The 287,693-nt window shown below is 43.7% G+C and overlaps 1 protein-coding gene and 1 non-coding gene across 8 annotated transcripts; both read left to right on the forward strand.

Annotated features, from left to right (window-relative positions):
- Window positions 1-3,484: 3,484 nt before the first annotated feature.
- FOXN3 (forkhead box N3) lies at window positions 3,485-213,709 on the forward strand. Of its 7 annotated transcripts, XM_072338318.1 has the most exons (9): window positions 3,485-3,518; window positions 4,778-4,810; window positions 94,252-94,808; window positions 117,813-117,949; window positions 142,691-142,755; window positions 185,747-185,812; window positions 196,376-196,484; window positions 203,752-203,775; window positions 206,215-213,709. In XM_072338318.1, the coding sequence occupies exons 3-9, from the start codon at window positions 94,266-94,268 to the stop codon at window positions 206,762-206,764; spliced, it is 1,494 nt and encodes a 497-aa protein (XP_072194419.1). In that variant the 5' UTR covers window positions 3,485-3,518; window positions 4,778-4,810; window positions 94,252-94,265; the 3' UTR covers window positions 206,765-213,709. The 7 variants fall into 7 exon arrangements, with proteins under 7 accessions (XP_072194419.1, XP_072194418.1, XP_072194421.1 ...); XM_072338317.1 differs by lacking the exons at window positions 3,485-3,518; window positions 4,778-4,810 and adding an exon at window positions 31,572-31,696; XM_072338319.1 differs by lacking the exons at window positions 3,485-3,518; window positions 4,778-4,810 and adding an exon at window positions 91,972-92,060.
- Window positions 213,710-243,680: 29,971 nt separating this feature from the next.
- Window positions 243,681-243,753, forward strand: TRNAT-UGU (transfer RNA threonine (anticodon UGU)). The gene has a single exon. It is a non-coding gene; the product is annotated as a tRNA-Thr (tRNA).
- The last annotated feature ends 43,940 nt before the right edge of the window (window positions 243,754-287,693 follow it).

A 287,693-nucleotide genomic window follows, 5' to 3' on the forward strand; every position in this document is an offset into this window, starting at 1 on the left:
TGTGGGGACACTACAGGGGACACCTGACACTGGGGCCACTTGAAGCTGTGGCTGGAATTAATTTTATCTCAATGCCAGATTTCCACCTTGCGCACAGCTGCGTATAAGTAGAAGGCAAAGTAATTTTTATGCGTATGTGATATGATAATTAAACTTAGCACTTTTTCCACATTTGCTATTCAACACTGTAAAAGGGAGCTAAATGAATTGCCAAGGAGATGTAGTGAAAATTAATGATGGGAATAGGACTCAGAAGGGCTGTTGACATCTGGGCTCAATGTTCTGCAGAATATCTAGTCACTGGTTAGAATCTGGTAATCACCTTAGGTGAACATCCTTGGCTTTCTTCTGACAACCCCCCTGGCACGTAGCTGTATTTCTGTGCCTTTCCTTCCAGACCAGTCCTCTGCAGGATCATTAAGATTTGATGCAATTACAGTTCTTTGTTTTAAAAAGAGGGTTTCTGATATCTGCTGTAGAACACCATCTTAGAGATCAACTTCTATTACCAGAAACATGGCAAGCAATCCTTAGACATCACAACTATACAAAGCATGGTTTGTCCTATGTTAAACCACCAGCAAGGACAAACTATTTTTAGAGCTGTCGTATGTTATCGCACCTGAGCTTTATTTGTCTTCTGATTAAAAGAGGTTTTCCCTCAGAAAAGTTCACTTGAATTTTATACCCATTTGCTAAGTCTTATGTTCCAATTCAATTTATTTTAAAGCAGATTCTTTGGGGAAAATTATAAAGCTAATTTGAATCGATTCTTTGGAGATTCAGGTTTAAATGAAGTGCCATAAAATTGGCAGTCAAAGGGAAAAAATAGAATTGAGTGTTATACTTGTATTACTCAATGGACACAGGCGCCTTGCTTTTTGCTACTGCCGAGGGTTTTGATGTCATGTATTTCAGACAATTTATAAACACATATGAATTAAGGCTCCTTGTTTTCCTCATTCAAATTATAAACTTTTGGCTGTCAAGATCACAAAGTAAGTCATTCGCTGTTTCCATTTTATCATAATAAATTCTATAAACTCTTACTGTTATTAATGCAGATTTTGGGGAAGTGAAACAAAGTCCTGTATTTGTTACGTGTTGGGAAGATGGTACTTCATGGTCTAGTTGTGGATATGTCAGAGTAATGCTCCTCACTGGCAACATCGTTTTTTCTCTGTTTCCAAATGTACAGGGTAGCACTTGGTTAAAACTGCTGAGCTGTTTTGGGTGTTGAGCAGTTTAGAAAATGTCTGAAGTTTGGGTGGCAAATGTGCGGCTTTTTCTGAAGCCGGTGTCTTTTTGAGGCCTCATGATCTTGTATTACCGAGCACCTGGTGTCTCACTAACAAATGAGTCAAAATTTGTTCTTATGGGCTTTCTGGAAACAGGTTAAATCTGATTTCTTGTTTTGTTTTTTTATAACAAAACAACACAAAGCCTGTAGATACACCTTAAAAATAGGGCCTTTTTCTTAACAGAAATCATGTTTTTCTGTTACTATTAGATGCATTTACAGCTTGGGAAACTCACAGAAATAATGGCTGAGGAGCTGGTTGTTCAATTTCCTCTCACAGAAATTACTGGGTAGATGTTCATTACTCCATCCCAGCACTGTGCTTCCAACCTAATCAGAAGCAGAAGTGAGGATATGAAAGGACGTGCTAGAGAAAGCTCCAGTGCACTCCGTTATGCATTCTGCACACATGGGTCTATATTAGAAATGACTGGTATTTTGTTTGAGTAAATACATTAGGAGATATTTAAATTAAAATATATGTCACTTTCTTCCAATTTTCTTAATGTGAAAGGAGTTTTACTGAAAGAAGCCTTCAGGCCCATGGCTATCTTTTGATACGCTCAGCTTCCCAGGAGCTATTAGTTAGAGTGGAGATGCTTGCTCTGGCCCCATTGTGAGTGTTGGATACCTGAAATCAGACACCAAGGATGGTATTTAAATGTGGAAATGAGAATCCTCCAATCTTTCACACGTGCTAAGCTGCTACAACCCTCAGTGATCTCAGTGGGAGCTGTGACTGCTCAGCACTTTAGAAGTCACCCTGTTAGAAGGGAGGAGCCTAGAGGAGGAGATGTTGGACTGCCTTGATAGTGCTCCAGTGCACCCTGGAACCAGATGGAGTTGAGAGGGTGCGATGCTGCTCTTGTCTGCAGCACTGCTGAGCTGAGCTGATGGAAATCTATGGACCACTCCTCCTGCCTATCCCTGGCATTCTGAGAGTAGTTTGGCATCTGCTCGTCATGAATTTATATGTTGCCCTTGTTACCTAAAAACAGCATTTGTCAGTGTGCTGCCAGCTACAAGTGTATGCAAGCTGCTGGGCTCTGGGCAGAGTGGCACGTGGTGCCTTGCCTCATTTGCAGGGCATAATTCCATCGGACTGAATTGATCTCTGGATCCCTGAAATCCTTCTCCATCTGTTGTGATTACAAGGAGAATAGTGCTTTGCTGTGTATGACAAAGAAGATAGAGGCCTTTGTCCTGGTTTTATATCAATGAGTGGAAACATGATATTCCCCTTTGTTCAAAACAGAATTGTTCCTGAATGTCACGTGCATTAAGAATGTAACAAAGTGAAGGAGAAGAAAACAACAGAAGTACATTTATGCAGTTGTCTCTGTTTTACATTTCTGCTTTTCTCCACCACACGCCCAACTCTCATCCCTCCTTCAAAGAGGAATGAGTGCATATCCACAAAGGCTGGCTGCTTTGGTTGTTACGCAGTTGTCAGTATCAGTGTTCATGATACCTGCTTACCTGGTGAAGCTGTAAGGGATGTTAAGAACCCCAGCAAGTTTTGGAGGATTATTAAGTCATATGTCCAAATTCTTTGCTCTGAGGAGCATGCTGATTACGGTTAAGGGCTATAGAAGTGTACAAATAGAAGGTATTTCACATTTATTAGAAACAAGCTGTGCTACAGCAGGAACTCATTTTAAGCAATATAAATAAATTGAGATTTGAATGTTTTATTTATAGTATATATTTTTTTTTCAGAAGGAACATTTTCCTTCTGTTTAATTGTGCCTGAACCTCCTCCCTGATCTGAGTGCTGTCCCTCCAACAGTGGCTCTTGTGTCTCACTTGTCGCAGCACGAAAAAACTCATGGTTTTCTCAGTTTCTGTCTTCTAATCATTATTTTAAATAGACCCAACTGTACTTGGTATTTGTTTGATCTTGTCACCAGCCCTGTTTATTAGCTGATGGAACCAAGCCCTAGGCAGTATGAGCTCAAACAACAAAGGAGCTCGCATACCTATTTAGCCTCACCCAATCCTGTGCTTTACTACAAATTAAAATAGATAGGTTTCCTTTGTGAGTTAAGCAGCAGGTTCAACTCACATTCTTTTAGCCAGAATAATCATTTTCTTCAGAAAACTTTAAAAATATTCTTGTAAAAGGTTCAGACTTTTTTGTTCTCGTCTCTTTTAGGGACACATGAAGGAGGTTCAGGCACAGGAGGGAAAAGAAAAAGAAGCAGCTCAGGAGAAACAGGTAAACAGGAAATGGGGAAAAAAAACAACTAACAGGCCTTTTCAGAAGAAGCAGAGCAAGTACATAATGTTTGTTTCAAGCTACCTATAGAAATAGTAACATAAATGAAAATGGTTTTAAGCTACCAATCAGCACTCACCTCCATGTACACTGCTAAGGGTGCTGTGCAGAGTGGTAGGTGTTTTATAGAGATGCCAGTAGACAGACAGGCTTTTGATGACAAATCATGTTGTATGCAAGGTGAGAAACAGCACAAAGAACATTGTCCTTGATTGAGAACTGGGCTTACACCTCTGGGGCGGAGCAGAGGGGAAGTGGAACATGCCTTGCGCAGCACTGCCTGTCCTCGCTCCATCTGTGAGCAAAGCAGCACAAAGCTGGCTGGGGTGCTGCTGGCATGCAGGTGCCAGCATTGTGGTGCCCCTGTCTCTGTGAGTGCACTGACAGCACATACTCTGTGCAGACAGTGTGCTGCCTTTAGTGCTGCCAGGTGTAATTACAATGGGACATCAATAGCCAGTTCCAGCCACTGCCACCTTTACTCCTTTTTAATTATCTTGTGACCTTGGTGATTGCATTGTTTTATTTTTTTAGTTTATGTATCTATCAGAATAATGGAGTCTGAAAAATACATCCCAAGTACCAGGAGGTGTAGAAAAGTGACTTATTTCCCAAAACCAAATTTGTAAAGTGACTACAGGTAATTGTCCATCACAGCTTTTACAAGACTTAAAAGCAAGGAGGTTAATACTTAAAAGCTGCATAAGCTTTAGAATGAATTTGTAGGCCAATATACATACAGAAAGTGTATATACCGCAAACAGAAAAGCAATGTCATGCCACTAACAACTTCCTTTTTCCACAGCATGTAAAAAGATCTCAGATTTGAGCTGTGCTCTTAATGGTCTGCCTTGTGCTTCGCTTGCTGCCTGTGTTTAATCCTGCAGCTTTTCCTCCTTCTTCATAGTTTTGACTTTTGGAATTACAGTTTCACGTTTCATAATGACTAGTGATCCTAAGCGCAAACATTGTCAATTAATTTTAAAATAACAGAACATGGTCTACCTGACAATTAACACCTCTGTCTAATTATATTCCAAGATGAGGAATGTTTTCAGACCCAGAAATCTGTTCCCATTCTTAAGTCTACCACAAGTAGTTGAATGGGTGGGTCTCTAAAGAAGCCTGAGTCACTAAAATGGTTTTTCAGTGCAGATAAGTTACTCATGGTTTCTTCTACTCTGGTGCGTCCTCTGAAGGCGGAGATGAAAGACGTGATTCACTAGACTAAGGTAAGAGCTCCAAGAAACATGAAACTCAAAAAATATTGTTTCTTTAGCAAAATGCTGAGTGCTTTGTACTGGCTTTGTTAGTAATAATAGCATAAGTACGAAGTGGATTTTATTACACATAGTTATTAGGCATAAAACTTGAACAACAAAGAAATATCAGCATGTGTAAAGCTCTTCTTTCACAGAACTAAGAGTGCTCGTATGTTTGATAACTTTCTCCAACCCCTGTAATTATAATGTATGGAGAGTCCAAGGAGCCATCACTAGCACAGATCACAGAATCACAGTGGTTGGAAGGAACCTTCCAACCAAGAAAATTTTCCTCATGTTCAGATGGAGTGTCTCCTATGTTCCAGCTGGTGCCCATTGCCCCTTGTCCTGTTGCTGAGCACCAATGGAAAAAGCCCCATCCATTTGACACTCACACTTTAGATATTCATAAACCTTGTAAGATTCACTTTCAGTCTTTTCTCCTCCAGGAGATGCCACTCCCCTTAAATTGCCTGGTCATTGCACCACATAATTGAGGGCAGAAATGGATCATGTTCTCCTTCTGCTCGTGTACGTCATGCATAAGCTCACTCAGAAGCAAGGGATTATCTATAATGATTCTTTGTGCATTTATCTTTTGATAAAAAAATGTTATGTTACTTTCTTCAGCTCTCATTCCTTTCGACTCCTCAGTCATGTTCGCAATGTGTCTCACTGGCATGTGCTGAAAAGAGTCATTAGCACACACTGAAGGGTATCAAATGGGATGTTTGCAGCTGTCATTTCACTGGATTATCTTTGGCTGTTCCCCCAGTTCAGGCTAATTGTGTCTGTTGTCACTAGGCAGTCGGAGGACTATGCAGCAGGGGCCCAATGAAAGAATCTCCTCATCAGACTGTGCGTAGGGGTAGGAAACCTGTGGGAAATTAATGCTAAGGACATGAAAAGAGCAAGTAAGAACAGAGCTTTGTTCGCAGCTGAGTGACGTTTGATAACTAACAGAATTTGGCTTTTTGGTGAAGCTAATTCTCCATTCAGTTCAATTTCATTTAAAAAGAAAAATCCACAAATTCAAAACAATCTGACTGTGTCCCCTGGCCTGCCTCTGGCACGGCAAATATGGCTACAAGCAACTCCACATGGGCGCAGCACTGCAGCCCGCAGGTGGGGATGCCTGAGGCATTTCCTCAGATTCCCACTCAAGTGGCCAGGAGGTCCCTCTGAAGGAGGGAAATGTAGTGCCTGTGATCAGACTGTGCTCCTGACAGCATGGGGACATTCTGGGAGAGATTCCCTGCATCTGAAGTCGTCAGAAATACAACCAACAGCACGCACCGCGTGTCACAGCTGGGAGCCAGAGGGATGCCAGATGCCCTTCAGCCAGTCCTCTTTCTCCACCTCTGTTTTCTCTCAGCTGTTTACGGCAGAGACAAGGGTGTGTGGAAATAACCACGTGCCCCAAGGAATATATTTAGGGTGTTACACTCAAGGAGTAAAAATGCATGTAGACACCGGCTGCCTTGCTGCACTGTGTGCAGACATACACATTAGGAAAGCTGATGTGAAGTTTTACTGTGTCAGTAGTTGAGCACGTGAATATTTCATGGGGAATTGTTAGGTAAATATGCAAGAGTTTTTTGTTCTGGTACGAATTTGCCTTTACTCAGACATTGAATTCTGTGGACGAGAGGTTCAATATTTAATGCAGTGTGTGTAACCGTATGAACTGGTGCTTCTTAGAGAGTGGGTGCTTCTTTAAAATATGTCCTCAGTCTAATATAGCTTAAATGAAGTCAGTGGCACACAGGATGTGCTGCAGGTAGGAGAGCGATAACAGGAGTGTGGCTCTGCATACAACTTGCATTTTTTATATTATACTTTTCAGCTCTTCGAATTTTGTCTGCAAGAGGAGTTTGGTGCAATCAGTCACAGCTCCTACAGGAACACAGAAATTTGTTAACACTAAAAATCCCCCTTAAGATGGCATTCTGTACCTCTCCTCCTTCGCCTTCCTCCCTTGCCTGCCAGAATGAGAGTGTGTGTCAGGGCAGGGTCCTGCAGGGAGCAGCTTTGGCGTGAGGCTGGCAGGCACAGATGGCCGGCAAGCTGCAGCCCCAGTCCTCCTTGGCTGCTCGACCACACCGGATCCTCTGATGGGTCCTCAGCAGCCAGCAAGAGCGTGTTTGCTCCAAATCTTGGCTCCCTTGCTTTCCTCAGGCTGACAACAGGCACACTGCAGTCCCCCTCAAGCAAACCCTCCACTGTGCGCTGCAGGCTTGCAGCCTTGTGGTCACCATCACGGTGTCCTCCTCATCCCCATCTCTGAGCAGGCCTCACCCCTTGTGCCCATTCCCCACTTCTAGGTGCTGTCCCTCTTCAAAGCATGGCTCTCTAGGCTGATGTCTTGAGACCCCAGCTGTGACTGTGCCTGCTCTGAAACTGGGGCAATAGAGGAGTTTCTGAGCAGACTGTGTTCCAAGCTGCTCTGAGGATGGGCCTGCTGCAAGCAGACACTGTGGAGTGCAGTGCGGCTCCTATAAAACTCGTGACAACCCTGTGCACGTACATCTAGACTGCGGCTAGCACTGTGGTTGCCTGGACTACTTGGTTGCATTTCTTTCTTTCCTTATGACTTTTTTTTCCTCCCCTCTCTGCTTTGCACTTCTCTTCCCACCATGGTTCCCTTGCCCATGCTAGAAAAAGGAGGAATCCATGACAGTGGTACCAGAGCATCTTGTGAATATGACACAGTGCTAGACAGCTCAGACAGCACAATTATGTTGAAGGCAGTGGAACTGAGCCTTTTTATTCCATAGCTGAGATCCTGACTTCTATTTTCAAAAGATTAATTCTTTTTAGGTTTACAGAAGTCAGCCAATGTCTACTCCTTGCTGTTGCTTTTTCTTGTCAAAGCACTTACATTTCTGCGCTTCCAACAATCTTTTTATTGGGAACAGCAAAGGAGTTTTATAAGAATAATGCTCTTGTCTCTGATGCTCAATCAATCTAATTTTCAGCCGCTTCAAAGTTTGCCAAGCGCCACAGCTTAAAAATCCACACTTCAGCTTCTCACAGCGTGTGAGAGATACTGCCTGAATTTCTGGGCAGTCAGAGCTTGTGCTATCCTCAGGCAACATCAATTTGTCCATGACTGCAATGAGCCCATATTGCTCTCTGTGGTTTGATTCAGTTCCAGTGGCAAATTACAAGATTTAGGAGCAACTGAGAAAATATAGGTGGGAATTTCAAAAGTTCCTCCAGCACGTTCCAGCCCAGCTCCTCCCTTAGAACTCACAGCACTTGTGCTCCAGGTCAGCCAGTAACTATGGCTGTACGTAACGCTTTATTATATTTCTGCTATGGTTTGTTAGGAGAGCCCAGCAGGCATCCTTATTTCTGAACTGACTGCAAACTGCCCTTCCAAAAAGCCATGTGGGCCATCTCACCTGCAAACATACATATATGATATATATGATCTCTAAGGTCCCTTCCAACTCGCACGATACTGTGATACCGTGATACTGTGATATATGTTTACTTAATGTAGTGAAGTACTTACATCTGCTGCATTGTTTATTTGGTTATGTTTCTGACACTGACAAGGCAGGCCTTCGTGGTTCTTGGCCAAAGTACCTCAAACTATGAATCTGTGGCACAAACTGAATATGACCAATGAACAAATCTGAGTGCTCTGTGACCACAGCACCCACCAGAGCAATGCCAGTGCACACTGCTGCTGTGTGGCCATTCCTCGTGCATGATGCTTCCTTCCAAGGTCGTACCATGTGGTATTAAATTGAAAAAACAACAATACTTCGACAAAAAAACGCATTAAAAGAAGCAATCCTTAAAGTGTGTGCAATGAACATTTAAAAAATACAAGATGGTACTAAAACAGAACAAAATGTATGTGTTAGAAAGGAGACAAAAATGAGTTGCCACCCTGTAACAGAGTCCTGGAGAACTGAATTTCAACAAATGATTTTTTAATATAGAGGCTTCTCTGTATTTTTACGCTATGAGGTATAATAATATTGGTTAACATGTCAAAACAGCTTTTATTCTCTGTTTCTTATGACAGCACAGTTTGGAAAACTGAGATGGCATCATGATCCCCATTTATTTCACCAGGATGTTTCCTTTTTACACGTTGGCATTCAGTAACATTGCTCTTTTGTTTCTATTAGTTTCCTGTCAATGCTACTTTCTGTCTTAGACATTTCCAAACAGTGATATTTCAGTGTTTAGTTAGAAAATACTGTCAGGATGTACTTACTTGTATTTAAACACATTTCAGTGGGAAGAATTAAAAAAGAAAACCCCTGAAAACATACCTGTTGATTTGTGATTCTGTAAAACATCTTTTACCTCAGTTGTATGCCAGATTTGTCCCTTCAGCATTGCTTTTACAGGAACAGGAGAGAGTATGGCTCAAGATGCATTAAAGAATAGAGAAACAGCTGATATATTCTGTTATTACTCAAATGATGTGTACATTCTGGACACTGCAGAACCTGTACCTGTCCTTTTAGGGCTGAACGGATGAAACAGCTGTGGACTCCTACTTTGTAGTACCAGCCCTCAAAAGAAGCCAAAGCAAACACACTCCTATCTCACCATCACCTATCTGTGAAGTAGCTTCCCTCTTTACCTAGTTCCTTGGCAAAATATGATTTTGTCTGTTCCAGTATGGTCAAAAATACTACGTATAAGCAAATACAAGCCTGAAGGCTCCATAGTGACTGTACCACTTGCCTTTGTGTGCCTTCAGGTACTGCCCTGTGGACAAAGACTCCCTCAGCCCCCCTCCCCTTCCTGTGCTGGGTGTTTCTGAAGTGCTTCCATCTTGGGTGATTTTCTAAGTAATAGGTTTTGAGTGACTATGGGATGACTGCCAAGCAATATAAATCAAATTTTGCATACCTCATACCAATCCATACAATCACACACTGAACTGTTTCCATTCAGATCTTCATGTTGTTTCCGTATCTCTAGAAATATCCTGAGTCAAGATGCCAGCCCACCCCACACTCCAGAGGCTGGTCTGCTGAATGATGGCTGTATCTGCCCTGAGGACATTGTGAGCCCCACTCCCAATTATAAGCTGCAGATATAGCATCTCCTCCCTTATGTATTTCTGTCCATGGAAAGAAAACCAAGGAAGTATGAGGCCAGATGGGGTTGTGATGACTTTCCACTAGGTCTCTGAACAACCAGAGGACCAGATGTTCACTGTGAAGTACTCATACCACAAAGCAGAGGTTCCATGGACACTGAAGTGACCTTAGGAGCCAACATTTGGAAACAGCTTTTTGCCTGAAAAGCTAGTGAGCTTCCCACATCATTACTGCACTTCATGCAATGACATGGCCTAAAAGAACTTGGCAGAAGTTTTCACCTCTCGGGGAGGAGCTCTGGACATTCCTCTCCTTGAATCCCCTTCTAACCCTCTTTTTCCTTTTGTGAACCTTCCTCCTGGTTTAAACTCTCAGTTAAAAATAGAGATGTTATTAATGTGATGTTTTTTATTGCAGCTTCTTCCCATAAAGAACCCAGCTCTGGGGAAGTTGCTTGCACAGGTTGGTCTACCTTGGTTTTTTTTGTGTGCACTCAAGATACTCCAGTCTGGAAAATAACTTCTGAGCATGCAAAGGAGGTCACTTCATTAATACAATGGTTCACACCTGCTAACTGCAGTTAAAGAGATCTTCAAGTATTACTACTGAAACTGGCAGCAATTAATAGAACAAGTGATTCATCTCCAGAAGCCCAAACAGACAAATGGTCTCTCTGGCTGCCTTTATGCTTTTTAGTCAGCTCGCTGTTAAGGCACATTTCTTGCACAGCCGACTTGCATTCAACCTTTCTGCACTTTTGGTGGCTCATTACTGTATGTTTGGAAGTAGCTAGACCTGTGCTGGTACAAAAAGGCTGCTCAGCAACTTTTAGGAATGACAGAAATGTCTGCAGCACCCAGCTGGCTTGAGTCAGCTCATCCGTACCTTTCAAATATGCCTTCAGAGGTAAATAGAAACACCTGCCTATCTGGGTGGTGTCAAATGGTGCTAGGGAGAGGCTTGAAAACTGGGCCTTACTGAGTAAAATGGCTTTGGGATGGCATCCTAGTGGGTATGTTTGTATGTGAAGATGCCTTCTGAATGGAAAGGGCTGTCTGTAGAGTGGCATGACAACGCAGACAGAACTGTTGCTAAAGGCTGTGCTGAAGATCCAGGACATGGCATGTGCCACCTGCTTACTGAAACAAGAGGTATGTGAGGTGGGAGCCAGGCTGCTGAAATGCTGCTTAAAGCTGCTCTGAGCTTGGATCTTGTGATCCAAGAAGCTCAAACCTGAATTTTGATGACTTTTATAGCTTTATATATATGTAACCTGTAGCATTTCTGTGTGGAGCTGCTTGCAGTCCTATCCTAGTAAACTTGGTTTCTAATAACAGAGTAATTTTAAGGCTGTTATAGTAAATATAAGCAGTGAAGATCTTCCAGGTGACACGTAATGATTGCATTTTAAAAATAATCCGTGGATTAGAAAGAACACGTTAAATCAAACTCTTTGCAGTCATCTGAGAATCAATATCTTGATGCTTTTGAAATAACAAGGGCTGATGTTCTGGCAAACCTTTCCTTCCCTGATCCTTGTTTCTTAGGCTAGCTTTACCTTGTCATGATTGTAGCCTATGCTAAGAGGCTAATCAATAGCTGGGTGAAACAGACTGGAAGATCTCTGGAGCAGCCTGTAATGCTACTAATCTCTTAGAATAAAGACCCAATTTTGAAGATGTATACTGCTTGAATAACTGTTTGTTCCAAAATGTTACTCTGCATTTCCATCATTTGAATGATTCCCCTCCTATTCTCAAGTTCTTCACCAGGCAACACTACTGTGCTTTATAAATAAGAGCGCATAACAGACAGTGATTTTATCCTCATGGTTGCTTATGAGGAGTTCATTTTCTATCAGGTTCAAAGCAGTTCTGGGTAGGTAAAAGCTTTGTGCTTCAGATTCACTTTTTCTTTTTGCCACTGAATTTTTTCATCTATATCAAGTCATTATCCCTCTCCAGTTCTTTCCAGACATCTCCTTCGCTAGCTGCTTCTTTGTACTTCAGTCAATGGGAGCTTCATCAGCTCAAGCACGTTAGGAATTAAGCTGAGAGCAAGTGTGCTATGAAAATTCCCATTATTTTCTGAGATGAGCATCCATCAGAAAAAAACACACACAAAGATGGAAAGGAGTCAAGTGTATGCTGGGTAAAACAAGGAGACAAGCAAGTGTGGGAGTGAGAGGGGAAGATTTGTTAAACTTGCATTCAACTCCGTGGAAAGAGAATGCTGCCAAGACAGTCTGTATCTGAAATCAGCATACAGTGCTTTGGGATGGTGATCGTCAGTCTGCTATTTCCCATTTTGTTTAATTTTTAATCCAAATTGTGTGCTAAAAATAGGGAGCATTTTGGAGTTGAAAAGATGTGAGTAGCAGAAGGAGGAAAAAACAGAACATAGAGGAGGAATGCTGCTGTAGCTGAAACAGCCCTGTTGGGATTTCTAGCTCTGTATGTCAGTCAGTTGTGGTTACAGAATGCAGACTTACCTTATCTGGGCCATGGTGGCAGGGAGACACTGTGGTAGTCCCTCTGTAAAATAAATGATAAGTCATATCCTGTGAACACAGAGGGATGGTTGCATTCCTCTTTGGACAACCATAACTGGAATATGTTATGGAATATGGGCAACAATTCACCCATCCTGTTCCTAACGAAGTAATATTACTACAGCTACTACCATTCCTTTTTTATGTGTCTGAAGAGCTTTGTACTGCTATTTGTTAATAGTGGGAGGTTTTTATAGAAGTGCTGGAGCCTCCTGTTTTCAGTTAGCATTGCTTCAGCATGGCTAGTTTGTCCAGGATGGGAAAGCCAAGAGATGTTTATCTGGATTGTGAAACCTTTATGTTTATGCATTAGCCTCCTCTCCAGAGGAGACTGTGGAATATCTTGCCTGAAGTCCCAATTCAGAATCTTTTCTGAAGAGGCCCCTTAAAAAGCAGAGCAATCTCCTGTAGGCTAAGCAAGGAAAATCAGCTGGAGGAGTTAAAAAGAAAAAGCAGAGGAAACCTAATCTCATCTTTGAACAGATGTGCCTCCCAAGTCTGCAAAGTCCTGTAGCATGAGTGTATGCATGTGGTGCAGGAAGCACTGATTTCAGCAGCATTCAGAGGTTCTGCTGCCTCTTCTGACTTCCATGCGGTATGTTGAGCTGTTGCCTTTGGCTTTCCACAGAGCGGCAGATTCTGGGTGACAGCAGTGCACAACAGGAAACTTCCAGAAATTCAGATTTGGTTTGGGTCCAGGATGCACAGAATTTTGTGATCTGCATCATAATCTCAAATTCCTGCCGAATTTTAGAGGACCTTTCTTTAAAGGTGTGTGGGAACTGTTGAGTCACGGCCTGAACCACTGATTGAGTGCCTGGGGAAAGGACTGCATCAGCCCTGGAAGCACAGGTGAAGGCAATTCAGCTCTGTAACCATAGGGGGTGCAGCCTGGCTGTACCTCTCTTAGACCTCATTTAAGGGCTGACTGCCACTGGGGAAGGATCTCTTCCTGGAGATCCCTCATCCTTGGTGAAACTTTCCCCTGAGAACCTGGAATCTTCTGATAGGAGTGGGCAGTCCCTTTCCTTTATAGCACCTTTCTATCGTGCTGGTCCTTCAGTCTTAACATCTTTGTTGTAACGCCTTTCCCATCGTGTTGATCCATCCAATTGCTACAAAAGGCTAAAATGCATGAATCTATATAGCGTTCAACTTTACATTATTTGGAAAATTGCTAAGCCCCTCCCCCCCCCCCCCTTTCTGGAGGATGGGAGATGTGAAGCTTACTTAAGTTTCTCCAGCTGTGCCCACCTAGAAGAATCATACCTTGGCAAAACCACTTCCTCCTTGGAAAATGCTGGCTTGTTTAACTAGAGCTCAAGATATTTTAAAGTCATATTCCACGTGTTTTGTTTTCTACCACTTTTAAGTCTAATAACCAGTTTTTGTTGAGAGTAACCAGGGAAAACAAAAGGGATTTAAGTGCTTAAGTCAGTGGACCGTAGCTTTCTGATTTATGATGACAGTGATAGAAATTAGCTACTAAGAGGCTTCCAGATACACCACCTGATGTCTGCTTTCAGATCCTGCTTAACTCTTTAAAAATCTAGCCCCATGAATGTTAGAACTGAGTGGAGTAAGCCCTCTGTTGCACTGTCAGTTGAGGAATTGGCTTTCTTCTCCCAGAGTGCTTAGAAAAGTGGGCTGTAGGTTTCTTTTATATATGTATTTTTTTCCTTCCTTAATGCGCTTTGGAAGCGACAGCAATTTTGGAGTTACAATCAGCTGTAAGTACCCTGGGCTCAATAAGGATGCTTTCTTCCTGAGAGGAAGGGATCCAGCTGAGCACTGAGCCGGGTGGGGCTCCAGAAGGCAGTGGACTGTGTCCAGCCCTGGTGTGATGGACTGCTGGTTCCTGAGCTGCAGCGTGCACTACAAACCTGATGTGATTATGCCCTTATCATGTTCTGAAATTCATGTACATCTTTATAGCTGAATTGGTTCCCAAACGTGACAGTCTCTCTTGTCTTCTGTCACTGCTGAGTAAAAGACATTGGGGACAACTGGAAGCAAATTACTGGTATGGCTGTAACTGAGCAGTCAGCCACAAGCTGAGCTTAAAGCTGTTCCAACTGCAACCAGAAGCAGCTCTGTGGAGGTGTGTGTTTGGACCATACTGCGTGTTGTCTCTGTAAAAGAGGATAGCAGGGCTAAGTGTGCTCTGTCTGTTCTCCTTGGCATCCCTGCAGCTTGACTTCTCTTGCAGGTGGGTGCTGGAAAACTTAAACCTTCCGGGGCTTCAGCCCTTGTAGGTGGGAGGAAGTTAAAAGAAGACGACTCTTGCATCTTTCACTGAAAGAATTCCCCAGTCAGGTCTTAAGTTCACCACAAGCAGTGGAAAACTAGCCTGCTGTGAAGGAGCACCTGGAGCAACTGCTCCTCGCAGAGTCAGAACTAACTCCTGATATCCTGATGACACCTCAGGATGGCAATCCTTTAACACTCACAGAGTGGTTTTTATCTTCTAAGCATTATGAATATTAGCTAATAAATCCTCACAAAGCCTGAGGGAGTTACAGAGGTATTGTTATAAGCTGGGGCCAGCAAAGCATTTCGGTTGTCGTTGTGCCTCATGCTGTGGCTACTGCTGGCATGGCTGGGGCAGAGATTAAAATGTTACAACTAAAAAGCACTCTCCTTTTGTCCTCCAACAATTGACAGTTCCGTGAGGCTCTCCACTAAGCAGGAGGACCTGGGATGCAAAACCAAGTGGGGCTGTGTCCGCCCAGCCTAGAGCAGTGCTGCCAGCTGCAGCCACTACCTGCTACCCAGTGGCTCCCAAGCTACACGTGGGGAGTTGGGGCACTGCTGAGCATCTAGTGGGGCTGCACAGTGCAGTGCCCAGAAACCCAGTGCCAGTTCCTGCTTTGTCTGCACACCCCGGCAGAAGTAGCTCTGTAGGAGTGGCACATGCTGCAATTGCAGTACAGAAACTGCAGCCCTTTCTTGCTGTGTCTTCCAGAGCCCTATTAGCAGGGGTGAAGCAGCAGCCTTGGAACATCTTGCTGCTCAGATAGAAAGGAAATATGCTCCTCTTTAGCATAGATAAGGGCCATCTGTGCATGGCTGAAGTGAGATAACATTTAGGATCCTCCCAGGATATTAAGGCTGCACTTTTCTTTGGAGTCTCGTGCTGTTCAGGCTCATGGCAGTGCTCCCTTTGAACTCTCTGTGGTTTGTAGTTCTCACCGCTTGCTCAAAATGAATCAGAATGCAATGGTTCATCTAATATTATGGCTCAGGGAGAGTGTATGTAACAGTACCTGTGCTGATAGGAGCCAGTTGGTGTCTGGACATCACAGGCCTCTACATGGTGCTCCCAAAGGAGCACATGTATTTTGCTAAATCCTTCCATCAATAAAACTTATGCTACCTGCTTCTAGATGGTAAGTTGCATATGGGGAACTGTTTTTTCTGTGGATGATGATCAAAACAGGACACAGTACTTTCTGGATTTGTTACCAGGGCTGAGACAAAGCACTGGGAGCATGGGGACCTGCATGGAAGTAGCTATAACAGATATGGTTTTTGAAACACAACTCAATCTGGCTGCAAGGCATCATTTTTCTGCACCATTGAAAGCCAGGCTATCTGTCCTAAGGACTGTCTGTTTTAGCCAGTGTGTCTCAATCCTATTTATGGTTTCCCTGATATCTTACCTAAATCTCTCAAATTGTCACTGTTGCAATTACATCATTGTCCATTACCTCTCTGCAATTACTTCCTGTCCAATCTGTCACAGATATTGAAATTACTTTATTTCCTTTCTCTTTGCAACAATCTGGATCCACTGAAAGGATGCTGTTGTGTCCCCACTCAGACTTTCTTTCAGTTTAAGCAGCCCCAGTGTATTCAGCTGAAATTTCTGGCTGGCTGATCTTGCTTGTTCCTCCCATCTGGTGTATCCCTGATTGTTCTGTATCCACCTCAGGGTGTACTGGAGATATTGCCTCACTGTATTGAAGCAAGCAAGATTACCTCATGTGTTTTACCCCGTGAGAGATTTCTGTTTTCTGGGTGTGTCAGTGCTTACTGGGGGCCTGGGAGAGGCATGGACCCATGTGTCAAGGGGGAGACAGTGCTTTCCATCCTGCAACAGAGATTCAGAAAACACTTCTCATCCCAGTTTGAGTTCTTACCTCTTTCACTATATTGAGTGTAGCAGTAAAGGAGATTTCACTGTTAAGAGATCTCTTCTACCTTCTCAGTTGAGTAATGCCAAAAAGCATGGTGGTACTACAGCTGTACTACAAAGCTTGTTCCAAAACCCAGGACTCCACCAAGTGAAGCAGATGTATTGTAATGAGTGAGTCATGATGAACTGTAGAAAAAGGGGAGCTCAGGATATTTGGCTGAAAGACTGAAGGTCACATACAGGTCAGTAGGAGACTGAATTATAAGATCTTAACATTTGCTCCTTCAGAAAGCAAATAATGTAAGTCCAGTTGAAAGATGAGTCAGTAGCCTTTTGCAGAAAGACAAAATAAACTGAACAGTGAGATTCAGGTATGCAGAAGTTGTAACCAACCCTGAACCTTGCCAAAGGGAGCCGTGTTGGTGAGTGGCTTGAATCTGGCCAATCTTTATTTCCAAGTGAAAGCAAAGGTATGTTTTGACAGAGAGAATGTGGGGAGAGGAAAAAAACAAAGAAGTGGAGATTGTACAGAGAGAGAGAAAAGTGTCCTGTTTTTGTCTGGAATGAGATAATTTTCTTCCTAGTAGCTAATTAACTCTATCCTTGCTGAAACCAGGGCACACAGGCTGCTTAATTAAAAGCAAAGTGATGAGTGATGACCAGAAAACTTAGTATTCTGGGAAAAACAGGGGATCTTGACAAGATAGGGGAACTTCAAAGTGTGAAGTCTTTATGCTGTTTTTCCAGTGCTTTCCAAAGAGACTCTGATGAACATCTCTCTTTACTCTTGTTGCTCTGTGTTGCAGGACGTGAATGTATTTTTAGTAGCGTAAAACCCTGTGGAAGGGAAGGTGATTTTGTTTTAGATGATTGGCCAGTCCCTGCTGCTCAAGGTCTTAAATTGCTCATGTATGTGTGCACGAAGATTTCTTGTATGCGCCTGTACCTGCCAGGGACAGTGGATGCTGACTATGGAGCCTTCACTGTTTCTTGTTTGGCAGTGATAAGCTCCCTTCGGTACATCCTTGCACAGTCTCTAGGGATACTGCCATGGTGTAAAGCTCCGGCCTCAAATCTTGCTCAGTCCTTGCTACAAGGATTACAAAGGGATTGCTCCCCTTTGGCTTTGTTTTCCCATTCTGAAGAGATTATCCACTTTCCTTCTGTAGGACAAGAGGAGAATTATGGCAAAAGAGTTTGATATATCCTTTCTCCCACTTTCCTGATATGAAAGCACAGGACATCTGTGGGAGAGTTATCTCTAGTGGGGGCCTTGATGGAGAGTACCAACCAGTCTTCGTGTAAAGACACTCTGCACTCCTCAGCACTTATCTGCAATCTGCATCCTTGCTAATCAACAGGGGATATTCTTTTAAACCTTGCTCTCTTGTTTCTTTTGGTGCTGTGGTGCAGGTGTTTCTGTTTATGTCAGACAGATTAATCTTAATGCCACAAATGCCTGCATAGTTAATGCCCTCAGCCCAGACCTTGCAGCTTGAGAGATGTGCCTCCAGACCTGCCCCCCCCCCCCCCCCCCCCAACCCAGCTGAGGATGGAGGGAGCAGCCTGGTACAACCCAGGTACATCTCTCAGTTAGGAATACATTATTGCTGTCAGAGTACATGTTGTCTGCTCTTTAACCAGACAAGACTGGATAAAAAAGGTATATGGATGGTTGATACAAGCAAGACAAGGGTAAAAAATGTTGGTAGGGTAGCAGTGAAAGTTGTTACTAAAGAAAAGAGCTGTAGAGAGAAAATTACCAGTCTGCTTTATCAATCAGGATCTCAAGCTGTTTCACCACTTCCTAGTCCAGGAAACTGGCTTCCTTAACACCTCCCCCCCGACCAGGAGTGCACTGGGGCTGCCTAGAGCTGCTCCCCCAGGCAGGGGGGTGATCCCCTTTTCTTGATAGCCAGGAATCTTATGTTAAGGATGTGGTGGTAAAATGTCATAAGTTGCAATAATTGAGGGGAACAAAGACACTTTACTGTCACTTCATTAGAACTGCACTATCCTTTCTATGCTGAGCTTTTTAAAGACCAGAAATGATTTGACCGTTAGATAAAGCATCCATCTCCGTGTATCTGTACAGTTAATTTAAGGGTGACACTCTTAGCCAGGTCCCATCAGGAGGAAAAGGATAATACACTATTAAAGTTGCAATTACTGTATTAGGCTCAAAATGTAAATCCATATACCAGCTGTTATAATCTAGCAAAGAAGGAGGGGGACGTCTGGCAAATAGTTCTTGTGGGCTTTTATATAGCTATTCATAACAGTGAAATTAAATGAATACATGTGTATGTGTGTACAGCTAGATTTATAGACTCTCTTTAAAATGTAAGCACTTCAGGTCCCGCTGAAGTAGCGGAAAACAGGCTGGGATTGTTCCACCTGCATAAACCGGCCTTCAGCTTCCCAGTGTTCAGATATGCTTTGCAATGCCAGAGGGACTCACCTGTGCCTCAAGCTCAGCTGTTTCTTGGGGCAGGTGTGGGAATTCAGAGGGTTGACCTTTGGAGCACTGTGTAGCAGAAAGGAAGCTAATGCTGCAAGAGTGTTTCCTTTGGCAGGTGCTACCCCTTTCTCTGTGCCAGGACCCCTCTGTGAACCAGAGCCTTCAGGGCAGCAGTACTGGCTGCAGCACAAAGCCGTGCTTAGTAGCTGTGATTTCTTTTTTTTTCATGCATTTTCTCCCCTTTAGATATTCTTGGCTAGGTCTCTAGCAACCTACTGCAGCTTTGCTATGGCTTTGCTCTGCTTGCTTCAGCAGAGCTTTGTCGGTTTGGAGTAGCTGAGGGCGTAACCCTCACTCCAGAGAGATGAAATACCTTGTTCAGACACCAGTACCTGATTGGAGCTGGGGAACAGCACATACGTGGAATGTTCGCATTAAGAGCTTCTCTTCATGTGCCGCCTGCTACCAGAACAGTCTGGAGATCTGCAGGAGGTGCCCTTCAGTAGCTGAAATGGCACAACTGCTTTTTCAGTGTTGAAAAACATTTCTGAGCTCACTGAGCACAGTCCAGGAGTACATATATCGTGTTCTAGAAGGAACCACCCTACCACCCTGCCTTTGGGTACCCTGTGATTTAATCTCCTTTAGTTTTCAACTTTCCCTCTTGCTGAAACTGTTCTGTTACCAGCCTTTGCTTTTTCATATAAATACAGTTTATTTCAGGTTTTTCGAAGTCATCCTGCATGATATTCCTCCCCTTTGCTGCACTGTGAGACTTCCTAAATTTGTGACATCAAAAGACTTTATTAATATAAATTCATATTAATAAGTAATATCAATGTAACTTCTTTTTTGCACATGCCTCTAATGAAATTGTCATACAAAAGCAGACCATGGACAGTACTGTTTGTCCCTCCTTGTGTGGAAAGCTCTGTTGATGTGGTCCTTCCTTTTCCATCAAAGCCTGCTGTCCTGTTTCTCTGGCCTCATCACTGTCTACTGCGTAGCTGTGCTGTGACTTGCACAGGCTGATTTAAATGGTAAATTCCCCCATGACACTATTGTAAATGCTTTGCCAAAGTCCAAATAACTATGATTTTCTTTTCTCATGTTTTCCCTTTGGGGACAAATAGCAGGTAACTTTTGGTAAGCTCAGACTACATTTTTTCCCCACATATGTTTTAAAAAAAATCATCCTAGAGAAAGTATGTGCAACTGCCCAGGTAACTTTTCATTTCCCCAGTGTAGATGTTACCTGTGTTGTTCTCCAGGGAGCCCGTGCCCCTTTATGGTGGCATTCAGCATCCTGGTTGCTCAGAACTGGGAGGGAGCTCATCCCCTGCTTGTCCGTTCATCCTCATCTAAACACATAGCACTTCCACTTTCTCTTCCATTATCCACCCCTTAAATATAGCCTATCCTTCATTAAATTCAGTATCGCTCTTATTACAGAAAACAGAAGTACCCATTTATATTTGGAGCCATATTTGATTCTCTCTGTTCTTTACATCATTCCCATCAGTGCCACGTTTTCTCCTATTTCTCCTTCTATTTGTATAAGTTAGGAGACATTTGTTGTTTTAATTTCCTTTGCAATCCTACACTTTCAGCATTTGCCACTCTATTTCTGCACTGTCTGAGCTCCAAGTCAGTTTTCCTATCTGATGCTTCTCCCTTTCCATGTCATATAAGTGCTCAGATTGCTTGGAATTAAAGTTATTAATATGGCTTTGTTTTAAAATATAAGATGCTTTGTGGCATGAGGCATGTCCCATATGCACTGGCCCCATCTTTTGGTGGTAGTGGCACTGCAAGTGAGGTCATTTCCACTACTTGGAGTGGGAGAGAGGAAGCCAGAGCTTGGCAATGCTTTAGGTTTTTGCCAGGAGATAAATAGGTCAATATATTTCAGGACTGCACTGGCAACCTGGTATGTCTGATCTCTCTGTGAGTAATAGCCATTTTGAAGTGATTATTCATCCTGTTAGATCTGAAGCATTTCTCTAGAAGTGTTGTTTTTCTAACTTACGTGAAGGTTTCTTTGATCTGAATGTCAGGTCCTTTATAAATTGAAGTCCTTGAGTTATTTGGTCAACTTATTTTCACTAGTTGTTTCCTGGTAGTTCAATAAATAGTAGTTGATCTATTTTTGTTGAGTCTTTGATTTAATTTTAAGTGAGCCAGCCCATGCTTGCTCATTGCAGGATTCTCGTCTATGATTAGCTCTTGCATGATGTATTTTCTGCTTACTGAAACCAGGTCTTAAACGCAGTTCTCTCTATCGGCTGCTTGGTGAAGAGATATGATGCTCTCATTGAGCACCTGGACCATAATACTGCATTTATTCTGCAGTGTAGGCATTGGACGTGATGTTGCTATGAATGCATTATAGAACCAAAGCCTTTCTGGACGCTGTTCCCCAGTTGCTTGAAAGTTCAGTAGAACCAACTTTTACTGTCCTTCCTTGGAATTATTCTGGCTTGAACAGATTTGCCTTCAGCCTTTACTGCCTTGTCTTTGCTTTATAACCTATCGCGTTGTGGTGCTGTAACATCTGTCTGCCAAGATAATCTTTATTTCTATCTTTCCTGAACAGCATGTACCTTTCAAGGATTTGCAGAGCACAGGTAAATGGAGCAGCTTTTAGGACAGTGCCTTTCAAGTTCTTTATTCTGCCCTAGTGGAGACTGAGTAGCCATTTCTCCAGCTTTTCTTAACCTTATTTCCTGCCTTAGGCCGGCAGGGAATAGAGGCATGTACTTTCACACTAATCACATGGAGTTTCTCATGCTGAATTTTACTGTGGGATTCCAAGAAAAATAATATTTCTTTTTAAAAAATTTAAAGGCTTGCTTTCCAAATATGTGCTTTAAAAAAAAGGCAGTAAAATCTTCCCCTGGAAACCTGTTTGTCTTGTCTGAGGAACAGGTATTTCAGGGTCTTCATTAGCAATATCTGAGCTCTACAAATGCCATTCTAGTGTTAGCCCTCCCATGCTGGATGAAGCCAGTGCTCTTAGCATGTTCACCACATATCTTCCCTGTCTGAGACGTGCCAGAGTCAGCAACCTCCTTGGGTTTTCTCCATCCTTTATTGTGTATTCCACTACCCATCTGCTGTGAATCACTCATAAACCTAGCCTAATCATGACTAATATGCGAAGAACTAATTTGCTGTTCACAAGATGAGATGAATTAGGTTGAATAATGAAGGCACTGATGCTACTAACTTGATTTGATTTGTATGTGTTTAGACATATTTAAAGTCAATGGAGAAGTATTTGCAACTTGCAAAGCTCAAATGTTTCCTGGTTATTATCTTCCCTTTTGTAATAATCAAATTCATTTGCAACTAACCACAACAAAACAACCCAGTAACAAAAGACGTATACCATATTGGCAGTTGAAATGGTCATTTGACTTCCAATGGGAGCCTGTTGGCAGGTAGGTCCTCAGCAGTCCTCATTTTCAGATCTACTTGTTTATGCAATCTGTATGATTTACACAGAGAAGAGTCTGCTACAGCTTCTGCAAGTAAACTAGATGCTACATTAGATAGCCAACTTTCCTAGAGCTGTTAGCCATATAAATACAAGATAAATTGTTTTCCTTGTGTTAGGAAATCAAGGTGAGCCTGCTAAAAATAATAACGATATATCAATATCTTAAGTTTTCTATTAATCTCCATTTACCTGCAGCTCTTCCAGCTGAGGGCAGAGTGGGTTGACCAGCTCAATGAAGTAACATTTCTAACCTCCCAATTCAAAAGGGTACATGACCATATTGTGTATTGTAAAGTAACGTTTCTTGAACCAAGAACTTGATGTCAGTCATGTTTTTCAGTTGCAGAAGCCTGTTGTTTATTGCAGCAGCACATTTTGTGTAAGTTCCTTCCTGATTTATGGTGATTCACATTGATAGACTTCTAGTCTATGACACTGCCATCACAAATGGTAATTTACAGCAGCTCTAGCTCTGCTCTTTCAGAGCTGGCTTTCAAGGACTGGAGCCAAGAGCTATTCACCAGAAGTAAATCTGGGAGGAAGTTCACTTACTATGAATATTAATTAATGTTTATATACTGCGGTTTATTTTGTTATGCAGTGATTTAATTCAGACCATCCAGAATAGTGCTGTATGGCTGAAGAGAATCAGTAGCCATGTGCTCAATTCATTGCAGAGATAAACCTGCTTCCATTCATTTTCTTTTATGGCATAACCTGAAAACAAGCTTTCGTCAGCGTGGCAGAAAGGGGAGTGTGTAAGGCGGTGACAAGTGGTGCTTCTCTGTTCTCCATAATTATGCAATAAAGAGAGGATGTTCAGATTCACCTCCAAGCCCTTCCCCCGTGTTGCTCTTCTCATGTGAGAGTTAACCTCTTCACTTTGCTGCTTTCTTCTTATTCAGAGTAATCATCTCCTCGTGGAGATGCTAGTGGAAGTGATTGAGACAAAGGGGTGTAGCATCATCTTGATGCTGAAGAGCTTTCAGAGGAGGTAAGTGTGTGACTTCCCAGCAGAGCAAGAGAAGAATACACAGCTGAAAAATCTTCCTTCATTTCTAAGAAAAACAGGAATGGCCGGGTCATTGCTGGTTGCTGACATGTTTGTATTTCTTTGTGTTGCATGTTTTATATCTCACAATCAAAAGCCAGTATTTACTGCGCTATGCTCTCAAAAGGTCTCATCTCAAAATACTCTCACACCAAAATCTGAGATAAGAATAAAATCCCCAATGGAGGCTATTAGCCCCAGCAATTTTATTTTATTTTTTCTGACATCAGCTCTTCCTTGCCTTGAAGTATGACCCCAAAGCCCTGAGCTCTCCACTAAGGAGGCTGAGTGTGGGAGCCAGCCAGCTGGGCCTGCTGGGTCCAAGCCCTCTTCGTAAGAGGGAGAGACGGCTGTGGCTTCAGTCTCTGGGCTGCCTCCTTCCTTCTGGCTGCAGAGCACAGCAGTGGCCTCTCAGAAAGCTGCTGCTGGTACCCACCCTTGCCCAGTGGGCACACCAGGCTAGGGAGACCCTTTCACACATCGTGCATGTACGGTATAGCAGATAAGCCATAAATAGTTTGTGCCTATTTATAAGTACCTCAACAGTGTTGCATACCCTTGTAATGGAGGAAAAAAAACAACAACAGCCTTATTCCATTAAATTAGATGTTAGGAATAATAGCTGGACCTTTAAGGTTAAGGGAATTCGATCCATTCAGGTGGCACAGAACAGCCTTCAGTGCATTACACAGCCTAAGGAGAGAGCAGAGTGTTGCCCACTGTATTTACTATCATGTTTGTTTTGGGAGCTAAATTATTCTTACTAATTCTGCTAGCAGTGTAATACGCTGTCTCAGTAATGGAAAGCATATGAAAGCAAGCAGATGGCGAGAGCAGAAAAAACCCAAGCATGTCCTGATAATGTAGTAAGCAAGTTCATTTTTTTGGCATTAGGCTTTCATAACCAAGGCATGGTGATAACAAGTACAGACACATTTTTAAAGCGCAGTTCATCAGAAAATACAGCCAGTTTCATTGCAGAGCAATGGAAGATTACTTTGAGACTTTTATTTAGATAAAAGCTAGATGTGAATGTTGTTGAATTAGACCCATCATTTATTATTGCTGGCAGATGAGTGACAGCAGATACTGGTCAGAGTGATGCCATCACAGTCCTGTGATCTCTCATATCTTCATGAATGTAGAGTTTCTCGCCCATTCATTTGCAAATATGTAGCTGCCCTGGACTTCAGAAAAACAGCAGGTGCTTTGACACAGGGTGTTATTGCAGTGGGCAGTATTGGAAATTCCAAGTATTTTATTTCAGTCTCTGGTTGGAAGTTGTGAAGTTCAAGGTTTCTGCTTCTTAAATATCTGCGTATCTACAGCATGTGTGGATCCCACCTGCCTTTGTCCCCATTCAGTGCGAGGAGGGCAGTGCCTGGGGAGTGCTCTGTGCTCAGCACGTCTGGAGAAGAGCGGCCATGCCTTGCTGCTGAAGCAAACAGTCCTGGCATGGAGGGTTTTTTCTGGGAGGGGGAAGAGGAGGGGCGGAACCAGCCTGACAACCACCAACCCACCACCAGGCCGGATTAAGGTTCTTCAGAGAAGGGATGCATTATTTTTTGTTATGATTTCAGTTTGAAGCAATGCAGCTGCATCTTTGTGTGACGTCTCAAGTGGCTCCAGCCATGCACCGTGACATGTGGCTGCAAGCAAGGCCCTGCCTTCAGCTTCCAGGAGTTTGGTTCACAGGGAATAAGGAAGGAGGAGCTGCCAATGCTGCTGTGTGGGGAGCAAGTGCCAGTTCAGAGAGTGAACAGAACTGAGTAGTGATCTCTTTCATAGGGAAGGGGGTGAGGAGAGATAGCCCCCTTTCTCATGGAACCATGTAATTGGTTACAATGCTTGTTTTTTCATCATTCAATAGCACAGCATGTTAAGTGATGCAAGTGGTTTTGTTTTGTTTTTTTTAATATTTCATATGCATCTGGTTCATTCCTGATTTGAAGAAACAAAGGCAAGAAGGGCTTTCTGATTGCTTGCTCCCTCTGAGGGCCTTGTTCTTGCTGCTTCCTGAGGAAAGTTGTCTCCCTTTATCTTTTTTTAGCAATGGATGCTGATTTAACCTCCCAGGAGATAGAGTTTTTTCTTCTGGGTTGCTTTTGGTGTCTCCAGGAAGTGGCAGGTGGTACTGCTCAGGAGATGCCTTTGATGGCCCCACGTCCTCTCTGTTTCATTACCCAGGCAGGAGGTGGGGACTGCTGTTGCACCTTGTTCCCATCTGTTCTCTGCTCCCAAGGCTGTGCCACCCATCTCATTTCTGTGGCTTCCTCTTGTGTGACCTGGGGACAGATGTAGAAGCCAAGTGACACAGGGATGCTTTGCGGCCAGTGCAGGGCCTGAGGCTGTTTCCTGGTGGAGCCTGGGCAGGGAGGGGTTCACACATCTCACACGTCTGAGCCTTGTAACCTTGCTGCTGGTTCATTTTCGGGAGGGACAGAATATATTACAGAGCCAAAATCTCATGGGCAAATATTAAGTCCTAGCACCTGCTGGATGGAGCCCACAGGCTGCAACCTTCTGTCTCCTCCAATGTTTGCATTTTCCTCCGTGTGAAAGAGCAACATGGTAAAGAATTCCTATTATTTCAAGTATTTCACCATGGTGTTATCTAGCCTAGTCTAAACAATGGTCCCGCTTGCTCTTGAGAGTTGTGCTCTGCAGGGGAAAACAGTAACAAATGTTGTTATTCCCAACCTGTTCTCCCCACCACAGGGACGCAGATATTTGTGATGTAAAGTGGCAGCGTGCTCCTAGAAGCATCAATCCAGACACATATTAGCTGGAAAAAGAGAGAAAGAGTTGTCCCCCTTGTCATGTTCCAAACTGATCCACACAGAGAAAGATCCATGCTGTGATGCTCCTGTCCTGCATGTGCCATTTCTCAGTGCAGGAAGTGGATCACATCCCAGGCTCTGGGAATGTGTGGAATGTGTCACTCGCCCCATTGCCTTAAAAACAGTAAGTCTCTAAAACCCACTAAAAGCTGTAATTCTGCAAAAGCTGCAGCTGTGGCAATTATTTTCGTATTCACTGACCAACTGGAGGAACCAGGCTGTGAACACCCTGACTCTACTGGGAAATGGCTGGAGAGCCAGACCAGACCCGGATGTCCAAATACAGCCAACCTTCAGCCCGAATACCGATAGCACAGCTAATCCTGACTTAATTTACGGCAGCCTGAACCTGAATGTGAACTTACCCACTGTATTACCAGAGATCTGAACCTGGATTTGGCTCCCGAATAGCTTGGGTCTAGGTCTTGAAATTACCCAGTTGTTGGCTGCAGTCTGCTCTGGAGCTGGAGATTTATTTCTCCAGGAGGCAGGAAAACACGTTATGTTGCCAAACTACTTCCAGTCTTTTCCAGAATTACAAGTCAGGGGATGGTGGGTAAGTCTTGTGATTTTCATCCTACAATCTAAACCAGATGGGCTACTCTCCCAGCATAAATATTTAAGCAAAGAAAAGCAAAAAAAAACTGGCAGAAAAAGTTCAGTTTCCTAATTAATTGCATTATTATGACTTGCACTATTTAACAGGATGCGCATAAAGCTGGTTTACGAGATAGTTTGATCACCTCCTTTGATTCATCTCAATAAAATCTGGGATTTTTGTTTTCTCAGGGATAATGAAGTAACTGTAGAATAATAAAGTGGCTGTGCTTATTGGAAACAGAAAGCTCTCAGCTTTCAGAAGAAAAGATCCTCTTGGTGAGGCTGATGCTATATTAATCCAAACATACAAATAGGTGGAGGTGATCCAGAAAGCCTGTGTTAATAACATCAGCCCAGGTGAGGTTAACAAGGCAGAGCATGGGCTGTAGGATGTGAGGATAGGGTGAAGAGAAAATCTGTGCTAGGTTTTCTGGTCCCCATCCTGGCAGATTAGCCAGCGGGCTTCTGCTCAGCACTGCATCCCCATTGCTTGTGTCAAGTATTTGGAATAAGAACTTTGAGGTTTCCCTTTTGGAGAAGCGTGGTGAAGATACAAAGCATGAGAGCTGTCTTCCATGTGGAAGAGCTGTGCGGGAGACCCTGAATGTGGGTGGTTCAGTTGCTGTTAGTGGCAATGAGAGATGATTTATCTGCACCAGACCTGGAGGCACAGATGCTGAACCGGCAAACCTAAAGGACAGGGGATGTGGGACAGGGAGGGTGGGAGAGCAGAGTGGGGAATGGGTGCCAATACGAGTGTGGAGTGGAAGAAGCATTATTTGGCCTCGGGCTAGACCTAGAATGGCCAGAAAGACTGCATCCTACTGGCTGCACCCAAAATAGTGCCCATAACTGCTGAGCGTGCTTCCGGATGCTGAATCAAAGAACAGGAAAGAGAGAAGTGGTTTTGCAGTATAAATATGCATCACAGAGCACCCTGCTTTCCCAGCAGTCCCCTCAGACAGGTACACAGGATGAAGCTTGGCAGTACCAGAACAGCTTTATGAATGTCTTCTTGTAGTTTTACTTTATTCTAAAATCTCCCTTGGTCATTGCTGAATAGTCATCAGTCTTCTTCCCTCTGGTGGCACAGCGTGTGCTGTGTTGGATCTCAGTTCCACGGGGTTAACAGAAATCCTTCCCTTATTTTTTTCCTTTCAGTCTTTCAGCGTTTCTGCCACTGAAGATCCTCTTCTCCGGCCTCGAGTCAAAAAATCTTTGTGGCAGATTTGGCATTGCCTGTAATAATTTATGAACGTGATGTGTTGACATGTTTACTGTGTGCATACATTGAGCTACTTCAATCGCTGGCTTGTCAGGAAGTGTACCCAGGAGAGAACAGATGAATCCAGGCATGTGGTTTGGAGGAAACACTGGGGAGCTGAAGCAAAAGTGCCCTTTGCTGTGACATTTTGGCTGTGTCCCTGCTGGGCTCACGGGAGAGGTTTCCCTGGGAGGACATGGGTGCCCCGGAGAATTCGCAGTGAACCATTTAAATGGAGACTTTGGAGAGCAAGGACCCAAAAGGGAATGAAAGTGCTCAGATCTACAGGTATCTAATTCAGTACGTGTTGGCAAAACTGCAAGATAAAGTGGATGAGGGATATTTTTTTAACCGCCGTTCCTTATTTCAGTGGTTAAATGGCTCTTCTGTTTTATTAATATCATTTGGGTTGTACAAGAGAGCTCAGTGCTTCTGTTCCCATGTCCATGTGGGAGAGTGGTGATTGTGCTGGGTAGGCCGGCTGAAGTTTGGCAAAGTCTGCCTGTAGGAAGGGGAGAGCTTGAGGTCTGGCAAAAGCAGAAGGGAAGACAGACAGACCACTGACAGCTGAGATCCAGCAGTAACCATAACAATACCATCATCTTTCTTAAAAGTCCCAGCATGTAATTCTACTAATGACTTTTATTAAACATTTAAGCCTTAGCTTTCAAGTGATTCGTATTTGTTACAAAGCACCATCCCATTAACACAAAGTACAAGCCGAAACAAAGTTAATGAGCCCTAATGCTTGCCGGATAATTCAAAGTTTGAGTGATATTAACAAAAATAAAATAAGGAAGAAATCTATTTCCGCTGTCCACCAGAGAACTTGAGTTTTATCTTCTGGTTCATAAAAACAAATCTATTGCTCAAGTGGCTCTTACACTGTTATTAAAGTTGTTCCAGAACACATAGATGTGCATAATTAAGTGCCCCTTTGTTACATAAGGGCCTGCCTGGCTGCTCATAGGGAATGCGAGGGGCCTATATTCATGACATCAAAGAGAATGGCATTACCCTTGTGCTTCACTATGGTAGCTGGGGTTGGTCCCGTGTGGTGCCCAGGACACAGCACTGTCAGCAGGAGCTGGGCTCTGTGCTCCTGGAGGCAACAGGAACATGGACCAAAGCGTACGTGAATGTTTGTCTTATGGAAATGTTCAACAGAGCTCAGATCAGACATCCAAAACACTGAGGAAATACAAGAAGTCATTACATGTCTGAGAGTGTAGACTGAGATATTTTTAATTGTCTGTTTTTTCAGTCGGATACTAACGGCAAATGGGGAAATGGAGTAAAAATCACCTGTATCTCCCTACCCTTGAAAGCCTGTGATGTTCCGAGCGCTGCCAGTTTTATCTGTGTATTCCACTGACTAAAAACAAGGAACAGAAAAGGGATAGCAGTGAAGCTGTAAGGTGCTGTTTTGGAAGGGATGAACAAGCACTGTATAGTGACCAATTTCTACCAGAGTTATGTTCCTTGTAAGAGGGCTCCCATGAAGCAGATATTAGCCCTGTGGGTTTCCCAGCCAGCACAGTCCTGGCAAACAACTTTGGAGGTGAAAAAGGGAAGGGATAATGCCACTGCAGTGCCCATCTGCAGCAGCGTCTGGCTTTACCCCTTGGTGAATATGGCATGCTACCACAAGGCCTTACAGGGCCACAGCCACTGTGTAGGGGCAGCCATTCTCCTTATGGAACTGGAGTGATCCCTATGGTGAAGACCCCACTGCAGATATTTGCCCTTTGGTAGGAGAGGAGGCCCTTGCACCACAGGGCCATGGGCTGGGGAAGCACAGGAGCTGCTAGGTTGGCAGCTTCCTAGGAGAGCAAGGCTTAATACAAAATGTGAAAGGGAATTAGGCAAAATGGGCAAACTTGGACATGGGAGAATGTCCTGCAGCATAAATCATAAATTCTCCCCCATTTGGAAAGAGGTAAGAATTTCATCTTCATTAATTTCAGCTGGCAGATACTGATAACAAAGCGGCCCTCTGTGTGAGAGAGCAGGGATCACTGAGGCTGATGCAAGGAGACAAGATGCACTTGGAGACAGAGGAAAAATACAGTGCTGAGAAAGTTTCCACTATTAATATTTTTCCCTTGCAAATGTGGGTCTCCTAAAACACTCCTTTCTTTAGGAAGGCTCCAAATGAAGAGGAGGTGGGAAGTAAAGTTACAAAGCACTTAAGAAAGCCTCAAATACGTGAGTGGGAGGAAGGAGGAAGGAATGAAAGAATAATGAAGCCCGTCTCACTGGGAGCAGTCGGAGGCAGGGAAACACTCATACGTGTGCCTGCACTCTGCAGGAACTTGGGCTGAGGTCTCAGACTGCTGTAGTTGGTATGGCTGCGGCACTGCCCCCTGGCAAATCAGGCTGCCCAGGGCTCCATCCAACCTGCCTTTGAATGCCTCCAGGGATAGGGCACCCACAGCTTCTCTGTGGATTCTGTCCTGTGCCAGCGCCTCACTGTCCTCTGAGTAAACAATTTCCACCCAACATCTTATGGAAATGTTACCCCTTTCAGTTTGCAGCTATTCCCCAAGTCACTCTCCCTCCAGCTTATAGCAGTGGGAAGCCACAGTGAGGTCTCTCCGGTGCGTTCCCTTCCCCAGGCTGACCAAGGCCGGCTCCCTCAGCAGGTCTTTGCAGGTGAGGTGCTCCAGCCCTCTGATCATCTTCGTGCCCTCCTCTGGACCCGCCCCAACAGCTCCATGTCCTTGTGCTGGAGGTCCCAGGCCTGGACAGAGAACTCCAGGTGGGGCCTCAAGAGGGCAGAGCAGAGGGGTCAATCCCCTCCCTCTCCCTGCAGCCACCCCTCTGTTGATGCAGCCCAGGATTCTGTTGGCCTTCTGCCCTGACCCGAGTGCAATACCTTGCACTTGAGCTCTTTAAAACTCATTACGGTTCCCGGTGTGCCCACTTTTGAATGTGCCCGGGTCCCTCTGGGCGGCATCCCTTCGTTCCGTGGTGCCAGCTCAGCTTGGCGTCAGCAGCAAACTTGCTGAGTGCACTCAGTCCCACTGTCCATGTCACCGATGGAGAGCACCGATCTCGAGACGAATCTCCGGGAGGACACCATTCCCAGGCGGCCCCACCTGGACACGGGGCGGGCGGCAGCAGGGCGGGGAGCGGAGCGGAGCTGAGCGGAGCGGAGCTGGGCGGGGCGGGCGGGCGGCGCTAGGGCCCGGCGGGGCGCGACGCCGCCGGCGGCTGGAGGAGGAGGCGGTGCAGGCGGGGCCGGCAGGCGGCGGCGCGGGCTGCGGTGCCTCCCGCCGCGGGGCGCGGAGCGGGGCAGCCGCGGGGAGCAGCCAGCCCACCCCGCGGCGGCAGGAGCGAGGGGCGGCTGCCGGGAGGAAGAGGACGAGGTAAGGGCGGCGGCGTCGCGGGGCTACCGGCGAACCCCGGGACAGGGCGGCGGTCGGCGGCGACGACGAGCCGGGGCCAAACTTCTGGGGCCGCCGCGAGTTCCGGGGGCCGCCCCGCGGGGTTCCGCGGCTGCCGGGCTCCGGGGGGGCTGCGCGGCGCGCGGGCTCTGCCCGGGGTCGGGTCCCGTGGCGGCGGGGGCGCAGCCCGAGGCGCCCCGCGCCCCCCGCCGTCCGCGCGCGGTGAAGGGCGCCGCCGGGGCGGCCCGGCCGGGGGCGCGGCGTGCTGGCGCTGTCGCCGCTGTCGGCGCTGCCCGTGCCCGGCTCTTCCCCCGCGCTCGGCTCTCGGCGGGGCCGCTTCCGACCCGGCGGGAGTTGCTTCGAGTTCGCGGCTTCAAAGAGTGTGCGCGCGTCACCGCCGCCCGGGGAGGGGTTTCCCGTAACCCCGCGGCAGCTGCCGGCTTTGCGCTCGCAGCGGTGCGCCCGTGCCGCGCGGCGCTGCCCTCTTCGGCCAAACTTCCGTGGCGGCGTTGGGGCCGTCCCAGCGGCGTTGCGCTGCCGGCCCGCGGCTCTCCGGGGCGCTGTGCTTCGGGGCGGACCCTGAACGAACGCGAGCGGAACGAGGTCGTGCGAGAATAAACGATCGCCGCGTCTCTGTGGGCGCGCTGAACGGCCCGGCGGGGTGCCGGTTTCCCGCAGCGTGCTCCTTACCGGCGGGGAGCGTGAAACGGCGCTCGCTTTGGCGGCCCCGAAGGTGGGGCCCCGTCCCGCGCCCCCGAGCGGCCCTCGTGTTCGGGGCGGCCGTCCCGGGAGCTGCGAGAGCTGTAAACACTGCGCTGATTGGCTCAGAAATTTAGACACGGGAAGCGGATGGTATCTAATAACAGACAAGTGGAGACAGTGTTGTCATGGAAACTGAGAAGACTCCCCCCATTTATAAAAAGAAGAAGAAAAAAAAAAAAAAAAAAAAAAAAGCAAAAAGTCTGCATATCATCAGAAATGCCCGCAGAACGCGTTGGCTTCTCTTGCCGTTCCCACAGCATCTGTTGAAACCCGAGAAGGTGCCTGTCAAACCAAGGTCATCCTGCAGCCAGCCGCACCGCACGCCCTGCCGCCCGCCGGCCCGGCCCGGGCTGCGCCGAGGGGGAGTGGGCAGCGCCCGGCGGGGCGGCCCCGCGTGTAGCGAGCGGCCTCGGGGCGGGCAGCGCCCTTTGTTCCTCCCCACGGCAAGATGATATGAAGGCGGAACGGTGCGAAGCCGCGTGTTGGGGCTGCTTCGCCGCTCCGACCTCACCTGGGAGAGATGGGAAGCGGGGGGTTATGGGCAGCCCCGTGCCGTTGGTTTTGGTATAAAATCGCCTGTTGGTTGTGGAGTGCTGTTTGAGGACAGAACTGTAGGTAGGAGAATAACGCGTACTTCGTTATGTACGAGAGCGGTGTGAGAAAACAGGGCTGTTATTTTGGGCAATTAAAGTTTTACTTCTTTGGACTATTGAGAGTTCGTTGTGTATGGAAGGAGAGGAATTTTGCTTCAGAGCAGCACAGAGGTGTTCCCCGGCAGACTCCCAAGAAAGGCTGCGGTGCATCTGCTTATTTCCTTGTGCAGGGGCTGGTTTCTGGTGTCCTTGATGAAGACGTCTCAGAGCGTCCGCTGCATTTTTCTCCCAAACATTTCATTTCCTTGCTCCTTTCCATCCTCACTTTGCAGTGAGAGAGAGGAGTACCTGAGTGCTTCATCACAGGGCAAAGCATTGCTTTGAAATCTCCAGCAACCACTACTGCTCTCTGTGTACTTTGCTTGCGGATTCCCCTTTCTGTGTTATTGGGCAATCAAGTGGTACGGAGCAGAGCAGATGCTGCAGGGTATCTCTCCTCAGCCTCCCCTGGGGAAGGGGCTGGCACTGTCCCTATATGTGGGCAAGCACCTAGGGGGCTGCACCTCTCCTCCCTCTGGACAGGTGTTGCTCAGAGTCATCTTGGAGCATGCATAGAGAAAGCCTGGCATTGGAGACAAAGTGGGCTTGCTTCTAGGATGAATTTCCTGTTGTCGGGTGCATCCTTATCTGCAGGAAGTGCGTCGGCTGCTTGTTTTCCAAGTGAAGGAAGCAGATGGGATTGGGTGCTCTTTGGATTTACCCTTGGTGGTCCTTGAGGTCTCTGCTGCTGTATTTGGCTCTAATGGTTGTAGTCAGAGAAAGTCCTGCAGTGCCAGCCATTACCAAGCAAAACGCAAGGAGTGAAGTTCTTGTGCTGTTGTCTGCTCTATTTATTCATTTATAATTTTATTATACTACCTTCCTCCCCCTCAAGCTCTCTGGGCTACATTTTCAAAACGATGCCATTTGCATTTTATACCTTTTGAGCCTAATGAATGATTTGAATATTCAGTGATTCACTGTGGATATTCACAGGTGGTTGGTTTTTTTCTCCCTTAGAAAGGAAGATCAAAAAGTGCACCAGTTATTTTTCTAACAGGAGCGATCCTTGTGCTCCTAACTGCCTTTTTTTTTTGCTGGATCATAAATCACTTTTCATAATCTTTTATTTTTTTTAAATATCCATGGAAATTGAGCATAGAAAACTGAGATGTAACACTTTGCAGGGGCTGCCCATGATTACAAATCGGTAAATGACTCCATAATTATCTGGGGCTGGGTGGGATGTGGAGGGGGGAAGGCCCAGGCAGACAGTGAGGCTGTGGCTTGGGTTGCTGTGTACCTGCAGGTGGGGAGATTTGGGGAAATAAGCACCAGTTCTCTGCTGTCAGCTCACAATGGAGTATTTATGGTGTTAGTCTGAACTTCTATGGAGGGTTTTGGGAGTGGGAAGTATGGAACAGTTGCATAAACTCGTAAGGAGCTGCTCAACTTGCTTCACATCATGATTTTTGATGTGATGTATTGTGGGGGTGGGGACTGTGGCTGCAGAAGGGGCTGCTTGAGCTGAAGACTCTCCAGTGGGGCTGGAGTGGGGTTGTCCTGCTCAGTGATGGAATTTGCCAGTTCATGACTTGAGATGTAACGCAGTGCAGCACGGCCTTGGCCGGCAGCTTGAAGTATGTCTGTGAAACTGCATTTGCCTTGTTAACTACTGCTGTGACCAAGCCAAAGTCAGACTGTAACAAGAATAATAATGATAAAAAGGAATCTGATAAAGCGGCGTTTTCTTGTAAAATGTAAAAATTATGGCTGTGTTTTTTCAGAAGTGATCAGCTGGTTCTGGGAAACCAGCGTGAAGCTCTGTAAGGAGAAGCAGTGCTCAGAGGATGGCTCTTCCATAGGGTTGGAAGTCCTACTTTGCTTAAGGTTCCAGTCAGGAGCCAAGGCAACCTGGAGCCCGACTGCCTTCCCTATAAGGCTCAGTACCTTTGCTGGGGCCTGAGGCCTGCCCTTTGGCTGCCTGTGCAGCCCAGGGAGGAGCCAGGCACCCCATGGTTGGGCACAGAGTGTGGGATGGCCTGTGCTGGAAGTGCCTGCTGATGGGCACAGGTGGTGGGTAGAGCTCAGTGAGACTTTTAGATAGTTTGAGCTGCATGGGGATGCCCTGGTGTTAGCCCAGCTGCTGCTGGCCATCTGTTATCACTTACCTCTGTGCTTTGTGCTGAGGTGGGGACACTGAGTGCTCAGGGGTGGTCTCTGATTGGGGGTGCTGCTCTCTTGTTTTCTCTTTTTCTCTGAGCATAAGAATCACTTCTTGTGTTTGCAATCAAGCAGTGGGAGCGGTTCCCTGGCTTCAGCTGTAGTGCTCCTGGGTATGAGCAGGAGGTTGCGGGTAAGCCCTGCAAGCCTGTTAGTGACAGATGAATAGCTTGGGCCTTCCTTGGGTCCTGTCTGCACCTTGGGTGCTGTGTGATTAAAAGACAATAGCAGCCTTCCTCCAGCACCCCTCAGTTATCTACCAAAGAGCCTGGCACTGTGGGCTTCCCTTGATGGGGATGTGGCTAGTGCAGCATGGCAGCAACCCTGGCCTGCTGCCTCACGGATGTGGGTGATGCACACAAAGGGTGGGTTACGTGTGTGGAAAGCACTCCTAAACCTCTCGAGTTAACTGTCAGGAAGGGGTGTGCACAGGCTACCTCTTTGGTGCCTGCTGGCACTCAACCTCTCGTGGCAGCAGCCTCCTTTGGTCTGACCTTGATGAGTGCGGCCATGCAGCACTCAGGGTGCTGTTTTGGGGCTGCTTTCTTGCTGCCTTCTGTGCACCAGTAACACCTAGCAGCCTCTTGGAGCTCACACTCATTTCCTCTCAAATGATGTACAGCTTCTGCTCATCAGAGTGGGGGACTGGTCTCCATAGCCCTTTGGAGTGGTGTGGGCTCAGGTGTGGATCTCCATTAAACTCACTTATTGCCTGGAGTGATAGGACAGACTGGAGGTAAGGCTTCCACTTAATTCTCTGTGTGTCACCAGGCAGTCTCTTTTCCTTGATCAAGAGTACACCCTCTTCCTGAGCAAGGCCAGACCCACAGGCCTGCACCGTGCCATCCCTGTGGGGGGATCTTCCCACTGCCCATTCATGGCCACCAGCCTCACCCTGAGGAGAAGCAGAGGCACGAGGGGGTGGGAGTGAGCTGAAGTCCTCTCCCAGAACTGGGTTAAATCTTGCTGTGCCCCAAACTCCCGCTTGTTTCCATAAGGATTTTACAGTAGATCATTTGCAGCAGCCACCCAATTAATATGCTAATTTTAACAGCCGATTTTGTAAGGCTTTTTATTTTTTTGTGTGTTGAAGGTGGAGAAGGGATCCAAATGTTTTGATCCTATTTTTATCATTATCTTCACTGGGTTTTTCTCACTCTGCGCTGTGCAGAGAGGAACAAAATTTTAATAATTCACTAATACACTTTCACTTCATTAACATTTCATCATTCTGGCATTGTGCGTGTGGTGAACTCCTTAGTACTCTCGTTAAGGGCCTGATTGTGGCCCTGTAGTCTGACACCTCTCCAGGAGCAGAAAAACCCAAATGCAGGTATGGGTCTGATTTCCAGAAAGGGTTTTTACAAATGGGAAACATGCATGCAAAGGTAGCAGTGGTTATGTAGAGACACTGGCTGCCAGGCTCTGAGCCTTTGCAAGACCTACTGATGTGATCTGGAAAGCATAAAGGCCTTATTACAGTATTGTTCACATCAGTTTATGCTATGACATGTTTGGTTTAAGGCAGTGAGGTTGATAGCTGGACTCTATGATCTGTAAGTTGTTTTCTGATGTAGATGTCTATATGAGTCTGAGTTATGCAATGTGTGTTCAGGAGGCAGGAGAAGCCCAGCACAGCTGGAGGTGGGTAGAAAACTTCTGAGTTGCAGGGGCTAAAGAATGAAGGGCCAGCTGGGATCTTCAGGGAGTGACATGTCAAAGAGAGTGTGGATCAGTTACAAATGCGGGAGGTGCTGGGAGTTTTTATCTGTGCTCTTAGAAGCAGTGGAGCATAAGCTGCCTTGTAAGTGGTTATGATGCTGCTGAAATATGTGGAATTACTCTGATTTACACTACCTGGAAGTCTGTGCAGAAGTATCCCAAAAAGAGGAAGTATATGAAGTAAAGAATAGCTGAAAGAGGTTATAGACCTGAGCGGCAGGGTGAGTGAAAGTTTGTTGAGAAGTGACAGGGAATGGGGACATGGGGAGCATTGGTGGGAAGGATCAGAGAGCCCAAAGCTGTTGTTTCAGGACTGTGAGGGCCAGAAGATAGCATCTCATGGAGCTACTGCAGGGCAAAGTGTCAGCCAGGATGGAGGAACAGCACAAACTTAGCAAATAGTATTTGGAGTTGAGAAAGGGAATGGCATGGTGTTCTTCAGAGGCAGGAGCTGTGAATAATTATGTGGGCCTTGAACCCCTTATCAAGGGGATAGATAATTCCTCAGTGCTAGCAGTGAAGGCTTATTTATTTATTTATTTTTATACCAGCTAGTCAGTGTTATCTTCCATCAAGGGGCTCCGTGACACGGCCATTGCTATGCTGCTGATAATAGTATCAGTGTTGCCCAGTTGCTCATCCTCCGTAGGAGCATTACATCCCACGCTAATGGACTCTGCCTGCTCCCTGCATTGTTTTGCACTGTTTATTCACCTTTCCTTCTTCTCGCCTTTTTGTGTGAGTTTCTTTCTGCTCAGATGAAGACGGCTCTTTGTGGTGTGATGTGGGCAGCTCAGGAATCCTTTTGCAATCTGGAGCAGTTTTTGTTCTTTTTATTAGTATTTTATTTTATTTTTTTTTTTAATTTATTCTGAATTTGTTTGCAGTCTTACTACTATCAGAGACTGTTTCATGTCTGGATAAGAGCTGGGCCAGCAGAACAGTGAGGACTCTGTGTGCCTCGCTCTGTCCTAGGCGTGGTGTGGAAAAAAGATGTTTTTCCTGACCCTTGGAAACCTACAGCCCGAATAAAGCATTGGGAGCAGAAATTGCACCAGTGCAGAAGTCCCCATGCCGGTATAATTGTTTGCCTTGCTTTCATGTTTCATGCACTTCTAAGTTCTTGTTGTCTGTTAGTTATATATGAAGATAGGGGAGATTTGGAGAGTACTTACGGAATTATTGACATTTCTTTAGCAGCTGCTGCTAACCTGCCTACGTTCAGCAGATTTTATACTGTCAAAAACAGTTTCAGCGCATGAATGAATGGGCAGGGAGCCACATGAATATTGATCAATATAGACAGAAACCACCCTCCCATTTCTTGCTCAGACAAAACAATGATGATAAAAAAAAAGGCAGCAGGAGTCAGCCCACACCTTGCTTTACTTTAAAAATAGAACTTTGTTTTGATGGAGTCCCCCAGATGGTAGAGCTGGGATCAAGCTTTTCTTTCCAAACCCAGAAAACAGCAGTTCCAGCCCGGGTGCCAGAAGATGGTCTGCCGCATCTCTGAGCAGGGAAGTGGCTTGGCTTCTGCGGGCATTGAAGCCAGCAGAGTGGCACTTTGCAGAACCCTGCCAGCCTTCCTCTGGTTCCAGCGTGGGAACAAGTGCTGGCTAAAAATGAAGCCTGTTCCACTTCATGCCAAAGTCTATGGACTCTTCCTTTTTTGGCTGATATCTGTGAAAAATTAGCTTAAGTGAATATCTTAGCATTTGAGCAGGGTAGATGGTTCGTATTTAAAGTCCACCTTTTGTGCATTTGTGGGGAACTCCCATGGGATACAGTGGCACTTGCATCTGATTTTATGAATGCAAGGCTTGGTGCTCCACTGCTATCATTGATACAGTGATAACGGTTATTATCCATTTGTATTCCAGTCATAGGTAAACGGTGTTAATATTTTGCTCTTCCCCAGACAGCCTCGCTCTCTCAAGCACATTCTCCGTTGATATGCATGGTGATTTATGTCAGCATTCCCATGTGCCAGTGTGAGTGATGCACGTAAGGCTCTTTGGAGCCAGCAGACGGGGTGACCTCTTCATACACACTGATACATTGCAGCATAGATTTATACTGCTGTAACTGTGAAATCTATATCTTGTTATGAACAACATGCAGTCCATTAATTCTCTGTGCAAAATTCAACAGTTCTTCCAGGCAAGCCAGGAACAGAGAACCAGTTCAGTCCTCTGGACACAGAGTTTTGGCCTTCACTGGTGTGCAGACCCGTAAGCCTGAGCACTCATCTCTACCTCTGATGGTTACTGGAGCGAGTGGAGATGGGTTGTCAGTGTGTTTCTTTCTTGTAGCAGTTATCTCTGGTGTCTGATGGCCAAACTCGGGTAGCAGCCTTTTCCCCTGGCAGCGTGCTCACCATGTCCCTTTCTTGGCTGTCTTGCACTATGGAATTCCAGGAAGCTGGTTGCCTTTATGTTTAAATTTAACAGTTAATGAGGAGATGCAGACATGGACAGCAGGATGATCGAAGTCTTCGTCACAGATAATGAAGCTAACCGTCTTCCCCTAAAATGCTTTAGTTTTAGCCTAAAGAACTGCTTCACCTGTGAGCTGCAGAAGGAAGCGTGGTTAGATGATGGAAGTAATCTATAATGCATTAATTACCACTGCCAGTAGTCATCTTTCATTCTTAAAGCAACTTTGTGACAGAAGCCACAAAAGAGATTCCTGTCCTACTTACCTTGTGTAAAGTGACTCAGCTGTGCTGAAGCCAGGGTTGGATAGCTGGGTAGAAGGCAGTTTCCTTTTTTCGCTACAAAGCCTGAATGCAACGTTGTTTTATTTCTGCTCATTAAAGTAAATAACACAGCAAGTGTATTTTGAAGTCAAGTATTTCCGGGATTTCTATATGTTAAATAACTGTAAACAAACTTTGTAGTCACTCTATAGAGCTTCCTGATATATCATTTTGATCTACCTTCCATCTATTACGTTTTATCTGCCTGCAAAATCCATTTCTAATTCTGGCCATATCTGCTTTGCGATCGCTTGCCAGAAATCTATTCCCAGGTTTCTCCTTATTTTAGTGAAATATCTCTGCTTCAGCACCTTTCCCAAGGTGGCTGATCTAATCATGGCACTATCAGTTATCGCTTCTCATTTCCTTTGCTAGCTCTGTCAAATGCAATGCACAACCTAACAAAATGGCATTCAAATACTCCTAGTGACCACTGCTATTTCCCTCTCCTTCGCTTGGTACAACTGGAACTGCATGTGGCAGTTCACGTTCTTCAGTGCACGTCCTTCACTCCAGGAAGATGGCTTGTGAGGAGCGAGTGCTGTGAGCAGAGCTTACACTGAGCAGGTGCCATAGGTGCCTCTGTCTGTGTTGTCCATCTGGCTGTTAGATCCTACAGCTGCTTTTCCCAGGTGGAGGAAGGCAGTGTTTTGTTCCTTGAGAGAGCCACCAGCCCTCCTTTGTGCCTGCTGATGGCTGCAGGGTGCCCCAGGAGCTCTCCCCCATGGGGGGGTTGCTGAGACAGGTTCTGGGCATCCTGAAGTGGTCACTTTCAGTACATCTCAACATCAAGGACAGAGGCTAATGGCTGGAAAAGCAGTTCGTTGCTGTGTTTTATTCCTAGCTATTTCTTCGCTGTAGGAAGGTAGAGAAATCTGTGGTAAAATAATAATTAAATGCTGACAGTACTAAATTTCCACCCAGCGTGAGTTGGCAGCAGTTGCAAACCAAAACATTAGGTCGTTAAAGAAAGAAAAAACTGATTAAATACCTCTGTGTGCTTTTCTGATTAGCTATTCTTAAAAAGAGCATGTGGCTATAATAGAAGGCTGTACTTGACAGCAGCAATTGCTTTTTTGGGGAAAGGTAAAATTCTCCAGTTCTACTGTGTGCGTATACATATATGTATGTTAGAAGGAATTTCTTGCTGATCTTCGCTATGGGCATTTATATCTTAGTAATCATCCATTTTTAAAAAGCACCATGTAATCTCCCCACCAGGAAATATGTGCAGTGCCCTCAATATTGCATTTCTGGAGTGAAGAGTTATCAATGAGTAATGTGCTCGGGCGTGGTTTGGTCTCCTTTCTTTACAGAGCTGACTTCATACTACAGAGCCCCATGGCCATGGCAAACCTTGCTGTAGCACTGGTGATCTTAAAGTACTGCCAGGCTTGTGACTAGGCTGTGCTGTGTACCCTGTGGATGCATGCATAAATGGATTAAAATGGTAAAAAGGGTCAGGAGGTACATTTGTAGGTTACTGCTTTTTACCACATTTTGATGTGCTCCAACGTGTGAGCTCCATTGCAGTGTTTCAGGGGCTGATAATACCCGGAGCTGCTCCTGGATCCTCTGTAGGGGATGCTGCTGGTTGTAGTGAGGATCCAGTGTTGGTGGGGATGGTGACAGTGGTGCTGTGGGAAGGCTGTGGCTGCTGCTGGACCTGCAGGAGATGCAGGAGCAGGTGTGAGAACTGTCTGGGGGCATTTTGAGTTAATATGTGTTATAAATGAAGCCCTGGTGTTATGGATAAGCCTGCCAGCATCCTGACTGATGTCAGCTGGGGTGCTAAGCAGCCATCCATGTGTGCCAGGAGCGCCTCTGAAACATCTGTGAGATTCATGGCCAAAATGTGCTTGCAAACATATCCCAGGTGTGGGAGATGTCCAGGCCTGTGTAGCTCCTGCTCCTGGCATATCAGACTGCTTATCCCATGTCATCCCTACAGGGTCATCCATTCCCTCCCCCCTCCTTGTCCTTTCCTCTACCTGCATGTAAGAAACTGAGGAACAGGGAGATTGAGAAAGTAGTTTTCTCAACTATTGCAGACTGTTTTGTTGTCTGAAGGTGTGCCTGAGTGTAACACAGCATTTTATTGTAGTGATGTATTCCTGTCTGCACTCAGAGGTTGCGGGTGGTCAGTGGTCTTACAGACATTACTTCTGCCCTGGAAAGGTTTGTCTGAGGGGGATTGGAAGGAGGCTCAGCCCATGTGGTTACAGATTTACTCAGCATTTTTATTAGACTCTCCTTCAGGCAACTGGGATATTTGTTTTTCCTCTGGGAGCAGTATTAGGTACGTTGTTGGTTTTTGTTTTTGTTTTTTTCTTTGCTATTTGTTCCAGAAAGCAATTTCTCAGGAAGAGTCATTCTGGTTTAATCTCCAGATTATCTGTTTGTTTGTTTGTTTTTCCCCAGGATAAAGCAGCTGAATAATCAGCTAACCCTGATGCAGTCAGACTTGAGGGCTACGTGTGGGCATCTGTATAGGGATTCAGATCAGGAGAGTGCTGTTTGATCTGTATAGTTTGAGCATGAGCATGGTAGTTTGGGAGCCTGGCTGCTGTGCAGGATGATTTGAGCCCTCTGGAGAAATCTCCAATTTGAAAAGCTGAGCAAAAGGTGTGTTTGTGCAGTTGTCATAATGGTTTTGCAGTATAAGAGCAGCATGTGAGAGCAGGATGATGACCATTCTCTTGAACTAAGATGTGCTCAGCGAGAGGGCTGGGCTACCACCATCCTGGCCCTGGCTGAGACAGATGGACCTGTGCCCACCAGGAGGGGCTTCCTTGGCATGAGCCTGGCCTGGCTGATGCCTTCTTCCATGACGGGCAGTGGGGAGCCCCTCTGTGGGGGATGGGGGGGGGGGGGGGCAGGGGGCATCCTAGGCTTGGACCAGCCTGGGGTTGGCCACTGCAGAATTTGGCAGCTCCAAGCCATCCGGCCCTCATGTCACTTGGTTCATTGGGTCCTTGCAGTGCTAGCAGCAAGCTGGGAGAAACTATTTCTCTCCTGACATTAAAATACTTGACCCCATACAGTGCAAGGTGGCCAAGCAGTTACAGGCCATTAATCCTGAATTGCTCTTGTCAGGTGTTGTATTCATTAATCCAGGACCAAAGAGAGGTTTAGCTGTCAGTGAGGATATTGACACCCATAAGCAGCGTTTGCAGCCATGCAGACATATGCCCTCGAGTTTCATTGGTCACTCCCCCCCAAAGCTGGTGCTTTAGGTCCACCCACTAAAAGTGCCGTTGGTCCCAGCCCTTTTTCTGCGCGGTGGTGACTGACTCAGAGCCAGAGGCTCGTGGGGTCCCCTGCTGGCACCCCAAGTGGCCCCAGGTGCTGAGGGGCTGCTCCTGGGAGCTGAAGGGCTGCTCTTCATGCTGCTGGGACACAGCACAGGTCATGGCGGGTGGCACTGCTTCGATATGTACCCACTTGCTGGTTTTACTGCCTCATTCTGTGGAGGAGGAACACACCAGTCATCTGATGGCAGGAGTTCCTCTTATTCTTGGATGCTGCCCAAGGGTTATTCGTCAGAACAATAATTGCTCAAAAAAAGAAAAAAGAGGTTGAGCACCAAGACTTACAGGGTGCTTTGATATGCCAGGATGCGCTGATCGTGTGTAAGGGACATCCTTTTGCAGCTTGGATTGCTATAAAAGGCTTCAATAGCCTTTCTCTGGCAGACTGCTGGTTGCCGTAGTTGGGAGGTTGTCTGAGCGAATTCTGCAGGCTCAGTTCCACAGTACACATATTGATCTGCTGCTGCTCCCGAGGTGAAAACTGTTCATGCTTTAATACATTAAATTCAACTCCCACCGATCTGTGTGGAAGTCTTGTTTTGAAAGCAGAAGAGAAGCAGGGAGAACGTTGAGATGTTTTAACACAGCAAAAAGCATTTTCTTCCTACACAGTGCCACTTCACAGAGGGAACAGCTTCTCCTCCAGTTCTGTTTTGGTCTAGATCGCTCTCTTCTGAGATTTAAACATATGCTTATATCAGTTCCTCAGCTGGTGTGTAAGTGCTGATGTATTGCATCCATTGACGGTGTACTTGCCTCCTTTACACCTGGTGTTTTTACTCTGGCTCTTTAAAGTTAGTGGGATCCTCAGATTTTCAGCATGGTCCCTTAATGAAGCTGAACTGTGGGGGCTTTGGGAATTTTGTTCTCATGAGAAAAGCACTGACATAATCTGACATAATTGCCAGTAGAAAAATAGAAAAATTAGGGATTTATTGTCTGGAGGGCTACCAGATTTGTCGCTTCCCATGAAGTGACTGCCCCAGTTCAAGAGGTGGGGCCCTCAAAGCTCCATGTAGCTGGGCTGTGCTCAGCAGCTGTGGTACAGATGGAGTGAGATCCAGGTGTGCCAGAAGGCCGTGGGCTGGTGTTGCTGCAGGGCTCACCCTTCCCTCAGGAAACTGCCTGAAGCCTCCAGGGAGGCCCATCCTGCCCAGGCTTTGCAGATGTGGCCTCTTCTCACCCCAGACAAGGTGGGGGTTTCCAGGATCATGCAGGTGATGCTAGAGCTCAAAGCCACTGACAGGCCCTCCCTTGTCTGTGTTGGGGCCAGGATTGCTCACAAACCACTGCTCCCCTCAGCAAAGCAGTAAGGAACATGTCTGGAAGCTGTTGAGGTTACCATGCTTAGCCATGGTGGGACTTTACTTTTAGTTTTGTCCTGTTAAAGTATTTTATTTGTGTGGGTTTTTTTTTGTTTTGTCTGGTTGAAATAGCGTTTGAGGAAATAAAGTAGGGATGTTAGCTTCAAGTTAGGCCATCTGCAGAATAGATGCTAAGTATCAGGGACTGGGATGAAACCCTAATCTTAATGAAGGACCTCATGGCTTTGGAGGGTAGTGAGATCGACTACAGCAGGTTGTCCTCATCATCTCCGCTAGAGGTGCTGAATGAGACAGGAATGGAGTTCTCTAGCTTTAGTTCTCCTGGTTGTTCCAGTTGTCTTGGTTTTGTTATTTGTTTTCCCTCTAATCTAGGCATTATTAGGTTCTCCTCCTATGTCTGATGCACGCATTTTTCTGCTAATGAGGAAATGGTCACACTCCTATTTAAGTCTTTGTAAAAACAAAAGCATCTTGATTTTATTATAACTTTGGCCAGGCTTTGGGGAGGGGTAGAGTTGGACTTGTCTGTGAATAAGTGGATCGCTAAGAATTTACAAAGTGTAAAATCTTTTGAAATTTTTTTTTTTTTTCCCTATGAAAATTAAAGAGTGAAGTGTTTTTCATATGGTGCTTGGGATTTTTTTGTTGTTGTTCTTCAGTTCTGTGCTGTCGATTTTTGATCCCGCGTTGAATGGAAACAACAAGTCCCTAAATCAAATAAGATATTCTTCCGTTATTGGGACAACTCTTAAATAGAATCCCATAGGCAGATATGAATAGCTTAGTTCCATGAATATCATGGAGTTAATGTTTTATGTGGATTGATTTCATTACACAATTATTCCTCATAGCCATCTGCTCTGCTGTGACTTTGGTGTTGTTCGAATGAACATCCTTTTGCTTTGTTCGCAGGCCATTGTGATACCAGCTGGGTGCCCAAGACCTGCCGCCTTGCCAAAGTCATTCCTGTTGTTAGGGTGTGGCTATCACCCGGAACTGCAAGGATGTATCCTCGATGACTGTGGCATATGGGCTGCAACGAAAAAGGGTCATTTCACCCAGCAGGGCCCATGGCTGTGCATTGACTTCAGTTACAACACTGTGCAACAAGCAGTCATGGTAAGACTGCTTGTTACGAGCCATAGATGTATGGTCAAACATGGTAGTAGGTGCCCTTCTGCTTTCTTCTTGTTTGGTCATTCACTGTGAAGTCATGGCTAGAAGTCCTACCTTCCACAGGGGTGCTTTTTGCCTTTCTGCTATGCAGAAATTGTTGGAGTCTTCTATTTGTGGCTTGCATTGCACTGTAAACTGACAACCACTCCTCTTCTAAAAAATGGAAAATTTCTACTTAATTGCCTGGAAATAGAGAGGGGTGAATTTTTTTTTAACTAATTTTATTTTTTTTTAGCCCAACCTCTTGGTGTTACTCTTTGTGCATAGCAACTCACTCTTTTGTGCTGTTCATAATTGAAGATTTCTGAAGATTGATAATGTGAAGGAGATTAGATGAGGTCAAACTGGCTTTGATTGCCACTTTGGTCTGCAATGCTGTGCTCCTTTCACCGCAGCACAGATGAAAGAGTGTGTTTATTCCTAAAATAAATAGTACTCTGATGCTCACCTGAGTTTAGCAGTTTATCTGTGGGGAAAAAAGTTTCCTTAGAAATGACAAGGCTTTTCAAATTCTATTTTGGGTGTTTTAATTGGAGTGCACGATGAGTCCTTTGAAGTTTTATTACCTATTATGTACTTGATTCCAAATTTGCCTTTTGCAATAGCTTAAGGTTTTTTATTTGCCTCAGAATATTAACATTTCTGTTTCAAGCTTTGAAAGAGCAAACTTTCTGAGCGTGATTATGAACATTAGTTTAATACATAATCCCCACTCAGAGGTTCTTCTGTATTTCCATGTGCTTGTTTAGAGGCTTTTCAAAGGTGCTTAGCTTTAATTACCATTATGTGAGCACACAGAAGTAAGGACCCAAGAGTTTTATCAATTATTCCACTTGCAAATCAATTTTTAGATAGTCTCGGAGCTGTTCTAAGTTGAATTTACATTGAAGTATAAAGGTTTTCATCTAAATGGGATGGAGACTGTGTTGTCTCCTTATTTAAATAGTCAATGGCTATATGTTCCTTTGTCTTAATGGGGTTGCCGGCAGTGTTTTGTCTTCTGTGATATTGTTTGCTTGCAAGTATTCTCTGTACCTTGGATGTGCGAGCTTTTAGCAACTGAGACATAAATAATAGTACAGATCTATGTAGAAATGACATGTATAACTGAGTTTCTGTGGGTTCTAGTGAACTGCAAGGCCTTCAGTACTTGTGCTAGAATAGAAGAAGGGCCTTTTACTTGGAAAGGTAGAAGTGTGCCAGCAGAGCGTTGTGATTTTAGCATGTGAGTCTGTAACTGAAAGCTTGCTGCTCCTGTATCCTTCACCATCCGTGATAAGCCTCAGTGCAGTGGAAGTGCCTGCTCCAGTGTCTTACAAAAGGTCTGTGAAGTCCATGTGGGAATACAGGGTGAGTCACTGTTGAGTAAGAAGCTGGAAATGTGCTTTTAGAATGCTGCAGAGACTTGGTGTTTGGGGAAGAGCTGTCTGGTGTATCCCAGACAATTGTCAGAGAAAGCTGAGAAGACAAGTTCAACCATTTTGTGCATTACTCTGCAAAACGGAGTAGAAGGTATTTTTAAGTTCGTAGATGGTTCTGAAAGTAATGCCTTATATTTGTTTCCATGGAAACTACAACAGATACTAAGAGCACAAGAATACTATTTGATAGAGTAAATTTGCAGCTATAAAATGCTATTTTTCAAAATAGTCATCACCATGAGCTATACATTTCTGCTAGCTGTGATCAAGAGCATGAATGCCACTCTTTTAGAAGTATGTGTGGCTGTCCAGAATGTAGCTTGTCTTTCACATTGCTGTCACTGCTGCTGTAACACAGTGATCACTATGCTCACAGCCACTGTTTGGTCTCCATAAATGTTCATCAAGCAACAACAAATATCCACAGATGCCATCATTTCTGCATGGAGGAATCCAATGGCACACCTTTGCTTTATATGCTCTTCCACTTCAGGTGCCATTTTGTCGGAATGTCCCTCTGCTGCCGTCTGTCACCCAGCAACAAAACAGAATGGTGGAATATTGGTGGGAAGGTTCACCCTCCAGTGCTGTACCACTAACATCTGCCTCTGATGTTGTGGGCAAACATAATAAAATAGGAGGCATTACTTTCAGAGCAGCCCTGGTATATTCTATTTCAGAATCAATAATTAACTTCCAGAGATTGTATAGAAATACCCTGTGCTGATAGCCAAACTGTGAACAGCTTTCCAGCTCTTAAGGTAGCAAAACCAGTAGCAATGGCAGTAAGACACCACGGGCTGAAATCTGTGGAGTTAGAATTCACGTTGTCTCAGCCCTTGCTTGTCCCAGCCAGGTGCTTCAGCTGTGCATGGTGAATTTATGGTCTCTTAGATAACAAGACACATTAGTCCTCACGTGTCTATATCAAAACCAGGAACATGTTGAGTATAGAAGCCCTGCTTTGAGCTGAGCCACGAGCAGATGTCAGTCATTCCAGGGATAGGGTGTCAAGGGTTTCTGAGCCCCATGGTGCGCCATAGGATGTGCAGAGGGGAGTGCTGTCCTATGGCCCTGTCCCCACTGGCTGCCCCTCTGGTGGGTTCCCATGGTGCTGTGTCATGGCACCTGCTATTGGCCTTGGAGCAGTACATCACACGTGCCCTTGTGTGGTCATAATCCTTGAAGTTACCAGGTTCCTCTTCATACCTGCCCAAGGCCTTCAGTATTGCTTCATGCCATGGCACAGAGCTCACCCTGCTGGCGCAGTCTGTTGCCTCATCTCTCTTTGGTTCCTGTTAAGTCTGTAAGTCACGTTCTGTTTTTCCATTTTAATCGTTTTAAAAAGTAATAATTCTTAAACTTTATAAGCTTCCATTTTTACCTGGAATATTTTTGACTTAGTTCAAGTTCTCCACCTTTCTGAGACAACGCCATGCACTTGTATGTTTAGTGAAAGACGGAATGTCAGTTTTTCAATAGAAAATTCCAATTAGATTGCAACATTTAGTTTGCAGAAATCAAAAAAAGAGTCTAAGGTTGTGTTTTTTAGGTCACAGGCCCCATACAAGTTTTCAGCTTATTGTGAAAACAGCTTTTACCAGAGCTTTTTCAAAATTCTTCAGGAAAGCCAAGCATAGTTCGTAATGAGGCCCTGTTAATTTGTTCCACTTTCTATAAATGTTATCCCTACCAGTACCAGCACTGTCACTGCACTGGTGCCATTAACCATCTGCTGAGCATGCAGAACTCCTCGGGGCAGAGATCGTATCTTTGCTTTGTACTGTACAATGCGGAGTGGGTAGCTGGCACTTGAGAAACAATTAATGGTAATGCGGCTCAGCAGGGTGTTCGGCTACCGAGCTAATAAGAGTGGTATAAATGCCTGGTTGGATTGGATTATAGGGAACTGGTGTGTCCCAGTGGTGTGTCTCCTGCAGGTGAGGGGAAATGTTTATTTTATCACTGTTCCTCATCAGATGATGTTTAAGACCATTTCTGAAGGATGCAAGAGTTCGGATTTGGGTGCACATCTCTGTGCTGCTCTATTAGCAGTCTTTACCAACTAAATATTTTTTTCTATTGTGAAATAAGGGATCGCTTCAGAGCATTAATCTCATTAGTGCCTGCATTTTCCTTCACGCAGTCTTCTGTGCGCACGATAAGTCGCCGCTTTATCGTATTTTCCTTTGTATCTTAACGATCCCTGTGTGCCGGGAGCGAGCTGTGCCGCAGCTTTCCATCTTATGCTAATCCATCAACATCAAGTTAGCTGCACGTGAGGAGGATGCGCAGAGACGTCAGCAGCTGGCCGAGGCCCGTGGGTTGCGCAGCAACCTGCTTGGGAAGATTGATGGCCGGCAGCCTGCAACAGGCCCCGCACTGCTGAGCTTCTCTGGGGCTGGCTCTGGTGAAGTCAGGATGAGAACGTGCTCCATGCCATCCTTGTTACAACTGCTAACTCGGTAGGCTTCATTGTGCAGGTTGAGTGGCAGCTGCAGGCTCATTGATACTGTTGTGTCACGCTTCCCCTCCTCCAAGGATGCAAGATTCAAGGCACATTGTCAGTGTTGCTTCTTTCCCTCTAAAAAGGCCCTTATGTGACATCAAATAAAGCCACAGGTGAATGTGGTGCTTGACCATTGACCTCTTGCTCTGCGGTGGACTCTTTGGCTCACAGCGTGGGCTGAGACAATTGACCTCCTCCGCTGCTGTGCTTTCCTGCCTTTGGGTTTCCAGTGTCAGGACTCTGCTGTGGGGCAGGCACAGTAAGATGCACTTATGGGAAAGTAGAAGAGCTGTTGCTGATGGACTGGGTTGTGTAGTGGCCAAGTCTTGGAGCCAAACAGGAGCTGACCGCATCTCTATAATTGTATGGAATATTTGATAATAATGCAACATATTTACTCACTATTTGGATCCCTTTAGAAGAATGTTCCTGTCTTGTGCTCCAGGTTGAGTTTACGATTCATGTACATTTACTATGGTTGGAGATAAACAGTGCTGAAAAGTTCTCAACATAACCCACTTGTGTGATCACAGACATCTTTCACGCCTCAAGTCTGGAACCTCTATGCCAGCTTTTTTCCAAAGGTTTGATGCAGGAAAGCAATTACAGATGTGCTTACCTTTAAGTCTTTTAACAGGAGGCTCAGAAACTTCCTGGCAGGCTTGAACTGGAACATGGGCTGTGCTGTTCAGGACTGATTTGGGCAGTGTTGTTGGCCAGTGAGAGGGCCCAGAGGGCAGCTCTGGCTGTGTGGCTCAAGTGCTTCAGACCAGGTTCCTTCAGTGCAAATTGGGATATAAATGCAGGAAAGAAGGACCAGGGAAAGCACTGACTGTCCTAAGGAGAAAGAAAGCTGCAGCCATGTGTTGCAGTCCCTTCAACTGTGCCAGCTGAGGAGCACGACTCAGTTTCATCTGCATGCCTTGATCCATTAGCCCCGCAGATGCAACTGCATTTGTATGAGCTGCTACCGGGGCCTGTCCCCACATCCCTGCCCTAGGGTGACTTGGTCAGGACCTTGGGGCCACGTTTGCAATATGATTCCAATGTTTGCAGGCAGGGTGAGCGTGCAGCAGCCTATGGAACACTCAGCATGACTCTTGCTTATGCTGTGCTTATGTATGTGTCAATTATGGGCTGTTCTGAGTGCGTTTTCTGGTGGTAAGCTCTTTCTCAACTGACTGTTGAACTTGTTATTTCCTAAAGAGCATGGCATGCTGCTCCTGACTGAAAAGCTGCTGTTCTGTTTCATTTTTGCCCTTGTTCTTCAGCCATACACAGGTTCTTCACTGCTTGTTTTGTTAAAGTCCGTCAGCTCTAGAGTGATAACTTCCATCAGCAAGGTAACGGAGCTGTGCTGAGAGGCATTGCAATTGTTTTTGTCTGCCTTGTTTCTAAAATGGCTGTGCATGGTGTGGCAGGGAGAAGCATCTGGATGCTAAAATCAGGTGCCTGACATTCAAAAAGAGAAATGTTTTCAGAGGGCTTGTCTGTTGAACAAGCAGGGAAGGTGGGAAGCAAGTAAGGTCTGTGAAAAGCTAACACTGTGTTTACCAGATAGGTGACTGGATGGCAGCAAAGGCTACATATTAAGGTTTTAATTGAATGAATCACAGGTTGTTAGAAACATTTCTTACAGTAGCAAGTGGGATCAGGGTGATCACTGATCACAGTCGTGCTCCTTCCCCAGTCCCAACAAACCTCTGTCCCTAAACTACTTTTTATGATAACAGATTGGTATTTGAGCTGCATCCAGCGGGGGTGGGTCCTCCTCTCTGACAGAGACAGCGGGATGCTGTTCGTGGGTTCCCACATCAGTGAGAAGTTGAAGAAAGATTTTCCTTTCCATGGTTTGATCAACTGTGTTTCCTTCCACTGGCAAGTCAGATGTGCACGTTCCTTAAGCCTCATCCCGAAAAGAGGGTTGGGGTCTGGAAAGGGAGCCCACCCACCAGCTGTAGTGGGCACATGGTTGATTCGCACTGTAGCAACTCCTGATAATCCTGGTTCTGACCTATGCAATTGCTATTGGTGCTGCATAAACACAACACTGTAAAGGACCATTTCCCAAAATTAAAAAGTTTGAATTATAAGAAAATACCACATCATATGTACAACTTAATTGCTACAGTGCATCTTTAGCTCTTTTGTGCCCAGCAGTGGGACTCATCTGTTCAGTGTGGTGTCAGTACCATGCGTGCCTCAGGCAACAAGCAGAGAGAAATGGGGCCCAGAAATGGGACAGATTGGCCCAGTTCAGGGAGTGTTTCTAATCCAGGTCAGGTGTTATCTCCTGAAACACTGTTCTTGATCTCTTCTGGAGCCCAGAGAATTAGTATGGCTGTAGGCTGAGGTCAACGTGTTGTAGCATCTTAAGTTGGTTGGGAGGGATCAGGGTCCTAATACCTAAACAGCCTCACAGCATCCTTTCACTGATCTGAGATATATCCAGAGCTTGGTTCTGCTTGATGCAGGGTACTCCAGCTTCTGCTTGGGAACTGAGGTCAACCAGTACCTTCTAGGATAGAATCCCAGAGAAGCATGGAGGAAGGGTAGAGAAGCCAGGCAGCAGATAACATTGAGATACTTAAGCAGCAATGAGAATATATCTTCTCTTGAGGTATTTAATCTTTCTGAATGAGTAATATAATATTTATAATATTATAGTAGCTGTAATAACTTGCTTAAAAATTAAAAATAGTTAATGGCTGAAGTGGAATAAGTGTGTTTAATATTTCTTGCTGAACTGCTGTACCTCCTAGAAAAGTTTCATTTAAATGCATGATTTTCTCCCATTATAACAGTACTGACAGGAGCAAACACTGGCTCTGTGTTCCCTTCTGAATGCGCATCAGGCTGATGATATTTATAAAGCTCCCTGCCTGATATGTGTCCTAGCTTTCTGGAACATCACTTCCTACCATTAGATGAATTAGCCCAAGACGGATGGCGGTGCTGAAATTAAATGCATTGATCTGGCTGCCCTGTGTCCATTTTTGGGATGTAGTGTTAGATCTTTCGTGGTAGGTGAGTTTCGTGTCTTGTTTATGTATCATTATATAAGATTCCCTTAACCCCCCCCTTGGGTGGTTTCTCCCAGACTCAGCGCAACTCCCAGGACAATACCATTTCTTGCACTGCTTTCCCCATGTGGTAAAAAGCTCCACTGGGCTTAAAGACCCAAACTGCTGCTCACAGTCCTCAGCTGAGCACTGTTGGAAATACGGTAGAGAGTTTGGTGCCATTCCATGGAGGCTTGGTGAGCAGAACAGTGTGTCAGTCTTGGTTTGATATAGGTACAAAGAATGTAGGAGAACTATGTCTTCTGTTGCTGAAGAGATTCCCCTGGGCATTTTGTACATGTGGCAGCAGTTTCTCTAGCACTGATGCTTCCTGCCTGGATAGATTGCATGGTTATTGCTAATTGAGAGATGATAAAGTGTGAGTAGCTGTAGCAGGGTTGTCATCTACTAAAAGATGTTGAAGATTCTTGCCTAAAGTTACTAGAAGGTGTTTTGCCACTCATAAACCTTGCTGTGTTCGCTGTGTGTCACGTTCAGAGCATCATCGGTTCATTCTGTGCAGTCTGGGCGCTTTGTTTACTGACTGCATGTGGCCGTTCAGTGGGAAGAGTGTGGGTCCTTGCAGTCATAGGATAAGGGCAGGTTGTTACAAGCCCCTCTTGCTGCTGGTGCCCAGCCAGAGATACAGGAGCAGCCACAGAGACTTATTGTATTCAGGGTAGATTAATAAAATGAAGGCATTTTCAGTGCGTATAATGTATGTTAAGCATTTGGTCTTCTACAGTACTCTTAGAATGAGTAATAACATTTGCCTATATTGAATGTGTGCAAGAGGAAGATCCAGGGTAACTGCAGGCAGCTTAGCCTGACATCAATCCTGGGCAAAAGAATAGAAGAACTGATAGAGGATTTAGAGAATTAAAGGTAGGGAATATAATTAATGCCATTCAACGTTCTTTTTTGGAGAACATGTCTTGTCAAACAAACTGTTTCATCTGATGAGACTGCAAGTTTGGGAGATAAGATAACTGTGTAGATATAATATACTTAAACTTGTGTAAGGCATTTGATTTTATTCCTCATGACACTGTGATTAAAATATTAGCACTATACACTTCTGCTGGAGCACACGTTAAATGTATTAAGAACTGAGTAACTGACAGATCTCAAAAAGTAGTTGTCAATAGGGAATTTTATCTGAATGGGAACATTTTTAATGTAGCTCTGCAGGGATCAGTCAGAGCCCCCGTGCTATTCATTTTTGGCAGTGATCTGGAAGTAAATATAAGATTATTTCTGATAAAATTTCTGGATGCCACAGAGGTTGATGGGGTGAGAAGCTGGGTGGTAGGATACAGTGTTCTTGGTCACTTGTGCCAGAGGTACAGTGAGGGCATAGATACCTGTGATGAGGCTGCTGATACTTCATGTCCAGATAAAATGCAGAGGCCGCGGTCCTTCCTTCTCTCTGCTGCACCACTGCTTAATGTTTGATGCATTCTAACGGGTTCTCCGTCACCGTTCATTGATCGTTGTTTATAAACAGACCAAGTTTTGTGCAGCTTTCCAGCCACAAGTTCCCTAAGCTGAAAGAAGACAGTATATCTTACTAAATAAATGATTAGACATCAATGATTTTCTGCCTTCTAGAGCGGAGTTATTTGGAAGCATGAAAGGAAATTGTTGCAACAGTACAAAACCGCTGCCCTTTGCACTTGCATCTTTCCCACAGAGTAATCCTTCATTCATTGTTTACTTAATGAGAAAAGAAAGAGGTTAATTTATAAACCAAATAAAAATCAGACAGAAGACTTTATTTGTGGAACAAAAAAAATGAATTAAACGAATGCTCTGTCCATTAATGCTGCTAATTGTACCATGCTCCGCTGAGGAAAATAGACAGGTCTGCTTGGATTTTGTTCTTGCTGCCCTGCTCCAGTGAGAGTCCAAGGCAGCAATCTGTGGCAAGAGTTTCTTAAAAACCTTCCTTGCTTGGTGAATTAATTTCAGCTCCCAGTCTGCGACAAGCTCAGCCTCTCAGGAGTTTCTTACATTTAATAGACAGGTCCAGGAATAATTGGCAGAGCTGTTTTGCCAGTGAATGTCGTCTGAATCGCTTGCAGATTCTCAAGAACATCTACAGAGAGCTGCTGTGAGGAGAAGGAGGGACTCCTTAATTCATTTTCCCTGCTTCAGAAAAGTCTATCGTATCCACGTTACAATTTATCTGCTTCTGGACTATTTCTGTTGATTAAATGACATTGCAGATGTTGGAGTGAAATTAAGGCTGGTATAAATTGTACATTACTCTTGAGTCTCCTGTGGTAGTCATTGAGCTTTGCTGGACAGTGCATGTCTGAAATCTCCAGTATCCTCTAATCAACCAAGCCAGCTGGCCCCTGTTGGGAGAAGGTTAGAGCGAAGGGGAGCTGGGGTGCCGTGCTGTGATCTGGATGAGAATAGGGCGGTTGCTTGATGCTGAGTGGAGGCTGAAGCTCTTGTATCTCCCTCTTGAATAAATCTGAGTGGGGTTGGGAGAAACCATAGTAAACATGGGCATCGTGCAGCTGGGATGTGAGCTCTAGGGAATGGTTTCATTTTGCAGAAGGGCAAAAGTTTCAGTCCTTATAGGGTTACTCTGGTGGAAATGTTAATACAGCTGTCTTTGACAGGAGGGAGTGTTCATGTCTAAACATACCGAGGGATGGCTTTCCACAGCTCCTTCCATATAGAAAAATGTCACCTATCTTTTGGTACCGACGGCCAGTGTAAGTTGAGGGCAGCCAAGAAATAGAACCATAATGACTTGAAAATGGGGGTCAGTTCATGAAGACAGATAAGAGTAGTTTGTGAAAACATCTAGGAGAGTAACACTGTGTTCCCTTGGAGAAGCTGTTGCTGACTGTGAAGCGTAGGTATGGAAAAAACATGTTTGAGAAAAAGGAAAAATTAAAGTTGCTTTGTTGGAATCCCCTATGATGCAGATGAGAAGATTTCATGTTGGAAGAGGCACTTTCCTCTGAACTGTGGCTGAAACTAAAGGAAGTAGATAAAAAGGTTGATCTAGATCTGAACTTTATCAGCTACTCTGCACGTGTTGAGGCTTCACAGTCTGTCACTACCTGATGGGGCATGAGGGCCTGTAAGCCCCAGCTGTTGAGCTGCTGAAGGGAGCTCGGGAGATTTTGTTCCTCGCTTCTCATTGCCTCTGTCAGCCAGTCCTAAACCTTGATTTTCAGATTACGATAGCAAGGGTGAAATGCTAATCATGAAAACAATAAGCAAACGTTTGAACCGAGCCCTGTCACCGAGCATGTGCAGTTCTTAGTGGAAAAGAAAAATCTGGAGCAGTAAATACGAGAAGCTGCTTTTTCTCATCTTTAGAGTCATCATTCTTGAATTTAATCTGTAATTGGCTTTAATTCTGACATCACACAATTCTACTTCTTAAGCTGGACTTGTTCTCCTTATATGCTTTATCTGTGCACATATATACATATAAATATGTTTGTAATTGTGATTTCATATACATGAAGAAGTGTGTTGTTGCAGTGAAGTAGCTTGATGGGGCACAGTTACATGCGATCTTTGCAAAGCGTATTTTTTGAAACACAGCCGTCTCTCTGCTAAGTATTCAAAGAACACTGTAATTATTGCTGTGAATATCTTCTAAGTGCTCAGTGGAAAAAATTGCACATGTTTTTGTTAGAACATGTATTTGTTCATAACCTGTTCAATACATCGCCTATTTATTTGCCAGCTGGCTTCCTTTCAGAAATGTACTATGGAGAAGGGTTTTTTTTTATTGTTGTGACATTTTTATGCTGTTGTCATACTTCAGGGAAGATCCTACCCTTCCATAGTATGTATCCTCTGGAAATATTTGTGAAACATAGGACTGATATATATATATATATATATATTTTTTTTTTTTTTTCCTAAATATATAGTCAGAATTGTTCTTGGCTTCAGTTTGGGCATGCAAATAGTTTTTTCCTCCCAACTCCAAGTAACATCGCTCTGCTTGCCAATGGTTACATCAACACATCATTGTTCATTTTGCCTAGAACATACGTAAGCTGCAATGCCTTCGTGTCTGGAACTGCAGCTGGAAGGGCTGTGGAACCTGGGGTCAGTGGCTGAGAGGTGGAGTCAGAGGCCAGAGCTGGCTCAGAGAGGGGCACGAACCCCTTGGTGTCCCCAGGCTTGCTTTGAAATGTGCAGCCTCTATTATGGCTCTTCCTCTGAGGACCAGCAAACTGCTGGCTCTGCGCTTGAGGTTTTGAATGTTGGAGGATGCACGCTGCTTTCCATGTTTATGTTTAAACACAGGGCTGGGTTGTGGGGAGGGAAGGGTGATATTTTAAAATAGAACTCTGAATGTAAACAGCCTCGTGAAGGAAGGCCAGGGCTCTGCTGGTGTGGCTGAGCTGTTCCCAGCCTGCAAAGCCCTGTCCTGGTGTGCCACAGACTGGTGGTTGGGTGAGGTCTTCTTCTGGGCAGGCCCATGCCTACGCATGATCTATAAGGAATGGCCACTGGTTCCCCAGCCTCTGGATGCTGGTGCTCAGCTGCTTTGTTCCCTGAGCCACTCAGTTCCAGATTTTAGTTTTTCCAGCTCCTTTCTGAGATCAGGGATGATACAGCTTTCAGTGGAAACTGAGGTCCAACTTTTCATCATCCTTCTTCCAAGAGATCCTGGGGCGAGGGGCTGTATAGAGCCAGAGGTGAGTTTCTTCTTATGGTGTTCTGCTCTTGAGAAGTGAAGCTGTCACCTCTTGAAAAACCTGTCCTCTGTGTTAAAGTGACATAGCTCTCCTTTCATTCTGGTGTCATTCTAGAGCCTTGAGAGTTGCCTCAGAGCAGGGATGAGGGACCTGCCTTGGCAGTAGGCTTCTTCTGAGCTTTCCCCTTTCCGTGAGTGAACTGTGGCTGCGAGGGGGAGGCTGTGCTGTTTTATGGATGCATTTTAAAATGGTTAAATTTTTTAATAGGCTATTCCGTGTAAGTCTGGGAGCAGGGCGTAGTGGGTTGAGGGCAGCTAAAACCATCTTTGTGCTGTTTTCCTCATGGGGTCTGTGGACAGGATATCCACAGCCCCCACCAGGCTGGACTGCGTCACTCCTTCACAGTGAGCAGCATTAGCACGAGCATGAAGAGGCATTTGAGATGCACAACATGTAAATATTCCATAAATACCAGGAATTTGGCAGGGAGGCAGCCATGGCTTCCTCTCTCCCTGAAGATGCTGCCATATGCCCAGAGATGATTCCAGTTATTTCAGTAGTGCCGGCAAAACTGCATTTGGGCTCCCTGTGGCTCCCAGGCTGGTAACAGTGCTGGCCTCTTCTCCTAGGGACTGGGGGGAGACACTGAGCAGCCTTGTGCCACCCACCCCTTAGCGCAGTGCAGGGTCACAGAGCGGGGACTGATTGATGCTGGGTGCCTCCTGTGATCATTCTGCCCCACCCCTGGGTTTTCCCACCTGGTGGTGTTGTGGCAGGATGTAGAGTAGCTGCAGGCAAATTGCTGTTATGACAGATGCATCACTGCAATAAAACTAAACATTTTTGGCAGCCACTGACATAGGTATGCACCCATAACCTTTACTCACTGATGCATATTGTCCCGGGCAGGCAGCAAATTAACCAAAATGAGCCGTAGAGGTCGTGGGTTATATCACTGCACCCTCAGACTGGAATGGCTCCTGGCTCTGGGGCATTACTGGATGCCAAAGCACAAAGGGACTTGTATTTGTATTTTGCCAGCAGGGGAGAAGCAGCACCTCCTCCAGAAGACGTTGTTTGCCAGCCCCGTGGCATGCCTTGCTGCTTACTTCTTCCAGCCCTGTGCTGTCCATGCAGAACTGAAGGGGCATGCTGTTTGGTTTTTTGTTTACTTGTTTGAGTCTTTTTAATTTTTTTTCCTTCCCCTTTTATTCTCCGTGAGCAGAGGATGTATTGAGGAGGATGTAGATGTCAGGGGCAAGAGCACACACCCAGCTCCTGGCTCAGGTCTTCTCTACACAGCTCTGCAATCTCCATACCATCTGTTTCACTGAAATTAATGCTTTTGTAACCTCTGCAGGACAGCACTGCAGTTTATGTATTTAAATGTTTAAAAGGTCCTCTGCAACTTTGAGGATTCAACTGGAGCATCCAGGTCTCCTCACTGGCTGCAGAAATCCCATTTAGTGTGCCTGCCCTGGTCTTCACAGCTTGGCATGAAACTTTATTTGATCTTTTAAAAGCTGTCCTCAGCATTTTGAATGCTGGTAGCGAGGAAGCCCCGGCTCATGGTGCTCAGCAAGGTGCTTTGCAAGGTGGATGGGGGCTTCTGTGATTTGTCTGAGGCCCCTAGTGTCCTTGGCCTCCAGCTAGTGTGCTTCAGAGCAGGGTGTCCCAGAGGCTGCGGCTGGGCATCATTGTGTTCTGCTTGTCTTGCTGCTGGTTTGGTTGGGCTTGATGGTCCTCAAGCTATTTTCTGTCCTAGGCAATTTTGTGAATTCTGGGGTTGTAGCCATGTCTCAGGAACGTCCCAGCGCTTCCTGCTGTAGGTACCAGTGCCTCACCCCATGTATGTGACTGGGATCTTCATACGAGCCACTGTGGTCCTTAGCCTGGGCCGTGCCATCCTGTGGTGAATAACATACTTATATAGAGGTGGTGCACTTGTTAGTCAGTGATTGTCACACTAATTGATCTGTGATAACTTCATGCTATCACACAGAGTTCGCACAGACGGATTCCCTTGTTAGCCCACTAGTGTCTGCCTTGCAGAACCTGACCTCCTGCCATCAATTCACATATCTGGAGATGGTGCTTTTGCTGCCACGTGTCTGGATGGAGCATGTCTTTTCTATTTTGCATTCTGGAGCCTTTAATTATTCTCAACAAGTCCCTTTCACACCTTGAAAATCCTGTAGCGATTTCAATTTGAATGGCTTTCTCTGAGGCTGCTGTTTAGAGGAGTGCATCTGCTCTGGAGCCCCAGTGGTAATTGTGCTGTAATAGTTATGATCCTTTAAATGCACTTAAGGTACCGTGAGCTTGAAGAATTGATAACGATGCAATCTGGCATCTCAGTACAGGTTTTGTGTTGTCTCCAAGCTGAATGTTTTGGTTTTAATTTTATTGTCCTGCCATTTGTGAAGATTACAAATGTTAGCACGTGGTAGGACTTGGATGTGTTTAATTAAATGCTTTCTTAAGACCACGTATGACTGTATACCCATCCCACAGGTCTGGGTCCTGTGCTGCCTGCTCAGTTCCACTCTGCCAAACCTCTCCTGAGTTCAATGGGAGTTCTGCCAGAACAGGGTCCTAAAAAAGGGAACGTGGCTTATTTGAGCCGTTGTGCTCATTTGTGCACCAGCCCAGGCTCGTATTTAAGAGGCTATTAAACAACAACACAAAAATAAATACAGAAAAATGTACTTTTCCTTGCCCAGAGCAAACCTTTATCCTGGGACTGGTCCATCAGGTTGATGATGGAGTTTCCTCTGGTTCATCTGTTACCCTGAGTTTCATACTGTTGATACAATGAATAGGTGCAGGTTTTTAAAGTTCTTTCCTGCCTTAATTCTACTCTAAGGAGAGCATTAAAAAAAAACAAGTCTCTTCTGCTTGTCTCTTAATGAGCAGTGAGAGGTGTGCAGTGCACAGCCTGCTGCCACACTTGGAATGTAACATTTCCAAAATTACAAGTTGGGAATATGGTAATGAACCAAAAGTGAATATGGTTCAGTTTGACATGAATCATCCTTCAGGGGTTTAACTGGGCTCAAATGAGCTGTTGCTGTGTGGGAACCCAGTGGCTACAGAATGCGGCAGGTGTTGCTTGGCCAGCCAGAGCTGGAGCAGCCATCTGGCACCAGGAAACCTTGCCCTCAAAGAGGTTTCCTTGGAGGCTCAAGGAATTTCTTGCTCCTTCTTGCTCCTTCCTCAGCAGGAATTTGTAAGCCCAAAGTGAAACCAGCACAGTCTTGGTTGGCTTCTTGTGTCCAGGCTGTGGCAGCCCTTCCTGGAGCTTTGCTTACATAGGCTGGGGAGCTGTGTGGTGCTCTGACTCAGAGGTTGAGTAGCGTAGTGCTGGGTGGTACGGAGAACTTCAAGATATGAGCTGTGCTGTAATGAGGAGAGACAGAAATAGTGTATCACCTTCTTTAAAGCCTTGATGATGATTATGGGATGAGGTTCTTAACCTGCTGCACAGAGATTTATATAAGCGATTCTCATTAATGCCAGTGGGAATTACTCAGAAATATACAAGCGCATCTCAATAAGAAATGTGCCTTGGCAGTTCACTATTAATATTTGAAGATAGTACAAGCAAAATCTCTTTCTCTGACTCAAGCAGGCTAAAACTAGTGGTATTCCAGGGAAAAATAATCTGTTATTTTCATCTGAGGGGTTGTATAAAGGTGAACCACTCACACGTTCGTGTTCTCAAAATAAGCATTTCTTATATGCATGGCATGTTAACTGTTCTCGTGATTCTAATGCCCGGCTCCCGCCTGCTGGTTGCAGATAGGCAGCAGCATGGCTCTGTCTTCGGTTGCTGCTGACATGCTCCATCCTATGGCTCTGCTCCTGTCCTGTTGTTCACAAGAGGAGGAGGGGCTGGTCCCACTCCTTGCAGATGCATCCTCACATGAAATGAGATGGGGAGAAAGCAGGCAGGAAAAGAAAAAAAACACACAAGCAAAATTTGGAATTTGTGGCTTCAGTCTAATGGAATATCTCAAAGGGCTTCTTCTGAAGTGGCCATTGAAGTGGGTAAAAGGGCTGTGTTTATAGGTGAGGCACTGAGGCAGGCAGGCACTGACCTCTACTTGATGTTTCTCGGTTGTTACGGTTCCTCTGTTCGGTATGTGTAGTTACAAGCTTTCAAGTTGGTTTCTTCAATTTTGACTTTCTCTCTCTCTTTTTTTTCCTCTGAAGCTTGAATCTTTAGTCAGGAAGGGTTATTTTAGGCACTGGCTCCATCCTGTCCTGCGTGAGCTGTGGCACACAGCCTTCCCCCGGCTCACCTTCCTCCGGTGGGCACAGCTCAGGCTGCGTCTGTTCGCAGCGTGTTGCTGCTGTGCTTGCCCGGTCCCCGCAGGACCTGTGACTAATTGCTGCCACGCTGTTTCAACTAACTTACTCTATTATTCTTAGCATTACTTACATAATTTTTAATGGAAGCCCTAAAAGAGAGAAAGTAAAATTTATTATTCCTGACAGATGCCAGCAGCTTTAGAAAAAGGTAAGACCTGGTGCTGTGGCTTCCCAGCAATGCCCCTGGCTTAGCAGGTTCACCAAAACAGATGAGACCTGCCTCTTACCCTGCAGATAAGTGCTAAAGCTGACCTTTATAGCAGCACATTGCAGGTGATGGTCCACTCTGAAGCCAAGGGTTCCCTGAAGAGAAGGCTCTTGCTCATGGCTGGATTTTGTCAGTTTTCCCATTCTCAACAAGCAGGCTGGTGAGGGTGAAGTCAGTGAAGGTTTGCACCACACAGTACAGAGTGTCATGCTGTAGTATAAGGGCACATCGCACTGATAATGTGCTGTTTTGATACTTCAGCTGAGAGAACAGAATACCAAAATAAGCATCCTGTTTGAATCTTAGGTGAGGATTTCATCCTGTTCTGTTTGTAGTTCCACACCAGAGAGAGTTTCTAATTTGCCTTCCAAGGATTTATCCTTTCTTGCACCTTTTTTTAATATTTTTTTTCATTACAACCTGTAGTTTAGTGTATAGCTGCATAGAAATGACCATAAGGAGATAAAGCACAGTCACACAGCACTTGCTCAGAGTTTAAAAAAAACTTCTTGCTTTCCTGTTGTTAAGGAACAGTCCAATGACTGTGAGACCAAATGAAGGTACACCTCCACCTCTCCCCTGCCCTGCTGCCTGGCCACAGTTGACTTTACAGAAATTTCCAAAGAGCTTCCTGCCCCCATAATCACCTCTGTGACATCTGTCAGTAGGCTCAGCTCAGTGCCGGGATCCTGGGGATAGGTGAGGGTTAGAGGTGGTGATGGCAGCTGGGGACACCAAAGAGAAGCTGCAGGTTTGGGGCCAGGTTGTTGGGAAGAGAAGGAGCTGTATGTTTTTTCCATCAGCTGAAATCCTTTTTGTATTTTGGTTTCTGGTACCAGCTATTTATCCAAAACATTTGGGAGAAAAGCTGTCTCTCTATGAAATATTTAACATCCTTGCCTTCAGCAGTGGGCTGAGAAAGCTCCCAATCCACGTGTGAGTCACCAAGAATTCCTCCAACAGGAACAGAAGTCAATGCAATTGCTATAGGAAAGAAAACAGCACCTTACTGATTTGGAAAATGCTGAGAATGGTTCGTGTCTCTTGTATATCATGGAAAAACCTTTGCAGTCCTTCTGTCATTCAGAGTCCCAGATTTTAGATGCAGAAGATCTCAGTATGCTAAGTAGCATCGTATCCTGTATGATGGAGACAATTTGTGCATCCAGTAGCAGGGCCTTTGTAGAGTGCTGTTCTGGTTCATATCCTGCCATGATGATGTTCTAAGATGTAGATCGTTGCTTCCCTTGGTGGCTTGTTCCTTCAGCAAATTGGTGCAAGTTTTTCAATTTCATGTTCTCTTCCAGCTGTCAGTTCCTGTGCATCTACACAGCTGTGAGATCTCTGGGTTTGGTGCCCACATTGTGGAGTAGCCCTACAGAGAAGAGCAGGGGTAGTGCAGTCGTGTGCTTGGGCACTGTGGGCAAGTATGACTGCGTCCATCCATCTGGATCTCAGATTGATTAGGAGACCCACCACAGAATTTGGTAGCTGAGACCCTCTGGTTAATTTGATGAGAGTTGAAGCACCTGTCACCTCTGTGACTCTCAGTATGTGTTCTGTCTTTCTGCAAAGACTTCTAGCAAACAGTAATTATTGGAGCCTTCAACTGCTGAGTGTTTTGTGTGTCCATTTGGTTTTAAAGGAGCCGATGCTGAGTGTGGTAGAAGTAGAACATGTAGTAGAATGATTTGTGGTCTCATGCTCCAGCGGGGCTATTGGTGAGTACTGGTACATGTTGTGCTTATGTGTTCCATGTATTCATGGTGGTTATAGTCGCATTTGCTATTTATTCCTATGCAAGTGAGCTGCCTGAGTAAAATTTAGATGAACCTTCTTTTGTCACATTTCTCCCTTTGATGAAATCATTTTTTTTTTTTCAATGTGCAAATGAATTGATCCACTGCAGAGAGAGATGGCAGTCTCTGTCCTGCAGCCAACTACCGAGGCACCTCAGCTGGGTTTTACATTTCCTTCCCCTTTGGACCACATAGAAATTTTTTTTGGTGATATAGAATCTTTGTATAGGAAATAGAAGCCTACAGGTGAGAGGTGCACTCCTCTTCATTACTGTTTGCGGGTTTCGTTCATGGAAGGTAACAGTATTTTCACTGGCTGAAAACCACCGGCTCGTGACCCAGGTAGATTCTGTGTGCTCTGAAATGACTTCTGTAGGGAGGACATAGATGTAGAAACACTTTTCTAGGCTTTATGCTCCACTTTAAACTGTTTCTTGTAGCTTACGAACCTGATGCTGATGTTGAAGTAGTTTGTATATTGACTTCTAATAAATAAGATTTTGTTTTTGGCTGTTGAGATTAGAAATACAAACCTCGTAGCCTCTACTCTACTGAGCAATGTTTATTTGAAGATGTGGGGTAGCTCCAGTGATCTCTGTTAATAACAAGTTCCTAGCTGAGCTGCTCTAATTAACCAACATATTCTGGCATGCATCACTTGGGCCCTTTGCTCCTTTGACCTCCTCTGTCTTGTGCAGTTGGGACCTGGGCCTCTGTGCTTGTGCATGGCTTTGAGCAGATGTTAATGGATCTGACTCCTTCTGTAGGCCCAGTGACTCTTCCTCTAGGTGACTTGTCTGGTGCCTGGGAGGGTAGCTGGGGTTGCTGCAAAGTCAGTGAGGTTTTGAGCATAAAAGCATTAAAGGCTGAAAGCTGTCAGATACCGCTGTGATGGGTGTTCTGCAAATACCCAGAGACATGACAGGATGGTCAGGAGAGAATTTGCACCAGCCTTACGGAGCACACAAGGCCCTCTTTAAAACTGCACCTAGATAAGCACATGTAAGAACTCCTCATGGGGAGGAGCTGGTGTGGCCATTCACCTGTGCCTGAGTGGGCTGATAAAGATGACAACCTCATTCCCTACGCATTGCTGGGGTTGCCTAATACCGCAATTGCCAGCCTCTTTGATGAAAGGCAGGTTCACGTATCAGATTGTTGAGCATTAGGGATAAAGGATTAGATTTGCAGTGTAATCTTCCAGTAACATTCCTCTTGATCCATAGTCCATGCTTTATGAAGGGGCTCTTTTCTCTCTGACAATGTGGTGGCCGGCTAAGGGATGCTGTCGTCCACCTTCATTTGGAGATAGCAAGGCTGCTGCCGACCTGATGTTCATGAAGGTCGCAGCTGCACCAGGCAAAATTAGTTCTGTGCAGGACAGTTAAGTAGATTGGATTTTCTCAGTTGTAGCTGATTTGCTTTCATCTGGGCTCTTCTTGCAAAGCCATTTAAAGTCCATTCCCCTCTGCCCCCCACCACTCATCCGTAGGAAAGGATTGAAAGCAACTAAAATGGAGGTATTTCTGCCTGGGCTCCCATTCTGCCTTGTGACCTGTTCTCAATTCTCTCCAAGGAAAGTGTCTGGCAGAGGTTGGGGGCAGGCTTAGTAATTGCTCTGCAGCACTGCTCTGTATCTCGTATCACCACAGACATCAGAGGGGCCAGCAGGGAAGGTGCCCACCAGCTCCTCCCGGACATGAGACCAGCAGCACACCTGGCTGCAGGCAGCTGTGCCACGTGGGTTTCCTTGAGGTGGCTGAGTGTGCTGAAATGTGAATGAATGAAGGCAGGATGGGAGAAGCCTCCTGACACTATCTTGAGGTTGCCTTCGGCCGCCTGCGGGGCTGGGCATTTCATTATACAGGGCTGCAAATAGCTGTCTTAACACCCAGTCATACAGACTCCTGGATCTTAGCGCACTATAGACCATGCAGTAACTAGTGCTTTGATGTCTTAATGTAGGAACAGTTGCAAAAGAGAAGTACCAGTTCAGCTGATTATAAATGCAGCCAAATTGAGATGGCAGAATCTGTTTTCTTTCCTAAAAGCTTTTGTAACTATCATTTTCCCAAACTGTGCTGAAAACAAGCGGTGACCCTGGTTTTTCTCTGACATTTTCTATTACTTTTTATTGGCATCTACCTTTATGTTGTGACAGTACTCCGTGCACTGAATTACAGGTCTAAATACTGCTTCAGGCTTTGGGCCTTGTCAACGGTGTGCATTTGGGGAAGGCATTAGTGCCTGAAGAAGTAAGTGCTCGGTGTGCAGTGATTGGGAATGTGGGAAGATCCACACCCTCTGTCTGTGCCTCAGCGTAGGTCTGAGGTGTGAGGTTTTGAGCTTTCTCATTCAGACAATATTATGTTAGGGAAATGAAAAATCCGACGGTTCTTTTATGTTTACTCCTTTAATGTCAAGAATGTGTCACATCTGCTATTAATTGGTGGAAAATTACGCCTCTAATTTACCAATTTGATTGTCTGGGAAAATGGAAGAGAATGTAACTAAGTAAACGAGTGCCTATTAATCTTGTAAGTTTGCCTGTTTACCACCAGCCAAAGCAGCTTGTTATGTGGTGCGGTGAAAGCAGCTCCCCAGCAGTGCTTCTGTGCGTGGATGGGGCCTTGGGAACCTGCCAGGAGCATCACTGCGGGCAGAGATGTGTCCTCAGGGTGCCTCTCCTAGATGGCAGGAAGGTGCAGTTGGGTGATGTGGGGACAGCACAGTGTGCCCACTGTCCTGGCTGTGGGGAAGGAGGAGTGGCTGCCTTTGCTACCACCTAGCTGATGCCCAACAGATGTGGGTGCATTTATCCACTAACTGATGTAATCACTATTAATGAACATTAATTATTTCCAGAGGTATGAGAGCGAGATGGGTTGTTACCAGTGGTTGGCTCCTTACTGTAGGTGAGGGTCCTGTCTTCTGTTGCGGCGCCGTGCTCACTTGGGTGCCTTGTGGCAAGCTTGGAAATTCCCTTCTGGAGCAGTGTTCCTGCTAACATATCTTCTTCCAGCCCACGTGAGTTTACAGCACGTGTTCTTTAGGCACTGATTTTGAAGTAAAATGGAACAGCTTTCTCTTAAGCTGTGATGATGTCTTGTCACACCTGCTGAAGGAGGAACAGAAGTAAAAGCAGCTAGGTTGTTTTTTCTGATTTTTGCAGATGGGAAGTTTGTATTGCAGGTAACTTACGTATCAGATTCAAACTACAGATATGCTTCAGCATGATGCTGTCACCGAGTCTGAAAACGAGTTTAATGAGAAGGGCGGCTGAGTGGCTGTTTCAGGTATAGTATGTGCACAGCGACAAAGCCTGGTAGCTCTTCTATCAGAAGACACCAGTGTGTTTGTGGGAATGCATTTCTGGAGAATCAAATACTCTTATTTTAGTAGCAGAAAGCCCTGAAACATGCCAGCTCTGGAATAAGCAGATTCTGAAAGCTGACATATTCTGTATGATTATTCCAGTATACACCATCTGTCAGCAGCATATCCTAATATTTATGTATTTGGATTCTCGTAACTGTTATGAGGATACTGAAGTTCATAAATCATTTCATATTCGGCAATCACTTTTGTTACCTTTCTGTGCTTTAGTAATGACATCCCACGTGTCCCTGCTAGGGTTCTGAACAGGGAATGGAGTCACGGCATGGTTATGCAAGGGGCACACTTCACTCAAAGATCTGTGGCTGGGAGATACTGAAGCCTGCCTCCCTTCTACTTCTTCTCGTTCCGTTTCAGACTGTGCTGTGCTTCATTCAGCTCCATCCAGGCTCAAGAGTGACTGCACTTAGATTGGGAAATGATATAATATGACTAATTATGTTTAATGCTGATAATGTTGTATAATCAAAATAAAGAGCGGATTGCGTGCAGATCCTGAAAGGGCACCAGGCTCAGAAGCGATGCTGTAGTTATAACCACTGGCACTATTGAAGTGGTAGCAGCTGCTCAGCTCTGGCTCCACAGCCCCTTTGCAGGAATGTGCAGAGTTTTCCAGAAGAAGGGCTAACTGCATCGGAAGCACGTAACTTCTGATAACAGTGATCAGCTCAAATGGATCAGTAGAGCTCAAAATATTCAGTGGAATATTAGTACCCTGATGTTGCAGGACTACAAACTGTGGCACAGAGGAACAGCCACAGGAGTTGCAGTCCAAGCTGGGGATGGCCATGGTGCTGTCCTTGCTCTCAGAGCAACATGCTTTCTGTGTCTAACTCCAAATGTGTGGGGGATTTCCCTTCTGTTCCTCTGCCTTCATTTGTACAAGCATTAGCAAGGACACTTTCAATAGGTGGAGAAATACACTGTGAAGCAGATTTGGATGTGAAAGCAGATTTGTATGTGACATTCTGGATGAGCCATTGTTAAATTAAGAAAGAAAGCTGCAAGCCCTAAAGGGTAACTGAGATCCTCTATGAGTGTCTCTTATTTTGCTGTGTACTTTTGTTTTCTCTTGCTTACTAAAGGGATAATGTGCAATCTAGGTTTCAGAGAGAGATAGCTGATTAATCTGTCTGCCAGGTACATATGGAAATAAATTAGCAAATGGTGCATCTGGGATTAAACTACTGCAGAGATGATAAATTATTGCCATCTTCCATGACTGCATTACTGAGGCTTCACTGGGTTCCCTGTACTCAGTTACTTGCTATTCACACAGTAGCATCGTGGCTGTTGAATGGAACGTCTCTACATCTGAAGCAATTTTCTATGATTTGACAGTTTTAGAAGAGGTCTGGCCAGACCTGTAAGGTTATGCAGTATCTTTAAGTATAAGCAAAGCAATTTGATGTGGCTCGTCTTCTCAGAATGAAACGCTGCCAGCTTCTGGGGGCTAGGAATGATCAGGAATGGGAAAGGGAGGGACTGCAAGAGCATTTCCCCACTATCTGCCATCACTCCTCCCCCCCATAACAGACTTACCTACTCTGGCACAACACTGGGAGAGCCTGAAAGTTAGCATCCTCTGGCTGACTCCTTTCCCCAGTGCTTGGCCTGATGCAGATGTCGCTGCAGATTGTGCAACTCCAGCTCATCCTCCAGATTGATACTGAGACCAAACACCACCACGCTGCAGCTGGTGGTTGCACTGGGCCCTGCTCTCATCTTCTCTTCTCTGTTCCTCCTTCTGCTGCATTAGCTGATCCATATAACTCGCCAGCTGGCAGATGAGATGTGCCAGTTACCTGCAATGGACGCATCACTGTAGTAAGTGCCCCAGCAGGCAGGTGGTGTGCCTGCCTTTCTGGGGGAAGAAAGGATAGCAAAGAAGTTCTCATCAAGGGTGCTGCACTGCAGGTTTAGCAGGGTGATGTCTCTGTCCATAGTGCACGCTGGCAAGTCTCTGCTGATCGTCACCTAATTTCCTGAGGTCTGTTGGTAGGCTCTTAGCGCTTACTCTGAAGTCACTTTTCCCTAGAAGGAAGCTGAGGGAATGACGTATGGGCACTTCCCTTTCAGCAGACAGATCTTGTGGGCTCACCCCTGTGGTCCCGGAGCACCGTCCAGAGATGTGCAGGAGGGACACCTCAGAGCTGGGAGCTGCTGGGGATGACTGTGAGCCTGAGACAGCCATGGCTAGGTTCTTCATACTTGCAGGCTGGATGCAGGGGCTGGCTTGGCTTGAGAGGCAGTGACTGGGTGACTGCAGCCTTTGGTTTTATTCTCACTGTCGCTTGCTGCAGTGTATGAGTCAAGCACAATTAGGATATACGCGATTGTAATTGAATAATACAAGAACAACGTGTTTCATTACAAGATGTATTGGGGGATGCAGGTCTGTAAATCTGAGCTAGTGAGGACTAGCTCTGCTCAATTAATCTAAGCACAGAAATATTTACTGGAAATACATTTATCTTCCGGTGACTATTTGCAAATTTTGCTTAACAACAACAGTTTGCTTGTAATGTAATCACGTCGTGCAGCGAGTGGGACTTAGCTGTCGTTGTTGGCCTTTCCCAGAAAGCATTTGGAGCAGAATGCGGAGTGAGTCGAAGGAAGCACCGACTGGTGCTCAAACAGATTGTGGCACAGTCACTCGCTCTTACTGCGCACTTCAAGGAAAACCCCTGCAAGTGAGACACGTGGCTTTCAAATGTACAGAGAAAGCTACAGAGATTACGTTATGAATGAAAATATAGATGGAAATGTCTAATCCTGTCTCGTGAACGGTTCTGCAATAACTGCCTCTGAAATATTCTGCTTCCAGCATGCATTTAATTTGTGCTCTGGTGGCAAAATAAAGTTGCTAAGATAAAAACATTCTAATAATGATTTATGTAAATATATTTGAACAAAGTAGTGATGTAGTTCCCTATAGCAAATTGTTTGGAATGCGAAATACTATTTATGAACTGCCTCTCTCTGTATGAGCACAATAGATGATAGGAGATGCTACATAAAGGAAACATAATTGTTCATTCAAAATGGAGTCTGATGCCACGTTTAGTAAGCAGGAAAGCCAGTTGAACAGATTGCTGAGTGTCTGATGGAATAATCTCCTGCTCGATTCTTTGCACTCTGTTTATAGCATGCCTTAAATTTTAAATTTAGCCCTGTGCCAGAGATGACCATAACAGTCATACCAGGGCTATGTATGATAATACCAATTGCTTGCCTTAGAATCAGTGGGGAGAAATCTCAGGTTGCTTTGTGAGCAGGAAACCAGACTGCATGTCCTCAGAATATGGATGAAAAAACAGTTGTTGTCCTCAGCTGCTATGGGCATGTGGGGCCAAATTTATCCTGCCTGTTGAAGGTTTAGGAGTTACGCCAGGGGAGACTTTGATCCCTTGTGTCTAACACAGTAGAACCAATATGTCAATATAAGACATCCTGCTGCTTCTGATGTCCTACCAGTGGAATGACACCCCATGCGTGATCTAAGGTGGCTGGTGCCAATAAACATCATTCAAAGTGGACAAGTCACAAATGTGATCAAAAAGGATATTTGAGAAATGTTCTGATTCTACACTCACGTTAAAGCACAGGACAAGAAATTGACTTTTGCATCAGTGAGGACTTAAGCCTACGACTTTGCTCATATAAACGAGTGTGCATCATCCCAGAGCACAGAAGACCAAGGGCCGTTTGAAGCATTCTAACAAAGCGCTTCAGGACAAGGAGCAGTTTTTGCTTTCAGCATAATGCAAAGCATGTTTCACTGAAAAGCGTTTTCAAATCAAGACAGAGAATGGCATGTAGAAATAACAGTGTCATTTCTATATTTGCTTTGGCATGCTGGCATGTCTGTAGCTACCTGGTGGTGGGTGGAGCTACAGGGTTTGCATCCATCTCCAGCCATTTCCAAGTTTAGGAGCTGTTTGAATCCCTTACTTTGAATAGGGCTTAGTTTCAGCTGGGAAGTGCTTTCTTCAGGGTGCCTGGTGTGATGCTTTGTTTTGGTTCTTGGAGGATACGGTTGATAACACACTGATGTTTTTGGTAGTTTGGTGTTGTACAGACCTAAGGCCATTTGCAGTGAAGGGCACAAGGAGCTGAGAGGCAACAGAATGCAGATAGCTGACTTAAACTGGCTGAAGGGATATTCGTCACCATATGGCATCATATGCAAGGAGATTTGAAGGGATGAGAGTTCATCTCTCTCTCTCTTGTCAGGAGTGGGCTCAGTATCAATCGGGGGTGTGTGCATTTGCTTGTGCATCCCTGGCTATATATATGTGTGTGTATACATAGATGTAGTCATGACTATTAACCATTTATCCAACTCAGTAAATAGTTTTATCTGAATCCTGGAGTTTCACTTTATTTTTTCTTGATTCTCTCCCCCATCCCACTGGGACAGGAGGGAATTGAGTGACTGATTCTGTGGTGCTCAGCTGCTTGACGGGTTAAACCACAATAAGGGGCTGATCAGAGAAAGGATGGCAGGCTCACTTCTGAATGTTGACCAGTGTGGTCCTGCTCCCCAGAACAGCTGAAATTAACTGCATGAAGAGAAGCCCAAGGAAGATGGGTTGAAGCCTTGTGCGCTGTTGTCTCTGTTCCCTTGTGGCTTTAGAAAGCCCTTCCCTTGTAACAGCAGGCCCAAACCAGGGAGGTCACCCTGCCATTTACTGAGGCTGCACCTCATCTTTCAGAAATAGATGAGCCTCAGTAATTTCAGTAGCTCACCTACATAATGTGCTTGGGTATGGCTGGGTAGGGCTGATGTTACCTAAGCTGGGACACACCTGGGGCTGCTGCAGGTGCTCAGAGATCTCCAGAAGCAGCTCTTGGTCTGTCATTGGTGACCGCAGTGTGGCTGTCTTTAGCTAAGATAAGAGCTTTATTTGCTTAATGGAATCGAATTTTCCTCAGAGAAATAATTGAAACAATAGAAGAATCACCCAAACCTGTGCTGAGCATTAGCAGATGAGCTGTTTTGAAATTGATCCATTTGGAAAGGAAATAACGTACGGATTGGTCAAGATAATGATGGTACTGGATGATAAAGTAGAAGCAAGGGTGGAGAAAGCTTGTGAGGGATATAGTGTCACCTAAAAGGTTTGCAGAAGTGCTTTTATTACCCTGAATCAGCTTGGCTTTGCACCGACACTTAGCTGTTTGCAAAAGAATTATACTTGCTTTTGAAATAAATACATTTGGCAGTGAACTCGTAACCTTTCTTTCTCAGGCCTCTTCTGGGTAGTGGCAGGTGAGAAGTAGATGCCTTCATTTTTTTTTCTGAATGCAGCATTAGACAAAATGGGGTGCAAAACTACGGTACATAATTTTCTAGCGAGCTGAATGCTTCAGGAAAATTACAGTCATTATTGAATGTAATGAAACCTGACAAATTAGAGTTTCATAGGCCCTCCTTAGTATTAGTGTGATCCATTAAACATGCTCTCTGGCTGCTAAGTGGCATTGTCCCATTTCACCACGAGAACTTCAGAAATCCTAAGGTAGCGCTGGCTAACAGCTGATTGAAAGCGCCCAGTCAAGAGCACTTTAAGGGAAGAGGAGAAATTATCCTGATTAACATTATTTCCAAGAAGGTACTCTCCGAGTAGGCTGTAAATTGTGTTAGAAGCATTTGGGTACTGCAGGGAAGACCAGGTTTGACACTGAAGTAGCCACAAAGTAATGCACAGAGTGGAGTGATCAAGGGAAGAACATTTTGTTGATTGTGGTGGGAAAATTGAATTACTCTCAATTGCAAAGCTATTCTGAATATGTAAGTTAAAGTGAATGATACTCAGCTTAAGAGCAAGGAAATATAAGGAGCAGAAAAAGGCCTTTCCCAAATTCTTCTTGCCTGCATATGTACATCTTCACAATGTTTTTACAGCAAGTAGTGTTGCACGCTGATCATGAATAGCTCGTCTGTTATAGTAAGTCATTCCAGTGATGCAAATGGAATCAATACAGAAGTATTCTGTAAAATGATTGCTTTTCTCTTGACTGATTGTTCATTAGGAGCAACCTTTAGATGATGGCCCTTAGCACCTGATACCTGGTCACTGGTGCTGACTGAGCTGATGTGAGATAAATGGCACAGTGTCTGTAATCATTAGAGTTGGTACAATCCTGCTGAATTTTGTAGCACAGGCTACAAAGTCGGAGTGTGTAACTGCCACTGCAGGACAGTGGGTACTGTGGCAGAGGAGAGGTGTGGATATATCACAGTGCTCGATCTTCTGGGCACTTAGAGCACCTAAGGTCCTGCTTTTGTTACAGGCATATTCAATTGAGAGTACTGGGGCTGTAGGCGAGCATAGTTGCCTTCTTGCAACAGGTGAGACTTTCAGTTACTAAATTTCAAGTCTGTATTCCACATGTAGAAGCAGTAACTAATACACATAGATGTACAGAAGTGATGGAATTATAATTCAGTTTGGCTTCTGTCTCTTGGTCTCCCCCCAGCCCATCCCACTTACCAGTTTGGGAGGTACTACATGTGGCTAGGCACTATCGGCAGCATCTTTCTGAAGATTTCAGTGCCACTGAAATGCAGTAAAAAATAAAGCCTAGAATAATGGCAGGCATTAGTAGATATTTCTGAGTAAAGAATAAAATGAAATTTCAAATTAGGAGAGCCCTGTGACTGCGGTTTAATTGTGGGAGCTGTCTAGTTTGGTAATGTCATCTCGTTTTGTGATGTCCTCCCTGACTAGAGCTGATGCAGAAGATTGATTTGGGGTGTTTTTCCAAGATCAGTTGTTAAAAATGGCTCACTTAACGGTGTTCTGGGAGGTGTTCTGGCGAGAATAATGGACACTGGTACAGTGGCAGGATGCCTTGATGGCAGATAAAGAGCCAAAGCAAGAAGCATCACAAGGTCAGAAAAGAAAAGTAGCACTTGAAATACAAATGAGGTTGCCATAATCGTACCTCCTCCTAGAAGAGAGGTCTGTCAGCTTGGCTGCTGTGGTGCAGAGCAGAACATGACAAGTATGAATGTAATCCCAGAGAAGTTTATTTCCCCCCAGCTACTTACCTACTCTGTGTTAGGTGTTTGTTGTGCTCATCCCTGTAACATCTGAGTTGTATTTGACATTGTTGTTCAGGGATGGCAGCTCGTGGCTTCTATCAGGAGCAGATCTGTAAGGAAGATCTCTATTTGCTATGGTGTGCCTTACACAGGAAAATATTTACAGTAGCTTCTTACATCTATTCCTTTTTGAAACATAAAGCTCTTCAGTGCACGCTGAATGTCTGTTGCCTCCTCATCTCCCTGGCATTCATTATAAACTGAGAGGCCAGGGCTTTTTAAAAAGCTATTTAGATGTTTTCTGCCCTAACTTTCTCTAATAGATATATTCCTATTGATTGCAATGAGACACAGAGCAGAACAGAACGGATCAATTGAAAAGTAAAGTTAAGACAGCGAGTACACTTCTTTTCCACTTACCTTAATGGAAGCAGTTATGGCTGGATCTATCCCAGGTGTAATGCTGCTGAAGTCAATGGAGCTGTAGCAGCGATGAATTTGGCTCCTAGTGTTTTGTTTTGACCTTTTCAGAAGGTTGCTCCGTGGGAGCGAAACTATTAAACACAGCCAGTGTGATACCTCAGGTTGAAATACAGAAAAGGCAAAGCTGGAGTGAATATCACCTTTTTCATTAAGGAAGAGGCCTGACTTTTATAGAGTGAGAGCAAAAGAATTGATTCCAGATAAGTGCTAAACTTAGTTTCAGGTTTCCTTGGTGAATAACAATCCTGAGTTGGCTTTAGACTTGACCATCCTGTAAGAGTTTACACAGTCCCTCTGTGTGTCTGTGGGACAGGACAGTTTGAGTTAGATGTCATGTCCTGGTGATGCACTACACGTCTGCTCAGTGAAAATCCATACTCAGGGTTGCTCTGAGAGTAAAGCCTCCTATTTTATTGTGTTGGCCCATGATGTCTGAGGCAAATTTTGGTGGCATGTATGGCAGTAGAGGTTGAACCTTCCCACCAACTTTCCGTTCCGTTTTGTTGCTGAGTGACAGATGTGCACTCTGACAGCATGGTGACTGACATGGAAGTGCAGATGAAGCAAAGGTGTCTCCTGAATATGGAAAAAATGGCACCCATTGACATCCATCAATGCCTGCTGAACATTTAAGGAGACCAAGCAGTGGATGTGAGCGCAGTGAGCTGGTGTGTGGTGCGTTTCAGCAGTGGTGACAGTGACACAAATGCCACCTTTTGGACAGCCATGCACAGTCGTCACGCTGCATAATGAAGAGCATCTCGGTTGTGGTGGTGACTGCTGAAAAATAATGTTTTGTAGCAGAGAATTTACTCAGTTAAGTAGTGTTCCTATGCTCTTAGTATCAGTGTTGTCACAGTGTTCTGTGGAAATAAATAGGCATTACTTCTGGACCTACATATGTGCACATAGGAAAAGTTTCTAGCTGTGCTCAGTGTGTTGACCTTTATTAGAGGATAATTTTGGATTTCAGTAGACAGCACATATACTTTACACACTACAATTATCTCAAGAAGGCAAAGAACACAGTTGTGACTGTGGGATGCTACCAGCCTCAAACCATCACACTTTGTCCCTTTGGATGCACTCATCTAGACTAAGAGACTGCAGCATACTTGATGACCATTGACTTCTGGCACTGCAATGGGAATTGATCCTCGGTGTTAGTCCTGCTAAACTGGTCTTTCATTCGCTATTGAAATTTCCAGTGGTCTCTGGAAGTAGTGACAGTAAACCATGCATGACAGTGAAAAAAACTTTGACAGCAAGGCAATGTATGGCCAGAGAACTTTTGCTTCCTTTTCACATGACTGCATTTGGGAAGATGGCAAAAGCCTGAAGAAGTGCATCAGTTTTGCAGCAGCAGCAGGTGCGGTGCTCTGTCATCCTGAACTGGTGCCTTCTGGCCAGGCTGCAGGTGCAGAAGGCTGTCAGTGGTCAGCTTCCAGCAGCCAAGTGACCAGAAGCAGAAGTTCCTCAGCTGCAGATTAATGGAAATAAACCATTAATAGCAAGAGTTGTGCTAGACTTGGTTGGCTTATTGAAAGGAAAACTAGGAAGAAATGCTGAGATTTGTTTAGTGGTATGACTCAGATCCTTCCTGTATAAACTAGCCTGTGCTCTCTTGTAATGAAGGTGTTGTTGCTGGGTGCACTGGAGCTCAGGGCAGCAGAAGCAAGCACTGCTGCAGCCAGAGCTGCTGCAGGGACAGTAGGAGACATGACAACTGTGTGTGCTCCTGCCCTTCTTTACATTACTTCTCTCCTTTCTTTTCCTGCTATGGACATCTTTCCTTCTGTCTTTCCCCCAGCTCCTGCTCACCTGTGGGTGAAGAATGGCTTTTTGTGTCCTCTGCAGCTGTTGGCTTGCTCCTGCAGGGTGCTGCAGGGCTTTTGGGGAACAGTGGTGGCACTGGGCCTGACTCACATGGCCCAGGGCCTCTCTTCCCCATAGGTACTTGTGCAGTAGGTACTTGATGTGCAACAACTCCTGATTTTGCTGGTTTATGAGGGGGGGAGAAGCAGGGCTAAGAGTTTGAGTCAGTCATACCTACTTACGATCCTCTTCATATAGTGGAGGTAAGGGCATTTCAACCCTGACAACTTAGGGTAAGATATAAGACTGTACACATTAATGGAAAGTTTTATTTATAATGTCACTCATTGTTTTCCTTGCTACTTTTTAAGCCAAGTAGAACCTACAATTCCTAATTTGATGGAGCATCTATGAAGCCATGGAGCAGTCTTCCCCAGCAAGAGCTTTATAACTTCTGTAGAATATACTGCACCATGTTTGCTGGGTTCTTCTGAAGTGTTATCATAAACAGCTAAAGCTAAACTGTGCTTGTAAAACAAATGAACATTGCACATATTCAGATGCATTATCCGTGCTTTAATTGTGCTCATTTGTGTAGGCCCCCATCCTGTCAGGAGGCAGAGGCCTTTGCTCTGAACTGAGGCCTATGGAACAGCCTGCAGGATGCCGCTGCATGCGGGCCTCTGACTGCTTTAATTTCTCCTATAATCTCTTCCTGTACTTAGTCCTTTTGTGCTTACTTGCTCCATGCATGTGTGTGCATGTAGCACACATGGCCTAATGAGGCCAATGAGGATGTAGCACAGCGTTGCTGCACAGTAGCATCCCGTTTGTAAAGTGATCCAGCTTCATCTCTAAGCTGGCTTTAAGAATAATTGCTGCATGGAGTCTCACAGCCATCCTGATTAGTGATTTAAAACTTCTGGACTCGGTAACTCTATCTTCATTAGGAAGATCTGTTTTTGTAATAATTGTTTCTAAAGAGGAGCTGGGGGATTATTAAGAGATGGCATTCATTATCAGTAAAAATACCACGAAGAAATTTCCGAGACAAATGTTGATGTCCTGCATAATGTTCTTTTTCTTTTTTTCTTGCTTTTTTTTTTTTTTTTCCACAAGGAAACAGAACTTTATTTAAATAGCATAACTATCTTAATAATTATCTTGAAAGCTAAATTGGATTTTAATCCTAAGAAAGCTGTGTGAGTTCTAGGTGGCCAGCACCTGCAGAGCTTAGCAGCTGGGAAAGGCTAAGGCTTCTTTTTTTGGTGTGTGTGTGTGTGTGTGAGAGAGAGAGAGAGAAACACCAGGGACAAGAACCATAGAGAAGTAGTAACGTCATTGACAAGGAAAGGCTTTGGTGGGATCTGGCATCTAGGAAGCAGGCTAAGTTGGAGGGAAGTGAAGTTGGGCAGCAGGAACCAGGTTTGGGGTTCAAGAGGTGAACGTTGGGAGATGAAGATCAAAGATTTATTTCATGTTTTGTTCTTAAGTATGTGGGTTAGAAGAGGGATTGGTAGCTAGAAAATTTGCTGGAGGACTGTGTGATGTCTCAGTAATTAGCAAGTGGGTCTGCTGGTGCAGAAGCGCAGCTACTGTGTGCCTCAGCATAGGAAGAGCTGGGCAGAGCAAAGAGCCGCTGAGTTTCTTGAGGTTTTCTTTACAGAAACTAGATTTAGTGCAGATCAAAAGCAACAATAATACACTGATACGTGGAAGCTGCGAGATCAACGTCAGCTGTCCATCTCTGCAGTCAAAGAACTACACGTATCCCTGGATACTTCTCACGTCTGAAATGTTTTTTGCTGAAAGACTTCTGTCTTTGTAGAGGACATAATTATAGATAGAGGAGGAGTGAATGCATTCCCTTTTTTTTTTTTCCCCTGAAGCTCAACTTTGCCTTTGTGATGTTTGTTTTGGTTATTGTGGCTTCTGAGGCTTTTTAAAATGAGTGTTTATTTCTTAGACAGAGTGCTTGGGAGTGGTGTGGAATGTCTGAGGCTGCAGAAAACAATATTTTAGCAAAAGGGAATGAGAAATTTTCTCTGAGGAGATAAGTTTCTGAATGGTTGTTTGCATCTGGCTGCAGAAGAAAGGAAATGAATCTTACTCATGGAAGCTGTGAGATGGTCATGAGAGAAGGAAGCCATTATTAATTAATCATCGATTTTTATTTGAATATTTATGTAGCGCTGTGTGGCTGGTGCCCCACAGGGGAAGAGGATCATCTCCCTGCTTGAGGAGCCTACATTCTAAATTTAACAGTGGCAAGGACTTCTCGTGGCAGATGATGTGTTCTCATCATTCCCTGCTCTGCCTCAGCTTTCCAGCTGAATACCAGTTTAATTCCCTGTCCCGTAATTCTTCTTTTGCCCACTGATGGAGGGGAGCCTGTGCTGCACAGGAGTGGTGAGATCAGAGTCTATGAGGGCACAATCAATGCAGTAAACAGAGAGGCAGGATTAGAGGTCTGATCTCAGAGCTGTATCTTGCAATCCTTTACCCAGAACTGTAAAGTAAATAAAACCTTTCCAAGAATAAAGAGCGTGGGATTTGATGCCAATTTGGAAAGACCTATACTTCCTGTGCCCTCTGACTGCAGTGCACATAAGGCCTTTTTTTTTTTTCCCCCTCCCCAAAAATCCTAATGGTGCACACTTAATTCATTGTAACTTAATTAACCTTCATGGTTAGGCTTTGTGGTAGCAATATTGAAAGGTTTTTGGTGTGGATGTTTGCCTTGGCCTCGCCTCTTTCTGGAGCCGCGTTCCTTTTTCTGTGTTCTGAGGCAATTGTCTTTAGATTTGCTGTGCCTGTACCTGGTGCTATGCTCAGCTGGCAGCAGTCAGCAGGGAAGTGAACTCCAACAGATGTATTCAGATAAAAACCATATATTTAGTTCCTAGTAATTAGCTGATATATCACAAGGTTATGTAGTGTGAGTAGTTCTGCGAAGCATCAAACTAAACTCTTTGATTCAAAGAATACGTGTATGTGACAGCCCACTTGAAGTGGAGTTCATTTGAAAGGGCAGCTGAAAATACATGTGTTGTACCAAAAGATACCAACATTAACGTAAAGCACCTTCATTGTCAAAGCATTGTGTAGTGGTTAGAACAGAAAATGAGAGTCAATCAGTCGAGGTTCTATTTCTGGCTCCAGCATATCTTCACTGAAGTCAAGTTAATTGGAGTTCAGTACAGAAATCTCCCCACATATAGGATTTTTTATCCACTTGTGCAACTCTCTTTGACTTTCCAGAGCAGTCTTTTTTAGATCATGGAGGAAAGCTGTGGGTTCTTTTATTCGTTATTGCAATATTTTTGAGTAGGCAAAAGAGCATCAGACATGGGACTTCTGTGCTGAGAGAGAGAAATCAGGGGAAGTCTATAGCTCTTACCAGGTGGCTGATGGATTCAGGAGGAGCCGTCTCAAAGCAGTATATCCACTGTGGACTGTGAGCGTGTGCTGGCTTGGTGACACTACTTATAGGATCTATAGCAGGTCTGTGCAGGGACGGTGTGGCTGCCCCTGCACCATACTGTGCAGCAAGTAGCAATGGGGCTTAGTCCCCCATTGTGCCGAGGGTGGTATCTCTGCATGGAGCTCTGCACGTTCCTTTTGGGGTATCAGGCCCCCCTAAAAGTGACACCTAAACCAGCAATTGTTTTGCACAGTCCTGAAATAACTCACTGGAGAAACTGTGCAACACAATGTGTGGCTTTCTTGTGGTCAGTCAAAGTCAGAAATTAAAAGTAGAATCATTAGAACAGAGGGAGATACCACGGAGCAGTGCCAGGCAGGAGTGTGCTGAGCACAGGTCTGGCAGTGGGCAAAGGGCTGGAAGCAGCCACAGGCAGTTTGGCTGTACCAGTTTGTGCAGAATGTTGCATTGGGTAGCTGATAACTAGTAGTATGTATTCAGTGGTTTCTGAGTCAGTGTATGGGCAGCTGTAGACCCCAACGGTGATTTTGAGGGTCTGTCCTTCTCTGTTTTCTGTTGTTATCTTTGTGGGTAGATAAAAAGCTGCCCTCCAGACATTCTGTGCAACTTCTGCAACATCCAGATATCTGTAAGGGCCTTCGTTCTTCTAGAAGTGAAACGATGACTGGAGGCGACATGAGTAGCAAACTGGTTTGAGGAGAGCAGAGCCATCCCTTCCCCCTCCTCCTGATGCTGGACTTCCAGCCAGTGAGGTGATGTGAAACAAGCTGACCAGGGCAGAGGTGCAGCAGGGCAGGGGCAAGCTTCAGTCCAGACCCTGGGAAGATGAACACCCTGCTACAGCTGCCCTCCCTCCATTTTTGAGATGACACTTTAGAAAGTACCTGATGGCTTTGGCAATAGTTACTTCACTGAAAGTCAATTAGAAGTCAGTGGATTTGGGCTTTTAAACCTTTCCAGTGCTTTTCTTACAAGTTACCATCAGTACTTGAAATCTAATCTATTGGCTGTGCCTCCTTTGCACCATCCAGCGATCTCTAATCAAAGCTGTAAATATTGATAAATCTGTAATATCTTATGAATTCTCTATTTTGGGATGTTTCCTGGATGAGTATATTGATCTAGGTTAACAGGTAGGATAACCAAGCCAGTAATAAAAGCTCAGGGTAAATCACTTTTCTGTGATGATGGTTGTGGGCAATGACTGGCAGTGCCAGGACAGAAGCTCCTGCACACTGAAGGTCAGCAAGTCAGCTTGGGCAGCTCATGTAGGAAAAGTCCTTCCCCATTGTGGCAACAGAGGGTCTGTCAGGAGAAGTGCTTAGGAGTGATCAGGATCTCCTTGGGAGGTTGCAAATGAGTTGGCTGTAGCCACGGTGCTGCTGGGTGATACAAGAGACGCGTGCCCCTTCATCTTTATCCAGCTGTGCAGTAGTCCTTGGTTCTGAGAGCACTGTTTCCATCACTGTCACAGGTCTGCAACAGGAGTCCAGTAGTGCAGTAGATGAGCAAGGTTCATGTGCATGGTGCTGTTCCTCAGGGCTGCCTCTTGCAGTGAGACCAGCAGTGTGGCTGCAGCCCAGGATGAATAGCAGCGTGATGCCTCACACCTGGGAGAAGGGGATCAAAACAATAGAAGTACAGCTAGCTGCAGCGTGCTTCACCTGTAATCCTGTGCACGTACAGGAAAATGTCTGTAGGTTATCCCATCCAGCAGCTGATACGATCTATACTATTTTGCCTGAAGCCATTCTGGAGACTACAGAGAAAGTATTAGTGATCTGCAGGAGAAGCCAGGCTGCCTGATGTGGATGTAACATTAGATTTAGCCATAAGACCGGGAGCAATAGAATTTGTTAATCAGAGTCTGTTTTTTCTGGTCAATCTCCTTGGGATATTAACTCGCATTGTTCTAACTCAAGCTCTTCTCCAGGTGGTTTATAAAACAAGAGAGCTTTTTTTGCCCTGTTAATTTCCTGAAGCACAAAGTATTGCTTTCTTGTTTTAAATAAAGCTCCTGTTCTATTTTGGAATAACATAATGAGTGAAAAATGACTTTATCCATCCTGGTGGTAGGACAGCAGTTTGATACACTGCCAGCCAGAGAACCTGGATCAGAAACGAATTTGGGTTCCCAGGCTCTGTGCCAGATGAGCTGAGACATATTTTTGAGGTGATGTACTTGGACTCCAGGAGGAGGTTGTTGACTGTGCTGAGCTGCTTTCAGAAACATCCTGCCAGCTGATCCACAAAACACTACTGCTCCTTGCCTCAAAATGGAGAGCTCTCCTGGCCAACACTGCCTGTGGCTGTTTGAAGGTGCTCCAAAGGAGCTGGATGCGCAGGTGAAGGACTTGGATTACTCTAGGTAGAAATTAAGGAATTCCTGCATATCTGTTCATCCTTATTTGTCACTTAGTGTTGTATTGATCCAAACACAAGCTATCACATATGACAGCAACTACAGCTTGTGGAATGGCGCTTGCCCTTTTCATATGGAGCCAGAGCTGAAATGTGCATGTATGGTGTCCCAAGGACATCCCTCCTCACTGCTACCCACTAAACTTGACCTAACTTCATGCCATTCTGAAACCATGGTCATGCTGTCCCTTCCTCAGAGCCTATTCCTATCTCCCTGATCATTTCCACCCTGGCCATGCAGGTGTCAGGTATAAGGCTGCCACTTGACTGGAGCACCCCACTGAGAAACTGAAGCTGTGGGTTTTTTAAAGAACAGAACCCACGCAGGGCCTGGCCCCTTACAGCCAGAGTCTGGGTGAGACAGCATCTTCCAGCTGCTGTTCTCTCTATGGATAAAGATATTTTCAGCTGGAATGATCTGCTTCCACATTTCGTATGGACGTATTAAGTGCTTGGAAATGTTCCAGGTACTTGAAGTGAGACTATAAAGCAAGAAGTGACTACAAGGGAAAACATGCTGTTTGAACTGTTGTGTAGAAAAAGAACACCCTTTCCTCTTGTCTGAGCAGGTGCAATATTGTTAATTATGGCTGTGTGTTCAGGTGGTCATTAATGGGTATGTTTATGTGTTATCTTTAATTGTCTGTTTGTAACTTCAATTACTTCAAAAAATGAAATGTAGAAATAAGAGTATTAGTAGCAGTCTGAGCAGTAGGAAGCATCTATAAACTTGAGGACTCTACATAAACATGAGTCATGCCATATAGATACACAATAATTCCTTACTATTCACATATCACAAGGAACAGGGGGCTTCAACTTAAGCTGTCAGGTGTTGGATTTAGAGCAAAGGAAGAATTTTTTTTTCACAGTTGATAGCTAAAGCATGGAACTCCTTGCTGTAGCTGTTGGTACTGAAACTTGCATGATATTATATGGCCTTTTTTCAGGTAAATTGATAGGGGAAAAGGTGTGTTTGTAGCATAATATGGCATCTGGTCACATCTTTAGCTGGAGAAGCTTTTAAGCAGCAGGTTAATGTTGGCATAAATCCAGGAATGTAGTGAAGTAGTGCGTAGGAAAGCCATGGTGCACTGGGATACCTAAAGGCAGCTTCAGCTCATCTCCCTGAGGACTCTGCAGGCACCAGTATTGCCCTTTCCACTCAATAAAGTAAGACAGGCATCAATCTCCACCTGGACACCTTCAAGGTCTCACCCTGTCTGGGCACTGAAAGAAGAAACCCTGCTCAAGTAGAATCTGTTAAGTTCAGAAGATCCCTTTGGGTACTTGGTAACTAAAATCTCAGTCCTGAGGAGTCTTGAGCAGCTACTTGCTATGGCACTGATGTGCACACACAACTCTCTCACATAGGTGCCTACCCACCCACAGCCAACATCTGCTTGACAGCTGCTGAGCGTGCACTCACAGGGGCAGTTCTGTAAGCCTGCAGGGGTTCCTAGATGCCAAGTCAGATTTTGCTGTTATAAAGCTCTATGAAGTACACAGTCCTCCAAATAGAGTGGTGTGAGCTGAAGTTGGCAAAGTTCTCTTGTTGTCCTCTTGTTCTCCTGTTCTCATTTGCATTTGGCTGGTGAGCATTTTGATGCAGGAACAGTTGCTCTTCCTTAGCTTGCTTAGTACCTTAAAACCACAGGCTTTTGGCCCATAGCTAGGGTTCATGTGCCAGAATTACTTTTCCCAGGGCAAATCGTGTGACCTCTCCATGTTGGATTTGCAAGGAGTCTGCAGCCAGGGTATCTTCAGTCCTCACTGCAGGTTGAGGACTGTCTCTAGCTCTCTAAATCCGTGTGTGAGAATCCAGTCAGTCGTATGAGGAATGTTCAAGTCCCAGTGCTGTGGCACAGCTCTGTTACTGGTGGCAATGCTTGTTCCACATCATTTGTTTTGTGCTCTTCACTATTGCAATAGTCATGACAGTAACCAGAAATAAATGGAAGTGTGGATATAATACATGTATTCTCCAGCCTAATCTGGACAATGCTTTTGGTCTTTCTCACTCTCTAAAGTTGTGCTCTCTTACTGATTATCTTAGAGCCTGTGAAATGTATAGCTGTTAACTGTCTTTGAAATGGAACTTGCATGTGGTAATGGATGAATAGAGGCCAAGGTGATATACAAGGAGATGAGCATTATGCAGTTCAGAGGGGCCATAGCTTTTGTTTTGAATTTAGTTTATGAGATTTTTGCTTTGCGAGCATCTGAACTTACTGACTTCTGATAAAGTATATGCTTTGTTTTAACAGCACAACCAAAGCACAGAGGAGCCCAACCTTCCTGACAGATAAGCATGCAGTAGGGTCTTGAGAACCATGAGATTATGTGCTTTGCATAGCCAAGGAGTTGCAGGAGCAGTTTTTCAGCAAAGATAACAGCTGTTACACGTCTTTGTGTTGGGCTGGGTTTGCCCACAGGATGCAGTGTGATCCATCTGCCTTCACCTCAGCCACATCAGCTGGCCCCAAGGTGGTGGTGTGAGTTACCCACCCGGCTGGTGCCGGCTGTCTGAAAGTGGTGTCTCAAGGCTCCCCAGTGACTTCTCAGGCCAAAGCCATACATGGCACACTTAACCAAGTGAGTGTTGTTGACCAGTGAAGGGATGCTCCCAACCAGATGAGTGGCACTAACCTGCCAAGAAATAAATCTTTAGTCAAAATTCAGCTTTGGCTTTGTTTCACATAGTTAAAAGTTGTGCTGTCAGTTTGTTTGCTGTTCATCCCCATCCTGTGTCTGGTATTCCTCTGATTTTGGAGCCAACCGTGGGTTGTTTTTATTTGGATCGGATCATGTCTTGGGGCAAAAACTGACATCATTGCTGGGCATCATTAGGGAAATGAGGAGCAGGGTGTGGGGATGCGGGTGCAGGAAGTGCCTTTGTTTCCCACCACTGAACTGGGAGCTGAACTCCACTCACCAGACTGGTTCGTGGGGTCCGGCATGTGACAGGATTTCAAAGCCGCCCTTTGCCAACACCCTTCAGCTATGAGAGGCTCAGGAATCTTGTCAGGTGGAGAGCTGCTGATAAGTTAAGACTTGCATGCTATGTGGAGCAGACATTGCTCTCTTAGTGTTTGTTGGAGGATTTGGGTTGATTGTTTCTTTTTTAATCATCATTTTAAAGAGTAGTACTCATGGAGACTTGGAGACTCAGTGTGTCTCTGGTAAATTCAGGATCGTGGAGGTAAATACACAAAGACTGATCGTACAGTTTTTGGTAGGTGGTAAAGCCCTTTTTTTTAAGTAGTACAGAATTTCATTCTCTGCTTGGTTGTAACATTTCCAGTTTGGAAAAGAAAGAGCAATCAGAATAGCAGTGGTTATTTAATTTGTGAACCTGCTTTGCTAGCTTCTTCTTATTCCACTTGTCTGACTTAGCTGTGGCATGGCAGTCTATGGTTTTGATGTTGCTTTGCACTTCCCATGCTTTACAAATTACCTTGTTATATACCTTATGTAGCAACTGGACTTTACTGTGTAACTTCTGGCTTTTTCTTTTGTCCGGTTGTTTTTGACCTTTGGAGTTGGGTTGTGTAACCAGAGGTGCGAGTAATGTTTTTTTCCACTGAAGATGAGGTGCGTGTCATACCTCAAGTGTCTGTAATGTCACTTTGTAATTGCTTGTTCAACATGTTGCCAGATACTGAGCTGTAACACATAGATACTGGGAGCAATTTATCTTGCCCCCAAAAGCATGGCGTGAGCTGAGGCAGAGCTTTGCAACAAACACTGCTTGCACCGGAGACATAGAACTGTCTCCTATTTCATTCTAAACAGAAAAGCAGTGTTTCCAAACATATCAGAGGCACGTATGGTCCAGCACCTAAAATAAATGATACCGTGCTTTCCAAGTCCTTTGTTTTTATTTTGGTTCAAATCCTGAATATTTGTAGAAGTACTGACAGGCTCTGGAGAGGGGTTGCTTCCAGTTACACATGCACGGGCTGGTGTGCTCTTATTTAGATCTGGCCTTCATTTTGAGGGCAGACTTCAATTTCTGAATAGTATAATTTGAAGCTATTTATAGCGCTTCGTGATTATCTGTAACTGCTAAGGAAAAATATTGGGCAGAGGAGAAATGAAGATGTATCAGCTGCAGCTGCCTCAGCCCTCCAGGCACCCGCTATCGGGATGCAGTGCAGGCCACTGCCGGCAGCACAGGCGGCTCTCATCCCGGTATTTAAAGTTTACTTTGCTGCTTGTCTTGAGCAGGGTCAGTGTTGTAGTGAATAATTTATAGGCAGCATGAATGAGCTCGTTAGTCACCTTTTCAGAGCTTAAATGAGTTTTGTGGTTGTCATTACACGAGCCTTTGTTCAGTGGCATGGCAGCCAGCTGCCTGCTCACCCAGGCTGGCTCCTCTGCTCTGCCAATACCTCCTGTGCTTGTTTTCCCAGCCTGCCCCCTCACAGCACTCCTTGGTGGGCACAACTGTATATCAGCCATGTCTGTGCTTTGTGGGATTAGAACCTGATGATCCTTGAGGTCTCTTCCAACCCAAGCCATTCTATGATTCATCATTGCATCACCTAGCAGAAACTATCGTAGCTGTCTTTGCGTGGATGCAGTCTGGGAACCTGGGCCTGCATGTCACAGGATTTCCTTTGAGAACAGTGCTCAAGAAATGTACAGGAAGAGTAGTGCTGAGTGGTGAGCAGAGGAAAGCATTCTGGAATATCCTGTTGTACAATGAGCTGGAAATCAAGCTGGGAATCAATACAATCACAGCTGGAAAACCCACCCAATGGAAGCAAACAGCCAGAGGAAAACAATCACCTTCTAGCTTACAATACTAGTGGTAGCAAATTGTTTTTTTATGTCAGTTCCTGAGGACCTCAGTTTATGAGATGTGAACATAAACTTTGCTGCTGGGGAGGTCTTAGTTTTTGCATCCGAGGGTACATCAGTAAGGGACAAAATCCCAAAGGCTGTGATGAAGTTTACAGGTGGTGTTCAGAAGAACTGCGGCTGGACAAAAGATACTGTCCAGAAGAATTAGTTTCAGGGATTCTACTGGCAATACTACCTGGGATCTTTATAAAAGAAGTTACTTCTCCATGATAGTTTTTCCCCAAACTTGTCATCTTTACCTCTGTGCAGTGTTGGGCAGCTGGTTTTCCTTCCCCTTGCTTTTAAGAACAAAAAATGCAGTTGATTTCTGGTTCTTCTGATTACTTGTATGTCTGACTTCAGCAGCCATGTGGTAAGTAGTAATGCTGAGATAACTCCAGACCAAATTTTGCTGCACTACACCTGTACAGCAGATAGCAGGGTCTGTGCAGTGAACCCAAGAAAATAGTTCTTTAGTTCTTACTTACGGAGCCTCTGCAGATACTGCAACGACACTAGAAGTACTGGCTGATGTTGCAATTAATTTACCAGCTGCTGTGTATGATTTCGGACCAATAAAGCCATTGCAGCTGAAGATTCCCATTAGATGTGTTTGTAGGCTGTGCTTCCCACTGGCTGGGCTACTAAAATAAGCTGCACTGGCAGAAGTGTGCCATCACCAGTATAAGCTAGGTTTATTCTTGGGTTGCTAGTAAAGTATGTTGGTGTAATTAGACTGGCAAAGCATCTTCCATATGGACCAATTGTAATAAGTGTGTGTAGGACGAACTAGCATGCTTGCTCTTCTCCTTCAACTGCACTCACGTACAGAAACACTCATTGGAAGCTTGTCAGCTGTATATAATTTTAGTGCTAAGCATACTCATTTTCTTAGAAGCTGCAAGCAAGTGTTACTACAATAACATCGTAAATGTGCATACTTTATTTTAAAAGGAACTATTTCATAAAGCCTCTGCATTTCGTAATAAGAAATTCATCCTATTTTATAGTGTGAAACAGAAGTGCTGTAGATATGTTTCCTCACACTTCTGACTGAGCTTCATGTTGGTGCTCCTTTTCCCACTGATTCAGTTCTATTCCTGTTGGATTTCTCCAGTGGGGGTAAACTTGAGGGATAATTAAATGAAAGATTGGGAAATGCTTTGTAAATGTGATTCCACGTGTCTCGAGTGAATAAATGGAAGATAGATCTCCTGTCGGTAAGCAGAAGTGAGGTCTTCAGTGCATGTGCAGCTTGAGCTGTCAGCTAGTGCTTGAGGTGGGGCAGCAGGAGGAGCTGTGCTTGTCCCAGGTCTGGGGTACGAGGGTGGAGTGCCATCCTTCCCTGAGCTGTGCTACCTTGGGTGGCTTCCTGTGGGATTCAGGAAGCTGAATTTGGTGCAAATAACCAACATGGGTTGGTCTGCCGTGGGCAAAAAGAAAGAAGTGTTTGAATTGCTGGTGCTGGATGAAGTTACTCTCTGATCTGCCATCGGTGAGAGGCTTGACCCGTCCTGGAAGGGTGCTGGAAGGAGGAGGCATTAATGTGGATGTGAATGGCCTGTGGTGAACAAAAGGAGGAAATGCCAAGTAGTGGGTGAAGGAAGGGGCAAAGGCTGCAGAATGGTAACGGGATAGGATCGCTGGTAGCGCGGATTGTGAAAGAGGAAGCAAGCAAATACATACTGTATTCATGATCCCGTTCTTAATAGTTCCTGAAGGTGCTCGGCGTGCTTCTGCTCCATGCAAGTTTAAATCCATTGCCTGAGAGATGACAGAGATTCAGAGACGGCAAGTGTGGTAACAGAAGCCAGTTGTTCTTCCTGGAAGAAGGAAGGGAACAAAGGGAGATGGCTGGTGGTTGATGTTACAGCTCTGACACGTCCCACGGTGAAAGGCTGATCTCAGTGGTCGCAAGGAACACAGGCAGCAGCCCTATCTGCTTTTGTCTTTGCTAGGTTGCACTGGTGAGATTGGTGCAGCCACAGGGCAGTAAATAGAACTATTTAGCAAGGTGGTTTAGCATGGCTGTAATATACTGCAAAGGAAGGTGTTCATTGCTGAGTTGGGGAATGGAGTGGGTAGATGAGCTGTGCAGGTCTGGTAGGAGCCCATGACCTTTGCTGCGCTTATTTTGCAACAATTGCTTGTAGGAGGTTATCAGGGATTCCAATCTAGGGGAGGATAAGAGATGAAGGGATACAGGGAGATGGCTGGAAATCCTTGTTAAATAAGATACTGAAACATCTGCAGTTGGTATTCTGAAATCTAAGTGGAAAGATTAGACGGTTGTATATAAGCCCATGAGGTTAAAGTGCAGTGCTCTGCTGTTAGGACTTCTGTTTGCCTTTTAGTACTGCATATACTTTGGTCTTGGTTTACAAATAGTTTTTATCCGTCGGTGTTGCCAACCTTTTGCAAAATGAGTTAGCATTACTTCTGTGTAACAAATGGTGAAATCAGTAAATTTGGTGACTTGGCTGCGGTTACTTGATGGCCATACTGTGGATGATCTGGTGCTGCTGAAGTTTCTAAGCCAGCACTGTGTCTTAGAGGGACTGCAGGGAGGCTGCATCTTCCTCTCTTCATTAGCTGTATTGAATATTGCAGCAAAAAGTCAGGAGCTGGGGAATGCCATCTCCCTGGGAAGTTGTCCCCAGGAGGCTCAGTGTCGTCTCACTGGAGGTGAAGCCAGCAGCTCTGGTTGTTGCTGGGCTTGGGGAGAGCAGGCAGCAGCAGGAGGCTGCTTAGAGCCCAAGCCAGTGGCCCATTCCCTGCTCTCTCAGTGGTCTCTGTCCTGACTGCAGCCCTGCGCTCGATCTCTTCAGCTGAATTCTTCTCCAAACACTCAGACTCTTGACTTTGCAAGCAAAGATAAACGTGACAGATCTCCACGCTAGTTGGTAAGGAGACATGTTGATTCACAAAGCGTATGGAGTAAATTCAGGTGAGTGGCATTTTGACTTACTAACTTGGTTTGGGTTGAAAACAAAAACGGCCATAAGAGCTGTACACACTGATGGTCTGCTGACTGAGTGCCGGGGTGGTCAGAGAGCTCAGCTGGCGTTGTGGCTCTGCAGCCCCAGCTCTTATCTGCGTGCTGCAATCCAGCTGCTGGCCGGTCCTCCTGCAAATATGCAAGAATGCGAAGCAGCGGCTGGCTGGGTCAAGGAGGGGAGGCTGTCGGCAAAAGGAGGTCTGAGTGAGTTACTGCAGGAGTGGCTGAATGGCTTGTTTGAGTGGATGAGTTTCAGCCCTGTGCTCTGTGAACTACGTGGTCTGTCATCTAAAATTTTTGCAGATGGCAGAGACTGAAAAAGGTAACGGATGTCTCAGAAAATGGCAAAGAAATGCAGTGGGACGTAGCAGTGATCCCAGCTGAGCAGGGTGACACTGCGCGGGCCCGCAAGGCCTTGGGGCAGCTGTCCTGACTTTTCTAAAGTAAAATTGCTAAAATGCTTTTCTCCTTGGCTTAAGAATGACTGCCGTGTGAGGCTCTGTCCATGTTCCTGTGCTTCTAACACATTATGTTTGTACAACAGGCCTTTTCTCTATTGGTAGAAATATTAATTTGCAAGTATACTAAATCTGCAAGCCTCGCTTACTTGGGGAAGAAAACACTTGGCTTTGTGGCTCAGGTTTTGGAGGTACCAGTTTTGGAGGTACCTTAGTGCCATGACCTTCAGAAGCTGTAAGATCAAACACCGGGCACACAGGAGGTTGCAGTGTAATTGGCACTGTCTGGGCTGGGCAGCTGCTTTTTCGTGTTGAGATCAAGTTAGGTCACTCCCCTCGGTCCAGAAGAGGCACGCTAAGGTCGGTTTTGTTAATCGAGTTTGATACCGGTTACGTCAAGATAACTTGACGGGACGAAATCAGGCCTAATGTTAGAGCACGGCTGTATCGGCTGCAGGAATCGACTGTTTTGCTTCGGTTTGTTTTCCATGGAAGTCGCGGCGGGCTCGCGGCCAGCGCCGTGCGGCTGTACCAAGGCGGACCCGGGCAGGGCCGCAGCCGGGAGCCCCGCACGGCGCCGTGCCGGCCGTGTTTGCGAGCGGCGGGCGGACGGGCGCAGCCCCGGGGGCTCTCAGGCTCCGCCGTTTCCCGCAGCAGTCGGCCGCCGGCTGGGAGCGGGCCGGCGCTGCGGGACGGGACCGAGAACCGTCCCGCTCCGCCGGGGGGCGGCCCGCCCGCCCGCGTCCGTACTGGCAGCTCAGCGCCCGCCAGCCGCTCGAGGCCGCGGCGCCGCTCGGGGTGCAGCCGCGTGGCTACCGGCGGGGCTCGGCTGGCCGCCGCCCGCTGCGGACGTACCCCGGGCCCTGCGGCGCCGCTCCGCCCGTCGGGGCCGTCTTCCCGCGGGCGCTCCCGCTCCTCTCCCGCGGTCGCGGCCCCTCGCGCAGCCGCCGCCGGCTCGGCGAGACCCCGCCGCTATCGCCGCGGGGCGGCCCCGGTCCGACGCCGAGCGGAGGCTGAGCGGAAGATGAGCGGAAGATGAGCGGAGGCTCCGCGCCGCTCCGCCGCGTCCCGCCCCCGCCCGCAGCGCCGCCCGCCCTCCCCCCGCCGGGGCCCTCCCTCTCTCCCTCCGTTCGTTCCGCGGCTCTCCCGGCGCGGTGGCCCGGCCCACGTTTTCGCTCTCTCCTCCTCCCTGGTCATGTGTCGCCTTTTTTGTTTGCGGTGGAAACAATTTCTCGCTCTTCGGCTCGCGCCGGGCGAACCGCTGCCCGGCGGCGCGGGGTGGGGGGGCGGTGCGGCCGAGCCCCATGCAGGCGGCGGAGCGCCCCGCGCCGGGACCCCCGCGGCGCGCTCGGGGCTCGGGCTGAGGCGGGGCGCGCCATGCCCGCCTCCGTCAGATGAAAGTTTGCGCCGCGGCCATGGACGGACAGCGCTGAGGCCGCCCCCCCCCCACTCCAGGTGAGTCCCGGCCGCCGCCGCCGCCCGCGCGGGGCCCCGCCGCAACTTGGCCGGGAGTTGGCGCGCGCGCCGCCGCGACCCGGCGAGCCGAGCCGGGCCGGGCCGTGGGGGGCCGCGCTTTGGGCCGCCCGGGCGGGACCGGCGGTGCCGGCGCGCTGCCGCGGGGCCCGTCCGGAGCGGCGCGGGGCAGAAGTTGCCGTCCCGGCGCGGGTTGGGGGCCGCTGACATCTGGCCAGCATCGGAGCTATGCGCGCCGCCGGCCTCCCCCGCCCGCCCGGAGCAGCGCCGGTCTCCTAGCAACGGCGTTGATTGGCCGCGTCGCCGGCCAATGGGCGCGCGCCCCCCAGCCCGGGCGGCGAGTGCGGTGGGAGCGGTGCGCGGGGGCCGCCCCCCCTCCTTCCTCCCCCCACTCCGCGTCTCCTCGGCGGCCGCCGCGCAACCCCGGCGCCGCGCGGGGCCCCGGCTGCGGCCGGCTGCGGGTACCCCGCGGTGAGCGGCGGGTTCAAAACGTGCGCTCCGCCGCGACCCCCCGTGTGAGCGCCGCTCCTTTGTCTGCTGCCGGGCACGGGCGGCCGCCGAATCCCTCCTCGTGCCCGCGATCGCGTCCTTCCTCCGGGCCGAGCCGCGCCGCCGGGAGACGCGGAACCGAGTGTCGCCGCGGGGCTCGCGGCTCCGGCCCCGCCTGGGGTTCCGGTCCGGGAGCAGGAGGGCGGCCCTTCGGGAGGGCACCGAAATAAGCGAATTAAACAGAAAGAGAGCAGCGTGTTGTCATGGCGACGGCGCAGTTACATGACTTTGCTGTCAGCCGTCGCTTAGTTCCCCGTTCGGAAGCTCCTGGGACGCAACTTCCATCCGGAGTCGGAGTTGCGCCGCGCCGCGGAGCGCTGCACACCCGGGGCTGGCGGAGCTCCGGCGCGGCTCGTTTCCTCCGGCCGCGGCCCAGCGACCGGCCGTGTGGCAGCTGCGCCTCTGCCGTGCCTTTCCGCTTCGGTAATGGCCGCGTCGATTGGAAGTGTACGGAGAAAGACCCGAGGAACTTCCCCCTTTCGCTTTTGTGTAACGTCTGAAAGAAGCCCGTTGCTTTTCTTCCTCGGAACGGCTTTCCTCCCGTTTGTCCCGGTAGATACACCACTCGTTTCGCTGCCGCCTGTGCTTTTTGCTCTTTAGTGCGGTATCGAGAGTGACTGCAGGAACTGCAGCTCTGGTGGTCCCCTGCACGCAGAGGATCTCAGCCCTTCTCTGCACTCGTGTAGGAGAGCACTGCCTGCTGTTGAAGTGCATTGATCCTCACCAGTGTTTGTTTTGCTGCTGGCCGTGCCCCCAGTCCTCAGTCCTGGCAGTTTTACTGCAGGGCAGTGGCAGGGAGGCTGTGCCGCTGCTGCTGGAGCTCTGCTGCCGTTCACACACTGCTCCAACCCCCCCCAGTTGCACGGCTCCCCCCATCCCTGTCAGCTCACCCTTCGATCAGCTCCCAGCACCTTCCGCCTGCCTTGAGCCATGGCCGGGGGCAGCTCAGTGCAGGTTAAAGCCCTCTCTGTTTACATACACTTTCAAAGCGCTCTATTCCTCTGGTGCTTGTTTCCCCGTGCCTTGGCCCTGATCCCGAAGCTACTGTGCTACTGTGTCCCTCCCTCCTGTTCTGCTTTGGAAGTTCTGTAATTTTTCAGTTGTGCTGCAGCATTGCCTGTAGTTGGATTTGGTGCCTGTCTGCTTGAGCCCTCAGCCAGTGCCTCTATCACAGGGCTGCTGTGTTGCCCTCAAGACTGAAACAGCTGAACTTAATCTGAAGCAACTGCTCATAAGCCTCCCCCGTTCCCCCCCCCCCCCTTTTTTTTAATTTACATGCTTATTAAAGTGATATGATCGGAGTATTCAATGATTTGATACACGTATTCATTATTAAAGTAGTGTGTCTCTGGGATTTCCTGTGCTGGGCTTCAAGTGCAGTGAGTACTGAGGCACGTTGGCATTATCGTATCATTCCATGCATTGGAAGTTCTTTACTTGCCCTGAGTTGAGGCTGTTCTACCCAGCGTTGGGGAGCGAGCTTTAATGCGGGTCTGTTGTTTTTGAAACAGATGGCACGAGGCCAAGCAGCTGGTGGGGAAAAGCTGTCAAAATGTTACACGGTACCTTTACCAGCCAATAACTTTTGTTCTCTGCTTCTTTTCTCCCGTTGTGGGACTTCCAGGAGCCTCTGCCTCAATGGGTCCAGTCATGCCGCCCAGCAAGAAGCCGGAGGGCTCAGGAATCAGTGTTCCCAGCGGACTGAGCCAGCGTTACCAAGATAGCGATTTGTCAAAGGCACTTCACGATGACGAGGACCTAGATTTCTCTTTGCCTGCCATCAGATTAGATAAAGGGGCCATGGAAGATGAAGAACTAACTAACTTGAACTGGTTACACGAGAGCAAGAACTTGCTGAAGAGCTTTGGGGACTCGGTGTTGCGAAGCGTCAGCCCCGTTCAGGACATCGGTGATGACACGCCTCCGTCCCCTGCCCACTCGGACATGCCCTACGATGCCAAGCAGAACCCCAACTGCAAACCTCCTTACTCCTTTAGCTGCCTCATATTTATGGCCATCGAGGACTCGCCAACCAAAAGACTGCCCGTAAAGGATATATACAACTGGATTTTAGAACACTTTCCGTATTTTGCAAACGCTCCCACTGGATGGAAAAATTCTGTGAGGCATAATCTGTCCTTGAATAAGTGTTTTAAGAAAGTGGACAAAGACAGAAGTCAGGTAAGTTTATAACTGTGGAGACCTGTCTGATAAAACTCACCCGCTTATCCCAGCACGTATTCATAACTGTAAGACATAGGCTACGCAGTGCTGTCTGTGGTAATGCAGTTCATTGCATCCAGAAAACAGGCATTTCTTTAGCATGGCTCATTCTGATTTTATTAAATTCATTGTCTAGACATCAGTAAGAAAGCAGTCGGTGCGTGTGTTTTCTTTGCTCCCCAGCTGGTGTCTTCATGCATAGTGGTTAAATATTGTTTTTAGTTACCGTGCTGTGGTAATGGTTTCCAGCTCTACTAGATGAATGTAATCATGTTATAAATAGGCTGCTTGCTGTTCTTGGCTTATACAAACGTATAGTGAAAGGCTATGCCTTATGTAAGAGGCCATCTCTTTTTTCCCCACCCTGTGTCATAGTCAGAAAAGAGGGTGTTTTCTTCTTTTTTTCCTGAATGAGCAGAAGTAGTACTGACTTGTAAGGGTGGAGCTTCATTCTCATGCAGGTAGAAAGAGAAACTCTTCCAACAGAGCAGATAGGTCTGGCATCGGAGGTGAAAGTTACCAGAAACTCAGCCGTTCTCTCTCTGGAGTTTTGCTGCTTCTGAGAACAGCGCAGCAGCAGAAGTCTGGGGAGCAGATTGTTGCTGTTGAATCTCTGCTGTTGCTGTCTGGTTTCATCGCTGAATCCTCAGCTACATCTGCAGGAAGAGGTTGTGTGCGAGGGAATGGGGAAATGAGCCGCGCCGCGGAGGCAGGACTTTGCATAACCTTCTATTGCATAAACCAGACTGGGAGCAGATAGCGTTTTCCGGAGGGGGTGGGCTCCAGGACCTGCGGTCTGGGATGAAGCTTTGGCAAAGTACGAGCGCAGTGATAAAAATACCAGCTTGCAGATGAATTTCACAGTCCTTCCCACAGGTTGGTGAGCTGAATAGCAGGTAGAATCACGTCGCTGGCTGCTCTGCAGTTGGCTGAAGGTCAGAAAGGGAGCACTTTTTTTCTGGCAGAAATAATAGGTGCTCTCAGCTGCTGTATTTCAATTAAGTTAGTGCTGTCTTGTAACTGGTTACCCTGGAGCGAGACTTCTGTTGGTGGTGCTGTTCTCCCTAGTTTGGGTGCAATTGAACTCTAAATGCTCTGGAATAAAAGATGTCTTATGGATGAAGAGCCTCACATTACCCTAAGCTAACAACTTTTCATTTAAGATTACTTAACTTCCTTTTCCTTGCAGCTTTACTTTTCTAAACGAGCGACTTCTTATTTTGTTTCTTTTCTGTGTCGTTCCCTGAAGTGCACTGTCCATGTGTTGGAGATCACACGCCGTATGTTGGTATTTTTATACATTCATTGCTGTGAACGATTGTGTGCGAGATTAGAAAACCTGTTCCTGAACTGGATCTTGTTTCGTGTGAGCTGGAGCCTCAGATTCTTGTTTGGAAGCAGGACTGTAATAGCAAGTGGCACACCAAGCTTTTAGGATCCTATCCCAGGCCATGAGAAACCTGAACACACAGCGCATGTTAAAAAAACAAGCAGTACCGTAACTGGCAAGGCATGTGTTTAGTGCTGCTGTTTGTTCTGTCCCCTTCCTCTGTTTATAAGCTGACTATTTAAATTACAGTTTCCTTCCTATGAGGAACCTGTATTCATGCATATCTGTCAAATACCTGCGGCCTTCTAAGATCACAGGAACCGTTCCATGAAGCACTTCTCCACGGGGAAGGGGAGAAGCGCAATACATGAGTAGTCACCTGTGTCTCGAATGCATGATTTAGAGCCATGGTTACACAGCAAGACAATAAGATGTGGGGGGAGCCCTTGCCTGTGTAAGTAACAAGGCTGGGCTTTAGACTCCCTAGAAAAGGATAGGATATGAAAAATAATTCCTTCCATCGTTTCGTGCTCCTGAGCCCTTAATAACTATGCAGTCACCCTGCTGGTAGCCAGCATTAAGGTAACTGAGAAGAGAATCTGAAACTTTAAATGCACAAAGTCAGGTCGCTTAACTGGTGTCCTGGCCAAGGGATGTGGCAGGTGGGGATGGGAGTGCAGGGCTGGCGCTGAGGCCGGGTTGCTGAATCAGGTGCTTGACAGCTAATTGTGGACTTGGAAAGCACTAACCTCCAACTGCTGGCTTTGAAAAGGCAGTCATGTGCTCACTCACCTCCACAGTTAGTTAGGGTGCCTTACAGCAAGCAGCTCTGTTGCTGACAGCAGCCTGCAAATCTCATAGTGTCCCTGAGACCTCAGGGTGGGGATAACTCTCCATTACAAGGAATCATCTCGTGCCACTTCTTCCAGTTTGTAGCCACATTCTGCAAGTTGCAGGCTTAGAGCGTGCCTGTCTTACTGTTTTTATGTGACAAAAAGCATTTGGCAAATGGCATCTCTGAAATGCTAACAAGCCGGGCTCTGAAACGTGGGGTGCAGGGAAGGAGTTAATCAGTGCTGGGAATTGCAGGCATTTGCTGGCTGATGCACGCTGACACACACTGAAAAGCTCGAAGCTTTCCTCTCCGAGTTGTGCCTTCCACTGTTTGTTTGTATCGCCTTTCGGTAATGGTTTTTCTAAAAAAAGTTCTGCTGAACACTTAATTCCTTTTTGGATTCCCTCTGCATAGTAGTTCCCTCAGTCTTGGGCTCGCTCATTTATATTCATGGCTAAATATGTATTTAATAGCCTGCAGCTCCTCCTGCATGCGTGTGAATGCTCACATTTCCTGATCTGAGATCCTTGCAAGAGAAAGAACTTACAGGCTGCATCGCTTTAGTATCCAGCTTGCCTTGTTCTGGACCTTCTGTGGGAGCAGACGTTTTCTCCCCAGCTGTGTTCCTGTGTTGCAGCAGTGCACAGGGCTGCCGTGCTGTCGGGCTCCCTGGGCAAGCCAATGGTGGCCGCGTGTAACTTTGCAGTGAGGCTGATCTGCTGGCTTGAGGCAGGCAGGAGGACTGAAGAAGGGAAAACGCTGAGCCCTTGATTGTGCAAACCTCTTTGCATTGAGCTCAGCAGTTTAATAATAGTTGGCCGGAGTATAAAGTGTCACATGATGGGGAGCACAAGAGGAGTTCCCTGGCTTTGTTTATACTGCTGGACTTGTGAATTCAGTCATTCAGATTAATCCTATTGTGAGCGCACAGATCTAAATGTCCTCTAGTGTGTGTCCCGTTTAGCGCAGCCCTCAGCCCATGACTTCTCTGACTTCCCTGCCATCTGGTCCTTGGCTGTGGAGAGGAATTTTTCTTGTATATGCGTCTCCATAGCAACGCGTTTGCAGTTGATATGGAAAGTAAGCAGTTGCCCTAGCAACGGAGTTACTGATGTGGCAGCTCCTCTGCTCGCAGGGAAAGGGCTAAGCTAGTTCAGACGCATTATGTAGGTTTGCTGTAATTATAGCTGCGCCCACTAGTGCTGCTGTGGCTGAGGGTCTGTTGCAATATTTTGCGATAAGCCTCATTTTTTTCTCCTTGCAGATCTGTATTATTATCTGTCTGGGGATTCCTGGTTTGAACAAAGGCCGATAAGGTTGTGTTTTCAGGGCGTGTGATCAATCCGTGCCTTTGATGAATGCAAACTTTGCTGACTGTTATTATGAAACGTGAGCAGATGAAGGAAAAAGGTGCTTGGCACCACTGGCTTCTCTGCAGTTTTTTGGTCTCACTCAGCAGCCCAGTTATGGAAGAGGATGCTCTCATCCTGTGCCTCGTGCTCTGCTGCCTTTGTTTGCCCGTTCTGTGCTGCTCTGGGTATCCCTCCTGCAGAGCGGGCTCCTCTTTGTGTCTGCCCTGCTTGTCTGAGGCAGAGAAACGTGCACATGTTCCCAGCTGGGTGCATGCTGGGGAAATTCAGGACTCTTGAGGGTTTGTTTGGCACTTGTGCTGTGGGACGTCTCAATAAAAATGTCTCAATAAAAATGTAGTGAGAGTAAGGGATATGTTTATGGAGATGGGAACAAGAAAATTCTCCTCACTTGATGTTGAGGTTATTCTTAGAAGTACATGGACCATAACTGGGTCACAGAGATCCAGCAAGGCTCCTCCTCCGTCTGGAGCGGGCTGTGGGACCCGAGGCCTCCTGCTTGTTATCAGGGTGTGCAGGGTGTCCTCGTGTCCTGCTCAGCCTGGTCTGTGTCAAGGCCAGGGAGCTGGTGGGACCCCAGGTGCAGCGTGGGGGCTTCCGAGGAGGCCCTGCAGCAAGCACGCTTCCTCTGAAGTGATACTGCCTGTGCTTTTGGCAGGCAAAGCCCTGCAGGAAGGTAAGAGCTAGATGGAGTGAGAGGCAAGGCAGCCTGGTTGTTCTTTATTATGAGATCTCTTAATCCAATCTGCATACACACAAAGGTGGTAGACTCCTGGCTGTGTCCTCCCTCTGCTAACATTCAGGAAGATGTCCTTTGAAAGCTGTTTGGCCCTCTGGGTATGGAAACAATCTTCTCCAGTTCTGATACCACTATCACCTAGCCTGACCCACATAGCACAAGCATCAGAACTGCATTGGGTTTGTATCGTCTGGTTGGAACTACAGTGGGAAAACCCCTTGGACTCATGTTAAGGACCTCAGGTGATGCTGTTAATAAAATGATGTCGTAAATGAGCAGATCCAATTGTTTATGACCCAGATCATTAAAAGAAAAGCGTGTGTTTGTTAAATTAGAATTTGTTGTGTTTAACCCTGGATCCATTTTCTTATATTTCAGTCCGTCACACATGTGCTCTCAGTCACCAGAAATGCACCCCTCAGATTATTTTTTAAAGCAGAGGGAGTCATTTCTTTCCAGAGAAATCATAGCAGACTCTAGAGCCTTCCTCTAATATGGGATTTCCAGATATCAGACAATTTGTGGAAGAGCTTTCTTGAACCCTTTCAGTTTTGTTTTTGAAGCGCAAAAGCAAGGAATTACGCAGAATATTTAAATAATAGATTTCCTAAGGCTCTGCATGGAAGTGCTCTTCCATTTAGCTGGCTTCCAGCTGGTTGACTACATCACTGCTTACTCCTTGCAGTAGAGACTGTGTGTGTGTGCTGGTTTAGGGCTGTACGGTGCATAATTAGCTCTTCTTCAAACAGTGGTAAGAAGGTGGTGATATCCAGAGGCCTCTGCGCCTCCTGTCTCAGTTACTGGCGATACCTGGCCCTTGGGGAAGATAGGCAGTGGGCTGTCCCCATCCTGGGGAGCTGTGGTGGGCTGACAGGCAGTTGGCCTGCCGGTTATTTGGGGTAACTGCTCCATGCAGACATGGTGTGAGTTGTGTTAGTGCTGCAGGGCCTGGACACAAGGGCCTGGGCTGTGCAGGCTGGATGGAGCGAGTTGTCAGCCGTGGCTCCTCCCTGTTCTGGACTGCATGCTCCAGCAGCGTGCTGACACGCTTTGGCATTTCAGCGACCAGCCCTGGATCTAGTTGCAGATCGGATCCAGCTGGACTTTTTTTTTTTTCCTCTCTTTTTGAATTCTCAAGTTGCTTTTCAGCTCAGTTCTCAATTCAGGTCACAGCCCAGCAGTCAGTGATGCTGACACAACTGAGGGAGCTGTGACAGGGGCAGCTGGGGAGTACCTTTGGTTGAGGTGCCTGAGGGGCAGTGACAGCAGAGGCCTGATGGAGGCCACTCCTGCGGGGAGAGCAGGTCACACATGAGATCATGGGGTTGGGCTTGGAGGAACCCCAGGGATCACTCAGTCCAGCCCGTGCTCAGCAGAGCAACCCTCAGCAATGGGATGTAGCCAGGCAGGCTGTGAATGGAAAGGGAGTCTCCAGAGTAAGAGACTCCATTTCTTCTGAAGATGCTGGCTTTTGGTTTTCTCCTGGGAGCAGTTGTTCAAGGGGCCAGTATGTTTCACAGCTGGTTTAAACTGTGCCTAATGTGGGCTGCCAGCACCAGGCACAGGCCCCCAACAGCCTTTGCTATACAGATGAGCCCCCCTTCTCCAGGACCACGCTGCAAGCTCCTCTCCAGCTCCTCCCAGCACCTGTGTCACTGTGCAGTGAGCTGCTGGAAAACTGTTTTCAATGGGATTATTTTTCAGTGGGCTGATTAGGTTGGCTCTTTTTCAGCTCTCTGCTTGGCTTGTGGTATCTGTGGTCAGGTAGTACCTGAGGCAGCACAGGCGTGGGCTGAGCTCCATTCAAATAGGCAGCAGCTGGCAGCTCAGAGCTGGGCTGTGGGGTGGGCAGGGCTGTGGGGACATGAGCAGTGGAGATGGTTCTGAGGGAGCTGTGCTGGGGATCCTCTTGAAAGCTGTTATGAGAGGACGCTGCTAAGGAAGGATGTCCACAGTGTCAGTTGACAGACTTTTCTACACAGCTGTCTTTGTTTCCTCATTGCCCTCAGTGCTTCTCCCTTCTTCCTGGGGAGCTAACAGAGCACTGCAGACCCACAGACCCAGTCTGTCTCTGCAGCTACTCTCCGCTCTGAGTACAGCACTGGGCTAGAACTCAATGCTGAGCAGTGCCTTATGTGCCCATGAGCAATCGCTGACCCGTGGGGAGCTGCAGGGAATCTCCTGTGTGGAGGGGTTGGTGTGCAGCTGAGCAGCAGGCTAAGCAGGAAGGACTCACTGGTTTTCTCATCTGGCTGAATATTCGTACTTCAGTTCTTCACCAAAACAGCAAAGAATCCATTTTAGCTAAGCGTGTGTCCCTTGGACTTCTTCCTCCCCTGAAAAGGAAGCGGAATGCTTCCTGCTGGCTGAAGCGGAGCAGCAGGTTGTGCTGCACAACCTTATTCCTGAGCAAAGACCTCTTGAGAAGTGTTTAGGAGAGCTGGCGGTGATTGAGTGGTGCGACTGTGAGTGCTGCTTGGGCAGCCTGAGACAGCCTGCGAGGTGCTGAGGAGCCTTCCTTCCTGTGAGCAGGACGAGCCGGTAGCAGGTTGCTGCACAGCTCTGTTTCCCGTACAGTTGTTCAGATGTTGGCCCGCTGCGCCTGCAGCTCACTGCCACCCCCTGAATTATTTTCAGCTGTCTTGTTGCTGTGTGTTCATGGTAAATCTAGTTAAATGGCCCAAGCTGAAATCCGTGTGAAAAAGAGGCCCAGTCTGACTCTGTTTTTAATTGTTTGCTGTATTTGTGTATTGATCAGTGGTGGCTCAGTGTCTAGAACTAGAAGTAACTGACTTGTGTCTTGTGGAGAATGAGAAGAACATTGCTGGATAAGGCGATGTGCAGACAACCAATGTAGCTGCAACAGCGCAGCACACTGTGATGCAGATAGATGTGCAGTTAGATGTGTGGACACAGATTCCCTTTAAATAAAAGCCACACAACTGCATCTGGTTAACTATTGCTCAGTACGCCCCTGGGGAAGCACTGTGCTGCACACTGGTATGTATTTTTTAATGCTAATTAAGATTTCCCTCTCTGAGTATTTACTTTTATCATTTGATTCATCATCTGGTATTTTGAACCAGCGCAGGTTTCCTGTCTGCCATGCAAAAAAAGTCAGTGAAGAAAGTTTGCTTTAACGAGACACATGTGGATGCTGCTGGTTTTCTGGTACTTGTAGCTCAAGACGGTTGGTTGTAAAGAAGAAATCTGTTAAGAACTATGAGATTTTGCTTTCCTCAGCATCAGTAGCTGGCATGTTACAATTCAGCACTCTAGCTTTAGTACTTTGGTAAATAACTGCTTTCCCAGTACCTGCCAGTCAGCCCAGTTCCCAGTGAGTCTCTGCCTCTCTCCTGGCTGCTCCCCAGCTCTTGTGCCTCAACACTGGCCAGAAGTGGGACACCGGCTCAGTTCAGGGACTGAAAGATGCTGCAGGTAAGAGAGAGGTGCCAGTGCTGTCAAGATTTATGTCCACAACAGCTGCTCAGCTTGTGTCACCAGGGCCCTCCTTGTCTTGTGGATGTGAGTGGCCTTGGGCTCACTGAGGTGCATGAGATGTGGGAGCAGGCAGGAGCAGTGACCCAACTACTTTAGCATTAATATTTTTTCCTGTTTTTAATAGACTCTTTTAAGCTTGAAATGTTACTTGTTTTTCTCTGTCCTCCCACCAGTTTGGGCTCTTGACTTCAGGGGAGCTGCTTTTTGGTTTACTCTTGGGTAAATACCAGAGAGCTGAGACTGAGAGCTGTGGGAAGCAGCAGTTGTAGCCATAAATGATGTCCCTGGCTCTTACTTGGTTATCCATAATGGTCATTTTAGAGACGGTACATTTAATTAGTTATGTTTTTCAAATTCCATTCTGGGTGTTATGGAAACTTTGCCCTGGAAACTGGTGTAGGAATCTTTGAGAGAACTCATTCCAAGGATCCTTAAACGTGAGTGGGTTTTTCCTTGCTTGGTAGGAAAGAGACCAGATTGCTGTCCTGTGACTTAAGATGCCCAAACTGTATCTCCTGCATGCTGAACAGGGAACAGTAGCAATTTGCCAGTAGCTGAGTACTACCAGGATTCTGAACCAGCGGTGTGAGTTGCTGAAAAACACCTGTCGGTAAGCAGAGGAATGAAGGGAAGTCTGAATAGCAGGGAAGTGTCTGTGGCACTACGTGGAGCAGAAACTTATTTATAGGATTTTGCACAAGAGAATCTAGTTGAATACTAACAGCAGAATTCAATTCAAGCTATCAATTCAAGCTATCAGCAGAAAGTTCGGCTCTGCTCCAGAGCTGTATTTATGAGATCCCGTGGCTGCCTGCTGCAGGAGGGAGCACACTGAGATGTGTTAACTATGGCAAATGCTTTTCTGATTTTACTGTGGAAAGAAAAGCCTCCAGTGCAGCTGGTAGGGCTGTGGGGGTTAATAAGGGCTGGGGTTGGGTGCTGACACGCCTTGTCTCAAGCTTTCATTTCCATATTTTTCTCTTTTCCTCACCCTTTCATTTGAAAGGCAGAGAGTGGGAACACACTTGTCCTAAGGTTATGCGTGTTCTTTTTGAACTGGGGAGGAGGTTTTGAAATGCTTTGCTTTTAGATTAGGAGGAAGGAGGTAATTGTCGTTGTTAGGAGCAGGTGATGCAGAATGTAATGAAAGCTGCAGTTTTGCAGTGAGGTCTTTTCTCCTTAAATTGTCAGGTAGAACTAAAGATTTCACGTGGTTTGTCTTTAAGAGTAAAATCTGTTCCATGCAGGATAACCGCTTTTGCAAAATTTCTCTTTAGTATCACTATCTCGTGCAGCCTGTCTGTGTGCAGCTTCCTCCAACCCTACAGCAGGGAAACCGCATGTCCAGGGATCCTCACTGCTCATAGGAACGCCGCCAAGTCTTTGGGGAGGAATGCTTGATGGATGTGAGAACTGCATGCTGTGGGCTGAGCTGGAGCTACAGTTAAACCCAGGCTTGGAGAGAAAATGGTATCGAGCTCCTGGGTCAAAAGGCATTTCATCCTGCAGGAATCGCCTTTACAGACTGTGTTCAGTTGTAAACTTCAGTGAAAATAATGGTAGGGTTCTTGCATTCATTCACCTTTCTTGAAGTACTTCTGTGCTGTAGATGGGTGGTGTGAATGATTCATTGGTTTACAGGAACTGCAGATGTAGGTGTTTCGTTGGGAGGGACTAGAAGTTACGTGGTTGGTGTGGCTGAGATAGTGGGACATCGGGCAAGCGCTTTGTTTTTCTGTTCTGGCAATTGACATTACACATTATTGTTACATAATTGCCTCATTGCACTAATTAATTTGGCTTTTCTCTCTCTTGCCCCCCTTCCCTAGAGATCAATGTTTTCTCTCAGGGCTCAGTGCTTAGTATGCAGGCCTCACTGTTGTAACGGTAGGGTTGTTTTTTTTGTTTGTTTTTTTCTTTCCAATTTATTTCAAGTTCTGGTGCTTTTTACACTTTGGGCTGCACAGCAGAGGAAAGAAGCTGTCATAAAGAGATAAATTGCACTGAAGACTCAGTGCAGAGCTAGCTCCCAGCTATTGAGACAAATGGGATTTTATTGTTCAGGCTCTACCTCCTCTTCTGCTTAAATTCATTTGTTTTTGTATCTCTCTATCCCTGCGTGTACATGTGTGTATGCATATGTAGACTCTACATCATTATTTTGGTTTTCAGATCATCAAAGCACTCGTGAGGTGAAATGGGAGCAAAAAGCAGTGCAAATTTGGACTGTCACACAAAGCTTTCTACTTGCTTGCATCCCTGCATTAGGAAAGCGGCATGCTGTGGCAGTGGCATGTGCAGAATTTCCTTAGGACAGATGTGCCGTGTTGCTGCAAATGGTTACCAATCAGTCTCAACAGATTGCTCTAAATCATGATGCTAACTAACCTGAACTGTCTCTCCTCTCCACTTCTGTTAATTTTTATACTTTTAGGTTGTGCTAAAGCACCTGTAAGACTTTGGCACCTTTTGGGGCAGTGCTGCTTGTGTTTAGAGGAAATCAGTTCCTTCTTCTTAGCTGAGGAAGTCTGCTTTGGTCTGTCATTTACTGTTGGCTCTTAGAGCTGAGTAATTTGGAATATGGGAAAACAGAGACATAATTATGACCATTTCCATGAAGAGATGAGCTTTTCTGTCATCCCTCTTGTTTGAGAAGAAATACAGAATTTTCATTTAGAAAGCTCTGATTTTAATTTGTAGTATTGAAATGGAAAGAAAGATCTTGCTTTCTTATCCTGTTTTTCTGCTGACTTGGGAAAAAAAAGTAGGAAGATGTAATCCTGTTCCCCCAGCTAAAATATTTGCATTATTTTAGTTTCTAAGTACGCATGCTTGTGATTTAACTGCTTTGGCTAATTAGCATCTGCTCCTTCACCACCACTTGAGTCCCTCTCACCCTCCAGTGGCAGTATTGCCAAAAATCCGTCTGGCTGGGCTTGAGCTGACGGGACAGACTTCTGTGTCTTGATTACGGTACAATTACCCATTTGTGTGCTGCATCAACCTCAATTTATTTCCCTCACAATTTATAAATTAGGGGTCACGGGCTTGATTTTGAATTTGCACTCTGAATCTTTAATTTAGCCACGCGTTCGGAGGGGGAAGAATTTGCTTCATCAGTGAGCTCTGTTTTTTCCTGTTTTGACTGTCAGTTCCTGTTGTTTGGCATCAGTCTGAACAGCGTGATGGTTCCAGAGCTTGCTTAAGTGGCTTTTCAATTCAAGCCATGTGTAACTTCAGCTCTGCTAACGGGGTGGGATTGCTTCTCATTCTTCATACAGATACACTGCAATATATATGTTCTGTGGCATGTCCGTCATGATCCAGATGAGTTTTCTGTGTTGTGTGGCTTTTAAGGTATACAGAATAACAGTGTCCAGGTGTGTGTGTAAAAGTGCAAATGCACGTGATAGGGATGGGGACAGCAGTTTCTATGCAGATTTGTGCCCTAACATTCCTGAATTTGGCTCAAAAAATCATGATACCATTTAAAATAATGGGAAATGTCTTATTTTCTTAGTCTTTAAGATCCCCACCATCTCTTTACAAAAATGAAGACATCTGGAAATGTTCTGTTTTCATGATTTTGGAGCATCTTAGGCATTTCTAATAAAAACACCTAAAATCCCAACATGGTACAATGCCATGAATTGGCAGTATTGAAGCCAGATTCTAGAGGTTATTGTCAAGCTGCAGTCTGTCAGGTTTCTTCAAACTCTTTTGTTGGTGGTATGTTTAGCATTTCCCCAGAGAGCCCTTTGTGGAGGAAACAGCAATTAGAGAAATCCTCTTCAGTACAGCGCAGGGTTCAGTGTCTGCAGTCACAGGACCCAGCTCTAAGGCCTGGGACTGTTTGGAGGACTCCCTAGGAAGGGGCTGGTGGTTTGATTTCCTCTGTGAGACAGGCGAGTGTGGATCTGCACACCACCACCGTGCTCGAGGGCTGGCTCTTGCTCTTCAGCAGGGCTTGGGCTGCCACCCACACCTGAAGCCGCTCTCAGAGTTGTTAGCAGTCATTTGGGTCGATATAGTTAATTATGAAGTTCCCCTTCCTTTTTGCTCAGCCTTGGGTAGGACCTTCAGCAAGTTGGACCTTGTTGTCTAGGTACACATCTTTCTCTCTAGGGGAGTATGTTATTTTTTACATTTAGATATTCATGTCCTATTGCTGTTTCTGTTTTTTTCTCTTAGTTCTTTATTGTTTCCATCACCTCGTAATGGAGCTGTTCACATGCATGGGTGTGAGGATAACATGGCAGGGTGAAGGGCTTTAAGTCACCTTTATGCTGTGCTGAAAGCTCATTAGCATTTAAGAAAAGAAAGAAGTTGCAAGCCTTTTTGAACAAAGTTTTTCGTTTGTACACAATCTGCTATTTTTGGTGTGTCAAACGTGAAGGCTTCCTGTGTGAAACCGATAGCAGAGAAGATCACAGTAGACCTGGAGCAGTGACTCAGGTCACAGCAGTCCTGTTAGTGTGACACCCGTGTCGTCAGAATAGCTTCATTTTGGCATTCTTCAATGAGATTTTCTTTTCCTTTAGAGGGTTATATTTGTTCAAAGGCACATTTGATCTTGGAATAATTTGGAAGAAAACAATTTTCCATCTTTCAGTTCTGGACTTTTCTCAGCGTTAACATCCGATGCTGGATGGATTGTCAATTTTTGTTATTGGAGTCTGCTCAGAAATGGTTTCTCCCCGTTTCCTTCCACATTAAGTTGGATAAATTCATGCACTGATGTTTAATCATTGAGCACTAATCACCTTTGTTCTGTATTGATCTGCAGCCTTTTTGTATGCTATGATTATAATGAATAATAGCCTGCTGCTAAGTAGCAAGGATTGGTGCATACGGTGAGTTAGCCCTGGGTAGTGCTGCTGCTACTTTTCTAATTTCCAGCAGTTCTTACTCTCATCACACAGCATCGCTTTCCTTTTCCCTTCCCCTGGCCTTTTCCCCCAGTTCCATGCTCCAGCTGGGCGCAGCCCTTCCTGCCTTCCTGCAGACACGTGTCATTCTCCAGCTGCACCAGTCCCACGTGCCTGCGGTTGCCCGTGGGATCCTTCTCCTAAGCAGCACGTCCTTCTTCCTCCTCCTCTCAGCACACTCCTGTTTTACAGGTGGCTGTCTGTGAACATCACACTTGAAAAGGGCTGCTTGTGAGATAAGAAAGTTAAAAAAAGACTGGGGAAAACCCAAGTAGGCTGGGCTGTGGTGTGTGGGTTGAAAGCTTTTTTCTCCCCTTCCTCCCACCCTTACCTTACAGAGTAAAAGACCCAGTCTATGTGTGAATTCACTGTTCTGAATAACCTCTCTTCTCTGCACACAACTGATGCTCACATCCTGTTTTCTAGCAGCTCGGCCAAAGCAGCGCCATGAAGAGCGGTGTTTCTGTTTCTGCAGGGTTCTTTTCGGCTCGCTCTCAGGCTGGCTCTGCCGCCTGTGGTGCATGTCCTTCCATTCTCTTGCAAATCTAAGGAAACCTGCTTTTCCTTTACGTCACTTTGGGATTTGGAATAAAGTGAAGTGGACCTTAAACAGAGGAAAAAATATACACTGAGTGAAGATTCTTAGTTATTTGGACTTTGAGGAATGCTTTGCTAATGTGGAACTGGTCTGCCTGGGAAGCAACATGAATAAACCCGTGAGCCCCATTCCTGCCAAGCTGCAGATTTTCATCAAGGACTTGCTGGCTTCCTGGAACATACCTAGGTGGAAATATTTGTCTTTTTTTTTTTTTTTTTGCTTTAAATCCACTCACATTAGTGAGTCTCTGTCCTATTTGTCTAATGGAATCACTTTGCCTTGTTTAATAAACTACCTGCGTACTTTTCAAATCTGTTTTGTTGGCGGAAGTGCTCAAAGCTGAAAGGCAGTATTAATTACCTGCTCTGAAATACACTTGATGGAGTGGCTCACACTGCAGAGGGCCTTCGTGCAGAGCCACGGCGTGGTTCATCTGCTGGGATTGTTTAGCTTGGAGAAGGGAAGGCTCCTGGGAGACCTCATTGTGGCCTTCCAGTACTTGAAGGGAGCATATAAACAGGAAGGGGAATGGCCGTTGATGAGCTGTGGCTAGTGATAGGACAAGGAGGAATAGTCTTAAACTGAGACAGAGGAGATTTAGGTTAGATACTAGGAGGAGGTTTTCAAACAGAGGGCGGTGATGCACTGGAACAGGTTGCCCAAGGAGGCTGTGGATGCCCCATCCCTGGAGGCATTCAGGGCCAGGCTGGATGTGGCTCTGGGCAGCCTGGTCTGCTGGTTGGTGACCCTGCACATAGCAGGGGTGTTGAAACTGGATGATCATTGTGGTCCTTTTCAACCCAGGCCATTCTGTCATTCTGTGTTTCTATGCTGCTTTCTGCCTTTCCCCATTTACAACCCATTTAGCTGTGCTTATAAAAACTCAGGCACCTAAAAACCCAACTAAACCCTAAAGGAGAATTGCCTTTTTACATTGTTAATTAATCTTACTGTCAAAACTTTGGAGATGGTTCAGCCGTCTCTCTCCTTACTGTTTTACAAGCCCAGCACAGGTGAGTGCTGGTGCTCAGGCCGTGGTGCTCCTAAAGGCAGATACTGCCCTGACTTCTTACTGATCTGCACTGAGCAAGTGAGACAGAGCTTTGGGCACAGCTGGAGTTGTCTTGTTTGGGGGAACGTTTGCAGTGCTGGAAGGTTTGTTTTGCTCCTCAGCATTTGTCATTCAGTCATGAGAGAGAGGAAAAAAACAACAGTAAAAACTAACTGTTTTTGACCTTGACGTAGAAGTGGGATTGAAGGAAGGATCGGGATGTGTGTGTACAGGTGGCAGAAACGTGTGTTGCTGTGGCAGTGGGCGGTGAGCAGGGCCTGGCACTGGTGTGTGCCTGCACAGTGCCGGGCTACAAGGGGCTGCAGCTGCCTGGCTTAGCACACGGGCACACCTCAGAGCACTGCTGCCAGGGCGCATCTCCAGCTGTCCATCAGCATGCCTGGATCTTCTCCTCAATTCATCCCATGAACCAAATGAAGCGCTAAGCAAGGAAAGCCCCTGCATTAAACAGTTACAGGAGAAAATGGTGCCAATCCATTAGCTTTTGTCAGGTCTTGCTTATTTCTATTTTTATTTGTGGCTAATGGAGTTAGTCCCACCCACTCCCTCCCACCGGTTTCTGGGAGCTGTTAACCCCTTCCCCTGGAAGTTCTCTCCCTTGCTCATTTCATCATTAATGCGCTGGCAGACAACACCTGACCCACTGACCTCCAGCACTGATCTAAGTGTTGGATAATTTTTTGAGTATCTGTTGTGTGAAGGGTTGTTTTAAAATCGTTCTGGGTTTTCAGATGCTTTGTAACCATTTATTTGCGGGAAAAGGCGCTGTGTATTTTCCCTGGCTCCGTGAGGCAGCTCAGGGATGCTGTGTGGTACGTTGGCTGGCTGGTACTCCCAGTCCATGGCGCTGACATGCTGCCTGCATGGCCACTAAGGGGCTGCTGCTCTGGAATCTTGGGATGTTTTTTTTTCTTCTTCTGCCCTTGACTTTCCAGGTGACCTTGAGCTCTTAACTTCTTCTGTATTCTTTTGTTTCTGCATGTCCTCAGTTTTCAACAGAGTGGGGCTAATTGCACTTTCTGTGTGTGTGCAGGAATTCTGTACGCTGACCCAGCAGTAGCAGTGCTGCTTGTTTCCTTATCTCCTCAGGCTCGCTGTGATGGCCTGCCAACAGCCCTGTCTCTGGGCTCCATGCTTCCCAGCCCTGTGCCCCCTGGACCACATGCTCTGTTCCTGCTGGGCAGTGCTGCTGCCTTTTCTTGTCCTCTGGCTTGGTTGGCTTTGGGCAGGCCTGGGGCTGCCAGGCGTTGCAAAGGAACAGCACATGTCTGCTTTAGTTATGAGCAAGGCTTTGTTTAAGGGCAGCAAACAACAGTATTCTCTACAGGCTCTCACAGGATTTCCATATGGCTGTGAAATAGTAGCCTAACAGGCTACGTGTGGCTCACAGAGAGTGGTGATACCACTTGCCATCTACTAAGCCTGTCAGAGGAGTCTGTTTGTTATGAGAGCCTGGGACACTGCTGTGGTGATACCCTGTGGCCTGCAGGCAGTGATGGGGCCAGCTCATGGTGCTGGTGGGTGTGCAAGGCTTGCATGGCACAGGGGCAGTGGAGGGGCCGAGGGGGAGCCATGGCTGTGCTGTTCACATGGTGTTGTCTGGTAGAGTCATCGTGGTGGGAACAGTGGCCCCATGTTGAAGTTCCTGGGATCCCCATCCCTGACTCTGGGGACATGCCTTGAGTTTGTGGTTTTCCACACACGGGAAGACATTTCTGACTTCTCTGTTCTTTAATTAGTATAAATCTCAACCTGTCTATGCAAGCAGTCCTTGTGCAGGCACTGTGCTTAGGTGTGACTGCAGCCCCTCTGCTCTGCCTGTGGCTGTGCTTTGGAGGCACCCTCTGAAGTCAGGCTGGGGCTGCCCCCGGCAGTACTGCTAGGAGAAGTGAGGCCCTTGGCACAGCTGGGTTCTGGTTCCTGTGGATCTGTGCTTGTGAAGAGAGGCAAAACTTCAGGTATCTTGTGCTGCTGAGACTTGAACTCCTCCTCTGGAGGGACATTGGCTTTCTGTGTGGTTGTTCGTTTGGACAGTACTTTCTCATGTTGCAGGAACCTGCTCTATGATCTTGCAAGTGGAACTAACTGGTGGACTGCGGAATTCTACCCATCTCTCCTTTTCTCTAGTTGTTACTTTACAGCACTGTTCTGGCCTCTGTACCTGGTTTAATCACTTGCTTGGCTGCTCCTTGTTTAGGGGGATGGGTAGTTAATTTTGTTTAAGACAAGGTAACTCTTCTCACCGTAATCCTACTTCTCACTTAGGGAAAGCTCCTGTCTTGTGGGACCTTCCTCACCTAGCTTCCCAGACTGCCCACAGTGGGCAGGGGGAACTCTGGGGACCAAGATGCTTATGGTCCTGCATTACCTGGGAAGCACCAGGCCACTGTCCTAGTGGCAGGACAGGGATCTAGCAACTGATGTATTCACGTCTGGGAGAGTTCTTTGAGCAAATGAGCTTAAAATAGCAGGAGATGAGCATGAACGCAGAGACCTGGACTTCTGCAATTTGAGCTAATGGATATTTTTACCTGGGGCAAAATTAGACCTGAAAGGCCCCAATCTTTTGTTCTCTTGAGAGTAGCAGTGATTTCTTGATGCAGCTGGTTTACTTGGGGTGGAACACCACGCTCCAGCAATCCTTCCCTTCACACCACTTGTTTCACATATCAAATGAGCATGTATTTATGGCCTTGTAACTGCGTTTTAACCAGTGAGAGCTCTTTCTCAGCTTTGTGCTCGATCTGCGCTGTGGTGGAGGGCTTTGTAGAAAGGTGTTGAAAACACGCAGGAGAAGTGGGTGTGAGGGTTTTGTCGTGTTGCATGCAAATAGGACTTTATTTTCTCTGTATTATGTCAAACTGCCACATAACGGTTCCAAACTTTCCTCTGAAGGGCAGGGGAAGTTTCTAGAGTTCAAAGGTTCGGGGGATTTTGTGTGAAGCTTTATGAAAATTAAATGCTTACTGTGCAGTTGTTACTGTCATTAACATTGCTGCTAAGGACTGTAGCGCAGCTCTAAAACTGGCTGTATAGAATTTCACAAGTCTGTGCTAGAAATGTTTGAGAAGAATGAAAAAAAATTGACCCTTACATGGCATGAATAGTTATTTGCAAAAGTGATGAGATATTACGGTGGATCTAAGGAATGTGTTTTATAATAATAGCAATCATTGGCAGTGCCTTTGTTTTTCTTTCTTTAAGAACTCTTGAGCAGTTGTATTTAGCTGACCTCAGATGATTCTAACGCTCTGTTTGCGTCTTTCTGTGAATTACTTCATTTGTTTAGCGATGAGGCAAATAGAGAACCCACCATTCTCATCTGCATGGTGCAGTGCAGATGGAGAGCATAAAGGTTTGGTGTTATCTGTGACTGTTCATAAAAACTGTTTAATACCAGAGCAGACAATATTCAGTCTGTCCTTACTGTCAAATCCCAATGAGTAAAGCATCACCAACAGAGTTTTAAGCAGAGCAGCAGACCAGCTCCACTGTTTTCTCCCTGTGCTGGTATTAGTGTGTTGCCCCTGCCTGGAGTCAAGGAAGGAGCTTCAGTCCTGAGCGAGTCCCCTGTGGGCAGCGCAGAGCAGGGTGTTGTGGTGCTGGCAGCTTGGCCCAGGGCTTCCCGCAGGTGGGAGCACAGAGCTGCTGGGCTGTGCTCTCTGAGTGCTGAGGACCCCCTGCCCTGGCAGCGCCTTGGGGCTGTGGTGCTGATACGAGACAGCTGCGATCACAGTGGGCTTCAGTCCTCTGACTGAGTTCAAATTTATATCATCAGCTACTTGTTCCCCATTGTGCCTTCAGTTTTGTTTGCACAAGTGTTGTGTGATACGGTCCTAAACGTTGAGAAATATTGTTTCCTCTTTCCTTAGGCACCGAAATCTCTTTCTGGACTAAAACACAGTTATTTGTTCAGATTCTGGTCCTGGCTGTAGCTACTCGAGTGGTTGCTTTACACTGTGTGGTGGCATCACATGTATTTCCATCATCCCATTCTTTTGTTGAAGCTTTCCTTTTGGAAACTGGCTTATTAAAGTTGGATCCTGTAGAAACACCTTTGTGTTTGGGTGGCACACTTGGACACCTGGGAGAGCTGTACACCATTCCTGTGGGTAAACAGGTTGGCAAATCTGAGTGCAGATTTGCTTCAAGTTCTCTACTGGGGCACAGTGAGCATGGGATAAATATTTATCCAGAATGAAAACCTTTGATACACAGTAATCTCTCTGCTATTACTTGCGGAGAGGTCATTTGCTGTAACAATAGCAGGTTTCATCCATGCTGAGAGCAAACTGTTATATGGGTAATGGGGATGACTGACATACCAATGGTTCTTTATCTTTGCAAGAAAGTGTCATTAGTGTTATTCAGAGGTCCTGTGTTAATGACTGCACTGGCTCACACTGACCTAGCCAGGGACTGATGTGCCACCATCCTCTGATTTCAAGATGTGATGACTTGGGACTGCAGATGCTAATTGGAAAGGTCGTTTTTCAGCTAATAGGAAGTTTCTGCTTTTTCTACTGGCTTTCATAGTTACTGAATTGCCACAGTAATCAGGGCAGAATAGTTGCAAACAATAGTGTATGTGTGCACCACTCGATTTGGGTAACAGTGGCGTTCCTGGTTCATTCCATTGACAGCTTTGGTTTTGGAGAGTTTAGTCCTGAGCATTCATCCCCTTCTATTGCAGCGGTTCATCTTAGGGGGGAGTTGTTGAATTCTTTTACTTGGAGCAACAAGCTCATTGACTGAAAGCCAACTGCCCAGCTATCCCAGCTCCCCCTGCATGCCTGCTCTTTGCCTGCCTGGTGAACTGCTCCCAGCTGGTTTGTGCTCAGCCAGAGCTCTGCTCTTCCTCTGGGTGCTGTGCCAGGAGGCACACTGCTGTGTCACCATGGCTTGTCCTGTGGGACAGTCTCCACGGATCTTCTTTGTTGAGAGGGACTCGGCACCAGGCAGAGACCTGCTGTGGGAAGAGGGCAGCCCTGTGCTGCTGCTCCCCACTGTCAGCTTGGTGCCCCACTGGACAGCCGTGATTGTCTGAGTCCAAACCTGCATGCTTTGTGGCTTCTACATCTGCTCTCTTTCCTAAGCTTCGTTTGGGGCAGAATGTTTGACATTAAAAAGAACCACCGTGGAAACAAGCTGCGTTCCTAACAAATTTCAAGTCATTGCTAAAATAACCAGGGAATGAAATGCCTCAAATAAGCATTTGCCAAATTTTTTATATAGATGGGGTCTGTATTTTTCCCAGCTGTTGGTCCTGGAAAGTGTTCAGCAACCTTTTATTTTATGGAGCTTTGGGCAGATGTTAAGTACTGCATAGGGCTAGGCTGTCAGCAGTGTGAGGTATGTGGAAGCAAGGGTTTTAGTAGCATAATGCTGTTAACTCTAATGATTGAAAGAGCTAACAAACAGCTTTATTTATTTGCTTTTTGTTTGTTTGTACCCTACCAGGTTGTGTAAATAAGATTTTTCAGACTTTTGTATGCAGTCCACTTTGAGGGGGAAAGAAATTGGACACTGAATGTCTCACACCTATTCTTGGTAATGTACCAGTTTTAATGGCTGGAGGGAAGTCATGTTTGGGTATTTGAGCTATCAGGAAGAACAACACCTAAATACCGTTTGTATGTATTGTAGATGACAGGAAAAGGAATACAATATCTTAATGATAATTAGTAAACATAATCAGGAAGCTTCTTATAGAAAACATTAAGCCCTAAGTATTCAAGCGGTAACTTCCACGTGTTGGTTTCTCTCTCTGATAGTTTCACCTTTGGAATGTCTTGCCTGTGGTTACAGCCTGCTCTTGGATAAGGTGAGGGGACTCCTGGTAACACCATCCTTGTTTGTAACAACCTGAACCACCAATACAGGAGCAGCCCCAACTGAACGGGAAGTGCCAGGAGGCACGGCCAGGCGGGCTGCAGCACTCCAGTGCTGAGGTTGCCGAGCTGGGATCCATTCCTTGCTCACTTGTTGCCTGGGAGACAAATACTACCCAGGGATTTTTTTCCTTTCTTGCTGGTTTTTGATTGGAGACACTATTGACTTTTGGCTTGGAGGAGGTAGTGAAGCAGCACGCCAAGTGTCATAAGATGGAAATTAATCACTAACCGATTGGTCTGAGTTCCAGTGATTTCCTTTCCTGTGACTGCTCTGTGTATGGAAGACTAATGACACATCTTCACAGACAGCTAGCAGAGCTGTTCACACCTCGGGCTGTCAGGAAGGAGTCTTAAACCGGGGACACTTCACTTTTCTTTGTGTTTCTGTCTGTTGTGTGATTGTGGAAGAGCAAAGGTAAATATCTTAAAAAGGGAACTTTGCATGGTTGGAGAGCTTTGCTTTAAATTGTGTATATTGTTGCTGCTAAATTATAAATCAGCTCAGTTGCAGTGAAAAAAGAGCAAAATATATTAGTGAAAAAACATAGCACTGCCTTCTCAGTGTTTCTTCTAACAAGAATACCTTCCCAGTCTCTTGTGTGAGAGTTTCTGTTTTCCAGTGAGATTATTTTTGGCTTTCACAAGAATATCTGCAAGCCAAACACATGCAGCATAGCAGCAATGCATGGTTGGAAGTCAGCCTTCAGCAGTGACCTCACCCTGTAAACCCCTGGACTTGTGCTCACTCTGGTGGGGCTGGTGGAGATCATGACCAGGTAGATGACTTGGATGAAAGAACTCAGGGGCTTGGAAACAGCATGTTGTGTTCCAGCAAGTACAAGTAGACAAGGTGGTGTTTAAATGTAGCATTGTTAAAGCTTGTCCCATGCTGCAAAGAGTAAGGAATCCAGCAAAGGTTTTCCCTGAAAAAAAATGTTCCTAGCTTTGCGTGTTGCTTGCTTAAAAGGAAAATTCGTGGTGTTCTTGCTCTCCCTCTTGGATGGAGCGTGGAAGTGGAATTTGAGGGATTTGGATTCTATTTTTAAGTCTGTCCTTTGCCTAAAAAGTCACTTCCTAGGCTTACTATGCAAAGTCTTGCAAAGTCTTTGGCTTATTGTCCCACATTTGAAACCTAAACACCACAGGCTCCTTGCTGCAGACTGGTGTGTGGCATGAGGCACACAGCTCCCTGTGACACTGCGGTGGGTGTCCAGTCAACCACACAGTGCCTGGCCCAGGCGGCAGCCCCAAGGCGAGCTTCTCCTGGAGCCCCCAGGCCCTGCAGGCTCAGCCTCTCCCTGGTCTGTCCCTGTGCAGTCATGTGGAGCCTTCTGAATGGCTTCTGACAGCCCAGGGGCTGGCTAGTCCACAGCTGTTCTCCCAGTCCCCAGTGACCTGCAGAACCTGGTTCCTTGCTCCCTGCAGGTGGGTTTGGCTTAGAATGAAGGCCATGACTCAGGCAGTGCTGTGAGCTTGTGAGGTGCTCCCACATAGAAATCCAGTGAGGTCTGGGAAGCTTCTTTCTTATTTTTCTGGTTTTGTTTGTGGGGTGACTTCTGTGCAGATGTGCAGCCTGTCAGCTTGGAAGGAGCTCTGCAAGCACTAAGTGCATCCCACTGGTGTGCCCCAAAGCCACCCATAAAGCAGGGCAGCATTTAGGAGCTGTAGGCCATAGGCAGGGTCACCAACCACTAGACCAGGCTGCCCAGAGCCACATCCAGCCTGGATGATAGAATCACTGCTGGAGCTCAGCAAAGGGTGCCCTGGGCTGGGGCTGGCATGGGGATGGAGCACCTCCTCTCCACTGTCTCCAAAGCATGCCAGTGTTTGCCAGAAGCACGTCCTTAATGTCCTGAGAGCCTCTTGAGGAGCTCCATCCATAGTGAGGACTGCTGCTGGTGTGACATGTTCTCAAACAGGGCTGCACTGATCGGCCTGTGTGCCCTCGGTGCAGCCTAGAGGTGTACTACTGTGCATTTGAACTGCCCTGGGTGGCCGCCCCAACCTGCTGCAGGCTGCCAGCTCCGCATGTTCCCTGCGTCCAGGAAGGGCCACGGCAGTCACTGCTGCTGGAACCCAACGTGGTTTGAGCTCTGGCTTTACTCTTTTGTTTGGGGTTCTGGGAGTGTTTTGGTTTTTTCCCCTTAGGGGAGAAAAGATGATTTGTTTCTTCTTGTAGTATAATGGCACCGATGTCATGTGGCTGAAGGATTAAATCCTTTTATTTTTAAAACAGTTGCTAGGGTATTTAAACCCCTCCTGTTCGGCCCTGTTTCTCGTTAGCCGAGCAGCACAAAAGGAAAATAAAATCACTTTCAAAAAAGAATCCGATTCTCTCCAAAGTTTCCATCCAGCAGTAATGGCAGCTTTGTGCTGTTCCGGCACGGGGTGATGGGGGAATTGCCAGATGCTGTTAAATGATATGAACTAATAAGGGGTGGTAGGGAAGCAGCAAAATGTGCGTTCTTAGCTTTGGTGGTGGTGGTGGTTTCCCTCCCCCCCCCACAAAAGTGTGATTTAAACCATAGCCACAGTGTGTATTAATGGAGCGAGATCTCTGGTGGGCAAACCGTGTTCAGTGCTGTCGGACCAGGAACCCAAGTCGCTGCTTTCCTGACAACTACTGCTAAATGAATAAGGCTGTGCCATTAGATCAAATATTTGATTTTTTTTTTTAATTCTTTTTTCTTTGCAGAGTATTGGAAAGGGGTCCTTGTGGTGTATAGACCCAGAATATAGACAAAATCTTATTCAGGCTTTGAAAAAGACACCCTATCACCCATACTCGCATGTGTTCAATACACCTCCCACATCTCCTCAGGCATATCAAAGGTAAGACCTAGATGATTTTACGACTCTAACTGTTTTCCTGCAGCTGCCTGTGGCGCGGGGCAGGGACGCGGTGACGCTGGGCAGGCCCGGGGCTGCCACGGCCCCACGGGGTGCGGGGGAACCGCTTTGTCCGAGGCTGGGGCCGCGCGCGGGGCGGTGGGCGCTGGTTGTACCGGCCGGGTGCTCGCGGCTGGCGGCGGTGACAGCTCGCGGCGCGGGGCCCGACTACCGTGCCGGCCCCCGCGGTGCTCCTGCGAGCCCCTCCCGGCCGTGCGCCGGGGCCGCGGTTTGCCGGCGCGGAGCGGAGCGGGGCGGCCGCCTGCCCTCGCGCCGATTGGCGTGCTGGTTGCCACGGCAACGCGGCGTCTCCACGGCAACGCGTAGCCCGGCAGGTGCGGCGGCGCGGCCGCGCGTTGCCTGGCGAAGGGACGGCCCCGGGCTGCGCGGCGGTTGCCACGGAGACGGTAATCCTGCCTAGCAACCGCGCGGCCGGAAGTTCGGGGGGCCCGCGGCCGGCACGGCGCTCCGCCCGGCTCGGAATGATGTGTGTTGGGTTTTTTTTGCTGTTGTGAAATGAGCTCCCGGCATGGGCCGAGCCTGCCTGCTGTTAGTGGGCGGCACCCGCGGTGCAGCCACAGCGTGGGCTCTGTGCTGCTCGCTGCGCCCTGTCCTTCTCAGCTGCTTCGGGAAACGTTTGCCACACTGTCACCGTTCCAAGAGGCTTTCGCTGCTCCTTTCCCCCACCCCCTCCTCCACGGTCTCAGCTGAGTAACGTGAATGATGGCACTACACCTGTAATCGTGGGCATGGACGCGGTCTGTTTCCAGAGCGTCCCTTTGTCGGCTCTGTTGCATTTTAAGAGTATTTCAGTGGTGCCCATTTGGATCTGTTCAGAGACTTCTGCATCAAGTAACAGCTCAAGGCCCAGGCAGCACACGGTGTGAGGATGCCGATCCCTTCTAACCCCCCAGCAGAACATCCCCAGAAACACGGGCAGCCGGGGGCAGGGGGAACCCAGTGCTTGCCAGGGAGCTGCTCTGCATGGAATATCGTGGGGTCTTGCTCCTGTTTATGAATGAATTATCATTGAGCAGTTCCACTGTCAGATAAAGCTTATTCTTCCTGTGGCCCTCTGAAATATCTGTTTAATCACCTACCAGTGACCGTGGAGCATCAGCACGAGACTGATGCCGGCTCTCAGTAGCTGCTGAATTCATTTCATTATTGGCATCTACACGGCAAAGTCATTTTTTGGTCTATATTTCTGATATGTTTGTAAGAAGTTGGACATCCCCCATGCGTTTGGGAAAAACAGTAATCCCTTATGTGTATGATTGCTTTCTCATGTGTAGCAAGACTTTGGTAATGGGTGGAAAAATGTAAATCCGCTCTGCCATCATCGTATCTCCAGAGCAATACATTGTCATAGTAACAAATTCCAGGGGAAATTCTGATAGCAGGGATGATAGGTTTGGAGAAATCCTTGGGTGGCAGAGCTTTGTCGCCATCCATCAGCCTTATGTAGCTGAAGGACACAGTAACAGAAACTGTGTTTGAGATATGAATGAAAAATGTCTGGAACGGGAGGATTCACCAGGACTGGAGCACCTCTAGGAGCTGGGTCAGGCGGGGGAATTACAAGGTTTATGAGGATCGGTTGCTGCGACTCCACAGGGGCGAAGCGACCTATTGCACGTCTTTATCAGATGTTTTGGAAGAGTGAGGATACACAGATTAATCACATGTTCAGTTCAGTATCTGCATAAGCAGCTTAGGAGTGAATTGAGCACGGAGTGGAAGAACGTATTGTAAAAATATTCCAAGCGAGATGGTCACCAAATGTACAGGTGCTCCTGTTCTGAGCAGAGGTAATTCCAGCAGATAATTAAGCTTTACAGCCCCTGCAGAACGTCCCGCATAAACACAACAGAGAAGACCTTTTATGAAGGAGTTTGATAGTGTAGACCCGCACGTTTAGGTGGCTGACTCAGTATTGTACTGGTGTCATTAAGATTAGACATCTTACTCAACCCAGGAAGTTTGGATTACAGTGGGAGCCATGGAGAGAAGACTGTCGTTAGGGGAAGAAAAACAAACTTGCAGTGTTTGAACACAAGAAGGAACTTCAGGCTGCAGTTATCTGATTTGCTTCTGCTTCTGGGAGGGTGAAGAAAGTTATCTGTTAGCTCTAAGAGGAAGCATGCAGTAATGCAGGTCATTTCATTGTGATTGGATTGGATGTGTATTAAAATCAAAACTCAGAGAAAAAGAGAATATTTTTTTCTACTGATCGAAGCATATTTCATGTCACGTATGAGGAATTTCGAGGGTGAACCAACGTTCTGATACACACTGCGATAAAGGAAAACCTCTCTGCTGGGTGTGGAAAAATGAGTGCCTTAGTCCAAGGGCTACACTGTGTTTCTTTTTAAATATTTACCGTTGTGTTGGCAATAGCAACCCTGAAATGTATTTATAGACACAAGCTTTGTTAAGTAACTATGCAAGACAGCGTCTGGGTATTTTATCTGCATGTTTTACCTTTGGATTTTCTGTTTCTTATTCGACTGTAGGTGTGATTTTTTGCTTTTGGCGGTGCTCGGAAATCTTGAAATGGTTTTTTTCTTTTCTCCAAGTGTGCTGCAGCAGGAGAGCTCTCAAATTATTCTCAGCGTTTTCAGCAGCAGAAGGAGAAATATTATCAGGAAATGTACAGTAACAGAAGCTATTAGTTTCACATGTATGGAATATTATTGCAGATTTTGATGACTTTCTGGGAAGGTTGGTTAGATCACTTTGTAGACTATATGATGTTTAGAGCTTTTTTTCTCTGCCTGTCATTTTTCCAGTCTTGTTTTGCTAGCTGTTGTTTGCTAAACCAGCAGTGAGCATCGGCACACCTGGGCTAAGCTGACATCTAACTGGTGAAACCGCAAATGGGTCTGAGATGGGAATCACAGAGCATTTTCTTTCCTGCATTGCTCCAGCCTACCTGTTGAGAACCAGCATCTGGTCCTGGTGTGTGTCTGTCCTGTGGGAGCTGCTTGGCTAGCATGGCTGATGAGCTGTGTGTTAGTGAGGTGCCGGGTTCCCAGCCCCGTGGGGAGCACTGAGATTGATGAGGAGCGGGCAGAGCCCCCTCTGCAGTGACTGCCTTCTGTGCAGAGTCACTTACCTGAACGTGTGCTGCTAGATCTGATCCCTTACCTTTCTTGGAAGTGCTGATGCCAGGAGTGAGTTTATGGCTTATTAGAGGGCTTGGAGGTGTGCTTGTGACCAGATGTCTTATGTAACTTCACCAGTTGGGAATTTGAAAACTGGGGAGTGGCTTATGTTTTATTGGGGTTAGTGTCTCTTATCACTGCTGCCTTCTGCAGATGATGGCTTTCCTAGAAATGTTTCCTCCATAAATGCTCATCAGCTCTCCAGTGTCTTGCCCTCTGGTATCTGATAAGGATGTTTTTATTCTCTGCCCCATACTAGTACCACGTTAGTCAGAGACCTGTGCCAACATAGGTGTCCTCTGAAGAACAACTTCCAAAGAAGCCTGCTGCCAAGCAGCACTGTTGCGTGCTGAGCAGCCGCCTCCATGTCAGAAACTGCACCTCTCCATGGACAGGCATTGGTGGAACACCACTACAGGCTTCTGTAAAATTGTAAAATTAATGTTGTGTGCTGTGGGTTTTCTTGTATTTAGGCTAAGATAACCATGCTCCATGTGCACATCCCTTGCTGGGCTGAATGAGCAGCAGCTGCAGCACGCTGAACCATGGCCACGCTCGTTTGACTGTGTGCTGCTCGCCATGCAGCGCTGGGTGCTCCTCATTTGGGCAGCTCATGTGGGAGAGGGCTTTTGTCTTTTTGAACCACCATTTGACTTCTGAAATGTATTAAAAAGGTGCGAGAACTGGTATCAAGTCTCTGTTACTTTTATCTCTGTAAGTTGCTTCTGCCCAGTTGTTTTGCCCTGGGAGAAGGTTCTCAAACGTTTCCACCTCAGGCTCAGGCCTGACCAGCAGCACAACCAGCAGGGCTGGAGCTGTGCTGAAGCTGCCGGCGGGTATCTGATTACTGGCTCTTTGCACAGGGCGATTTGTCATCTTGCCATGAAAATTCTTTCCCCGCACTCCACCGACTGCTGTTGTAGATCGTCTGCTTAGAAATGTGCCTCGGAACGACTCCTTCCAATTTTTGCAGGTTTTGGCTTTACTGCTTCTTCCCTGAGATTGTCACAGGTTTCAGCCTGTACCGTTGTTTATTGAAACTAAACCTGCATCAGAGGCAGCATATTGTAGGATGTCATTCCAGACAGCACATAAGTGCTCCTTTTTTTCCTGTATGCTTCATGTTTTAAGATGAGAAATTGTTCTTTTCTGGCTTTATGGGGAAGCTGACAAAATAAACTTGTCCTATCCATTGAGTACTTTGAGATGCTGAAAGAGTCTCCCTGCTAGAAGAGACCTGGGGAATAAATTAATTGGTAGTCCTTTGTGGTCTGGGAGCACAGCTTTAATTCTCTGTTGCAGGTTTTACTTTCGGTAGGAAATGAAGCTGACCATAGCACAGTGTAGTATTTCTGTGTATGCCACAGCCTCTTATCATGATCGATCTTGTTATTTTACTTCCTGAACAGAGCCTGAAAGAGTTTTCTTCTTTGGTGCGGTGTCAAGGCAGAGTCTTTGGGGAATTTTGTTTTGCTGTTTCTGTAGTTTAGAGATCACAAAAAATACAAGTTCCAAGCTGTGCCCTCTGACACAGTAATATGTCTTGATTTGAAGATCCATCTGTGTTTTGAGACTATGCTGCTTGATGTCTGTTTTCTGGCAAATTAAAGAACATTGGTTCTGCTCGATGCCAGACAGGAATAGCAAAGAAAAAAGAACTTTTGCTTGAGTGAATGCCTGTAATGCTCTCAGTGCATAAATATTTGAGGATTTGCCAGCCCAGGGCTTGTTTTCTAACTTATTCTAATCAGCTCTCCATCCAGTAGACTTCTGTGATATGGGATGTATCCCATTGGCTGTCATTCTATAAAACAAACAGCTCTTTCCTTTTAGGAGGATTTCTCTTGTACCGTACAACATAAAGGAGGCTGAGGGCAGGGAGATAAACTGTGGAAGATGGCAGAAGATTGTGGACAGAAACAGAAGAACAGAACACTGAGTGCAACCTCTGCAGCACAAAAGTTTTATGCGTTCTTTCTGCAGCACCCCTGTGCTCAGCTCGAGTGGCTGGTGGAAATACAAATAATCCTCTGATTGCATCTTCCCTTCCTCTCAAAATGGGTTGAATGCTTCTGGGCCCTCTCAGCTGAGATGTTTTTCAGTTCTTTCTCACCCATACAAACTTCTTGTTTCCCATTTGCTGTGTATTTTCAGATTTGGCTCTTGAGGTCTTTGTTTTGGTTGTGTGTTTGAAGGCCTTTGGTAAAGAACTGCAAAGCAGCATCCCCGGTCTGTCACTCATCTCTAGTAGATGATACACAAACACCAGCTCCTTGCATTAAGTTGTTGTAATTCATAGCCCCATTTGTTGAATCCTCCTGGTTACTTGGCTTTTTAGGCTTTTTCTTTTTTTTCTCCTTCTCTGTGCCTTTTGTAGATAAATATAGCCTTACTCTAGAGATAGCTTGGAATGGTACTATAGATATTTCCACTTCAGTTCATGGGAAAAGGAAAGTCTAGGGGTGTGTTTTGTTTAGTTGTTTGTAAATCCTTCTGGCTCTGGGCGCTTGTTGATGAATAATGGTTACAGTAGCCTTGTTGATAGAGCTGTGAATTGGTGACCACAGAAACCTGAAAGTAGGTGGGAGCTGTGCTGCTGAGATGGCTTTCTGTTGTGCCCCATCCCTCTGTGTGCTGTTACATGGTTTGAGGACCCTGCTGTGATGTAGCTGTGTGGTACTGCAAAAAGCAGAGGGTGCTCCTTTTCCCCCATCCCTTTGTAGCAGTTAGTCTCTCTGCCTTCATCCCCTTCATGGCCGTTGCACCTCTCTCACAATTCCAGCAGTTGCATGGGTGGGGGAGCTTGTGTAATGAGATTCAGTAACAGCTCACAGAATTGTTAGCTGAAAATTAGGACTTGGGAGCAAGTGTCTGTGTGATGAACAGCATGAGCATCATGTTTGATAATCATACGGTGTTACAGCAGTAGAAATTATAGACGTATGCATAGGAAAACAGAAAAAACAAGGTCCTGTTTCACTCTTGCTTGTGGTGTGACTGTGGACAACTGTGACACTGTGGAATCCAGGTGACCAAGGTGGCCATCTAGCCTTGGGCCACCCACTGAAAGTACAAAACAGAATGAGGTGGTGGGCCCTCAGCCTGGGTCTGGTGCCAACTAGCAGCAGGAGGGAGATATTGAGCTTCTGGAAGGGCTGGTGGCCTTAAGACCTTGCAGACAAGCTGCTCTTTGTCCTGGACAAAATCCTCTCTGGTCTCCTTATCTGCCAGTCACAGGAGCACCTGTGTGCAGGGCTGGGCTTGTCACGGTAATGTTCTGAGTTGTTTTGTATGTATTTTTAGAGGAAATGTGCAGTTGCATTTCATGCCCATGTCAGGTATCCACGTAATCCTTGCCTGTTTACCTGAGCCAATATATTTAAAAGTACCAATCAGCCTTTCTGCACATGATTTATTAAAATGCATCCTAAACACTTGGAGCTTTTCCAGTATCTTGTTGCATTACCTATGGCCCTAAATCTTAAAATGGCAGACAGCTTCCCTTGAAAGCTGTTTCTTTAGTAAATATTTATTCTCAGATAGAAAGCTCAGAACAAGTTTCAGAGGGTGAGTCTTTTTGAATCTTTATTAGCTGAGAGACCTTTTCAGGGATACATATGGTGCCTCAGCATGTGAATAGCGTACATACGTACAGCCTGTGTGTATATATTGGAGAAGAGTGTTTGTTGGAAGAAAGTAAGTTTAGGGATAATTTTGTTTGTCAGTGTTTGAATGCTAATAAAGGTATTTTTTCACCCTCTTTCTAAGTTATGGGTTGCCTTCTGTTGTCATGCACTCCGGGTGTGTGTGGTGATCAGTAACCATGTTTCTCCTGGCTCTTGGGACTCTGTTCATCACCACAATACCTGGATTTCTCTATATCCGGTTTTGTGTTGTGCCTGAATCCATCCTCAGATTGTTGGATTGTGGTAATACAAGAAGAATTTTACAGAGCAGCAGCCATGGTTCAAGATAAGGACTTCACAGAGCAGCAGCTCTAAAATTCTTCTTGTATGACTACATTGGATCTTTCTGTGTAAAAGTGGACCCTACTACTCCTGTTTTGTTGGGACTGTTTTTTGTTGGGGTAAAACCATTTTGCTAGAGTTGCTTCATTTCATAGGAACTTCATGGCTCAGAGGAATAAAAATGGAGACAGCTTAAACTATGTTAGAATGCCTCATTTTGAAGTTTTGGAACATCAAGCATAGAGCCTGTTTGCGTATTGAGACTTCTTTGCACTTCTGTGTTTTGAATTTTGACTTGGAAAAATCAGATGGCCACTTTCATTTGAACCAAGTCTGCTTGGCTGAACCACCTTTTGGAGAATGTGGGGTAATTATTGCAGACAAATTTCCATCCTCTGCAAAGCCCTGTGTGGCTAAAAGGAAAGAGACTGCCTTCCCACATCCACCTGAGGGGAGAGGTACTGCTTTTTCCCCTCTCTGCTGTGCTTTATACTGTGGTGGCCCGGTAAAGTGTTTTTTTCCCCTTTCCCTTTGTGAACTAGAATGGGCTTGTTTTGCTATTTATCAGTAAAGCTGTGATCTCTGAAGGTGACAGCCTGGCTATCTGTACCTCATTGCTTCACAGATACTTCAGCTTAATTTGGGGAGCCTAGTAGTTGTTTACAGAAACTCTGTCAAGCAGTTTCGGTACATCTGAACATAAACAAGAATCAAGAGGTTATTTCAGATACATTTTGAAAAGCTCTAGTGTTGGGTTTCCTTACATTTTGGGTGGCCCTGAAGGCAATGTGTTTGTGACTGTGTGTAGCTGCTGAAGGCATTTGTTCTGTTTCTAAATCCTAAAGCTGCTTTGTGAAATAGAGAAACTGTGTGATGCTCTTTATTTTGATGTGAGTTAAAGGAGGAGAGGGGTTAAGCAATAGATCTCCAAAAGATGGACTTTTATTCAACAACCACATCCAGAGCAAACACAGATGCAGCCTGGATGAGCCCACAGGACTCCATGGGGTGCTTGGGGCTGAATCCACCATGCTAATGTTTCAGGCCAGCCTGGGCTGCCGTAACAAGCACAGGTGCACCTTGCTGTGCCCTTCTTAGGCTTTCTGGGAAACTTTCATCGTTTCTGGAAGCTCCGGCCCCAGCCAGATGTGGGTTTCATCCAGCTTGGAGGTTTTGATGTTGCTGTGCTTTTGGTAAGGTTCCACATTTTGAGTCTGAGGCTTCTGTTTTTTTTCCTGTGACCACATTTAGCAATAAACACACAGACCTCTGTGGTTTGAGTGCACAGGTATGTATGTATATCCAGGGTGCTTTATGTCAAAAGGCATCGTGGCTGCCAGGAAAGCTGCTCCCTTTTACATTTAGCAACAGAATGTGCTGTTTTCCTGAAGGTAACCAGTTTCCATTACAACAGTGAAAATACTCAGAGAGCAGCGAGGTGGGTCTGTGCAGGCTGTGCGATGTCCGGCACACACAGCCAAGCAACTCACTGTGTTGGCAGGCTGCATGTGGCTGCCAGAGGACAACCTCACTGTCCACAGTCTGTGGGGCCGCCCAGGACGTGCATGGAGCTGCTTTGCAAAGTGCAGAATGTAGGCCTCTGGGTTTCAAGATCTTTGTTTCCTTTTTAAGAGGGAAGGAGTGAAGAGATCGGGCAGCTCAAATACCAGCGTGGATCAGAGCTTTGTAACCGATCTTTCCCTTCTTTTCCCTCTGACTCATTTTTGCTTTGTTGGCAGCCTCCTCCTGTTAATTGCTAGAACTTGCTCTGTAGGCTCGTGTTGTGCTTCAGTTATGTACTGTAATTTTTCATTGCTCTGCTCTTAAGGCATCCGGGATTGCGCAGCCACTGGGTCTTGCTAATACAAATGTAAATGCGTTTCTTTCTTGGCTTGCTGTGGCATGCGTGCAGTTGTTAAATTTTCTTTTTATTAGCTTGTATGACATATTTTTGGTATTAAAGTCAGTACTACATGAACTTCATTTGTAAAAGAGGAATAGCTGCAGTTGATTAGTGTTCTCTTTCTGAAGGTAGCAGCCGGTGTCCAGCTCCCTACAGCTGGGGCTGATCTTTGCATTTGTTGTTTACAGCCCCTTTCCTTTCGCTGCTGCTGTCAGGGTTTGCGCTGCTGGTTTTGACTTCCATGATGGCTTTCTGTTGTCTGCTTGGGCAGAGCTGTGCACATCTCACTACTCTTTTCTGTAGTTATTTTTACCATGACCTTATTGTATAGCCTTCTAAAAGAAATCCTGTTTGAACACTAATTACCAACTATCTGGAAAGCTCCTAAGATTGGCTTGAAAAACTACGATGATCAGAACAGACTCCTTTGGCACCAGAGCTGTAGAATTTTACGTCATTCTAGATTTTAGTCTCTGCTTGTTGGTGTTTCTTAAGCTGGAGTATATGAAATCTGCAGAAACTAGTTGCGTAGCAGTGCAGGTCCTGAAGATGGAGCATTGGGAATTCATGCTGGGTGGCTGGTTGTGCAGGGCGCAGCTCCCCATGTGCAGAGAGGAGATCTAAACTTAGCAAATAGAGGTCGGTTTGGGTTTCATTTATTTTTATGTTTAATTGGGATTAGCAGGTGGAGAAAAATATGTAACAAAATAAAAAATATATTTTAAAATTGGGTTACTTTTAATTACGTAACTTTCCTGAAAAGAGGTGTTTTTTTTCCAGCCAGCTGTCTGATGCATAGCAAAATTCATAGCAGCTCCCCAAGTACTTAAGATTTCTATTAATTGGAGTTCATTCTCTGTATGAAAAATGGTTCTTTGGTTTGCTGTTTTGCATATGAAAGATGAAGACGACCATTTTTTTCTCATGAGATTAAAAAAATAAATAAAACAATTATTTAAAATGAAATCATTTTCTAGACTTAAGGGAATTAATAACAAACAAAGCTTCTGGAACAGCCAGCTTTTATTTTCCTACTTGTGAGTATAGCATAATGCAAAAGGAAGACGTTATACAAACACATTTATTCCATGGTAGTTGAAGAGCCATAATCAGCAGTACTGCTCAAACAGTGTAGATCTTTCTTTCACTGCTTTCTTTTGCTGCTTTTTTACTTCAGAGGTAGAAATAGCATTGCTGAGATTTAGGGAGAAAGAAACTGGAAATTTCTGCTGGAAATGCCAGAAGTGGTGTCTGCTTTGAGAAGGAATGGCAATAAGTTGTGTGGGTAACTCTGGAACAAGAGGTTTAGGTGCTCACTCTGTGTTGAATGGGACTGCCAAAAATAACTGCAGATGGGAAGGGAGGAGCCCTGCCACAACTTGGTGATTCCTTATGAGCCTGGTGGGGTAGGCTGATGTGCAGAGCACAGTTTAGTAACTGCATCTTTGTCTGTACTCGAGTGCAGTGTCAGTAGGGCTATTCCTAATCTAATTATTCTGTAACTTAATTCTTTACTAATCCTGGGCCGGCATGGGAGTTGGAACCGCACCGAAATGGGCAAGCGTATCCCAGGAGTCTGCAGGGCTGGGGAGAAGGGGCTGCAGGCATGGGCTGGTGCTGGCTGCTTGCTCACCTCCAGCAGGACAGAGAAGGACAGGCATTTTGGTGAAACAAGTTATTAGAATCCCTCTGTGAAAGCAGTAGCTCAGCTTTCATGGGATATCTCCCTGGCTCTGCCGTGTTGCTGTTGTGAATGAACTTAGACGCTCGGGGGAAAGTTTCACCACTGTGAGGAGGAAACAAACACACAGGCTCTGGCCTGTCTTGGTCACTGACCAGTTGCAATTAATGAACTTATTAGCTGAATTAATCTCTTAAATAATTTGAAATCTGTCTGGTGGAGTGCTGGGAAGCAGACTCAATAAAATCTCAGAAAATGGGCTGTGGGAAGTTTTCTGTTGGCAGATAACAGTATTGTATGACCTGAGGAGAGCGTTCTGCTTCCAGTTTCTGACACAGAAGCAAACAGGAGTGAGCAACAGATCCTGTACTCAGGGGCTGCAGATGGCATTTTCCAGAGATTGGAAATTCAAATGCTCCCATTCCAGCTGATACGGAACACCGTTGCCTCAGCAAGGTGCTGTGCCAGGGGTTGCTTTTTGGTTGGATATTTTAATGTTCATAGGGCAGGAGTGTACACAAAGCTGAGCCTCCTTACTCCCCAGTCTTATGTCAAAAGTCACTGAGGTGCTCACTGATCTCGAGCTATGGGCAAATGAAGGAACTTCATCACTGTGCTCAAGCCTGCTGTCCATTGGAAACTGATAACCTGGTCTTTTTGTGTGACTGCCGAGTACCCACATTGTTTCCAGAGGACACTTGAAGTAACAGCATGTGTTTTCTTCCCCAGTGACAGCCAGGTGCTGACTGTGTGTGAAGGAGGGCACCAGGGAGGACACCTTTTTGCACAGAAGTCTCTGGGGCTGTCCTATTGCATCACTGGGTTCCCTGCATCCAGTGAGACCTTGTGTTATTGTGCCAGCTGTTGCAGCACTCAACTCCATGCACGTGGTGCATCTTTCAGGAGTGTGTCATAGTATCATCATAGTATCATCATCATAGTATCATAGTATTGTGCGAGTTGGAAGGGACCTTAGAGATCATCGAGTCCAACTCCCGGGATTCGAGCCCTCTGTGTAGCAGAGCGGCACTTCTACCCCCTGCTCCACAGGGGGGGATTCGAACCCGGGCCCCCTGGTGTTGCAAACGGGAATTCTACCGCTGCGCCACCGGAGGCACACCGGAGAGAGAGGTGTCTCTTGTGTCTCTCTCACCGGAGGTGTCTCTTGTGTCTTATCCTTTGCTGAGGCGTTCCTTGTACCATACCTGATTGTAGGTGCCTGAGGGCATGAATTAGTGAATGGGGTTGGGGATGTGGTCTGGAAACTGCATTCCTACTTCAGAGCATTGCTTGAGGTTGTGATGCAGGCAGTCTGGTTTCCTCAGATGGCATTCCTCATTGCCCTTCAGCTTCAAGGCAAGACAGAGCACCACATAATATCTTGGTGTCAAAACTCAACGCTCTGTGATGTAATTCTGCCAGCCTGAAGAACTTCAGAAGCCTTTGGTTTATTTTTCCTGAGTCAAAGCTTAACGCTAGCCTTAGGTTTGCTGGAAATGCATATCCACTGGAGATAGCTTCTTTTGTTTGTTTTTAATGCCCTCGCTGGACTGCAGTTTCCGATTCCAGAAAGTGCGCTGGTAGCACTCGGTGAGAGGAGTCTGTTTCCTTCTAGCACTACCTGCAAACCCATTCATTAGATGGAAAGTTGTAGTCTTACCTAAAGCTCCTCTTTTCTTACCATTTTTCAGGGGCTCATATTCTCACGTATTTCTTAAACAAAGGCTGTCTTATCACCATCCTGACCAAACCATGCTGTTTGCAGCATTGCTGCAGTGCTGGAAGTGCCCATGGCCAGCCCCAGAAAACAGCATGCCCGTGCAGATGGCCAGCCAGCCCTGAACAGCAGTGTGCCCATCCTACAGATCTCCAGCAAGCTCCTGGAGCTTCTCAAGCAGCGCCGGTGTGCTCCTTTGGCTCTGCAGAGCCTCGCAGCACATGCTGTGCTATTTAAAGACGCAATGCTTCCTGCTAATTATGAACAGTTACTTTGCAGGAACAGGCTCATTATAGGGGCACTGAGCTCTGGCCTGCCATCCTTTTCAGCACCTGAACAATATGGGAGGGAGGGAGGAAGACATAGCAAGAGGAACTGGAGTGCTGGCACCAATTAGTGCTGAGATTACTGAAAGAGGATTGTGATTTCAAGGCCAAAAAGAGTAGGGAGTGGGTAAAAGGATTTGAAATGAGATTATGGGACCTAAGAGCGCCTTTCTTTTGTTGGGGAAGTAATTCAACAGTTTTGCTCAAGCCAGTGAGACAATCCCGTTTAGTGGCTGAAGTAGGAGATCTGTGTCCTGTTGCTTTTTAAGGTTCTTTGACTAAGTTGATCTCCCGTTGCATTCGTTAGTTCTTCCTGCGAAATCAAAGTCTTTTCAGTAAACAAACAGAACCAGAGGAAATCTGGCTCATCACAAGGCTTGTTGTTTCTCAGGGAGCTTATTTGTATTCTTTAGAAGGAGAGCCAAAGAAGGGAGGCCGGCTGAACTTATTTCTTTCCTTTTGGGAAATGTTTTTTGCTGGTTACCGTGAGGCAGACACCAGTCCCCTGCCCACCCCCTAGTGCAGTGCTGAGCCCCAGGGCTGCTTGCTGTCCTGCACAGAGCTGCAGCCCAGGCAGCTCCACTGCCTCCTGTCAGCCCCTTTCTCCAGAAGGAAAGCAGGCATGAAGCTGTGCTGTCTTGCTGAAGGCACCCACCATCCACACGAGTTCCTTAGGCTGAAGGCTGGAGCTTGCTTGGAGACAGCAGAAAAAGCATTCTCTTTCCCTTCCCTCTCTGTCTTGAAAGAGAATTAGAAAAAGGAGTATTGCAGAGGAGAATTACAGACGTGGTGGGTTTCATATAACTTTTTTCTGTGTAGTATATTAAGTGACTGCGAGACTGTGTGAAGTGGTGAATCTTCCTACTCTTCTCAAAACAGAAGGCGTTTCTCTTGGGCTGGCTTATACTCAAACAGTGTGCAGAGATCATGTTTTTTTCTGTTGCCAGCATTCTTTTTCAGTGGAGCTTCTCAGAATGAAAGATCCAGGTAGGCAGGCTTGAAAGTGCTGCTTTCAGTTCACTGTGTCCACTAGTCTGGGGAGTGTCTCAGAATGAAGTAGTGAGTGCTGCCTTGCTCCTGGGTCCCCCGTACTGCTGTTTTTCACACCAGCTCTTGCTCGATGTGCTTTCCCTAGCAGATTCTTAAAGCTGACACCTCATATGGCACTGAGGTCAGCAGGCATCATCTTGCCACTTGGGCAAGGCTGGGTTGCATGTGCAGCCGAGTGCTTGCGTAAACCTCCCTTTAATTTGTGGGGAATGTTTTTCTCCGTACATAAACATAAAAACAGGAATTTCTGCATACTGTTTATGGAGGTGAGCTGTTTTCTTAGACTTGTTTGTATACAGGCATTTTAATTCTCATCTAAAGCACTAGTTAAATGCTATATTTTGTTAATTTCAGGCTTTGTTCTGCTATGCTGCTCTCTCATACAACCTAGTGAAGCCTGGTGCTTTCTATCCTCATAGCCTATTCCGGGCACCCTCCAATAAAAGAGTGTGAGGGGTGAGCCCACCACTGAAGTTCCCACACAAAAAGCAAGAATGGGGATTTGGGAAGAAGCACAAGCTCTTGATGGGATTTGTCTAATTGACTTAATAAGGCTTCAGACGTAAAGTGGTTGCTTGCTGAGATGCTAAAGGCTCTATACGTTAGCCATAAACTTTCTGAAATACAGACATAAATAAAATCTAAAAGGTATTCAGGTGAGGAGAGGTTAAGGCAGAGGTTAGCAATGACAAGAGAGTGGCAAGTCCTCTTAGTATGAGTAGGAAAGCAGAAGGGCGAAGGGTCCACTGAGATGACAGCAGTTTCTGCTCACACCCTGCATCGCTTCATGTTTCTCTGTGACATAAAATCAAGGCTCAGGGATTTCCCAGAAGGATCTGATAGCTCAGTGTGTTGTGGCTGAGCTGAGAGCCGCAGCGCTGCTGGCTGCATCTCATGACAGACAGCTGCAGGGTCAGGGCTGCAGGGGAACTGACTTGCTGCTTCCCAGTCCATGCGTGTTTGCTTACAGCTGTTTCTGTGTTGGCTGGAAGATTCAGCAGTATGCTATGTATGACTGAATAGAAGAGATTTGATTATGAATGAAGTCGCTAGCATGAGAATTAGATGGAATGGCGTGTGGCAGAGCAGCTTATTCCATTTTTCCCCCCATGGTTTGTCAGAAGTTCCATTAACGTGTGAAGAAAATATTTTTGCTTAATTGGTTGTAGTGAATGGATGCTCTGTAAATTAATTGCGTCTTTAATGTTTAAAAGGTTATGTCTCATTCATTTATGACTGATTAGGGTCATTTCACTAGAATGAGTGAGCTTGAGGTCATCTGATATCTGAAGAGAAGAGTTTGTTACTTTCTGTGATTTGCTGCTTTAGAGGGCACGAATGCTATCTGGAGGTGTCAGGGTGTCAGTGTCACTTTCTAAACACCAGTGAACCATAATTAATTGTTTCCTGTAATCTAACTCATTGATTTTCTATATTTGAGGTGATCTGAGGAACAGCTTTACTCCAGGGATTAATTACAGACAGAGAGTGAGAGTGCAGATACACTCATGAACATATTTTTGCTAGTTAATACTAATGAGGTTTTTTTTTTCGCAACCACATGGCAGATACTGAATCAACTGGAAGGGGAATTGCGCAGTAGCTGACAATAACCTTGGCCATCCTTAACAGCTTCCTTTGGTACCCACAGAGTTGTTGCTCCTCAGTGGTGAAATACCCCCTTTTTGAGGCTGTCCGCAATCAGGTAGACCTTCCAGAACATCTTGGCTCATCAAGGAGAGAGCTTGTGATCTCCTTTTCTGCTGCTAAACCGGCAGAGAGCTGTAGAGCAAGGCGCACAGAGGATCACTAAGTTGTCATGCTGGTATTTGTTTTTTCACTTTCTTGAGTTTTATCAAGAGAGAATAAGTGGCCTAGACTTTCTCTCTAGGCTCTGTGTGTTCCCACAAGATTATCGCCAAACTGCTGTCTGAATATACCACGTGGAAGTAGCAAATTAAGTTCCTTGCAGCTTTGTGCCTTTTTATAAATGGTTGCAACAATTTGTTTTTTCAGCCTTCCCTACATGAAGTTGCAGCCAGTAGTGCAGAGGAGCCAGAATCTCATAGAAACATATCTGAAAGCACAAGCAATTGCCATGCCCACCTACACATTTCCTCTTGCAGCCTTTATTGGGCTAATTCTGCTTTGTCTCCTGCAAATCCCAGAGTGAAGAACAGGCTGTTGAAGCTGTACCTTACTGGGTCACATTCAATTTCTATACAAACACATGAGAAGCAGCAGCCAATGGAGGAAAGCACTGACCAGGTCACCAGATTCCAGTGAGGAAGCTGAGATCTGTTCAAACAGTAATACTATTAGACAGCTTCTGGAAAAATAGTCTCCTTGGTAAAGATGCAACTTCATCTGTCATACCAAGAATTGCTGGCTTAAAAGTAGATATGTGAGCTGTTGCTATAAATTATGGCAAGGCCAGCTTTTCCTTAGTCAGTTTCTTCATTTGTGCAGGTAAAACTATAACTTGAGAAAAATATTACAAAGCTGTTAAGTATAGCGTTAATATTCTCAACAGGCTGAACAGCTGTTCTGAGAGTTAAGAATTAGGGATAAAGATGCACGCTGAATGCTATTTCCCATTACAGGTGGGAGGTTTATTTTTTGCCAAGATGAAAGTGGCTGGAGATAATTTAAAAATGAGTAAAAATGAAGTCCTCTGAGTATTTGTTTACTGTTAGATTTGCAGAATGTGTGAAATTGCAGTATTTCATAGCTCTGCTTTGAAAATCTTCAGCAGAAGATACTGGGGGTTGGATGCTGTGGTTGTTGCTGCTGTGGAAGTAAGTAGAGTGCAGTTGGTTTGGAGAATGGAGCAGGAGCACATGGAGACCTTGGAAGCACAGGTCCTATGCAGGTCCAAGTCAGGGGTCAGCAGGGGCTGGGAGCTGGATGTCCCTGCTCTGACCTGGCCTACTGGCCTCTAGGGGATCTTCAAACTGAATGATCACAGGAATGTGAATGAGTGAAGCCAGATAAATTTTGGTATTCAATTTTTATGCCTTAGCGGTTCCTTTCTGCAACAGTGTATCTAAGGATAACTTGAAGTTTATACATTAAACTCGTGTGCTGATGATAGAAGCACCCACAAACTGCGTATCCATCAACTTCTGAGCACTTCTCACATCATGCAGTATGATCCTTGGGCAGTTATCTTCTAGGGGTAGAAGTCTGTAATCACTGAATGCAGGGCTCTTGTGACCAATACACATGAAGCACAATCAGAAACTGCAGCTGGGGCTCTCCAAACATGTGACTGTTCAACTTCTCTTTATTATTAATATTATCATCACTTTTTCCATGTTTGCCTAACTTTTTGATACGTGCATCGAGCAGTGTGTTGCACAGCCCAGTGCCACACATCACTGCAGCAGAGAAGCGTGCTGTGCTGCAGAGCCTCTGAGCACATTAAGCTTCCCTGGGAAAAATACCCTCAGCATCTGGGAGAGGTTAAGTGTTCCAGGGGAGAGGTTAAACATTCGTTTTGTCCTCTGCTTCTGTAATTCCAGAAGCCAGATTAGTTCTGAATCGTCTGAACCACATTCATTCAAGATTAATGAGAAAGACCAAGTATGGAAAATTTCTGCTGGTAAGCGCCTTGGCTTTGAGAAAGTGATAGAGGGGAGTTCATATTGGCAGCAGCCTGCAGGTCATGCTTGGTTTTGAGTTTTGCTGGTACTTAAATTGATGGAATGAGGAGTCATACCACGGCAAATAAATAAGAATTTCAGCAAGTGGCATGAAACATTTTGTGTGGGGGACTTGAAGGCCTCCTCTTCCTTTTTGCCATCTATTCCTGTTTTGTTGGAGATCAGATTTGCTCTGCTGTGTCCATGTCCATAACTTTGCGTGTATTCAAGGTACATCATTGTGTTTAACAAGAAACATGATCTTGCCAATGGATGACAAGCTGTGCTTAGCAGAGATGTGTCTATTGTTTATCTCAGGTCTGACTGATGGATAGGCCATGGGTGGAAATATAAGTGGGAGCCTGACACAGGAAGAACTGTGAAATCCAGGCAGGTGTGCCAGCAGAGCTGCTGGAATTCTGCAACTGTAATAAATAGAACACCAGAGTAACAGAAGTAAATTGAGCCATCTTAGGCTGTATTAAATTTTGATGGGTTTCAGACTGGGAGAGTGCTTGTATTTGGTGTGCCTAGCTGGTGGCTCAGTTGCTCCAATGCATCAAAGTTCTCCAAAGCCTTGTTTGATTTTTTAGCATTAACTCTGAATGGACACTTCATATCAAATTGCAAGTTAAGGTCTTCTTCCTCTCACTTGTTTTGCGTCAGACAAAGCTTGTAATCAGAACACTGGAGTGCTCCTTTTCTGGTTCTGTAGGATAGAAGAGAGCCAGACTTCACCCCACTGACCAGGTCAGTGTTTGATGCAGCTGCAGTCCAAAGGAGGCCAGGCCCACAGCAGTCCCAATATTGCCAGCTGTTCACACCTGGGCTTCAGGGGACCGGCCTGCTGTGCCTGCATGAGCTGGTGCAGGCGTGCTGTGTAGCACATGGGCAGCTGTGTGTTGCTCTTAGGTTTCCCAGCTGACGAACATCAGGATTTCATCCAGTGATAAATAGCCTAGGAGCCAGGTAATAACAGCTGTGGATTAAGGAGAAAGACAGCCCTACGGTATGTGGAGTGACCTGCAGTGTTTTTCCTTACTTGAAAATGTGGAAAGCAGGGGAAAATAACAGCCAGTCCTCTGGTAGAAATGTGCTGTCTTGTTCCTTCTTTAGCTGCATGTACTTCAAAAGACTTTTTCCTCATCTAATGTCTTGTTACTTAACAGTTCTTTGTTCTTCCCAGAGGTACGCAGGCTGTGTTGGTAAGGATGTATTTCTGCTCTTCCCAAAAGAAGAAAAATAAAACTGGGGAATAAAGAAGTGACTTGCCTGGAGTCACAGCTTGCTTCAGAGGTAGAGGCAGGATGAGAATTTGAGGCCAGTAGTCGGCATCTCCTGATTCCCACTGGAGACAAATCTGTTTTAATTGAAAGTAATGTGGGATGGTTGTTTCCCAATGAATTTCTAAATATATCTGGACTTTTCCCTACTTTAGCATTTAGTCTAGAATTACAGTGTGCTCACAATGAATGTATTGAAATACTTAAGCACAGATTATTAGTGGCAAATTGTATTTGTCTCTCTGTGTCATACTTCAAATAGCCACGTACTTGAAACAACTCTATAAAAATAAGCATTATTTTTGTAATTTCTTTAAAGAGAAGTTCTGCCATTGTTGTGTCCCAAATACACACTCAGCTCTTTGGAAAGACTGAAATTCTTGCTGAAGGATACAGAGTCTCACCAGAGGATGAGAAGGTTTGTATAACACTTCAGCAGTGAGAATGGTCCCTTTAGCCCCACAGCCGAGTCATTGATGGACTCCAAAGAACAAATGGCCATGTTTTTCTTGAGAGCGGGCATCACCCTTTTTGTGCCACATCTAAAAAAGTATGAGATCTTTTTTAATTCCTATTTTTTTTCCCTTATCTACTTGTTGCTTAATTACTTATTTTCAGCGGAGACAGTGGCAGGAGAATGGCTTTGGCTTTTTGAGGAATGCAAAGATCTGGCCAACTTTCCACTTTATCCTTCACAAAGTACCATTCAATTTTACTTTCAGGTGTTTCATTTGTGAATAGCTTTCCTGTGCAACTTTTCTTTTGTCTTTAATAAAAATTTAGATGTAATCCCTCTGGCAGTCCTGACATATAGAAAACTCATTTAGAGTGCGCAAGAGATCAGAATCTTTATTATTCACTCACAAATGTGTTAGGCACCCTGGGGGGACCAGGAGAGGTTCCATCCAGGAGCTGAAAGTCTCGGTGCCTCCTGCTGCAGTGACTGAGAGATACCGAGAGACAACAAAAGCCTGAAGTGCAGAGGGAAGGGAAGCATTACCAGAATATTAGATCAGTCTTCATAAATTAAAAACTAGTATTGTGAATTCATAAATCTTCTTAAGAATAATGTAGTGTCAGTTACGGAAAATCTGAGAGGACAGAGTAATGGATTTGTATTTTTAAGATCTCTGAAGTAGTCAGATTTCATTAAAATCAGGAAATACCTTAATACGTCCCTTCCAGTTATTTTTTATGTATTGTCATTAGCCCGGTTTGGCAGAGTTTTTTTCCCCTTTGATTTGAGAGGAAGCTTGCTTGACTGTTGCCAGGCGATAGCTAATTGTGATATTAACTGCCAGCGAGCTGCTGGCAGGGATTGTGCGGGCTTTTTCCTTGTTAACAAAATGCAGTGTTAGAGGTGCAGCTCCATATAAATGCTTCCCTATAGCTCAAAATTGGTAATGTGAGTGGCAAATACTTCAGTGTAGCTGCAGCACAGCCAGATGCACGGCGCTGAGGCTTCCCTGCAGCACTGGGTGGGTACCAGCTCCTGGATGATGCAGACCTTCATGGACATCCAGACTGGGCAAAGTGCTGAGTGTGACTTGGCAGTAGTGCAGGGAATGAGGAACTGAGGAACACTGGAGGCAGCCTAGCAGCATGAGGGCTTCACCTCTCTGCTTTCCCATTGACCACTGAGAACCCAGGTTGTCTGGCCTGAAGAAGTGCTGCTCACCTTGAAGCACTGAAGGATACTGTATTCCCAGGAAAACATTCTTCCAATGTTTCTGTCTCAGTTAGTTCCTCATCCAAAGCTGACTTCTTGAGAAGTGGTACAAATCAGAGCCTTGTGGCTTGGTTGGAAGTCCATCAGCTCCTTCTGTCTGCAGGCTGAGTCAGCTCACATCTGGAGCAGAACACACATTCCAAGAGCAACGTTCTTTGCTGCCAATGATGCAAGGTTTCATGGACTCCAGACAGACAAGAACACCTATTGCCATTTTGAATGTAAGAATGATTGTGTTTTTTCTTGCTTTTCAGAAGCTTTTGTAAGTGGGTTTCCCAGCCCTCAGGAGGCTCTGCTGGTTGCTTTGATAAGGCAGCTCATTCTTTCTGGGTTTGATGCCCTCCTTGGGCATCTTCAGTTTGCTGGTTGTCAGAAGTGCAGGTGAATCTGCAGTGAGGAATTTAGCTGTGGGATGGGTTGGTGATGAAGGCCCTGCAACGATGACTTCACTCCTGGGAGATTCAGTTCCACTGCTGTGCTGAAAGTGCTGTCAGCGCTGGGCAAGGGGTAGCCATGAGCTGATGTTCTCCTGTGTCTCCTCAGGCGTCACTGTACTGGTCAGGATGGGGAGAGTTGCATTTCTTCCTGCCACAGCTTTTCACAAAGCTTCTGCCTTGGCCTGGGTGTGGAGGTGCTTCAGTCATTCATCATCTTTGCAGGGCATTCGGTGGGCACACTGTTTGGTTACTCCTTCTGTGCTCTCCGTCTGCCTTCTGTTGCACTCTGGGCAGTCTAGGAGCACATGCACCGCTCTCCATTTGCTGCCTCTGTGTTTTCATCATGTTGTGGTATACAGTCCCACAGAAGTGAGTTTGAATTTTTAGTTGTTTGAGGTTTTAAAGTCTATTAATCAGACCTTTCTGACAGAGACCTGTGAGGGATTTTGGCATGGCTGTAAAATGCTGCAGCTGTGAAAGAGAATTCATCCCCTGGCTTTATTTCTTGTTTTAGTGCTTGGCTTTAGGAACTGCTGTCCCCTTGCTCTAATATGAATTCCAGAAGACAAAGGGTGTACATTTCCTTTTTTAAGTCCCTTGAATCTTGCATGCCTTTGAATGATGTCATAAATACGTGCCTGTGTTTGGTAGTGCAAATAAGGGGCTCGTGCATGTGGTGACTTCTGTGTGTGCAGCAGTGGCCAGGCAGCTTCTAGCAAAGCCGTGCCCAAATCCTGGATTGTTTCAGGTTTCAGCATTTTCCGATGGAAAAGCTTTCCCTCACAGCATCCCTGCTGCCCTCCTGGCTGAGGCAGCTTCCCATGCTGGGCCCAGCAGCACTGAGGGCTCCTGCTGGTTGAGTCTCCAGAGGAAGAGCTGCCTCCAGCAGAAATCCAGGCCCACTTGTCACTGTAGGCATTTGCAGCAAATTGATGCCTCTGCAACAAATGCTGCTGCTCTCTGGGGTTTTCCTTTGGTATGTTTCAAGTGACCACGTTTTCTGCAAATCTAACCAATGGTCTTTGACAGGTAGCTGCTGAGGTTTTCATATACCCTCTTATCCACAAACTATGCTAATTAGTGCTCTTTCAAGATATTTGTTTGCAATTTCAGCTCGTTGCTATTGATCCAAGCCCCAGAAAAGTACACTGTGCTTGTCTGCTGCAGGAAGGTTAAGTCAGTCCAAACCCTTGCGGGTCGCAGGTCTTCCTGCAGCAACGCAGTTCAAACCAGTAGCTGCCTTTCTTCACTTAGTGTTGTGGGGATGGATTAGAAATGAAATTTGACTTCAGTCAGTGTGTTTATTTCATCAGGTTGGAGAAAAACTCCGCTGTTAGTAATGCCAACTGCATAAGCATTAATCTTACAGCACGTATTGATTACAAATGGCACTTCATAAAGCAGGTTTCATATTTTTATGTTATAGCAGAAGCAGTCATGATTCTCCAGTCTCTTATAGACTCAACTGAGGGAACAGTTCATTTGGAAAACTGCCTGAGATGGACCCAGTGTTGTTTTTTTTATCGTAGACGGTCTTTAGAAGAATGAAGTTTTTAAAATGGTTTCTTGATCTGGAACAGGGAGAAGCAGCTTCTGAACACTTAGAAGTGAGAGATAGCTTAACTCTCATTTCTCTACTTGAAATACGTTTTAATAATTAATGCCATCTGAGACTTTATAGGCAAAAGTTTGCGAATGGAAAGATGATTTCTCCAGCATTGATTCGGTGTAGGTGAACTCCAGCAAAGCCTCACAACCACAGGGGCTGGTTGTTTGAAAGGCCCAACCAGTCGCTGCCTACGTTATTTACATGCTTGAATTCTTCAGCTTCCTTCCCTGGGAAGGCACAGTTAATTTTCTCAGCTTGCGGGTTTGTGCTGAATCAGAGTTGTTTTTTTTTTTACAGGAGCCTTGGGCCTTCCAAGTTGGAAAATAAGATAAATCACTATTGCTTTGTTTCTTCAGTGCAGACATTTTGTCTATTCAAATATATGGTCATTCTTCTCCTCTTTAACCCACGCCCAGCCAGAAGCAGGCAGCAGCCTGGGTTTCTGTCGCTGCTCCAGTTCTCAGCTTCACCAGCACCATTAGGATTTGAAGACGCATGGAGGTGCAGCGCTGCAAGTCCTCCTTGCTGAGGCAGCTGCGGGTGAAGTAAGGAGGTGTAGGAGGGGGAGTATGTCGGCTGCAATCAGAGGGCTGTTCCACCACTGCCCACTTGCAGCTTGTTGGCTCCTGCCCCACACATTGCCCTGAACTCACTGTGATAGAAAGCGTGGAGTCTGTTTGCAGGAGCACAAACACCCTCAGCAGCCCTTGACCTTTGTGTGAGCTGAGGAGCTGCACTTGAGGAGCTGGCGCTCACTATAGGAAATGCAAACAATCGGTTATATTAAGCCCTGTGAAGTGAGTGTGTGCATTCAGACAAGTGCACGCCCCAGTGCACTCTAGCTCTTCTGAATGTAGGCCTACTTAACTTCTTTTTGGTCATTTCAGTCTCTCTCTCTGTGTCTCTGAAGTCCCCTTTTTGTTCAGGCTTTTATTACTCCTGTAATTGCCACAGATCCTTTTATGGTCTGTATTTTAACACTTTATTGAAATGAGCCACGCGCTGAAGATTTATATGTGAGCACAAGAGTCTCTGCAGAATGATTGTAAAAATAGCGGGTTTCTTTTCAGCGTACGGCATTTTATCAAAACTTTGCTCATTCCGTGAATGCAACAGACAGCATCTGCTTTCCATCTTGTTGCCTTGTAGTGGCAGACAAAGGACAAAGGTAGCAGCAGAAGCGGCACGTGGGACTTTCCAAAGGGCAAAGGGGATTACCTGCAGAGGCAGAGTTGCCTTACATTGATCTTAATGAGGGATATTTACTCTCTTGCTTTTAATTTCTGCTAGAATTTGGGAGCAGGGCGATTACTGTTTTGTACTGGTCGTGTACTTTAGTGATAGTAACTTCAGTAAAAACTTTGTGCAGTAAAATGCATATAATTATATTCAAGATTAGAGAGCTCATTTGGAAGCCTGTTTCCCAACCGTAGGGGAGGTCCCTGGAAGCCTGTTTCTTCCACCTGCCTCAGCAATGTTCTAACACCTTTCCTATATTTTAGCTATTTCTCACAGAAGTTGCCAGGGGCTTTCCTGGGGCACTGAGCTTGGCAGGAGGAGAATGGGCTGTCAGAGAGATCTGCTTGGTTAGGGAAGGAGCAGCGTGGCCTTTTCTGTCCAGGAAGTTTTGTGTTCAGCTGTGGGTTCTTGCTTTATTTCCATGGGGCCTGGCGTGCCATGAAGGCACATGGCTGGAGCTGCTGGTGGTGCTGGGCTGCATCAGGGCTGGTTGGGGAATGTGCAACACAGAGATGTGGGCTGTGTGGCTCTGGTCGGGGCCTCTGACTGATCTCTGAACCCTGAGTTCTCTGCATTTTACTGGATGGTGTGGGAAAAAGCATATAATTTGCAGTACTGAGGATTCGGAAAAAAATTGAAAAAAAATTGAACTCAGTTTGTTTTTTATTATTACTTATTCCAAATAACCTTTTTCTTTCTTCCTCTAAATGAGAGTGTGGGCGTGTGCTGTGCTGAGTTCTTCTTATGAAGAGAATGCATCTTGAATGGAATTAACCTATTTTTAAAGAGGAATTTTAGTCTCTTGCTTGAAGGCAAAAATGCCATGAAGTTGCATTAGCTGTAAAAACAAAATGGAATTTATATAAATAGAAACGTTTAATTATTTAATGTGAATGAGGTTTTCTTCACACTTATTTCTTATTACCTTTAGCACATCAGGTCCACCCATTTGGCCAGGAAGCACCTTTTTCAAGAGAAATGGAGCTCTTCTGCAAGGTAGGTGATGGATGCTACATCTTGGAGTAACTGTTCTGCTTAACCTATACCTGTACTTGCAAACTGGACAGCTTTTGTAATATTCATTGGGCAACAAGTAACCAACTGTTTTTGTTTCCTTTAATCTGTTTCCTTTACTGCGCATCTGGTGCCTTGAGAATGATGATTCACTACCTAAAGTGAGTGTAGCCTATAAAAGTTGCTGCTTTGTTTCTTTCCTCAGATTATTAATTTGCTTATGGTGTATTATGGCTAAGGGTTTTTTTGTTTTGTTTTTTGTTTTTTTTTTACCTTTGTGGAATAAAGGATGCCCAGAATGAAATGTTCCAGTAACCCTGCGTTTAGCTGTGTGGATGAAGCAGGGCCGTTTTTTGTGAGATGTCCTTTCTTTTACCCCCAAATTGTGCTTTATCTAAAGGTGCCCAAAGATAGGTAGCAGAGCTGTAGCAAATAAACAGTAACAGAGTATCTGTCTCCTGAAAGCTACCATGTGTAAGGGTGCTTACCTTTGCAGAGGAATTTAGAGTATCTTATTTAGGTGGATAATATCATTACTCACTGCAAAGTGTGTTTATATTTCTGCTGCTGAGCACATGGAACTACCATCATTCTTAAGGGAAGTGAGGAACGCTGTTAGCCCAGACTCTGCACATTTGTGTATGGTGCAGAAGTAACTTATGCCATTTAAGAAGGTTTTATGGTCTTTGCAAGCAGCTGTCCATGAAGTGTCTTGATTTTCTGTTTATTCACATGGTGCCAAGGGTTCTATGGTTATTTTTCTGGCAGAAAATGCTGTGTAATATCCTCCAAACATTTAGCAAGTTACCTAAATCGAAGCATTACTCATAACCAGGCCCACAGGTGAATAATTGGCAGGTAGCACTGCTCACCTTCTGCACGCCAAACTAGTCCAGCATTTGTGCTTCACCTAAGAATAATTTTCAACTGATTCCTTGCACACATCTAGGAGTTTGCACCATTCTGTTATCTAATGCTTAGCCTGAGATTTGGTCATATGTATTTTAGATACATGAAGGCATTTGGATTATTTCTGAACAGTATAAATTGTAGAGCTTGACAGCCTTTGAATTTGATTTCAGTAGGGTAGATCTGCCATCTTTGCAGTCTTGGAATTTTGCTATTGATTCCTTTTTTAAAGAAAAAAAAATACTATTGTGAATAGATAGGCTTCATTTGGCTGTTTAGCTGTTTTAAATGTCTACTTGCACATATGCAGTTTTTGTGATTCTAATTCATAAAATGTAAGCTGCTTTGTCAAGTTTGTATGGCTGTGTTTTATTTCTTTGTATGATGCAAGATGTCCAGGAGCTAAGTACAGCTATTTTTGTAGTCCTCACTGCCTCAGTTGTTGCTCAAAACCTTCTGCCAAAAAAAAAAAGCATGCTGTTTGCCACTTCTCTTCTCTTCTCTTCTCTTCTCTTCTCTTCTCTTCTCTTCTCCTCTCTTCTCTTCTCTTCTCTTCTCTTCTCTTCTCTTCTCTTCTCTTCTCTTCTCTTCTCTTCTCTTCTCTTCTCTTCTCTTCTCTTCTCTTTTCCTATGTCTTTTTAAATAAGAGAGAAACAAATAAGAAAAAAATCCTCATATGAAAGAAATAGAGAAAAAGAGTGAGATGACTACTTTTTTAAGCAACTAACCTCAAGACCCATAAGTGAGTTGGCATCCTGAGTTGCTGCTACAAGTGGAAAAGCCAGCCAACTTGAACTCTTATATGCATGACCCAGCAACAAGGCTAGAAGGATGAGAGTGTGAAGATAAAACTTCTGAAAATTCTCTTTTCGTGCTTGGTTTTGATTGTAAAACAACAAAATAACAGTCTTTCTTTCTTTTCTTTTCTTTTCTTTTCTTTTTTTTTTTTTTTTTTTTTCCTTTCTTTCTTTTGTTTTTCCCAACAATGAGCTCTTCCATGCATGGGCTTCAGCAGGTTGCTTGGGAATAGTAAATCCACTTCTTTGCTGCTTCTGTCTTTTCCACAGGACTTATGTAGAGGAATGCTAGCTCTGCAGGGAGGTTGGAGGTGAGGGGGTGCAGAGATTTGTGAAGTCTCATGGCCATCTTCTGTCTCTTCTGCCAGTGCTTATATCCAGCTTAATTCAAGTGAAGGAATGAAATGTTGACTTACATACCAGTTTCAGGTTATGTCACTGCTGTTTGATTGACAAAAGTTTAGGTAACAAATGGGTTTTTTGAAGTATTTTTACTCAATACGTAGTTTACTACCTGTGAAAAGAAAATTCAGCAAGTGTTACTGACAGTAATATGGAAGAATTCTGAAATGTTAGTAAATGTAATATGTGCACTTGTCATACCACATTTCTGCTGAGTTGTTAAAGATAATGCTCTTTTTCTGCAACATAAGTAGTACTTTTTAGCCAAGGAAGACTAGCAGGTGCTCCTGGTTTCCATTTGTTGTATACTTGACTCGTTTGGCAAAGTAAACTCAACCATTGTGAAAGATTGAACATACTTCTCTGAGGATCAGGAGAAACCAGATATCTGTGCACCTCGAAACAGCAATTGAGGAGAAAGAGATGCTAAAATTCATTGTGGCAATTCTGTGTATGTAAAGTCTATGATGTGAGTGGGATTCGTTCTCTGTTCCTTTCTGTCCTGTACTTTGCTGAATAATTTTGAACACGTCTCCCAAAATATATATGCTGTGTTCATTTTGACTGTAATTTTATTAGGTATGAGATAGCTACCTCAGTCTGTTCTATGAGGATCATGCTACTGTGGTTCTGAGCATTAACTTTCATATCAAAACAAACAAATGATAAATCTACTGTTGAGCAAGTTACTGGTGCTATTTAAAATGTTGAGCTCCTATACTAGATGAGAATTGTACCCTTTATTGTTTTGCTCTTTGGTTTTCTCATGAAACCCCGTGCAGTATGTAATACAGGTAGGACACCAGCCATACCAGTTTCTAATACCTCCTCTCAGAACTGGTTTATACATCCAAGGAGCTTGCTGCACTCTAGCCTTCAGGATTCCCAAGACAAAGAAATACAGCATTTGACTCTTATTGCTTTACCTTTTCTACATAGGAGTCTGTAACTCATTGTACATGTTGTGCTGTTTATTTCAAATCTTAGCTTATTTTTCTTTTCACCTTCTTCATCAATAGCTTTTGTTCCCACTGTTTTTTCCTGTTTTCATCTGTCTTCACATATCACTTTTTATTTCATAAAATGCATGGCACGAGGAAGTCTTTAATGTGGATGTGTACTAAACTCTTCAGGAACTTGTGCTGGGTGAGATAGGTGCAGATGTATTCTCATTAATTTGAAGGCCTCAAAACTCATGTATTCTGTTCAGATAAGCTCTGTTTTATTCCTTTGCATGGGTCTTGAGTTTTAAGCTTAGGATATCACCTTGAGGATACATTTGTTCACAAATCAACTGCAATAATAGACCTATTTTGCTGTCAGTATATCTAATGTTCTCCCAGGATAAATTAAAAAGACGTCTTTAACATAATCTTTAATAGCAGTCATACATGAATTTCAGCTGTGGGAGTGCCACCTGTAAAAAGATGTATCTGGTCTATAGAGGGCTTCCCAGACAGGTGCCACCTGCAAGAAGATGAAGATCTGTGGAGGGGTTTTGTTTGTTTCTTGAAGAGAAAACTTCCATTTTGATAAAAAAAAAATCACACTTGGAACTCACTGTTCTTTGTTTCATTTGCTCTCACACTAAAACTAAACACAACGTATTACTGTGTCTTCTTGTATCAAATTGTTTCTGTACTGAGTTTTAGGGAAGTGTCCAGAGATGGTGCCTGTGGATATATTTACAGCTGGCAGGAAAACAGGATGCTGTGCTTTGAAAGCTGAGGTTTTTGACTGCAGTTCCTACTCTGTGGAGAACTGTAGCAGGAGTGTGAGAGCTGCAGAAGCTGCCCCAGGAGATGCAGGAACCCCATGGCTGGTCATCACACTGACAGCACACCAACAACACTCTCTGTGCTTTAAGGCAAGCATATGCTTGCCAGGCTTAATGCGCTTCTTGGGTCTTGGGTTTCTGGCCAAAGCCCACCAGAAGCAGACCTTTGTGGCAGCAGGGTGAGTGATTCTTCATCTCCTAGTAAAAGGAAATGACCTTGGGTCATCTGTGCCCTGTTGCTCATGAGGCTGAGTGCAGAGATGGTTCTCCTCAGTGTGACTGGGTCACCACCTGGGAGCACTGCTTCACAGGATCATAGGGGTTGGAAGGGACCTCAGGAGACCATCAAGTCCAAGCCCCCTGCTAAAGCACGTGCCCTACAATATAGGTCGCATAAGTCCAGATGGGGCCCTGAATATCTCCAGAGAAGAGATCCAGAGAAGCTGCTGCAGTGCTCCATGACCCCTACTATATAGGAGTCCTTTTTTATGTCAGTATGGAACTTCTGTGTTCCACCAGTTCTGGTCAGCTGGGGGCACAGCCGTGATCTCCCCATACAGTCTGCTTATTGTGTGAGCAAATTCTTCCACTTGCTTTGCTGATGACCAGCGCCATTTAAATCTGCTGCCTGTGGATGCAACATCAAACTCATGTTGTTCTAGGGATGTGAAGTGTTTCTTGCAGACCTTGGCTTGCATCTTTGTGCAGGATTGCTGCATTTAGTCAGCTGCCACCCTTTCAGGGAGCTTTCCTTTAGGGAAACCTATTTAATTAGAAAAGGGAAAAACAAAAACCAAAAGATTGGCAAAAATCCTTTCCAATTCACTAAGCATGAGAGAGGAAGAATGATGTTAAAGATGTGTTTTTATGGCCTCTGGTCTCACCTGGCTGGGAAGCCCCAAAAATCAGGGGCTGTCTTCCCCAGAGCTCACACATTACTTTGTTAGCTGTGTAACACCAGCTGCAAGAACAGGTATCCTCATTCATCAGAAGAGAGCAAGCGATGTGTTCTCACACAGGGATGGCTCACCCTCTGCTCCTCTGGGAAAGCATTCTATGATCCGCCTTCATCTCTGACTGATGCTTCCACCAGTGTATGCATAACCAGCCTTGATATAGTTACTCTTGCTCTAGCTGGAGATGGTGGGCACTGCCTGTGGCAAGCTGCTGAAGGAGGGAGATGGAACACACCTGCGAGTATCACCAGGACCAAAAGGACACAGCAGCTGGAATTGTTTGCAGAGCAGACATGGAAACTCTGGGCACTGCAGCTGTAGGCAAGGCATCGACCCTCAGTTGCCTCAATCAAAGATGGCGACATACACGTTTTAATGTACTGATGTTTGATATGGCTATAAGATGAGACTTTCAGGAGATAGCCAAAACATGGAAATACATATGAGAGAGCAAAAAAACTGTATCTCTTATTTAGAAAGTTTATTTGTTCAAAACATACACAGACTGGTTCTGAGAAGACCCGTGTAAGAGTTGGGGAGCCCACTCATTCATGAGCACATCTGCACATTCATGCAGAGATGTTTTCTTCCTTCAGTAAACTTGAGAATCCTTGACACGAGCAAATTCCCATTTAATCCATCGTCCAGTGAGTGAATCATTGTGGGAAATAAGACAGCAGATTTGGGACTTCATGTTTCCAATTATCGGCTATTAATAGAAGCACTTACTGAGGTGGAAGTAAGCCAGTGGGAGGAGGGAGAAGGGTGCAACTGTTCCTGGTTTCCCTTATGAAGGCTAAATTAGCATTGTCTGCTCTTATAAATCAAGGTGTTCAGTCTGCTTTTTGTGCTAGTGGTGACACAGCAGGAAATGTATGACAGAACTAAGACCAGTTTCTCTGGAGAAGTGATTCCAATAGCAGGTACTCAGTCTTTTCTCGAGAGAGGCCTGGAGGGACTTGCTCTCAGTACGTTTAAGATAGAAGCTGTCAGTAGGGCTGTAAGAAGATGCCTGTGTTCTCTCTCTAATACCATGAAAAACTGAGGTGCATAGCTCAGCATCCACCAGCAAAGCCACAGGGACCATGGGCTTCTTTGTAGTGGTGGAAATTCACCTGTTCTTCCTGCTGCATGAGCAGGGCAGGTGTAATCCAAGGCAGTGGGGATAGGTGCAGACTGTCCTGGGGCGCAGGGCTGCAGATGCTGAGGTGGGGAGGGCAGGGGCTGGGGAGAGCTGAAGGACAAGAGAAGTAAGTGTCATGTGCATGTAACTTATTGCGTCTGAAAAGAAAACCAGACTTAGAAGAAAGAAATGCTTTCTTCTGCTACCTAGATGTGCAAAGGAAAAGCAACAAGGCAGGGTAGCATTTCTATTACAAATACTTTAATGTTGGTAGGACATGAATGTAATGATGACCATGAGAAGAGAGGCCCATGGTACTATAAAAGGGAAGCAGGGCAGTCCATTGGTAGATTCAGGTGCTCTGATCTGTAATTCACCTCGGGCAAGATCCGAGTCTCTAGTCTATGCTCCAAGTCTAACTGAACATTCATATTCTAACATGTATTTGAGAGTCTCATATTTCCCAGCAATCTGAGTATTTCTGAGTAGGGTGGTAATAACGGTGCTTCTCAATGCCCAGAGCTGTCAGTCTATAGACAGTGGCTCTTGTATCTTGTTTTGATGCTTTGCTAATGGAAGAACCTTATGCAGCAGGGAATTTAACCATTAGCTTTTGCATTGGCTTTTTCCTCTTGAAGTTCCATTGGGCTCCTTACTTTTACAGATATGTCTGGAGATTGACTGTTAACTCCATAAATGACTGTTTTGTGGAGCTGTGGTGTTTTGAGTGTCCAGCTGAGTTCAGCAGCGTTCTGCCTTCAGAAAGGTCCCAAACTTGATGACTTCACCATGTTTTCTCTTCAAATTTTTCTTCTCTGAGCACCTGTCCCCACACTCCTTTCAACTGTGCTATCTGTGAATGCTCTCCATTTGCTGTTGGCTTGGCTTTGGTCAGCCCATTGAATTAACAGCAAAGCTACTATCTTGTTACAGTAAATCAGTTTTCATTCACAGTGCATAATTATTTAAATCAGCTTCCCCCCTGCCAAGTGAAGGGGACCTGACAGCTTCTTCAGGAGTTCCCTATCAGGAAGATGATTCACATGCTGCCTCTGAGGAGATGGAATATTTGAATAATTTATTTATTATTAGCATTCAGTGTGTTTGCAATGATATTACCAAAGAAGTAAAATGAAGTCAGAGGGGTTGTACAGCACGTCCCAAAGGGAGTAATTTGAACAGCAGAGCTCGCCTTTGTTTGAGAAAGTGGGTAAAACCCTGGCTGGGCTGCTTGGAGTCCTGAGGGTGCTGGCAGGGGCTCGTGTTTGTGTGCGGGTTCGGAAACACTGTGTGCATTCAGTAGATGGTACCAGCCACAGACAGCATTTTGAAGTGAGCCTAGCAGAAACAGTCACTTTGGCATGACATTTTTGTTTGCGTTCTGTGTAGTACAGTTGTAAACAGGGTGCTGTGTATTAAGTGTATAGCATGTACATTGTCTTCTTATTTTTCTGCTGAAGTGTGTAAGACAGTGGCCAGAGCTGTGATTTAGTAAGTGCCCAAAGTGTGGCTGTGTTAATGTGTGTATCGGAGCCATGAGGGGGGAAATGTGGCAGCTGCCTGCTCGTGTTTCCCAGGTGCAGGACTCCTGAGCCACCTTTGGCTTTGAAGTTGAAGGGGAGTAAGGCTGAAGTGCAGCAGACAGGTCTTGTTCATGTTAGCTCACGTTCAAGATAAGTTTAAACCCTACTCTGTTGAAACTCGGTGACTTGCCTTTTAGATCTGCACAGACATTTCTGCTATCTGTGCAGATAAGTTTGTGTATTTTGCAACAGTCCCTCACAGCGACTTTGAAGTTCTTGCTCCTGGGTGACTCGGGGCAGAGTTTACTGCCTTTGTTTACTTTCCGTGACAACTGGAGGGTGTGGGTGCCTGCTGCAGGCCAGTCATGCTGCCATGCATGGGCACAGAGGTACAGCTGCCCTGCCTCCAGTGTGAGCAGCAGCAGTAAAATGGCACTTGGAAGTACATGGTGGGAGGGAGGAGTGACTGCTTCTGCAATCCCTGTGGCCTGGCATGACTGCCCCAGTTAATAGTGTGGAGAAGGAGAGGAAAGGAGAGGCTTCTCAAAGCCTGGATCGGGAGGCAGTAGGGATTGCTCCTTGCACAGGTCAGTGCCAAGCTCATCTGCAGGTAGCTATGCTCCAGGGACACTGCTAAATGACTGAGCTGATCTTAGCAAGCTCCTGCTCAGTGCTCTTCTCCTTGCCAGCCTGTATACCCCAATGTTCCCCGTTTCCCACCAGGACCTGCTCCCTGCTCAGAACTCAAGGCATTTCTGGATGCCTGGGGCACAGTGAGCATCTCCCAGGAACTGCTGGTAATTGAGAAGTGCTGGCCATAGTCCCCGCAGAGAAGTCTGCCAGCAGCTTGTGTTAAACTTGTCTTGTCAGTGGGGCCAGCCCACCTCTAGCTGGGCTGGGCTGGAGCAGGAGGGGTCAGCAGCCCACATCAGGGATGTGGTCTAGTGGTGTCTTTACAGCAGCAGTGCTCTGAGCAGGCCGTGGTTAGAAACGAGCAGTAGCATGCATGCAGTAACACAGGACACGGTACAGTATGTAAAGATTTCCAGAACTGTAAAATCACTGTGATTGTTGCCATCAGGATCTTTGGGCTGATGAGCTGGAGCATATGCTCCGTGCTGAGAGCCTGCTACTGTTTGGCATTCCTTTGCTGTGAAGGTGGCTTGTATTAGAAGTAATCTTGGCTTTCATAACTGTAGATTCTGCTCGAAAGTACAGCCACGAGAGAGGCATACGTCTGTGCCTTACGTGGAGATGACTAAAATAAGAACAGTTTTGCAATTGTGTCACTGAGCAGTTCTGGTGGTGTGTAGTTTGCTATGAACAGGGAAAGCTGTTGTCAAGATGGGCTATTCCTTGACAGCATGTCAGGTTCCTTGAGACGTAGCTACACTGAGAGAATTAAAAGGAGAACTCTGGGAATTTTTAAGAAGCTCTTATGCTAGGACTTCCTTCTGTCAGGGCAGTTAGACAGCCCTCGGCAGACTCCCAGCCGGTAAACTGAAGAACGAAGTTATGGGAGAAGCAGCAACAGTGATCAAATCTGAGAGATGTTTATGTCTTGTGTTTTTTGTCTTTGCGGTGTCTGTGGTTAACATTGGCAATAAGTGTTCCTCTCCAACATGCAAAGAATTTCTGCCTGCTGGACCGAGCTGATCGTGGTAGTGCTGGTTAAAGGTTGGTAGGTTTTTGGTTCCATAAAAGGCATTTCTCAAGCATCAACAAGAAATGGTAAATTAATGGAAATGGCATATTGCTAAGTGAGCCTAATGCTACTTGAACATTAGAGAGTATCTTAAAGTGTAAGGGTGGTAAGCAGTATGCACATTTCATGCTGTGTGTTATTTAAGCTGAATGTGGAAAAAACAGTTGGTTTCAGATATTGGAATAAAACTTAACCACAAGAAATTCTTCAGTTGTACACTTGATGTATGCAGAGCTCTGGGGTCACTGAAGTTCGTTCTCACACATTGCTTTATTTTGCTGCAGTTTATAGCAGACTTGAAACTGAATTGGGGCTACAAGAGGAAAGGAAGGGGACGTTAGTAAAGTAAAGTAGAAGTAAAGCATGTTCAGAAACCCAAAAACTGAATCTGGGACTCCTTTTGGGCAAGCAATCCTTGATGCTATCCTGGGAAGATGAGCCTACAGTAGGTACAACACTTTTTCCTCTCATTCCTTTCTCATTTTAAGGAAAGTTGCATTTGCATCCTGAAGGATGCATTCTTTAAACAGTCCTCCTAAATCAGCAGGAGATAAATTCCCCTTTTTGTGATCTTTGGCAGAAGTTCTTAAGACTTTTAAGCTTTTAAATAATTGATCTTCTTTTTAATGCTTTTAATACTGACCACAAATTAGCAAAGAAAATATGATATTATATTCGATCTATCTTGGGACAGTTTCCATCAATTTGGAAATACCATTATAAGATCCCTGGCTTCCTTTTGTGTGCTTTTTTTTTCTCAAAGTTTTAGTTCTTTTTGAAGGTCAGAGTCTCTCAGTGGTTGCAACTGCATAAAATAAAGCTAATAAGTTCACTTCCTCTCTGACAATGTTTATTTCTACGTCTGGTCCATCACGCTGCTCTCTAACGCAAAAGAAGGATGTGGTGAAATTGAAACTAAAGTTGTTCATAGAACAGTAGGAAAGTCCAGTCCTGATTTTGTATATATGCACAATTGTAATACAGATGCTAAGAACACTTACTATGTGTCTTTTAATTTCAAATTTCTACAGTACATTGCTGCACTGAAGCTTTTAAACAGAGCTTCTTTGTTTTATATGAATGCACTTGTTGTTTTTCTTCATAATAGGATATGCTGCTTTGTGAAACTCATGTTGAGTTCCATCATTTGGGCTTCTGATACTAGCTAATAAGTTTTTTGTCCTGAAACAAGAAGAGCAAATTGTTTCTCTTGGGAGGCAAAGATAAAATAACTAAGGCCACACAGCCTGATAAGCCACGTGAACACATCTGTATCTGTGTGTATATTTAAACAAATTTGTTTAAATGTAAATGTGTGTGATCAAATGTATTGAGCATGTACAAATAAATCTGTAGTCATATAGGAAAGTAACCCTTTTCGTGCTATAGATTTGGTTCATTTCCCATCCTTCCTTTTCTGAGTTGGTAACTTGCCTGCTTCTTTTAATGGAGTACAGTATCTCACACAGATATTGCTGCTCCTACTCTTTACCCGGAAAGGAAGCCTCCCATAGTAGGTGTAAGAACACAAGGCCTGAAATGCACAACTTGGTGTCTGAGCAGGGGTTTGATGTGTCTGGAGAATAACCCTGGTTCAAGAGAACAACTCTGTTACTTGATTTCAATGGTTTGACCAGAATTAATTCCAAAAGGTAACCTGTGTGCACTTGGGTGTTCAGAGTGTGGTTTCATACCGGAAGACAAGAGAAGCAGCTTGGTACTGTCTGCTCAAATTGATGCCCTTGGCTTCCCAGTACAGTCTGATGAACTGCTTAGTGCTTGAAGGCAGAAATGGCAAGGGGCAGAACTTGATGAGAGCAAAATCCAGTGACTAGGCAGTATTGCAAGGTCATGGCTCCATGGCTTTTCTGTTCAGTCACCCTGGATTAGCAAAGCTCCAATGACTTCTAAAGAACAAGACCTAGAGTTACTGGCAGATTTCTGCAATGAATCCTTCTGAAATTGTCTTGCCAAGATCAGCAGTTACTGTCTTAACCAGAGCTGCAGGTGCATATAGGTCAGTGGTATGGAAATTCATGTTGTAAATGTTTTATGAATTGCCAGCTGTCTTTAGAGATGCCCCCTCTGCCTTTCACCTGAGTGGTTTCCCAAAGACTGACACGTTAAGCTCTTCCAGGTAGCCCTTAGCGCCTGCTCTTCAGAGGACAGCAAGCAAAACTTCCACAACAAACATTGCTGATTTTTTGACTGATACTTCTCCATGGTTGACTGCAAGAACAGAACTTAAAGATTTATTTTTAAAGTGGAGGAAAATGAAATGTAAAAAGCCCAAATGAAATGTGCAAGTTTACAAGTCTGCTGAACGGCTCTTCAGCAGTCCACAGATGCTGTATAGTGGCCTAAAGTGGTGGCAGTGAACTGTCAGCCTAACTAAAAGCATCTCTTTTTATTTATCTGAAGAAATGGTGACATTGTGGCAGTACTTAAAGTGCTTCAGTAATAATCTTTTACAATGAAGATTGGTTTAAAATGATAATAAGCAAAAAATGTACCTTAGAGTGGATCTATTGTGTGAAAACAGATCCTAAAGTAATATAGTTCTCCATATTGGAGTTTTCTTGTCCTCTCAGTAGTTCAGGAGCAATGTTTCCCTGGGCAGAAGGCTGGTCGCTTCAGATGGCAATGGCTGGGAGCTGTGGTCAGCCCTGTTTGGGGGCCATTGAGGTCTGTGGTGCTAGGAGTGCCCCACAAAGGGTAGGGCCAGATGGCCTCTCAAAGAGACGCAGTTTTAAGCAATTTGGAAAACAGCTTTCAGACTCATGGTAGGAGAAACATGGTGCTGAGGACTAAGTGGGATGAGCTGTGGTTAGGATTAAAGACGTTTTTAGAGATGTCCAGTTGCGTCTAACTTGCCTGTCTCAGATTTTAATGTCCATTCTTCTTTGCTTGGACTCTGTGAGCTGGAAAAGAACAGTTCTATGCAGAGAACGAAGTTTACAAAATGACTCATGATTTAGCTAATACTAATGTATTCAGGACAAATTGTGAAGTGGGGGAAGATTTCAACATGCTCTTCTTGTTAGACCAACACAAAGATTTGTCCCAGCTTTCACTGCCTTGCTGTGTGGTGGCGATGGTTTCACAAGTCGTATTTCTTCTGCACTTGCTGAACCATGTCAAACTGCTGTTGTGCGGTAATATATTCTCCTTACAGAGCTGCCTGTCAGTTAGGTTAATTAGCTATTGGTAGTGATTCGTCTACTGTAAGTAGATGACAAGTCTAAAAAAAAATAAATCTTTCAATGCAAATTTAATCTCTCCTGTTTTATGTACTTCAGAATGCAGTTCTTCCTACTGTGTAATCATGTCACATGTATATTTTTTACATTAGTCTCCTTTAATCAGTACATGAACTGAGAAATCTAAATTTGGTGGGTGACTATAAATCTGGTTACATCTTGCATGTTAAGTGATTTACCTTTCGAGTGGATTTAAGTTTTGTTCTTTGTAGGTAGATTTCCCACCCTTATGACTTTTATTTAGGTTCCTTATTTGTGAAGAAAACGTGAACTGTTAGTTCTACCCTACTTTTGCATGCTGCATGCCAGTTCTGCATAGGGTGAAATTAGTTTGCTATTTAATTAGCAGAGATGCTATAAAAGTGAAATGAAAAAGGATTTTTGAGTGCCTGTTGTAGAAGTTTGAATTTCCTTAGAGATAAAGGTATCTATTTAAAGCAGAAAGCTTGTTCTTCTACTTAGTTCTTTATTCAAGTGTTTATTCCACTTGCCTCTGCTCATTGTGCCTGTTGGTACCATCATTTATGATTTCCTTCACTGAAGTTGAAATTTTGGGTCAATTTCTGCTATCAAGGAAAACTTGCATTTCTTGGGAAGTCATAATCTGGGCACTCTAATAGACTTACAGTATATGATATGTAAGTTTATTCAATCCATATTTCAGATGTGCATGGCACTCTGCAGAAAATCATGGTGACAGTTGTTTGCCATAAAATGTATAATATGTAAATGTAACACATTTATATATACTTGTAGTAGGTGTAGTCTTCAAAATCTGTGTAATATTTTCATGATTGATAAACTGTACTTGGATTGTGCTAATAGCTCCGAACAGTTATCACATATCTTCAAAGTCCTTGCAGGCATTATCTAATGAGTTTGCTCAGCAGCCTTTTCAGTAGCTTTGGGTGAGTACCAGTGCCCTGGGCTTAAGGGGAGACTTTGAGCCCATCAAGTGTGGCAAGAGCCACAGAATCCCTGAACCCACCTTGATTCCTTTATGTCAAGAGAAATTCCCATCTTAGTCAAGAAACACTCTGCAAAATGAAGCATCGGCCTCTCTGTTCTGGTCACTGAGTTTGGGAGGACTGAATGAATACTTGTATGGTAAGAAATTTATCATATGTGATTGGTGTCGGTGGTGGATGTTTACTACTTTGGACTTTCTTCATAGGAGACTAGAAGTATGGGATGTTAAAGAGGATACACAGACATTTGACACTTGACCAAGGGAAAAAGGAACTGGAGAGAAGATGATTGTCTGAGTAAGGTGGTTGTAAATGCTATTAGTATGTCCATGGCCAGACAGCATCTTTTTATCTCTTGATAATCTGCATGACTCCTCACTGCAGGCCTGGCTGCTGAGTAGGGTTCGGGTCAGCTCTCCCCGTGACACTCTCCATTGTGCATTCTACAACTTCTGCATGTGAACTCTGAAATTTCAGCCAGTAGATGAAGGGGTTAAGGGGTTTCCTTGCATTCCTTACTGTTGGCTGGAGCATGCAGCTCACTTGTCTGTGCAACTATTGGAGCAGTCACATAAGCAAGTCTGTAATTTCCTGCAGTATTTTTTCTATTTAAAGTACTCGAATCACAGAGCTCTCAAATTAAGCAGTTCATGCACTTTGGAATTGAAGAGAGTGCCTTGGAGAAACTCTCCAACTGCAGCTGAATTAATGCTAACCAGGGCCTGAGGATTGCTAGGAAAAATGAGTGGATGAGGGGTTGATAAACCTGGCAGAGTTTCAGGAAACAAGGGTGGGGTGGCTGGGGAGCATTATCTTATCTAAATGGTAATTTCTATTCTGTACGTTAATTAAAACACATAGTGTACAAACGAGCATTTAGGAAATCTTTCAGAGGATCTTTTCCTAAGGGGGTATTTTGGAAGTAAATTGCGAGCTGTACACGTCTACTCCATGCAGCCTCCAGGAATGGAACAGAAACAAATGATCCAAATTATATTCCCTGTTCTAGCAAGAGGTTTTGTTTATGTAGATATTTGGGGCAGAATGGGTTTTATTTTGTACTTAATAATGCATTTTTAGTATCCTGATTCTCAAAGCAGTTAAGAGAAAAGATTGTAGTTGTTTATTAATGCTTCTTCTTGAAGTCTGCTTTAACATATCCAGGAACCAGTGTGGATGTGTTATAGGAGGGGCTGATTGGGTGATTAAGTGTGGAAACAAGGTTCCCATTCCATCAGAAAATATTTACATGGAAGGCATGTTTTTCATTAGCAGGTCGGTTTTGCTTTCTTTGCTGCCTTACATTACAGTGCATTCACGTCTGATCTGTTTGCAATCTTGCTTCTGTGTAGCATCCTGTATTTTGCTTTTTGGGTGGAACGATCTCATGCACTGGCAGAGTTGGGTACTGTTGGTATTTTATTTGCTGCTTGGCCTTTTTATGGAACACAGGCACACACCACTTCGAAAAACAACAACAAACTAATTCTCCCATAAAACATTCCTCACTTGAAAAACTGCAGAATTTATCGGATTCTTGGTAATTGCAGTGACCTCAGGTGTAGCAAATGAATAATAATGAAAGCCAAATAACAGAGTTTAGAGGCAGTGATCTTGATTTTTCAACTTTTGCAGAAGAACAAACATTTCCTGTCATGGGAAAAGGAAGTTACAGATGCTTGTGTGGTATTAAAAGGGATTTGGAAATGGAAAGTAACCCTGTGCCCCAAATATGAAACTGCATGTGGTTTGCCCGGGCATTTCATGCAATCCACTCTCCTAATGTAATACAAATAATTAGATTGTGGATTAAGGTGGGCTGTATTCATCAGAACCACAACAGGTAGAGATCATTTTTGTCTCATCTGGACCCCCCTTTGTTATACCTCACTTAGTTTTCTGATTTGTGAACCTTTGTATCTTTTCCTTCAATGATTAGTCTACAGCAGAGTGCAAAAGATATTAAGGATAGAATTGGCTCTTGAAGCCTGCCATATTTACCACTTCAAGAATTAATATGATTTGCCAGCCAAACCAAGTATTTCTTGCTTCTTCACGAAGCCTACCTTAAACAAAGAAATGTATCTGCTGGTGCCTCCACATAATGGATTTTTATACATTGCTACGGAAAGGAATCTTACTTCCAAGTGATTCAGAATAAACTTCAGTATCCAGGCAGGCTTCTCTGTGGGTCCCCTTGCTTTCCACAGTAAGTGCAATCCTGGTTGGAAATGAATGGCTCACTTCTGTATCTGAAGTCTCTGGCACTAGGAATTAAGACTTAATCATGCCCTGCATTGATGGGTAGCAGAGCAGAACGGCTCTCTCTGAGTTGACAGGACGGTGTTTTGTTCTTTGCTCGTGTTCTCTGGAGGTAGTGGAAAGGGCTGTGAAACCTCTGATTCTTTGCTCCACTATGGATTAGGGGTTTTCAAGCATAGCTTGGAGATTTTTTTCTCTCTGATGGTATTGAGGCTGAGATGTCTGGTAGTATCCTAGAAAGCGTAATGATAACACCACTAGGATCTTGCTTATTTTTAAGGTGTTCCATGAACTAGCTTGGATTAACTATTTACACTGCAGAGTTTTACAGTGAGTTTTATTAGCAGAGGATAATGACTTTGACGTACCTCTGGCAAATCTGTGGTCTCTTCACAATATGGACTCAGAAAATCTGATGAAACAGATTGGTTTTGTTTGAAATGCTGGTCTGTTAAAAGTGTCTGTGAAAAGGATGCCAGAAACCACTGTACTTTTACAAAGAAAACAAAGCAAACATATACAAACAAAGCGACCTTTCCTGTGGCTTTGTTGCTGTGATAAATACAGTGAGTTCCAGGGACTTCTGAAAGGGAGTCTTTAAAACTGATCTGACACACAAAAGTGCAAACATTGAGCTAATCTCGAAGAGCAAGTAAAATCACATTGTATTTACTTTAAAAGGGATGGTAAACTATATCCTGCTGGGTCTCTGCGGGATGAACGAGCATTGATGTTTCAGAATCAAAGTAGCCCATGTAAATTCAGCCTTACGTGTTATGTAACAGCTGAGGATTTTAGGAGAATTATGACGTAAAAGCTTGGTGCTTATTTAATAAACTGATCATTAATTACAGTTCAGCAATTTGCTTCTGGGGTGAAATGAGGAGTAGCTGTACAGCCCTTTCCATTTTAATCACAGCATCTGTTGCGAGGATAAGTTTCTTTCCCCCTAATGGACATTTTGCTGCGTTGGTGCTGCACGTGTTGTTGGCAGTGTTTGAGCACAGAGTTGTTTACTGTGTGGGGGTTGGTGTGTGCCCCCTCTAGGAGACACTGACCCATTCACTCAGGGCAAACAGCACTAGCTAATTGCTGCTTTTGGTCTTGCTTTTCTAGCTATGATTTTCCCTTTCTTTTTTGCTCCGTGTCTCTTCTATCTCTTCCAGTTAAATGATGCAGTCATAGAGGAAGGCACATGTCTTTGTACCAGTGTTATAATGTGATGACTTTGTAGGCTGTTTGTACTTAAATCTACTTGGAAGCTGTGCTGTAGCTGCTCTGGGGATCCATCAGCAGCTATCAGGATCTCCACTTAAACACTTCAAGATACCAACTGCTTAAAGTTTGGAACCACCTGTCAAGAGTGCATATGAATCTTCCACCTACCACAGTTGCCACTTCCACATTGAAGCTAAAACCAACACAACTTGGGACTTCAGTTCCTCCTGAAAGAAAGTATTTGGCAAGAATAGTTAACCCCAAGCACTGCAGTGAAGCACAGAGCTTCTTGTTTGTCAGAACTATGAACAAAAATAGCCACGGGGTTCAGTAAACACAGGATAATGATGCTCCAGTCTCGATGCCAGTTCCTGCAGTCATTCTCTCTCATGGCCATCAGCAGAATAAAGCCAAATGGGTTCCACATACTTGAATCTTTGGCAAAAGACGGTGTTCTCAGCAAGCAGTACTGGGTGTTGGTATCAGCAGGTCCTTGTGAAAGGTTTACCAGTTCTTTCTAGGAAGAAAATCTGACATTTTCACCCCTAGCCTTACGTTTGCATAGGAGGAAATCCTAATTTCATACTAGAACAGAGAAAAAAAAACTATTGTGCTGTGCTTGCCTACTAGGGTTGTTGGGGGGAACAGAATTGATGTGCTGCCTTGCCTGAATGTAGGTTTTAATTACTTTCCTTCTTTTGTGCTGGAGCTTAAGGAAGCCGCATATCATCTGATAATGCAGAATAAAGGCTTTCAGGGATGCTGCTCATGAGTGCTAGAACTAAGCCCATGTCTGTGGCAGCCTGGTGCAGCACTGCATTCCTGGCACAGTGCTGGTTTCTGGTTTGTTGGTCTGCAGAGGACAGAAACCTCAGCAGTGGATTTCAGCTCCCTCACATGAACTGCCAGCTGCACCCCTGGGCGTCTGCTGGTTACAGCAGCTCGCACCCAAGGGCTTCAGACTTCCCGTGTTCTTGATGAGTGGTTTTCTTTGCATTCCAATCTGTAAAGAGTGAGAGTTTGCTGTAGGAGTTGAGTGCTGACAAGTCCCTTTCATGTAGCCGTGGTTTGAACAAGCAGAGAGTTCTTTCTGAAATACTAGCATAAATTGGGAGCTTTAATCTTAATTAGGGCGTGTATGTTGCAAAGTGAATTGTAGGGGGAAAAAGTTGCCACCTTATTTTTAATTATATTTGTACAACTTTTTATACAGTAATTATGTGTTTTACTCTTGAACATCAAGTTATATTGGGAAATAAATGGTATAGGCTGAGCCTGAATTTTAAGTGTGAGCAATGTTTAAAAAGCAATTAGCACAGAGAGGTGTACTGAGTGATAAATGGGGGAGGAGGCGAGCAATTGAAAGCAAAATGATCTTGTTCTAACAGCTTTCTGTTCAGGAGCGGCTCGTGCATCGCATGGATTTCTGTTGGGCTTCTGTGCAAGGCAAGTTCCATGGCAGTGTGACCTTCACATGCACAGCTCCTGCTGGGAGCCCCAGCTTTCCCAGTGACTTTGATTTGCTCAGAGTATTGGCGAGTGCTTAACTGCATAAGCAGCGTTTCCTGAATATGACATAACTTCAACTATGAAAAGTTTAAGTTTTATTGTGGTTTTGGAAGACATTAACAAAGTGAGATGTCTATCAGTCCAGCGTTTCCGCACAGCGACTGACAGATGTGGATGTTTTACAACTTGGGCATGTTCAAAAGTAAGCAGACCAAAACTCGGAGAAGCTGGCAGTAGTGCTGCCATGTTATCCAAGGGGCATTTTGACTACTAATCAACGTAAAGTTTTTCCTTTCTATGCAGTTCTGTCATCTGACAGCCAGACACGTTAATGAGAGCAGCGTGTGCGCGGTAATGGGAGAGCAGGCCCCCGTGACTGAAGATTTCAATCATGTATTTCTCTTCCTTCCAGAAATTACAGACAAAAGAGCTGTAGTAATAGAATTTGGGGAGTAAATTTAGGGAGACAGTTTGGGTGGTGAGTCATGACTTCAGCTCAGTTTCTACATTTTGAAATGTTAGTTTTATCTGTATTGTAAAACTCCTCCCAGAGATTAGGCCTGTTTTAATCTCTTGTGTTCAGGATAGCGAGTGATTTACCGGAGTTAGGGAGACTCACTTAACAGTTCTGATTCAATTTGCCAAAAGGAATAAAGAAAATTAAGTTTCAGTGGTGTTTTGAAAGCCCAATTCTATAAAGACCTTCCAGATATTTAAGCTTCTAACTCTTAGAAGTGCTGTGGAATTCGTTTTATATGCAAAACAGCAATATTTCGATACATGAGTGAATTTTTAGAGCTTTACTGCAATTGCTATATTCAAAAGAAGTACTTATTTAGAAATTCTGAAGGGTCATTTTCCTTGCCTGCTGGGTTGTAGTCTATTTTGTTCTACCAGAAATGCAGCTCTGTAGTTGTGTGTCTCCAAGAAGTTGAACTGGGGTGAACTTTGTATCGAGGAGGGTTTATTAATACGGTGTTACAGGTGAATTCTCCTCTCAATAATAGTTTGTGGGTTTTTTTAATAGTTGCATCTATTAACTAGGGTATTTCTTTTTAGGCATTACCAAGTCTAGCTCACTGTCATCATTGCTTTGTCAGTAAGCTACACAGTGCTCCTGGATGGATATGCTGGTCTGGGCAAGTGGGGTTGTGGCTACTAAAGATGAGGTCTGTGTGCTGTATTGTCACCAGTGTTGACCCTCCCACCCACAACCTCTCATGCATTTCAAATCATGTTCTGATGGTATCTGGGCAAGAACTTGAAATTGGAGTGTTTCAGTGTATTATTTATCCTTATCAAAACTGGAAAATTTCTTAGCGCTGTTACTGCTAAACAGCGTTGTGGTTGTGCAGATAAGAGTGCCTTTTGGGGAAGAATTACCACTAATAAAGCATTTCAGAGCATGGTGACAGCATCAGTGCTAAGGAGAACTCTGTAGCTGAAGGTCAGAGCACACCCTGTGATAGGAAGCTTTGCTGCCAAGGGCAGTTTGTTCTGGCACTGTGCTGCACGCTTTGCCCACGGTTCTGTGGTTTGTTGACTCCTTGCTGTCTCCCAGCAAAACCTGTTCCAGACCACTGTTGCTATCACTGGAAATGGAGCCTGAGTTTGAAACCAAAAGCTCTCTGGGTTTCAAGTTGCAGCAGTCACAGAGGAAGGCAGGAAATCAGTGCTGCCAGTGGGAAAGAAAAAACTGGGGAATAAAACTATCACCAATGCTCAGAAGAGGAGGAGATTGCAAGGCTTGCCTGTCCACTAGTAAACATTAGTTCTGTTTAGGAATAAAGAGTCCATGTACATTTGTAACAAATTGCTTGTAATTCACATTACTTCTATTTTGTGTGATATTCAGAAATGTAAGTTGGAATTTCTTTCCTATGCGTTGGGACCATTAGTTTAACATATTGCCATAAAGGAACATGACTTCAGGTGGGTTTTCCAGGTCTCTGTTTCTTAAAAAAATTGCTTATGTCAAGTATGTTTTAAAATGTTTTGCTTTATATTGCCAGTTTGAAGTGGAGGTTAAGTCAGCCCTGCAGCAGCCACCACGTACAGCTGTATGAAGAACAGTTTTGCCTTTTGTAAATATCAGTCAGTACATCTTTGAGTGCTTTATGGAATGTAACATGAAAGGCACGTTCCTTGCTAAAACTTCTTTTATGCTGGGCTTCTCCGTAATGTAATTTCCATCAGTTAAGAAATAAAGGGAGTGTGTTTTGGGGTCCGTTTTGCTTGGCAGAGAACAAAGAAAAAGAAGCTTGAGGTGGAAGGGGGGGGAAGGAGTATTATTTCTCAGCTACTTCACACAAAGAAATACTGTACTGCTTTCAGAAATCCCTTAGTACAAATGCCTCCTGTCATAGGCAATCAGTGTTATGCTGTTTTGACACAGCTGTACAGGATACTGCAGTGTTTTATGAAATTGTCCTGGACTCAGTACAGCAGGGCTGGAACTGGGCTAAAGCTCTAAGTCTGATTTTCAGTGTTCATACTGGTGCTAATTGCAAAGCAAGAACTGCTTTAGAGGGTAGTTCTTCTCAAATGACATCGTTCAACACAGTACACTTAAAGGATGAGGGTAAACCAAGCACAGAGCTGCTTGGAAGGTCTGGCCTGTCTGTCTGTCTTTGGGTCTGTGCAGCTGTGTGCACAGAAAGGAGTAACTGAAATCCTCTATCACTTGTGTGGCACTTGTGTTGACTTTGCTAGCATGCCTCTATCAAAACCCTGGTAGTATAAGATTTGTTTGTTTGTTCTTTCTTTAGCTGGAACTTAAACCTGGTTACATAATTGAATGCTCCTAGAATGGATCCAAACAGTGTGGCAGGGCTGGTCATTTGGGGAACTTTTTATTTCAAGCCTTCATACCCATAGCAGTAGATGTCATACCAGTATACTACCCTGTCTCAAAAAACCTGACTGTAAAACACCAAGTGCTTGGCTCTGTCTTCTGTTTGCTTGAAGTGGTATCTGCCAGATCTCTGCACCAGCAAATGAGGTTTGACTGGGATAAACATCTGGACTCTCAGATCAGTGAGGTGGGGAGGGAGGGAGAGCTGTAACCCCCCTCTGGAGCAGGTAGTGCTCTGCCAAAAAGGGGCTGGCCCTGGCTGGCAGCAGTTTGCCAGCTCAGCTGCTGCCTAAAGGCTCTTGTGCGAGCCTTGCTGCCCTGTGCTGACTGCCTGATGTGTGTTGTAGTTGTTCTGCTGCTATAGTCCTGCACAGGGAAAAGCAGAAGGTAAAAGGCTGTGGTTCCCTGCTGTTGATAGCATAAGCGTGTGCACAAGAATGTACTTCATGCTTGTTAAGCTCGCATCCCGGTTGCCCTCTTCTAAATGAGCTGTGTAATACTGAAAATGAGATAATAGGAAATAAAATGTTGAGCCTACTTTGCAACTGTCAATAAGCACCTGTATCCATTTTATGTTCTGTGCACACATTTGGTTATGCGATGTTCCTACAGACCTGCTGCTTGTTTTTCTTTGTATGTATCTCCTGGGAGTAGCATATTCATTTTCTCCTCTAATTATGATCCTGTACTGCTTTAACTAGTTTAGTAATGATGAGAGTGGCCATTACTTCATTAATGTGTAAGAAGAGGGTAGGATTCAGCTCCCTTGACTTCTGCTGGTTGCAAGTACTTCGAAGGTAGGTGACATTATTCTCATGCTTAACTTTTGAATATGTTATTTTTTCTATGCTCCAAACATCAGACTTCCTCATTAGCGGACTGTGAGAGCATCCTCTAGAGCTGGCTTGTTGACTTAAACTAGAGAGTGAAAATTTTATCAGACTTACTGGCGTTACCCCAAATTTCATCAGATTTATTGGCTTCCTTACGTTTTTCAATGTTCATGACAGTACTTCCTTTAAATTATAGTTTCAAGAGCTCGTTTTTTGGTGTTGGTTCAGTAAGGCAGCCTGCTGTTTGTGTTTCTATTTTATTCACACTGAGCAAGGGAACCCTGATGTGCAAATGGCAGTTGCTCCGTATTGGTGGGAACTTCCTTTTTTGGTCTTTTGTTTCCCCCAGCCCACCTCTGCTATTTGTTTTTTCCTGGGCATTGACCTGCTCACTTTAACGGTTTTCTTCAGTAGTTTTTGAGGTTTTTCAGCTTCTTTTGGGTTCTTGCTCTTGTATTTCCATCTGAAAGTCTCATCTCCTTCCATAGGTAATTTTGCAATTTTGCTTGAAGTGGGATAAATTATACACCTTAAGTGAGCTGTAACTTTGTGTTTAGCACGGCTCGGATTTTAATTTAGCTTTCTTTTAAACATGGTTTGCTGTAAAGGCACGCTGGCTATCTTAGTGCCAGTACACCTTGTTCCTTTATGTTTGCTGTTGGTGTGTATATGGGCTACTGGCAGTAAGAAGAAGGATTTTTATCGATATTTATATAAGGTGTGTGGTTTATTTTTCCCCACTGGATGTGTTGTTAAATAATAACTTCTGTAGTTCAGTGTTACTCCCAGGTAAGTTTATAAAATACACTCATTGCTTGAAGGATTAGGGTTTTTTTTCCCCTAAACTGTTGCATGGAGAATAGTGTTCAGTATATAATATGTGACAGGAAGAAATGTGTTCTTTAGGTGGAAAGAGAGAGATGTATGACATTCTGGTGACATGTATATAATTAGTTTTGGGGAACTGAAGGAGAGTTATGATTTGTGGCTGTCCATGTATTTAAATGGGTTTTGTTGTTTCCTTGGGCAGATCTAGAAGGCTGGAGCAGAACTGTGGTACCCATGGTGTGCTTTTCTTTTGCAGCGGTAGAGCAGGCTGCGCACTGAAGCCAGGCGAGATGAGGTGCAGGTCACCCTGTCACAGCACAAGAAGCAACCACTCACTTCTGCATACTGCAGAGCCTGATTTTCAGTTGTCCTAATCTTTGTCCCAGCTGCGGCAAGCTAGGGATGAGGACATGGGGTGGGCCATGTGCTTTCTGAGCTGGGGCAGGCTCCTCCATTCAGCCTTGGTCTTGTTTTGCCCTGAGCTGGAAGATCTGTGAGGAGAGACATAGTGTCAGAGTTGGTTGGTTACTGCTTAAAACGACAGTAAAGTAAAACCTTCCCCCTGCCTAACTGACCAAAACATGGGAAATAAGGCCAGCCACGTGCAAACCAAGCACTCCCTTGTGAGGGATGTGAGAGGAAGAGGTAGCTTTGAAGCATGGCAGTGCTTCCTGTGGTGCTGTGACGGAGCCACATGGGATGGGAGGTGTTGCTGCTGTTGTCTTCCCTCACTCTGCACACACAGTTACAGGTAATTAAGCTGGTAGACCAAGGCCTGTATTTTTATAACTTTTTTCACCTCTTCTAGCTTGCCAAAATACAAAACACAAACTGTGAAAGGGATCTTCCGCAGGGTGTTTGAAAAGCTTTTATTATAGTTTATTTTAAATCCTTGCCTCTGTGTGGGTGAAACGTAATTAAGGCAAGAACTGCATTGCTAGTTCTGAAAATACACTAAGTGTATGTCATCAGGGTTTTTATTTCTGAAAGCTCTAATTCTGGAAAAATACTGGAAAGCAACAGACACAGAAGCCTGGCTGCACTGTGAATAGCGCCGAAGTATTTTAGTGACTGTAGTACTAATAAGGAGAACACTCTTTTTTTTTCTTTCATTTAATTTTTTTAAATGGCATTAGTATTCCAAACAGCAAAAATCCCTGGCTGGAGAATTGTAGAAATGATGATTGCTCATTAGCAAATAGAATACAGATGTTCTGTTCATTTTGCCTGAGTGCTTCATATAAACACCTTGGGGAGTGACTGGCACAGAGTACAAAACTTGGTAGCGTGACAGTGTGCTTGGCACTTTGGGGCTGACAACAGAAGCATACTGTGTAATTCTGTAAAATTTCTTGTAATATTTTAATCATTTGTAGTGTTTGTATAATGAGAGAACCTTCGGAGGTGGGAGGTGTCTGTGTGGGGCTTTCATCGACACCAAAAACTGTAGTGGGTCAACTCTATGGAGGGCTGTTCATGTCCTGGCTGACTTTCTACCTTCAGTTCACAAAGGAGCAGGTTTCCATCCACCTCCAGGTCTGAGTCTTGTATCACCTGTAGGTTTCTCTGATTGCCTTAGCAGTTGCCCAGAATTTTCTGGCCTTGTAGTTTAAATCTTTTTGTTCCTTCCTCGTGTATCTCCCAGGTGAGGCTCCTCCCCTGCCCTTTCATTGCTTCATCCTCTCTGCCCCAGCAATCCCAGTTACTTTTTTCCTTCTTTTTTAGAGTGAAGTTTTTTTTTCTGCACTCAGGAAATTGCTCTGAGTGGGAGATGCTTTATTTTGAATCATACCTGACTGCTGTTGGACACTTACTAACTGGGGTCTGGAGCAGAACGTGGTGATACTGTGTGTAGGAGCCATGGTGATGTGCTTCCCAGTGTGGTGTTGTTGAATTAACAGTTTCGCATGGCTGCCTGTGGAGCTGATGGAGGAGCTGAAAGGGGAGATGCCCCTGTCCTGTTGGCAGAGCTCAGGGGGTTACGCTCTCAGCGTCCCTTGCTCCTCTTCAGTGCTCCTTGCAAAGTAGATGGCTCCCTTTTGGTGAAGATGCAAGAATCATTTGGTTTATTTTTAAAGCTGCGTTAAACGTTGCCATATTTTGCTCTTGAGATCCTTGTGGACTTTTGAAGAAAGGAGATTCTTTGCTGTGGTACTGCTTGGGCCTCTTGCCATGATGTGTGTTGTGCTTGTTTAGTTGCCAGTCCAGGCTGTGAAAGAACTGAATGAACTGGGAAAGTTTCAGAATTTTATTAAAGAATACAATAGGGATCTTTACCCTGTTTTTTTCATTGATAACTCTTCAAATTATGACCATAAAGTCACAGAATAGTAGAGGTGTGCTTCAAAGCAGAACAAACCATACCTCCTTCAAAGTGCAGCTGAGCTGCTATATGCCAGACCTGACTTGTGTTCCGGATACTCTGCAGAATTACTTCACAGCATTACCTCCTTGTGAGATTTTTCTATATCTTTTAATGTAGCTTATTCTTGTCCACCTTGGTGAGAGAAGTCTTAAATGTATTAAATAGAGTTGGTACTGGGAAATGGTCAGATGATACTGATCAGAAAATGGGATTGCACACACTGAGAGCTGGCTATGGCCAGAGGGTTTGTTGGTTCTAAGCCTCCACCCTTCTTTTAAGCAAATACTTAAAATGAAATGGAGGTTATTAACGTTATTTTGTCCTGCTGGGTTGAAAACATTCTGTCTAAATGCAAAGGAAACATGGTAAGTATCAAAGTTAACCAACTTTCAGAGGCAGAATCGAATTAAAATGAACTGAAACAAGTTGGATCAGCATGAACTGACTGTGTTTGTAAAGAGTACTTTGCATTTCTATATCTTTTCACAGCCATAATTGGGAGAAGAATATCAGCAACTTCACTTACAAAGCTGGTGTTTGCTTCCTCCTTTTGCCCTAAAGCAAACAAAGTAGTCAGGCTCCCAGTTTGGAATCTATTGAATGAACCCAAATCACTTATTTGCTGTTTAGTTGTCCTGGCAGCAAGGCAAATAGATGTGAAAAGATTAGCCAAACAAAAAGGCAAAACCCTTGGCCCCCTTGTAAGGATTTGGGAACACAACTAGGAGTTCATCAATTGTTGGAGCTGCAGTGTAAAGGCATTTTGGAAAAAGCAAGCTGAAAATAAAATAGCTCATCTGTGTGGTCTCTGGGAATCAGGGAATTCTTGGAATACATTTTTAAGGTTATTGTCACCTCTTCCTTTCTCTTGTTGTTTGTTTTGTTGCAGCTCCAATATGTATTGAAAATTCAGCGTAACGAATTGCAAGTGAGAAGAGCGGCATGTTAGAGCAGAAAATCAATGGCTGTCTTAGCTAAATGACTGGGACACTGCCGTGTGTGGCAGAGACTTAACTGAGAAAGTTGTTATCGTGGACACTACGTTTCTTATTCAATCACATTAAAACCTTGAGAAACAGTACGCTTTGGGACAAACGCAGCAATTATTGCCAACCAAGACTCATGTAGTAGGAGAGTCTTTGCCTTTAAAGCTTGCAGGCTAACTGCGCAAGGCAGGGAGACCGTGCAGTGGAGAGAGATTAAACTTCATCCATTTAGAGGGGACAATGAAACACCTTGCCTGAAACCATGGTGTCTGCACAGAAGTGGGGAGTTTAATGTGAGGTTTTGCAGCTCCCAGGGTTTTGCTGACACAGTTTTGTGGGCATGGGGAGATGGGCCATTCCTATGTATATTGTTCTGGAGTCCAACCTTGGATATGGGCCCAGGGCTCAGTGGGGAGCGCAGTGGGACAGAGCAGCTCTGTCCCTGCCTGGGGTCTGATGTACTTCTCTTTGAAGATGATAAATGGAGTCATAGAAAATTGTTGCTGTGATATGAATTATTCCCTCTGTTATTAAATAATAAACATGACCACAGTGACCTACTCACTCTCTAGGCCGCATTCCTTCTGTGGCTTAATCTCAGTAATGGCTTAGTGTTTGAACTAAGTAATGCCAGGGGTGGCTGAGAGCCGCTGAGAAAGGGGCAGCAGAAGGGAGTTGGTAGATTGATACCATATCGTGTGTATTGTAAAGCAAGGTAGTAAAAAGCCTCAGGAAATTGTATTTCTTAAGTAATGCAGTCAGAATTGCACTTAGGCAGAGGAGATTGCTTTGTATTTACTAGCTGTGTTTACTGCTTTTTCTGATATGCCTAAATAGGAAAAGCGGGTATTCAGAAACTTCAGGGAATGGAAAATGGACTTCTAGACCCGAATCTGTACAGCTACTTTTGGGAATAACACAGTGAAATGAGCGAGCTTGATTTGCTGTGCAGCAGACGCCAGGATTATATGATGTGGAAGGAATTTTTTACTTTTAAACCCTTTCAGTGTGATGAAATGCAGGGGAGTGGAAGGAGGGGCTGATAGAAGTGCCCTCGTTTTGTTAACCTCTTCTGCGCTTTGAATGCAGACGTAGCAGTTGATTCATGTGAGCACAGCTCATCGCGTAGGTGGACGCTACCAAAACAGTAATTAAATGTAGTCTGTGTTTCTGGAAGAGAGCTAAAACGGAGTGGAAAATAGTATTATTTATTCTGTGGTTTGAAGCCTTTTTGCTATAAACAGAAAATGCAACAAACAGAGAACCAAGTTGGCATGAAAATTGATAAGGAGTACAGTGTGTCTTTTTTGGTATTTATGCATTATTTAAAGCAAGTTTAGCAGACTGTAAAGCTTTTGATTACAGTCAGGTTGTGTGTTCATCTGCAGTTGTGTAGCATCTCAGACTGGAATGGACCAATGGATATTGACAGAGCTGATGGCCCAGAGCAGCTCACAGGAGCAGTGGGTGATGGTTGGCATCGTGCTGTGCTCCCCCAGTCCACCCAGTGCCATGCTGGTCCCGTTCACAGAGACTCATTTTACAGGGGCATCACCACGGTCCTTTTCATTGAAGGAAAAATATACTTGAATGAACTTCCTTGCCTCTTGTGCTATATGAAGTAAACTCCACTGAGTGCTCTATTTAAAGAAATGCCAAGGGTAGATCAGAGCCTTTATTAAAATATCCTGAAGCCCCTTGCAAGGTTACTCTCCTCCCATGGAGACAGTCTTTGTGCGTCAGCTGCAGCAATGTTGGGATGCAGCCACTCTGTGTCTGTCTGGGGGGCTGTCCCCCGAAGTAGCGGCCGTCTCAGTGCAGCTGCAGTTCACTTGGGGCGATTCAGTTCTGGTTCTGGGGGTGAGGTCTGGGCCTGATCTCTTGGTGCTGACTTTGATGTGCAAAAAGGAGCTGTGCAAGGAAAGGGAAGGGCTGTTCAGCAGGAGGGGCCAGGCAGGCAGTGGGGGGAGCAGGGCGCTGTGCAGCACTGAAGCAGTGAGCAAGGACAGAGGTGAAATCCCAGCTAACCAGATCTGTGCAGCGTTCCCCTTCCAGGCACTAATAAAGCTCGAGGTGACTTCATATTCAAAACCTGTTGAACCTGTTGGCAAAACCAGAGCCCTGGATCCTCATTGCACTGCGTTTTGTTTGTTGCTACCAACGCCATGCCAATTGCCTAGCGATGGTGTTTGTTTTCTTGGAGGGAGCTGCAGCTCTCACATGCAGCCCTGCGCAAGAGTCACACGGCCAGGGTTCGCTGAGCTGGGCAGAAACAAGAGGAGGAGGAGGAGGGCTACGGTGCTGAAGGGGCTAAACACAGGGAACAGGGAAACCACAGTGGTTTCCTCCTCCCGCTGGCAGGCACGGTCAGTGTTAAACCCATTGCTTTTATAGGAACAAGCTGACCTACTTATTGCAGCATTGGATTTCAGTTGGGCTCTCGTTGTCTGAGAGGAGCTGGTTTCTAACCCCACCTCAGCTCCATCCTGGGCTTGCTGGGACATCACCTCGTAGGCCTGGCCTCCAGTCCCTGCCTTTGGGGAGCAGGAGAGGGCTGTGACTGGAGCACAGGTGTGGTAGTGAGGAATTGTGCTGCCATGACAGTGAGCACTGTGCCAGAGAAGGAAAAAGTGCTGGGGGACTGATGGGTGACAGAGTAACAGGAAAACTGGGGAGGAATGATACTTTAAGAATTATGCAAGCTTTTGACTAGCATCTTGTTCTCACTTGTATGCTGCTGGGTGAAGAGGGGAAAGTCACTATCGAGGGAGCTGTCGATAGATTCAGGATATCTAAAGGGAAAATCGTTTTGCCTGCCTATGAAATTCAGAAGTGATTACAGTCAGCTGCTCTTCCCTAGTTGGATTCATAGAGCAAGATGAAATGTTGTATGCCAAGAACAGGTGAAAAAGTGCCAAATTAGGGAAGACTGTCCGTGCAGGGTCAGCAGGTAGCACTGCAGCCATGTAAGGCCTGTGCATTGCTTCCCCTGGGGGTGATGGCACTGGCCAGTGTGGCTTCCAGTCCTTTGGATAGTCCCAAGAAATTCAGGTTTCTGTGGGTAGGTGACAAAGGCGGGTGGTAGAGAGGGCAGAGCAGGCACACAGCAGCATCCATTCTGCGGCAGACCTGCTGCTTTGCCCATTTGTCTGTGCCAGCAAGAGGTATCTGCTGCCATCCATCTGTGATAGTGGACTTGCATCCTCTCTCCTGGTCTGGAATATAAACCCTTACATGGTTTGCCAGTACATCTAAAGATTTGCTACTACCACAGAACCCTTCTGCTGATTTTAAAGAAAATGTCATGCTTTCATAAATAGAGCTTCTAGTGCCTGTTTCTGCTTAGCTTTCCAGCCTGGAAAGCCTGATCACAGCCTTCCTAGAGGTTTCCTGCAGTTCTGCCCCTGGAAAGCTGTGACCTCCTTCAGCTATTACATTTAGTTGTCGCCTTAACTTTGAGGGCCATAAAAGCTCAACCACAGCGTTACCAGGGGCTTTGCTACAAAATTCTTTTTCCACCTTTTCCGCATTTTTCCAGTACCATTTAGGTGCATCTTGTTTTTGTTTTGATTTGATTTGGTTTTGATGTACCCATATAGCCTTGAAATACTTAACCTGAAAGTTCGGAAAGAAAAGAGAGAATTTCTGTGTTTAAATTCTTTAGAGGCACTCTGCTATTGTAATGCTAGGACTGTAGGATTATCCTGAGATACAAAATGACACACATCATAGTTAATACTCATCAGCATCCTTTCTAGCAATCTCAAAGCAGTCATATCATTAAAAAGCCTCAGCAAGCTGTGTTACATTATCATGCTCTAGGGCCAGATGAGATTTGATGTTGCTGGCTGATAAAAAGGAGTTGGAAGGGAAGTGTTCCCACTTCTGTAACTAACTTTATAGATTAACTCTTTGTAACATTGTAAATGCATTACCATATGTCCGATAAAATATCCAATAATGGCATGAAAACAAATTTTGGATATTTCTCCTAATATTATGCCCTGAAATTGAAATGAAGGCAGCTGCTGAGCTGCATCCCTGTGAAGGGAGGCCCTTCCAGCTGACATCAGGTCCAGCGATGGCACTGTTTAATCTGACACCGACTGGTCTCCTGAAACAAAGGAGAAGTACAACTTCTCTCCAGCCATCTTAAGGCATCATACTGTTTTCTGGTATAACACCAGCACTTGGTAAGATCTGGCACTTGGTTTCTTATGCTGTAGAGTCCTATAGCTACCAGGTCTCTAATTCTACTAGAATTTCACTGACAGTTTTCCATAAAACATTTCATTATTTTATTACCAATGTGAGGATATTAATGGCTTTTTGTAACTAAGGCTCTACAAGGACTATAACGCATCCCTTCAGTGCATCTTTCTTGTACCAGGTGAACTATTGCAGTAGATTTATGAATGATGGCTTTTAAACCAGGCATCGGGTCTGTGCTAGTGGAAGGAAGAGAAGAGAATCCCCATACGATATTCAGTTCTATTCTTGAGCATATGCAAGACAGATATTTGCTTGCAATGGATGGAGTTACAGTGAAAACTAAATAGAAGCTTTTTTCATTTTGAATTTTCTCTTTTGTGAGGTCTGTCATCTACTTTGGGATTTTCCTACCCCCTACTGGACACAGAAAGAGGAGAAACAGGACGGTTGGTAGTTGGGAGGGCAGTCGCCTATGAGACACTGAGATACATGGAAAATTTCCATCTTCTGGTTGTGGAAGAGTCAAAAGGGTTTCCTAGAGTGGTTGCTAGTCCATTCCACTTTCCTTTGAGAGTGCAGGTTGGTTGGTGTTAAGAGAGACAGAGATAAGGGTGGTGAAAAGATGGCTGTTATCTCAGTTTTCTTGTGATGTAATCAATATTCTCACCAAACTTCAGTAGGATTTGTTGTTCAGACAGATGGTGCTTTGCTCTCACAAACACACAGATCATGCTAGTGAATCTGTTGTGTCAATGTTAGTGTGAGCTGTTTACCTGTACGTACATTAAGGACTCTAATGAGAAGTACTTGTGTGCTGTACTGTGTGGTGTTACAGAAATTCATGGCTGAAGTCGTTTATTTGCTAACAGTAAGCTGGCTCTTTCTTTGTAGCAGCTCTCATCATTTCACCCGCCATGCTGGAGCATCCACTATCCCTCCAACTTGGGTCAGAACCACGCGGTACAGCTACAGAGGAAACGAGACCTAAGATGATTTAATTGGCTGTTTCCTCTCTAGCCTTGCTGTATTCTCATGAGAGTGGTACAAAACACACTTGTGATTCTTGTTAATGAAGCACTAATACTTTACAAAACTATCCTGAGCTGTAGTTAAGCTGTCCAGCTGTTTCAGTCCCAGGTTCAGCCCTGCAGGATGCTGGTACTGCAGTCCTCTTCCATGGGGACTGCTCCTTCTTGGCTTGTGTACACATCTGAGCGCCTTCCTGGATTACAGCCACAGTTCTCACTACTATCTGGTTAAAGCTTCGTTCCAGTGTTTTTTTAAACATCCAGCAATTTCTTCCAGGTAAAGACAGTGTGCACGGTCGGTGCAGTTCCCCATTCACTATTCCCCATTTTGTGAAGTAGTTACTATATGCATTTCAGTTGAAGATTTTTGAGTTTGGAAGGACTTCTGGTTTTCTGCCCATTGCTCATCTTCCAACTTTGCCTGTCAGGCAGCGGCAGTTCAGAAGAGAGTTTGAGCAGCACCATTCAGAGCAAATGAGAGGCTGGCAGAAGTAGGCTCCTGTGCCTCTCTTTTGTTTTTAATTAAAAAGGTAATGGGTAATAACATAATAAAATATTTCCTTATTTATTGTTATTTATTATTAGTAATAATAAACAGAATATTGTTTCTTTTGGCTAGAAAGGAGTTTGATAGCAGTTTGGCCTGTTGGAAATATCCTTGCGGTCTATAAAATGAGACTTAACTGCAAGGCCGTGCCTTTGGTCTCTGTCTGGTGATTCAAGTGAATTCTGCTCCCACCACAATTTGGTTCGTGACATTTCATGTCTTCTTTGGTTTTGAAATGTTTAAGTAAAAAGAAAAAATCCATCAAAGCCGATATATAACTTACATACTCCAAGCACATCAAGCACAAATGGTACAAGATCTTAGCATTTGCAAGTTGTTTTCTGGGAGGTATGAGATGACTGATAACTGGATTCAAGAAGTTTTTTCAGGTTTTAAATGCATCTTCAACAAAATCTCTTCTATGAAGTGCTGAAGAAACAAAAAACCCTAAAAACTAAGCAGTGGTGATTAGTCTAAACAAAATATGTTACAGTTGTTTTAAATCCTATTATGGTGTATGCTATTTAAGATAAGTTAAAGCCCTTGCCTAAGGCCAACTAATTTCAGTCTTAAAGTCTCTTCAGTGTTCAACCAACCTATGTTCAATGTTGCTTTCAATAGGAGCTTTAAAAAAAAAAAAAAAAAAAGGATGATACGGTCTCAGAATGTTAATTGTTGGAGTTAGTAGTTAATACTAATTTGCTGATTATGTTACATCAAATTGCAACAGCGGGAATGTCAAGATCTTGAAAGCATATCTTTGTTTTCATGTTTCATGATAATTCTTCAGAAATTGCATTGCTTTCTGCATTGTCTTCATATTGGTCTGCGTTTCTTCCCTTAGCCCACTTGGATTGCTCTCCATTTGAACACATTGGGATATCCTAAGCATTAGATTCCTGATCTTCTAATATTTTCTTTATTGCCAAGTGAAGAGCTGTAGAAGAACAAGCATTGCAGGAAGAGTGAAAGCAGTTCTTTTGGAGGATGGCGTTGCTTCAGGGACTGCCTTCCCCTTCCACTCATTTGCTTCTGAAGAACAGAAGGGCAGCCTGTGGTAGCCATGCTGAACATTGCTGCCTGCTGAGCACACGGCATCACGCAGGGACCTCTGCAGGTCTTCAGCATCTGCGTGTACGGACTGGGGCTGACCGACAGCAATGCGAAATATTGATTGGCAAATGCTCTAAAGGAAAATAGGCTTTAATCTGCCTCAGTGCTTAAGTAAGCTCGTGTCTAGTCCTGTTGGTCTTTAATGGGAATACACTGCAGAAGATTCACAAGGGAGAAAGAGTTACCCCAGCAGCGTTTCCCATGTGTTTAATAATTATTTTCTAAAACTAGTAATTTGGTGTGCTTGTTTATTGATTGATTCACACTAGTGGCTGCTCATTGGCCATAATCTGTGGAAGGAGAGAATGGTACTGGCTTTTATTTGCTTTATTTATAGTATGTTTGTCCTGAACATTATTCTACAAACAGAAGGTGATCCGTTCTCTATGGTGTGATGCTTCTCAAGAATTAACACTAACTAACCTCTGTTTATCCTCTCTTTCTCCCTGGAAACAAGAGATGTAATCTAGAGTTAGAGGGCAAGCCTGTGCTGGGTTCATGACTGTGTAGTGTGGAGCTGAGCCCAGGCAGACTGCATACCCACCTTCTGTACCTGCTTTTTGGTTGTGTTTGTCCTTATGGGCTTTTTAAAAACATACTCCTGGTGGCAGTTCTGGCTGCTCTGCTACATCCACACTTTGTAATCCAAGACTATGCAGCGTATACTTGGGAGGGAGCTCCTGGGCTTGCAGCAAACTTTCTTCACCTTTCCTGGATTCTCAAAGAAGCCCCTCTGCACAGTCTTAGATAAGCTGCAGGGCATTGAGCCTCACCTGATACCCCACATTCCCTGCGTACAAGGCTGGTGCTGCTGGCGGCACCTTCTACCTTACCTGTGCCTGCTCCGCTGCCCTACAGAGGAAAGCAGGAGAGAGAAGGCAAGAGTCTGAGCAGAAGTTTATTTGCAGAAATAAGGGCACAGTGGGAGAGGTGAGATTGTCTGCAAGCCAGATCTCACACAGCTTGCTCACTGGCTTTCCTTCATCATGTCACAGTTGAGGTGCTGTGACTGGAAGTTGCCAGAGGCCTACTCGTCTTCAGTGTACCAGATGTCATGCTTAGATGCCTAAGGCACCTGCCACAGAGCTTAGACTGGCTGTATATGATAGCTCTGAGCTTGTATCACCACTGCAAACTGGAGAGATCATGTTGTCTTTCAGATGTGAGGCTCTAGTTGTCACTGCTGTCCTTCAGGTGCAGATGGCCATCTAGGTTCAGGCATTCCTTGGAGAAGAGAAGGCTCCAGGGAGAGCTCATTGTGGCCTTCCAGTATTTGAAGAAAGGAAGCATATAAACAAGAGGGGGTATGACTGTTTACAAGGGTGGATAGGGGAGGTTTAGATATTAGGAGGATGTTTTTCACTCAGAGGGTGGTGACGCACTGGCAAAGGTTGCCCAAGGAAGTTGTGGATGCTCCATCCCTGGATGCATTCAAGGCCAGGCTGGATGTGGCTCTGGGCAGCGTGGTCTGGTGGTTGGCACATAGCAGGGGGGTTGAAACTAGATGATCATTGTGGTCCTTTTCAACCCAGGCCATTCTGTGATCCCACTGCAGTTCAGCAGCATGGAGCCTATCATGTGCTGGATGCTAATAGGCCTGAATGATGTGTGTTCAGAGCTTTGCTGGTCAGCATTTTTCAAGTTGGCTTTGTCATTAAGTAAGTGCAAGGTCTGGTCTTGGGAATGTCAGACATCATCCCAGTAGTTCCTTGTGTTTGTGTAGGTGGAGAGCTGGGCTCTCCGTTTACTCTCTGAAGTAGGTTTCCAAGTCTCTCAGCTGTCTGGCTTTTTCTTTTGAATGAATAAGTGAATCTTTCCAGCTTTTCTCAGCATACAGGTTTGGGTCTTTGCCCACTGACCTACAGAAATTGCAGATCTCCTTCATGGTGAAGTTTGGGATTCCTCAGCCACTGTGTCTTAACAGAGTTTCCAGAGAAACCGTTCTGTTCATCAAAACTTTGTCTTTTGAAATCATAGATCTAAAGCAAAATTAGGCTTGCTGTTATTCTTCCCACTTTCTAAGTGGAATCAATTTGTGGCCCCTTGTTCCAAAGTTGTCCTCATTACCTAAGAAAAAAGAGCAGAAAAGAATCTATTCTTGTTCATTCAGCAGCGTGGATAAAGGAACTTGTCAGCTGTCACATCCAGGAATAACTGGCCTTTCCATTGCTAATAACATTTGTTCTCTACTCCACACTGCAGAGTTAGTCTCTTGTCTTGACATAATTCCCATTTCTTTAATGATGCAGAGCTCTATCCACATCTACATCTAGTGCAAGAGCTCAAGAGCAGATGCAGTGTCACTGTCTTAGAGTACTTCTTTGACCATCTTTTCACAGCATGATTTTAATCCAAACATTTTCCATTTTCTTCTCTTTTCTTTATTTCTGAAGTCTGCTATTTCATTACTGTGTGACAGTATCCTACCATATAAAAACTGCTTTTCCTTTCCTTGAAAAGCACAGACCTTTTGACACCTGTTTCTGTAGTAATTGCTATTCACCTCTGTTTGTGAATTTCCCTGTAATGACAATAGTACCTGGAGATCCTCTTTTATTATGTCAGTCTGCCTGCTTTATTAGCACACAGCTATTTTAGCTGTTGGTTTTTTTGTTCACCTTTTTCTTGTTGCTTTTAGTGCATTGGCTTTCTAGATATAATATATCCAGCCCTCTCCTTAACAGTGTCATATGCCTGATTCCTTTCCTCATTATTAGTAGCTTTTTTTTTTTCCCTTTCAGATCACTGGAATGCCTTTCTCAGTATTTTCATGTTTATGTGACATTTTGCTCACTGAAACCTGAATCCCATGCAGAATTTTTTATCTGCCTTTCCCAAATTTCTGCTGTCATACCATGCGTTTTGCTGTCATTGATTCCAGCAGATGGGTTGCTGGGGTGAAGCCTTCCTGAAGACATGCCCTGCAGTGAAGTTCATAGCAGCCATCTTTTCCTGCTGTTGGCTGAAGGAAGGGGGAAATGCAAGCATTTCCCCAAGGGTCATTCAAGCTGTGCAAGAAGTGGCGATTCTTTTCCTGTCAGCATACTTGGTGCTTGCTGGGCTTGAAGGCATGTGCAGTTCTCAAGGCCTGTGGCTGGTCTGAGATGGACACAATTGTATTTTGAAATAGCATGAGAGGGAAATGGATGCTTAAAAGAAATACTTGTCTGGCATAATGAGGTATAGTTTATTTGGTCTCAAATGGCCTGAGTTTTATAGAGGGCTTCTTTCTGCCATCTGTCCTCCAGCTTTACTGGAAGGAAAAATCATTGTTAGCAGCAGGAACCTTATGAAAGCTTGAGCATTGGTGACACTGGTGTCCCAGTTAGAGATCATATGTATCTGTATAACTGGGAGTGTGTGTGTCTCCTTTGATGAAAAATACGTGTGTGCAAACTGCATGGCTGCGAGGAGTTAAAGCCCTCACAATTCAGTGTAGAAACTGAGGTTGCAGCAGTCAGTTAAGAAGATGGTTAAAATTCCTGTTCACAAATTAGGTAAGTACACGATGGATCAGCAAGTTGTTTCCCTTGTTTCCCTTCCCTCTGCTGTGCTAGGCTCATGGCTACTGCTTTCTCCATCTGATCCTTTCTGTTCAGTACCACAAGCTTCACAGGTTGGATGTAGTCACATAAGACGTTACTGTTGCCTTTGCAAAGGGTAAATTTTACTTTCACGTCCTTAGAAACAGTGAAAAAGAAGCTGGCAGTAATGCATAACAAACAGAAGAGTTCTTTTAAAATTAAATAAAAACAAAGCAAGCACCTCCCCTGTTTTTGAGCAGAGAATGTATTGCTATGTGCCGTTTTTATATAGAAGATGTATATCTGATACCTCTTTAGTCATCTGTCTCTGCAAGATTTTTATCTTGCACTGGTAAAATATGTATCATTGTTACTCTTTCTTTTAACAGTTAATTGATCTTAATCTTTACTGCTGAGGTGAAAAGTTATGATGGTATGTTTTGGTTTCATACAGCTTTCCTAGTGATAGATGAACCTTTCTGTGAGTTTGGGCATGTGTAAGACCTTAACTCTTTCTTCTACCCTTCTTTTTATTAAAACTAATACTTTTTAACAAGAACATGTGTCATAACTGTTTGTTTACACAGCTTTTTGGCTGATAAAATGATATTGTTAGAAAACGGAAATTGTGTGTCTACATCTGTGATGATAAAAATTTAATGAAACAGAGGAGCAGGAAGAAGGGTTTTGTTTCAGATGCTCTGTATCGTTTAAAATCTGACTTTATCTGTTTTCTCAGATTCCTTTGTGCAGTACTTGGCAGTGCCAGAAATGAACTTAAAAAGAGGAAAAAATAATGGCTCATTTAGACCTGTAGCTTCCTTCTTCTGTGTCTCATATTAGATCCTTTCAAAGGAGTGGAGCACCACTATGCCTGTTTTGTATTACTTGTGAAGTAACTTCCTCCTGACCTCTATAGTAAGCCTTCAGAATTCCTCTTTTTGGTCTTTTTGTGTGCTGATATGTGAGTATAATATTATACGAATATAATCCCATGTTTCTTCCCAAGGTCTTGGTTCTGGTTTCTGTTGGTTTACAGTACGCTGCTACAAGTACTCTGGTTGTTTTAAGAGCTTTACTCAACCTTATTTAAATATTTCAGAAGTGGACTCGGTGACATCCTGCACCAAGGAGTTTTACCAAGTTACAGTGTTTACAGTTCAGGTATCTTCTTTCTTTCTTGCACATTGCAGTTTTGTTTAAGTAATTATATTCTTACTTTGTCATTAGGCAAAAGAAAAAAACAAATATAAAAAAGCCTTCACCCTAATAGTCTTTGACCTAGACTCACTCATACCAAGGTTAACCATCTAGAAAAGGAATAGAGCGTCTATTAACAGAAAAGTTAAATAGAGACAAGCTGATATTTGCTCTCCTGCAGTTTAATCAGCCTGAAGGTAAAAGGTGGGAGGCAGCACTGCTTTTGCAACATTTTCCTGCAGGTGAAAACTGAAAATATCAAGGAATCAGACCATTAAAAAAGATACAGGAGTGGGCTTTGCTAAGAGTTGAGGCAGGAAATATAGAGGCTGAACCCATAGAAAAGGAATAAACAAGACTTTTATCTTCTGAATAGAGTGGCAGTAAGTATTGTGCATCCCAGCTAGAGTAGTGGATTTGAATGGAGAATGACAGCAGAGGATGCTAGTGTAGAAGCAGATGGGGTTGAAAGCTAGAACAGTGAGTGGTAAAGTAAAATTCTATACAAAAATAGTTCTGGTTTAGATGTAGTAACTTTAAATTAAAAGAAGATCTTGTAAATTCCTTCCTGATGAGATAGCGTGGCCATGGTTGTGGTGTACAGATGGTGCAGTTTGTTTACTAATGGCATTTTTTACGTCAGTTGGCAGTAACATTTTAGTAGTACCTAAAAATGCATCTTAAGTGCTTCTCTGTAGGCATCTGTGCATGAAAATTCAGGCCATGGTTGGTTTGAATTGCCTAAATTACTGTTTTCTTTAAAACCATGTAGTGTAGCTGTAGAAGTAAATACCCTGTAGCAAAATCAGGAGGGGCTGTGTTGCTCTAATATTTGTTATGGCTTAATTGGAAAGGGCTGGATTTGAAGGATTCGATGAAATCAGATAAAAGTTTGAAATAATAATGGAAATCATTATTATAAAACACTTCCTCTCTCTGTAAAATAAGCTCAAACCAGAGATCACAAACATAAATGGTTAGCTGTCACGTCCAGCTTTCTCAGGTACCCTATTTGTTCTTAATTACTTTTTGCCAATTCTAGTGTAAACAGTCTGTTACCCAAGGGCTATCCTGTGTGTCGCTGAATGCTTGTGTCGCCCATGCCAAAATATCTCATGCCTGCTTGTTTGCCACTTTACGTGTCTATCCAGAATAAATTCTAATCTTTTTAGGTAATAGGTAGAATGAAATTTGGCTCAAAACACATCTTGACAGTATACACTTAATCATGATTTTACAAAGTAATAAATTTTAGCTTGGTTCCTCAGTAGAAGAACTGCATGCTGTTTACAAGTTTGGTGTTCACTTTTCAACACTTTGCTGAATAGGGCTTTGAATCTAAAATGCAGCAAACAGACTTGCTATGAGGCTGGTGAGTTACCTTTTTTTTTGATGTTGTCTTCCTCAAAGGAAGTTTTGTCTTTGAAAACACTGCGAGCAAAAATAGTACTAAGCTCCCACTGCTGATGGAGATAATACAGTGGTATTGGAGTTCCTACACCATGTTGGCTTGGGGATGTTTGCTTTCATGCTTCATGAGTTCACATAAATGCTTAAGGTTTCTTCCAGGTCCTTTCCGATAGTCTGTCAATGGCATTTGGTGAGTAGGGGACCAAGCAGTTAAACCTCAGGTTGCAGCGTGAAGTGCTGAGTAAGTAGACAGCTGTTATCTGTTAGGGAGGATGTGGCTGCTGGCAATTTTTTGTCACTGTCTTTTAGTCAGTCTGATGTGAGAAGCTTAAGACTTTGACTCTTCCTTTTTCATCAAATATCCCCAATCTTTGCTCTTCTTTGTTCCTTTCTTTCCTGTTTCAATGGGAAAGTTGGGCCCCTTCTATTTTCTTCTAGCAAAAAAATGGAAGCACAGTTTGTGTACTGAGTCAACTCTCCACTTATTTTAATTAGCAAAAAGAAGCCGAAGTGCATCCATTAAAATATTTATTTAAATTTCTTAGCTCCAAAACTTTGAATGTAGTTATTTTTAACCTGGTTTCCTAGGGAAAGATGTTCCTGCAATCATTTTTCACTAACCACCCACTGTTAATAGCTTCAAAAGCCGTAGCGATGATCACAAACACTTCAGGTGGGGGTAGAGATTCAGCTTTGAAATCCACAAGCTTCAGAAATGGGGGCAGGTTGGTGGGAGAAATGCTTGTTACCGTGCCGGTCAGGTTGCCACACAAGGTCTGGCCTGGCTGGAAGAATCTGTGTGGAAGAGACTTCATAAAGACCCCATCTGCTAGGAAGGGATCATCATCATGGCGGCACCGATGGGAAGCAGGAGTCAGAGCTGGAAACCACAGGTTGAGGAAATACTTTCACCTTCCTTCTGTGCTGCTACTCCTGATTATGACTCCACTCTTCTTGATACCCTTCTCAGAACTGCACCTCCAAATTACAAGCATAACCCAGGATAATATTGATCTGGCCCCCTGTTGTACCCTCAGGCACTACTTCTGCACCACTTTGTTTGGTCTGTTGCTGTGTGGTGCTGTGTCTGGCCTCGGCCGTTGTCTTCAGTCACAGTCCTTGCCTTTGGCTGCAGCCCTTGTCTTCAGCTGGTGCCTCACAGGTACTGCACAGGTTTCTTCCTTGAGCAAACATAACATGTTCGTTCTCTGATCTGGCTGAGGCCTCCTGTGTAACCAGTCCCTTCTTTCCCTTTGTCTGAAGAAAGGTGGCCCAAACCGTGTTGTCTTTCATCCTGCTAGTGCCTACGCAGTATGTTTCTCAAGCCCCCCTTACTTAAAGCCTCTGAGAGGCTTTATGAAATAGCTGTCTGCTTTCCTCAAGAGCATACCCATATAAACAGAGCCAGGCACCATGGCAGGTGTGGATGTGCTTGAGTCATGGTTGTGCTTTGGAAAACAGCTGCTGTGGATGCAATGGAGTGTTGTAAACAGCTTATATTAGCGTCATGAAGTCATTGCAAAACCACGGTGGTGCCATCAGTGGTCTGAATGCTAAGAATACACCTGTCAAGATAAACTGGTTGCATCATTCTGTGATTCTTTTATATCAGAACTCTGAGCTTGTTACCCAAACAAACAAAGACAATAGGAAATGTGTTCTTTTCTGGTTGTGTCCGTCTATTCTTTTAACAGCAAAAATACTGTGCTACAGAGTTATCCAGTAGTGGGACTTTGTTTAAAGTAAAAGAAGAAAATGCAATGTAGGAACAGCCTGTAAGCAGATGCTGAAGTGGGCTATACAAATTATGATACAATAGGTACAACTTCTAACAATCTTCTGATTTTATGGTATATAAGAGGTGGAAGAATTCTGGTTTAGTTTGGCTTTACTTTCTTCGGCTTCTTTGCTTTTCCTTTTTTCTTACCCCCTTTTTAATTTAGGTAGATTATCCTTCTTCACTTTGACTAAGGGGAAACTCTTGCTGTGTGGTCGGTGTGGTGTCTGAACCCAGTGCTGCAAAATGGCATGCTCAGGAAGTTGACACATTGCTTGAGAGTGGCATTTTCAGCATGGATGCTTGCAGCAGGAGTACTGCTTTCAATCTGTCTTCAGGATTGAAAATGGACATAAGTTGGTAAAGCTGCTTTTATGAGAAGTCTGCTGGTGGCTTTTGGAAAAGAATATGCTCGTCTTGCCCAGGACTCTGACAAGCACCTGCTTTTCAGTATGTGGGCACCTTTTATACTGATTTATTCTTCTGCTACTCTGACTTTGGTTCTGCACTTACCACGTTGTTGATGTTTACTGCTTTAGCAATTAAATAATAGAGTAGTTGTATTACAACGGTATTTCCATCTGCATTTTCCTGGAAAAATAGTACATACTTAAGCTAATAAAAAATGCCCTCATATTCTTAATGGTTAAAACCTTGCCTGTGGTGTTTGTATTGTTAATAACTCTCAGGGCTTTACTCCTCATCACACTACTCTTCTAGAAATAGCTTTGAAATATATAGATACACAAAATACACATTTTTTGTAACAGTGAAAACTAATGTTCTGACATAATAGCCAAAATAAAGTGCCATGGAGCTATTAGCGGTAAATTGAATTTTTTGGTATGTAATTTAGTATAAACACTGACAAGCTGAGAAAAATAAAATAAAAACAACAAACCCGTACTCATTAGTAATTCTGTTTAGTGGCACAGAGGCAGCAGTCGGCAAGGGTGTGCGTTTTTATGTCTGCTTCAATTGCACACTTCATTTACTCGGACATGGCACAGGCGGCTTTCTCTGTCACACGGCATCACGGCGCGATTAGCGAGTTGCGCCCCGGGGCAGCTGGGACGCTTTGCTGGGGCAGATGTTCTTTTCAGCTTATTCAGTGGCCGTTCTTGGGTTGTTTACTGTTGTCATAGTTACCTGCATTTCCATAGCAGCCGTGCTGCTGTGTGTGGAGCAAGTGAACATAGTTATAAAAGGATCATATTTTGTTCTATCTCTATAACTTACCATCTGTCAACTGATTGTTGGTGATGGATTCAGAAACCAATTTAACAACAACAGCAGCCAGCTGATGATTTTTGCTTGTATTAAAGTGACGGTGGATGAGGATGCAAGTAAGTTGGTGTTTCGATGAAGTGCTGCCTTCGCTTTTCCCTAGAATGTAGTTTTATTCCCAGTCGTTTCTCAAACATGGCTGAAATCCTTTCTGACAAATCAAAAAGACCAAGCGTCATCTTCTCTACATGCTCAGGTGTAGGTGTTTCCATATGCTTTCCCACCGTCCTGTTTGCTCATCTCAGTGTGTTGATTCCAAGTTGTGATGTTGCACCTGCTTTCACAGATCCTTTGTAATGAAATCTAAATGCTCTTCACAGAATTAAATAGGAAATTTGTGAGGCTAACCAAGGCTTAACATGTGGTACCGTGCACACACGTGGGTGGTTTGTTGACATTCCTCACTGCGCTCTGATTAGTGGCAGTGTGGAGATTCTATGCAAGTTTGGGGGTGAACACAACGTGGGATCAAAGAGCCATCTGAATAATGAGCTGTTATATCATCTCACTGAAGAAATTCGATTGAACCTACAGTTTAGCAACGGGGGCAAAAAGATTAGCCCAGTTGTAAATAATGTATTTATTGATTGATTTTTCCAGATCCTGACATTGATGCTGCCACTGCCATGATGCTTTTGAATACTCCCTCTGAGATACAAGCAGGTTGTGAGTAGATATTTCTATAGCCTATAGCAACATAGACATGTAAAGTTAATATTCTCTTCTATAAGTATACAGTGTACCAGATACAAAGAAGGATTTAATGAAGAAATACTACTCTTGTAGACCCTTACACTTCCTTGACCCTTACATGATTATAATTTTGTGCTTCGTATTACATTCATTGTTACATGAATAATAGTAATCCATGATCTCTAATGTAAAAGAGGGGTTATTGTTATTCATGACGTACACATAATTTAGTAACATGCTATTATCCATACTGATGGAAAGACCTGGGGCAACAGCCAGGAAGGCAGAGAGAGAAAGAAAGCAAGGGAGTGAAGGGTACATGGCATATGGTTTTGTTTTCGTTTTGTTTTGATTTGACTCCCATCGTGTGAGTTACCACAGCCATCTGGATACTTCCCATTCACTTGGGCACCGTTTCAGCTCCTTCCTTGCACACTTCCTGCCCATTTTGCTGTTCTGCACTACCTGCTTCAAGGCAGTAGGCAGGCTCCAGGGAGGGAGGAAAGGTCGGATTTTCTGCCAATAGAATCGTACTTGTTCTGGGACAAGACCTAATGGTTTGATTCTGTATATTAGCAAAGCCTTGAAGATGCTCTGGCCACTGCTGTCCTGGACTGTGCTCATGGTTCTGTGCTCAAGGATCATCCTGTCCCAGAGAGCTTTCAGTAGAGGTATTAGAGGAATCCATGGAGAATATCACTTCACAAAAGCAGGGAATATAAGAAAACAAACGTATCTCTGGTCAGCAAGCACGGTAGTAATGCCAAGTGACAGCCAGCTCTAAAGAATCAAGGCAGAAGTTAAAATAGAAGCCATTATAAAGCCTGTCTAGCCTCACTATTGTTCTAGCTCATGCAACCAAATCCACATTCCGGGGGAAGCCTTGGTTTGTACTCTGATATTCTGCCTGGGGAAGAGTCAATTACCATCAAAGCATCCCCTGCACAACCGAGGAAAGCTATTGTCAGCCTGCTTTGTGACCCTGCCAGAGAAATATCTGTTGAGAAGCTCCTGTGGAGAGACTCTGTGATGTACCAAGAGCCTGTCCGTGCCAGAGAGGGTGGTCCCTGCCCTCCTCTCCCTCAAAGCTTTCAGGAGCTGTGGGCTGTAAAAGGGCAATCAATTCCAGCCCCATGTGTGAGTAGGAAAAAGGAAAGATTTTACCAAGGAGAGGAGGATATTTGTGAGGTTAACAGGGAATGAAATGAGCGATCTTTTGAGGATCAGAAATTTAAGTAAGTCAGAGCTGTGGGCAAAAAATGGGTACCAGAATTTGGCATATAAAACAGGATAAAAAGGAGTGAAAGAGTGAGTGTGTGAGAGACGGAGGAAGAAATACAGCACTGTGCCCAGAAATGGATGGAGAAAACACATTTGGAGGTTTGTGGAGGTCATTCTGAGGAAGAAAAGTGTAACCTTTTGTAACTTGGCATATCTCACCTCCCAGTCCCCTCCCCAGTGGGCTCTTGTGTCAGTGTCACAATGTCAAAAGTGAGACAGAGGTGAAAGCAGGAAAGTGGCTCCTTCATTGCTGTTGCTGCCTCCTTGATGTCATGAAGTATCAAGGCCTTCTTCTGTGGCTTTATGGCAGATGTAAAGACATGGGGATCTACTCAGATGCTCAGGAATCCTTTCAAATATCAGATGAAATTTGCTGAAGTCAGAAGAAAAGGTTAGGAGCATTGATCATAACCTCAGAGGTCTTTCAAATTGCAGCAAAATATTTGTGTGTGAACGCATCCTTGAGACGGTAAATCAGCCCACCCTATGAATTGCACCGAGGTTTACCTTACCTACCATTTAGGAACATCTTAGGCAACTTAAATTAATTACTAGCATGCATGAAGAAACAATTACATGAAAACATCACATTTAAAAATAGTCTTCAAATAAAAGGCAAGTAGGCTGTAAAGATTTCATAGCGATCCTGAGCATCATTTGGAAGATCACAATTCATTCTCTGCTCAGCTAGTGACTACAATACTCTGTAAATCAGCCTGTGAACTATCAGTGTGGTAAGCATGGTGACAGTGTTTGGTGTCTTGAAGATTTGGGTTCCTGTTTGTTGTATCAGACTGTACTATCAGGCATGTGCTCGAGTCATCAGGGCTGCAGAATGCCCCCTGCTTTGAAAACTAGCTTGCCTGCAAGGGATTTGAAGAGGGAGGGACATTGCTTTACAGTTTGACCACAAGTGTTCAAAGCTGCCTTCCCAACAGGATAAAAACTTGCACTTCTCTGGTTGGTGTGGGTGCTAAAAGTGTCTTGGGGGTAAAGTTAGATGCAGCCATCACTCAAAGTCATATTAAAATTTATTCTTTTAATGTGATCTGTCAGAAAGGAATCCCATCATGGTGGCATTAGAAAATCCAGGGTATACTAGGCCTTCCCTGTAACAGACTGATTAATTAACTTCAGGTTTTAAGTGGCCATTTAAAATTCTTTATGAACATCTCAAAGACTGCTGACAGCCAGACAGGAATGTTAAAATCAGCTTTTGGTTTTATACGAAATCATGAAATGGTGTGTGAGCTGGCACAAGCATTGCTCAGCGTTTGCTTCAATCACACCATGCTTTCATTTTCATGCAAAAAAAAAAAAAAAGACTGCAAAATAAGAGAGTAAAATGTTGCTATTTGGATTTTTTTGTTGGTTTGTGGAAGTTTTGCTTTATAGACTTATGAAAGTGATTGTTTGTGTTGCAGTTAATACTGGGTTGTTGACAAAGTAATGTTGGCTTTCTAACCTGTCCGGGTTGGCAGCTTTCATTCCTGGATTGTGGTGACACGGACATCAGACATTTCTAAACAGTCTCTAAAATATTAACACCTTACCATACTTTTACAAACTAAATAACTGGAGATTGTAAATAAAGACAGAAGTCACAAGTAGCCAGCGTTGTGCAGGACTCCATTGAAAAACAGTCTAGCTGGCACCAAGAATACAGCATTGAAGATAGTGTGATACACTAAGAGGGGGCAGGTAGGAACATGTTTTTAATGATTATTGTTTGTTTCAGTTTATGGAAGTCCTTGCATTTCATCAAGTTTTGTATTATTTGATTATGTTTAAAAAAAATAAGATAAAAAAATAATAATAATTAAAAAAAAAAAACAAAAAACAACAAAACACAAAACAGGAACACCTGCCTCCTTTAGTAGCAGCTATCACAGGTTATGAATACTTCAGATTTCATTAGTAGTGGAACATGAATATTTATGCCAGGATATGTGACTTGCATTTACCTCCAGGTATTTTTACCTGGAGGGGACTCAGTTTTGGCTGGTTCCTTGTGGGCAAGTTGTGCCCAGTGGCTGGGCCTTTGTGCTCTGATGGGAATCTGACTCTCAGGGAGGCCAGGGGCAAAGACAGCAAACAAGTAATGAAGCTCTGTCTGGAAGCTGCAGCTACTCGATGAGAGAAGCCCTGGTGTTATTTTGTATGACTGTTGAGATGTTCAGTGCTTCACTTCTTAGCAGTGACTTGGATGTAAGTGCTACCAGCTGGCACTTCCAGCAGCATGCTGTCCTCAGCTCCAAGGTGGTATCATCCTGGCATGCTGTTTAGTCTTGCCAAACTGTGTTTTGCCATGCAGAGACTGGACATAGCGTTCAGTGGTTCTGCAGTGCTTTTGGGCTACCAGAGGTTCAAGTCACTGTGAGCATTTTAAGTAGCAGTACTTTTTTGATCAGGGGGATTGTTGTGAACTTGAAACAGTTTGCTCAATTTGTATGAAAAAGTAGTTGTGCATAACCTACTGTTGGTAGTAGTGCTGGTGAAACACACCAGGTCAAAGTGTTATACTTAATGTGAGTAGCTCCTGACTCATCTATCATAGACATAGCCTTGAATTCGGGAGTAGTCCTTTGCATGTTGTTGTATGATGTGGGAATCGCATACCAATGCAAGCATGTTGACCAAGCTGCAATTTAATACTGTAATACTTACAGCTGTAAGCTGCTTGCAGATAGAGTCTGGGAGGAAAGCAGGAAACTCCAAGAGAGCGCCCTCAGCTCCCAACATTTATCTTTCAGTTTGTTTCTATTCATCTAGATTAGCTGGAAAGTGACAGCCTTCAGGATAATTCATGACAATGTTTTTAGAGTTGGTTCCTTATTGGAGGCTGAAATGCTCTGCTAAGGATTTTTGGGAAGATAGGAGAACGGAGTTTTGCTGGGCACTTTTTAAATGGTTTAAAGACATTTTTCAAGGGTGAGATCGACACCTCCCTGTTTTGGAAACCTTTCTTGTCTCAAAGCATCTGTAACCCAGCTTAAATACGTTCAGTACATCTTAAATTCAGCGGGATAAGAAGAAATTCTTGAGAAAAGTCTGCTTCTATACTAATAAAAATGTATCTCAATGAAATTCAGTTTATAAGCAAATGCAAGGAGATTGAATATGTGGAATATATATATTTACAGAAATGAAGGAAAAAAGAGTATAAAATTGTCTTAAGAACAAACAGAAATCCTGCGAATAGGATCAAATAGAACATGTTGTCTTCTCGGTGCATTTTTATTGTATGTGAAATTTGTGAACTGCTGTTGTTCTGTTTGTAAGCTTGTGGACAAATTACTTGCTGTAGCTGATGAGGCAGCTTCCAGCCTTACTTTTTATATCAGAAAAATGATAAATCATAGAGAGTGAAGTGTTTCATAAAGCTGTTTCTGCTGACAATTCTGTAACAAAGCAAAAATTGGAAAAGCTTTTTCATTGGGTTGAAACTTTCCATTCCATTCAGTTTGAGGGGAATGGCATCCTCAACTTCTGTTAATGCAGATTCTGTTTCTTAACTTCTGCTTTTTCAGTATTATGTCACTAAAGTGAAGAAATGAAATTGGAGAGAGAACTTACTGTTCTGATAGATAGTTTCTCCCTGCTCCTTTTATTTGGATTTAGCAGTAAGTTTTGTTTGTTTTAGGGAATTTCAGGGTTTGGGGATTGTGAATTTTTATTCCATTTCTGAGCACAAAAGTATTTCACTGCCAGTCTGAATAAGCAGCGCTGTTATTAACCAGTCCCACTGTCACCAAAATGGTTGGGTGGCATTAGATTAGATTAATTTTACTAAGTGCTTTTACTTAAGGTGTGAGTGTGGTAGGATTGTCAAAATACACTTTTCCCTCCATGCTCAATAATTTTGAGCATGGAGCAGACTGCTGGGTTGGATGCATCCTCAATGTGCAGTTTGTTAGGGCTGCAGATTGTGGAATCTGTGAGTTCTGAAAAACATTCTCTTAAATAGTGAAATAGAACGTGTAAGGGAGACTGCATCAAATTGATGCCTGGAATAAGAGTGTTGAAGTGAAGAAAGTTACGCATTTTGCAGATAGTATTTGCTTCTGGCAATTTCTGATGTCCCATCAATTACACATCATCAGCAATTTCCTGTTTTCAGTGCTTGTAGCCTGAGATAAAGTGTTCTGCTAAATGCTGTCCTGGAAGAAGAATTGGCAGAAAGAAGCTAAAGCTGACAGATATTAGCAGAAATTCGGTATCTCTTGCCTATAGTAATTTCTTCTGTGCTACATGAGATGTCTCAGGGAAGAGAGGCTGACATAAATGCGCGTGCCATTCGATGACAGGTGAGGCAGAGAAACCAAACTGTCCCAACAGAATACCACCTTCGAGCTTTGAAAAGTTCTCTTTCAGTAAATATTCATTTTCCCTCGCTACTCCAACAGTTCCTCATGCCAACATTTGACCAGGAAGTCAGGTTCCTTATTTAGTGCAGAGCTGCAGTGTCAGTGTGCCTGCTCACACTTTCTACTGGGCATTTCCTCCACCTTTTCTGCTTAAGTTTTGCTGATTTGACACACTGTGTTTTGAACAAGTCCAATCTTCAGAGAATGACCCGGTCTGACATGGGTTTGGTTGTTGTGAAAGGCTCAGACAAGGTTGTTAGCTCAGCTGGATGGGAGGAGTTTGTTTCTCACACACTTGCTCTGTGTAATCTCACACACTTGTGAGATTATAGGTGTCATTTGCCAAGGGTTGTGTTGAAAGAAGTCCTGCAGTTTGAGGCATTGTACTTAAGGATATGCTTGGAGTTGGAACAGTCCTGCACCAGCTGTGGGATGGTGATGCAGCCCCCATGTTATTTTCCACCTCTGGCTGCTGAGTACAGTCTGCAGAGCAGCACTGGATTTTTGTATGCTTCTGTTGGATCTTTTTAACGTTATCTAACGTTTTGATGAATTCTGATTACGGTATGTTCTACCACATGGCACTTACTTTATTGTCTGTTAAACTTGTTAATGTAAAAGTTTGCTGTAGAGTATAAAAGACAGAAAGATTATTTTCCCCTTGGAGAATTTCAGAGGTGTAGCTCTGATTTTTGATGTTATATGTATTGCTTCTCCACAGTCAACCACCAGAGACGTGAAATTCCACCAAATTCTGTTCCCGTTGTGGAATTTCAGCAGAGCAGAGTAAGATCAAAAATCCTTTGCCTCCTAAACACAGCGGATTAGAGGCAAATTCTCTGTATTGTTTATCAGTGTTTACTCTAATAGAAATGTTTCTTGGGTTTTACGTTTTCTGAGAGTGAAATGAGATCCATTGCCTCCTTCAGAACAATGCAGTGATGGAAGCCGAAAGGTGAACAATGATTTTATTCTTTCAGACCCTTCAAGTTTCACTAAGAACATTTTATGAAAGAAGAAACCTTTTATCAAAGAGGTGTACTGATCGTTTTGCATTGTTTTTTTGAGTCGTATTTCTCAGGCATCACCATCTCTAGGCGCTCACACAGAAAAGGTGTAAATTGCATTTCACACTTCTGCCTAGGAATGTGGATCCGTGTAACCTGCCTGTGCCTTTGGTTAAAGAAGCATTGCTAAAGAGAACTCTGGACTGTAAGATGTTAGTACACACCAGCACTGATTTTTGATACGATTTAGAGTAAATTATTTTACCCCCACACCTTGAATTTTCAATCCAAAATATAAATAACTAACCTCAAAGTAAGGTTTCAAAACTTAATTAAAGCTAGAAAGGCACGAATGTATCTTTGGACTGAAAGCTCTGTGTATTTTCCAGTAAATAATCCATGAGCTTTCAAAAGTGCCAACGTGTGAAAATAATTCCTTGGATATTCAGTAACCATCTTCGTACAACCTGTGCGAAGGCAGGGATAGTATCTGGGTAGCAGGGACAACATATATATGGAATGTTTGTAGGCATCAACAATTAAAAATAACTTACTGTCATCTTTGGAGGGATGGGTGTTGATGCTGCTTGAAATGCCTCCTTTAAGTAGAGATGCGTGAGCAATAGGTAGCAGTCACACAATGCCAACACTGGCTGTGTGGATAACCTAGAAATGAGTAACTTCTGCTGCTGCATTGTTTTGATCACCACTGCACTTCTATTGCATGTTAAGGATGCCATGGAAACTCCTTTACCAATAAGTTATGCTTTTTCTGGTTCCAGATGTTTACAGGAAAGATACACTGCACTGTGTAGACTCCTCCTGTGGTTGATCCCTTGCACGCAGCCTTTCTGTTTGTCTACATAGCTTAACTAGTGATAGAGCGGTACTGCTGCATTGTAATTCAGGGAGTTCGTGTGCCTCCGGTGGCGCAGCGGTAGAATTCCCGTTTGCAACACCAGGGGGCCCGGGTTCGAATCCCCCCCTGTGGAGCAGGGGGTAGAAGTGCCGCTCTGCTACACAGAGGGCTCGAATCCCGGGAGTTGGACTCGATGATCTCTAAGGTCCCTTCCAACTCGCACAATACTATGATACTATGATACTATGAGTTTGGGGAAACAAAAAGAGGAATGAGGACCGGTATCACTGCTATTGCAAGCTGAAATAACTACTGAATTCTAAGTATTAATTTGAATATTCAAAGCTGTGGTGTATCTAAGAAAAAATTAAGGCTTTTTTTGGCTCTAGCAGTACTACCAAAGTTTTTGGGTAGCACACTGAACAGACCAGGAGTAACTGAGGTGAATTTCATCCATAGGAATAGGTACCAGTGTGTCAAGGGGTCTCTTTGGGGATAGTTCCAAAGAACAGCAAACTTATTTTTATTTTTTCTTCTTTTCTTCTCCTTAGCATTTGTTAATTACTGAAGGGAAGAGGCAGAATATGTGTGTTCAGACTGGAATCTTTTTAAATGTGAAACTTTTGGAGAGGTTATTTCCAAGTAGCACAGCATGACTTTATGGGTGGAGGAATTTTGTGAGTGTAGATATTAATAAATACAAACTCCAAGCTACAAAACATGGAGTACTTTATGTACATAAGAGGGCAGAAAATTGAAACTCTGAGAAAGCCGAGAAGAAAAGACATGACCCAATGGTTGTGGAGAAGTGATGGGTGAGAGTGAACGGGATTTTTGAAAGAAGCAGTGGAGGTGTCGGTGAGGCAGAAACAGGGAGAAAGGAGAGAAGAAGGGATGATAAATATCAGCTAACTCTGCCAACAGGCTGGGATAATTAAGTCACTGTGGAAAGAAGAGTTTGGACATCAAGGAGTCTGTTGCTCCTTTTCCTGCCGTAGGATTGTCAATGTGTTTGCTTTGAAGTTGTGTATGTATATTTATTTAGTCAGCACACATAGCGAACTGACAAGTGAGTGTGTGTGTGCATGCCTAAATGGTTTGTTTCAGTATAAAACTCTATGGTTTGTGTCTGAGTGAAGATGAAATTACCATATCTCTCTAGGTCAAATTTCTTGGTTCATTTCTTTTAAGGGGACTTTGTAAATGCACAGAAACTGTACTATGTAGTGCAGGATGGCAGAATGAAATCTGTCCTTCTTGTAATCCTGCTGGGAAATTACACCTGTTGGAAGTTTCACCTTTTTGTTGATTTTTAGATATTTAGCAAGTTGATATGTTACCTTAAATCTGCCCATTCTCTGTGTGTTTTCTGCTAGCCGTATCCTTGGGCAGAACACTTCACTTTTACAGTGTTGTTGTTTTGGCCTTCTTAGGGTTATGCCGTTGAAACAAATAAAATAAAAATCTCAGTCTGCGGAGTTATTAGCAAGAGAACATTCCTCTGTATTATCTACAGACCCAAACACAGCAACACTGAAAGCCCTGAGCGAAGTGTACACGATCGATTGCTCATAATCCAGTGCTGGAAGAAAATGTGCACAAAGTAGCGAAGTATAAATAGCAAAAAGCAATTTTAAAATTATTTTGGTCATTGAAAGCTGACCCTGGTTGTTACAAAGTAGGTTCTGTAATTTTGGCCATTTGAGTCTGTACTTAAGCACCTAAATATAAATGACCTATTCTTTGGAGGTTCTCAGTAGCAAGGGTGGTATCACACAGTGGCAGGATTTGATTAAGGGGTGATGTGCTCTTACCAGCAGGAGAAAAGAAGATTATTTTCCCAGGACTAATCTTTGTGGTCTTGAATGAAGCAAGGTGAGCATCAGGATGGCAGGAAGGGGCCCATGGATCTGGATTGGTGTTGATAGATACTTCAGCAGCTTAAAAATAATGTGTTTCTAGGCCTGGATGTATTTCTCTGCCTCAGAGCACACTAACATTTTGGGTATGGGCATTTGAAGTCGGGCATGTGTACTTTGATTCTAAGGCTGAATGAGTTTTCTAGTTGCTCTGTAATTTGTTCAAGTACAACCTTTGAAAGTAAAATTCTGTACCTGTTTGTATTTATTTAATGTGTATTTTTATAGCATCTATGTGTTTACGATAACGCGTACACAGTAATGGTATTCATTGTCCTTTCAGACATTCCCCATTGGGGTAAGGTATGGTACAAATGCTGCTGACTTTTAGTATTAAAAAAACGAACTGACTATGGACATTAAAGAAGCGTGTTTGGGTGAAGACTATTAGCGGTTTCTGTTCAGTCTGCAGGGGCTTAACAGTTGTGCAGTTAAGTCCCTGGAAAGTGCAGGTGCATTCAGTAGTCCTGCAGCACAAGGAGGAAGAAGAAAATTCTGAGGACACAGAAAAGCAGCTCTGTAGAAATGAAGTACTCAGATGTTGGTTAAATTCTTACTGGCCAGAACTTCAGTGCTTGATTCCCAGTCCAGTGACAAGTCCCCAATGAAAATTCCTATCCCCAGAGAGCAGAGTCTGTGCCCCTCACTCAGGTCCGAGAGCGGGCTGCATGCTGCAGGCACCTTACTGCTGGCTGCTTACGTTCTGTTTGTCTGTAAAGGGTCATTGTTTCTTACAGTAAATGGATGTTACATCTGTGCTCAGAGCTGTTTTTGACTCTTCAGCACATACATTCCCAGAAGAACAGTGATTATAAAACCAGTGATTTGATTGTGCAAGGAATGATCTGCAGCAACTAGGTCAGGCAGTGGCTTCCATAAGCCACTTTATCACTAGTTGCTGTCAGAATATTTGCTACGAATAAAGCATTGAAAATAGGATGGCATTCACAAGAGTTGGGACGAGATGCTGGAAGGTAAGCAGTGCACTACACAGGCCTCTCCGATGTTTTCTCAAGTCACTGCAAAGCTTAACTTCATGTTTTGCTCGCACACTTTGCAGGTGTTTTCTTTAAAGGAAAAAATATACTCTGTTTGTTTTTCAGTTCCTCCAGGAGTGATACAGAATGGAGCTCGAGTTCTGAGTAGAGGAATATTTCCTGGAGCCAGGCCATTGCCAATCAGCCCTATAGGAAGCATGGCTGTTGCAGTAAGGTAAGAGTGGCTCATTGTGAGATCTTTATGGAATAAATTATTATTTTTGCAGAAAATGTAATATTATGCATAAGCTTGGAGCATGGGAAAATTTACTGCTTGCTAATGCTTAGGAGATTTTAAATGAAAGAAACCCTCTGCCATTCAGAACACATGGGCTGTCATTCTTTGCAAGATAGTCATGGTATTTCTGTCTTATTTCATACAGGCTTATAAAGAACCTCGTTTTGTTTTCACTAGCAAGTTGAAGGCAGCTTTCTGTAAGAAGCTCCCCGGGTGACCTCTTTTTCTTAGTGTGGATGTGTTTTCCTGCCCCCATTCCCCTTTAAAGACAGTTTCCTGATGATTATTTTTTTCTGGGATTAAATACCTATAGCTGTCATTTCGTTATTAATGGAGGTCTTTGTGAGATGGTTTCTTTCATTACAGATTCTTTTTCAAGGTTATACCGAGACATTCAAGGGTAAAACGTTGTTTGAAGATGCTCGACTTTTTTTCCCAGAAAGCAGGGCACTAAGGGACATCTAGTGATGGCAATAAGAACTGTGGTTCAGCGGTTTACTTTACTTAAAGTAGTGATGGTTTATTGTTGCACAAACAATTTGCCTCAGGTGTAGCTGTGTTTTCAGTCAGTCATAACAGAGGATAATTCAGTCAAGTGTGCTGCCAGTGCAAAAAAACCTCACATTATTGGTAAAAGCTGTTCCAGCTCAGGCAGTTGGATATTCTGGGTGGGATTTCATATTCAGTGCTGTTGCTGCTTTGCTGGGCTGTCCCAGTTGCACACTGATCTCAGTAAATGGTTGCAAGGCAATGAAATGAAGGAGCTTGATAACTACTTGTTCCATCATTATTTACTTGGGATTTTTTTCCGCTTGCACTTTATTTTTAATCTCTTTACATAATTATTGTCTGACTCCTTGGGGGCAGTTTTTACATCCAAAAAATGGAGACAGAGAAAACCTCCGATATTCATGTAATCTTGATGACTAAAAATGCAGAGAAGGGAGGACTTCGATGGGCACCTGTTTCAGCTGATTTTCATATTTGCTGTGCTGCAGAGATACAGCCCTGGAGGTCATCCTCCAGAGGTCTGCAGAGTTTCACTTTCCTGCAGTCTGGTCTTGCTAGCAGGGAAGGAAGCCATCTTCAGTGGCTTTGCTTCTAGCTTTGGCTGGGACTTGTATTCTGCAGTGGGGACTGCAGAGCTGTGGGACTGCTGGATTGTATGGATATATATCCACATATTTAGAAAGTGACCAAGCTAAACAGAAGATGCAGTGGTCTGAATAGTCTCTGAATATGCAGCTTATCTGCACTTCCAGCTTAGGACCCTTCCTTAAGAAGAGGAGACTTTCTGTTCTGTAATCAGGGCTAACTTAAGGAGGAGACGGATCTGTTTTTCCATCCATGGCCACTCAAAAACTTTCTTCTATGTAGACATCTCCAAATTGCTGTGTTGTAAGGCTGCATATAGATAACTTTTATACATTTTTGAGGACTTCTCTTTGGAGTGAGAGGGGGCCAGCAGGTAGAACAGGACCTTCACCAGCTACCTGCTAATCTAGATTTGGGAGATAAGGGATTTTACTCTTCCCTTGCTTACGTTCTTTTTGCTCTGTCTCAGAGAAAAGCATGTGTAATTTGTTAACGCAGACATATTTCTAATTCTTTTTGTTCTCTTTTCCAGCCTTAGGCAGTATTAGAAATAGCTTGCTAGGAATATATTGCTGATCTGCATGATGTCTGCTCTTCTTTAGGAGCTTCTGCAATGTCTTCTCTTCTAATTCTTGGAAAAAAATAAAAAGGAGAGGATGGGAAGAGCAGGGAAGAGTCTGTGAGAGATTTGGATAAGTTAAGGGATTCTCTGCTGTAGAACAAGTTCAGAAGAGAGTTTTGTCTTGTGCCTACTGGGGATATTAAGATTCAGAATTTCTTTAGGAAGGTCAGTTGGGATGCATGGTACCTCTTAGAACATCGTCCGGACCTCTGAAAACTGAATATTTCTGTTACTGTAAAAACAACATCCCGTTTCTTGGTGGTTGCTCCTCTCTTCAGATATGCACAGCTAAATGGAGCCTGTTGTGCTGAGCTTTCATGGCATCTCATGGAAATTCATACAACTTCTGCTTATCATGTACAGCAGAGGGAGTTCATCACAGTGTCTGCACAGCCTGCCTCTGTTGCTGTGCAGAGTGGGAGTACTGCTTATGCAGAGCTGCCTTCCCTGTGTGGAGGAAGTTGCACTGGTCAGACTGGCAGGAGATGCTGTCAGAAATCTCCCCTTCCAGCTTTCACCAGCAGCAGGTCTGGTGGGCAGCCATAGCAAGTGGTGTACTCTGATTTTCCAGTTAGCCTGCAGAAATTGTGTCCCTCGGCCTATATGTTCAGGGAAAGACAGGCACCTTCTTTCCAATAAGATTTTACTCAATTGTGTATTTTCTGATGTTCTGAATGAAAAGCCATAAATCAGATTTCTGTTCATTTAGTTCTGTCCTTTGCCTCCACTTAGGTTTCAGTTTTGTGTCATATGCTGAAGAACGCAGCAAAATGAAAGATAAAAGTCTGTGCAGATAGATTTGTTACCAAACGGACCACGTGCAAATAACTTACAGTATGTTACCCTGATGTGCGGACTGCCATTCCTGTCAAAATAGAGTCACAAGTTTGATCTTAGGTTAAATTTGCAGTTGTAATTAGGCAGAATGTTTTGATAACTCTGTTATTCAGAAGGGAGGCCAAAACCACAGGACATAACCAGCAGACACTGAAATCAGTGATTTCTGATACGTTAGATCCCATTAGTTGGGAAGTTAACTGTGCAATTGTTGCTGTTCTGTCCCTGCACAAGATATCAATGTGTTGTTGCTTCCATGTAACTCCGTACAGTTACATTATCCTTTCTATGTAAAACAAAATACGATGGAGTTAAGTAGGATGAATTAAAAAACCCTACTAAGTATCTAGTAGTTAGCAGCAACGAGTCCACCAGTTTCCATAAATAGAGAATAGCAGTTGAAGAGGGCATCATTATGTTGTAGTGCATTTGGCTTAGATTGCACAAATAGGCCTTTCGTTCCAAACTAATCTACGAACAGAAAAGGCATCCCGCACTGCTTTTACTTAGAAAATCATCTACTGGTGTTAAATCTCCACAGCAGAGCATAATTGGTTCTCTTCTGACAGTAGCTTTTTATTCACTTTATTCACACCACTTTTAGCTTGTTTATCATCCATATTTTCCATGTTGTGGCTGACAAGTCTAAGACCCACCCAAAGACAGCAGGGGAAAACAGCGCTTTCAAAGCTGTGCAGTGTGTAGTGTCTCTCTTACATGAGATCCATCATATGTATTTTTGGCAGACCATGTCACCATACAGTTCCCCAAGTGAATCTCAAAGCAAATGCAGTGGTACTCTGAATACATAGAAAATAAAATACTGACTTATAAAGGTATTCAGTGAAAGCAACCAAAGCTAGTAGTGGCTTACATGAACAAGGAGCTGACTGTGCTTCGAAGGCAAGCTTTTGTTCTTAATATGTAAAACTGGAAAATATCCTTCAGATGTTTCCCTAGGAGGACTTCTGTAGACACTTCAGTGGGCACAGTCTCTATCAAAATGACCAAAACGTCTGCAGCATGCATTGTGGCAAGGTGCAAGAAGCTCTGTCAGGTGCGATCACGTTCTGAATTCATAATGTGGTACCAATTACACCAACCCTTAGGAAGAACATGAGCTTGGGAGAGTTGTTTGGACTACCGTGCCAGTGCATTCAGCAGAAACCTTTCTCCATGATGTCTGTAAACTGCCTTGCTTTTCTTTAGCACATGCATGGACTGTGTCTGTGCACATCCTTCCCAAAGCACTGTAGACCTGCTAAGTCTAAGCCTTCCCTGCCTGCACTGGGCAAATCCCCTGAGATGAAGTTAGTGGAATTTCACTCCACAGAAAACCTCAACAGCTGTGTGGCACAGCTTGTGGCACAGTGTTACCTTGACGTTTGGTCCAGGTTAGTCTGCAAAAGATGTTTTGCTCAATATCCCTGGCAATATTTATGCAATAGGCCTTTTTTGTTTGTTTGTTTGTTTGTTTTCCTCTGCTCTGAATGTTCACTGTGCTACAGAGGCATTTTAAACATCATTTGGATGGGCTCCCAGGGGACCCAGGCTTTATGGCACTCTAGTCTTCAGTACTTGTACTGTGTAGGCATGCTTCCTCACTTTTTGGTCAGATTCAGATGCCATCAAAAGTAGGACTGGATTGTGAATTCTTTCTTTACTAATACAGAACCTGCTGGTTCTGTGTTCTGTCCTAATCCTGCATTTCCCACTGAATTAGACAACTGAGGAAAGCTGATGCTTTTAGCTCCAACTAATTTCCTTTTACTGTTGGAGTTGTTGCTGCATGTTTGTTGCTAGCCTTGGTCCACGAGGCTTTGCAGTGTGTTCAGTGGCCAAATGGAAACCCTATCCCATATCATTAGCCAGCAAATTCACCTGAGATGCAGGTAGAGAAGAGGGAAGCAGAGTTCACAGCTACTTTGCTGGGAAATATTAAGGAGCGGGTAAAGCCTTTAGGATTTGGGATGAATAAGGATGCTAAGCAGAGCCTTTCCTAATAAAGATGCCATGGCTGGACTTGGCAGGATGGAGTGTAGTACTGACCCTCTTTGCTTACCTGCCATTTATTTTCTCATATTTCAGCAAGGTGAATCCAAGGTATGTTTCAGGAGCTGGCTGAAAACTTAGACCCAAATTTTTCTATGCCACTTCATGCCTATGTAAGAGATTCAATTACTTTTAGTTATGTTTGTTATTAATATGTACATATATATATATATATATATAATTAATATAGATTAAAAATAAGAACTGATGAGAAATGATTTATTTCTGTTTTTAAATTCTCCTTTCTCACAGAACATTTCTAACTTCCAAAGGGATTTCAGTGATCTGTAAATTGCATGCAGGAATTTACAGGGAATTTCCCAAAGTGAAAAAATTTGCCATTCAGGTTTCTGAGGCAGTTTCTTAGAGAATGGAAGCGCATCCACACTGGCAGAGCTACTGCTTTTCCTTCATTTTGAAATGAAAATATAATGCAAAGCCAACAAAAGCGCACATACCCAAAAGCAGCATTGACAGGCCTTAGCTACCTCAGCAGCATTATATTTTAAAATAACTGTTTTGTTTCTTTTTTAACTAGTAATTCTGCATTTCCTCTACTGCTCGCCATCACTGGAGTTTCACAAGAATGGCTGTTGTGCCTAATTTTATTTGAAGAGGCAATATTGTTATTTACAATTATTATAACTTCAGATTTGTAGGGCAATTACTGCATTGCACATTGAAATCAATCATTCAAGAGTGATTAAATAAACCAAACATAAGAAACTTGCGCAGCATAGAAGCCAAAGGATTGTAGGATTATATGCTCTCGTGTCTGTAAACGGTTACTTCTGCTTAAAGGAACTGGTAGATATTTCCATTTGTAAATTCTTTACTGTACATTCTTAACATTCTTGTGTATTGCTGATATGATCAGCTTAACAAACCCGACATCATCCTTGTTGGATTGCTTTCCCCTTTTCACCTGCAGCAGGCAGGGTGAGTTGTCCTTGGGATGACTGAAGAACCAAAGATGGATCTGATGGTTATTTATCCTGCAAAAAGAACTTCAGATTTTCTGTTGCTATTGACAAAGTGCTCTTTCTGCTAGCAGTTCATGATTCATGCTTGTTATGGTTCTTCGCATACAATTACTCTGTGAAGTATCTCTGCTAAGAGCTTCCATCAGTAGTAGACTTCTTGTTTTAACTCAGTAACCCCTGATAGAATCTCATCATACAGCAAGTGAGCATCACTTGCCTTCCATATGCTTGCTTATTGTCCTATCTGCCGATCTGTAGTGTTCATAAATAATAGTTTGACTACCTGTATCTAAAACTGACTCTCCTGAATTTTCCTCTGAAATCATATTACGTATATGGTAAAAGACTGTTAGCAAACCTGGAACGTGTCAGAATGCATACACTCAATTTACATTACCAAACTATATTGCTTTCTTTGTATCTTTAACTGTCTGTTTCCAAAACTCACACTACCTTTCATCCAAAATGTTCAGAGGGATTAAGCTGGTATTTAAACTGTACGTAGGTTTGTTTTGTTCAGCAAAGGAATATAGCTGTCTGTGATGTGGAATACACCAAGTATTTTTCAGTCAAACTTCTCGCCATGTTCCAGACAGAATGGAGACTGATTTCTGCTGCATCCCAAGGAAGACTCCTTTAAAAGGCAGAAGCAGTGGCACTGTGCAAAAGCAATTGTTTCATTACTGAATTGAGATCCAGCTCCTGTGGGCTCCATTTTGCTCCTGATGAAATTAGTAACTCGTATCAATTTACAAGGGGAATGGAATCAGGTTTTCAAAAAGCCAGCTTATCTCTGTAGACCTTGAGGGCTGTGTAATTGTGCTACAGCCAAACTGAAATATTCTTAAAAGCATCTGTGCGTGGTACTTTTAGGTGTGTAACTGTGGTAAAGAACCCTCAAGCAAATAAGAGTCTGTAGGATGAAAAGCTCCCAGGTCTGCCCCATGGCCTTTCCTTACAGAGGCAGGCATATCTGAGAACATGTCCATTTCTGGAAATGTTGAAATGAAGTGCTGAACTAGAAAATGGGGAAATAATAAGGTATTTCTTCAAATTTTGTCTCACTGTTTTACTAAGCACACAACTCTCAAATTTTTTTCTCCTATATAATTGAATACTAATCCAGACATCAGAGCAAGTGCCTGTTTTAATGAACTATTGTTGTTCCAGTGACAAAGTTAGAAGTATAAACAGAATTTTGAGCAAAAATAGATTCAGCTGGCCAAAATTTGTCGCCTGAAGCCTGGGGGAGTTGTGTCTGCTGAAGATCTGCATTGAACCTAGTAGATCACCAGACTGATGTGTTACTGAGTGCGTGACTGGATAAGAGCACAGTATGGAGCTTGACAACGTCTCAGAAACATGTGCGGATTATTAATGATTTAGATAATATTTTACTCAACTCTTATTTATGTACTAATATCAACTGTAATGGATTGTTCCTATGCTTTGACCTGTTACCTATCAGATGAATTTACTTTCAGGATACGTGAATTTTGCCCTGATGAATATCCTAAGTCACTCTGCCTGTTTAACTCATTTTCATCTCCGCAGATATCCTTTGTTACTTCTCTCCTTGACCTTCTTTCTCTTCCTTTTTTATTTCCCCAAGCAGAACTGGTTGGAAATCTTTCAAAATGTAAGTGAAAAACATAAAGATTTTTCTGAGATGCGAATGCTGTTCATTTCCTGACCAGTTCCACCATAGCTCCTCTTCTTTTGAAATGCATTATTTCCCATCTCCTCCCACTTATTTTAAAGTGACCTTTTTTTTTTTTTTTAATGTCCTTTTGTGTCTTTCTTTGCCATCATCCCCTTTTGTGATCATTCCTGTGGGATTGTAACCACACAGTAGTGTACCTTCCCCCAGGACGTTGCTCCTGTAATCCCTGGGCCTTTTCATTCCATTTTTTAGGTTTTTTTTTAGGGGATTGGGATCTGGAGTATGTCTCTCGGGCAGAGCTTTTGGATCCAAATTAGAGCCCCTTTGTGGAAAAGCAAACACTAGACTCAAGAGGGGGAAAGCCAGGGAGGTCTTCTGGCACGTGGTCCTCAATGGAACTGTTGTCTTCCTTTTATTGGTAGTTTCTGAGAACAAATAGAGGTAGATCTCTAACACAAAAATGTGCATCTTGATTTAAATCCCATCTGTCAGAAGCCTTGTTCATTAGTAACCTAATCCGTAAGAATTCTACTTGGATTCCTACCTATTCTGTCCTGTGTTTTTCCCTTGGAGCAAGAATTTATTGGTGGCTTTATATGGGGAACTAGGAGCATGTGATTTTTATTGAGCCACATTGCCCTGACTATTAGCTGCCCAATAAAATCAAGTAACTTTAATTTTATGCTAATTTATGATAATTTTGAACATCTTTAAATGTAAATTTACCCTAAAAATGAAGAATCTGTCACTTAAAATGCATCTCATGCCTCCTTGTAATGACTGATCTTAAGGAGTTGGTTATAAATTCACCTTTCAACTAGTTTAGTATGGATGATTTCTTCTTTTAAGCATTTGGCATCCTCTAATGACAACCCCTGCAGTGGGAAACCATCACAGAGTAAATGCAGCTGGCATGCTGCACAGTCATGAATGACATTGCATTTAGTTATTAATAATTGAAGGAGCATTGTGTATTCCTTCTGGGTTTTGTATATAATTTATGGATCATAAAGCTACTTGAAAATCTAAGTGAAAATAATTTTATTGAGCAAAAGTGGCTGCTAATAACTGTGCCTTCTGTTACATATATTTATCTGAAAGTACTGTAAATAAGAACATTTGGAGAGACTGATTAATGCACTGCCTTTTAGCATCGTCCTGTCACCAGTTCTCAGAAGCTGTTTCTTACTTCAGTAAGCTCCACAGATAAGTGCATTGAGATGAATAGGAACTGAGGGATTATATACCTCTCCTGTATTTTCCACCTTGTAGCCATACCTATCTAAAATGGATAATACTCTGTTGTTCATTCTGTAAAGAAACCAGACCTGTGTCTGGTCACTGTCACATTTCCGTTAAGAAACACCTGTGTTCATTGTGCATTTTTAACCAACGCAGTTGTGATTGTATGAAAGCACTGTGGTGAAGCAAGAAGGTGGCAGGACCTGATTTTAAAGTGGCTTATCATGTGACAGATGAAACAGCCGTGCTTGTTTTTGTTTTTTGTTGTTACTGATAGAGGAGCTCAAGGCTGGTGAACTGGCAGGGAAAATGATGATGTCTATACTAAGGGATGAGCATCCCCCTCCTTTTCTCAGTGGGAATTAAACACTGCACAGGAGCAATCCCTTCTGCAGCTGACTTGCGAGCATTGTGTTCTCTGTTGTGAAGCCGTTGGTAATGCTATAATATTTTCCAGTGCAGAAGAGGACACCATTAATTTTTAAATATATTGTGCTGCTGTAGTTCCCACTGTGTTGAGTGCCATAAAACCTAAGAGGAAAATGAAAACTTCTAAAGGAAAATTAGATTTTTTGGTACTGTTTTTGAGCACATTTTAGTATTTTGTTGGCCCTTAGTTTATTTAGATCACATTATTTTTAAGATCCACAAATGGGTCACAGTCAGAAATGTGACTGTCAAAAATGTCCCATCTGGGACTGCGCAGATTGCAGCTGAGATCCTCCTACCTGGGAATAGTAGAGCTGAGAAAGAGTCTGTGAGAGGAGGCAAAGGCACCAAGAAGTTGGTGTCTCTTCCCCAAGTTTTTAGCAGCATCATTTGAAAAGGTTGGAGGATATTTATACAACTCATCAGAACTTATTTAAATTCTAGTAAATAAAACTTAGTTATTCTTTTAAAACACAGATCAGGACTGCTCAGACATCACTTCTTACGGCCACCCTCCTTGCTCCTGCCTCTTGTACTGCCACGTATCTTTTGCCTTGACGGATGTGTAGAGTCTGATTTGCAAGCAATTGTAAAAAGTCAGGCTTTGAAAGCAGCGCATGTGGATGTTACTTTGATAATCATAACTCTTGATTATCTGTTAGTTGTTTTTACCTTATTATCCTTTGCACTAAAGCAGGATTACTTCCCTGTGGTTTTTACAACTACTTCCATTTGCTTTTCCAGGAATGGAATAACAAACTGCCGGATGCGGACAGAAAGCGAACAGTCGTGTGGCTCTCCAGTTGTTAGCGGCGACCCAAAGGAGGATCACAACTACAGCAGTGCCAAATCTTCCAACCACAGGAGCACATCGCCTGCTAGTGACTCCGTTTCCTCTTCCTCTGCTGATGACCAGTATGAATTTGCAACTAAAGGTAGCCAAGACAGCAGTGAAGGAAGTGAAGTTAGCTTCCAGAGCCACGAGAGCCATAGTGAAACAGAAGAGGAGGACAAGAAGCAAAATCGGAAGGAGACCAAGGATTCTTTAGCTGACAGTGGGTATGCATCCCAGCACAAGAAAAGGCAACATTTAATGAAGGCGAAAAAAGTACCAAGTGACACACTGCCTCTTAAAAAGAGACGTACAGAAAAGCCCCCTGAGAGTGACGATGAGGAGATGAAAGAAGCAGCGGGATCTCTCCTGCATTTAGCGGGAATTCGATCCTGTTTGAATAACATCACCAATCGGACGGCAAAGGGGCAGAAAGAGCAAAAGGAAACCACAAAAAATTAGAACAAATCAATGATTTGTTTGAACTTACAAAGTTTTGTTTCAGCACGTCAGGTGAATTCTAATGATTTGTGGCAATATCAGCAATTATTCCTTTTCTGTTTTTCTTTCTATTTGGTTTTATTTCTTTTCTTTCCTTTTTTTTTTTCTTTTTTTTTTTTTTTTTTTTTTTGGACCCTTAAGATTTTTATTTTTAAAGGAGATTGAAGCCATAGAACTCATACTGACACTCAGCTAATTTACAAAAGCTTTTCATTACCCGAAGACAAAAAGTTAACAACAGCAACAAAAAAAAAAAGCCAAAATCGCCATTGCTTTCTCCGGCTTGTCAGAAAATGCATGGTTGAATACGCAGTGACATCAACATTGTTGTGATGGGATAAGATTGGGCACTTGGAAATCTCTCTTACACTAGAAGAGATTGCATAATTTAGTAGTCATTCAGGCCTAGCCCTTAAGAGTTTTTTTAACGGCCTTACAATTGGGATGTGAGTGAATGTGAATAAAGAGATCTGGGGCAAAGAGAAGGCTTGTACTTCTCACACCAAACCACAGACCATCTGATGGCACTCGGATTCACCGTGCCATAGAAGTCTTTGAACAGCCACTGGTGGCAACTGTGCATACTGTAGCGCACCTCTAGTGCTTCGTGTACTGTATGTGGCTAATAGCGTGAAGACTGGTGACTTTAAGTTTTGGGAAGTATGAACTGTGTATGCAATGAGTTTCAGTGAAATAATGAAAAGAAATGGCGGGGGGCTGGAGGGGAAATGGGAGGGGCACTGTTAATAGCATCGCTAATCATTGAGTTCTGTCTTCTATATTAAATTTACTGAATGTTCAAAAAGCCATAAGCCCGAAGATTGGCACTGCGTGCAAAAAATAATAGTATAGGGAAAAACAAGCTGTGTCTTCTAAACTGCCTGAGTGAAAAGCAATCAAGTCTAAGAAATTACAGTAGATATTAAGGAAGATCCTTTTCTGTGGATCAAATATTTGATCTAACTGAAGAAAAAGAAAAAAAAAAAAGAAGCTACAAAACCTGCCATTAGTATTATTCTGTAATTTAAAACAAAAACAACAGGAAAGCATATCGATGATCAGTGAAGTTAAGTTCAACAGAACAGCTCCTACGCTGCCCTCAGAAGCGAGCGTTGCAGTTACTGTCAGTCAGGATTCATCTGTGCAAAAACAACGACAGATTTTCCAGATTCAACCAGCGTAGCCAGCAGGAAAAACAAACAAAACAAAAAAGATCCACACCGCATGGATTCCTTTTGGAAGGGGGGGAACACAAAAAGCAAACCATTTTTTTTATTCAAAGATGACAGGGGTCATGTAAGGTAAATAATGTATTTAGCATGAAGCATGAATTATTTTCATATAAATATAGAAAATAGAGAAAAAGGCTATGCCTCTAATTTTTAAGCCCTTAGGCTTAGAGTTTGGTTGGATTATTTTCTTTTTTGTTTTCATTTCTTTTTTTTTTTTTCGTTGGGTTGTTTCGTTGTGGAATTTTTTAATTTTTATTTTAATTTGTTTTTATTATTTTTTTTCCTTTTTTTTCTTTTCTTTTTTTTTTTTTTGAAGCCGGTGTTTAAGGTTTAACCTTCTTCAGGGACAAACACTGACTGTTGGGAAACTTACTCTGCAATATTAAAAAATAAAATCTTCATGCTCTGGTAGGGCTTGGATGGTTGAATTATACTGCCTTGTCTGCACATTCAGCCCCCTCTCCCTACTTCTCTTTAAAAAAAAAAAAAAGAAAAAAGAAAAAAAAAAGAAAAATAAGTAAAAGTGTGTCCTTTCTTCGTCTGTACATGTGTAACATGACGCAATAATCTGAGGGCAAGTTTAGTAGTGAGTGTGTATGACAGAATCAAGAGAATAATGGGAGATTAATTGAGGAAAACTCTCTGATTTGATTCAGGAATAAGTAGACATGAAAATAGCTTTGCTGATTTGCCGTGAGAAAATGAAGTTCTTAAGAGCCTTATTGAGGTGTCCCAAGAAAAAAACAGTGCAACAGAGGGTGTGATTCAGGTATAGGACTTCTCTCCTGGCACAGTGATTCTTAGATTGGAGATCCGTGCAGCGGAGAGAAGCCGTGAAATAGATAATACAGTCTCTCTCACCTGGATTTGTCAGTTTGGCATGAAAATGTTCCGTACTTAGAATATCCAAGAGACAAGGAGGAAACCCCAGGGGCTGGGAAACCCTGCCACTTAACAGAATGAAATGGTTTCTGTAAAGAATACAGGTTTGTATCCCCAAAACTGTTCCAGTCAGCAGCATCACTTAGAGGTGGATGTAGTTCCTGAAGAGTGAGTTAGGGAAGGATCTGACTTCCCACTCAGTGGAGTGAGAGTTGCATTTGGTGTATATGCAGTTAGGAAGTGGAAAGACCGATGGGTAGGCTGGGCTGGACCTGGCAGCCTTCTCGTGCTCTGCAGATGTTTTGTAATACAAAGAATAGGACCACGCTGGGGGCAGTGTGCCAAAATTGTGCCTCTCCTCCCATCTCACTCAGTGTGCTCCGGGATCCAGGACTTGCCTTGTGAAGGGTTGTCTGACAGCTGCTGGAGCCCAGCACAATTGCCAGCTATGCAGATAAGGAAGGGGAGAGCCGAGGATGGTGCAGGGAGCAGCTCTGTGCTCTCCTGTTTGCTGGTCCTGGGGCTGAGGCGTGCAGGGTTGATGGCCAGCGTATTACAATTGGAGTACACAGGTATGAAACCTGTTGGCTGCCAACAGCCTTTGAGATAAAGTTGGGGAAAACAAAGTTTTCTGTTGGCCATGGAGCACAGAGATGGATGAGCCATATCTTTCCTTTCCGACAGAGCCCTCTCAGTGTGATCAGAATGGGACAGTCCCAAGCCCCTCAGTCTGCAGGCAGAGTGCACAGGCATTGAACCACACAGTCCTGCACAGGAGAATTTGGTCCTTCATTGTTTTATGAACTTTGAGGGCAATCATTTGAAATGCAAAGCAGTGCAGTACCAGCTTGCCACCACCTTTGCTCATTAATGCATTAATGTTGTCCCACCAAGGAGGTCTTTTAATATATATCAGAAAGCAACATTTAGAAGTCAAATTCATGGCAGAAAATGCACTAAAAATGGGGCTCTGCCATTTCTTTCCTCCAGAGAAAGCAATGTGGTTGTCTGCTGGTGGCCAGATCCTGCCCAGTCACAGCACTGATTCCAAAGCATTTTTACTGACTGCAGTACATCAGTGCAAACAAGATGAGTGTCTGCTGCGCAGCAAGTACCATTCATTAATGTGGACTCTTGGTGGCTAAATATATAATTACCACTAGTATTATATTACCTTAGAAATTGGTCATTTTGCATAAATATCTAATTAAGCAGGTTATCTTTATAAGTATACACATATATAATCTATCTAAGACTTCAACACCTTCTTTTTATACTTGCTGGTAAACATAAACTGTTGGCAGGTGTCTGTTTTCATGTGAAATGTGTTCCTCCTCATTTGATCTGCTGAGGAGTTCACAGTTTGGCTGAGTGCTGATGTCATCAACAGATGATTTCTGGAGTGAACTTGTCTTTTATCGATGCTTCCTCTAAGTATTGACGAGCGTATGATTTGGGCTTGTATAAAATATTTATGAGTCGCCTTTTGAAACATTTCTGTGGCCAGCTAAAAATGGCAGCTTTGTCAGAATTGGTAATACGCCATCAGAAAAGTTCAGTCTTTTTTTATTATTATTATTCTTTTTTTTTTTTTTAACAGGAATTGAGTGTTGTTGGTTTTTTTTCCAGAAACAAAAAGTCATCTCCTCAAATCTCCCAACTGTCTCTCCTTTCAGTGAGTCATGCCAAAACTGAGTGGTAATTGCACTGTATTACAAGCTCTCTCACTTGCCAGACATGCGGTGGTTGGGTTTTGCTTGTTTCCTTTCTTTATTAAGCCATTTTGGGGTGAGAAGTCATAGAATCTCTTAACTTTCTGTTTTCCTCACTCTATCAGTATTGCCAAATTAAAGGTTCTCCAGGACAGGAGGGGACTAGAGGAATCCTGGTAGGTCAGCAAGCATTTAGTGGCAAGTTTCATTTGGACGTGTGTTGTAAGGGTCACTCAGACTTCACCAGGAGTTCCCTTGGAATATACCCTCTGCAGGGAGTAGCTCTTGCAGTCCAGAGCTAATGCCACAAGCAGATTTCATGGGAGTCTGCAGGGAGGTGAAATCTGTTGGTCACATTTGCATGCTGCAAGCAGTTGGATGTTCTCTTGGGAAGTCATTTTGATGCAGATTTTTGCCTGCATTTAGAAATTTAGGCACAGTTCTTGAACGGCTTTAATACAACATCTCGTAGCTGTTTCTGAAAGCATTTCGATGCTGAACTTCTGGTAAAACCAGCAGTAGTTCTGTCAAGATCAGCAGAACTTTGCAGAGAAATGAGGCATGCTGTTTAGGACCTCAGAACTAGCCTGTGACTGTATTCTCTCTGGTAATTCAAGTGACGTCCATAGGCTGACTCCTGTCTTACCTTAAAATGGGAGAAAAGAATCCCAAAGGAGGTGCATGAGCTTCCAATGTTCAAGTGAATTACTGTCTACCTTTGCAAAAGATACAAGGAAACCCTGTGGGCTGCATTCTTTAGCAGAGTGAGGTAGAGGGGTGTCAACGTACTTGAACATACTAAATCCTAAGTTGTGTGCCAAATGGCACCATGGATAAAAATGGCCATTTTCTCCGCAGCCAAATCATCGAGACCCTGATTTTTCTGGAAGTATTTCTGTATCTAAACATGTAGATAGGCACAGTCTGGGATTTCCTGGAGCCTCTGAGTGTCTTGTCTCCTTTGCAGTCAGTGGAGCTGCGGACACCCAAGTGCTCTTGGAAATCTATACTGTTTTATTATTACCGTTTTTCCTTTGATCTGGCCCAAGTAGGTTTTTAAAACATTGCTTTCCTGTGCTCCAGGATTAAAGTACAGAGAGAATGCATTTACAATTCCAGATGCAATGCAATTTACTTCACTTCATGGAGAATGCAGACGTTCCTTGGGGTGTGCCACTGCTGCTCGAACAGCTCGTGGGCATACTTTATAGGAAATGTTTTTAAAACTTTTTCTTGACTTTGCCACCGAACGAGCATTTGAACCATACATCCTCTTGATTGTAACAGAATATCAGTGTTGACTGTCTGACCAGTTAAGTTTTAGTAGTGTTCTTCACGGCCCTCCAGTAATATATCAAACACTGTTATGCACATAATGCAGCACTGTGATCTAATTTAAATAATACTTTTTTATTATTTATACTACTCTATGTAATATACATCAACACTTTGCTATATAACCTAAGTGATAACCCTCTTCTTAGTTATCTGCCAAACTCTGAATTTCTGTTTGGTTTATATTGCATTTAGCACAGTTACCGAGTTGTAATGATGTCTCTTTTCCTTTGAAATGGAATGTGTAAGTCAAACTATACGTTTGTGTGTTTCTGTTTTAAGCTGGAGTTTATAAGGATTTACACACAACATTCGGTGTTCTGTATAAATCTGCATACATTTGTGAATTCATCTGCTAATCCCCTTTTATTTAGAAAGTATTAATTAATGGTGGTTTATTAGGGTTTTTGTTTTTTTTTTTCTCTTCTTTTTTGCATTTTTACTTCTAGTACTGGTTATTCTTGAATTAAGCAGAGACTTGTCAGCTGGGTTGCTTTATCATGTACACGACCTTACAATTCTTCCACAGTTCAGCCAACAAGTACTAGCTTCACTGACCAAAAAAAGTCTCAACCTAATGTGTCTATGGTGCTGTATTTTGCTGGTGTACATTTAAAACCAGAAACGATCTAAAGGTCACTTTGAGTTGTTCTAATAAGTAGCCTTTCCCGGTTTGGGGAGCTTGGGTTTTCTTTTTGTTTTAGCATTGAAACAAGAAGTATTTATCTGAAGCTACATAATGGTTTTTCTACTGTATCACGTTTCCTTCTACAAAAAGGGGAAACGGGCCTGATGGAGCAGCCTCTCACGGACAGTGGAAGGCGTTTCTGTTTCAGTTTTTCATTTAATTTCATTGCCCATTGGATCAGGCCAGCAGTCTGAGAGTTCATCGTCTGAGGGCTTAAGGGATGGCTGCAGCTTGTGCCAGAATTACGTGTTGCGTTCTGGGACAGCCAATATGTAGAAATGGGAATCTCTTCACTCTGGCCTGAAATCCCAAGACATTTTTTTTTTCTTTCAGATTAACCATTGAACTTCAGTACATGTTTAAGTTCACAGAGCATTGTACGTTTCACAGTATGTGTGTGAGATGACAATTGAAAGTAATACCTGTACCTGATAACCAGTTCCATGCCTGCATCATTCACACTCACTACTTAAAACTGCCATGATGTAAAATGTCGGGGGGAATGATTTGTGTGTGTATGAAAAGCATTATGGACTTGTACATTTTTTTATACTCTGATCTGTAATTTCTGAAATATTTTGTTTTACAGAAAAAAAAAGTAAAAAAAAAAAAAAAAAAGTGATAAAGCAATCAAAAGACCAAGAGATTTAATATCGATGCTTGAGGGTCACAGGACCTTAACTGGCCAATATGTTAATTTAGTACAGCGATAAGCCAATTTTTTTTTTCCTGTACTTGGCATCTGAAACTGCCGATTTCATCAATATTAAAATACAAACTGTGATGGGGAATGAACAGTGATGTTAAGTTGTATTTGTGTTTACCTAAATGAGCAGTCCGAAGACAAGTGCAATCAGCTGATCTTTAGGGAATATGAAAATGTTGATTTAGAGGCATACTTGCATTTTACATTTTCTTGATGTGTAATCATATTGCCAAAGACAAACTACTTCATCAATTATTATTGTAAATAACACTTTCCCAAAACCTACCATAAAGTTTCTGTGATGTATTGTCTTCCAGTTGCAATAAAAATTACTGAGTTGCATCAATTGAACAGTTGTAGTTTTGTGAGTGTTGTCTTCAAAATACACTCAGGTATTATAGAGGAAAAACAGTGTCAGTTTTTTTTTTCCCCACAAATGAATCGCTTCATTTTTAAGTACTTCTAGCCCCAGTGGGATGTTACCCATATTCTAACTGCAGTAGGAATCAACTGCCACAGGGATCAGTGCTGTACACCCAGGCCACTCAATGTGTCTGCATGGCTCTACCAGCCAACGTGAGGCTGGAGCAGGGGAAACAGCAAACAAGTCATCTCTTCAGAAGGCAAACAATAAAGGATACAAAGGAATAGCAGTTGCCTTGTAGCTTTCCCCCGTTAAAGCAAATCCAAAGAGCAAAATCTTACAAACTGTTCCCCGGGTGTTGGTGTTTCAACATGGGTTCTATGAAGAGCCTCAAATGTGGATTTAACTTGTAAAGAGGCTGAGAAGAAGAAGGAATGCTTTTGTCTAACAGAAATTTTTCCTGCCTCTACTTAGATCCGCACAAGTTTCCTTTTGCAATGTATTCTCAGCATCTGCTGCGGCAGCAACAGAATGAAGGTGAGGACCAAAAAGCTCAGACTGAGAAGACTGGTGAGGACAATACACATATTTGTGCTCCGCGCCATCTTCCCCTGATGGCTCCCCTCCCACTGCCAGCCCAGCCACCACTGTGCTGCATGGTGTCCATGACCTCATGGCCTGCAGCATCTCAGGACACTCAGAGAACTGCTATATAGGAGATACCTGGCTCCCATAGCACAACAGAGGTTCCAGCTTCTAAATAGAGGCTTATTTCAGGGGGTTGCGGGAGGACCCAATCTGTTTGCCCCAGGCCTTCCACCTGGGGCAGGCCAAACCCCGGCAGTGCTACTTTGTTCCTTTTTGTGCAGCCTCAAAATTTGTCTGTTGTGGGCAAAATGGTCTCAAGTGGCAAATTTTACTTTATTGTCCATTAACACAAACTGCTGATCACTCATTTGGGTATTTAGAAAGCACACAAACAATCAGCCACTTACACGAACACCTGTCCTACCTCCAGCACGAACATCCTTATTTTCACCACAGGTTACACACAGTTTGTCAGAATTCTTCTGGCAAGCTGCAAGGCAGCGTGAGCAGCCCAAGGGACTTCTGTGAGGCTCTTTCGCTGCTTAGCTCCTCTATCTTAAGGGCAGTCCTTATCCATGAACAGACCACCAGAGGACACAGGCCCTGAGAGATGTCCAAGCTGCAGCATGAGTGATTTATAGACTATAGTTTGTCTCTCAGGGACACACTATGCACACTATTTGCTATGAAGTAGATTTCCAACCCTCAGATTTGCAAGATCTGTCATTAAGTGCACCTGTCCTACTCTGCTCGTTTGCAGTGATGGTGCTCAGCTGGTTCCTCCTTGTTGACCTCAGCTCACAGCTGCTTGGTTCTCAGTGTGACTGACACAAGGCTGCAGTTTGGGAGTGCCCTCAGGCTGAAACCTGGGTTCTCCTGCCTACCACAGCTCCTCGGTGGCATTCTGAGGGTATGACCTGAGCTATGTCTGCAGTGTGCTCAGGGTGCTCTGGGCCATACTCATACTTCAAGGAGGATGCAGAGGCATGTGCCCACCAAAACCCATGAAGTGTTGACAGCTGCTGCTGCCTAATGCTCCCTGCATGGCAGCATGAGCTTTCAGGGGCCACTCCAGCCACCTCCTTGCTATGGCAGAGATACATCACAGCCCCCAGTGTGAGGCTGAGGAGTCCCTGAGCAGAGGAGGCCTAACCTGGTGGGAGGTGGTGTGTGCCCAACCTTGCCTCAGTGGTCTGCAGGAGGAGAACATCTTGGACAGAATGGGTAAGTGCAAAGTGCCTGTCTGCATTGTCTTCGTGTTGTATCAGTTTGGTGTCCCTACAGGGAAGGGTATGTGTGACGCTACTTCTTGCCTATGTGTGTTGTCTGGTGAGGCTATCTAGAAAGTTATCAGAAAATGTAATGCAGATAATGGCAAATGGCTTTTATGCTATGTGTTTGGGATCTTTTTATGCCAGGAAATCAAATAATAACAGTTTCTGTTGTGTCTGCTTTGTAAAAAGCTGCTATAAATGAATAACTCCTCAGCTTTAATAACTCATAACGCTATAATTGGGTATGTTTCCTACATAAGGTAATTAAAGCACTTTAAAACTTCATCTTAACATACAGCTGATGATTGGTTAACAATGGTGAGAAACTCTGTGTAAACACTGTGAGACAAACATTTGTCTGAGTTAACAACAAACATATACTGTGCTTTTCATCTTATGCTGTTTGACATAGTTCTGATTGCCTATGAACGTGCAGGCTTTGTTATGTTTCTATTTGCATCGGGATTGGCTGCCTCTTTATATTTGATCAGCAGTGCTGCTTTCCACTGTGGTGTAAGAAATCAAATAATGACGGTAAATACAGCAATCTGAGCGTTACTGTGCAAGAGGCTGTAAACACAAAACTTTAAAATCTCTACTTTTCTTCATAAGCAGCACTCTTGACAACTCTTTAATGACAATCAGGTTCCAGAGGCTTTTTCCAGGTAGCTGTGATTGAAAACGGCATCACCTTTTTTTTGGTAGCTTGTTCTCAAAGTGCAGAATCTTCAACAAAGCGGCATATGAATGAGTGTAATACTTCTGCTGGAGGTACTGTAGGCACCAGTGCTGCATATGAGGGGTGCCTGGTGACTCCTCTGATTGCTGGGGTGTGATGCAGCAGATTTCTGAGCTGACATTCCCAGAAGTGCTCAGCTGATCTTAAAGAAATGGGTTCTTGGCAAAATGTTGCCTGGAAAAAGTAGTGTGAGTTGGAAGAGGTTGGTGATGCAGCTGCTTTGTGCTTTGTTAGGAAATGCAAACAGAGAGAGCCTCTAAAATAATGCTGTCTCCTCTCATTCCTCTGCAACTTTGTTTCTGTACTTCTAAAACATGGATCTGTCTTTGATGCAGGGACCTGATTTTAATCATTGTCTTTCATAATCTCTGCAATCATAGTAAAGAGCGGTGCTGTTTGGTGACTTTAAAAATAGCATTTTTTCTGCTATTGACATACTGATTAATGCACTTGCTTATTCTAACCTAATTCATTCACCACCTTAGTTACTGCAGCCACACTACTTGGAGCGTATTCAAATACAATGGGGTTTGTGTAATGCAGTGTTGTAAGAAAGAGATCATCCACTGGAGGGAGAGACCTGGCCTGCTGCAGGTGGGCACAGCAGTGGGGAGGGGCTCTGCCTGTACAGCTGGAGATCTGCTGTGCATAAACTGGATTTGGGGAATATTGTCTGAAAGACACTGGAGTCAGCCATTTTGAATCGCTGAGCTTTGCAAGCAGTGAGTGGGAAGAGTAGGGAAAGCATTCACTGACTGCAGAGGAGCAAAATGTGGCAGAACAGAGGTTTCTGGTGCTGGCTGAGACATCCCAGAGCTCTGGGCAAGGGAAGTCCTGTCAGAAGCAGGATGGTCATGCTTCCAGGATCTGACTCTGGAAATCAGGATGGCTTTGCCTCTTCAAGACCTTCTGATATTGAGAGACTTCATCCTGGGGGAATGAATGGTGATCCGAACCATATTTCAGGATGCATGTGTGCCACAGGCAGGTTTGCCTGGACAGGGTTGACTATGAGCTCTGCTTTGGGCTGGGTCTTCACATAGATACACTCCTTGTTGAGCTGGGGACTTCTGAGGTGAAAAAAAAAAGGGGGAATCCAGAGAGAACCTGAGTACCCCAGGCACGACTGTCAATCCCATCTGATTTCACCACTTTTCACAGCATTTTACCTGATCTGAAACATGGTGGCTGCCTGTTCTGTGCCACCACAGCCCTTGTCCCAGTACTGCAGCTGTTCCTGGAGATCTGGACCACTGCTGCCTTGTGTGACTTCTTCCTCCTGAGTAATAAAGTGCCACTGTCTGAACAGTAACATGCAATTACAGTGACAGAGCATTCACTTAATGTTTTTACTAGATTATCCCCCAAGTGACAACACACAGTACCGGTTTTAGTATTAGCTTTCTATAGGCAGATGTCAGAGCCATTTTAACAACTCCTAACTGTAAACGTCTAAAACAGGTGCTCACAGCATGAAGTAAGGCTCCCTGGATGTCAGAAGAGCTTCTCCATAGGTGTGACATTGTGGGTCTCAGTCACCGTCTGGAGGCTCTGGGGATGCTCAGGGAGTCTGGTTCCTCACCAGCTACTTAAGTAATATTAACATAATGCCTAGAGGGCTTTTCCTGAACTGGTTAGCCTCAGCATCACTGCATCCAGTGGCCTGGAGGCTGGTGAGTGAGAACAAAATCACAGCCTAGAAATTATGCCATTTATGAAATGACTTGCAAGAGAATTATCAACTGACTCCTGGGTACCATGTCAGGATGCATTTCTACTTCTGAGAAGTTGAGTCTCCTTCCTCCTTCCTTTTCCCTCACTAACTTGTTTTTCTTTATTTTGGTCAATTGTGGTATGTTCTAGATGTCAGGCTGACTGCCTCTAGTATAAAATCTGGGTACCGAGTACCTTTCGCATTTCTTTTTATCTCTATTTCTGTACCATCAGCTATTAACCTAGACTTAATCTAGAGTCTGACCTCTCAGAAAGGCATAGTTTTACACAGGCATTGTGTTTGCTTTAGTAAGCTGGAGTGCAAACATGTGAAAACAGGACTGCTTAAATTCAAGGAGCAAGAAACTTAATTGCTTGGGTATTCCACTCTTTGTGCAGTAGTTGTTTGCCTGCCTTGCCATGTTGCTTCCCCACTCCTTTCCAATGAGCCTGCAGTAAAATTAACAGCCTGTGACAGTGTACCTAACTGGAAGAAAATTACTCATCTCCACCAGGTTGGTCCTGTAATTCAAATCAGTCGTACTCACATTGGCTGGAAGGGTTGCAGGGGACCTCAGGCTGTGAAATGAGTCAGTAGCCAAGAAGGAGGGCCCTGCTATGCTCCTCACAGAGGAACGTAGGGCATTGAAGCCTATGCTAGTCAGCTTCTTTTCAGCATTAAGTGTCATCAGAGGAAAAAGAAAAGGCACTATTTATTTTCTAGAATAGGCAAAACTTCTGGGTTTTCTAAGCAATTCATCTTGAAACAGCCAAGTAGTCACTTGCACTTAACTGTATTTGTAAGGCTGAATAATAATCATTTTTCACTTAGGGTTCACGGGGAGAAGAAAAGGTAATGTGCCCAAAGGCAGGGAAAGCTTGTATTCCTCAAAGCACCTCTGGTTGTTTGCTTGTGCAAGCTGTTAATGCCATTAAAATACGTGAGTGCTCACCATGAGAATCACCGTGTGATGTGTATTAAAACAAAAAAGTGAAAAGGAGAACATATTTCATTTTTAAAAGCAAGTATGGTCTATAAAATACACATTCTGAGGCAAATTAGAAGCGCAGAAGTGGCTGCCAAAAGGATTGTCCCTTTAGAACTGTTTCAGATGGGCATGGGCAGAGTTGTCTGGATAATACCCAGCTCACTCGTGCCATTAGAGTTAGGAGGGAGAAAAACCCAGAGCTGCAGCACCCAGGCTGTAGAGGGGCTGCCAAAGCCAAAGGGTGTGTTGCCAAGGCATTGCTTCACTAAGAAACTTGTCATGGGAGCCAGGGTTAGGATTTGGGGTGGAAGTGGAGAGCAAATGCTTTGGCAAATGCTATGCTATGAAGTGAGAACCCTCTAGTTACTCAATAGGCTGGAAAATACAACTAATTCATTTAAATAGCTACTGCAGATAAGTTGTCTAAGTGTCTAATCCAGTCCAATTAGAAGTATAAATGGATTATGTTTTCCATTGGAGTACAAAAGACAGCCTTGTTTCCAACCACCAGGTCTGGTACTGAAGCCACCTTCATCATTTTTGTGTGTGTACTTTGATTTGACTTGACCTCCTTGTCTTTCCCTGATCCTTACTTGAGGGAAACTTGATGTGTGAATCACCAGGCAGGCATAACTGTGCAGTAAAGGAAGAGGGACAAAGGTGAGCCCAAGCTCTCCCCCATTACTGTAAGTCTCGGTAGCGTGTACTGTTGCATACTCCTATTCTGAGATGACCAACAAAATACCATGAAGTTGTATTTTAGGCTTTTCTCAAGCACGAACTAATGTTCAGGCTAAAATACATCTTTTCCAACTGAATTGTACACAGATAATAAGACATTTCAGCAGTTCGAGGTCTGGCCTTAAACTTCATTTACAGCGGATACAATGTTCTAGATCTTGGAGGCAAAATTCAGTGTTGGTACTGTCTGTCCTCAGTTTTGTGGAAAGCCCAGCAAAGCTCACTGGGCTGTTAAAGCTGTAGTATTTTAAAGAAATTATGAAGTAGTTATAACGTTATGGGAGCTGGAGAACCCTACATACCAGTTGGCACTTGTAGCTCTTTGTTTCAGAACAAAGAATAGTGTTCTGTTTGACATTGGCTGTAGGTAAGATGTCAGTATCTTTTCAGAGCTGCTGCCATTCAGGTAACCAGACTCTCAGCCCTAATTCCACAGCAGCTGCTGGCGAAACTGAAATAGGCAAGCCTGTGCCTTTAATAGTGCATGGATATGGATGTAAAAAGACCTATTCACCTTAGGTCACATTTTAGAATTTCAGATTAAAAGAAGGCTCAGTTATTCTCCCAAGTCTAAAATTTCCCAGTGGTTCCCCTTCTCCCTTTCTCCTTTCATAAGGTATTTCTTACAGCCATTTCAAGTAAGCTTTGCAGGCGTGCACAAAATATGGCAATGATTTTGCCTCTCCCCACCCCCCAGCATTTTATCTCATTCTCAAGGACTGTTTTCTGGGCGGGGTGCTGCAGATCCCATTAAATATGCTTCTGTATCAACTCTGTTCCTAAGCAAAGTATATTGATTGGTGAAGCTTTGGACCTACTTTAATCAAGTAATCTAAACAGGGCTTAAGCTTCAAAAGCCTGGTGATGCTCCTAGCTTCAAAGCTTTAACTTACCCTGAATTAATTTATCCTGAATGTTCTAATGCTCCCAGCAACCCTATGGATTATAATGTTAGAGGTTGCAATCATGGCTCTGGTAATATTCCCTAAGCTTAGACTGTATTGATTACAATGTAAAGGCAGAAAGAAGAGTGGAAAACACAAGGAAGAAACAAAAGGCTTTGATTTGAAGGAAGAGTGAATCTGTTCACCCCTGCAGCAGGCTGCTGGGGAAGGATTTCAGAAGGTTTTAACAGCTTTTTTTTCCCTTGATTGAGGAGGGTTTTTTTGGTATGGACTGTGTCAAATGTTTCTTTCCGGACTCTTCCTTGTGTACTATTGTGAGTGTATTATGTCATAAGTACAATTCTTTGGCAAAGGGAAGATTGGTTTGGATGTCATGTGCTCTAGCTGGCAAGGTAATACTTTGCATCAGTACAAGTTGCCATATTTATCCCAGTTCCACCCAGAGAAAAGGGGGTAGCATTTTTTTCCAAGTCAGAGAGAGAGACTATTGTGTGTAGCTATTCAGTGCTGAGTGACATGTACTAATTGCAAATATGATGCATGCTGATGAAATAGGCCTGTAATGAACAGCCTTGTCTTTACAAAGTGTAGGTGTCCAGTTGCCTTGCCTGTATCTTCCTGTGCGGGTGATGCAATTGGGGTGCATTTAAAACTGAGGCAAAGAACAGAGGGGTACTCTAGAGAAAACAACCCTGTACCTGGAGCTGGCTGCTGCACCAACTCCTCCACTCAGCTCAACACATTTCTTCCACAGCTTTCCTTTGGCCCTTCTTTCTTCCAGAGATTATTGTGGAAATAGCATATTGGTGAATGAATTAGAAGATGATTTACAGCAGTGATCGCTTTCAGGTGGCCAGGTAAAGGGTTCATACAATTTTTATTTTTTAATTCAGAATTTCTCCTGCTTTATGAAACTCAAAGTCTGCGAAGCAATTTCACACAGCATCCCGATTACTACAGCAATAATTTTTTTTCTAACAGCCTTTCAAACACTTATTAATAGGAGAAATATCACTTCAAACTGACTTCCTGTTACCCAGCAAATATGAATGTTCACAGTGTGAACTTTTAAAACCCCGTCTGATCAGTAAATGTCCACAATTATTAGTGTGCTGTCAATTGAGATTCGTTGTCCCCCACTGATCTCATTTTGTGCACTGTGCAGTGCATTTTGCTTAAAAATGTAACTCCCCTGTGCTGGTGGGCCGGGGTGATTTTCTGTCAGTCAGCTGTCAGAGGGGAAGACAGGGAATTTCAGCACACCTTTCTGTGATGGGATCCCTGCAGCACCTCTCACCTTGCTGCAGCATCAGTAAGATGGCATCAGTAAAGGATATGGTCAGTGGGGAGGGAAAGTGATAGCGAGAGCTGTGCACCTTGGTTTTGTTTTGGTTTTTTAATATGCTTCTCTATTTCATTAAAATTTGGTCGCATGCAGCTTCTCTATTTCCAGCATGACAGGGATGTAGTTTCCCTCTGTGTCTTTTCTCACAAGGCCAATCGTGTGGTCTAGGTGAGACACTGATGGTGTTGCATCTGGTGTATGGAAGCCATCAGTACTTCTAAACTACTGCCTTCTTTTAGTCTGCCAGTGTCAGGAATCACACTTCTCATGAAGGGGTGAGATGAGGCAGGGCATCTTTCAGCATTTTGACATTCCTTTGCTCAGTCCTAATTAAGCCTGAATTGACTTTATTGTGGGAAACCTTTTTATGTTTAGGTTCCATCATGGGTTGAATTATTCCATGACCACTGGTTTCTGTAGTAGGGCTGATACTGATTGTAGCTGCCAAAACAGCAAATAAAGGAAGTGCAGCAGCCCCAGCCTCTCATGCAGACAAGCCACTGTATGCTCCAAGATCTTCAAGGACTAAGACACTTGTATCGCAGGTAAGGGAGGGCCAGGCTGGAAATACTGAGAGCAAAACCTGCCCTTCAGGTCCACAGGGGCTGGAGAAGATGGGAGACCCTGTCTGGATGACTGACTTTGCCTAATTAAGGTCATGTAACACACCCTCAATCGCTGGTTGAGATGGAGAGAGAAGGTATCTGGGCTCCTAATTTCAGTCTCCATATTTCCCCTGCCCCCATCAGAAGAGCAGTCCCTTTCAGTGCTGTTCATCAGAGAAATGAGCCTGCTTCTACCTCTGGTATACAGCTGTCATTTTATACAAGTATCCTTCGCTGCACTCCGTCTCAGGACATAATGTCCCGTTGGGGCTGGCTGCTCTTTAATCTCTAAATGTAAACACACGGATTACTTTTGCTGTCACCAGCATCGTGCGGGTAATGGATATGTTGACATAGCTGTGCTGTTTTCCCTTCTGCAGAGCACATGGCACTGGCCCATTTGCCATTAGGGGTACAAAGGCCAGAACTAGCATTCTCTGTCCACTTTTCATGTCTCTGATGCCTTAGGTTGCTTCAGCCAACCCTCTAGGGGAGGCTTTATCATCTCCATTTAGGAAGAGGAGACCATTGCAGTGGGCAGTCTGGATTTCAGTGGCTGTCATTACTTTTAAGATTCTCCCTTCTGTCTATAGAGTTTTCTAGTCTTTTGCCTTCATGGCAGCTCACCCATGGAAGATAGGTTTGCACTGAAATCCAGCCATCAATAACATACTGCATAACATGATTGCTCCAAACAAGTTAAAGGCAATGCAATCCAAGCACCATAAATGCTTGTGTCAGACAAGTCCCCATCCCTAGCTTTGTCCCCTCCCACTGGTGGAGCTGCTTTTAGGACTAGAAAAGGAATTTTGAAGTTTGAGAGTCCAACAAAAATTCTAAAGTCCAGTTCAACAGTTGAGTTCTATGTGATGTCCTTGTTTCTGAGGTTACGTATGGGAAGTGGGCAATTCACTCATTAATTTAATAAATATAAGGAGAGGTTAAATAAAACTGGCTGTTTCCCTTGCTTACTGTTTTATCATTTGACCTTTGTTTATGGGAGGAGCTAGAAGAAAAGTAAAACTGTGCCTTAGCAGTGCTTCTGGACAAACTTTACATTACATGCCCTCCAGGAATTTAAGGAGTTCAAATTTGGGTATTTGGGTTTCTCAGGCACAAGCTGAGGGAGTGTGGAGGGGCAGCAGAAATCTGAGTGCTTGGACTTCTGGCACTAGGGCAGACTTCTAACCCCAAATCCTAACCACCATATGCAGCAAGGTTCGTGGGATTTGGGTGAAGAGGCGCAGTGACTGACCTTGGCTGCATTTAGCCCTCCCAGCATGTGCTGTGCCTTAGCCTATGGAGGAGGCACAGATGACCCAAATTGCACCACGAGGTCCAGCACCACAAAGGTATTCAGCTCTCATGCTGGCATTGCCCCAGTCTGGAGTATAGAATGGCTTTCTGTTCTGATTGTCTCCAGCAGACTGTTTTACTTAATGCCAATACAAATCTCTAAAACTTGTGCTGCTTCAAGCACACTTGTCAAAACATAGTAGAATGAAATCAAGGAAGTCTTAAAACCAGAGAAATGTGTTTATTGTACAGGTTCCTACTGGGTCACCAGTCTATGTTGGTTGCACCAGGGAAAATTTGCTAGTGTAAACAAATCCTGAGTGACGGAGCAGGCTACAGCCCAGGCTCTGCTCTAAATTGCTGTGCACTTTCTTTCTAAGTCTTTGTCTTTCTCTCATTTTCTCTCTCTTATTTCTTTTTTCTTTCTTCATGCAGAGAGGAGAAATGATTGCTAATGAATTGCAAGCATGGGGTACGGGAAGATCAGTTAATATGGCCCAAGTATTCAGTAATACAAATACATTAGAGTGATCAAACAATGAATGAAAATTGACCCAAAGAGCAGGTTCCACTGAGAAAACATGTGAGAATGTAAATTAATGTGACTTGATGAAACTTGAAATGTCATAACACAGCAGGGCTCACAACACATCAGAGGAAATGTGAAAATTATACTTTTTCCTGAAATCAGAGTTTTCAAAAATAAGTGGCTTTTATATTCTTCTAAAAATATAATAAAGGAATTAGTGTCAAGAAAAAGGTTATTGTTGTTTATCAGACTGCAGGCTCAGTCCATGGTGGCTTTTTACACATAACCTCTTTTATTTTTCTGACTATGCAAAGGGAAAAGGAAAATACCGAATTCTTTCTACTTGTCTGGATCCCTCTTCTTTTTAACTTTGTGCAAGGGGAATTTTTAAGTTCTTTGCAGAGTAAATGACATGCTAATCTATAGGGTGTTCTTGTTTTTTGCCTTCTGGCCATCTACTCTCATACAAAAGTTCTAAAGCTTTTAAACAAGCAAACAAGACAAGAGGAAAGGTCATTTGAAATTAGCCTGCCTTCTAATAAAACTTACTTAAAAGGTATGGATAAAAGCATCGTGAGAAGGAGTTAAATAGTTATGCTGGCAAGTTTCCAAACCCAAACAGAAAATGTAACATATTCTTCCCATCCCGTGCCTGTGATTACTTGAGAGTGATGCAGCTGGCCTATGTGCTTAGTAGATCTTTCTTTTCATGTAGAGAGGCAATGGATTTTTTTCTCTTGGTCTCCATGCTAGAATATAGTGATCACAGGGACATAAACCATGAATAGGCAGGCACTGGTTCCTTCCCTGTCCAACAGCAGCCTGTCAGCAGCACAACAGTGTTATTTAGGCCCTCTGACTTCAGTGACTGCATGTGGAAAAGGGAACCTCACCCTCTTTCTCTAGCTCTGGATGCTCCACTGGAAAACTGTGCTGGATTCTGGCTGGAAGTATCACCTGTAAAAGCTGTGAGCACTGTAACACCCTCTCTGCCCAAACCACATCTCTGATTCACTCCAGTTCAGACGCTTTCCTCAGTCCATTTCTCCAGCTTTTTCTTCCCCAGTCATCCTAACCTGCTTTTCTTCAATTGAGTTAATGTATTTATAGGAAAAATTAACCATAGCCTGTGTCATGGTTGGAAAAGACAGAAGAAAATGTCTGATAAGAAGGACAGTCAGAGTTACTAGGAGATGCCTGAGCACACGGTATTCTTGGTGAAATCCAGCAGTTTCCTTTCCTGGAGACCTACAAAAGGGCAGGATTCTGTGTAATAAAGCCTTTTTATACTTGAATGAAACAGCAGAAACAGATAAAAGTTCATTTGAGTGCTGTACACAGAAACCAGAAGAGAAGGGAGAAATACAACAGGTCACTAAAGCTCTTAGAGAAGTATTTAAATAGCATAATACCTGATGTTGTTTTCCTGTTACTACATAACAGAGAATATCTATTTCATGAAATGTCATGGTAATAACCAGAAACATTCTATTTTTAAAAACTTACTGATGAAGTTTGTGGTCAAAAAGCAGGAGAAAAACAGCCTACAGGATACCTAACTATTTGCAGTGTGCTCAGTAAAGTTGTGAATGCAGCATGAATAGTTTTGCTTTGGTGCCAATAAGCAAAGCATGAAGCTGGTCGGTACATTTTCATCACTCATCTTGAGAGAAGTAGAAATAATCAGTGAAACTGGTTCAAAATCTGTTACTTTTTAGGCTTGGTAAGGTTTTCCCTATTTAAACTCATGTCCTAAAACATGAGGCCACTGTGAAGCATCTGACTAACAATACAATGACTTTGACCTTTTAGAGAAAGGTTGCACTTCAACTCAAGCAGATATTAGAAATTTCTTTTCTTTTGTTTCGTAATGCCAATAAGTAAATGAAAAATAGGAAACTGAGTAACTATTTTGTCTGAACCTTCTCTTGGCATGTCATATCTATAACTTCTCCACTTGGGTTGCAGTGTGAAGTTATTCTTCCTGGTAAGTTTTGTTGTGTGTGTATAAAATGTCTACAGTTCATATGTAACTGTGAGCCTGAGGAATGAGAGACCAAATAATCCTCTGTCTTTTAATTATGTGTTGAACTGTAGAGAAGAGCCCTCTACTCATTTGCTACAAGTCTTGAGTATCAGTGGAAAACAGGATAGTTTAGTGTTGTCTGGTTGGGATCCAATTACAGATGGTGCATTTGAATTGAGCTTATAAAGTGCACAATAGAAATCTCCAAGATCAGAAATGAACTGAAGTCGACCAAGGATAAAGTGGAAAAATAATTGTCTGTGTTGCGTATCTTGTGCACTGGAGACTACAGAGAAAGGATTAAAAAAAATAAGGGCATGGCTGTTGAGACTGCACAGTGCTGACTGCTTTAAGCATTGGATATTATCACTAAACAGACACAGAGCATGTTTACTGGCACTTAATGTGCATCTTCAACTCAAAATGATGGCACAAGGTATGAGCGTCAGGTATCATTTATTAAGTTAAACCCCTGTTCCAGCTTTGTCCCTCATATTGGCTCCTGTATTTGCCAAAGAGCCAATGGAGGGGATTCTGTGCTGAGGGAGCTCCCAGGCAGGTGAGGGAAGCCTCTGGGGTCACGTGGGAAGCACTGAACAGCTGCATGCTTGAAAGCTGACATTTGGATGCTTCTTCCCTATGTGTGCAGGAGCTGCACTATGGGAGGAAAGGAAAGCCTTCTCCAGCAAGGACATCTGTTAAAGAATACAGTTCCTAATTCCATTTACAGATCAGCTGCAGAGTATGGAGTGAAAACACAGAGCTTGAGTTCCATCCACTTACTTGGTAGAGTTGTGTTTAAAAAGTCAGCTTGGTTTTGCAGTTCTCAAAACGTGTGATCTCCCTAAGATCCCTCCTCTGTATCTACTTACGTATTTAATTACTGAGGAAGACAATTAAGTTTTTCTGGTCCGGCCCATTTTTGACTGAATACACTGTTGTATTACTTCCTACATCCTTCACTGCAGGTGTTTAAGACAACACTTCTGAAATATCTATCTGTGTTTCCTGAAGGAGGTATTGGGGTCTGTGGAAAAGTTGTGCCTCAGAAAGCCGGAAGACATGGCAGAATGTTTAGTCTTGCGTTGCTCTAAACAAACCTTACAAATGACCTTTTCCTGCAGTTGGAGGTTCAATGCATAAAGTTATTTCTAAAACAGTTTCACATCTTGCAGATTGCCTGTGTTTATACTGGAGCCCAATTTTTCTGCTTGCATTTGAGCTGTAGGAGTGCTTTGCTGCCCACTTCATTTTTTTTTTTTCCTGGTAGGATAAGATGTGTGTGTGGGTGAGGAGATACTGCTATTAGGAATTTTCCAAAAGGATTCTGGCTAGATTCTCATAGCTGTTCTCTTTTTCAGAGCTCTATTTACACTTCTCCGCTACTTTCACACTGTTTTGGGGTAGGAGGCTTTGTTTATTGAGTAGAACCAGTAATGCTGGAAGGAGTCATTAACACCACCCAGTGCAAGCCTGTGTTTAAGGAATAAATAAAGCAGTTTCTTTAGTAGGAACTGTGAATCGCAACTGGAAGCTGAGTGTCTTGGCAAGCTGCATCTCGGAAGAATGAAAGAATATCAGCCAAAGGGGAAACTTGGGCCAGTTGTACAAATGCTCAGCTGCATCATGCCAGGCTGTGAAATTTTGACAGTGGTGACTTGTCCTGGAGTTGCTGGGAGGGATCAGCTCTAGGAAACCTTCTTACTGGGTTAGGCAAGATCCAGTCACAGCTATGTGCTGTTGAAGTCCTGGGACTGATTTCAAAAGTTTTAGAAACCAAATTGCAAAGCAAACAAACAGAAAGGAGGAAAAAGTAATCTCAGTTGCTTGCTAGAAAATTGAACATTATAGTAGGTTTGTTTCTGAACAGTTGTGCAGTGTTGTTTGTAACATCTGCTAATAACAGCAATTCATATAAGCAAATACATTTTGCAAAGAAAACAATGCAGACATAGGATTAATGCATCACATTGTAAAATATTTATCTAAATTATACAGAACATAAAGAGTGGCAAAACAGCCCCTTAGGACCTTAGAAGATTTTTGTCATTTTGGATGTTTCAGTAGCCTTTGCAGAATCATAGAATCATAGGATGGCCTGGGTTGAAAAGGATCTCAAAGATCATCAAGTTTCAACCCCCCTGCTATGTGCAGGGTCACCAACCACCAGACCAGGCTGCCCAGAGCCACATCCAGCCTGGCCTTGAATGCCTTCAGGGATGGGGCATCCACAACCTCCTTGGGCAACCTGTTGCAGTGCGTCACCATCCTCTGTGTAAAAAAAAAGCTTCCTCCTAATCATCTAATCATCCAACCGAAATCTCCCCTGCCTCAGTTTAAAACTGTTCCCCCTTGTCCAATCACTACCAACTCATGTTAGCAGTCTTTCCCTGTCCTGCTTATACTGGAAAGCAGTGGATAGAACTGATGCAAGTGACCATGAATTGTAGGAGTAAATGCAGGCAGAAAGTCAGGCTGTTTGGTGTTTTGTTTGTTTGTTTGGGGGAAACAGTGGACTAGAATCTATAAAGCAAGGCTAAACAGTACTGGTTCACATCATCAGAAAACACAATGCTCCTACTACAGTCTGTACAGAATGAGAGACTTAAACCTCTCAGTGTCTCATTCTCCAGCCGTTATCTCATTTTTTGCTGCTGCTTCATTTCTTGTACCATGCCTCCTTTCTGCTATTTATTTGCTAGCTGCTTCTAGAAGCAGCAGCAGCTCTGTATCTGCACCAGGCCATGGGCTGAATTAGGCTTTGTAGTGGTGCTGTAACGTACCACCAAGGGAACCTCTGCTTTGTGCTATCTCCTGATCCCCAAAACCACCTCTCTCATTTTTTTCCTTCTCTCTGTTCTATCAACTTAACTAGTCCACCTGTATATAATTTCTTGCCATTTATGTTTGTATGTTTTTACTGAGCTCCTGCTTGCCACTTACATTTAATAGTTCCAACTTATGTATGGGAAGTACTCTCTGCTGCACTCCATATAGCTCTTGTAAAGGATTTCTTCTGCCTCTGCATATGGCATCATGAGAATTGTCCTGCTCTCCGCCTTCCCAGCCTACCTACGGCTACAAAGGCCACAGAAACGAAAGGCGCTGTTTGTCCATTTGGAGGAAGGAGATGTAATTGATTAGCAAGAACCTCTTTTGTGTCTTTAGCTTGCAAAGTCTTTGAAGAATGGCCTGTCACTATACATGCTGTAAGTGCACAGCATTTAGCATAGGAGGCCTGGCCGACTGGAGGCCCGAAGGTTGTATTGCAATACCAATATTAGCTGTGCAGATCTGTGGTAAAATGATAAACTACGCAGACTTGTGGTATAATTTATCACCCAGCTTTCACTTCAACATACAAAGTCTGGAATATCACTTTTTCTTTCTCCCTTTCAGTCTTTTAAGGGGGGGCAATTTATACTGGTCCTCAGTAAATCATTGCTAAGAGAGTTGGTAGAGTTGGAAAACAGAGCCACAGGAAGATCATTTCAAGATATGCAGATATTCAAAATGCTTAAGAACACTTCAGTAGAACAGGCAGAATAGTACCTGATGATGTTCAGCTCTGTGAAGAGAAAGAAGATGCTGATAAAGTAACATTTGAAACTTGAACATTTGTCTGTGTTGTTTGAGGTTTTTCAATTAACCAGCCTTCCAAGCTCATAACATTTATATCTGTTTGTTATTTAGTCACTGCAGATAGTAAACTGTATTTAGCAATCTTGCCTATTCCTTGTGCATCTTCCTGACAGACAGAAATGAGCTGTGTGTTTGTCTGCATCCAGAGAGATCCTTTCATGTAGGACAACACCTGTGGTTAAAAACAGGCTGGCAAAAATGGTCCCCCAAGGTCACTAATACAGTGACAGCAGTGTGTAGGAGAGCAGCATAGGTTTGTGGCAGCTCAGGAATGCCCATGTAAGGTCTGAGAATGAGATAGGAAATGGAGCGGGAGAGTCTGAAATGTGGACCAGGACCCACAGGGGATAGAGAAGGTATGTTTGAGATCTGTAGGAAGAAAAATGGGTAACTGGGGCAGTTTTCCACAGACCTGAACATGCAGAGGGCTTTTGTCTGTCACTACATATGTGTCCCACAGGGGACAGTCTGTTATCTCATCTCCCGTGTCACTGGGAAGGAGGAAGCTTGCCAGTTGTGCATGTGGCTGGGAGCTCCAGCTCCTCCTCACATCACCACTTTGCTACTGAACGTGCTGTGCTTTGCCCTTTCCTAGCGGTGATTTGTTACATCCTTATACAGAACCTTATCAAACCTTACAGAAAAAAAACTATCTGTAGAGTTGAAAGGCTTGTTCCAAGTGTGAATATTCCACATGAAAGAATTTCTCTTGTTTCAAGCCATTTGCATTTTCCTTACATGTTATTGATCTGATTGAACAGTTTTCAGATCAAAGGCATGACGATAAATGAGCAGCAAAGGTGGCAATATGCAAAGTGGGTAGCTGTTAAGAGAGTAGCTTAAATAATTGCTCAAGGATTTATTGGGTGACATGATTAATGATTATGGAAATATGATGATATGATACCAAAGCATGGTGTACAGTGATTGATGGGGAAGTTGGATAAGGCCAAACTTGAGTACCAGTGTGTAGGAAACAGTAATATAGCTTGTTTTGGTGGTATATGTGTTAATTCCATGGGAAATTTTAATGCTCGTTTTTGTTTTCTGATAGGAGCTAATACTGCAAAATACATAGTGCATCATATTTCTCTTGTGACAAGGCTAAGGGAAAAAACCTCTGCTAGCAGTGCATTGTAATAGCAGGTCTGATTCAAAGAGGCATCCTCAACTTTTTTTTTTCTACTTAAAAAAAAAAAAAAAAGTGGTTTAAATCCCCAGCAAACACAGTGTAAGCTCATGCTGCTGTTTTAATTAACACCTGAGAGAATGATAAGTAACACATTAAAGGAGAAAAGAATCTGCTTGTGGAATTGACAGTAGTTTGCATGCAGACAGGTTTTATCCTGTTTGCCACTGGCTTTTTAATTTTTTTCTTTTTATTTTAACTTCAAATTGCAATAGACAATTATTGCAGGAGTGTAAGTATAAGGCAGGAGATTGGAAAAGCAGAGGGCAGGATTGTAGACAATTTCTACTCTGTAGCTCGAGTATTGCAGACTCCTGAATTTGATGCTCTGTTGAGAGCTGCATGAGATTCCTGTTCACTTCACACTGGTGAGTGACTCAAACCATCCTTCTCCAGAAAATGATGTTTAAGAGCTTGTGAAACAGAAGCCAATATTTGAAAAGTAATAAAAAGCAATTCCAAATGTGAAACATTAACAGACATATTTAGAGGTAAAAGCAGGCAATGAAATCCTCGCTGTGAGGATCTCCCCTCAGTCCAGGGAAAACGCCGTGCAAAGTTGTTGCAGAATTCTGCATGGGCTGTTCGTGCTGGCCATCTTTTTTCTTCTTTTTCATAATTTTAATTCTATTTCCTATATTGGATATATGTGAATATGAATAGTGGATATGTAATCAGTACTGGATTAAATCCATACTGGATTTGAGAGACCAAATTTGTGTGTTCAAGGCTGCCAGAAGTGAGAGGACATCATCCTCAAAATTTTATTTGTGTTTCAGTAGGTGACAGATATTGGCCTTGAGCTGCAGACCCTGCCATTAGATGGTGGTGATATGACACAATTGCCATAGCTTTAAAAGCGGAGTGATGTGGGCAGTGCTATTTAAATGAAAACAACATTGCTCACACTAGACAAAGTAGATAGCTCTGGAGAGAAACATCTAAATCTGAAACCTTGGAAATGTTGTTAATGTGAGACAGCAGTATAGATGGTAGAGGAATTGAAAGAGGTACCAGAACATGCAATATTTTAAAGCCATAATCTGGCTCGCAAACCTCAGGTGTTAATGAGATTACAGTTTTGCCTGAAGAGTTTTCATAACAGAAAGAAAGAAGTGGCTTGGAGCATCTGCTGGCCTTGGGAGCAGACACAGGTAGTGCGACGGCCTCGATGCTATCAGAATCATGGATCAAACCTGTAATATTTAGTTATGGTCATGCCCAGTCACTCTGAAATACTGTCCCTTACTTTAAATCCATCATCACCTTTACAGTACCTAGTATGATGCTGCTATGTTTTGGCTTCAGGAGAAAAACAAGGTTGATAACACACTGATGTTTTAGTTGTTGCTGAGCAGTTATGCACAGAGCCAAGGACATTTCAGTTTCTCAGCTTCTTGCACGGTCCCACCAGCAAGGGATGATAAGGGGGCACAAAGATTTGGGAGGGAACAGAGCAAGGACACAACAGCTGTATGTTTATCTTGCACTGGGGAGCCAGGTCTTCTCTTCTGGTCTTTCTGAGAGCTGTTTTGAGGTCCTTACACGTAAGGGTTTCCTATAGGGGTCGTCTGCAATTTCAGCTACTTCTTCTGTCTTTTTAAAATATAGTTTTTAAATACTACGTGGCTAGCAGTGTATCTGCCCAACAGCCTGTACCGTGCAGTCATGATGTTGAAGTCGGTGAACTCTAATTTATAACCTTGTGTTCACCTGAAAAAAAAATAAAAATAAAAAATGTGTTCTGTGTTTTTATCTTATTCCTCCTTTATGAGGAGAGATTTGGTTTTTGTGGGGTTTCTCCTGAGTATCAGAAACCTGACGCTGGATTTTTTTCTTAGTTGTATTTATAACAGGCATCAAACCAGGGCTGGCCCCACCTGACTTCTGCAGTGCACCATGACAAATTCTGTGGCACACTGAAATGCCTGCAGTGATATTTTATTAAAATAAACAAACAAGAAAAAAAGTTTTTGTTGATCTGAATGTGATCGGGACCATCTTGTTTACCTGCCTTGCTATAGAATTTATTTTTAAAATATATTGTTGGCTGTTCTTCTGGTGGTTTGATTTCTCATTCCTTTTCTGACTGTTGTTTGCATAAACCTTTGTGTTAGAATTTGGGAAAGAATATATTAACAGCACCCAAACTGCACAGCACTTTGTGCATCCAGCAGGGTGGAAACGTGTATCATGTTCTAGTTAGAATGGATTTGAAAAATCTGAGTGGTAGGTACTCTGCCTTTTCTTGCTGTCTGCCAAGGCAATAGATCATTTCTGCCTCTCACAGTCCCTGGCGTGTCTCTGATGCTGCTGGATGGTTCTGGGACCCCATCATGGGGGTTCCCCCTAGTACCTGGAGAGCTGGGGAGAAGGCCCTGCTGTAGGCTGGTCCTTGAACAGCTCTTAACCAGTGCAGTGACTGAAAACAGCGCAGACAAAGTGCTTCTCTCTTTGGAGTGGATAATTTTGCAGTTCCATTCCTTTTTACATTTCTTCTTGAGAGCTGGATCTTATTCATTTAGTTACCTGAAAGGTAGTCATTTAGCTGCAGGACAAGAATTCAGGTAAGAATGAATGATCAAACCTTTCATCTCTGACTCCAGCTTTAAGTTCAGGTTAAGCTACTCTTGCTGTGCCTTATTATTGCAATCAAACTATTAGCAGAAATATTAACTGGGATAATTTGCATCAGTGTAAATGACTGATTGATACCGTAGGCACTGTAAGAACCCGGTAGCATGAGCTAAAAATGAATATGTTTTTTCCATGAAGTTCACTGGAAGTCTAGATGGATTGTTAATGAAACAGAGAACATTTGGCATATTTTGAAAGGCACTGAGCTTGGTAATGAAGGTCTGATGCTCCTTTTGCTGAGAATGAGGGAGAATTGCCACCCAGGAAGCCTTAAATCACACCCAGCCTGTGGGTGTTTTTCTGTGGGCATGATAAATCTGGTGGCTTTAAGCTTCTGAAGGAAAAATGTGCAGTCCATAAAATACCACTGCTATACTTTGCACACTTTTGCTAAAGGGCTGAAGACTGAAAAAGCAAGTAAGTGTGAAGACAAAGGCTTGGGTCCAGAGAGGAGCTAGAGTTGCTCACATCCTAGGTTCAATTGTATCAGAGCTGTGCCCAGCTCTGGGCTCCCCAGTGCAAGATAAACATACAGCTGTTGTGTCCTTGCTCTTTCCCCTCCCAACTCTTTGTGCCCCCTTATCATCCTTTGCTGGTGGGAACGTGCAAGAAGCTGAGAAACTGAAATGTCCTTGGCTCTGTGCATAACTGCTCAGCAACAACTAAAACATCAGTGTGTTATCAACCTTGTTTTTCTCCTGAAGCCAAAACATAGCAGCATCATACTAGGTACTGTAAAGGAAAAATCAGCTCCATCCCAGCTGAAACCAGGATGCACTGGAGTGAGTCTGGACAAGGGCCATGGAGATGGCAACTGAGTACCCAGGAGAAGCTGGGGCATCTGAGACTGTTCAGCCTGAAGAAAAAGGGGTTCAGAGGGGTGCTTATCCATGTACTCAAATGTATGATGGCAAGGAATGAAGATGAGGGAACCAGAATCATCTTGGTATTGCCCACTGATGGAGGCACCTATTAAAATGTGAAATCAGCATGAAGGCAGTTTTATACTCTGAGGATGGTCAAACACTGACCAGGGTTGCCCAGAGAGGTTGTAGAGACTCTGTGCAAGTATTTAGAACTTGAGTGGGCATGGTTGTGGGCAGCTGGCTCTGCATCATCCTGCTTCTGCACGGGGGCTTGGACAAGGTCATCTCAAGAAATCCCTTTCAACCTTAATTAAACATCCTGTGACTGTGTGATTCAAAACTATACAATTGCTAAGCCTGTATTCAGCTGCTGCCTAATTTCAGCTTATATGTACTCTGTGTCTGTATGTGTCCACGTCTCATCCCTTGAGTGTTCCTTTTCTTCCTGGACTCCTTGCAGTGTTACCAGTGGACTACGAGGAGTCCAAAGCATCGTGTTTCACCTCTTGTGTAGCATTTCAAACGTGCCTAATGTCTGCTTGTTCCTATTACCAGCATTGCTTTAGTGCCAATGAACTTCAGAAGTCAGGTACCTAGGTTCACATACAAGGGCTATAGTCATGTTTCAGTGACAGGGATTGCTTTGCTAGTCTGTCCTGGTTAAACATGGTAGATGAGCTGAGAACCAACTATAGGGGTCAGCCATATGGGGGATGAGCTGAGAACCAACTATAGGGGTCAGCAACTACTGTTGTTTTCTATGAGATGTGACTGAGTAGGCAAAGCTGTGTAGCAGCTCAGTGGCTGGACAATCAGTGTAGATGCAAGTTAAGTTATTTCCTTACCTGAAATATTCAAACCTGTACCTTTCACAGTTCCAAAATACTGGCTACAAAAGAAGTATACTGCAAAGTAGAAGCATTCTTCAATTTTTCTGTTGATATTATTTAGCCATTCTTAAAATAATTTGTACTTCATTATATCGGATTCAGAATATGATGAGAGAGCATAAAACTTAAGATTTTTGCTTTGGTGCACAACCGTTACCTAAATTCAATTTCACTTGCAAAGCATCTGCCTCAAAATAGCCTTCAGCCATGTTATTGGGGTGAGCCAGTGGGAGGCAGGAGCTATGACTATAAATCCTAACTAGAAAGATGTAAGAAAAACTTTGCAGAACCAGGAATTAAAATACCATGCTCTGCTAAGCCTTCTGTGTTGCAGTGACAGTGCACCCTGCATGCTGGGATGTGAATGCTGCTGCAGGGCATCAACTCCTGCTTCTGTGTGGGCTCAGTTTTGGAAGGTGCAGACTTAAAAGATGGACACTGTGACAGTGTTTGTCAAGTGTCAAAGTGTCATTCAGGATCCTGGCTTTGATAACTTTATCTCCCAGTGTGTTTTCCCAGGGCAGACCTGAGGAACTTGAGCAGAGGTGCCCTTGGGGACAGAGAGGAGGAGCTATTGCTGAGCAGTACTGCTGTATTTGCTTTTTGAATAGGCTCAAGTCATTAGTGGTGTCACATCCCTGGAAATTCACTTAAAGAAGACGTTTGAAGGGGAACCTCTTTTATTCCCGCACACACAAACACATGCAAGTGAAGTTTCTTTTTATTATATTTTCAGATAAACAGGCACAGCAAAGCCTCAGTTTCATTTTATCTCCCAGATAGTGCCAAGAAAAAAAAAATAATCACAGTTTCTGCCTGCAGCCTAAACAACTCACTTTGTTGCCAAGTGCCAACTCAAAAAGAGGAACAGTATAAACTAATTTCATACCTATTCAGTTCAATAATAGGTATTGTTCTAACTATACCTCTAGTGATAAGAGACAGAACAGCTTATTTTCCATTGCTAAGCAACTGTTAAAATAGTGTGCAGAATTCAGCCATCTCTAATGGTCTGATAGGAATCAGTGTCTGAAGTTCTTGTTTGCATTCTGAAGTAAAAAATAAGTGTAGTTGCCTATTGATGTATTTAAGATAGTTTACAGCTGCACTAGTTTCAGTCAGGATTCTCTCTTATTGGTGTTCTGAATGGCCTGCTCTCTGTTAGAAAGAAATATTTATCAGTAATGCATTAAGCTGCTTTAATCCACTTGTTTTGTTTTGATGTAATGATGCAGAGGCATAGAAGGTAACACAGGAAAAAGAGGGTAATATGAAACACTCTGCAGAAATAAAAGCTGGTAGTATGAATGGTACCAAGCTGCATGCAGAGAAGTATTTAGGTAGGGATTCATAAATCAGAAACTGGTATTAGTGTCTGAGATGCAAAGACATTTGTAAAACCCTTTTACGTTTGGAAGACAAAAATCTATGCAAGCCATAAGAGCCTAAGTGCATTAAACTGTGGGAGTTTTTTCCCAATACTAATTTATGAGTTCAGATTTTAGCCATTTGTGTACAAGATTTAGGAGAAGGAACTGGCTCATGACTTGCAGACATAATGAATAGGCAAATACTGAAATGCAGAAGAATAAATGTACAACATGCAGGAACTTGGATTCAGGTGTCTTCCTTTGCAGGTGTGGAATGATTTCAGTGGCCTAAGAGCACTTTGACATGATGAGATCTTGTAAGGACATATAAACATGGGCACAGTAGGTGTGCTACTGCACCTAGAATTTTGTGCATGCATCCAGTGTTCCTCCATTATTTTAATGGGTGTTGCCCACATATGTATGCTTTAAACACTGGCGTTCAGCAGAACCACTACACTTTGCTGCCATATAAAAACATAACTGTTCCATTGGCACAAGCTGAGCAAACCAGCATTTTGTCAGATGGAGCCCATACAGGTGAGTCAGCGATACCTTACTTAGCTCAGTGTGCCTCACACATTGACTTGCAAGAGCCTTTGGAAGAAAGGACTTCAGCCAGCTGCCTGAGTCAGAGAGTGTATCATCACAACATGATATGAAAATGTGGGGGTGAAAAGTTGAGGCTGTCCCTCTGTGAAGATTATAGCAGTGTCTGAGTCACCACGGGATGTGAGAAAGTTGCAGGCAGTGGCACGCAAAGTGAGCTCGGTCTGACTTGTCCTCTTATGTAACTCCTACGTTATCATCTTCTCTGCTCTATATATAAACTCAGAAAAACAAGAAGCAGTTACTGAAAGCAGTACTCTTATTTATTCATTTATATGAGCCAAACATGACAAAATATTATACAGCTTCCACACATGCTTTAGTACAGCCTTCCTTGCTGGTACAGGCAAGACAATCTATTTCAGCAGTCATTAAAAGGATGTTTGCACCCCCTAGTGTATAAGAATTTACAAGAAATCTGGTTCTTATAACAGCCTTAGCTGAATGAGGGTGTTTGATATTAAATCATAACAAAATCTCCCGGTTATAATCTTAACAACTGAAAGGGAAAGGATTGTAAATTTGAAGATCTTGAGTATAGTCCCTCATGTCTCGGTATTCAGCACTATTAGGACCTGAAAACTGCTTCTGCACACTTGGATGTTTATTGCACTGGAAGGATCTACAGTAAAAAATGATATTGTACTGAAAATAGACTACTCAAATCCAGACCTCACTGAATCTTAGGGATTTTGGAACTAGATTCAGCTCATTAGCAAGCTAAACTTTGTAGTGGTGTTTCACTTCAGGTTGGGGATTTGAGGATGTAGATCTTGACTCCAGTTAGCAGTTGCTGCAAAAACATACTGCACATGTGTAACTGCCCTCCAGGAACTGCAGCCTGGTCTGTCAGAGCAGCCAGGCCTTAACTTCTGACAGCGGCCTGCCTCCTGTTGCTCAGAGTTAGGTCTTAAAACACCTTTGAAAAACTTCTCTTAACCCCCCAGTGATTGCTTTCACATCTCATTCTCTGGTGTGACTTTACTTACACCAAGTTCTGCCCATCATGTTAAACAAGATGGAAATATTTGTAGTGATGGTTCACTTGATCTGGTTTGTTTGGACCCAAACTGCCGTTCAGCTTCTGGCATTCTGTCCAAGTATCCAAAGTCTGAACAAAACTCAGAAGCTGGTTCCTGACTGTGAGTGTGAGATGCAAGTAACTTGTAGATACCATCTGAAGAGGCCTGCTATGTGCTGCCTGCTTGATGGTTATGAGCAGACTGACCTGACCAAATGACATGTATCTGATATCCAGAGTTCCCCTGTTTATGCCTCTGTTGGAAAGAGGATCTAACCATTTCCCCTGAGGTTCCGGCAACTCCACTGCTGCAGCCTTGGCAAGTGCCTGACATTCAGAAAAATGATACTGCCAAAGGAAAAAAAGAGGTCTGTTTTCATTATCCAAGCAGAATTAAATGGAAAAAAAAAATAAATAATAAAATAAAATCCCAACCAACTGCATAAATGATGAAAATTAAATTAGGTTTTCTTTACTTTCATTATCTGAGTACCTTCTTATAATGAATGTATTCTAAGATATGACTTTCAGCCAATGATGTTTACTGTATTAAAAACAGACTGATTTTTATTTACTGCAGAATGTTTAATCACCCCTCCAAACCATTGTAATGCAGTCATTTTAAATTAATTCTTTGGGCTTATTTTTCTTCTTTAAAGCAAGAGCCGTGGCTTTTTGAGAGTTGCTCCTCAGTGCTACATCTATCCTGTTCTGTGTCAGAAAGCACACAAACTACTGAGAATGGTTTAATGAGAAGATGTTTAAAAAAAAAAAAAAAAAAAAAAAAAAAAAAAAAAAAAAAGGCACCTTAATAAGGAAATTATGGTAGGATTTATCAGTGACTCAACACCCATATTTGAAAAATTTAATCTATCCACTTTAGAAACTGGACTAATTATTTTCAAGTTCCTTTTTTAATTAAAAAGCCAGATCTTTCCATACCAATTAATTTCTAGTTTAGGACTTTTTTTTTTTTTTCCCCTCCCACTTTCACAACTGGATATTCAGGACTGTGATTTCTGTTAGATGAAACTCCAGCTGGAAAACTACTGAAGTTTATAAACTCTTCATGGTTAGTAGGAAAGTGCTGGAGCCTTGTTTCTCCCTTCCAAGAACAACAAGGAAAGTGCTACCTGCTGCCTTCTGCAGGTTTCCCAGCATCATTGGTACTAGCATAGAGAGGCTGGGGGGTGACTGCATTTATCCTAGCCCTGTCTTCTCAATCTCTCTGTGGTTCATGAGGCTGGGGCTGTTTCCTGGTCACAGGGTGAAGAAATATTGACTGTTGGGTTGAGGTTCAGGTGCAGCTCGGTTTGGTGCTGATGAAATCATCACTCTCTCAGACTGTTTGACGTGAATTGGTGGAGCTTTGATTTACAGTAGATGTTGTTGCTGGCAGTAAGTGACCAAGAGACTGCTTGAAGTTTCAACAAATAGCCAAACTGAGTGTTTGAGTTCTTTTGCCCAAAAACTTGAAGTGCTTTACCAGAAGACAGTGTTATTGATATACACCTCATTAATGCCTACAACACACCTGTTAGTGGGACACAGATCTTAGGTCTGTCCTTGCTCTTAAAGCAGAATAGAATAGCCCCAGTGTTCTCCATTGGCCACTGAAGAGCAGCACTGAGTTGCTCCTTTTCCTTAAAAATATGATGCTGAGCAAAATTAAAATTAGAGATGAGATAGCTCCCTGCATTTATTTTACAGCTGTAATTGTCTGACATCATATTCAAGGATGGTTTTTTTTGCTATTCTTCTTTAAAGAAAACTTGTTCTGTTCTTTTTAATATACAGGGTTGGTGAGATGCGTTTAATATCTTCTTCTTATCCCTTTTCAATGTCTAATACATAATTTTATGTGAATATGATGGTGCTTCTTCACCAGGAGATTTTTTTCCTGCTCAAAGCTGAAAGGTTCTGGTCTTTGCAGAGATGTTAATAACCAGTCAGATTTCCCAGCAGCCCCATGTGGCTGTTATTTCAAGAGCCGTCACCTTAAAGTCTTGGAGAGAAAGTGTTACTGTTAATGCAGTTTGGTGAGTCAGTGTAATATTCACTGCATTACCTTGGCCTGGCTCAATGGCAGGAGCAGCATGCTCTCTGTGTCAGAGAAAATTACCTGTTGACCCTTCCTGCAGCTTGGTGCTGTTCTTAACTGGATGGCTATGAAATGAAGTGTGGAAAATTTTATATGGAGTCCATTCCTCCTGCTCTGTCCCACAGGGAACTCATTTCCTATCAGCTTGCCCATTAAACAACAATAGTAACAACAGCAAAAGCTGGCTTTGGCCTTTTCATCTGTTATGATATTATTTCATGCACACACCATAGCTGCACAGTGAGCCTACTTTTCTAGTGCAGAGATCAAGTAAAAATGGAAGTAAATGCAGAAACTGGAAAAAAAAAAAAAAAAAAAAAAAAAAAAATTATTATTCTGATGGAAAACAAAGAGATTGTTGCATTGCCGCATTGCCTTCAGGGGAAATTCTTACCTCCATCAGCAGCCTGGCACAGTAACCACACAGGTGATCTCTGCAGCTGTGTAATGTGGGAAAACTGAATGTTACCCCTTTGAATGATTAAGCAGGTTAATTGTGAGTGACAGCTCAAAAATGAATTTCATGTTCTTGCGAGGCCCTGTATGATGCCAGAATTCACTGCTGGTTCACACAAGAGGCACGTCATCTTCTAAGGACCTCATGCCTGGCCATGAGGCCAAGTCTGTAAGCGATACTGTAAATGCACAGGGTCAGTCCATTGGTTCCTTGCATGTTTGCTGGGGGATAAAGGTAGCTGCAGAGCAACATCACAGAGGAACAGACTGTCAGGCACCACTGCTCACACCACAGCTGTGAGTCCTTCCCATGCTGAGGACCATCCTGTCACCCAAGGGCATGTCCGTCATTTGGTTTGATGTGACCAGGCTTAGGCTAAGAGGTTCAAAGAGCCTGAACGCCATAAGCTGAAGCCCCAGACACAAGAAAGGCCAGTGTGCAACTCTTACAGGGATGCTCTGCTCGCAGTGTGTCACACTCTGTAGGGAAGAGTGTCAGTGCCTCAAAAAGGTGGAAAACAGTGCAGAGTCCTCAGCATCTCCCTTTGATGTCTCAGCTGGCATGAAAGGCAGCCTATGCCACTGCTCCTGAAAAGTGACACTAAAAAAGAAATAAATCAGAAGGGAGATAAATCATAAACTGTAGAGGAGATCTCTACAATTTGGCAGAACTTCTGATCCACAGAACTGCACTTCTGGTTCCTGCCATTAGCCCTGCTGTGCTGTCTGCAGGACCAGGTTACTCATCAGGCCAGAATATTAACAACCACGGTGTTTGTTCTGGGGGGCCCTTAAAACAAAGAGAACTAATAGAAAAATCTCCTAAATCATGTGAAATCCGCCATTTGGAGCTGACAAAAGTAAATGCGGTGAACTTTCAGTGATATTGCACCATGCAGAAAGGTTATTAAAAATGTATTTGAAGGACCAGCTTTGTCAATACTAATGCACTGAAGGGTTTCCCAGCTCAAGCCCTGATTTACTGACTTAGCGAGGGAGCGATGACTGCAATAATGGATTTGAGTAGCTTATGTTAGGTAAGTGTTTTCAGACTTCATATGCAGAGAATTGTTTTCGGTTTTAGAATGATGGGGTGCTCAGTAATGCTGAGGTGAAATACAAATAATATATTTTAAAAGGAATATTGACAGCTAGCTGTTGGTTCAGCTCTAGAAATATGTTTGAAGGTGGTGATGGCGATAGACTGTAGAGGAATGAGGGATTACTGGTAGGAATGTGCATTGTTTATTGGTTTATTTCTTGGTTTTTATTTCTGTATAATCCGAGGGATTTCAGAGATGATCTGTACATTCTCTATGGTGATGTGACCATACCAAGTATATGCAAGTGCTCAAAAATTTAGAGCAGAATTAGCTTCGCTTTGAGAAACAGGTCTGTTCTTTTTCTGTCTATTCTGACATCTTTGACCTGACTGCTCGTTTTTCATTCATTAACTGCTGGAGCAAGGTTCCTACTGTGAGTTCTGTGCATGTCTTTAAGGACCGAATGACCAAATGTCAGTCTGGCTTTGTTGCTGTAAACGGCCCCAGCATAATAAGACAGCAAGGAGAAGTCTTTTAAATCCCGACTTACAGACATTTAAGATGAGAGAAGTAAGCATTTAATTTTTTTAATAATCACTGTATTTCTTGATCATCCCCTCTTTGAAGAATGCAGGCAACACTTTCCTTCTCTCTGGTACATGCAGCACGTTGGTTTTGTCTTTGAGCAGCCTTAGTGTCTGTGGGAAGCCAGTGCAGTCATTCTGTTTTAAGAGCTGTTGCCATAAGAATGGTAGGTCCATCCCCATTGGGACTTTAATACCTAATTGAGAACAGTGACGTGTAGTAGCAGCGAAACACAACAGAGGTTCGGGAGAGCAACATGGTAGCATGCAATCAGTTTCCATGTAGCTTTTTGTTGTTACTGTTGTGCTTTTCAGACGTGGCTCCTTGTTACTGTTTGCTTCTTTGCCTGTTTGTTTCTATCAATACTGAAGCAGGCGATGGGCATTTTGCACAGGCTTTTCCTTTTGCAGTTTTCCAGATCGTAACACCTTGGAGGGTCTTGTCACACACCCAGAGCGCTGCAGCTCTCGTGCCTCTCTGGAGTCCCTCCACGGCACAGCGCTGCGTACCGTCACAGCGGCGTCTTCCAACGCACCCTATGCGCACAGCCGGGATGTCGCACCTGACCCCGGGAAGCTCCCGCCGGGCTCGGGGCGGCGCTGCGAGCTCATCCCGGAGCTGGCTGCCGACGGGCCGCGGGCTCCTCCCAGCGGCGGCCGCTCCGCGGGGCTGCGGGCCCCGTCCAGCTGTGCCCGGAGAAGGGCGGGCAGCCCCGGACGCCGCCATGGCGCTCACGGAGCGATTGCGTCCAGCGGCTGGTGCGGGCTGTTAGCTGGAGCTGGGGACTGTTTTGAGCGGCGGCTCCATAGCTCAGTGGTTAGAGCACTGGTCTTGTAAACCAGGGGTCGCGAGTTCGATCCTCGCTGGGGCCTGGTTTGTTTTTAACGGCCCTCAACAATCGTCCTTATTTTAGGGCGTTTTGTTGGTGGTCGCGGACTGCGCGTATCGACGTGGGGATGTTTGTTTCAAGAGCGCTCGGAAGCAAGCAGTAGGGATGGAATGTGAGGGCGGCCGTCACGCTGTCCTCAATGCTGTGCTGGCTGAGAACACAGCAGCAGCTGAGTGCCTTGGGAAGGAGCTTGGGGGATGCTACATAGATGTTTGTACAGCTCACGGCATGATTTTCCTGATGAGAGCTTTGGCAAAGTGCTGTTCTGGGCATTAAAAGGAACAAACTGCCCCAGAGTGGAGAAAAAGCTGGGCTGGATTATCTGACACAGCTTGTCAGGAAGGCTGAGCTGCTGGGTTACGGCTGGGCAGAGCAGCTGCAAGCATTCTTTGGCTACTGCCTGATGCATCGCCACAACATGCAGGCAGTTGTGTGGTGTGGCCATACAGACTGTGCAGCCCTCCTGGTTGCATAATGCTTGGCAAGAGGGCCAAAAAGTGCCCACTGTGCTGTGTTTTGGGATTGTTGTCCTCCCAGGCTCCTGGCAGTGGGCTACTGGTGGTGGTGACACAACCTGGAGTTGGGAGGGCCTGCTGCCAATGTGGGGGCTGTCAGAGGTGTGATGCCATGTGGCTGTAGTGTCTGTATGGATGGCCATCTCTGGGCTGATGTTTGTGCAGGTTGCCTTCACATGATTACAAAGGATCACCCAAAAACATGCCTGCCCGTTCATGGCCTCTGTGCTTGTCCCTAGCGTAGTACAGCGTGGCCAGTGTCTGAGCTGAGGTGATGGGAAGGTGATGTGTTCGTCATGGAAGGACAGATCACATGTGTCATGAGTGGCTGATCTGTTCCCCACCTCCAGCAAACGTAATAGGAACAGGGTTTTGTCTATTCCTTCTTCTTGTAGCTATATATAAAAACTACCATGGAAGCTTTTCTGAAATGCTGACAGGTTGATACATGCGCCTTTCTAGCGGTTGGGAAGCTGCATGAGTGGGAGCTAAGCCACCTAATGTCAGCATTTAAATTGTGCTTCCATTTTAGGAATCTACTAACTGAATCCTCCGAATTAACTGCATGCTGTTATATAAGCAGAGGAGAGAGGCAGATGCTCCCAGAGGCCTCCAGAGGGAGAGCCTGCTCACCAAACCCGGATCAGTACTCGGCCAGAGTACAGCTGGACATGCACGGCTGTGCTGCTGTAATATTACAGCTGTGCTGCTGTAATACTGTATGTACGTAGTAGACCTGGCTTCATAGAAACCCACAGACAACAATGTGTGGCAAGAGCAGTCCATAGCACTTCCGGGGCCCCCAGCTCACTCATACACAGGTGGAAAACAGAAGATACACTCAGCCCATCCATCCCCCATGAGACACATAAGTACCACTTCCTGATTCCAGCCAAGGAGTGACCTCAAAAAACACCATCCTTTACAAGCCATGTCTTCAAAGGTCTCCATTTCTTGCTCAAGGAAGTTTTAGCAGCTGTTATTACTGAGGGTAAGAAATGAGTCAAAGCTTTGGTCTGATGAACTGAGGTGACCTTCACTGTGTTCAGTAGTACATCTGTTAGCAGTGACATTAGAAAATGCCTTCATGGTTTCTCTGAGCTGTGGTGAGCAGCCTGGCCGTACTAATTGTGTTTTCAATTTGACTACTAGCAGAGCCCCTTGAAATTACCATTGTATCTGGAAAGACATCTGCTATCACTATGAGATAATCTAAGTTCATTTTGAAGATCTGTCTTCTTTCTGTGAGTTGTTTTATTTTTCTCAGGAAATGCATGCCCAGTTGCTCTGTCCAGCAGCAGGAGGCCTCACACAGGGAGAGGCTGTTTTCTTCATAGAGCACTATTTTTCTTTCCAGATTTGTAGCAAAAATTGACATATCTAAGCCTAGTGTACTGCAGTGTGATACCATTTTTGGCACAGGGAATAGGGAATTTAAGTCACCGACTTTATCTGGCTTAGCCTTCGGAAGAGAATCTAAATATAAACCCTTTCAAAATACCATATATGTCAGCATTGCAAAGGTGTTCTCAAGACATCATAAGTTTCATCAAAAAATCCAAGCAATATTTTTCCCACCAAACTCAAAGCACTTTCAGAATCTGAGACTAATAAAGCACATTTCCATTGGTTTAGTCAGAAAAGAACTGACTTCTGGTTTTGGTCTTGTTCCTGAGTACTCAAAGCTTGATGGCTTCAGGTCTATGCCAGTGAGTGAAAGCCAAAAAGGAAAAGTCAAGACCTATTTTTCCTCACCTGGTCTGAATGCAGCCATCAAGAAAGCCTTTAATGAATAGTAAAAATGCTCACATGTAGTAATCAAAGGTGTTAATAGTAATGCCAAAAAGAAAAAGCTGTTTATCTGTTACAGATACAATTTTAGTCAGACATTGCCCTTTTAAGTTTGTTCTTCTGGCTGCTAAAACAATACAAAATTCCTCACGCATGACAAAGCTATTACCCACCTAATCAGGCTCTTCCAGGATGTTTCACACCTTGATGCCTAACCACTTATTTTTACAAGTTTAATGGTCCTGTTACTCTGTGTAAAGCTCCTTCCAGAGGGTGGCACTGACAAATTTGCAAGCATTGTTTGAAGGAGGATGGAAAGAAACAAAATCCAGAGGTCTGAACACAGCTACCAGCTACAATACTGATCTGGTCTGCTACATCCTGACCTCTAGAGCCAGCTGTCTCCTTGCTCACTTTCATCTGTCAAGAAATCTCTCTCTCTTAAAGTAATGATAATGCTGCTGCTCAGAACTAGATGCAGGCCAAATTCATCCCCAGCGTGGGAGCTCAGTGCATTAGGACTTTGAATGATGATGCGCAACAATCTTCACAGGGAATAACAGTAGATAAATCTGTGCTTACTGGTATTTTTTGGCAAATGACCCTATTTCTGAGCCAGTTAGCTATGGGTGAAGGGACAACTAATGAACCCATTTGGCTTTTAATATAGATGTTATTTACTGTAATGATAGCATAGGAATAAAGATGCTTAAAAAGAATAGGGGCCTCTGATAATAAGAAAACACAGATTAATTAAATCCTTCAGTGTTGGCTAGGAGAGTTACTGCTCTAAAGAAAAATAATGTTTCCTAATTTTTTAGGGACTATTTCCTTACATGCACTATTACAGATTACTATTAGTAAAACAAAAATATATATTTGTAATTATAGGTACGCGTATGTATGTATTTTGAGTTGTTACTGGTATGACACTTCGAAGAATAGCAGGAAAGCAAACAAAAATGTTTAATTGCAGCTCTCCAAGGTATTTAGCAGGCTGTGCAGTGTTTGATCCACGCCTTGCCTGTATTCTGACTGCAGATTTCAGTGGCACACTTTTGTAGAAGGATGTTGCCAAAGATAACATGTGGCCTTTTTTCCATCAAACATCCATATTTAATGATGGGAACACCAGGTCCTGGCAGTACAGAATTTAGGCACAATAATTCAAGAGCTCTGAATATAATGATGTGCATATGGAAGTACAGAGAAGAGCTCTTTACAAATCTTCTCTGTGTGTGATTTATTATGGCTTGAGAATGGGTGAAGAAGTTCAAGTTTGGAAAGGTTAAAGCACTGTTCACTTAGAATCTGTACATTCTATGTACATACAAACAAAAATCCCACTGTCATCAATAAGCTTAATAGACTCTTCAGATTATGATGATGTTTCCTGTTTTCAGGTGACTAAAATTGATATGCAAGAAAAACTAGTGTTAGGGAAAAGGTGGAGCTTAAATAAAATTTAGAATTATAGCCCTGAAGTATGAGGAAAAATAAGAACATTATGCACCTTTCTTGCCTGCTTCTTCTAAGACTTGTTCTCTAGACTTATCCATTTCAACTTATCTTATTAAAAGTATAAAGGAGACTTTAATGGAAAACTTTTATCATGAAATAAGGCTGGCATCAACTTTGTTAATCTCCATTCAAACCACAGAGGCAGCTTTGCTGACATCAGAGCAGGCAGACCTCAAGCTAATGCTGCATGTGTCTGCCTGCCTGCCTGCCTGCATCTATCTGATTATCCCTCAGACAGACCCTGTGCACAGACTGCTTACAATTAAAACACATTCATTCCTTCTGGAGATAAACAGAGGAGCTGTTCTGCTGGTCACCAAGTTACAGACTATTTTTGGATAGGAATGCAGCTGTTTGCAATTCCCCCGCTGTATACGTGATCCTTGCTAATGACCATGGTGCCTATGCATGTGCACAACCTCAGATCACAACACATTCCTTCCCGAAAAGAGTCTGTATGTCTGCTCATTCCCCTCAGAGCACCAGTGCTGCTGATCGCTTTGCTGCTGCAAGAAATTTAATCCACACCAAAAGCCATTTGTAATAGAGATTAAAAAAAGGGTAACCCCTCCCCAGATGAGTATTTCTTGCTGCATGTAGCAGCTGTATGGAGACAGAGACAGCTGTCTCTGCACTAGTATTTTTTTTAGATTGATAAAACATAGCATTGAAGAGCTGTAAGGTTGAGCTGTGCACTAAAGAGTCTGTAATTTAAACGGAATTCACAAATCTAATGTTATATAAATTAGAATTCATTATTATTGTTCAATGATTACTATTTATAATTTCTATCTCCTTTTATTTACTATAATGGTACTAATCATTATTACTGCTGCTGTGGATAGTTTTGCAAAAGAGAGAAAAAGCAAGTTCAGATGTTACAGTTAAGTGCTTAACTACTGGAGTTCTACAGCCTGTGTATGCTCTACCAACAGAACAGTGGGAGCAGAACTGGAAAGCACTGTCACAGCTATTCTGAAGTTACCTTCTTACCTCTTGACGGCATTGCTGCTGGCCCAGGCAGTGTCTCCACTGCCAATACAATTGCAGTATCAGTTAATTGGGAAAGTGGTGCAAGCTAGTGCTCAGGAGCCTGGCACTCAAGTGTCCAGCTTTCTCAGTCCAAACAGCCTCATGTTCTCAGTTCTAAAATTACCTTTTGGCTGGTTTTTGGAACCCTGAGGTCACTGAGTCGAGCAGCCTATGAGCCTGCGCTTGCCATTCTTGTGTTTCTCATGTGGGGAAGCAGATTGCTTGCTCTGGACTCAAGTTAGGGAGACACCCAAAATGTGGGTGGTTAAGGAAGTTGTGGATGATGAAGGAGATAGAGAAGTTTGGTGCAGAGCTCAGATCCTGAGCAAGCACAGCAACAGGGGGGCAGCAAGACAGGGCACTGGCTGTGATGAGCTCCAACACCACTGCTGCTTGTTTGTCTTATAAATGTCAGTCAGCCAATTAGTTCAGTGAAGCTTTTCAAAACATTGCCCATGAGGTTATTATAATTACAGTGCTAACTCAAATAGCCTAAATTCCAGTGTCTGAGCAGCACAGAAGAAATATCAACACAGGACCAAGCTAGAATCTAATAGAAGTGGTACAACTAAACCCTGGCATTGTAATCAGGTATCTTTTCTGGAAGATCTGCGCTTGGCTCTTCATCTTTCTGCCCCATTCAGCACAGCTTGCCCAGCATGACAGCATGTCTGCTGAGCTATTCTTCATCCAGCTGAAATGGTGCAGGTGTCCACTGTGAGCCAGGGCTGTGTGGTGCATGCAGTGGGGACAGTCCATGTTCCAGCTGTGCTGGGGGCTGAGGGATGCTGCTCTGCAGCTATGCAGAGGAATTAGGGGCTGCCTTCAAACACTGCAATGTCAATCATAAAGAATAAATTCTTGCTCCTCCCCTCACATCTGCAAAGTGCCAGGGGCCAGCTTCCCTAAACAGAGCTGATGAACATATCTGAGGAAATGTCAGGCTGTTTGGGCAAACCTAATACTGCTAAACCACCGCTGACAGAGCAGCCCTTCATGCTGCTGCTACTGCAACAACTCAGGCCTCTGCTCCACTACATCTTTCATCCATTCCTCCTCCCCTGGGTTTTCCACACATCCTTGCTCTCTTGGCTTCACGCTTTGACCCTTCATTTGCATTTAGCTCTTAGTGTTCTAATCTGCTTTTTAAAAGCTGGTCTTTAATTCTTATCTCTTTGCTCCTTTATCCCATCACACAAGTCCTTAGATGTGCTTTTTCAACACTGCCTCACAGACAAGAGCAATCTTTTTTAAAAAAACTATCCCCTAAAAAAGAGATTTTCTTGTGATTTTTCAGTTTTTGTCTTTTCTGCTTCCTCAAGTGCTCAGTTCCCTTTTGGCCAAGTTTGGCATTCAGTCTATGTAGTTTGCTTACTTTTCAATGCTGTGTTAAACAATTTACCCAAGTTGCTCTTTAAGAAGCATTCCTGAACCCACTATATTCTCCTGCCATCAGCAATCACAGAACTTCTAAATACAGTTGTCCACATGCGCCCAGAGAGTTTATGTTGAAAATAAAATCCTAAAACAAGCTTGCAGTGACATATAAATTGATTATCTGTTGAATTTATGCCATTTGCTTAAGTAAAAAATGACATTATAATCTGGTAAATTAATGGCGTGATTGAATAATATATTGTAACTTAGTAGGTAAAATTAAAATCCAATGAGACTAAGTTACTAGAACTTGAAACCTACTGCATTCATCCGTGCCTCTTGCTTCAACATGTTGCATTACAATGAAAGCAATGTCAATTCCCTTATACTCAGGGCCCTAAGGCAGCATCCTTAGTATTTTACTCAGAACTACCTCAAATCTCCTACCAATTCATGCAGAAGAAGTGTGGGCTGGGTGCTAAAGATGTCAACATTTGGCTCTCAGTGTTAAGAGTACATCAGTCCTTGTGTAGTAGGAGTATGAACTGAATACTGAATAGTGAATATTGGTGAAGTGCAAGATGAAAACCAGCAGTTATACCATAAGTTCTGCACACACTTGACTTCTAGGGGTAAGCTACAAGTTACCATTTGGGAACATTTTCACCATAGTGGGCAGTTACTAAGTGCTGCTGTAGTCAGTGTGTTTGTCTTTGGTTATCACCTTGAATTTCTGAGATGTGGTTTTGTCAAATATGCAGACAGCTTCTAAAAATGTTGAATGCCTAGAGATCTATGATGGAAGTTTTTACTCATTTAAATGGTTGATTTCTAGGTGAATTAAGATTACTATATGTTTTTTAATTAAATATATTAATTCCCTTCCCAATGACAGCCATTCCTCCATTACTTCCCGTTGCCTCTCAACTTTGTCTAATTTTTGTGTGTGTCCAAAGAAGTCAAACTGTCACTCAAAATGTTGCTTTGCTTCCCTTTTCTGATCCTGATTCCAGCAGGTTGTTTTCTAATGCTAGTCAGTAGTTATTGTGCTAAAAGAAGCATGAGTTTTTTTACGTGTCAGAATTAGCACTAAAGAGTTTTGTGACAGCAGACAACAATGCTGAGAAAATAGAGCAAAGGAAACATTACTGACACTGAAAGATGTTTGCTCAGACAAGGTTTTGCTTTTTGTAGAGGCATCCAAAGTGAGATAACAATGCAAGATGCCAGGTAATGCAAAGGGTGATCGGAGCTATTATCTTGATAAGGCTTAGCTATTGAAAAATTAATGAAGGATATAATTACACTGATTGTTAGCTGCATTCCAAATTATTAAATAGGACAATAAAATTATTAACAGTTAGGCTTTAAAAAGGCAGTTAACTAATTATTTCAGGAGAGCTATTCAAAACACTGTTCTTGAGGTTATTGTAATTAAATTCCTAATATATAGCCTATATTTCAAACCTCAGTTCTGGATTAGTTTGCTCCACTCCAGTTGGCAAATGGAGGACCATACAATATTGCAAAGTGTATGCCGCAGCCTTCTGTCCAAAAGGTGAGGAAGTTATGAATTCATTAGTCACCACAGACAGCTGTGTTTGGGTGGACAAAGAGAAATAAGTGCCTTGGAGGAGCAGCTGTAGACTCTCTTGGATCCAGAGACCAGGCACATTCACACTAGCAAATTTCTGAGCTGCAGGTCAGGTCTCAGCAGTACTGTCAGCAGTAGTGAACTCTGCAATGCTTCAGGGGCTTCTTTATCACCTTGTTATTCACTGAGTAGAAACTGTGTAACTGGTTGGTACTAACACACACAGACTTGCTTTACACTAGCATTTCTATCTAGCTGCTCATGGGTAGGGCACAAGACACAGGAGATTTCTTCAAAATGCTGAAAGTGGACAAAACAATTTTTCTTCTTTATCCATGGCCTCTTGACTGTCTTCTAATCTCTGTTGAACTACTGTCCCTTCTGCCAAAGTTCCTTTCTATCTAGGAGTGGTTTTGGCTGGATGGTAAACTCGCAAGGCAGTTTTACACTCCTGCCATTACTCTTCTTCCTGAAATGATATTTTGTGTAAGATTATTGTGCTAATGTAGATGGTACAGTTTGATAGGGGTTGCAAATTTTGTAGGATATCTTACCACCAACTCAGAGGTACTGAGTATGGGCCATAGTTTGTCCTGGTGATGAACACTTCCTTCTTCATCAAGCTGAGAGCAGGAACCTAAGGAGCCAAAGATGTCATCACACTTGCTGTTTGACATGGGGCAGTGATCTGCCATTACACCCTTGTCTTAATTGCTTGTTAGTTACAGCCATTCTGCCTTTGTATTCCCTTTGGGTGAAATCTTGTCCCTTTTTTTGAGCATCCACTGTAGAAAAAGCCCTTAGGTGACCCTTGCTAATAACCTCATTTCTGTGATGCCACAGAGCTCACAGGCTGAAACTATAGATCAGTTTCTACTTAAACTTAAATCAGATAAGTTAAATTATAATTTAACACCCTCCTGTGGGAGAGATTAATCTAGCAGCATGGTCTAGTGGCTGTCCCTGACCCTGCTTATTGAAATAAAATGACTCAAATTAAAGCTGATAGAAAGAGAAGAACTTAACTCACATAATATCTGTAATTTAAGATGTATTTTAGTTTATGGTAAGAAAAGAAACAATTACATGATCTGATTTTAAAGATGAGAAGAAGAACAGTCTTACCTGTTTCTATGTGCAAAGGACTATTATAAAGAATACTTTACAGAAGATGTATAAAAATATAAAGGGCTACATTCAGATGTAATACAGGGCTTAGATACGTGTGATCCAATCCAATGTGATTCAATTAACTATGACATCCTGCCAGCTAAAGTTTCTATAGGGGACTGGTTGTATGCCTCAGTTGGTCACTTAATTGCTCAGTTAATGCATATCAGTTGATGACAGTAACTTATGAATATAGAAATAAGTAATTTACTGATATTCTTTGTAAACAAATGTACATATGCAAATACTTTTTTTTTTGTATTCCAAAAATCCATTCATTCTTCTCACATTATCTACTTTGCATATTTATCAAATTTTATGACTTGTAGTTATTGACCTGAATGTTTCAATTTCATCACTATGAATTAATAGAAACATTTTACATACAGTTCGTGAATCAGTGAATATGTCAATAGAGTTGTAGAAACTTTAGACTGTAAACAGTAAAGACCAGCTGGATGAATTTATGTAGGCATGTGCCTCTCCCTTCCCTTCTGGGACTCAGTGTTGTTGAGAATTTCATCAAAGTTGGTACAACCATATTGAATTTGTATGCAACTTGAGCATAGCCAGATGTCACAGTGCCATAGTGCAATCACTTCCTCGGAATATGTTGGCCAGAGATAAGATAAAACTTCTAATCACATTGACAGTTGCTGACAATCAATATGTCGGGGTTGCTGGAGATCAGTCATGTCAGATCCTGCGGATACTTGTCTCTCCCAGCACCACCAGTCGCACTGTGCAGGCAGAGCTGGCTTAGCGGCTGCTTTCCCACAGAGGTGTTTTAGTGCTTCCAGACTCACCATCTGCTGCGGTCTCCATCAGTTTGTCCTGTGATGTGACAATAAGCACAGCAATGGTCTGAAATACTTTCTTTGCTATAGGGTGCTCTGTGCTGACCAGAAATTACCCCTTTCAATTACTGGAGTGCTGAGAATAGAAGTTTCACACTGTGAAGGATTTTGGTATTTCATAAGACAGTGCAGTTTCAGATCGGAATGAGAATATTATTCTCTGTTCTTTGAGCATGTCTTTTCCACAGTTGACAGGCTTATTTTATAGTGACAAAATTGAGGCCACATTCCCGGAGTTTGCTCATAGAGGAGATTGTCTGACACTGCAGCAGTTTCACTTTGCTGAACATCCACTCCTTCCTCCACCCAAAAAGCCAAGTTATTCTGAAGAGCCGAGTTATTCACCTGGAAAGAAATGAGCCTGGCTTAACATACTTTGTTTTTATAAATAAAAACTGGCAGTTTTTTATCATCTTTATGTCTAGATATTTATACACAAATTGCTTCACATTTTGTTGCAGGTATTAAACTTAGGCTGACTAGCCTACAGTTTTCCAGCTCCCCCTTTTCCCAATCTGTTGCTTAGTATTCAGTTGTCATCAGTCCTCTTTGTGTCTTAAAGTACTTAAAACTGTTTCAGTTCTTAATCTTCTGGGGTGAATTTCAGCTGGCTCCATGATGCATGTCTCATCTAAATATTTGCTCGCTGCCCTCTCCTATTTCCAGTCACGGCTCTAAAATAAAAGTTAAGAATCTGATCACAGCCACTCTTTTTATGGAGGCTCAGGCAGTGCACATTTTGTCCTTTCATATTCCTTCCATAATTTTTTCAGCATTCCTGCTTAAGACCAGAGCAGTGCTCTCTGTCTTTTATCCCAAATGCGTCTGTAAAGCTTTTCTTACTCCCTTTTTATCTCCTTTGCTGGTAGCAGCCTGTGTTATCCCTCAGATTTTCTGATGTTATCTGCAAATCACGTTAATTTATGTTCAGTCGGTGTCCATGTTTCCATTTTTAAGCAATTCATTTTTTATTTTTAGTTTATTAAAAAGCCCTTGATATTCTTGATATTGATCATTTGCAATCCTTATCTCTCCTGGTCAGGGGATAACCAACTGCTGTTTCAAAATACAACACTGCAGCATTCTATTCTAAAACTATCAAAAGGACATTTTGACAGTCTGAACTTTTCTTCCAGTTTCATTCCATAAAAAAGGAAGTGTAGCAAATCCATCAAATTTCAGAAGAATGCTGATTTTTGACAGACAGCATATAAGACTACAATATGATTTAATGAAACTTACTTCAGCCAGCTGCTATTTAATAACAGTGTTTCAAAAATTGGCAACATTCACAGGAACAGGAGGAAAGAAAAGAGGAAATAAAACCTGTCTGATTATATCTAACAACATGGTATGAACAACAGATAATACACCATTACAGCAATGCTTTGACAGGCTTACTGGCAGTAGAGAGCTGGCAAAGCGAGCCTTTCCTGCCTTGTGTAGAACATAGGTGCACATGGGAGATCTGTACCAAGGAACAAACATTCTACCCTTAGGTCAGTGGGGAATGCAGTTCATTAAGGCTGTGGTACCAGAAGACAGAACAGGTAAAATTTCTCAGGTGAAGTCTAAATAAGAACAAATCAGTCAGTGAGAACCATCAGAACTGTGGAAAATGCTTTGTTGGAAACAGGAAAACTTAGACCCACTAGAAGCATATCTGATCTTTATGTATTAGTTACCTTTGAAAATCAGTCCTGCTGTTCTTATTCATTATTATACTTGAATAGAGTGTAACTTTAACTTGTTGTAATCTGTGTGAGATCCCTACTCTAGATGTTTGCACTGCTGCTGAACTAAACCACACTGATGAAGCAGTCATACGTGTTAACATTTTCACAATCTGCCTGTCAGTGAACTCTGTATCTTAATTTGGCATTGCACAGCGTTTGCTCATTTGCTTTCCTGTGGGCATGTGGAGCCCCACAGTCCAGCTGTTCTCAGCCCAGGAGCAGCGCTGACTCTCAGCAGCTTAAGGATATCCTAATGCAGAACCCTCCACCTCATAGACACTGAATAATAATTTCATCTTCCAAGGACTTTGTAAAGTTTCATAAAGTATTGTATATCTTTGTTTAAGCTCTTTTAAATTCAGCCTATTTTGCTAGTAGATACAGTGCAGCAGACGTACATCTCTAAAGACAGCCATTAAAAAACAACAGAAACTGCAAAATCACCTCTGAGTTTATGTGTCTTGCGAGATCAATAATAGGTTTCTGTCACTAATTAGAGTCTTCCTACTCCTCTGACCAGCTCCAAAAGTTTATGTTTGACTGATTTCCCTGAGGTTTTTCTTCTCTCCACTCTGCCACTTCCAATTCTCTGAGACTGTTAAAGCAGATAAGCATCATTAGCAAAACTGTAGTGTTTGCAGGGCTGTCTTCATTTTCCTGCTCCAGCAAAGTTATGCTGTCATCAGTAGTCCCAAAGTTGCCTCTAGTTTCACAGCAGACAGCATGGCACGGTGCTCACCTCTTCCATCTAAGTGACATGATAGAGCTGGATCCAGCCTTCCTGGCTGCAGGACTGGGCCCCAGGCTCCTTCCGATGGCCGGGGAAAGGTGAATACCTCTGGCTCACTCTGCTGGCACTGCCTCAGCTCTGCAGGTGACAGAAGAAAACAGACATACGTGCACTTGTGCTGTACAGCTCAGCAGGACAGGATGGTGCCAGGGTCCAGGGCAGCTGTGAGATACAGCTCTGAGCAGCACAATTGCATTGGTTTTCCTTACAGGCTGTATACAGCCCACGAGCCAAAGGATGAGCTCTTCTCATGTTGTTGGAAGTATGAAGTAATGGGCATAATGAGGGTTATAGCTGTATCTGGAGTCATCAAGTCAGACTGTTTTATACAGATAGCCCAGATGGTCATCAGCCAGGGAAACAATGCACAATGGACACAAAGCAAAGGATATATATTTGTGGAAAATCATTTGTTTGATAAAAACTAAATGCTTTTAAACTGTGCAGTACACTTCACAAGGAATATATTACATTGTTAGTGTTTGTTACTAATAAACCTTTCTTAGCAAGTGAGATTTGTTGTACAACTGAGATGTGAGCAGTAAGTTAAGGATGTCCAACTTATACAACTTTACTTGTATAAACTCTAATGAGTTTATACATTGTGGCTTTTATTTCTGAATATACATAACAAGGATGGAGCTAGCCTGTTGCAGAGGTCAGTACACAGCAAACTTCTTATGGTTACAGCAAAGCATCCCAGGACTCATGTTGTGATAGATGTTGTCACTTCTGAAGGCATTTTTTTAATTCAGACACTCAGCTTTTCCTTGTGCTTTGCAATTGCACTTGAGGCAGGCTGACACTGGATGCAGCACATGGTCTGGTGTGTCTTAGCTCTGAATTTCAAACCAGCTGTGACTTAGCTCACAGCTCACAGCAGCTGAGAATATCAAACTCTGTTACATTTTAGGCCAGATGGGACTCAGCTGAGTTTCCTTGAACAGCTGGGATCTCTATTGAAATAATTCTTGCAGCTAATCAAAAAAGGCTGGAAAGATCAAGTTAAAAAATAAATACAGCAAGAAATCTTAAGGCTCTTACATTTCTCTAACTAGAATATTTGCTATTCTGAGCTTTCTCTGGTTGCTTCGTTTTCCTCACACTGCACCCAACCCTGCTACATGCTAAAATATTTGTCTGGTACAGAGGAAATAAAAGTTATTATACTGTAATGGCCTAAGATCAAGTCAGTGTGCTGAGACATTCTTTTCTTGCTACAGTTTACACGTGATGGAAGCAAAGCTAAGTTGGAAGTTAACATGCAGAATGTGTGGGTGTAAAGAGTACAGTATTGAAGGAGTACAGTATTTTAGGGAAGAAGAAGGACATGAGCTTTAAAATAGTACATTAGTGGAAGCAATCATTGTACCTGAGTTCTGTCTTAGCTCAGTGTCATTTCTATGCTGAAAATGGTTGCTCATCTGATTCTGCCAGCAACGCTCAGTCTTGATGTAAGATAAGTGGTAATACAAGATAGCACTACTCTTGAGTGATTTCGGCTTTCATAGATTCTTGACTGCTTGCAGTTATGATTGTGCATCTTTCAGAAGAGGTTAGCTATGGCAGCAAGCATGGTTTAGGGAAATACTGTCAAATAATAGATCTGCCTCTGTAAATAACTGCCTTGTGCTGACTCTGACATGCTTTTTCCATGCTTTGAACGGCCTCCATTCTCCAGTGGTTGGGCACCTTCATCTGTTTGTGAGGCTAGCCCTGGACTTTGAGTTGAAGTTAGTGAAATGAACACAATGGTTTTGGATATTGTTAAATTAAATGCAATGGGCAGAATATGCCATGTAATATTTCCAATAAAAACTTTGGAGTTTCAGTCTCCACTGGCCATTGAAAATCAGATGTAGAAAATGTGAACAATATGGATTCTGTCTCTTGGCAATAGATTCCTTGTTGATCTATGCTAAGAAAGGTGACATGAAATACATACCGACCTTCAAAATACCTTTCATGATTTGTACACTTCCCTTGTCTCCTTTAGTCATCTCAATGCTTCATTTCCCAAGCAAAGCAAAAAAAAATCTTCCAGTGGGTTTTGTTACTTGAATGAACTGGACCTGTTATTAAGATTGCCTGACCTGGTTGATTTCCCTCCCTTTAGAGCACCTAGAGCAGAGCTTTTATTTTGTGGCTGTAATTAGCTGATTTGCTTTGATCTCATTGGAAAGCACAGTGAGATTTTTCATCGCAGAGCATGTCTTCAAGTTTTACGTTTCTTTTCGTGTATAACAGAAACTGATAAGAATTGTAGCTGAAAGAGAGAAAAATGATGAGTGCAGAAAAAAAGTTTGTTCCCAAGATTCCCTTTGCACCACAAGCTGCAATAATTACAACAGATAACTGCAATAATTACAACAGAGAATTTAAAGAGACATGGAAAAGGAACGTGGGAAGTATTTTTGTCTATAGGTAGAAACTATTTATTTATTTTTCAGCTATGCTTTTCCTGATTTTTAATCAAAAGAATCAAGGAAATAAATCTGAAAAACTGAAAGAGGAGGAATTACTTGCCCTGTTTTAAGACATTTTGGTGGGGTTTTTTTTGTGTTGCCTGTTGTTGTATCACGTCCTCTCAAATACATTGTCAGGTAGCTGAGGAAGAAAGGTCTAATGATTGGTTTCACTGTTAAAGGCCAAACATTCCCTCTGAAAGACATGCTGAAACCTCCCCCAGTGCCTGGCATTCTGATATGTTCTCAGTGGTAATAATATCCAAAACTTTATGCTCATTTGCTGAAGGAAAATGTTACTCAGTGATATTCAGTCCTTCATGCTTTACTTACATATTAGAAGAAGGAATCAAATAAGCAGGGTAAAGAGCCTGTACTATCTGCATAAAAATTACAAGTGTTTGCCTGGCTTTTGTTACTCACATTCAGCAGGCATTAGGTGCCTGGATTTCTGTCAGCAGCCCCTGGGTAAATAGGGCCAGCTGTGAGCAGCCCACCCTGAGTAGTCCTTGTGAGTATTACTCTGGATGTTGCTTTCTGTCTCTGAGGGAACAACATGTTAGGTAGGTGAAGCTTCTTAATTTATCTAGTATTCTGGAATTGTATGGGCATGTAAATTTTTCTAGTTGTATTAATGTTTTTACAACTTACTGGCATTGTGTGTCTTTTATGCAATTAAAACAGGAAACATCTTTAAAAATGTGTTTCTCTGAATTTACCTTTGCTCATGATTCCAAGTTACTCAAGTAGCAATTTACTCCCACACTTCTTCTTTTTCTCCTTTCTCAGGAGGTTATCCCATCAGTTTGTTCTGATGTATTTTCTTATCTTGTATTTCCTCTTGAACTCCCGTGCTCCTGTAGCCTCTACTAAAGCATTATGTAGAAGTTCACCTCTACACACTGCTGTAAAAGAAACTTCTGACCAGTTACTGCTCTGAATGTGGAATTCTTACCAATGTTCAAGTATACAAGCCTAAGAAACATTACTAAGCCTCATAAGGGAGCTTTTGTATCTCTAAAGTAAACAGAAGTAGCCTGAAATATTTCCTGAGAATGTATCTCTAACCTAAGCTCTTAGCTACATTAGTTTTCCTTCTGAGTTGAAGCCGTCTTCCTGCAGATGTGCAGCAGTGGGGAGGCTCAGCCTGTGCAGGCAGCTAGGCTGTGGTGAGCTACTGGCCATCAAAAAGATTTAAGTTGCTTTAAATAGACTTGTAGGAATCTGAAATACTTTAATCGCCTCACTTGCAGCAAAGCGTTTGCAGTGTCTGGATTTATTTATATTCTCCTCACTTCCTCTGGAGCAAGAGATAATGGCTGATAACATCTCCTTCTACCCCACTAAGTTTCCATAATTATTGTACAAAGGTTTCTGCCTGTCCCCAGACTTAAAGCACGGTGACAGGGCTGCCTGTGCAGAACAGAGGATCTACTTACTGGAGTAAATAGGAAGTGAAGAGTCAGGATTATATACATATTTTATGAGTAAGAATATGTGGAAAACAATTCTTGAGGTGAATGAATAGGTGGCTCGTTAAATTTTCTAGTTGTGAAATTAGAAATTATGCACTAACTACAGAGCTGTAGGTTTATCATGCCCTTGGACAAGGGCAGTGGGGAGGTAAAAAGCTCCTTGCCGCAAGGACAGAAGCAATGTATATGATAGCCATTACATAATAAGTACATATTTAGTATCCTCTCCTTAAATCTCATTTCATATATTTCAGTGACCTTTTTGACATCCTAACTCAGTTGTTTTCATCGTTGCTATGATTTTAACTTGAACTGCATATTTGCCTGACGTAGGAGTTGTTTGGTTGAAGTTCTCAGTGACCCAGATTCTGGCTCCTGAATGCAAGACAGAAAAACAGCTTGTTCTTCAGGGCCTACCCCAGTCTTAGCTTGTATTTCTGCATAAAATGTATGAATGGCTCATTTCAAAATTCACTCTGAGTTCATCCGTATGCTGACACCTCCAGCCCAGCTAGTTCTTCCATGTACTTTTCACTCCAGCACTCTTTAATTTATGCCATTTTCCTTTAATTTATGTCATCCACAGAAGTGAGCTCTAAATGACCAAGGGCCATTCTGGAGTGAGACACAACAGGCCATTGCTGTCAGCCAGGAAACAGATGGAGTTATTGTCTATCCTGATCTTTGGCTGGTCATTAGGGAGGCTACCTGTGTCTGCTAGATAGCTGTCAAGTTGATGGGTCAGAGCTGATATTGTTGCACAGAAAATTTCTGTTCAGACTTTTCTGCTTCTCTTATACCCAGGATGTGTGAATGCAGGGTCTGGCACAACTCAGCTCTCCCACTAGGTGTGGTGATTCTCTTCCAGAGGTGAATTTCCAGACTCAAAAATCTTAGTCCTGGTCAAGACACCCCGATATTTCATGGACATCTGGGTTTGAAGTCTACTAATGGCATTTCAGTTCAGATTCTTTATTTTTGGTATTCAGCTCTAAGTGTCAAAGATCAGTAGTTAGATAGTCATAGTTACACAGGCAGAGAGAAAAATATGTCATCTGACTTGGCAGAATGTTCTTATTTTCAGTAGTGCTTAGTCACAAACAGTGATAACGTATGTAATTTAAGATCCTCCCATCTTTGTTAAAATACTTCAAGGTAATTTTAAAAAATTATTTGTGTAAATCCTGGTATGATTTTTGTGCACAGGCAATACTAGAAATTGCACTAACTTAAAGAACAAGCAGCTCAAACACAGAATGATATGGTCTCTCCACAGGAAACAACAGGGTTAACCCAGAGCTTTGGCAATGTCAAAAGTTAGTTGGAGCTAGCAGGGAAGTCTTGTGCTTTTTGTTTGTTTGTTGTCTGTGACTCAAATTTCTATTGTCTTGTACATTATATTATTTCCTGAGATGGCAGATGTTCATAGAGTTAACGTGAAGAAAGCCATCAACCAGCAAACCTTCATCATACCATTCTGGTACAAACTGGGACCAAGAAGCCATTGCACATGGAAGCAGGCACACATGCTTCTCACAGCCCTTGCATAAAGCTCAGATATCTGGGTCTTTCATTGACAAGCAGGCTAGAATCAGCAGCAGTCACTTGTCTGAACCATCTGTTCTGTTTTCCATATTCGGTGGGAAAAGAAAAATAAGATGGTGTTGTGAGAGACCTGGCTGACACATTTACTGAGCTCAGGAATGTAGAAGCATCCAGAGCACGTGCATTTCTTGTGGACTGATAATTGTTCATCTGGAAATTGGCATGGTTGTGGGTTTTGCACGTGTGTGAGTGTGTGTGTGTTGAATCTGCAATGCTATACATGCAGATGATAAAACATTCACCAACATTTTTCAGTACTGGAATTATTTATTTGGGACCATCAAGAAGAAAGAGGTAAATCATGGTTTAAAAGCTTCCCAGCATAGCATGTGATACTTAAAATGTTCCTCTTACTGTTTGCTCATCTGACATAATACTGATAGAAATTCTCAAGTGTGAGCTGTAAGAGAGAGCAGCATTAGCTGCATCACTAAAAGGATAGCTTTCTATATGCTACTCGTTTATTCAAATTTATTAAGAAGGCCCTTAAAATTTCAAAAGCTTCTGCATATGTATAAGCATTTAAGAGCCAGATCAGAATTCAGTCTGGCTGTTCTGATTTAGTGCACTGAATAATGGGATGAAAATCGGGGAATATGGGCTGTCTTCCACATTTTGCTGCTTGCTCTTCTCGTTTTTAATATTGGCTTGTGCCTCGGTTTCCCTGACTCTAAAACAGGAACATTTCACACGTTCACATTTGTGAAGGGTTTTAAGACTTCAGCTAAATTTGGTCCAATTAATGCGAAATCTTATTTATTTGTTGTCTCTTCTTAAATGGAAATGGGTTCACCACATGTAGGGGTACTGTTGCGTTTGTGACATTATTTCAATGAGAACTTTAATTAAAAAACACTCAAGCTAGTTCCCCAGCAAAGCAGTGAGAACTCAGTTTGGCCATACCTACCTAATGTACCGAAGATGCAAATTGCTGATTATTGCTCTGTGGTTTGGTTTTTTTAAAGCCTCGGTAACGTAGAACTAAGGCACTGTGCAATCCTTTGAAAAACAAAGAAAAGAACAAACTTACTTGCTTTTCCAGGTGATCTGTTACCTTTGATAACCATGGCAGAAGTTAGGTAGACGTTCCTGGAAAGGGGATCGGATTCTTATTCTGACTGATAAATTTAAATCTAATTATGTTGTGTCTTTGAGTCTGTATGAATAACAACAGTCAGCACTCAGATTTATGGACCCTGACAGCACCGAGACACACAGTTTGCTTTGAAATCAGTACCTCTTATTTGCATGGAAACTACAACTACAAAGAGCACAATAACACTGATAGACACAATCACCAACATGAGCTATGCATTTTTGCCAGTGATGAATGAGAGCCTGCATGCCATGCTTGTAAAAATCTGCACCAGTGGAGGTGACCCAATGTTGCTGTCAGCACTGCTGAAACACACCTTGCTTTGCTCACATCCACTGTTTTGTCTGTGTCCGTGTTCAGCAAGTAATGATAAATGTCAGTGACTGCAGTGTTTTCTGCATGGAGGAGTTCAGTGATGCACCTTTGCTTCATCTGTGCTTCTGAGTCTGATGGTGTTCTGTCAGACTGCCCCTCTGCTGCCATCTGTCACTCGGCAACAGCATATAATGGAATACTGGTGGGAAGGTTCAACCTCTACTGCCATACCACCAATGTAATAAAGTAGGAGGTATTACTTTCAGAGCAGCACTTGTATAACCGGAGCAGCAGATTAGCAGCAGTGCATGTCAGTGAATCTATAATGACAGTGAATATGCTTCATGAAGGCAACTGAAGAGATCTGAATGAAAATCCAGTGACTTTCCTGCTGTTGGTTCCTGTAGTCAAGTGGCAGATGTCAGTCTTACCCTCCTGCCATTTTGCTGGGTGTCCCACAGTCACACAGGTTTAGCTGTGGAAATGGATGAACTGGTGAAACTGAGCCCAATTAATTTCAGAGTAAACTCATGGGCCATGGGCTTTTTTAACTGAAAGTTTCATGCAGTGATAACAAGCAGCCATGTGGCACTGCAACCTACTCCTTACTTACAGCACAAAACAGCTTTATTCCTGCAAGAGTAGAGCTAAATGTTTTACAAGCAAACAGTCTGTGTGTATTAAATGGGCTGTTTCTATAATTCTAGCACTTGGTTCTAAGAACTGAATAGCGTAATTATAGGTAAGGAAGTTGTGGTGCTGGGAGGAGATGATGGAAGGTTTGTTCAGGAGAGTTGGGAGTTTGCATCTTACTGCTGCTGAAACACTGCAGTGATGCCAGAAGTCACAGAAGGAAAGCTTCAGAACATAAAAACATTGCATAGAATTTGAGGAAGGCTGCTCAGACATTTATGATGTCTTGGGTCCAACAAGAAATATTTCAGCAGTCACTCGCTCCTGCACATTATATAGAAAGGAGTTGTGTTTATTTCATAATATTTACTTCAGTGGAGAGCATGAAATTAGAAACTTTATATTGGATATTTCTTGCACATTGCATAAAGTGTTGCTACATCTTTGTAATTGTGCTGCCTGATTTCATTCCTTTCTAAAATTATTTTCCCTGTCACAGTCGCCTGTCTCATAACTAAGGAATCAATATGAATATGTTTATAATGTGCAGAAGGGGCTCTTCACTGGTGTGAAGCAATTCCACATTGCACTGGGCGTTTAGCCAGCCAGGGTTGTAGGCAAGTGCCATATGTCATTTCTCAAGTACATGATACATTTTTGCTAGAGACCCAGGCGTATTTTGCCACACACATTGCCCATTCGCTTCTTGTTTTTATCTGTGAATTCTACATGTTTTTCATAGCAAGCTTCGTGCCTTCTGTTCTCTTTGGAAATTGCTTTGTTGGTTATCAGCACAACCAAGATCAGAAGTTATCTCCATTTTGTGTGGAATTGGAGGTTATATTTATAAAATTGATCTGTAAATATGATAAATATGATGTCTTGAGGAAGCCTGCAAACCAATGAATAGTACATCTCCTTTATTATCATATTTTAAAATAAATAAATAAATAAAAATCAGCTGACTCCTTCCCACAGAAAAAGAAGAGAAATCCCATGCAGGAGGTATGCAGGCACACTAATGATAGTTTGGTGTCTTCCAGCTGTCTTAAGTTTATTTATGTCTTTTACAGTACAACCTACAAGGCAAAGAATACTGTAGCTGAATAACACTTTCAGTCATTCTCTAAGCTATGTGTATATCCACAGTGAGTTTGCTGGATTGTTCTGGTCAGGTATCTGTGGCTAGATTCGCAGTGCTGCCAGGAAGGTGTTGCTCGTGATGATACAATATTTTCTCACTTTAGAGCCAGACTGTACAAATTACATTCTAGCTTGGGGAAAGTACTGTCATCCTCAGTTCTGGGAACTTGTTATTTATTTATGCAAAATGAAATGGTATCAGCCTGAAACACTGACACCAGCTCTCCTTAGAAGGCTGGTCAGCACAGAGAGGAGGAAAAACAGAAAGCATGGGACCAATCATACTGGAAAGGGCAGAACTGAACCTGAGTATCTTGAATCCTAGGTTGTATAGTTGCCAACAAATAGTGGAGAAGAAACTGTGAGGAGAAACATGAATTAAGAGAAGGTAGAGATGCCAGTTATCCTGAGATTACAGAACTGCTTCAGGCTTTGAGGATAGCAGAGACACAACACCAAAACGAATCCCATTTGGTTCTTCTGCCATGTTCTGTAGGGACCTGCCATGAGCACAACATCTTTACCTCTGTCATCAGCCTACCTACTCTTGATTCCAGCTTCTGCTCTCTGGTCAGTCACAAGCAAATGCCGTGGCCAAGGGCAGAAATGTGCAGTACTTACTGCCTTGTGAGTCCTTGCAGAAACAAGCACTGTGTCTGGTACCAATTATTGCACGTTGGTTTGAGATGACTAGTAGAAATGCCCAAGACACACAGCTCTGAAAAAAAGATTATAATTAAAGTTTGTTTATTTTGTATTATTTTATTTTATTTTACTTTGAGAATACCATCAATGGAACCTCAGAAAGAACAGTTCTCTGGAATGGTTTAGCATCTAGGCATCTTAAATCACATAAATCTCTCCTTTTGTAGGTAATTTGTGCAGATTTGGTGAGTGCAGAGAAGTTCCTGAGTTTGAAATCATTAACAAAGCTCAAGATGCTTCCAGTTTGTATGGTACAAGTAACTGAATAGATGAAAGACATTCTAATAGAGTAAGCTTTGCAGTTCTGAATGGGCTTTATATTAAGTAAAATATTGACTTTATAATCCCTATCTACAAAAACTACCCTGCATGCTTTTAAAATTAGGCATGAGAAAAATGCAGATCTGCTCAGAAATAGTGGTAAGGTTAAAAATACTGTCTCAAAGCAATTAAAAGTGGCAAAGTTTCTAAATCAGTTTTTCTTTGATCCTAAAATCCCATATAATCTGAGTATGACTCAGTTCTAGGAGAACGTTAATTGAATAGACCTCTTCTTGTTTCTTCATTTTAAGCCACTGTGCTATACTTTAGAATAGGGACAATAAATTTGATAAAACTTTAAAACTGGGGATTCAAACAACTGTCCCTGCTCCTGGTTTGGTCAGAGGATAAATATTTTCAGTTTAGGAAAAAGAGCTAACAACTAGTTCCTGGCCTCCAACTAGACTTTGCGCCCTGCTGCTAGGTACAGGACAGCTTTTGTGCAGCCTTAGGCAGGATATGTTTCAAGACATGTCCTCTCATGTTGGTTTGGCTGTTCTTTCCCATCCTATCCCTTTGGGAGTACTTGGTTGTGCATTCTAATACTAGGTACCAGTCTGTGCCCTCTGTCTGCCCAGTCTGATGAAAGGGGAAATTTTGCATCACGAACTCCATCCCTACAGTTGTATCTAAACTGCTTGAACATTCCCTTACATTCCCTACCAGTAGGCAGGGCATCATCAGCTCCTCTCTCAGTATATCATAACATGACAAGCATGAGAAGTGACTTGTCATCAATGTAACTGTTAGATGCTTTCTTTTCAGAATATGGGTAAGTGCATCAGTGTAAGTCATTAGCTGTAACCTTCTTTATTTTATGTAGTCATTTCCTTTTGGGTTTGCGTATGTTTTTTAATGACTCCACTTGCCAACTATCATGATTTCTGCATTATTTTAGTATTTTGCTGTTCAGAGTTACGAAGACTTATTAGATCATGGATCGTTTATTGCTATTCTGTGTGGAGTTTAATTATTCTTAGGTAGATTATGAAGGCACAAACTGTTATTCTAATGGCTTATTTGAAAACAATTAACACTGTCTTATCAGGAGAATCTAATATAGCTCTACGGTATATTTAAAATAATATGATGTCGGGTGTGCAGTGGGCAAGATACCAGAATTTGTTTTATTTGTGTTCTAGGACACACAGGTATTAAGGAGCAATGAAATGGCAGCTGCAGCTGCTGTAGGCATTCCCCAAAGGAATAGTGAAAATAGGATGTATGTCTTCATCCACAGCTGAGTTAATTTTGAAAGCAGAGGATGAAAAATGAAACTAACCACATACAACAAAATCTTGGGTAACAGGAGTAGGAAAGAAATAGCCTCCCTCAGCAATCTGTGACATCATTGGGATAAAAAAAGGAAATCCTTCCACCAGAAATGCTTAAAGACAAGATTTTGTTGTGCAGCTAAGGATTAGTCTGTCAGAAAAAGAACACTCTGGGGATCTGTATGTCTAATGGACAGTGTTTAAAACATTCTGCAAATACCACACATAGAGAGTGCTGGAAATGTACTGCTCAAAGAGGGAACAGCTTTAAATCATTTTTAGGCCTAGCATTAAAGACTTTTCTGTTTGTGCCATAGATGACAGTGAAAGAAATTAAAGCCACAAAATCTGCAAGAGAAATTTTGCTTTTAGTCAGGTCCTGACTTCCTTCCAACTAGATTTATATTTTACATTTCTTCTAAATGGGTATAATTTTTTTAATGGAGCCAAATGTAGCTTTTCATTTTGTCTTTGAGAAGCTTTCAGTCTGTCTCTGGGATCTTGGGATCATGTCTCACTGGAAATTTGCCAGGCACACTGCTGTGGAGAAAAATGCCTCAAACCTTTATTTAATCTGACTCCCACCCAAGGACTTTGATTTGCAGTAAAACATCCTCATGGACAATGACTTCTCCTTATTGGTGGACTTCAATATCTTACTGCTACATCTTTGCTGTCAGTCAGTCCTCAAAAGAAAAAGATCTCCCTTTGGGGCACTTTGTCAAGCAGTGATGTCAGTATGGGTGTTATGTAGGCAAAACTTTCATTTAGCATTTGGTAAGCTAGTATTACACAGTGCAGGGCTACAAAAAATACATCTGTCTACAGCCAGACTCCTCGAGGCATAATCTGCCTGATGTTCCTTGAGTTCTGTTCCTAAGCAGACTGATACCAAAGGAGAAGAGCAACCTTGTCTTCTTGCTAAAGGATTTCATTTCCTGCCCGTTATTTCTGATGGATTAGTGAATAAGGTGATTTCCCAATATGTACGTGTTCTTTTTTTCTCTTTGCTGTCCATAAAGTGGTGGAAAAGCCTTCTCCTACGAAACTTGGACTTTTATGTAAAGCCATGAAAGTAATCTTGGGTAGAATCTAAGCAACCAGTGTGTTTCCAGAATCAAATGCTAGGTGTATTTTGTAAAATACAGTCTTGCCAGTTCATCATTATTTATTTACTTTTTTTTTTTTTTTTTTTTTTTTTTTTCAGAAACATTGAGAATAGATTGTATTGGTTCCTTGGTTCTTTCAGTTGTTTCAACTTTTCCTGTTCAGTCCCTCTTTTGCTAAGAGCTTATGGAAACAGAGGTGATAATGAAGCTTATATTGTTCATCCGTGTTTCAGTTTCAGGGACCTGTTGTAATAATAGGGAAGTTGTTAATAGGAAAGTCTTCCAATGATACAAACATTTTTCTATTATTATTATTATTTTTTTTAATTTCCCTCATTTTTATTTCCCCCACTAGTATAACTAATTATGGTAATTATAGTATGAGTAGTTATACCAACTTACATTTTGACAACTGTTCTGCAGAGGATGAAATAAAAATATATGAGAGAGATGCATCTTAGATGTAATCTCTGAAAAATTGCAAGCAAGATCTGAGATGGTATTCTGATGGCTTAGTAGCTACTGCTGCATAGCTGGATTCACACAATAGTAAGAAAAGGGTTTTGTTTCTGGTCTACTATGACATGTGCAGTGCTGCTCTGCACCATGGAAACGCTTGTCAGTGAAGGATGAGCTTGTTTAAGTGGCACAAATTATCATTCCATTGGAGCGTGAGATTGAGGTTTTTCAAGCCCAGTGCTTGGAGAATCACAGAATCATTAAGGCTGGAAAAGACCTCTAAGAACTTCTAGTATGATGGTCCACATACCACCAGTGTTTCCCCAGTAAACCATATCCCTTATTGCCACATCTAAACATTTCTTGAGCACCTCCAGGAATGGAGACTCAACCACCTCCATGCACAGCCTGTTCCAGTACCTTGCCACTCTTTCAGAGAATAACTATCCTACCTAAACCTCCCCTGGAACAACTTGATGCCATTCCCTCTAGTCCTATCTCTGATACCTGGGAGAAGAGGCCAAACCCCACTTCACAACAGATTCCTTTCAGGTAGTTCTCCAGACTAAACAATTCCAGTTCCCTCAGCTGCTCCTCATAAAACTTGTGCTCCAGACTCCTCACTGGCTTCGTTACCCTTCTCTGGGCATGCTCCAGGGCTCCAATAGCTTTCTTGTAGCGAAGGACCCAAAACTAAGCACAGTACTCAAGGTACAGCATCATCAAAGCTGAATACAGGGAGGTGATCACCTCCATTCTCCTGCTGGCAGCACTATTTCTGATATTAGCAAAGATAACATTGGATTTCTTGGCCACCTGGGCACACTGCTATCCAACACCCCCAGGTCTGTTTCTGCCATGCAGTTTTCAAGCCACTCTGTGCCAAGCCTGTCCTGTTACTGAAGTGCAGGGCCCAGTACTTGACCTTGTTGAACTTTATCTCATTGGCCCAGTCTGTCCAGGTTCACCTGTAGGGCAACTCTGCCCTCAAGCAGTTCAGTACTTCATCCCAACTTGGTGTTGTCTGCAAACTTACTAATAGTGTATTCAATCTGCTCATCCAGATCAGCATTAAGGATATTAAACAGGATAACACTGCAATTAATACTTTGTGGCTTAAGAATTATTTATCATTCTCCCTCTCCTTTGGGAGACTAGAGGAAGTCCCCACTACACCTGACTTTCTTAACACTCAGCACTACATTGCCTGCAGTGTGGTGGCAAATGATTCTATCAGCCAGAGCTATCTGGCTAATTGAGGTGTGCTGCAGACAAGGAGGTGAATCCTGCTGGAAACTCTTGTGGTCCTGTAGGGTATAGAAAGAAAATTGGTCAGAGAGTGATTAGGGCTGAAATTGAGCCCTCTTTGCACCACTAACTCCTGAATAACTTGAGTAAACATTTTAAAGTGTGAGGGACAATTTTGCCCTTTTATAGTGGCTTTATAAATAATATTTCTAGTTAAAGCAATCTAGAACTGTCGTGGTCAGAATTCCCTAGTTCTGCTGCTGGCTTTTCCACTGAAGACTTCTTTACTGTTTCATTATCTCTCAAATGTATGTGATGATAATGTAATAGTAGTTCTACCTACTACTTTTGTAACCAGAACTATTCTCAGGTTCATGGCAAGAGAAACAGGATAGGTAACCACAGCAGCTGCCAGATTAACCTTGTGTTCTTCGGTGATTTGTTTTTTTTTCAAGGGGCAATAACCTAGAACTGTAGATTTTTAGAAAATGATTGCCTTTAGCTATGTCTATATTACCAAATAGTACAGAGCAATGAGAATGGATGGCTAGTACTAAACTGCTGATGCTGTGATCTGCTGCTATGCTCCTTTCAAGCGGTTTTGCTCCAGACTGTTTCTCATTTGGTCCTCAGAAGTAAGTCTCCATTAGTGGTTCATCAGTCACCATCCATTTCAGTTTCAATTGAAAGGAATCCAGGTTGTGTGTGCCAGGACAGCTTTCCAAAGCTCAGTTAATAGTTCACTTCCAGATTTCCCCCCTGATCTGGACTTAGACACTAACGTATTTGTGTTAGTATTTGTGGTGTTTACCAATTAGAAGCCTGTGCCTTACGTGCTAAGTACAGAAGTATCTCCAAGAGCAGCCACTGTGCCTGTCCCTGATGGCCTATGAAATGGAGGAAATCAGCATATATCTGTGATCTCAGTTAATTCAACTAGCAGTCATTTGGAATAAATTGCAATAATGCTTTCCTGTAACAAATGTGAATATGCTGGTTGCCAGATGGATTTGAATGAGCAACAGACTAACTTTTGCTTACAATTAGGATAATAATAAAAAACTTAAACTGAAATATTTCTGCTCCTTGTCTACAGCCATGGTTAAAAATGGACAGAGCATGGAGATATTCTGGTAAATACAAGACTACATTATCCATTTGGGCTATAGTTTGAATCACGTGGAGCCATAATAAGGTGCAGTAGAAAAATGTGGTATTTGCATCATTGGTATATGCCGTAGAATTATCAATCATACACATGCACATTTAGCCATTTAGCATATATGCAGTCTGCCCCTGGAAACTTTGACTTCAGTAGTCTTGCTCAAAAGTATCTGGTTGGAAAGGCTGAAAGTGTCTGATATTTACATTCTAAGCTCATCAGTTCTCAGAATGATAGATGGTGAGAGTTATTTGATTTTGTACATACAATCCAAAGGAACAAAATATTGGCTGAAGAAATCTACTTTTGACTGCATTGTAACAAGGAACCAGTACACAGATAACAAAGACGGATACCACACTCCAGACATATCATCAGAAATTACTGTGTTGTGTCATTTGTGCCTTTGACACAATTTACCACATGCCTTATAATCCTTTCATGTGTAATGGAGAGCTGACTGCAATGAAAACCATGTGAAAATGCAGATGAAAAACTACTATACAGAGCTATAGTGTTTTATGACTACTGCTTCCTTTAATTTTGGAAGTCTCTTATTACTGGGATAGTATGAATAGGTTCCTGGCAAAACCAGGACCCTAAAGGACAAATGCTATTTGAAGTCTGCATTGAAAGAGTGCCAACTCTCTTTCCCACACAGTTCCCAGGCTTTTTTACTTTCCCTTACCACTTACCACTTTGTTTTTGGTCATCACTCTATGGCAGAACGATGCCTATTGTCTGTTGGTAGCATAGGTTGGAGGGAATCTCCTAGGAATACAGGAGACTGTGCAGCTCAGCTCTGGTTTGCAGCATTTGTAGAATGAGTATCAGTACAAACTAAGAGCCATGCATAGCAGGAGAAGTTTGGAGTACAGGAGACACTGTGAACACGCTGAGCTTTTTACTGGTTTGGTAAAAGTCATTTTCTAAGATCAGCCTTTCTGACTGATTCAGAAGAGCAGAACTGGTCATTACTCAGAGTAATAAGCAGCAAGACATACTGAATATGAAAAGGTTTGGGTCCCTTTTCTCTCTCTCTATATATATTTTTTCCTTCGAGATTAAGTGTCTCTATCATGAATCAAAGGCAATAAGTACATCTTCAAGATGCTGGTCCTCTTGAAGGCTGTATTTAAATGCAGTACTGATGTCTGTTGGATGTAGCAGTGCATAAATAATGAAATAATCTCTCTCTTTTGTGAAGTGGTGCACGTATCAGTCTGGCTGCATTAACAGAAGAAAGAGAGTAGGTTAGAGGCTAGAGGAAGGTGCTGTTTCTGGATAATCCTGACATACTTTTAAGTTAAGGAAGCCTTTGGTGGAGATTCTGTCACCTGGTCATCTCAACAGGATATCTTTCAGACTCAGTGGGCCTTACATCTCCTCATCAGGAAGGGGGCTGACAATCAAGCATTGCTGTCTGAGAAGAGCGCTTTGCTAAGCATATTAAATTGTTCTGCCATTACAGGAATAATTCACTTTATGTAATACAATTTCAGGTACTGTCCATGTATGGAAGGTGACTGGTGTACATGTAGGGAAATCAAAATGACTTCTCTGTTAAGAAGAAATTAGTAGAAAGGAATAACTATCTGTTCTTTGTCTTTTCTGCTAAATGGAAATTAAGGAATCCCTCTGTGCCCAAGGATTCTGATGGTAGAGAGATACAAAGAGCCAAGAGCCTTGGATTTTTTCCTCTCCTTTTTGCTTTTTAATGTATTTCTGACTTGCTCTTTTTATCTTAGCTGAATTACATCCCCTTTATGCTTCATCTAGTCAGATAAATTTCTACCTAGAAGAGTCCTCTGAATGACAGCCAGCATCATTAGAGTGTGGGAAAAGTGAGGCTGCCTGGACAATTTGCTGGCATATATAGAGTTGCATTATCCCCCACTCATGCTGCCTTGATGAAGTTGCCCATTCAGTATTGCATAGTGGATACACCATCTTAGAGAGCCCCATGTCCTGAGGTCACACTAGTAACAGACACAAACCAAAGCGTGTCTGTGCTGTGCTTCTCAGGGAAGGGAAATTTTTCAGCTTTGCTGTTAGAACTTTTATGTGTTTTACTGATGTTCCATCAAGGAAAATTAAGGCTGCATTGCCCGTGGCCAAAACAAATATCCAGATCTCATAGGAATTATTGAAAATGATGCATTCTACCAAATGATATATTTCCCTCTCAGAATGCCTTCAGGTATGGAAACAGTGATGCTTCTCTTGCAGCTCTTACCAGGAAGAGCCCTCATCCATGTCCCAGAAAAAAGAGCAAAGAGGACAAATGGTCTCAGCAGCTGTGCTTGTCAGTGTGCTTCCTGGCTTCAATCTGAGAGGTGACCAGCGTATACAGAAAGGGGGGCCCTGTCTCTTGGAATGCATTGTGGTTGTCCACATGTGTACTGCTTCATACCTCAGCTGTGAAAAATGACCATAGATTGAGATGTGTCATTGGAAAGTCAAGCCTGTGAGAGTCAGGTTTCAGCAGGGAGGGAACACAGTGTTGTTTGTCTGTCTGCACTTTGATGTCTGTGATTTAAAAGTCCCTTAATTTTGAAAAGCCACAGTTCTGATTCCTTCTGATGTTGGACATTCATCCATATCTAAATAACTTTGAAGGAAAAGTGAAGTGATGCCTAATATCTCATATACCAAATTTAGGGCAATTTGACCCTTACTAATCTTTTTCATTTTAGCAGCATTTGTGAGGTATACTGTGATGCTAACATAGGTTTGCCAGTTGTTTCCCACCTGTGAAACTGTGAGTTTCCTGATGTGGAAGCATCTCTGCTCCCATGTAATAGAATCCTCTAATAACATGCTCTTAGGAATCTATTTAATGCCGACCCTGGAAGAAGGAGAAATACTGAGAAAATTATTCTTACAGTTAAGAATTGTTAGTCTCAAAACTTTTAATGGTGAGGAATTTCTATTCTCTGCATCTCTCACTGTGTAACTTAATGTAACTGAGGGAAAAAAAAAATGTGCTTCAGACACTTGGAATGGTAAATACATGCATGCCATTTATTAGTTATTCTAATGAATGTTTTTGCTGTGAGAATTCTAGAAGGGCAGAAAATGTCTTCTGGTTTAAAATTAGGTATATTATCATATTATGAGGGTTTATTAGTAGCCACAAGTACAAGATTTCAGACTGCTTATGAAAAGGAAATGTTAAATCTTCATAGCAAATCTGCATTATTGCCAGTTACTCTGAAAGGAGGGAAGCTGAGGAGGAAGGAGCCATGCTGCTTGCTCGCTTACCAAAGCCTGACAAAAAAACCAGCACCTGTGCTTCCACTTTTTTGTTCTGAGCACAGACAATCCCACCACTTTAAAGAATTACCATTTCTGATAGGCCCTACTAGCATCGAGGCCTTGTCCTGACTCACAGACCCAGGAGCTGTAAGTTGGGGCATGGAAGTTCACTCCCCAGGTTTACGCATAGCTGGAAAGTTGTAAAGCAGATGCAGTCAACCCCCAGACTGATGGCAATGCCAGCTCTAGAGTGGGTGAAAGCTTTTCTGCTTTGTGCTGATATCCAATAGCCCTCCTCTTGCAATACAGATGGGTAGGGAAGTGAAAGAAAGCAAGAGGCATAAGAGCACATCTCTCTGTATTATGATATGTCTGGGTGTGCATCCTGCTTGTGTCTTAGCACTATGTCAGTGTGATCCCTCCTGACTGCGCACCAGCAGCCTTCCCCAGAAGTCCAGGCAACATCGGCTGCCATCAAGCCTCAACACCCAGGGTTGCAGTCCAAGTGCAAATTCTCTCGGTCATGCTGACTGTTCTTTTTAAGGTTTTCTTCTTAATTTTCCATATTTCCTACTGCCATCTGCACATCTAGCAATAGATCTGGAGCCTCTGCTAAGAATTATGGGCTTGGCATTTGTGTTTCTCTCCAGATAAACAAAATCTGCAACTCAAATGATGCTAATAAGGTCATAACATCTCCAGAAGATCTCTTGCAGAGGCAGTTTCATTGAGGTAGGTACCTCACCCATGGAGATTTTGTATAATTGTACTATAATTAAGAGGACACCTGCTGATCCAGTGTGTATGAAAGATAGAAAACTTCATAACAAAATCAACATTCAAGCAGGTGATTTATCCCATTCCCTCTATGATTGCCAATAGGCCTGAAACTTTTTAATTTGGAAAATCCTCCTAAGGATGTCACTCATTCTGAAGGACTTAACTTCCTGCCATGTGATTGCCCAGTGATGGCAAAAGCATTGGTATGTCAGTCCAACAGGACTGATAACTTTTGCTTTGATGCCTATGGGGAACAACTTTTTCCAAGGCACTTGGGAGGAGAAAGGAAACTTGACACAGCTCTGTATAATTTTCCTGCTTTCAAACTGGTGTGAATTGATATAAGTCCTGTTCTTGATGTAGCTGCTGTTTGGTTTAGGAGAAACATGAGGTCTGATTTGTGAAAGACTGATTGGGAAACCCAAGTTCAAATTTATGTTTCATGAACAGATGCACACTCTGGTGCCTGGATCAAATGTTTATCTCTCAGAAAGTGCTTATTCACTGTTAGTCATCACAATCAGCCCCACGCACCTTGAAAATCACATTTTCTGGTGTGTTTGTCATCCTGAGCTGTAATGGAAGGGAACTATGAAACTATAGATATCTACTAAATGACCAGATAGGAAATTCATGATGGGAAAACATACACATAATATCCTTTTTGTCCTTAAACATAAACACACTGAGAATGTAATTGTTATCCTTGTAAGTGAGAGACACTCAGACATACTATTTACTGCTCTCTTACTCCTTGTCCCCATAAACAAATGGCCCTGCTAAACATTGCAGTTTACATCACGGTTAGTTTTTACCCTTACCTACCTGCCTTGGAGCAGTGTCAGCTGACATTATGAATGAATAATGCAACAAACTTAAAACTGTAAAACTGCACCCTCTGGCAAAAAAAAAAAAAAAATCCCACAAAAACAAAACAACAACAAAAACCCAAAAACCCCCCACAAAACAAACAAACAAACAAAAAACCAACCACAAACATCAGCAACAAAAAGCCCCTTTTCCAAGGCTGGTAGGATGAATCATAGATAAAAATGTTTTAAATATTTAAAAGTATGCCTGAAACCACCCCTGCATAAGCTTACTTTAGCAAATCGAAACCTGTGGTAGGATTATGGAATGCTGTCATAAGCTAGGCCACGTGGATTGATATTTAAAAGTCATTTATTACCATTACTTGAGGAGATGACGACACAATCATTTGTTCAAAAAGGGGAAGAAAGCTGGGGAATACTGGCGTTAACTTACATCTCTGTGACAACAGCCTGGTTCCAGGATGGAAAGCTGAACATCATGGCAGCTTGGTGGCTGGTGTTTTTGGCAGTATTTTGATAGCCATGGGCAGAATTCAGCTGTCCCAGTAAGCACTTCATTGCACATTCACATTTCTAAATGTGAGTGCTGGTGATAAGGGATTAATTCTGCATGGAATCAGAGTTCCCCCTGAAAGCTGCAAGTACTTAATGCATGTCTTTGATCTTGCCTTGCCTGCCATCCTTGCAGCATCAGATCAGAGAACCTGGTCTGTTACGGTTATCTGTAGATGGAGGAAGTGGGACTACACGACCAGAAAAGTCTTTTTGAGCAGAGTATTTCTGAAAATACAGAACAGCAGCAAATCCCTTCTGCTTTTTGTATGGCGCACATTCCTGCCTTTGGGAGAAGAAAGAAAAGTCAATACAGCACCCACTTTGATAGCTAAGCTTAATTCACTATAGAAGATATTACAGTCATGACAATGCTCTGCCATCACACTGAGAAAAATACTGTTCCTATTTCAAAGGCTGTCTCATGAGGGTGATCAACTGTAGAATTCAGCCTTTGCTGGAAACTGTCTTTGACAGAAAGATGAAGCAGAGAGAGGGCTGTATTCATAGCTAGCTGCAATAGTCTTTAGTCCTTTCGCTGTTTAGGGAAAGGCACAATTGGCAGTGGGGAATGTGTCTTTGCTCTGTTCTCCAGGGACTGGAAGTGTGATGTGGCTGCCTAGAGAAGTCATATCAACTTGTAAATGTACAATATGCCTCTGTTTCCTCAGAGAGGTCCTCTTTTCACAAGGAAAATTTGTACTGATGTCTAAAAGTCATGGAGAAAATATCTTAACCTTCCTGAATTTATGAGGCTGGCACAGTAATATGCACGTGGTCAGTGTCAGAAAATGGTAATTTAAAAACCGCTTGTCTCCTTCCTGCAGGTCAACAATTAACATGGTTGAACCTACTCCCACAAGCACATAGAGCTCTCTACAAAATCTGATAGCAAAAATGCACATGTAATTGCATTTGTTTCTGTTGTGTGTGACAGCCAACTGATGTTGAAAACAGATGTAGTTTGAAAGAACTTCTAGCGGTAAATATGGTCTTGAACGTATGCCAAGCAGTAGTTGCATTACTGGAATCTTCTTGGCATTATAAGGTTTTTGAGAGTCTCAGTTTTAAGTCAGTGACTGAAGCTGTTGTCAGGCTCCCTAACATTTATATGGCATAAGGGAAGTAACTATTTATTACTGGCTGTGCCACCAAAAGCACTGAAGTTTTCCAATGTGTTTTGACAACCACTTTGTATCTCTTTCATGATGGTTGGAAAAAAAATATTGATAGATGTTCCAGTTATAAATATTAAATGCTCTTTATAATTTGCCCAAAAGAGAAGGTGATCTTTAATGTGTTTGTTGAAGCACGTGGAAAAGAATTCTGTACATCACCAGTACCCATCACAATAAATTTGCAGCTTTAGGCGGTGCTTTATTCCTGATGATAATTCAAGGCTACAAAGATTTTCCTGGACTATGTGTGAACAGCACAAAAGCTGAGCAGGAGCAGAGGCTCTAGGTGTCTTAGAGCTTTCTTTTGGGCAGGAAATCAAGAAAGGTGTCGTGTCCTAAGCTCTTTGTGTTTGGTGAGGTCTCTGACCTTGTGACAAGGCCCAACAGCTGTGTCCGACTGAAAGACAGCATAAACTGCTTAGCAATGCCATATTTTGTATGCTGTGAAATCACAATCTTTTTTCCATTGAAGTAGATACATATAACTTACGGAAGCAACCCATATGGTAAGAGGAAATATATGTTTTGTTTGGTTTTTTAATTGAGCTAATTTGATGGGATTTACATCATCATGAGGCACAGTTCTTGTGCTGTGGGATCAGCTCTGAAGAAGCAGTGTCCACGGTGATGCCTTCCCACTCTGGCCTCTGGGGTTTCAGGATGAATTAATGCATCTAGGCAGCTAGGAGGATGTGTCTTCTGGGAGCAAATGCAGCTGCTCTGGAGCTGAATTCTTATGAAATTTGCTGAGTCTGTGAACTGTTTAAAGTGCTAAGAGTGTCTTGGCAGTTGAAGGAACTCCCTGGAGTTACTGTCCTGGAAGCAATGATTTCATCACTTCAGTGGACTTCATCTAAGCAGAACTTGTTCTTTTTCTTGTGTATTTGGGGATGGGAGCTGTTCGGTTTTTACTGCCTGTGTTAAAAGTGGATCAAAGCCTGAAGACTGGAACTGTGCTACACTTTTAGCATGTTGAGGTGTGTGTGGCCTTTGGAACATGACCACATCACATTCACACCCTGAGTGCTCCTCAATGTGCTTCTCTTTCTGCCTAGGACCAGCCAGAAGTAATCTTTTTTTTCCTCAGGTAGTGATTCTGTTTATACTGAAGTTACGTGGGAAACTACTGAAAATGGTTTATTAACTCCACTACAGTAGGACAATGAAGTTTAGCATCAACAAGACGTATGTATACAGTACAGCCATAGCTTAGCAACCTTCCTGAAAGCTGTGAGCCCAGGTAGTTTGCGCGCTTCAGAATTTACCTGTACCCTAATTAACTGTATTGAAGAAAATGTTAGCAAACAGATAGGATGAAAGCATGGAATTGCACCCTTTGCTTTTACGAGGATGCTCTGTGGTCAAAGCTTGAAAGCAAGATGTGTGTATGAGCCATCCAGGGAGCCTTCATGCCCTGACTGTGTTGCAGCTGGGGGCTCCTCTGGAATATTCTTCCACAAAATGCAACTGATATACTCTGGTATTCATATATCATGGCTCGAACAGATGCATAGCTTAGGGATGACAGAAGAGGAGATTATTATGTGGTTTTCTCATTACAGCTCTCATTGTGCTTCACTTATAGTGATTCATGAGATCTTGCTGATGACACAATTCTGATCTAGCAGTTCCAGGCAAAACAATAACTTATTAGCCTTTGGGCATGAGAAGATATCATTGTGCTCTTAATCACAAGCCTAAACTGAGGAACTTGGTCTGGAGGTTATAGGCAGACAGTTGGGTATGTGAATCCTTCTGTTGGTCATTGAGAGCCAAACTGGAGGACTTAAAGAGGAGATAAAGGTGAAGTGCTGTGTGCAATGTTTTCTCTCTGAAATCTGTGAACATGCTTTTCTTACCTCTGTTGTTTAATTAACAGAAAATCCACAGTTCCTCCTGGAGTCAGAGGGGGACATGTGAGACCAGACACCTGTCCTTCTTGCCACACTTAGAAGCAGTTGCAATAGCAGCGCTTGGGACTGAATTGGCAATGCCAAGGTTTGAGAAGTGTATAGATCTGTGCTCTTCTGACAGGAGCTGGCAAATATCTGAGCTATCATGCAGAAGGGGAAAAAGCCTATAAGAGACTGAGTTGCTATGAAAGCCTAGGGAGACCTAGTGACTGAACCTGCATGTAAAGCAGGGTGATACTGCAGTCTCCATGGCAGCGTTTCCAAATTCTACAGTAATATTTTGAAATGTAATATAAATTCTAATTTTTTAGTCTTAACTCATCAAATCTGTTTTACTATAAATATCCACGCTACCCAGACTCTGAAAGAACTAAGGCTGACAGTTATCTTAAGACTGTCCAACCAAGGAGCTAAAAATGCAGTTTATAATCACTGCCAAAGCACACTCCTTCAATTTGGAGAATAGGAGGACGAGGTTTTAGGTAAGCAGAAACAAGAAATGCGGAGGTTACAGAAGGAATGTGATCTGTACTTCATCATATGCCTGGATTATGGCAGTCTTCATTTGCCTGAAAATACCAGGGCTATAAAGAAATGTGCACAGGCATGATACTTACCACGACTAGCTTAAACATTGGATCAGGAAGAAATACATGTCACAATCTGGGCTGCAGTGGAAGGTTGGTAAAATGTCTTTCAGAGGCTCGGAGCACTGCCTTCCATGGCCACTAGGATATTTAGGTGCAGATTTTAAATTTGCTCATTTGTGGAAACCAAACAAGGGATGTTCCATTTGTGCTGTAACAAGCTTGTGGACCCTCCAAGAGCTATGCCCTGTTTTGCTGTCTCCATTCAGCTGTCTGACAGATGGGAACGAGCAGGCTCCACACAGCCTCTGAGGTGTCATCCACAGCCCCAAGTGCAGCACCTTAAGTTCTGCCTGAGCCAGGGTTCAGCTGAGGCTGGGATGGCTGAATTTCCTCCTCTGGCTGAGAATGTTGGGTTCCAGACACCAGTGTATAAACAAGAGGGAGAAACGATGACTTTTTGGTCCTTGCTTTTCTTATCGTGGCCTAACAGCCATTTCTCCATGAGCCTCTGGGGATGGTCTCTGTGGATGTCTATGCGTATGGTTGGAAAAAAGTTTCCAGAAAAGAAGAGGCTGAAAAGGGTCAAGTTCACACAAAGAGGTAAAGTTCAATTCTCCCAAGAGTGTTATGCTCCAGAGACTTACAGTACTACTGAATCCATGGGAAATGACACTCAGGACACAGAAAGGCTGCTGGATCTGCCCAACACTCCCCAGCACAGATCAGCATCTACCATAACCACTCGCCAGAAGGCAGTGCCTGCTGCATGCAAACAGCTATTGGCTTAAAAACACAGTGTGGGGCCTGACTGATCCCAGGAGTATGTTGGTATTCTGATAGATACGAGCTGTGATCTGCCTCCACCTGACTGGATACTCTGCTGGGGAAATTTCCAGTAATCTTACAGTGCTGCTGAAAAGTTGTCAGCAGAAAACATGCCCTTATTCTTCAGTGTTCAAATGTAATTACTACAGAAAGAATGGCAGTTCTTTTGGAAATTGTTTGCATTTGTGGTGGAACTTCACGTGCAGATGATGTTATGTTTGAAATACTCATTTAGTAATCATTGTAGACCAGATTATCTAACTCCGCTTTCGTTGCTGCCACTGCATGCAGGCTATTGGATACTGACATCCTGAGGGCTCCTGCAGATCAGATACTTCAAAGCCCAGATGAGAGGAGCTATGGGCAGACATAAGATGGAGTCTCTTGTAAACACCAGAAGCAGTGTCTTATCATCTGACAGATAACAGTGTGCAACAATCTGCCCATCAGGCATGACAGCTCTGACCCACATGAGAATTATAATTAAAAAAAAGCAATAGTTACTCATGCTGAGTTATATTTTGCCATCTGTAGTAGCAGATACATCACAGCCAGCATTTCTTTAGAAAATTAGAGTGTTTTATTCTTTCCAGAATCTGCAGAAACATTCAGGTGTTGTTAGCAGCTTTGCTGCTAATTACGCTTAAACTAAAGTGAAATGTAATAAATAAATAGACCGAGAATTAGATAATTACAAGGTGCTTAAAATGTCAGATAAATAAGAGAATAATCAATAAACAAATATTTCTAACAACTGTTTCTGTGGAAACTGGGGGCTCTGATTAAATGGAGATACAGATGCAGTGACTCAGGTGCTGAGCCAGAGCCAAGGCTCTTTGGAGCCGTCCCCGCCCTTCCCCAGCACAGTCAGTGCTTTCTGCCTTGTAGAATTAGGCACTTTTGTGATGTGTTGTTTGCAATTAAATGAGCAAAAAGGATCTGAAAAATACTCGTCTATAAGAGATGCTTGTCTTTGGTTAATCTGTTATGAGGACTGTAGCCATCTTTGGATAGACTTGCTGTCTGAATAAGAAAGATCAGGACTTTATGCGGCAGTTTGGAAGGTGGTGTGGGATTCATTTCCCAAAGCCAGGAATCCAGTGTCAGCTATTGTGTGCAAGGGTCTTGCTTGGCCTCTAGTTGATATTGCAAATACTGAGAGACTCCCAGAGGTCCTGTCCCAACTACCAGACCTCTGCAGATGCTCTAGCTGCCCGAAGTGGGTGTATGCTGCCAACACACAACTGCAAATGCCTCTGGTATCTTTGTTGGTTGTGTGTCTTTGCACTTCGTTCCCACCATGCTAATCTGCCTGGTTTGTAAGCCCTTTTTCTTTGTGTGTCACAGTCCTCACTGTAAGTCTGAGCAGTGGCTCAGCTAGAAGTGTAGAAGGCTTGCACAAGTCTTATGAGGAGTGGCTGAGGGAACTGGCATTGTTTAGTTTGGAGAAGAGAAGGTTCAGGGGGCGACCTTATTGTTCTCTACAGCTCCCTGAAAGGAAGTTGTGGCAAGGTGGGTGTTGGCCTCCCATATAACATCAGGAGAGGTTCAGGTTGGATATTAGGAAGAAAGAGTGGTGAGGTATTGGAACAGGCTGCTCAGGGAGCTCTTTGAGTTACCATCCCTGGAGATGTTCATGAACAGTGTAGATATGGTGCTTAGGGACATGGTTTAGTGGGCATGGTGTTGATGGTTGGACTAGATGATCTTTGAGGACCTTTCCAACCTTAATGCTTCTGTGACTTTCCCAACCTTGCTGACAGAGCTACAGGTTTTAGGAGTTGTTTCTGCACTCAGAGATGCTCTTGCCTACGTGTTCATGTACAGCAGGCACCATCACCCATTGGGTGCCTGAGGCTGCTTCCTAAACAAAGGTTCCTCTTATCTCCACAGCTCGGTTTGGCATGAGATGATTTCATTGTGTTTTTGTCTGTGGCTGTAGGGAGCATGATGCTTTAGGAGCAGCACTCCCTCCCCTCCTCAGTGCTGGTCACCCTGTGAGGCAGAGCCCCAGGTGTGCCCATTTCCAGACACTGGTATTGCCTGCCCTGGCTGCAGGTAGGGATGAGGGCTGAGATTTTGATTGTGATGAAGGACAACATGATAAATGCAGGTCACTGCCTTACACATGTGGGCAGTACAAATGGTAACCAGCAGGAACAGCCTGAGAACTACCTGAGGAGGGGGAGAAAGAAAAATCATGTTACTGCCTTTAAATGCAAGCTATATGCTCACCCACAGTCATTTTGAAGTAGAAAATTTAGGTGCCGTCTTCAGCCTTTTCTATTTCTACCACAGATGGTAAATACATTATCCAGCTTGTCCCAGTTTTTAGCTGTGACTGTGTGTGTTTCCTGTGTATATTCCTCCATTTGAAGAGACACCCAGTACAGATGTGATGGCCCACAAACCTGAGCTGGTGGAGAGTCAGAGCCACATACCAGTAAAATGAAGCGAGGTGTGGTAGGAGTGGTAAGGTCAGAGTTCCTAAAGCAATTCCCTGTCCCTCCTGCCTCTTACAAGCCCTCCTTTTAAAACTTCCTTTGTCCCAAGGGCTGGTTCTCCTTTGTTATGTGTACAGTACCTCATAGCACCAAATACAGGCGAGGAACCCTTGGCACTGCTGCTTTGTGAATGCTTTTTAAAATGTCTTGATTAAGGAGAAATAAGACTATATTTCTGTTCTCATCCTAAAATCGTATCTCTCACAGTCTGGATATTAAATAAATATAACAAAAAAAATCCTTCATCAGACAATAATGTGTTTTTATACATTTCAGTATATAAAGAGGGGGGGAAAAATGTACAAAGACCAAAGATGTTTCTCAGTTCCAGCATTAATGACAATTACATATTTTTCTTAATCTTCAGGTCGGTCTGGAGCACTAATGTGCTCAGTCAGAAAACTCGGCTGATCAAAGCAAACCTTAGCTCCCAGCTGAACATTAACAACTAAAATACAATATGTTGACTTAAAATAAGCAGGCACACCCCAGAGCTAAATATGAAATGTCACAGTTTCATACGGAGAAGAATTAAAGATGATAGTAACATGAAACACAGCGGAAAACGACTTTTATAACAGAAAACCAGAACCCTTTTCTAAAAGGTGCTGCCTCTTCCATGTTTATATATAGAGAGAGAGAGGAATTTATTGTTCACAAAGGAAAGACTCTGGAAATATATATGTGCAAATATCTAACAGCTTTTAGCTGTGACAACACTGCAGAGAATTCAGTAGAGACAGCTACGTGCCTTTTATTTGTTGTTGGGGGATGGCTTTGCAAATGTATATATAATTAGGAAGCTTGGAGAGCCATTTATTTTAGGGTAATCTGAGGACTGAATTGAGGAGAGTCACTTTTTATTCTATTTTACTTCACTTCTCTCTGGAGCTCTGCCAAGACCTGCAGGACTCCTGTCTGCTCGCTGCTGCTGCTGCTCGCTGATGATATCCCCTTCTTGCATAACCCAGCCCCACAGTAGAAGGCAGCAGGCGGTGGTGGTTAACTGGGCCTCCTCAATAATTCATGCTCCTGAAATGCCACCAGTGCTCATTTCCAGATGCCAGCCATGTCAAGGAACGGCTCTGGGTGCCAGTGCCCACTCTGTCTGTCTGATTTTCTGCAAGGGGGGAGGAGAGGGGCTGATGGGGAGGGAGCTGGCATTGCTGTACTGCTCTGCATCCCGCTCCACACTTCTGCACTCACTGCCCTTGGAAATGAGTGGGCAAGGATAGGAAATGTGCACGGGGCATAGGAGTGTGGCAGGACTTGGTTTGGACTTGGTTTTGGTGTGCTTGGGATCCCCAGTGTCTCACAGGTGCTAGCCTGAGGACAGGCAGCAGTTTCTCCCACTACTCTGTGCTTAAGGTCATTAGAAATTCCAATCACTTCCAGATTCAGACTTTCAGAGTGAAATCAGTAATTGTTCGTTGATCTCAAGTTTTTAAAGATCTGGGGTTGCTGGTTCAAGTTGGCTTGGTGTTTTCAGGCAGTACAGTCCCAGGCTGGATTTGAGAGCAGCTCAGAGGGAATAGGTTGTATTTGGATTTCCTTGTTTGCAGTGGAGATGGCAGTGTTTAAGCATTAATTTGTTCTGCATGAGTTTGCACAGGAGGCAAACACAGAGGTCAGCCTCTGCTGCACTGAATCATGTGGCCCTTAGTTCCACCTGCCCGCCCACCCACTTGTCAAGGTTAATGGGAGCTGGCAAGCCCCAGCACCCTGTACTCCTTCTGCTTCAAAACCTTTCCAAGGCCGCACTGACTATTGAGGGTACAGGCAACAGTATCAGGCCCCTGGAGTTACATCTGCTTACAACAGTTGTTAATTTATCTATGAAAGTGCTGCTGGGATGAACCATCTTTCTTAGATCAATATTTATTTGAACTAGAACTGTGCTGAAATGGGAATTGAAAGCCTTTGCATAAGGGGACCAGTAGCTGCATGCCCATCGCCACCAATTTCTGCAGCGCAGGATATTTTAAGAATTTAACAAAATCTCTGTTTTGTGGCTGACACCAGGCACCCCGGAGGTCAGAGGAGATCCTTGCTTCCACACTTTTGTCAATCAGGATTGTTGCTCCACCATACAATCCTACGGAGCAGAATTCTGCAGTCTGCGTTACTGAGTTACCACCCAAGGTCCAGATTCACAAAGGCACATAGCATTTCAATTCAAAATCACAGCCCCAGAATGACTGTCTTTGCCCTATGCACTCAGAAGTTGCAAGTTCCAAAGCTCCCACTGTGCCTAAAATAATTCTTTTATTGTGTGGTGGGACATCTCCATGCTTACTGCACATTAACGCTTTGGTTAGGAATCAGAATCTCTTGCCCTTAACCCTCCTCACACCATGTAAGCGTATTTGGGCATAGCTAGCACAGACTACTGCTGTTCTGAGTTCAGAATAAAATTTAAATGTGATTTCATTTCAAACCAACAATGCTGTTTCTCAGGGAAGAATGGGGAGAGAGCATCCACTTTTTTGAGTCTCTAATGATGGTCACGCTGTTGTCTGTGTCTTAAAAGAGCAAGCATATTCTAAACAAGAAGGCTCTATTGTTTAAGTGTGAAGTAGGTGCTGAGCTGTGAGCACCAGGCTTAAACAAGCACCTGTCCCAGGTTTCAGGGAAATGCCCTGCATCTGGGGGTGGCTCCTGGCCCCAGTGCACCCCTGCAGAGCCCGCCTGTATGGGGCCAGCCAGGTCCTGCCCTGCAGGATGGAGATGAGAGATGTCTGGCAGCAGAAACACCAGGTGGAGTTTCCCGACTGAGAGCTGAGCGCCAGCTGCCCTCATCCTGACACCGAGAGAGGTCAAGAGGATAATCCTCTGCGCTACACGAGGCTAAGAGGTGTATTTTCACCTCTGGGCAGAAGGAGCAGCACAAAGCACTTGCAGAGCAGTGGCGCTTTGGAGGAGAGCACTGGGTCAGCTGCTCAGTGCACTGCATGCCAGGCTGCTTTGGCTATCAGATAGGATCTAAAAGAAGACGTAGGTAAGCCAAACTGTTTCATGCCAAGCAATCACAGATGCTGCCATCACAGCTGCATCTGTGGTGATGTGACATTAACTCTGATCCGCGTGGGAGGGAACAGGGCACTGCGCTGTATGCAGCGCTAATGCTTCTGGTTAAGCATAATCCACCCAAAGGTCTCCTCAGTACAGCAGAGTTCAGCAGAGGACTAGCTGAGTGTGCTGGTTCAGAGGGCACTAATGCAATTGTGTGATTAATTTTCGTCTGGGCTTTTGTTTGCTGTGCTTGGTGGGGCTGAGTGGCAGAATGTGGCGGTGGCTCCCAGGGTGAGCCATGCTGTGCTGGAGATGGCTGCTGGCCGGGCAGCAGAGCCCTGAGGCAGCGTGAGTCACTGCCTGGGGAGGGAGGGCGAGCTCTCTGGTGACACTCGCCATTGAAAGACAGTGAGGTGGAACAAACAAGGTAATTTCTTAATAAATATTTATATCAAGGAAACATATTTTGCTTAATCCTCCTTCCCCTGACGTTAATGAAAGTTCTGCGCTGACAAAAGGTACTGCGGCACTTGTGATGTGTTTTGACATCTGCGGATGAAAGGTTCTAAATAGCTGGGGATTATGTACTCCTCAATGAGAACATGAGCTGGCCTGCTGGCTAAATTAATAAACACATTGTTACACTAAGTACGGCAAAATGCTTCTGATGCTTCCTGCTTGAGCTTGACGTGTTGACAAAAGGATGCTGAGGATCTGGTTTATTTTATTAAAATCTCGTACTTGCAAGGCATACTTAAAAAATCTGAGTGCTCTGAAGACATTAAAAGTCCAAAAAGACAGAAATACTGCCATGCTATTTCACAGACAGAGAAGCAGAGGGGTGACTTTAAGGTCATGGGACCCCTTAGCTATAGGCTGTGCCCCTGGTTATCACAAGGATCCAAAGGAAGTTATTTAGTCATTTTATCATGCAAAAAGTCTCAAAATGGTGCAACCATTTATATTTAAATATGTAGTAGAAGCCAAGAAAATTCGCCATGTCCTCACCCTGCTAGACATTATATTTTATCCTAACTCTCACCACAAATACTACAATGCGCCAGGGGCATTCTGTGCAGTGTGGA

Source organism: Excalfactoria chinensis, chromosome 5 (genome assembly GCF_039878825.1).
Source record: "Excalfactoria chinensis isolate bCotChi1 chromosome 5, bCotChi1.hap2, whole genome shotgun sequence".
In the NCBI taxonomy this organism is placed as follows: domain Eukaryota; kingdom Metazoa; phylum Chordata; class Aves; order Galliformes; family Phasianidae; genus Excalfactoria; species Excalfactoria chinensis.

Excerpts from the sequence above, each read along its gene's own strand:
- FOXN3 (XM_072338318.1), top strand. The coding sequence starts at position 94,266 with ATGGGTCCAGTCATGCCGCCCAGCAAGAAGCCGGAGGGCTCAGGAATC. Across the intron at positions 94,809-117,812 it reads TGGACAAAGACAGAAGTCAG|AGTATTGGAAAGGGGTCCTT; the intron begins GTAAGTTTATAA and ends TTTTCTTTGCAG. Across the intron at positions 142,756-185,746 it reads AAATGGAGCTCTTCTGCAAG|ATCCTGACATTGATGCTGCC; the intron begins GTAGGTGATGGA and ends TGATTTTTCCAG.